General features: G+C 37.0%; 1 protein-coding gene across 19 annotated transcripts; it reads left to right on the forward strand.

Annotated features, from left to right (window-relative positions):
- Nucleotides 1-42,470: 42,470 nt before the first annotated feature.
- Nucleotides 42,471-239,341, forward strand: LOC101441329 (sodium channel protein type 1 subunit alpha). 19 transcript variants are annotated; one of them, XM_071216315.1, is made up of 28 exons: nt 62,978-63,051; nt 63,157-63,255; nt 142,392-142,701; nt 154,857-154,975; nt 156,956-157,045; nt 158,548-158,676; nt 160,347-160,438; nt 161,333-161,602; nt 165,605-165,668; nt 166,192-166,333; nt 166,986-167,192; nt 175,532-175,816; nt 176,750-177,130; nt 178,453-178,585; nt 180,092-180,330; nt 182,514-182,687; nt 183,650-184,006; nt 185,202-185,684; nt 210,439-210,559; nt 212,228-212,382; nt 214,274-214,447; nt 217,109-217,231; nt 224,167-224,448; nt 226,798-226,851; nt 231,443-231,580; nt 233,231-233,335; nt 235,124-235,394; nt 236,080-239,341. In XM_071216315.1, the coding sequence occupies exons 3-28, from the start codon at nt 142,441-142,443 to the stop codon at nt 237,255-237,257; spliced, it is 6,027 nt and encodes a 2,008-aa protein (XP_071072416.1). In that variant the 5' UTR covers nt 62,978-63,051; nt 63,157-63,255; nt 142,392-142,440; the 3' UTR covers nt 237,258-239,341. The 19 variants fall into 19 exon arrangements, with proteins under 19 accessions (XP_071072422.1, XP_071072418.1, XP_071072427.1 ...); XM_071216322.1 differs by having other exon boundaries at nt 62,999-63,051; nt 63,160-63,255; nt 154,857-154,989; nt 156,965-157,045; nt 176,750-177,097; XM_071216320.1 differs by having other exon boundaries at nt 63,008-63,051; nt 154,857-154,989; nt 156,965-157,045.
- Nucleotides 239,342-288,358: the final 49,017 nt, after the last annotated feature.

Genomic DNA, 288,358 nt, shown 5'->3' on the forward strand with positions numbered 1-288,358 from the left:
GAAAAACACAATGGATGAAATGAAAAATATAGTAGAGCAGATATATAACAGCAGATTTGAATTGATGGAGGACAGAATTAGTGAAATTGAGGACAGAACATCTGAACTTGAAAAGACAGAACAGAAAGAGAAAATAATGGCGAAAAAGTGGAACAGGGACTCAGAGAATTGAAAGGCAATATGAAATGCACAAATATGTAATTGGTGTCCCAGAAGGAGAAGAGAACTGAAAAGGGGAAGAAAGAATATTTGAGGAAATAATGACCAAAAACTCCCCAATCCTTATGAAAGACAGAAAAAGTGATATCCAAAAGGACAAAGCACCCAAAAGAATAAATCTGAATGTCCTACTCTGAGACACTTACTATTCAGGATGACAATTACCAGAGATAAAGAGAGGATTCTCAAAGCAGCAAGAAAAAGCAATACATCACATATAAGTCCTCTTACTAATACCAAGTGTCAATCTCTTCAGCAGAAACCAGGGATGCAAGAAGGCAGTGGTATGATGTATTTAAAGCACTGAAAGAAAGAAAATATGCCAGCTAAGAATTCTTTATCTAGTAAAACTGTCCTTCAAAAATGAGGGTGAATTTAAAGTCTTCATAGACAAACAAAAACCAAAACCTAAACATACACCTGGAGGAACTAGAAAAAGAACAGCAAATTAATAACAAATCAAGTTGAAGGAAAGAAATAATGAAGATCAGAGAAGAAATAAATGAAATTGAGAACAAAAAATAATATAGAGAAAATTAACAAAATCAAAAGTTGGTTCTTTAAGAAGACCACCAAAATCAACAAACCCTTAGCTAGACTAACAAAGGAAAAAAGAGAGAAGGTACAAATAAATAAAATCAGAAATGAAAGGGGACATTACCATTGACCCCACAGAAATAAGAGAATAATTAGAGAATACTTGGGAAGTGGGCATGGCTCAACTGATAGAGTGTCCGCCTACCGTATGGGAGGGTCCAGGGTTCGATACCCAGGGCCTCCTGACCTGTGTAGTGAGCTGGTCCATGTGCAGTGCTGATGCACACGAGGAGTGCTGTGCCACGTGGGGGTGCCCCATGTGCAAGGAGTGAGCCCTGCAAGGAGAGCCGCCCAATAGGAAAAAATCACAGCCCATGCAGGAGTAGCACCACACACAGAGAGAGCTGACAGAGCAAGATAACACAACAGAAAAGAGACACAGTTTCCCAGTGCCACCAAGGATGCAAGGGGACAAGAATACACAGTGAATGGACCCAGAGAGCAGACAATGGGGAGTGGGGGGGAAGGGGAGAGAAATAAATAAAATAAATCTTAAAAAAAAAAAAAGAATACTATGAAAAACTGTGTGCCAACTAGATAATGTAAACAAAATGGACAAATTCCTAGAAATGCCTAAACAACCTCTACTGATACTAGAAGAAACAGAAGATCTCAACAAATCAATCACATGTAAAGAAATTGAAATAATCATCAAAAACCTCCCAAAGATGAAAAGTCCAGAACCACAGAGTTTCACATGTGAATTCTACCAATCATTCAAAGACAATTTAGTACCAATTTGCTCAAACTCTTCTAAAAAAATGAACAGGAAAGAACACTGCCAGACTCATTCTATGAAGTCAACATCACCCTAATACCAAAACCAGAAAAAGATACAGTGGTACCTCAGTACTCATTGTTAATTGGTTCTGGAAGGTGAGATGAGTACAAAAAACAAGTACCAAACAAATTTTTCCCATAAGGAATAATGTAAATAAATATAATGCATTCCCAAACCAGACAATGAACATTTTTAAGGCAATATGTATAAAGATAGGGTTATCATTATTTTCCATGAGAAATAAATCTAAAAATTAATACTTAGAATAAATAAAATAAAACTTCACTTTACCTATACTGAGAAGAGCCCATGGCCTAATGAGATGTTGGGAGGAGAGTGGTGAGAGGAGAGGTTACATGGAGTATTGCTTGGAAGGCGAGTCCTCCTCCAATAGAACATCAGGCACTTGCAAGCCCTCTGTACCTGCAGGCTTGTGGTCAGGCTCAAATCCTCCCATCTGTCTCAGTCACAGATTCTGGCTGCAAATTCTGGCCTGATAATGCCATCTCCTCTTTTGTGATGTAGGTTCTATTTGCTTTTTTTTTTTTTTTTCCAAAAAGCTCTGGTCTCATCACAGTTAAAAACTTGGTAGGGAATAAAACCCTCAGCCTCGACTTAGTCTTGAAATTCACTGACAGATTCTATCAGAAGACTTTTATTAGCACTTGCTTCTTCACCATGCCTCATGGCACTATGGATGCCAGTCCTCTTTTTAAAATTATTGAACCAGCTGTGAGTGGCCTTAAAAACTTCAACACTCCCATCCCTCAGTTCCAGCTTGTTTTTCAAAAGATCAGCATGCAACACTTTTGCTTTTTCACATATCATAGCTACTGATACACTGTTGCCCATTAACTGCTTCTTGTTTACCCAAATTAATAACAGCTTTTCAACTTCCTCCAGTGTTTGCAAATGCTGCTGTGCTGCTTTGTTACTGCTTTAACTCCTTTTGCAACATCAGCCTTCTTTATCCCTTCTTTATTCTTAATGATGGTGGAGAATATTGTTCTAGGCTTACCATATTCCCTAGTAAGATAAGTAATGTGATACCACTGTCATATTTACCTTTTATTTCTTTTATTTTTGCTCCATGGTGGTGTGAAGTAATTTTCTTTTCTGCTCAGCACGATTACTGCTCATTTTCTCAGGACCCATATGAGAAAAGAAATGCAAAAAAACATACAAAATGACCACAGATGCTAAGATAAGACTGTAATGGGATTGTGCACAGGACGAGAACTACTACATGACTAATGCATGACCCTTTGTTTTGGCTGGAAAGGGTAGTGAGTTACAAGACAACCGACACTGACAAGTTCTAGCTTGCATGTCAAGTACCCAACAAATGATGAGTACTGTTGTAAAATTTTCATGTCAAAATGCATCAAGTACCAAATTTGATGAATTTCAAAGCAGTAGAGTACCAAGGTATGACTGTACTACAAAAAATAAAGTTAAAGAACATTGCTAATGAATATAGATGCAAAAATTCTCTATAAAATACTTGCAAAACAAAAAACAAAAAAAAATTCAAAAGCATATTAAAAGAATCATATACTATGACCAGTGGATTTTATCCCAGGTATGCAAGTGTGATTCAATATAAGAAAATCAATTAGTGTAATAAACCACATTAATAAATTGAAGAAGGAAATCACATGATGCTCTTGATTGATGCAGAAAAGGCATTTGACAAAATATAGTATCCTTTCTTGATAAGAACTCTCCAAAAGATAGGAATAGAAGGAAGGTTTCTAAACATGGAAAAGTGCATTGAAAAACCCACAACCAGTATTTTACTCAATGGCAAAAGACTGAAAGCTTTCTCATTGAGATGGAAACAAGACAATACCCACTGTCACCTAGTTGCTCAACATAGTGCTAGAGTGCTTAGACTAGAAAATAAAATAAAAGGTACCCACATTGGAAAGGAAGAAGTAAAACTCTCACTATTTAATGACAAGATCCTATTTCTAGAAATTTCCAAATAATCCACAACAAAGCTACTAAAACTAATCGAGGAGTTCAGCAAAATGGCAAGACACAAGATTAAAATATAAAAATCAATAGTGTTTCTAAACACTACTAATGAGGAATCTCAGGAGGAAGTCAGAAAAAAATCCCATTTATAATAGTGACTAAAAGAATGAAATATTTAGGAATAAACTTAACCAAGAACATAAATACCTGTATTAGACAACTACAAAACATTGGTAAAAGAAACCAAAGATGACTTCAATAAATGGAAGGACATTCTGTGTTCATGGATAGGAAGACTAAATATCATTAACATGTTAATTCTACCCAAACTGATTTACAGAGTCAATGCACTCCCAATAAAAATCCCAACAGCCTTTTATGCAGAAATGAAAAGCCAATTATCAAATTTATTTGGAAGGTTAAGGGGCCCAAAAGAGCTAAAAGTGTCTTTTAAAAGATGAACAAGTTTCGAGGACTCTCATGTCATGACATTAAAGCGTATTTTAAAAAAAACAAAACAAAACAGCATGATGCTGGCATAAAGACAGACAGATTGACCAGTGGAACTGACTGGAGAACTCAGAAATAGACCTTCACATCTACAGTCAAGTAATTTTTGACAAGGCTGTCAAGCCCAACCAGCTGGGCCATAACTGTTTATATTCAACAAATGGTGCTGGGAGAATTGGATCTCCACATGTAAAAGAAAGAAAAAGGACCACTATCTCATACCTTTTACAAAAATTAACTCAAAATGGATCAAAGACATAAATATAAAAGCAAGGACCATAAAACTCCTAGAAGAAAATGTAGGAAAATATTTTCAAGATATTGTGGCAGAAGGGAGTTTCTTAAGCCTTACATCTAAAGCATAATCAACACAAGAAAAAATAGATAGGGAAACAGACTTGGCCCAGTGGATAGGGCGTCCGTCTACCACATGGGAGATCCACGGTTCAAACCCCAGGCCTCCTTGACCCGTGTGGAGCTGGCCCATGCGCAGTGCTGATGCGTGCAAGGAGTGCCGTGCCACGCAGGGGTGTCCCCCGCGTAGGGGAGCCCCACGCGCAAGGAGTGCGCCCGTGAGGAGAGCCACCCAGCGCAAAAGAAAGTGCAGCCTGCCCAGGAATGGAGCCACCCACACTTCCCGTGCCGCTGACGACAACAGAAGCGGACAAAGAAACAAGAGGAAGCAGCAAATAGACACAGAGAGCAGACAACTGGGGAAGGGGGGGAATTAAATAAATAAATCTTAAAAAAAAAAATAGATAAATGAGGCGTCTTCAAAATTAAACACTTTTGTTCTTCAAACACCTTTGTTCCATTTTGTCAGGAAAATAAAAAGGTAGCTTTCTCAAAGGGAGAAAATATTTGGAAACCACATGTCTGACAAGGGTTTGATATCAATGTTATATCAATAGATCATACAATTCAACAATATAAATACAAGCAACCCAATTAAAAAATGGGCAAAAGACATGTACAGACATTTTTCCAAAGAGGAAATACAAATGGTAAAAAAGCACATGAAAAAAATATTCAACATCACTACCTATTAGGGAAATACAGATCAAAACTACAATGAGATATTTTACAACTTATTGAATGGCCATTATGAAAAAACAAAAACAGTTAACTACAAATGCTGGAGAGGATGTGGCAAAGTAGGAACATTCCTTCACTGTTAGTGGAAACGTAGAATGGTGCAGCCTCTGTGGAAGACAGTTTGGTGGTACCTTAAAAAGCTGAAAATAGAAGTGCCGTATGATCCAGCAATCCCATTACTAGGAATATATTCAGAAGGACTGAAAGCAAGGAGGCAAACTGACATTTGCACACCAATGTGCAGAGGGGCATTATTCACAATTGCTGAAATATGGAACCAGCCCGAGTGTCTATCAGCCAACGAATGACTAAACAAAATGTGGTATACACATAAAATGGAATACTATTCAGCTGTAAGAAGAAACATAATCAGTACATATATGACAACATGGATGAACCTTGAGAATATTATGTTGAAAGAAGTAAACTATACACAAATGGACAAATATTGTATGGTCTCACTAATATGAATTAAATATGAAGAGTAAACTCACAGAGGTAAACTCTAGAGTATAGGTTACTAGGAAACAGAATGTGGGTTAAGAATGTGAGATAATGCTCAATTTATGCAGAATTTTTAATAAGGTTTATTGTAAAAGTGTAGAAATTAATAGAGTTGATAGTAACACAATACAGTAAGTATAACTAACACTGCTGATTTATAAATGTGATTGTGGCTGAAAGGGGTAGTCTTGGATGGAAATGTCAATTAAAAGGAGACTAGGCAACAGACTTGGCCCAGTGGTTAGGGCATCCGCCTACCATATGGGAGGTCCGCGGTTCAAACCCTGGGCCTCCTTGACCCGTGTGGAGGTGGCCCATGTGCAGTGCTGATGCCCGCAAAGAGTGCCATGCCATGCAGGGGTGTCCCTGCGTAGGGGATCCCCACGCTTAAGGAGTGCGCCCCGTAAGGAGAGCCGCCCAGTGCGAAAGAAAGTGCAGCCTGCCTAGGAATGGTGCCACTCACACGAAGAGCTAACACAAGATGATGCAACAAAAAGAAGCACAGATTCCCGTGCCACTGACAGTAACAGAAGCGGACAAAAGAAGAAGACACAGCAAATAGACACAGAGAACAGACAACCGGGGTGGGGAGGGAGGGGAGAGAAATAAATAAATAAATAAATAAATAAATAAATAAATAAATAAATAAATAAATAAATCTATTTTAAAAAAAGAGAGAGACTAGAGAATAACCTAGGTTTATATACCATGATTTCAGTGGTGGAAGATTGTGGTTAATAGTACGCATATATGAATGTTCTTTTACAAACTGTTACAATATGGTGATATATGGGAAAATTACAATTAATGTAACTTATGGACAATAGTTAACAGTAATACTGTAATATTTTTGCAGCAATGGCAAAGAGGTATCAATTTTATGAGACAACTAACTAGAGGTGTTTTAAGGGGATATGAGATTTATCCTTTTAGAGTAATGAAAACAATCTAAAATTGAAATGATGACAGCACGACTCTGATAAAAATGAGTCACTGAGTGTACACTCTGAATGGATTGCACAAAGCATGGGAATGTATAATGAATCCAGTGGTGAAAGAAGGACTGTGGTTAACAGGAAAAATACGAGAATGTTCTCTCATGAACTATAATAAATATATAATACTAATACAAGGTATTAAAAATGGGGTGGGTTGGGGGAAAAATACATCAAATATAATATATGGGCTATAGTTAGCAGTAGTATTTTAACAATGTTCTTTCATAGTTTGTAACAAATGCTTCACAACAGTGTAAGGTGTTGGTGGTGGGGAGACGTGTGGGAGCCCAGTATGATAATATGCATGTTTGTTTTGTAATTTCATAACTTTTACTGTACACTTACTGTTTATATATGTTCATGTATGAGTGATATACTTTAATAAAATTTTATGATAAAAGAAACTAGACACAAAGATTTCTTATTGTATGATTTAATTTATGTAAAGCTTAGTGACAGACAAAGCTTTGGTGGTATTAGAAATCAGAAGAGTGATAACTTTTGGGGAATTATTGACTCAAAGGGGCATGAGGGAGAATTTTGTGGTACTAGAAATATTTTATATTTTGATCTGGGCGGTGTTTACATGGGAGTATACATATGTATATTCAAGCTGCGCATTTTTAATTTTCTCATTGTACTCTTTTTTATACTTCAATAGAATAGTAACAACAACAACAAAGCCTCCAACAACCCCAGGTGGCTATAGCAACAATGGCAGCTGACCTCTCTGTTTCTTGCTTATTCTTTAATTTGATTCCTAGGAATTCCCTTAAATTTCTGGTAAGCTTATCCTTGCATTCAAAAAGATATTTATTAAACTTTATCCAGCATCTCTGGACAGTTTATATCTGGATTTTTTTTCAGGATATGTAGTCATCTAGTGGCTGCATCCTAAATGGATACTAAATGATTTCCTGTCTAGGAATCTCTTGTGACTTGGTCTAAGTTACAAAAGGTCATTCTAATATTATACAGCCTTCTTCCAAAATAAATTTGTTTCTCCTTTTTTCCAAGGCCTCCCAGAGCAAAGCTAGAAATGGATATATTTTTTTAAGTAATAGGGAAATGGAAAAATAATTTATTCCAAGAGCCTCATTAAGCCTGGGACTGAAGTTTGTAAATTTAGGTAATGTTTTAATTCCTCTGTCTGTAAACTATTGTTTGTTGATCTAATTGAAACACAACTTTCCAACTGCATTGTAATTGCGTTTTCTTTTGATGTTATGTGAAATTTCTTTGGGTGAGGAGGCACAAACATAGCCAACTAGCCAGTCAGGCAAGAATGCATGAAAAGACAGCTTTATTAGATAAGAGTCAGAGCAGGAGAGGAGAGAATAAGGGCAGCTGATGTTCCATAACACACCTAACCTATGTTCCTGCAAGGTCATGGAAGAGGGGCAGGAGGAGGGCAAATATAGGTCCTAGGCTTTTGCCTTTAATGTGACCCAGAAGTGAGGGGTAGGGATTTCCCACCCATCCTAGGAATTGGGAGTTTTGAACACATGGCACAAAAAGCAGAAGTGGCAAGGACTGTTTAACTAGTTTCTTATCATCCAAGCCATACAGAGATCTATTCCTTGTTTAGTAAATTAATGTGGCAGGAAAAGGCAGAAGCCACACGGGGCTGTTCAGATAAGCTAGGGGCAGCTCTTTTCATCCATCCTATATAGACATGTATGCTTTCCTAGTTGCAGTTATGCCCATGGCAGGGGTCAGCTTGGTGTTCACTCAAAAGGGTAACTTATGACTAGACCAGACAGGATGCCAAGGTACCAATATAATTTCTTTCATGCCATTGCACATTTTACAAACAACATAGAGATATTTGAGAACTTGGATGGACCATAAATGCATTACTCCTCTATCTTTGAAGGAATGGCCTGAAAAAAGGATGCAATATGATCATCTTTATTTCTTCCAACTTGCAGTAAGTCTCAAGGTTTACCCTTTCTCAATTATTTAGACAGCTCATTCTATTCACAATATATCTCAGCCTAGAAATGAGCTGAAGGGCTTAATATCTATTCTGTTCCTCAAAAAAAAAAAAAAAAAAAAAAGTCTCAGTGAATTCTGGTTTCCTTCTTTTCCCTATACATCCAATGATCCACAAGGACTGTAGGTTCAATCTTCAAAACTCATTTCTCCTCATCTCTACCACCCTCACCCTAACCCAAACCATTACTATCTTTTGCCTAGACTATTATAGTAGCTTCCTGTAGCAGTTTGATATGGATTATGAATTCTGATAGATAATGGATTATGTTTGTAAACTGGTCTATACCTGGGTATAATTAAATTATGATTAGGGCTTTCATTGGGTCACATCAGTAGGATGTTGAGTCCCCACCTCCTTATTAGGCGGGAACTCACAGATAAAACTACATGGCAGAGCAAAGGACTTAGTTGGAGTTTTGATGTTGGACATTTGATGCTGGAGTTTTGAGCTGGAGCCCAGGAAATGAACACACAGGAGAACACAAAGGAAAAGAGATGGCTCCTTACATATGGCAGAATCCCTGGGGAGAAAGACAGAGCCACATGCCTGAGAGTCTACAGCTGGCCTTGTGGAATGAGCAGAGCAGCTGAGCCCAGAAAGAAATGCAGCCCCGGGAAGAAAGAACCCAGGAAGACTGAACTCTTGGCAGACATTGGCAGCCATCTTGCCCCATCACATGGCATCACAATAGACTTTGATGAGAGAAGTAATTTATGCTTCATGACCCGGTAACTATAAGCTTCTACCCCAAATAAATACCCTTTGTGAAAGCCAACAGATTTCTGATATTTTGCATCAGCATCCCTTTGGCTGACTAATACACTTCCACTTTTCATTCTCTACTATCGGTTCTCCCCATAGCAACTAGAGAGATCCTTTAAACTCTAATCTGGATCAAGTCACTCTCTCCATTATCCCAATTCCTCTTATGGTTATTCAGGACTTCCTTTTTTTTTTTTAATGTATTTTTAATTTATTTAAAATGTATTTAGATTGCATAAAATGTCCCATAAAAATATGTAAGGGATCCCCATATGCCCCACTCCCCATACCTCCCACTTTTCCCCACATTAACAACTTCTTTCAATAGTGTGGTAGAGTCACTGCAATTAATGAACACATTTGGAGTATTGCCACACAGCATGGACTATAGTTTACATTGTAGTTTACACTCTTCCCACTCCATTCTGTAGGTTATGGCATGATATATAATGTTCTGTACCTGACTTTGCAATGTCATTCAGGACAATTCCAAGTCCCGAAAGTGCCCCATATTACACCTCTTTTTCCCTCTCCCTGCCTTCAGCAACTCCAGTAGCCACTATCTCCACATCAATGATATAATTTATTCCATTGCTAGAATCACAATAAGTCTATAGTAGAACATCAGTAAGTCCAGGCTAGTCCATATTTCATTCTCCAATCCTGAGGATTCTGTGATGGTGATGTCCACTCCACCTCTAATTGAGAGGGGGTTTCAATCCTATATGGCTGATGGATAGGACTCTCTTGCTTGCAATTGTAGATTCTCTTGGTTCCTTGACATAGTGGTTGTCCATCTTCACCTCCTTGTTAATTGTCCTTAATGAGTCCAATGAACTGGAGAGTAGGTTGCAATTCTGTTGAGGCTCAGGGCCTAGTTGCCACATGGACAGCCCAGAGATTCAAGTCTCTTAAACATATACCTACCAACTACAGGTTCAATAAAGGAGACAGAAGAGGCATATATAGAGAAATACATCTGAGCCCAGCTCTGTCACACTTGGGAGCACAAACTCCAAAGTAGGATCCGCTGGCAAGGTACCAAACTCCAGAACTATCTGCCATGACTGTAGGACCTGGGTGCTTTGGAGCCCTCAGGAGCCCCACTATTTGGAGGAGTATCTACTTTGCAGTCCATGAGATCCTGCTGCGATGTGCATAATTGTTACCTCACTGATGACCTCCCAACTCATTTTAAAGTCTCTTAGCCATATAAACTCATTGTCTTTACCATTTCCCCTTTTATTCAAGATCTTTTTCCTGTTGCATCATCAGTCAGCGGACTTGGCCCAGTGGATAGGGCATCCGTCTACCATATGGGAGGTCCGCAGTTCAAACCCCCGGGGCCTCCTTGACCCATGTGGGGCTGGCCCATGAGCAGTGCTGATGCGTGGAAGGAGTGCCCTGCCACACAGGAGTGTCCCTCGCGTAGGGGAGCCCCACGCACAAGGTGTGCGCCCCATAAGGAGAGCTACCCAGTGCGAAAGAAAGTGCAGCTTGCCCAGGAATGGTGCCGCACACACGGAGAGCTGACGCAGCAAGATGACGCGACAATAAAAAAGAAGCACAGATTCCCTTGCCGTTGACAACAACAGAAGAGGACAAAAAGAACATGCAGCAAATGGACATAGAGAACAGACAACTGGGGCAGGGGGTGGGGGGTGGGAAGAGGAAGGGGAGAGAAATAAATAAAATAAATGTTAAAAAAAAAAAAAGAAAGAAAGAAAGATATAGCCTCTATCTTCCAGTTTCCCTGGAAGAAATTAACAATTTCCAGGAGTTCCTATCTCCTAACTGTAAACCTACCTCTGAAATCTCTTGAGAATGTGTATGTAACATGCTGGTTCTATGTAGCCACGTAAAAAGGGTAAGCTCTTTCTGTCTTTGCAATCTCTTTGCAATTGCCTGTAATGCATCACATCCTGGTTTAATATGTATTCAATAATAAAACTGTTTTTCTTTCTCTTCAACCTTTCTGGGTTGACAGATTTTGTTTTTAATTATATTTCCCCAACAGAAGTACTAGATACAGATTTGGGGAGCGACATACACAATTATCTCTCTCCATCTGGTCCAAGCCAACTCCTGCACACCACTGATTTCTACTACACGCCAAGAACAGTGCTAAGTATTTTATAATTAGTCTCTCCTATCTTACCACAACCCTACAAAAGTAATTTTTGAAATCAGATGCCAGAAATGACAGGTAACTTTCCCAAGGGCACACCTTGTGAAAGTGGTAAAACCAGAATTGAAATTGACCTCTCTGAATCCAGACACTAAATCTTTGCATCATCTCAAGGAATGGTAGTCATACACACAAAAACCAATGACAAGTTTTGTTAAGTGTCAAGATGCTTCTAAGATCATGGCTATTTTCTCAACATCCTGGATGTTTCACAGCTAATACAAATCCTATTTCTGGCATCAACTATAGGTGGAGTATACAATTAGATAGAGTCCTAAAAACACCAGATTAATCAAAATTCAGTCCACCAACATAATCTCAGAATCCTTCTCTACTACTCTTTCTTGGCTCCTTTACCAGTTCTTTTTCTTTTACCCCACTCCTCCACCCCCAAACATCAACATCCTAGGTGTCAAGGGGAGCAGACTTTAAAAGAAAAAGTGACTCAATATGAAATAGAATGGGTCCAATTGTTTATCAGTTCTGGTGAAGGACAAACAAACGATGTATCAGTTTCCAGGATGAAATGGTCAACAAGGTAGTGAATAAAGTCCATCCATTAAGAAGATAGATTCACTATCTGCTAGGGATAAGAAAAGAGAGGAAGAAGTTGGGCTACAGCCAAAATCAGTTTTAGTTTTCTAGGCTGCTCAAACAAATACCATGAGATGGGTCAGGTTAAACAATGGGAATATATTTGCTCACAGTTTTGAGGCTAAGAGAACATCCAAATCAAAGTATCATCAAGGCAAGGTTTTCTTCCCAAAGACTGTAGTGTTTTGGACTGGCTGCTGGCAATCCTTGGTCCTTAGCTTGTCACATGGCGAGACACACAGGTGCATCTCCTGGTGTCTCCCTTTTCCAGGTTCAGCTTCTAACTGCTCCTTGTGTGGATTGCTCAGCTGCAACAGAATCACCTGGAGGGCTTTTAAACCAGTTACTGGGCCCCACCCCTAGAGTTTCTGATTCAGTGTATCTAGGGTGGATCCCAAAATTTGCATTTCTAACAAGTTCCCAGGTAATGCTGACTGAGGCTTTTGATCCAGTGACCACATTTGAGTAGGGTCATTCCGTAGAAGCCAAGGTGATTCATTTGCACATTACCAGCCAAGATCCCTTCTTCTTAAACTTCACGGCACATTGCAATCACCTGGGGAACTTAAGACCAACACTGTGTCCCACCCTCCAGAGTGGGATTTAGTCTGGGTTTCAGCCTGGGCATTGGGAGCTTTAGAAGCTCCCCAGGTGATTCTAATGTGAGGCTAAATTTGCAAAGCAATGGAAATTGTTCTGGATTTTAATCCATAGGAGCTATATCCTTTTCACACTGTGAAAACTCTGTTTTCAACAACTCTATGTACCCTCCTTAAATTAAATTTGCAAGTTAGTTTCAAGAATATGTTGAAGGGCAGTTGAATTCACAGTGCTGGCGGAGAAATCCGATAGACTGTGCTTAAGCCAAGTCAGGAAACTCACCTTTGGGGCTCAATCTCTGCAATTTACTTAGTGCATGGCCTTACTTAGCTAAATATAGCATTTAACTTCTCTGTTTTGTCTGCTTTTTGTGTAAGATTAAAATGAGTATCAAATAGAAATATAGAGATGCATTATTAACAGATGTGACAACAGGTGCATCTAGATGGCACACTGTGGGTAACAAAATGTGCAGCTTCCAGTTTAAAAACACTCTCCCAGATTATCTGTGAAATGAGAATCATAAATTCATTGAAGAGTAACAGCTCAAATGCCATCTGCTTGATGAAGTTTGCCTTGGTCCAAAGTAATCAACGTGATTATCATCCTTAAATATAAACATACAATGTATGTTCTCCCTGACAGGTGTCTCTCCTAATGGAATCTATCCATTGAGAACAGTAGCTCTGAACTCTGCACGGATATGCTTATATAAGTGCCAATTGCCTAATAATACACTTTCTTTGTATATGTGAGGTTAAAATATAATGTTCACACCCTCTATTGTTAAATAAAAAATGTGAAACTCACACTACTCAAATTCCATAAAATGTTTTAAAATAATTTAATAGAGTAACCATGGTTCATATTGGCCTCCAGTTAAAACAAAAATTCCTTATGTAATGGCTCCATCTTCTGGTCAATGAAGTAAAGACTTTTCAGGCTCCAAAATGCAGTTAGGTGTCATGTTCTACAAACTATTTTAGTATGAGTCAGAATAGGACGACTTTTTTTTTTCATTAAAGTTCCACAAAGCTGATTAATTTCTTCCTTGAATATTTTGTTTCTTAATTAAGTGGACTCTGTCTTTCTAATTCTGCCGTGTAAAAGTAAATGACTCTTCATATTTTGCTTCATCTAATTTCACCTTTCTTCCTTCTTTGTACTTCTTCTGGCACTCAAAGTTCTACTTCCGCTCCTGAGACTACTTGACGCAGACTTGCCATTTTATGCTCTGTACCCATCTTTTCATTTTCATAAGAACATAATATCAGACTAGGAACATGCTGCACCTCATTCCTTCTGAACTAGGTTCTCAACTATGGTCTCAAATACTACTCTTGTATATTAGGAGAAATTCTATGAAACTTATGTTAAGATAGCATTGAGAATGGATGGGTAGATGCACTAAGCCACTGAAAAAGGTTGGCTCTTAGAGCTGGAAGGGCTAATAGAAAGACTCTCAAAATCAGATCTAGGTCTGATATATGAGATCCTTTCCAGTTTACTCAGTAGAAATGAAGATCAATTGAAAAGCAAAGTTAGTTTTAAATGGGCATTAAAGGTGCAAACTCAAATGAGAAAAAGTACTATGACTGCACTTGCCATTTGGATATAAACCTCATGAAATTTTTTACTCTTTTTCTTCCCCAAATATTTGATATTCCTTTGACCAACATAAGACAATTTACCCATATTTTTCAGTTCGTATAATATATTAAAACAGACCAGTTTGAGATAGTTTTCAGTTTCTATCTAAGCCATAAAAAATATAACTTGCTCAATATAACTGAATATTAAAATATGCAGTTAGGTTAGTATTTTAGAAGTCCAGGTTAAGGCCTATTGTCATTACAGTTGCTCTGTTTTACTTTTTATTAAGAGGGAAAAACGTGTTTTTTTTCTAGATAGGAAGACAGTGACATATTTCTATAAATAAAAAATATTTTACTCTTTATATTTACTTCTGGAAATCATTTGTGATTTATTTTTGCATGTATTTGGAGTGTTTCTGGGCCTCAAGGAAAGATAATGTTCATTTCACAAAATATTAAGTCTATCAACATGTCTCTTGAGATAAAGTATACACAAGAAGTTAACAATAATTTTTAAATGTTAGGAAGAATACTATATTTTCCTCTTTGTCAAATTCTCTAGAAGTGTAAAATGTCTACTATTTTGTGCTTGAATGTGGTAGAGAAAACTCTCTCCTGATGTTCTAGTGTTAAAATATATTAGATATTTTTCATTAAATGAAAGGATGAGGCATTACCTATAAAGCATAGTAAAGAAACTCCAAAAAATTTAAAAACAATTTTAAAGAATAGCATATCAAAACCTTCAACATCAAAATAATCACTGTCAATATAACATTTTAAAATAATAAAGAAAAAAATTTTAGTGTATATATATATATAGTTATTTCAAAAAGAATTGTATTAACCACAGTTGATTGGAATATATAAATCTAAATTCTGAAAGACAAGATAGAAAATAATAATTTAATAATATTGATCTAGGTTAATAATTAAATAGAAAAAGACCTACAAATAAAGTAATATACAAATATTAAAAATAATAATAACTGTGCCTGTTTCGAACCTCCAGTGGGCATGGTATTTTCAGCTTAGTAAGTCTTGCATTTCCTCAAATGAAATGGGAAAGGAAGAGAACTAGCTAAAGAGCTTTTACAGGATAATTCATTCAACAGCTATTCAGTAGATATTTCTGACAATGTACTATATGTTAGGCACTGTTCTAGGAGCTAGGGAGAAAAGCAGTGACCAAAAGAGTCCAAATAATAATTACAACAGTCCTACACAGTACAACAACAATAACAGTAGTAAATAGTACTTGAGCATGTATATAGCAGAACTTATGTACCCTATCTCATTTAATCCTCAACTAAAATTTATTTATAACAATTTTCCTCCTTGTCGCTCTTTTCTTTGTTATCTTGCAATTTCACTGTTTGTAAGTGCAAAGCAATCCAAGTTCATTCTAGGCAGTATGGCAGATGGGAGGTTTGGGGTTGGAGGAGAGGATGCTGATGATTTGTAAGCTTTTGCTATAAATTTCATGGGTCTGAATTGTATTCACACCAAGTTATTACGATAACCTGAGCAGTACTCTACTATCTGGGGATCTAGTTTCAACTCTACACATTAAAATATCCGTACTTAAGAGGGGCCTATTATCCAGGTTCCACTCAAATTGCCAGAAGAGTCAAGAGAGTTAAGTGAGATGAGGTAATATGTGAAACAAGCAAGGTAGAACAGTGAGGAAAATCAAGTCAGGAACACCTCAGTAGCACATAAGTGCCACAGAGCCCACCTGCAGGGCTAATCATAAGAAATGGGATATAGGACAGAAGTATTTGCAAGACAGAAAGGAATGCCCTGATTGGTAGTAGGTAACTCTTGGAATTGCGCGTCCCTCCAAAGGTACACAAGGCAGCATCCACAGCTTTGGACTCGTATAGCAGTCCATGTTGCTCACTCTGCTTATAGGAAGCTCCTTTTTGGGTGTGCCTGAGAAAGAATGCGGAGGCTTTAGAGACTGCACCCACTTACTCCTTTGTATTCTGATCTGATTTTTATCCTTTGCACTGCTTGTTTATAAGCTAGAGAGCAATCCTGAACCTAATGCCCGTGCACATTCTCAGCCATTAATTCTGTCTGTCTTCTGCAGTCAGGTCATCTCAGGTAGACTTCCTAAGCACATTTCACCAGGCTTAATAAGTCACATTGGTCATTTCAGTTGGAAATGTATGTCCTGATGTTTTTGAGGGAAACACTTTGTACTACCGAAACACACATATATTCTTTCCTTTATACTTAGCATTTATTTCACAGATAGCAAAAGTAGTATGTGCTCATTGTAGAAAATTTGAAAACACAGAAACCAAAAAGAAAAATTAAAATAAAACCACATTACCACATTCTCTTGGGACAAACAATCATTGCATTTTAATGCATTTCGTCCCAGTTATTTTTTAAATACAGATAAACAAAGTTGCTTTTTGCGATTTTGTTTGGTCTGGGTAGGGTCATGATGTTATACAGTAAATAACAGCATTTATTTCTTAACAGCAGTTAGCTCTCAGTTCAGTGCTGTTATTTGTTGACCTGACACAGCTATCTCTCTCAGCAGCGCAGCCACTGATGCTACGTCTCCACTTCCCAATGCCGCTTATAAAGGCTATATTGTTTAATTTCTTTGACTAGAGAGGAAAGGAGAGTGAAATAGCCCTTCTCTAACTGTTCCTTCTTAGCATTAGCAAAGATGAAACCATCAGAAGAGTCCTGATTCCAGATGCTACTTCTGCTAGGAGGAAGACATTGCTCCATAAGATGTGTACAGAAACCCTCGTCACCTGTGGTTGAGAATACAATCGTGGGAGTGTTCTTTCAGTACCCATGGCAGGGTAGAGTAACTGGTGCAGGGTGTCAGTGGTGGGGGGATGTGTGGGGAAAGGTGCACCTGGGACATGCCTCTGGTGTCAGAAATAATATCTTACTTTCCAAGGCTTACTTCAGAAATTTGCATGCTTTCCTTGCCTCAGTCAATGGCCTCTTGAAATGTTTTTGTCAAAACTACAAAGTGACTAGGTCAGTAGCATACTACCCGATTCATATCATATTCCTGAAGATATGTGAAAACTGCATGATCTAAATCATAAAATCTTAATAACAAGCTGCCCTCCAAAGAAGGCAAGGCTTATAATACAATTCTTAAACCTATACTAAAATTAAAGAAAATATTCCTGTCTGCAAGAAACCTTCAGAAAATGGGCTTTAGAATGTTAACTACTGTCATATTAAAATACTGATTAGATTTTAAGTCTGCTCTTCCCAAGTAGAGGAATTTTGAGGAATCAGAACTTTTTTCTGAGAGCTAATCTGGAAAAAAATAGTAAGGGCCGTTTATTGTTATTATTATAAGGACTGACTCTGAAATCTACAAAATAATCATCAGTAATCTATTCTAGATAAGCACAGCTCAATAAAAACTATTTGAGATTGGGAATCGTATAGCACCTCTCACATCAGTTTCTTATTTCCACATCTGCCATCACTATCCTAGCCAAGGCCCTCATCTTTTCATATCTAGGTTGTTACCAGAGCTTTCTGTTTTCAAACTATGTTGGGTACACCATTCCCAAATTAATCTCTCTAAAGCCCAGTTTTCTTATGGTGATACTGATTAAAACATTCAATGAGTTCTCATAGGCCTACTGGATAAAATCCAGACTGATTAGTTCAGTGCTACCCTCCTAAAAACTAACTCCAACCTTCTTCATTTATAAATCATTTTAATCCTCTACCATTCTTCCATTCAGTCCTGTCACCCCAATCAGTCAGAACTGCTCCCCTGAATAGGTCATATACTTTCTGCATCTGCCCTTTGGTTCATGCTATTTTGCCTGTGCTTTTATCACTCTGGAGGTTCTTTCCCTCAGTCCATCCAAGTCCTCCCGGATATCTGAGTACAACCTTCGGGGGACTGGAAACGAGGGAATCTTGGCATGTGCCCAGGAGATGCTGCTGAAAAGGGCAGTTTCATATCAGGAGAGGAGCCAGTTGGAAGGACAGCATTACCAAGAAGGCCCTCCAAAATCAATATTGGAGGAAGGAGGCAATTCTCAACCTGAGAGTAAAGGGGGAGGATCAAGAGCTCTGAGATTTGATCAAATGAGTTGCCAAATCAGAGAGATGATCTGTGCAAACAGAAAGAGAGCTGATGTGAGAGCTGAAGTGGAGGAGAAAGAAGGACTAAAGTGTCAGTGTGCCAGAGACCAGTTCAGGAATATTGTGAGTATTAGATACCCTCTCCAGCCTGTCCTCTTGTGATCCCACATGTTTTGCAGGTTTGGGGAATAGCTTTAAATTAACAGCACTACGATACTTCTCTACTGGACGCCCCATCCTTTTTGGCCCAGTTCAATCCAATCACCTCCAGGCCTCTGTGAAACTTTCTCAGCACACTTCCACATACCTGTGTTGCACCTTCCTCTATCATAGCACTTGTATGAATATTCCTCATTTGGCAATGAATCAAAATATTGATGCCATACCTGATGTGCATTTCTAGTGATCAGAGATGGAGAAACCAATTGGCATCTGGATTACACAGAAACGTATATAAGAACACAGGCAATGGGTGAGATTAGCTGCCTGGTTATTCATCAGGCATCTCTAAACAGATACAAAGAAATTAGCGATTTTTCCCTTTTTCCATTTAGTGTCTGGATATACTCAAAAATCTGCAAAATATTTGTCAACTTATTTTACTCAGGAAAAGGATACTACTTTAGGCCTGAAAATAAGACACATAATTAACTGTATGCAGTACATATACAACCCCACCCCCAACAACACTCGTTCCCATCATCATGACACATCCATTGGATTTGGTAAGTACGTCTCTGGGCACCTCTGCACCTCATAGACAATGGTTCACATCATGGCCCATACTCTCCTCCATTCCATCCAGTGGGCCCTGTGAGGATTTACAATGTCCGGTGATTACCTCTGAAGCACCATCCAGGGCAGCTCCATGTCGCAAAGACGCCTCCACCTCTCATCTCTTCCTGCCTTTCCCCATACCCATCGTCCACCATGTCCATTTTTCCCAATCCAATGCCATCTCTTCTATGTGGACATTGGATTGGTTGTGTCCATTGCACCTCTATGTCAAGAGGAGGCTCAGATTCCACATGGATGCTGGATGCAATCCTCCCATTTTCCGTTGTAATCACTCTAGGCTCCATGGTGTGGTGGTTGTCCTTCTTCAACTCCATCTTAGCTGAGTGTGGTAAGTCCAATAGATCAGATTGTAGGTGCTGGAGTCTGTTGAGGCTCAGGACCTGGCTATCACATTGTCAGTCCAGAGATTCAAATCCCCTAAATATATCTTAAACCCCAACATTAACTGCACCTCCAGCACATTAGCATGAAAGTATACAAAGAACTCTTTATCTACAGTATGTTATTTCTCATTTTTGTGTTTCTTTTAATTGCTTCTTTTATTCTAAAGCACAGTAAGTACAAAGCTTGCTCTGTAAAAAGATTCTAACCACTCTACTCTTAGCAGTGGTGACCAAAGCTCCCACATCATGTGAGAACAATAAAAAAAAGTCTTTAAAAATAAAGTAAGATTCCTTTAGATGAGAAAAGCTAGTCTCAGCATAAACACACTTTAAAGAAAGATTCTGGTTGCATGTGTTGTTCAGAACTGAGCAAGATAGTTGATTTTACTAATGAGTATAATAACCAAGACAAAAAAAGGAGACAACTGGAACATAAAGAAGTGGAAACCAGAAAAATCAATGTTCCCTTTTCTTTGTAGGTAGAACAGAATCAAGAACCAGTGAGTATTTGCTTAATATTTTTATAAATGTAAGTATCAAGAAGACACTGAATCAGTTCAATTTTCATTGACAAAAATGGAACTTCAGTTAGAGAATTGGCATCACTAAACTGGTTCATCAGAAATCTTTGAATGCATTATTAAATAACTGGGACTCGATTTCTAAAAACGACACTCACATCCTTTAATCCTTTAATCTCTTTTTGAGGACTGACTTAATGCGTATGAAATTATTTTACTTTCTAGATCAAAGGGACTACAAAATAAGACTAGGAAAGTTTTCATTTTCTATGGTGCTCCAAGGATCAGTTAGGGGATAGATTCTTCTCTGCCCTTTCCTCTCTGCCAACTAACCATGACATAAAAGGAAATTGAACAGATTGTTCTACTGTAAGGCAAAGTTTACTACCATCAAGAGAAAGAAGTCTTCAGCAAAGACATCTGAATACTATCCCTTCCCAACAGCAACTACATTTCAATGTTTCCTCCAAAGCACACAGAAAATACCCAATATCTTATACTTATTTCTCCTGTACAAAGAGAGCATCAGGGGTTCCGGACAAGACAAAAGCACTGGAGAAATAGTTTACATGACCCACAATCACTGTTTAACATAGATATTGCTATTGGCAAACATTGAAACTTTTAAACCCAATTTAAACATCGCCAGAAAACAGTAATATTGTACTGAAGGGTACATTAAAGTGACTTTAATTCCATCGGGAGATATTAAACCAATGTGCAGGCTATCAATTTTACTGATTCTCTACAGTGTACTTTCTACCCCAGAAAAATAAAGGAAGTGTGTTATAAAAATAAAGAAGTTCTGTGTAGATGCTTTTGTAATATAAGCTCTTTCTTCTAAGAAAAATGTTCTTAGAGAAAATCCCCAAGGGAGGGGAGCGGATATAGCTCAGTGGTTTGTGTGTCTGCTTCCCATGTATGAGGTCCCGGGTTCAATTTCTGGTACCTCCTTAAAAACAATCCCCAAGGTTTTTTTTTTTAATGCTTCTACTTTATGGTACATTTTTTGGGGTGCATAAAAGGGATTGTTTGCATGTGTATATGTATGTGTTGGGAACATGAGCAAATATGTGTCAAAGAAACTGAAATCACAATGTAGTCTTCCAAAGCTCCTAGGATTCCTCCGAAGTTTCCTTCCAAAGCTTCTTCCCAAAGCTCCAAAGTTCCTAACTCCAGGAAATGCTTGTGGTGGCAGCAATCGCACTGACTTCTTTGTCAGCTGGTAGAGTCTCTATTTTATATAAATGTGCCAAGGCTAGGCTGACCTATCTTTCTGCCTCAGTTGTGAGAGTCTCTTAATGCACTATCTGATGATTTTAAGTTCCTGATAACAGTACAAAAAGATCTTTTAAACTTCAAGCTCAGTGGAGCAGTTAACTAGATATACTTGCCATGGCGACACTCAGTCCTAAATTCTGCAGGGAAAAGACCTCAAGTATTTGTCTCTAGGAGAAGCAGAACTAGGATCTTCCCAAACTGAAGACATATACACTTCTATTAATCATACAATATACGACTCACTGACCACAAAAATATAGTATTATGCAATACTATAGTATTGCATAATTCCAGAAGATTAGACGTGTTTTTTAAAAAGGGCATCAAGAGGCTATACAATCTGAGAGGTTTAAGTAGTAAATAGTTCTTCTTAAGGATTTTCTTACCCCTTACTCCAGTTTTTCAAGGTACTTAACTGAATAGTATTTAGTTTTTTGATGGAAGACACTGCTTAGAGAAATATTTCATTTGCTTATTTTTCCCTTGCACTAGATTCGGGTAATAGTTGCCAGCAGTCTCACAAATAACATCTCTAGTGTTTAAAAAAAAGCTCAAAATTCAACTTAGAAAATGTGAGTGCTGCCTTAAAAATAATAATGACAAGTATTTCTTGGGCATCTACTATATGCCTAGTACTTTCCATGTGCTGAACAAAGCACAAGTGCCCTATGCTTACCTGTACAACACATTGTAGTGTATGCATGAGAGAACAAGCAGGGTATCAGAAAATTATAGAGTTAACAAACAAGGTAACAATATAATTTCAGGTAGTAGTAAGTTCTAGGTGAAAAGAAGTCAGGGTAACTTGAGAAGGAATGACTGTGGGGAAGGGGACTAAATTGAATTTGTTTGGCTAGGAAACACATTGCTGAGGAGGTTAAATCTAATGTCAGACTGGGATGACTAGAAAAAAATGGGTCATTTAAAGATACAGGGCCAGAACTTTCTAGAAAAAGGGAACAGAGCGGGCAAAGCTCCTAAGGTTGGCACGAGTGCAACCTATACAAGGAAGAGAAAGGACAGTGCGAGTGGCAGGTGATAAGGCCCTGGGGCAAACCAGATCATATAGGACTTTGTAGACCTCGATAGGGAGTTTGGGTTCCTTCTGAGATGCTTGACTCGGTGAAATGACATACTTTAATTTACACTTTGAAAGATCATCTGGTTGCTTGCTGGAGTAGTAACAAGGCAAGTGTGGAAGCTGGGATTGCTAATGGGAAATGCCCGCAAAAGTGGAGGGAAGAGTTGATGGGGACTTGGACTGGGTGGTAATAATGGAGAAGGGCAGATCTAATATGGGAGAGATGTAGGGAGGCAAAATGGTCTTTTGGATATGAGTGAAATAACCTTTTTCCATAAATTTTCTTCAAAACACTGGCTTATTCATTCAAGCACTTATTGAATATCTACTAAGTTCTGTTTTGGTGCCTGAGATACAATAGTAAAAAAAACCTTATAAAGTGACATTTTAAAGTAGAGTAGAAAAAATAAGCAATAAAGTATTTAAAAAAATAAATGATAAGGGAAATGGATGGGGCTCAACCAATTGGGCTCCCATCCACCATATAGGAGGTCCAGGGTTTGATGCCCAGAGCCTCCTGGTGAGGGCAAGCTGGCCCACGTGGAGTGCTGGCCCACATGGGAATACCACCCTGAGCAGAGTTGCTGCCCTGCATGGGAATGATGCCCAGCATGGGAAAGCTGCCCTGTGCAGGAGTGCCAGCCGATGTGGAGAGCTGGCACAACAACATGATGCAACAAGAGATACAGAGGAAAGAAAATAAGAATAACATGGAGTTGAAGAAGGTCAACCACCACAACATGGAGCCTAGAGTGTCTACAACTAGAAGCGGGAGGAGTGCATCCAGTACCCATGTGGAATCTAAGCCCTCACTTGACATAGGTGTGCAATGGACACAACCAATCCAATGTCCACAGAGAAAATGTGGAATGGGTGTGGGAACGGTAGCCATGGGGGCTGCTGGGTGTGGGGAACGGGAGGAAGAGATGAGATGTGGAGGCATTTTCGGGACGTGGAGTTGTCCTGGATAGTGCTTCACGGACAATTACGGGACACTGTAGATCCCCCCAGGGCCCACTGGATGGAACGTGAGAGAGTCTGGGCTATGATGTGGACCATTGACTATGGGGTGCAGTGATGCTCAGAGATGAACTTTACCAGGTGCAATGGATGTGTCATGATGATGGGAGAGAGTGTTGCTGTGGGGGGAGTGGGGGGCGGGGGCAGTGGGGTTGAATGGGACCCCATATTTTTTTTAATGTAAATTAAAAAATAAATAAATAAATAATTTTAAAAAAAAAGAAAATAAGAAGACATAGCAGAACAGGGAGTTGAGATGGCACAAGAGAGTAATAGCCTCTCTCCCACACCGGAAGATCCCAGGATTGGTTCCCAGAGCTGCCTAAGGAGAATACAAGCAGACACAGAAGAACATACAGCAAAATGGACACAGAGAGCAGACAATGGGGGGGAACGGGGGAAGGGGGTATGGGGGAGAAATAAAATAAATCTTTTAAAAAAATAAAAAAATAAATGATAAAATCTTCTTACTATCTTTCTTTTAATCATCTTTTAAATACATAAATAATGTATCTGCACTACAGAAAAAAATCTAAAAATCTGAAAGCAGTAATTTAGAGACACATACAAAAAAAAACCAGAAAAGGGAAATCTTATCATCTTAACAGCCAAAGAAAGTCACTATTACCATGTTTCAGTTAATTCTTCCCCATTTTTTTCTATTATTTTCAGCTGTTTTCTTAATGGCAATGAGAAGTATTGAGTAAAGAAGCCTCCTGGCGCTTGGATTGCCTCTGAAGAAGCTGGATCCACCCTTGTGGCGCCATGCTTCATTTGAGCCTAGAAGGGGTGGGGAGAGCCAGAGACACCCAGTAGTGACCTAGAAGTTCTCAGTCGCAGCTGAGATGGTCAAAACATACAAGTAGCTGAGGCTTCATGACATGTGAGGCCAAGGCATATACGGCAAACGTGAGCCAATCCTACAATCTGGCCAGTAGCCAACTTTTGGCATTTCCAGACAAAAATCTGAGGGTCCTTTTGGTCTTTTTGACTCATTTTGGAAGTTTTATGCAAAAATAAGAAAAACTTCATCTCAAGCATAAAATTTCTTTAAAATTTGAAATACATGCTTTCTTAAAAATTGGTAAACAGGGAAACGGACTTGGCCCAGTGGTTAGGGCGTCCGTCTACCATATGGGAGGTCCGCGGTTCAAACCCCAGGCCTCCTTGACCCGTGTGGAGCTGGCCCATGCGCAGTGCTGATGCACGCAAGGAGTGCCGCGCCACGCAGGGGTGTCCCCCGCGTAGGGGTGCCCCACGCGCAAGGAGTGCACCCATAAGGAGAGCCGCCCAGCGCAAAGAAAGTGCAGCCTGCCCAGGAATGGCGCCGCCCACACTTCCCGTGCTGCTGACGACAACAGAAGCGGACAAAGAAACAAGACCAAGCAAATAGACACAGAGAACAGACAACCGGAGGAGGGGGGGAGTTAAATAAATAAATACATCTTTAAAAAAAAAAATTGGTAAACAGTCTATTTTACCCCCTAGTGAGCAGTAAGGTCTTTGTTTCTTAAAACAGCATCCTTTTCCTGGAAAAGAAAAGCATGTACTTTATGTTGACAAAGGGGGAGAAGCCCTTTAGAGTGGACAATGCGGGCCAGGTGGTCTTCTCTTTTTCCCACAACCTACCTGACAGAACTAGACCAATGCCTTTTGCTAGGTTTTCGTTAATGAAATCAAGTGTCCTACTAGCCCGAAGTTAACGAGGCATCCAGTTTATTGGTCATGGGCCAGAGTGTTTTACATTCCCCAGGGAGCAAAAAAATTGTCTAACTGCTTTCTAGTTTAGCAATTTTTGTGTTAAAATCTTCACAGTCAGTATTTAAGTACTGGTTTGCATGTATTTTTATTTTTTATTTTTTTTAAGATTTTTAAAATATTTCCCATCCCCCACCCCTACCCCATGGTCTGCTCTCTCTGTCCCTTCACTGTGTGTTCTTCTGTGTCCACTTGTATTCTTGTCAGAGGCACCCGGAATCTGTATCCCTTTTTGTTGTGTCATCTTGCTGCGTCAGCTCTCCGTGTGTGCAGCGCCACTCCTAGGCAGGTTGTACTTTTTTCGCGTGGGGCGGCTCTCCTTACGGGGGGCACTCCTTGTGAATGGGGCTTCCCTATGCTGGGGACATCCCCGCATGGCACGGCACTCCTTGTGTGCATCAGCACTGTGCGTGGGCCAGCTCACCACACAGGTCAGGAGGCCCTGGTTTTGAACCCTGGACCTCCCATATGGTAGGTGGATGCTCTATCATTTGAGCCAAATCTGCTTCCCTGCATGTATTTTTAATATGACCTACAAGATCTGATTTTAAATCCCTTCTAAACTTGAGTTTGAAGCCATTTTTCACTTTGAACCTCTTTTTTTTCCTTCTCTCCTGTCTAAAAGATACACATTTAGATTACCTTTAGTTTTTAACTAAAACTGTTTGGTCAGACTATTAACAGACACTACTGTGTTTTCAACTCCAGCCTCTGGTTATTCTATACCAGTAAAAGTTATCAGATCATAACCAAATCTGTAATAGATCTCTCTAGGACAGGGGCTCTTAATAAGGGGTCTGTGAGCTTGAACTGAAATTCAAAAGAACATTATTCTTGTGGGGATGTGTTAGTGCAGATGTGATATATTTATTAAATATATCACAGTATAATGTGGACTTATTAAGGGGTCTGTGGTTTTCACCTGACTGGCAAAGGGGTCTATGGAACAAAAAAAAAGGTTTAAGAACCCCTGCTCTAGGATTTTACCAGTGTGTTTTGCTAGTTTCTATAGTCATTGAAAAAATGTATATCTGGTACCAGGATAAAGTTTTCTGGTCCAAGAATGAGGCCATAAAACCATGGAATAAACTGAACTGCATGCTGTCAATACATGTTTGGAAATATAAATTGACAGTGAGTTCAAAAGAGACCTGTATGTGGTGATTTATAAAAAGCATGCAGCTTTAAGTATCTGGATCAAAAATAGTTGCTGTAAAACTAGAAACATTATCTCCAATCTGGATGCTTTGTATAAGTAATTTAGACCACAGAAATTTTGGTTCATCAGCACATGGTTAGTAATTATAGCCAACAGGGAGGTCCAGATAGCCCAGGAAGATGTATAAAGTGAGGAAAACAGAAGCCCTAGGATAATATAAGTTATTTCTTTTTCAAAGATGCATTCATTAAATTTGCATTCTGTACTTTCAACTTGATTAAAGAGGACAGGGAGTAAGGAAGAGCAGTATTTTTTAATACCTTTTATGTGCAAAATATGTTAGCTAATGGTTTTATTTTACAATTCTATGATTTTGAATTATTATTCCCATTTTACATATGAAAGCAAAGGCTTAGAAAGTTGAAGCAACTTCTAGAAGTTAAAATGCTATTAATTGATAGAGCCAGAATCTCATCCAAAGCTGCCTGTTTTTCTACGATTTTGACAGTATGCTATTGCCACCTCCAACTGATTATGTAATGCAGGCTTATTGTGGATTACAGTTCTATTGTAATAATAGTTGTATTTTGGCTTATATAATATACTCACCTTTAATAATAAAAAGTAATACTAGAAACCACAGCACAAAATTGGCTTCAGTGAATAAAGATGGGGTCTCCTATACTTTCAAACCTTAAGGACTATGTAGAACATATATTTGTTTTCTTCAAATAGAAAAAGAGAAGAAAAGGTCTTCCTCTTTCATTAACCACTTTGTAAAGAAAAGCTTCGATTTATTCTGAAGGAAATTAAAAATGTATAGCAGTAGTCATTTAGGACAAAATTACCTCACAACAAAAAGTGTATGTACTCTTAGCACTGATGTTATTTATTTATGTGTATCTAGAATTACATGCCCACATAGCCTTAGGAAAAGAAGGCTTATGAAAATGTCTGAAAGGCCTCTCAGAGCTGTGAGAAACCGTGAATATACAGAAGCCTGCCTTGGGCTTTCTCTCAGGGGTTCTGATAACAACCCCCACTCCAGTCCCACCCTCATCCCACCCCTGACCCACAGCTTCCATTGATAAAGATGCATCAGTGACGTTTAATCAATAATCTGTCCTGGATGACATATGCAAATGTACTCTCCAACACCCTTTGGCTCAGAGAGTTAGAGCTCAGTCTTCCGCTGGGGAATTGAGAATAGAGATTATTGTTACCTGAGGACTTTTCAACTTTATTTATAAGTGGGGCAACCATTGGCAATTGGCCTCCTATGGATAAATCCTATACATGGAAAATAACACACATTCTTCATAAAGGGCTGTATCCCCTTTCCATTCTACTAATGAAGGTTTATATATTATTATATTTCAGAAAAGGTCATTTAGGTTGTATACATACACGTAGAACTAAAACATCCTCAAGTGGTGTGATGAATATTAAATTACTCATATTTCTGGATACCTTCAAGTCCCTACCAGGAGCAGAGAATGGACATCATTTTAAAATCTTCCTTTTTCTCATTAAGGTACCTTTGATATTATGATTTAATCAGGCTAAAAGCTGCTATGTCAGCTAAAAAAGTTCTCATGCTACCAAAGGAAAAATATCATTTGGATTTTGCAGATTCAAAAAACATGACGTTTGTTTTCTTTTTAAGTATGAAAATAAATAAAAGAAGGTTGGCATTTTCTTTTGAAAATGTAATAATATACACTTTTTAGAAATTGAAGCAGGGAGTTGAATTCATTCTCACTTATTTTGTAGCTGATTACACAGATTCAAAGATAAGAAATATAGTCAAGGTCATTTTTAAAAAGGAGTATTTAATGATATATTAGTCTGCCAAAAGGGGGTCAATGCAAAGTACCAGAAATCTGCTGTCTTTTATAAAAGGTATTTATGTGGGATAAAAGCTTACAGATACAAGACCATAAAAAGTCCAACTCATGGTTGCTTTCTCATGTGTAATTTGCCACGTGTTAAATTAAAAAGGTAGCTATTTCTGCCTGGTCTCTCTTTCCTGGATTTCCTCTTCCTCCTGAGGTTCTGCGATTCTTCCCAGTCTCACCTGTAGGCTGCCAGAGGGCTTGTCTCTCAGGGCTTCCTCTCTCTCTGCTGCGAACTCTAAAGTGAATAGCTCACCTCTCCCTGAGGGCCCCAACATCAAACATGCCACTCTCTCTTCCCGTGTGTCTTCTTCAGTGAGTGTCCTTTTACAGCAGCCCACCAAGGGGATGGGGACTCAGCCTGAGTCATATCTTACTGATGTGGTTGAATCAAAACTCTAATCTTAACAGGTAATTTAATCAAGACATCTCAGCTGAATCTAATGCAATCAAAGGGCATCATCACACCCAGAGGAATAGATTAGTTTACAAACATAATCTTTCTCATTTGGGGATTCATAAATAATCTCAAACAGCCACAAATGGTAAAAGTAGGACTATAAAGCAAGTTTTTAAAATTTCAAATCCAAAGCATGTGCCACAACACCATATGGCCTTGTTTCAGAATTTCTTGATTAATAATTAATACAGGATGTTAAAGCACTATCAATTGATACATATTAAGTAAAAATCTCAAGCCATATATTTAGAAATTTCAAGGACAGATTTCAAACTTATCCTAAAACTAGAGACTTGTAATTTGCTTGGGGCAATGACATTGCTTAGTTTTTAAATATCACACATAAATCATTCCTCTAATGAACTTCATCTTTATTGCCTTCATTTCTTTAATTTAAAAAATGTCCTCTGTCGTTGAAGATGCCAAATAAAATGCATTGGCAGAAATTAATAGGCAATAGAACTTGATGAATTCTTCTTGAGAATATTTTTATAACGAAAGCTTGGCAACTGTTCTTGTAATTAATCATGATTAATGCACAAACCATCAGCTCCAGATAAACTGGCCTATTCCTTCTTTCTGGAATATTTGTCTCCTTCCCTTTTCTATCAAGGAATATTAACTATCCCATCCTTTCCATATTCTTCCCTGTGATGCCCCCATCTCCACTTCTCTATCCAAACTTCCAAGAACACCTCTTATATCACCAAAGGAGGAAGCAATCTCTTTCTCCTTTGAACTCCGATGCACTTTGTATTTCCAGGACTCCTCACTTATTACACAGTATAATATCAAGCCTTGTCATACAGTAATTGTAAAAGGTTTAAGTTGTAAGTTTACTTTTAGAAGGTAGGAAGGGGAAGAAATCAAGAAATATTCCCTGCTATTAGCTAGGGTGAATATATAGTAGATGGCTAAGTACATCAGAAGCAAGGTTACTTTGAAAATGCAATCAGTGGATCATTGATTAGCACACACGCTGAAAGCAGACTTTCTCTATGAATGAAGGACACAGGGAATTTCCAGCCCTTCCATCTTTCCCGTAATAGGTAAGTGAGAATAAAAGGAATTTTTTTTAATTTAAAGGGAATATTCCCAATTTAATTGAATCCTAATATTTACCTGGCCAAAAAGTCTTCCTCTGTCTTACCAGAGATCAAAATTCACTCTTTGTTTAAGGACAGAAAGGAGAGATGTAACCACTTAGTCACTGCCACCTAGTGCGCAGTGACTAACATGTATTTTCCCACTGAATTTCATGATAATCCTATGAGGGAGGTATTATTATCCCCATTTTCTCCTTACATAGTTATAAGGAATGAATCAGGAACCAGGACTGAAGAGAGAACGTGTTCAGAATGTGGCATTTCTTATAGGTAATTTTTTTTCTGCTCTGCTTTATAAAATACATTTATGTTATGAAAGGAAATACACGTATTTCATATCATCAATATATTTATGTTATGAAAGGAAATACCTATTTATATGTCAAATATTATTTGTTAAATAAAGACTAATAATTCATCTAAACTAAATATCTAACCACTAACACATGATTTTAAACATTGCCTTATATAACTAAAGAAAGATTGTGGATTGGAGATCATTCTGGAAATATTTTTTCTTAAAAAGAGAGCACTAATCAAAGTCAAATTTCATCTGCTTCTGTATTTTCCAGGCTAGTCCTGTGGGACAATAGCAAAATTTGGATTTCCTCCAGCCTCCAAATCCTATGATTGGTTGATCTATAACATGCCTTAAAATTGGAATTAGAGGCAAAACTTTTCTACCCAGTTAAGCTTGCTGACAGAATCATTTTTCATATGCGAGGAATATGCTTGCATTTGGTGCCCTAATGCCTGTCCTCTGCAAAGAGGGCAATGTTTTAAAAATCTGAACATATTTGCAGCTGTTCAGCCAGTTGACTAATCACTGCTGAGATTTTATTCCCCAAAATAAAATCATTTGGGGACTAATTGTTACTCAGAATGAAAACAGAGCATGGCCTTCTGAAGATCTTTTCATCCCTAGATTTTACAACTCTAAATCCACTCTCTGAAATTGTGAGATTCTCTTTCGAAGTCCAGGTGGTAGGCCTGAATGGGATCCCAGAGACCCTCTGTGGCAGGTTTTGGATTAGGGTTGGAAATTCACCACTCACATTTTATCCCTCACATCCACATGGCCCTATACTTGGCTAGTAGAATCCGAGTGTGATACACACCACAAAGAGCACTACGTGGAGTTCTACAGCCTGGGATGCATTCTGGCCTCCGTCATCACAGAGGCAGAGGAATGGGTAAGTGACTGCCTCTGGACCGTACCTGGATTTGGTAAGGATCTACACTTGTAGGAAATTAAGTTTATGAATGTGCTTTGTAAAGTATTAAGCAAGTTCATACAAATTAAATTTGTGATTAACAGACATCTGTCATTAGCCTAACATTTTCATCAATTTATTCCATCATAAAGGACAAGAAGATAACTCAGCATATATAACGTGACTAAGAAGAACATATTTAGAGGTTTTAATAAATGGAGTGCATTTTAAATGGTCCCCAATCCTGTGGTATTTACAAAAAATATTCTGGGCTGGTTATTGTTCATTTCAGTCATGCTGCTATTTCACTTACTCACCCAAGTCAAGAAACCCTATTTGTAGACCAAGTTGGGCTACCAACTAGCTGTGTGGCCTAAAGTATGCCATTTAATTTTTCCAGGTCTTAGCTTCTCCAACTGAAAAATTGGAGAGTGGGAAAAAGATGAGGCAAAGGACCAGACAGAAACACATCTGGAGTGTGTGTGTGTGTGTGTGTGTGTGTGTAATGAAAGGAGGCAGCTGGAAAGGAGAAATGAAGTCTTGTGTAGTGGGGCTTCTTCCCGGACTAAGTGGAACACCTATTTGTATATATCCTAACAGGTACAGAAGAGAATCCGAAACTGAAAAATATGAAGAGGCCAAACTCTACATCTAAAAGGACCTGATTCTTCAGCCACTAGGTTCCATCGTCATTTAAAATGCATCCAGTTTCTGCACTGCTGGGTCCTCGGCCTCAGCACCAACCAACAGGCTCTCCCTCCGCCTTCTAGAAGTCTGACTCAGAGGACGCAAACCTACACTAAAGTTACTCTGGTCCTTATGGGTAGTGGAGAAAGAATGTGGTCTCCTCTTCGGGTGCAAAATGTAAGTAATCCTATAGTCAACACAAGGACCTTGAGAGCTTGTTCGGAGGTTTTAGCAGGGGAGCGCAGCTACTCGAATACCCTTGACAGAAGTACGGTCCTCCTCTAGCCGGGAAGGTCGTCCTCTTGGACGGAGCGCGCAGCCTCGGGAGGGACGCACATGGAGCGGTGAGGGAGGAAGGCGACACCCGCCTAGTCAGCCAGATCAGCCGAATCAACCCTGGCGATCGATGGGGTGACAGATGTTGCAGCCAGATCGCCCTCACATCCTCAATACAAGGAGATATTCTTTTCCCCACAAATTATGCCCTCTCAGTTCTCTGAATTAATCTCTCTCTTATGTCTATTATAGTCAGATTGCCTAGTTATTGTGTTTCAGAATTTTTAAACTAAAAAATAAGAAAACCCAAGTCCATACTGTATGAAGTTTATGCTTTTAACTCTATCGACTTGACATGCTTGAATGAACTGACAAATAATTCATGTCTTTCACCCCTCCTCTGTATACTAGTTTCTTGTTTAATCTCATTCATTCATTCATTGACGTCCTCTTTCATCATTCAGTGCCCACCTTGTGTCTAGCACTGTGCTACTGTCAATGCCAAAGCAGCACCTGGGAGGGGCACATAACCCTTAGGGGAGCTGGGGTTTCACAGCACAGATAGCAGAAAAAAGCTGTTGTAGGGGAAGTGTCTCTGTAATAACTAGTCTCAGGGTTTGCCCAGTCTTGCAACATTGGGTGTTATGTAAATAGGACCTTCTGCTTTCACAAAAGTAGGATGCCTTCTCCCTTATCTGCTAGATCACCCAATTATAAATGTAAAGAGTCCTTTTCCTTACAGACACAGGTTTTATCTACCATCCTCCATCTCTCCTCTTTCCACCCCTATTCCAATTTGACTTCAGGTAGATGTGCTTTTTGCAATTACTGAAACTATGACAATGGTAATAACATTAGTTATTAAAAACATAGCTATCATCAATGGAACACTTTCTATTTGTCAGGTACTGTGCTAGTGTTTTGCATACATTCTCATATTTAATGGTCACAAAAACCCAATGAGATCATATATTGCCTGAGGTCATATATTTAAATTCATATTTTAGCCTCTAGACTGTACCAGATATCTTCTTTTTTGCCATCAAACAGTTATCAAATCTCTATATGAAGGAGTAATAGCACTCAGTCATTAAAGAAAAAATTCTGAGGCCAGATTGCCTTGGGTACAAATTATGGTTTCACCAAGGTTTACCTTTGTGAGCATGGACCAGTTGTATAAATTTTCTTTGCCTGTTTCTTCATCTATAAATGGTGATCCTAATAGTAACAATTTTATAGGGTTATTATGAGAATTAACGGTGTTAATGTTTGGAAAGTGACTAATATTTGGAAAGTGCCTGGCATCCTGCAAGCAGTCTATAGGTAACTTGTAAATAAATAAATATATACCAAGCACATATATGTACATTGATTTATTTGGAAATCTGTGAAGTAAGGATTATTACTATCATTTTAGAAGGCAAAATAGAAAATCAGAAATGTTAAATAACTTTCCTAAGGTCAGAAATCTCTGGGAATTTAGAGAAGGCTCTCCAAAAGGATTGATTGATTCAATACCCCACGATTTTGGTTGTGGGTGCAGGGTGAAAACAAAACAAAACAAAAAAAACCTTGGAGAGGGGACTGAGGTATCTTAGGTACGTGGAAATCCATCTCTGTTAAGAGTACCTGGTCCTGCACTTCCGAGCCAGGGATGATGGTGGCTGAATGTTACAAATTTCTGGTTTAGTTTAAGGATCTGAGATTCTTCTTCTGGCTGCCCATGAAGTTCATATTCCTTCTCAGTTTGGGAGTACATAATTGAGAAACATTCATTCATTCATTAACTGCTTAGGCAGATGGGATAATTATAACACATAAGCTGGCCTGATTATCTCTAGAGAGAATGACCAAATATTTATGCATGATAAGAACCTAGAATAAACAAAAAAATTTTGAAAAATAATAATAAAGAGAACTCACACTACTTGATGTCAATATTTATAATCCATCTACAGTAATCAGTACATTGTAGGATTTGTAAAAATATAGACATGTAGATCAATGAAATAAAACAGGGAATCCAGAAATAGATCCACATGTATACTGCCAATTGAATGTAAACAAAGGTACCAAGATAAGACAATATAGGCGGCGGACTTGGCCCAGTGGATAGGGCATCCGTCTACCACATGGGAAGTGCACAGCTCAAACCCCTGGCCTCCTTGACCCGTATGGAGCTGGCCCATGCACAGTGCTGATTCACACAAGGAGTGCCCTGCCATGCAGGGGTGTCCCCTGCATAGGGGAGCCCCATGTGCAAGGAGTGCCTCCTGTAAGGAGAGCTGCCCAGCGCGAAAGAAAGTACAGCCTGCCTAGGAATGGTGCCGCACACATGGAGGGCTGACACAACAAGATGACACAACAAAAAGAAACATAGATTCCCATGCCATTGACAACAAAAGAAGCAGACAAAGACAATGCAGCAAATAGACACAGAGAACAGACAACCGGGGTGGAGGGGAAGGGGAGAAAAATAAATAAATAAATCTTAAAAAAAAAAAGAGAGATAAGACAATACAGAAAGGATAGTCCTTTCAACAAATGCTGCTGGAACCAATGAATATCCACAGGAACAAAATGAATCTTTTCCTCTACCTCAGACTAAAACAAAAATTAATTTGAAATTGGTCTAGTATGTAAACATAAAAATCAAAACTATAAAATTGCTAGGAAGAAAAAGCATAGGAGAAAATCTTCATGGCAAAGAAATAGGCAGAGTTTTAGACAGGACCAAAAACAACAACAACGAAATAAAACCACTAACTGTAAAAGAACAACATTGTAAATTGGCATGCAAATGAAAATATCTTCCCATTCAAAAACATGGATAAGAGCATTTTAAAAAAGAAGACATTAGGGGAATACATGGAAGAAAATGTCACTGTACATATAGGACAATAGATCTTACAGTGATGAAATGCAAAAAAAATTTTTTTAATTTAATATTTTTTCATTAGCTTCTATTATCCCAAATTAAAAAAATTTTTTTTGTATTTTAGTTATTTTTAAAACTACATTATTATTTTATTTTATTATTAATTGTATTTGGCTATTTTATTGGCTCCATTTTTGAAGAAGTTTTGGATCACAGAAGGGTTACAACTGTGGCAGGGGAGGATCATTGGTGTGGGGTGTCAGTGATAGTGGATACATGTGAGGTAGCTCACTTGGGCTTACATATAAGGCCTATAAATGTGTTCAAAGTGTTCATGGGGCATTGTCATGGTGGGTGGAGATTCACATAATAACTGAAGGAATATCAAGTTCTCATGGAGAACCAGGATGCCACATTCTCAACGGAACACCAAGAATCCCCTGAGTACAGGGGCAATGACCATGAAGGAGGATGAACCATTGATGGACCCTTGATAGTGATGACTGTGCTTATGAATCTTTACTCTTGAAATGGAAACTTAGCCCAGTATTATAGGGTGTCTAAGAGTGCCTCCTGGGGCCCTTCTGGTTGCTCAAATGTGGCCTCTCTCTAAGCTGAATGCAGCATATATTAATAAATACATTACCTTCTCTCCAGTGTGGGACATGATCCCCAGGGATAAGCCTCCCTGGCACTGAGAGGTTGCTACCAAGCACCAACTAGCAGTGCAACTGGAAAAAGACCTTGACCAAAGGGGGGAAAAGGTAAAGACAAATGAGTTTATATGGCTAAGAGACTTCAAAGTCAGGAGGTCATTCCAGAGGTTACACTTATGCATATCTCAGCAGGATCTCATTGATGCCAAAGTAGATACTACTCCAAATGATGGCTCCTGAGGGCTCTGGAGACATCACACTATAGTCAGGGCAGATAGTTCTGGAATTTGGTGCCTTGCCAGTGGGCCCTACTTTGGAATTTAGGCTCCCCAGGGTGACAGAGTTGGACTCAGTTGCCATTTCCCTACACATGGCTCTTCAGCTCTTCTATTTGAACATATAATTAGTACTAGAGTTGGTAGGTATACATCCAAAAGATATAAATCTTGGGCTGTCCATGTGCCATTGGGCCCCAAATCTCAATAGAATTGCAATACCCACTCTCCAGTTCATTGGTCTCACCCAGGACAACTAACAAGGAGGTGATGATGGACAACTACCATACTCAGGAACTGAGAGGATCTACAGCTGCAAGCAAAAGTTTCCCATCCATCAGCCCTAATGGATTGCAGCCCTCTCTCAATTAGAAATGGAGTGGACATCACCATACCAGAATCCTCAGAATTGGGGAATGAACTATGGACTAAAGTAGACTTACTGGTATTCTACTATAGATTTATTGTGACTTTAGCAATGGAAGAAATTGTATCATTGATGTGGAGGCAGTGGCCACTGGGGGTTCTGAGGGCAGGGAGAGAGAAAAACAGATGTAGTACAGGGGCATTTCTAGGACTTGGGAATTGTCCTGAATGATGGTGATGAAAGATACAGGCCATTATGTATCTTGCTATGGCCTACAGAATTGGGTGGGAGAGTATATACTACAATGTAAACTTTAATCCATGCTTTGTGGCAATGCTCCAAAATGTGTTCATCAATGCAATGAATATACCACACTAATAAAGGATGTTGTTAGTGTGGGAGAATATGGGTGGTGTGGGGAGTGGAGCATATGGGAATCCCCTATATTTATTATGTAACATTTATATAACCTAAATATCTTCCTTAAAAATGTAGGTGTAATATGGTGGCATTTTTGGGACATTGGAATTCACCTGAATGATGCTGCAATGACAGATATAGGCCATTATATATCTTGTCATAACTTATAAAAATGTGTGGGAGAGAGTTTAAACCACATTGTAAACTACAGTCCACACTTGGTGGCAATGCTCCAATATATGTTCATCAATTGTAATAGGTGTGCCACACTAATGAGGGATGTTATTAGTGTGGGAAAGTATGGTAGGGGTGAGGAGTGGGGCATATGGGAATCCCCTACTTCTTTTTTTTTAAGGAGGTACAGAGATTGAACCCAGGACTTCATGCATGGGAAGCAGGCACACAACCACTGAGCCACATCTGCTCCCCAGTTCTCTACATTTTTATGTAACACTTATGTAATCTAGGTATCTTGTAAAAAATTTTTTTAATAATTAAAATAAATACATAAATAAATAAAAGGCTTACCACAGACTAGAAGAAAATATTTCCAAAACATACACCCAACAAAAGGACTTGGATTCAGAATATAAACTAAACTAGTGGAACATACAATACCATGAATGAATCTCTAAAATATGCTGAGTGAAAGAAATCAGATAAAAAAGAATATATTCTACAAATTCAATTTATGAAGTTCTAGACCAATAAAACTAATCAATAATGATATAAATAAGATCAGTGGCTACCTGAGAGGAGTAGGGGGAGTGTGGCTGCAAGGGGGTACAAGGAACTTTCTGGAGTGATGGCAATATTCTGTCTTGCATGAGAGTTGTAGTTACAGGGAGAATATACGTATATATATTATATGTTACACATACATATATATGCATACACACACATGCATACATATATAATATCCAATATGCTATATATATATATATAACTCATCACTTTACACTTAAATGTGTATATTTCATTGTATATAACTTATGCCTCAATAATGGTGATAAAAGTATTTATGCACATGGCCAAGAGTGTCATGAATGTGACGCTGAATTTGGCAAACCGAAAGGAGTCTTCTTATGGTCTTGGTGATGGAATATAGCAATAGTAGATAGCAGAGACCATGGGATTTGCAACCTTTACAGTTGATATTGATGACAGATATTATCAGAGGATTCTACAACTGGACAGATAAAAAAGAATAGGTAGGAGTTAGCCTCTTTCTTCCTACTGAAAGATGCCACAGTACATTATAAGTCTCAGAGTTTAGAAATCAACGCCAACATCAATAAAAGAATATTGGCAAAATAAAATTATTGAAATTGGGTGTTGGATATGTGATATTTATTATATTAGTCTCTCTACTAATTTGTGTGTGTTTAAAATGTCATATACTGTATATCACATATATGTATCATATAATGTATATATTTGTGCGTGTGTGTCCTATATATATATTTTTTTAATGTTTCAACTGCAGAAAGGAAATGTGAGCAGAGATGGCATGGTGACCACCAAAATGCAGGCTTTCTTCTGGGAAATGCTGTCCAGCTAGGGTCAACATTTCTGACCCTTTCATTGCATCTATGTGGGCTCTTTGACTATTTCTACCAGTGGAATATAAGCAGAAGCCATGCCTGTCACTTCTGAGCTGAAGAGGTATGTACAGTTATTCGTGATCTCTTTTTCCGTCTGTCAGCTGAATGGAGAAGACTCTGAGGAGCCACAAGACAGAAGGATGCTGGATCTGTGGATGATCATGTGGAAGGCCACCTGTCAACCAGGAAAACCACATAGAGCCTTGCATGTATGAGATATAAAATTTCTCTGAGCTAAGCCACCAGTTTTATGGGGTGTACTTGTTTCTATAGCTAATACTACCTTACTTAATATAAAGAGCATAAATAAAAAATATTGCATTTTACTCAGTTAAATTTTAGATAACATATATAAGCCGACCAGGAATAGTTAAATTAGATTTCCTGCCATTAGGCAAAAAATGGGGCAGTAAAATAGAAATTAAATTCACTCATAGGAAAATGAGGAAAGTTACTGTTTGGTTCTACCCTGAGCTTACCACTTGTGAAACCCATACCTATTATGGTTGCTAAATATATTTTAATGTCTTTGTCTCCAGTTAGGCTGGAGTATGATTTTCTGCAAAGTCTGATTGTCTGAAAAGCAGCCCCCATTAATTCCTGTTAGAGAGTGAAATGAATGCCATGGTGTGTGGTATTTCAGTGAAGCAGAGGCTAGTGTAATATTCAATTTAGGGAAGAGGCTATTTCAAGGTGATAGTGATTTGAGTTTAAAAGTCAACTACCTTCCACCTAAAATTTGGGTTTAATAGAAACTAATAATGCCATTGTTATTTCTTCTAAAATTAGAGAGCTTCTATTCCAGTTTGTCCCAGGATCCTCAAAGTCTAAAGTGATGCTTTTGGACAGAGGGTGCATCTTGTTCTAGGTCCTTTGAAAGATAATTCAGTATCATTCCTTGTCCTACTATGAAGAGCAGCTTCTGACCTGGAGGGACATTCACACAGCCCAATCGAGATAGTTTATAAAGCCTTTCCAAGGTCCAGGCATGAGGAAGCATGGGGTTTTCAGTCTTGTTAATTTCAGCAAGATTAACCGGAAGAACTGAAAAACTCAACAAAAGCTTGTTTTCTAAACTAGCAAGACATGATTTTACTTAGTAACTGCAGCGGTTTCAAGGGTTAAAGCCTTAAATCAGTGTTTCCATTCTTCAATGGAATCTTTTCAGAAAGAAGAATTTTAGATTACCTTATTTTTGACTGAAGATGGGGCATGGAATAATTTTCTCTTTTTCTTTCTGAAAAGCTTTGTACAGATTTCCTTTTCCATCTATTTGGCTATACTGTAGTTAAAACCCCATTTTTTTAACCCAAGTAACAAAAATAGGGTAATATTTTTCACATAACACCCAGATATAAAATGAAAAAACTTTTCCTTCTTTTGGAATATAATTAAGCTTAACCCTAACAATCACACTCAATGTATTACAATTTTACTGGTAGCCAAAACTACATGCAAGGGAAAGTGAATATTGGAGAAGAAACTCTGCAATCCCAGAATAAAAATTTTAAAAACTGTAGAGAGGTAAAACACAAACAATAAACCCTAATGTAAACTATGGAGTACAGAATAGTATAATTATAATAATATAATTATTATAGTTAATAATAATTATAGTATATTAAGTGTAGTTAATATTAACTATAGTTAATAGTATAATTATAATAATGTTTCATCAATTGTAACAAAATGCAATGCAAAGTATTAGTAATAGGGAAAACTTCATGTGGCAGGGTATATGGGAATTCTGTACTTTCTGCATGAGTTTTCTGTCAACCTATACCATCTCTAATGAAAAAAAAATTAGGGGAGCAGATGTAGCTCAGTCGTTGAGCACCTACTTCTCATGTACAAGGTCCTGAGTTCAATCCCTGGTAACTCCTAAATAAACAAACAAACAAAAAACAGTATTCTAGCTGTATTTGGAGTGGTCAATGGCAAGCTAAAAACACAATTATCCAAGAGTCTGTCCTGGCAGGAGAGATGGCGTTCAGTTATGACCTATAAGACATAAGTAAAAAGTTTTCAGGTCATCTGGGAAAGTTCTTGAAAGAAAGAGTTGATTCCACTGGCAAATCCGTTTGCCCTTCCTTTCCTCCTATCTGGAATGCTCCCAGGATGCTGGGGTGAGGCAGCTATCTTGAAACCACAAGACAGCAAATAGGAGGGTACGAGCCACTAGTTGAGGATGGCTGAAAGAATGAAAAAGTGATCTTAGGTCCCTGAGGACTATGGGTCTGCCTCGTCTAAAGTCCTAGCTCCGACTTAATGTCACTTGAGGAAAACAAAACCCCTATTTAATTAAGCTCGTAAAGGTTGGAATTTCTCTTAGCAGTCGAACCTATACCAAGCTGACCCAATTAGATGACAAGGAGAATGCTAAAAATTCCTTATAAGAGCATTTCCCAAACAAATATTCAGAAGCGGTCATTTACTTTGGCAATTATGAAACTGACGTATTTCATATTCTTATCCACTTTTTAAAATGACTCCTCCAGGAAGCTCTTCTAGGCGTAATATATGCAGCTCTCATGCATGGATACATTATGAATACAGTCATTCAGCAAACATTTATTGAGGGCCCTGTAAGCCCTGTACTGGGGGCTGGCATGCAAGGATGAATGAAACATGTGCCTGACTAGAAAAAGCTCAGTTTATTGGAAAGTAGCGAGGAACTTATAAAAACCATTCTATTATCCTGGTCTCTGCTTCATAGGGCTTGTTTATCCCATATATATTAGCTCTCCAAGAGACTGATAAGCCAGTCACCATGATCAGCAATAACAAAATAAAATATCGGAACCACCAGCATGGTTTGCAGCACTTAATGCTCAAAATACTATTTCATAATTTGAAAATTTTAATTAAATATTGCACCAATATGTTCATTACAGTTGTGAGAAATATTAATAACAATAAAATTCATCATTCCATCCACTAATGAACCTGCTTTTCCAAAATCAGGCTACAAGTAAAAATACATATTTAGGGCTACTCCACTTTGTTTCCTGTCATTTTTATGATTTCAAAAAATCTTTACACCAGTACCAAAGACAATTATTTGCTGTAGTATGGTAGACAAAACACCAGGTAAGTATCAAGAAAACCACTTTCCATTGACATGTCTTCCACTGTGTCATTTAAAGCACATCGCTTAGCTTCTTTCTCTCTCAGTTTCTTTATAAGTTAAATGATGACATGGAAGTCACTTATTGTGTCCTTCTGTAGACCTAAAATTCTCTTATTTCACCAGTGTTTTCTCAGTGTGACGCATTAGTAGACAGGTTTTCCCAGCTAAGAACAGCACACTGAGATTATTTTTAAATGATGCTTGGCTCCTTTTCTATTTCTGTTGCCTTAGAAATTATATGTCTTAGCTCATATTCAATATCAACCACAGTTTTATATATAATTAAACCATAAAATGTCATTTTATATTAATAATACTTTATCACTGTGCTCAGGATTATAATATAGGACCAGTATTATTAATTCTAGCTTTTAAGGCTATAGCTTGCAATGCATACATTTGAGACGACTGAATGAAAATTAGATGCAGAGCATATTGTTTTCAATTTGCTATTTAACTTTATTCTCTGGACACTTAGAAGTTAGTCTAACAAAGCTAATCTCTAAAGCATGGTGATCCCCATACCCCTTTATGAGAAAATGATTTCAAAGTCTAAAAAAGATTCATTATATTAAAAATCTGAATGTTGTAATTCAGATTTTATTTTTTAGTACAGCTGATGGAAGTGATAAATTAGTATAACTAAGAGTTATCTGCAAACAATCACAAACAGGTATCTTCTTTTTTCATTATTTGCATGAAAACGTCAGAAGTTGAAATATATTTCTTATGCACAACCAGTTTAACCCATCACATTCTGAATCTCATATAAAAGATTTTAAATGCTATCATCTTGCTTTCAACAGGATGTTTAAGGAACATGAACACTCCACAAATCCTTTAGTTATCATCCCATAAATCAACTCACACCCCCAGTTTCTACTCTAATTACACATACATATTCCCACCTATACTCACCACAATGAGTTAAACGTAGACAAAAGTTCTCGGTGGCAGCCTTTGAGCCATTTGCTTTGCTTTACCATTCCTTTCATTTTAGTTCTCATGGTACAGTACATTACAGATAGCAATTTATTCTGTTGGGTTTACTGCAAACAGTGAAAAAGGTGTCTTGCACTTGCTGGAAGATTTAGCTTTTATGCCTCTGGTCATTCTTCTCCTAAAAAGAATGAGACCAATTTCTGAGCTATTCTTAACTCTCCATCCAAAATATTTCAAGAGAGAAAGACAAGAGAGACTTCATGATTTTCATGCAAACTCCCAGCCTGCCCGCCTGCCTGCTGCCACCAATACTTCTTACTCTTGCTGGTGATGACATTCAGCTAGCTCCCCAGCACTGATGCTTCGTTATGTAAGGCTGTCTAGGTCAAGTGTAGGAGACACACTGCTGGCCTGGGAAATCTCATGGAAGTGTTCCTTCAGATTAACACTTCAGGGGCTATGGAAGCTGGAGGAAGCTGAGCTTTTACTACATCTTTTGGGGGTAAATATTTTTGCATGATTCAGTGGTTTATATACTACAGTCTCGCAGATGCCTATCAGCCATGCTGAGAGGTACAAGGAGAAATTACTAATATTCCAGTTCTGTCAGCATGCTTGAAAAGCATAGTAAGTCTTCTAGCAATCCTTGCTTTAAAACACTTATGGAGGAAATAAATCATAAATTAGAGTTTGCTTAACAAGCATCATCTCTCACCATCCAGGAATGAATTTTGATTTGACTGTTTAAACTCTGAATACAATCCATTTGCTCAGAGGTGTTGGAGGAGAGCTTTATGAGATGTGGCTATTAGCTCTAAGAGATTTACTGCAGTTCTTGGCTGTTACGTCGCCCTTGGTCTGATTGCAAATTTGCTTCCCTTGTAAAGGAACTGTATGATTTCCTGTATTTGTTTTCTGATCTGATTGATTGTGATAATGTGAGAATGGAGCCTGCATTGCCTGACAGTTATGTGACTTGAACAAATAATAAATCCTGCCTATTTAGTTCCAAGGTGAATACTGCAGTAAAAGTGCCATTCGATACTAGCTCTGAGTGATGCTGGTTTAACTGCATCGGATCACAGGGTGCTGTGTGGAGGGAACTTGAAGGGACGATCCCAGGTCTGACAGGTACAGTGATTCACTCTAGAAGTAAAAGTAGAAGCAGTATAGCACTGATGCTGTTTTAGAGGCTCACCATGTGTCCTGGTATGAGAATTAGTTAAACTGGCAGGTTTTCCTGGAATGCTGCAGAAAGGCCTGGGGAAATAGCAGGGTAAGATTGCCGCAGCAGCGTCATATTGGCGAGAAATTTCAATAAGATTTAACCAGAGATGAGGATACAACAGATGACACCTAATTTAAAAGACAGATGGATATTTTAAAAGTTGAAGGCAAACGCAGTCCATTTGAGAAGGCTGGGCTCCCTATAATCCTTGGCAAGTAAAGTTCAGTGCCTTGGGTAGAATGTCATGAGTTAGGAATATAAAGGCTGTGGAAACTCTATTCATGATGTGAAAAAAGCTGAATGAAAATTTTAATATTCAGTCATTTGTTTCGGTATCTCTACATGTCTCTAAGTGGCACGCAGCAGGTTAATTAGGGAGCAATAACCAAATAATACAGGTAGTTTTTAAGGATCTGATGTCTTAACATTCCTTTTATTAAAGGAATGAAAATAAGTGTTACTGAAATGAATTTACTTAGCAGTACATCTCACTCTATTACTCATGATTGACAATATCACACTGATTATTTACGATGAAAATATACTGCTTATCAAGTTATGCTATATTTAATTGATTAAATATGTGTGTATTTTCCCAAAGAGACAGGTATGGTCCCTTAGGGCCTGCTTTTACATACTGATGTCAGTAGGCATTTTTCCTCACAGATATAGCTTGGCCAAAGGATCCCATCAGATCAGGTTTTTCTCAGTTTGGTATATAGAATATTCCTTAATATTCTAATGGCTATAATGATTTTCATTTAATACTGTTTCTATGGCTATTGTTGAAGGTGACTCTTCTTTCTGGTAATGAAGCTTAAACTGATCATTTCTTCATTTTAAAAGTATAAAATTTGAATATAGTTAGTTTTGGTTCTGTCTTCTGCATGATTATATTCCTCTAGATGTGAATTATTAACTAATCCATGCTAGAGTGAGATTACATATTTTTGGGGAGATTACATTTTAAAATGCCTGCAATGTTAGGCCAACATTTATTAGATACCTACCAAGCACTGGGCCAGTGATTCTCAGAGTGTGGCCCCCTCGTCAGCAGCATTAACATCACCTGAGACCCTGTTCGACCACAAATTCTCAGACCTCACTCCAGACCTACTGAATCAGAACCTCTGGGAGTGGGGCCTGGCCATTTGTGTTTTAAAAAGTGCTCCAGGTAATTGTGAGGTAAACTAAAAGTTTGAGAACCACTGTGCTGGACAGTACTTGGCTGAAATATCATGAAACTAATTTTTACTCCATCGAATCAAATATGTGTTACATAATTAAATAATCTAGTTGCCTGGTTGCCCAGATCTCCTAATGTAAGCAATGCTATGTTTTAAAGATCTATGCAATTATTTTGTGTATCTTAGGCCTAAATTAGAAGCTCTGTTTTCCAACAGTTCATTTTCAGCTTTAAGAAGTTACATAGTATGATGGAAAAAACACTAAATAGAAGACTTAGCTCTTCTGCGTTCACTGTGTGACTTGGCATAAGTAATTGATATGCTCTGATGTTCAGTTTCTCATTTATTAAATGAGAGGTTGGCCTAAATCGGGGTTTCATAATTTAGCACTGCTGACATTTTGGCTCAGATAATTCCTCATTGGGGCATCTGTCCTGTGCATTGTAGGATAAGCAGCATACCTGGCCTCTACCTGCAAGGTGCCAGTAGCACCCCCTTTTGTGACAATAAAAACTATTTCCAGGCATTGTCATGTGTCTCCAGAGGGCAAATTGCATTTGTCTTCCCTTTCCCCACTGGTTGCTCCAAATTATACCTAGATCTTCAAGGGGCCTCTTGGGTTATACAAGTAAGACATCTATGTGTTTATTTGTAATTTAGGCAGGCTGTAGAAGTATAAACCCTTCTGCAACTTCTCAGAGACTTAAAGGCTTCCATCACCCTCTATCTCCCAGAGGCCTAGTTTCATATATCTCCCCACTCTCCCAAATGTCCCAATCCCATCTGTCAGTAGTTTCTACTAGAGATTTATTTATACCAATCATCTTTTCAGTTTACTAGATTTTATTGACAATTTGGGCTTCTGCTCTCATTTTCTCCCTTCCTTTTCCCATCTCTGCTCCTCATGCCCTCCCTACAAGATGTTCTGATAGCTCCAATTTCTGTTTCTTCTAGTGTGAATAATAGCCCAGCTTTCCACAGTTCTTATTTCCAGATAGGATAGCCCAAACCCATCAGAGTTCAGAAGATCAAGACCCTTCACTTTAGGATTGTCTACTCTTTACTGAAGACAGTTACGGTCTTATTATGTAGTTATAAAATCATAAAGTCATAGGACTAGAGTTCATTTTCATGTCTTTAGCAGTCATACTGAAGGGCTCGTGGCCCTTAAAATTACTTGTCACATGTTGGAGTCTCAGAATTTTCAGTTATATCTGCCCATGATTTGTAACCTCAAACAATTCAACCATTCAGTCCAGACATTTTCTGGAGCTGGTATGCATTGATATGCATGGAAGAAATTTTAAAAAGCTATATTTCTGTGTATACACAAACATACATGCATATATGCATATACATATTTTCCCCAAGATTTAGAAATTCTTATCACTAGACTACCCTACAAATTAAAATTAAGTGTTTTTCTGAGATATCTGAATTAAGGGAACTAATCTAAATGTTTCAGAAAATATACATAAGATAGATATAATTCTATTAATCAAAATGATAGCAGCTTTTCCTTGATTATTATCTACTGTCTTTCAGTGTAATTTTATAGACCTCATCTTATCTGAGACCCACAGCACCCCGTAAGATAGGTACCATCACTATTATTTTACAAACAAGAAAATAAAAGTTCAGATCTCTAATTGTTGAATCCACTTCTCTCTTTACTATACTGCAAGGCAAGGTACAAGAGTGTTTTTAGTTTGAACACATTGGTGTGTGTAATTTCTAAGTGTTTCCTAATAAAGTCCTATTTCAATAATCATTCTGCTCCAAAGACATTCAGACAATCTAAGGACTGATATTTGCTACCAGTGCCCTTCTTTAACTCCTAGGCTTAATACATTTACGCTGATTTATTATACATTTATTTGTATAATGTGCTTAACTCATTGTTCTTTATATGTGTTACCAAAGAACTTACTGAATGATTTCAATGCACCATTTATTGTTCTAGTCATAGTCATATATTACCTCATGTTATGCTCTTCGAAACTCTATGTGGATGGGGTTATTTCTCCCTCTTAAGAGATGAGACTAAATTAAATTGAAACTAAATTTGAGATTTAGTAGATTGAGTGCACTGGCCCAGTCATCAGCTCTGTCTTCATTAGCTACAGTGGAGCACATAGCAAAAGGCCATCTCTTTTCACTGCTTCACCCCAGTGCTTGGCACAATGCATGGCATAATGAGTCTCAGTAAGTGTTTATTGAATACATGTTGAATTATTGGCATTGCTATCTTGGTTTCTCTATGCTGTTGACTTTGAATAACGTCATTATTATGGCAATTTTGCCTAAGCCATTAAATAGCAACTGTAAATGAGACTTACAAGAAGGGAAAAACAATTTCCAAAAGAAAGATTTATTGGCCATAATACGTTTGTAACTTTTGGCGATTCTCAATCACTACTACTACATTCTTTCCTTTACTTGAGAAAAATCTTTGGGGTTTGATACAAAGACTTTCTCAGACTTACCCCACCCCCCCCAAAAAAAAACATTCCCAACATCAAATACAAATTCCTCCTTTAAAAAAGTAGTTTCCCAACACCTGGATCACAAAATCACTTCCCACTTTATTGTATAAATATGGTCTTAAAGTAAATGTCTGGAAAGAACTTGAAAGATCTTTTATTCTAGTTTAGAATATTAATTCAGAAAAAAATTCAATAATATAGGTAAATTTATAAGTATTTATATTAAATACAATTTATTCCAAATGAATTGGTAGTATATTTAATTCCAGTTTTTCTGAAGCTGTGACTCAAATCAATATTAAGCCATTTTTCAGAGCAGAAGTTTTCCATCTACACCCTACCCAAGTAGAGATAGGGTTGCGAGTTTATTGCCAAATAATCCTTTCTGCACCACTGGTTAACTCTGTGACCACAGCAATTTATTTAACCTCTCTGAAAGTGTCAGGTTCTTCAACTGCCAGTGAGGGCCATAATATCTCCTCCTCAGAATTTAAAGGAGATAGTGTATGTCAAGTGTTTATTATAACATTTTTCTTATAATAAAAGTGTTCAGAAAATAATAGTTGGTAATAATAATATTTGCCATCATAAATTCCCTAATAGGTCAGGCTGTTTCAGGGAGTCCTCCTAGTATCCTTCTTAGGGACTGCAATATTTGTATCAATATAAGGATTTAGGACTGAAAAGATGCTGGATTCAGCGACAGATATTTAAACATGAGCTAAAAACTGGGGGTTGGACACAGCAAGGCTAACAAACAATGGACAATTACCTAGAATCTCTCACCTAGAGTGTAAAAATACTTTTTTAACATGCAATATATGAAAATACTTTGCCAACCATATTTCCAGTTTTTATACTTTTTTTTCCTAATGTAAGCTCTTTCTTCTTAAAAAAATTATATTATCATAGCAAAGAATTCTTTGAGAGATTTGAAAACCACAGGAAACAGATTTCTTCAAAGTAAAAGGAACTGTTATTGGGGAAAAAATAAATATTACTGTTAAAGAAACTTAAAATTATACTGTTTTTAATTATTTAGAAAAATAATTTAGACCTAAAGGCAAAGCCAGCAATTTTCTACCAAGCTAATATAAATTCTTTATTTACTTGAAAGCCTAAATTAGGGTGATTCCTAAGATTGTTTTCAATTCTGTGGATTAGGTTTAACTCTGAACTATAATCTTCCAAATGCAAGCAGATTAGATTTTACACATCCACCATTAAAATTCTATTGATAATTTTTTTAAAAAAAGTGACTCAGTATGGCTGAGTATCTTAAAATGCATCATTAGTCATATAAATCTCATGATCTGGAATTTTATAAATATGCTGGTTTTGTGAAAATGTGTTTTCAAATCCCTCTTGTTTTAAAAGAAAATACAGTTCTCTGATAAAATGGCATAACACGGATTTTTTTTTCTTTTTTCTTAGATCCAACAAGTGAAACAGGAAAATAGGATATCTAAAAGAGTTCTCAATGTTCTGTTGAGATTGTCTCACTTTGAGATGTAAAGAAAGTAGAACAGTTGTCAATCTTCCATGTGAAATCTTACAAAGAATATCAGTATGATCATCTAATATTAGGAGGGAAAATGAGTGTAAAAGTAAATGTGTCTTGGTTTCTAATGTGCAATTTCTAATAAAAGCATTAGAGAGAACTTAGTTTTAGCACAAATGGGACAACAAGACAAACCTCCCTGCTTTAGTTTGCTAATGGCTGCCAGTGCAAAATACCAGAAATGGTTGGCTTTAATAATGGGAATTTATTAGGACAAACTCTTACAGTTCTGAATCTGTGAAAATGTCCAAATCAAGACATATCAGATCTGCTGTCTCACCAAAAGTTGGCTGCTAGCAGATCCTGAACTCCTGCCGTGTGGCAAGGTAAAATGGCAGCCAGACTCTGCCTTGTCCTTCAGGTTTACTTTCTCCCTGAGCTCAGCTGTGGGCTATCAGCAAACAGCGCTCTTCTCCAGACTTGTCTCTTCAGCTTTGGGCTCCTCTACTGATTCCAGCCTCCAGCCTCTCTCTCAACCTTTCCAGATTTCTCTGTAGATTCTCTTTCTCCCCAAGCTCAGCTGAGCACAATCTTGGAGTCCTCTCTCACATGGCAGGGTAAAAAATGGCAGCTCTTTTTCTCTGTGTGTCTCTGCTGTCATTCTGTGTTTTATAAAAGACTCCAGCAAAAGGGAGATCCACCCTGGGTAATGCCTCACTGAAGTACTACAACCAAAGGTCCCCATCTGAATCTAATGCAATCAAAAGGCCCACAGGAATGGATTAGGTCCAAGAACATGATCTTTTCTGAGATGCATAAAAGCTTCAAACTGTCACATCCCCCAAAATGTTAAGATTTCTATACTTAATAACCATTGTCTTTCTGACAATAAGTTGACCTTCCCAGAACCACACCTTGTCTAGAGCAGGTTTTAATAACAAATAAACTAACTACAAGGAAACTATTACTATCAATTAGGGTCCTGGCAGGAAATAAATTGCATCCCAAAATGGTAAGAAGGAAAAACAAAATATTTAGTTTTAGCTTCTCAACATCATATTCTCCTGGTTTTGAATGTGCTCCCATCTTCCCTTCTATAGCAGGTGTGCCAGTCTATGATTTGGCCATCTGCACACCTCCCCAAACATATCTTTAGTCACTACCACAGACCCAAACTTACATCTGTCTAAACAGAAATATCCCTTCTGCTTAGAACATTCTTTCTCTTTCTCCTCCACAACTCTTTGTTCTTCTCCAAGTAAACTCCCAGGGGAAACTCCCAAGTAAAATCAAGACTTGGCCTAGATTTTACCACCCAGTTAACAAAGGAAAAAATTTGATAATTCCCAGTGGTGGCAAGGTTTGGGAAAAAGGAATCTTATCCTGTTTCTAGGAAAGTAAATGGTGCCACACTTCTGGAGGGCAGTTTGATATTATCTATATCTATCAAAATCAAAAGGCACATACCTGTTCACTCAGCAGACTCATTTCCTGAGGATGTGTCCTACAGAAACATTTTCACAATGGGAAATATGTTTGTAAAGTGATGTTTATATCAGCATTATTTGAAATAGCAAAAAAACTGGGGAAAAAAGCATAAAGTATTTATCATTTGAGGACTGATTAAATTATGGTGCATCCATGTATAGACATACTGGAACACCTTTATGTAATAACAATTCAAGATAAAGTATTATATATAACTCAAACAAGGTGTACAGCAGTGTGATATCTCTTCTGGAAAAAAAGATAAACCATATATTTTTGATGCTTAGATATACAAAGAAATTTCAGAAAAGATACAAAAGAAATTGTTAACACTGATTGCCTCTACAGAATGGGCCCCAGGAAGAGCTGGAAACTTCATTTTTTACTTAAAGAATCACATGAGTAAATTGACATTTGAAGTGCTACTTAGAATTAAGTTAGGGCTTTCTAAGAATTTCTTAGTAGGAAAGGGAAAGGTGCATCTGAACCAGTCTATACAGTAACCCTTCCGAAGATGAGGTGGGAGTGCTTAGGGAATGGTAAGAAAGACAGAGTGGCAGATTTATAGCTTGTGGGTGCAGAGAGAAATGTGTAGCTTTGAAGAGCTGTGAAGGTTATTGTCAATGCCACAGTACAGTACCTTTCTCAGAGTTTATCTGCATAGGAATCACCTGGAGATCTTGTTTAAATACAAATTCTGGTTTAGCAGGTCTGGGGTGGAGCCCGACTGCATTTTCAATAAGCTCCCAAAAGAAGTTGACGCTACTTGTTCACCACCAAACTTTGAGAAGCAAGATTCTAAAACAATGATGTTTTCTTGTGGTTCATGTCTTCACAAATAATCTAACAGAGCCAGAAAGCACTTGTTTTTAGAAAACGAGCTGAAAAACAAATGAAAAAAAACACCTCATTGAGTTTGATGTTTACAGCATGAAGCTTTACTGAAGCAATCTTGTTTTCATGTGTTCATAAGAGCAGTTGTGCTGTGCTTTTTTAGCTTCTACATTTTTAATAAATTTAGACTTCTAGAAACTAAAGCATTACCAGACTGGAGCAAGCTTCTCCATAGTTTCCCCGCACCATGTGTTTAGTTTATTTGTTGACTTGGTGAGAGTATTTCTAAGCATAGTTGCATTTTCCGTGTGTAATAAGTGAGAAGGAAGAGCCATCTGTCATCCTCCCACCACGCCATAACCTTCACCACCCAAACTCCCATGTTTGGTAGAAACCCAGGATGTAGAAACCCTGCTATACTCCCTGAAAACTGGCTTGGATGGGCAACATGTGGAAATACCTTTCCCCTGTTGCGACCTGTGTACACAGTTGGTGTTGTAATCCAGTCTAATGAGGAGCAGTGGTGTCACCTTCTATGTGTTTGCCTTGAACTCAGATCCCAAAGACTTGCCACCATGATTTGAATAATGTGCTATTGCAGAGAGTTTACTATAAAACAAGACAGTATGGACTTATGGTAAGACTAGGTCCTTGGGAGACAGAGTGCTTGTTTTTTGTTTTTAAAGGTTTATTTTATTTATTTATTTTTCCCCATCCTCTCGTTGTTTGCACTTGCTGGATCCATTCATCTTCCTTGTTTCTTTAGGAGGCACCAGGAACCGAACCTCGTACCTCCAACATGGGAGGGAGACACCCAATCTTCCAAGCCACTTATGCTCCCTGCTTTGTTGTGTCTATGATTATGTTTTTCTTCCTGTCTCTTGTTGTGTCAGCTTGCCATGCCTGTCTATCACATCAGTTCATTGTCTCGCTCATGCTCCAGGAGGCACCAGGAACCTCCATTCCCTGCTTTGTTGTATCACTGATTATACTTTTCTTCTTGTGTCTCTTGTGCCTGCCCATTGCACCAGCTCGCTGTCTTATTTAGGAGGCACCAGGAATAGAATCAGGGACCTCCCAGTTAGTAGGCAGAAGCCCAATCGCCTAAGCCACATCTACTTCCCAGATTGCTTGTTTTTTGTTTGTTTGTTTTATTTTGTTTTTCTATCTGGTTGCATCATCATCTTTTTGGTGAATCACTTTGCCACACAGCAGCCTGTGCCTCTCTGTGCCACGTGGGGTCCTGCACTTCTCCATGCACATCTTTTATTCTTACCAGGAGGTCCCAGGGGTCAAACCTGGGTCCTCCATATGGTAAATGGGAGCTCAATTTCTTGAGCCACAGTCATTTCCCAGATTGCGTGTTTTAAAACCAGGTTTAGGGAAATGGATTTGACTCAACTGATAGAACATTTGCCTACCATATGGGAGGCCCAGGGTTCAAACCCAGGACCTCCTGACCCATGTGATAAGCTGGCCCACGCACAGTGCTGATCCACACAAGGAATGCCATGCCATGCAGGGGTGTCCCCTGTGTAGGGGAGCCCCACGCGCAAAGAGTGTGCCCCATAAGGAGAGCCGCCCAGCACAAAAACATGCAGCCTGTCCAGGAGTGGCACCGCACACACAGAGAGCTGATGCAGCAAGATGACACAACAAAAAGAGACACAGATTCCTGGTGCTGCTGACAAGAAAATAAGTGGACACAGAAGAACACACAGCAAATGGACACAGAGAGCAGACAACTGGGGGTGGGGGTGGGGACGGGAGGGCGGGGAAGGGGAGAGAAATAAATAAAATAAATAAATCTTTAAAAAAAAAAAAACAGGTTTAATCACCTTGCTATGTGATCCTGGCCAGGCTACTTGACAATTCTGAGCCTCAGTTTCTTCATCTATTAAAGAATGATAATAGTATGTATTATATGAGATTGCTATGAGGTTTTAAGGTCCTGGTATATATTAGGCTCTCAATAAATGCAATTATAGTAGTAATAGTTCCTCTTAAATCATAATTAGAATTGATTTGAGAATAGTAATATTTGAGTAACAAAATTTTTATAACTGTGTCCTTACTATATACCAGGCACTGTGCTTGAGTGTTAAGGTATTAAATAGAACCCTTTGTCATAAATATTTTCTTCATTTCTGTACAATACTTTTTTTTTAACTTTCTATTTTGAAGACTTTCAAATTTACAGGACAGTTACAAAAATAATACAAACCTCATACAAAGAAGTCCAACATACCTTTATACTCCCAGACCCACCAATTTTAATATTTTGCCACCTTTGTTGTAACACTCTATATATCGATCTACCAATCCATTTGTCTATCAATCAATCCATTTTTCTGAACACCTGAGTGTAAGTTGCATATATCATGATCCTTGAACACTTAAACCTGCCATGTCTGTATAATACTTTAAATACATGAGCTTTCTCTTTAAGAAAATAGAAATACTTTTAGAGATAAAATGGAACACATTCTTTTCCCCATTTCCCACCAAATCTTCACATCTGGTAGAACTTGCAAGTTGTCTTCCTTATGCTTACAAAGGAATGGAAGTTTTAATTAGGGGAGTGTGAATGAAGGGCCTATACGTAGAGCAGACTTAAGCAAGCCAAAATGGCACCCAGAGAGTTGCAATAGTGGGAGGCCTGATTGGGCACATGATGAGAACAAAGTTCTGGCAGTGTGGAAGATGGGCTGCCCTAACAGGAACTATAGTCACAAGGAATTCAGCCCCAGGGACAGGGATGGTGGAGTGGGCTGGGGTTGAAATGTGGAGTAGAGTAGAGTAGGACAAGGGTCAGGCTTTTGTTGTTGTTGGGTTTTTTGGGGGGGTGGGCACCCTCAGTTCCCAAAGGCCGATTGCTATGTACTGCATCATCTGGGAACCCTTGCCATCTGGCTTCCATTGGGTTTAGCCAGTGGCAGGCAGTAACAGGAATTGGAGGGTCTTTTCCTCCACAGCCTGCTTCCTAGACTTGACCAAGGCTACAATCCTCTCTGGCTACACTCCTGCTGGGGAAGCTCATTTTCCAAGTTCAGCTCTCACTGGGGTCTGCTGCCATTTTCCTCTTCTTGCCCATCAAGATGTAGGAATAGCAATGGCTCCCTCTATTGCTAGCTCCTAGGTTCTTCATAAGACATCTTGGGTTCCCTTAAACCTGTTGATAAATAACTCCTTCATGAAATTCTTTTCATCTAACCGCTCTTGAGTGTGGTATCTTTTTCCTGCCATCATCCTGCCTGGATCAGAGAAGTAATTTTAAAAATGTTCCATGACAGGGTAGCTCTGATGGTAATATGCTGGAGGGGAGAATTTAGGCAGGTACGGATGCATAAAGATTCTGCTGTTCTGGGGAGAAAAGGGCAACACAAAGGGGACAGAATAGGGTTGAAGAAGTAAGTCAGATTATCTCAGGTAGAACTTTTGAAAGTTCTCTTTTGGAAATTTTTTTTCCTGACATTCCCAAAATTAGATGAAATCATGGAAAGATTCATATTCTGTATATTCTTAGTTGCAGTAAGAGTGACAGGAGCAGAAATGTACATAGCAGCATCTCATGTGTTCATGAAAGGGGTGAAGGCCCGGAAGTGCTTACCTGCTTTATTCAGCATGTTCTTGCCCATGGAGAGGAGGAGCACAGATTACTTTGATGCAATGATAGCAACCATAACGTAAAGGAGACTTTCTAAAAGACAGAACACAGAAACAACTATATCAGTCTCTGACCCTCCTATTTATCAATGGGGAGGAAAAATATTGGGATAAAGTGGTTCCATCATTTTAACACCCCATAATGGGTAGAGGAACCTGCCTGTCCCCCGACTACAGATGTATGTGCATGGAAGGCTGTGGGCAGGCATGGGAGTGCAGCTACCTAATACCTTTCTCCCATACCGAAGCCCCAAGGAATCCCAAGTGTGGGTAAGACATCCTCGTTCTCCACTTTATGTGGTATGGAAAGGGGCAATTATAGACATATAGGGCAACTCAGTTCATGGGCCCCCAGATTTCCAAGGCATTCCAGGAGGAATGGGCTACATGTAATTACATCTGGCTCTCCATGTGTCTTCTCCCCACTCATTTGCCAATATTTTCTAAAGTGAATGAATACATGAAGTAGTCCCCAAATGACGCTGTCCATTATTTGGCCTAGGATGGAAATCTTGCTCTTCCCAAGGGAAAAGGGAAAAGGAAAAGATATATATGATTTGTGTGATATTTCCCAGAGTCTGCTAATCTATTTGAGAACTATGGCAGTACCTAATTCTGCCTAACTCTAATGACACATGCATACTTTATGGATGGCTTTCCTATGCTCCTGATAAAGTTAATGGCTTTCTGTCTTTGAATATAGAAGGAAAAGGATGTTGGTACGAATCCTTTAGGGGAATAGGAACTAAATATTTGCTTATGCTCAGTTATGGCAAAGTTTAGTTTTATTCTGTAAATAGAGAGCTTGTCTTCATAAATATTAGCTATTTCCTTTAATGTAAAGAAAGCCCTCTTCATAAAAATAATTGTGTGATATGATAGATTTAAAGATATATCTAAATGTCATTTTAATGGTATTGAGTTCCAACAAGTATCAATCATGTTTTTCTTAGCAATAGTTTTGATTCCTTTGCAAAGAGGAAAAATGCTGCATAAAATAGATCAGACAAGAATCCAAACAAATGTTAATGTTATAATCATATTGACTTTGGAGGATAGCAAAGAGCACATCTAAGCACAGAATAAAACCCAGCACAACAACTTAATCTTTTCTGATGGTTCATGCATTTTCTTTATTTATGTTTATATTTTTTCCTCTTCTTCCTCCTATGGCAGTAGAACTGTATTTAATGCCTTTTTCCCCTTTATTTTTAAAGAAGCTTTAGATTGAGTAAATGTTATGTCAAAAATATAAGCTATTACCATATAACTATCCACTTCTCCCTAACATACTTTCCCCCACTGACAACATCTTCCATTAATGTGGTACATTTGTAAATTGATGAACGCATATTGAAGCATTGCTTCTAACCATGATCTATAGTTTATACTATGGTTTACACTTTTCACCACACAATTTTATAGGTTTTGAAAAAATGTATAATGGTTTGTATCCTGTCACTGAAATGTCATGCAGAACAATTCCAATATCCCAAAAATGTTTCATGGTACACCTCTTCTTCCCTCTCCCTCTCCTCAGAATGTCTGGTAACCACTGTCTTTATATCAATGTTACAAGTTCTTCTGTTGCTACAATAATAATAAGTCTACTTTAGTCCATAGTTGCATTTCCCCTTATGTCTGTTTATTTCTCAATCTTGATGGTGATGCCCACTCTGCTTCCAACTGAGAGGGGGCTTAGATGCCATAAGAGCTAATTATGCCATAAGAGCATAATGGAACTGTCTAGCTTACTGTTGTAGATACTCTCTTTTTTGGGGATGGCCATTATCCACCATCATCCTTTTGTTAGTTGTCCTGGGCGAGTCCAATGAATTGGGGGATTGGTGTTGGTTGCAACTCTGCTGAGATTCAGGACTCAGCAGGCACATGAACAGTGACTTAAGTCTCTGAGGAATATATTTAATGGGTTTTGTGCTAATTATAAGTTCAAATAAAAGAAACAGAAGAACGCTGTGTGGTAAAATTATAATGAGTCCAACTCTGATATGTTGGGGAGATAGGTTATCATATATTTCAAGGTAAGACCCACTGACAGGGTGCCAAATTTCTGTGATCGTCTGTCATGCCTATAGTGTCCAGATGTCTCCAGAGCTCTCAGGAGCCCCCCTGATTGAGGCACTGTTTACTGTGGCAGTCAGTAAGATCCTCCTGAGATGTGCATAGCATAACCTCTGGAATGACCTCCCAACTCACTTTGGAATATCTTAGCCATAAAAAATCGTTTGTATTTAATATTCCCCCCTTTTGGTCTAGGTCTTTTTCCAAATGCATCACTAGTTGCTACTTGGTAATAATCCTTCAATGCCAGGGAGACTTATGCCAGGAGTCATGTCTTCAAGGGAAGGTAGTAAGTTTATATGCTGAGCTTGGCTTAGAGAAAGTCCACATTTGAGCAACAAGGAGGCTTTCAGGTGGTAACTCTTAGACAATATATATTACTAGGTTAAGTTTCAATTTCACAAGAACAAGGTTCAGAAGTACCATCAGTATCAAGGGAATGGCATATTGGTCTGTCCTCCTTCACTAAGGACTGCCCATGTTCTCTAGAGATTCTTGCCACTCTATGAGACAATGTAGCAGGACTCCACAGGATGAGAATTCAATTTCCCTTCGTTTATTGTGTGGGTCTCCACCCACCAAGACAATAACCCAAGGACAAAATGCTTTAAACACATTATGATATACCCCTTGATCTTGTCCCACAGGCCAAATTTTTATGAAGCCTTTAAATATATTTAAAGAAAGAGGCATAAAGGTCAGGCATGTGAAACATTACATTGTGTTCCCATATATAAAAGATAACTGTCATATAAATATGAAAAGGAAAATATATTCTAAGGTTACATTTTGGTTTTCAAAAAAAATTATAAAACTTCAAGACCATTTACTTCCTGGATTTTTTCTGGGACTCTCTTCAAGTCTGCACCTTTGAAAGCAGTCATTGTTCTAGTCTTCATACCTGGTGCTTGTACCCTTGAAATTCAGCACTTTGTGGTTAATATTTAAGACAAGTATATAGAGCTAGACTGAGGGACAGTAACTTTCTTCATCCTTTGATGAAACAAATTTTGGTTAGTCTATCACCTTCTTATACAGTAAGTGCCGTCATTCACTTCACCACATCCATCTCACTGTCAAAACATGAGTGAAAATCAATTGTAGAATTTCTAGAAATACTCCACTCACTTCCATTTTGCTTCGAAGTGCTGGGGAAAAACTTCAAAGAACCTTAATGGTACAAAACCATCTACGTGACCTTGGACACTGAGTTCCCCATATCCAAAATAAAGATCCTTGTCTGGCTGATCTCTGAGAAATTTCTTGTCCCACAATTCCAAGAGTACTCAAGATTAGCAAAAGCATCTCCATAAAGCAGCCAGTGTCAATTGGCCTTCTTTTTTATGAGGTTTAAAAGTTATTTTCCTCTACTTCCCAAGTGGGTGGGATTCCATTTTGGAATTTTGATTCATGGGGTACTCAGGAAATGTCATCAGTTCATCTTCAGAAACTACTTTAATTCAAACACAGGCAGTGAGATATGTCTGGGGGACAAAAGAATAAAGAACACATAGTTCTTGTTCTAAAAGAGATTATAGAGTTGAGGCAGGTGGTGGGAGGGTAGCAGAGAGAGGGTTGAGGAGGTACATGGCCAGAGAGAAGAAAGTACTCCAAGCAGAGGAAGGAAGAGCAGCAAAGTAGAGAAGTAATGAAGGTGTGATGGGTCATGGCTGGTTTAAGGAAAGGCACAGAATTTGATGATGTGAGAAATAACTGATAATGCATTTTACAACATTAGCTGTAGAAAAAATGACCTAAAAGCCTCCAAATAATAAAGAATGTAAAATTCAAAATGCAAACAGAATACTCAAGTGATTTTTCTTATGTTGCAGTTTACTGCTATCACATGCTTGGATGGTGATAAAATAAGGGAACGATGGTATTGTATGCAGGGGTAAAAAAGTAATTTTGTAAGCTAATACACATTTTGAGCCTATCTTACAATGCTGACCTCATTAAATGCAAGACATTTATATGTTTAAATCCCTTTTAAGAATTTGGGTTTATATATTACTGTTCTGTTCTTGTCCAAAACACCTGTTTATTTTATTTGGAGAATATCATTATTTCCTTCTTTAACACACATGGATGCCTATGCAATTCAAAGGCAATTGCAGTGAGTTTTTCATCAAGATGTAACCTTATCCGTAGAAATGGTCATCTGTGGACTTACAATTAAGTTCTGGCTTTCTGTGCTGTGGTTAGAATGGCAGGCAAGGCATGGGGAGATTGCAGGACCGGATAAACTCCACGAAAATCCCACAGTCTTCCTTTCTCTCTTTATCACTTTAAGTTACTTGTGTTAGAAAGACCCTTGCCATTCTTTATCATATACCACCAAAAAGAAAGAGAAGGAATTGGGGGCAATTTTAATAATTTTTTTAGATACTTTGCCTAAAATTTCAAAATAAAAACACACTGCAAAGATTCTATAGACACTTGAGAAACCATTTTATGATCAAATGAGTAAGAAAAGCAATTTGAATAATTTAGGCTACTAAACTGTCATTTAAAAAATTATAATCTATGCTTCAAAGGTCATAAGCTTGTAACAGTTTTTGCTCAGTAAATTCCAGTGGGGTTGGGAGGAGAGTGCTTGAATATTGTTTTTGTATTATGTTTGAAAAAAAAATAGCTGATTATTTAATTTTTTTTTCATTTGTGGGATATATGGACTTTACCACAGTTTCAAATGTCTACTTTGCTACCTACAAGATCTTCTGAAACTATTAGGTCAATTTTGTGCTGTCAAGAAATTGTAACTTTAAACTTGCTGAAAAACTAGTTGGCTCTGGTCCTAAAAGAGGGTCCTTAATTGCAGTCTCTGCCTTGATTTATGTAATAACTGGTAAATTCTGCATTCATTTCTGGCTCATTTTCAGAAGGACAAATTAACCTGAAAATAACCTGTGAGTGCATATTTTCTGCTAGGAAATGATTTCTATTTCTAAAGTAGGGACTGTGTTAGTAAACGCTTGGGGAAGAACAAAGAATTGGTAGTAAATCTTTGCAGAATGCTACATATACAAATTCTTACTGGAAAATTCATGTCTACAAAAGCAAAGTCCTGAAGAAGTAAATCACATTTATTCCAGAATCACTTCAGTACAGTACTCAGTTTCATTTTCCATTCACAAAGGGGAAAGCTAGGAGCTGAATTCAGGCAACACAGTAGTCCACTGGATTTGGAATCGTAAAGCCTGAGTTCAAATCCTGGTTCTGGCACCTTGTTATGGATGTGCGAATCACTCACTGCTCCATCAGAAGGCCTGCCACCCACCCAGAGTCTATATGGCATCCCCACTGTCTCTCTGGGAAGCCACCGCAAGGTCAGACCACTGCTCAGCTTCAACTCTAGCCACCAGCATCTAGGCCCTTTCTTTCAGGGAAGACTTAGCATTCTGCATTTTGGTGATCCCAGATTCCCAAGTAAGTTACAGGGAAATCTGGAAACATTTTCTGTCTTAAAACTCAAATGTCATTTATCACTCTCTGAGCAAGGGAGTCCAGAACTCAAAACATAATAATTTGGCCATGACTTTGGCATTTTTTTGGCCAAAGGTCAAGGATGACTCGTTTCTCCTTGCCCCAGGTTAGTTAATAAAATTTCTTTATAAGGCAGCTAAATAAAAGGTTTAAGAGACCAAGAGATGAGCATAAGACAACATGGTTATGATAATTTATTTAATGCATATCACATATTTGTCCTTTATGCCAATTCTTCTATGAGGAATTTCTAAAGGTACCAGTAGTGTTAAATTGCCTCGGCTCTGCTGAATGAAATATGTTGTATACAGAATGACAAGCTATTCATTAAGTGCATTTATGTGCAATGAATGGAATGATTCCCTTTTGTTCAGTTATATCAGAACAGACATTTATTCTTATGCATAATGCATTTAACTGAAAAATGACCATATTCCATAAAGTAAAATGTGAAGTTGTTCTGTTACTAATAAACAAAATACTGTCTACTGAGAAAATAGAAAAGGTATTAGAGAAGAACAAATATTTGAAATAGACCTTCAAATTATTGGTGGAAAAATTTTATCGAGAGAAGTGAAAGTTGTGAACAAAAATATGGAAGTGGAAATTTGGTGGGTGCATTGAAAACAGCGTACCTGACCATTTGACTAATGTGTCAATGTAAACTCCACCAAGCAAATGATTTTGACCTGATTTGTTCACTGACGTATCTTCGGCTTCTCAAAAAGTGCCTAGAATATTGTAGGTAGTTGATGAAGTGAATGAATAAATAAATGAATAAATAAGGTGTCAAGTGTCCCAAAGATGAGCAGTGCTTGATGGCTTTCAAGGGCTAGGGAATTTTGATTCCTGTAGTAAGTGTACTGGTCTAGACTCCGAGAAAGAGAAACAGAGTTCAGTTACATGAACGTGGAGGTTACTTGAGTGTATTATGGACCCGAGAATCAGGAGAGTATCTGCGCCTCCGGAAGGACTAGAGCTGGAAACAGGAAAGCCATATTCCAGGGCTCTTTGTCACCACTTCTTTCTGCTTATCTGGTGATTCCTTTCTCTCCTCTTCTGGCCACCTTGGTCCTTGCAATTATTTACCAAATGTTGATCATCTGTTTCTCTAGTGCCTTTCAACATTGCCTTGACTGTATCAGAGACTGAGCAACACCTTTTCCCAGACACTGAAAACTTTAAAATTAACATGTTTATGCTACCCTGATTGGCTTTTTAAAATAATAAAAATTTTTGAGCTGCAGCAAGAAATGATATTACTCAATTTCATTCTTTTATAGATGAAAAAATAGGCTGGTGAGTAATTTATAAGTTTGGGGTAGTAAATGTTTCGTGGGCATAGAAGTAAAAATTTATTCCTGTAATTCTAGAGCAAGGAAAGGGACTTTCAGATAGCATTGGGTTTTGGGACCAAGAGCCTTAGTTTTGTTCCTTTTCAAGCTGTGTGACCTTGAATAAGTCTCAATAAAGCCTCAATATCCTCAATGTACACTAGGAATATGTATAATATTCTTAATAGCCTTCACCTCACTATCCTATAATAAGAAATGGAAAAATTAATATTGAAAGTGATGTTTAGGCAGCGATAAAGCACATGCAATGATAGTTATCAACAATAACTCTCCTCGCTGATAAAGGGAAAACAACCAGAATGAAATATTTACTGAAAATTACTACAAATGGCTAATCTACACATAGTTAATTGAGAGCTTGTGCATGACCAAAGACTGATTCATGTTTAAAGTATAGTATATAACATAGGAAGTTGTACTCTCAGTTCCTGGAGTTATAAATAATTTAGCATGGATTCTCCACAGTCTTAGAAAAACCAGCTACACATGACATGATTAGGTCAATAGGTAATAATTAGTGGGATTCAAAAAATATATTTGCTTGCTAAAACATGTTATTATGACTAAACTTTAGGTCATGTCCACAAGATGAGAAAATGTGTTGGAGTAAAAGATAATAAGCCATGAAATTTAGATTGGGAAGATAATCATGTTTAACCTCTATTTACAGAGGAAGATGAAGAAAACGTAAGTTTCCAAAGAAGAATTCAGTGACTTGCTCAAAGGCATATGCTTGTCAGTGTTGAACTTGAAGTAAAACTCACATCTCTTCACTCCAAGCTGTTCACTGTAAAATAGAACGTACTATTAAAACATGTTAATGAGAAAATTTTCATGATAACACACAGATCCTTAATCAGGGGGTCACACGATTTTCTCCTGGTGGAATAGAAAAGGCAAAAGTTTTGTTCATGAATTATTATAAAATGTAGCAGTAACAATGATTCTTAATAGGAATAAAGTACCGCTTTTAAACAAAAATAAAATGTAAAATCCGCACTGAAGTTACTTGATATCCTTGTATGATATGACAGAGCAGTTGGGATGAAGGAGAAACAAGGTGGAGCAATAGCTAGAGAGCTCGAAGGAAGAAGGGAAAGGAGTCTGAGAGGAAAAAGAGAGCTTGAGATATTAAATATTTTCTCACAAATTTGGTTTGTGAGAACATATCTAACGTTTGGCCACTAGATGGCGATTTAACGTAAGGTGCCGCTGGAATTTTTTTTTTTTTTTTTTAAACAAGCTATTTGCTGATTTGTATTAGGTACCATAGAGTGAGGCGAGGATGAAGCCGAGAGGATACTGCAGAGGTCTCTGGTGCATATGTGTATATGTGCGTGTGTGTGTGTTTGTGTATGTGTGTTCTGCCCCCGTGAGACAGCAGCCCTTGTAAATACTTGGTCCTTTTTTGCAAGAAGGAACCCGAAAAATTGCAACTGAAGGCACGTTGTTATCATCTGGTCTTTTGGAGATGCTGTTTCCCATTGCAGATGGGTAATTTTCCTTTTTATCAGGTAAGTCATCTAATTGTTTCATCGCGATCCTAGGCTTATTTATTTAAACTATTCCTTTGGAAAAAGAGCCTGTGGATAAAGCAGTTTGGGCAGAGCAGGAAGTCCATTTTTGTATGTGAATTCGGACTAACTGTCCCCCTCCTCCCTCTCTTCTCCTCCCCTTCTCCTCCCCTTCCCCTCCCCCCGCCTCTCGCAACCTTCCACGAGCTGAAACCAGGTTTGTTTTGCAGTTCAGCATTTTGATACAAGATGGGTTTCTTTGGCCTGAAATAGCTTGGAAAGTAGCCAGTTCTTGCCTTTCTTGCCTTCATCCTATGCAAGGTCTCCGTTTGAAGCCCCCTCCCTCGCTGTTGCTTTAGAACTTGGACTAGGAGGCTGTGAATAGAGGTCATATTGTTCCTAAGGATGGGACAAAAATTAGATCTCAGTTTTAATCCCACAGGAGGGAAGAAGGCAGGCAGGCTACTGCCGCCGAAGCCTCCCTAGCATTGCAGGGGTGTTCAGTTTCCCGGGGCAGAGGCTGGGCTTTTGAGAAGACTACCTCTTGCCTTGGAGGGGGTGGGGAAAGGCGGTGATGAACCCCCCTCAGCCCCCACCCCCCACTCGTACTGGACACACTGAAAAGGGAGCCTGAGGGAAATGGTGAAGCCCTTTCCCATGGAATGCTAAATGGGAAAGACTGACTTACTTTTAATTAGACAGAGGTCATCGTCAGCAATGATACTGCAGATGCTGCTTAGTTCCCAGGGTGAACCGTCTTGCTTTTCCAAACAGCTCAAGAAATGTTTCTGGGTGGACTGGAGGCTTTTCCAAGCGTCTTTGTTCTCACGGATTCTCTCTCCTACCTGTTTGAGGTGTATGTCTAAAGACACCCCTCACCCCTCTTCTTGCCACAGTTACTTCTCATATTTCTTTTTGTTCCCCTTCAGTTACTTACTATAGTCACTCTGTAACAAATCAGTCCAAGTAGTGGTGGTAGATGCTTTTTCATGTGTCCCATGAAATAATTTAAAGTGAAAGCAGGTTATGTCAATGCGTGCATATTTCCAAGGTGCAGTAACAAACTTGGAAATGGCCAAATGCTGTTGCTATCACACCTTTAAAATGTGGCTTCTTTTTCTATACATTTGCAGATTCATGGTGGTATTTCTCATGTGCTAGTTAAGTAACTGAACATATTTCGCCAAAAAGCACTTTAAATCATCCTAAGAGGATGATGCCAAACAGAAATAGGAAAATTCCATGCCGAGGTTAGTGATTCCTGCTCTAGTTGCTCCTGCTCAGAGCAAGGGTGAGCATACCTTTCCAAATTGCTGCAATACCTGGCACACCAGGGTGACGCAACTTGGAGCTTCCGTACATTCACCCGGCGTCTGACACTTTTCTTTTCCCTCTGAGCATTTTGGAAGCAGAATAACTGTGGTGAAAATTCCTTTAAATCTGTCCTGGGTGGTTGTTGCTTTTGTAATTGTTATTAAGCCACTGTATCTTTCTTTTAAGAGGAATGTTGCAATTTGGGCCTTCCTCCACAAAGCTCCTTGAAGAGATCTTTAGACCATGTCTATTTTAGGAACATAATGTGTAGACAGGAATGGATGGCCACAGAGATTTACAGGAAAACAATTTCGTGGAGAGGGTGAGGTAACATTATAAACCACTGGAACAGAGTGCAAGTGGCTGGTTATATCACATGAACTCAGCAATGGAATTGGTATTCATTAAACTCACTGCAACTCATTTGTGTGGCTTTTCTTCTTCCCAGTTCACGTTTTTGTCTGTTTTTTCAAATATCTATTTAGGAGGCCAGTACATCCGGAGTGCTCATGCTGGTAAAAATAACACATTGGATTTTGCTGCCTATGCTAATCATCTCTATTTGCATGGCCCCTTCTTGCTGGGAAATTTGGTGTCTGGAGGCCCAATTATATGGCGATTTCCCTTTAAAACATAGCAGGGAGGGTTCCTCTGTCTAAGGAGGGGAGCGGAGGGTAGGGGCAAGTGGAGGCCTAATTAATTATACAGGATGGGAGAAGACACTGGGGATCTGAGCAGGACTCTTCCCAACTCATCAGAGATTTTAGGGGCAAAGGGACAGATACCAAACCCTGAAGTCAAGTCGATTGCCACCAACACAGGAAATGAAAACTCAGGCGTCTCACAGAGGAGTCCAGTAAGAAACATTCTAGTTCCTAGTTTAGAAGGCATTGTTAGGGGACCTAGAGATTCAGAGGGAAAACATAAAATCACCTTCTCTGGGTGTTGCTGACAAGGAAGAGAAAAATCCGTGGTTTGTTTGGTGTTACTGCTACTAAATCTTAGGGCAGGCAGTCCCCACGGGTTTATGTTGGTTATAAGCTTGACATGCGATAGCCTCACTCTAGAGTTTAGCCTGGGCATCATATCGTGCAAATTTATTATTTTCCTCCTTGATAGAGAGGCTGAACCCATCACTTCTTCCTTCTATAAATAAAGAGCAAGAGGCCTGATCTCCCAGCTACCTTGAAAGAAGCAGGCTGGGAGAAAGTCAGTGGAGTATAGGGGAGGGTAGAGAGAGAGATTCTGACTTAGCAATTGAAGCTACTCTGCCATCACCCTCAGGGTCAGTGGGCTGAGAACTATGAAGAATCACCTCCCTTTGAAATTCTGATTAGTAAATTGAGCATGTCTCACTGCTCAAGGTAGGTTAAACTAGTTTGGGGTCAGGTTGGGGAAGATCTTTATTCTCAGGACAATTGGTTTCAGAAAAAAATTAAACCAAAATTTTCAAAACTGTGCTTTTCCAAAATTTTCCTGTTGTCCATGTCCCCATCTTCCCGTTTATTGTTTTATTTAACAAAACCGTATAGCATTTACTATTTGCCAGTCACTATTCTAAGCAGCACGTTAAAAATATCATTTAATCTTGCTAGGTAGGTATCATTATTAATCCCATTTTATAGATGAGCAAACCAAAGCACAGGGAGGTTATGTTTCCTTGCCCGTGGTTACACAGTTAGCAAGTGGCAAATCTAAAATTTGAACCCAGGCAGGAAGGCCACAGCGTCTGCCCATGACCCTGCCTTATTGCCTCTGTGGTGATAAAGCCACCGTTTAGCACAGTTAGGCCAGACTCAGGTGCTGGACAATTTGGAACACATCAGCAATAATTCATCTACTCCAACTTTACACACTAAAGTTTCACAATATCTTGGTTTAGAATGATTCCCTAAATCTACTCCATTCATTCATTCACTCTTTGAAAAATATATGCTTTTGTGTGCCTAATATACTACAAGGGAGTCTCTATTTTAGGCATTGGAATATGGTGAATAAAACAAATTTCCTGCCCATCTCGTGCTACCAGTCTAGGGATGTAGCTAAACAGTAAAGAAATCAACTCATAATGAAATATCAGTAAATTTAAGTTCTTCGAAGATAAATAAATCCAGGTAAGGAGATAACAAGGTTGAGAGGGGCATGCTGAGAGAAGACCATGTTAAAGAAGTGGGAAAAGGGATTTTTATGCAGATTCCAAATGAGGTGAGGGTGGAAGTGAACCTGCACACAACTGGGGAAGCAGAGGGAAGAGAGAAATCACAAAGGTCCTGAAGGGCAAACTGCTGCAGGTCTGAATGTGGTAACTTCTTCCTGGCGTGAGCAGGGGCCTAAGAGCTGAGAAAACGATAGGAAACGGGCCAGAGCAGGGACCAGAGAGATCCTCTGGAGCCTTGGAGTGCATGCTGAGGCTCCAGTTGCCTTTGGCTTTTTTAGACAATGAGTCAAGGAACCATGCCTATCTTGTAAATTTATCTCTTTTTCATGTTGACATGTTACTAAGTTAAAATTTAAACCTGTCATTTTCACAGAAAAAGTTATTAACAATTTGTAAAGTTCTGTGAAAGATGCCCTAGTTCCTAGAATGCAGTGAAACCGGCTAAAAAAATGTTTAAAAGGTGCTCTTAAATGATGAAAAAAAAACTGGTGTAAATGAAGATACTGGTCGATACAAACTGTCCATTAAAATAAAAACAGACCCTGTAACCCAGGCAGTCTTGCTTGCACTCAAGGGCTCTTCCCAAATTGATGAAGTGTTCAAAACTCACTCAGAGGCTGCTGATTTTTAAAGAATTGATGGTTCCTAGATATTATATCTGATACCCCAAATCCAGCCATGAAAAGTCTGTTCCTCTGTTACCTTGTAGGGAGTCCAGTTCTTAGACAGTGTTGCTTGTTATCTGTGCCCAATTTTCTCATCTGTTAAATGGATTTTTAATGGTAGTTTCTTCACCTGATAGTTGTGAAGATTAAATAAAATAAATGAACTACTTCATGTCAACTATTTAGCCTAGTTCTTGCTTCATATTTAATGCTCAGTAGATATTAGCTATGACCTATTATTTTACATTTAAGCAAATTATATAAATAATATATGTCCTTTAGATTGAATTGGACCCTACTTCGCTACTGCTAATGGAAGCCCATTCATTTTTTGTAGAAACCATATCTAGCTGTTTCCTCTATTTCTAAGTATTTCTTTCACTTAATGATATCTTTAACATATTTTAAAAAGAAACTACACTAGCAATGAAAGTGGGAATCCTTATAACTGGCCTTTTCTATTTCTACTTCATAGTATTTTTTTATAAACTTGATTTTGCCTTCTTGTTTCCTTCTTTAAATTCCTTATTCCCCTTTGTGCCCCATGTAGGATACTTATCATATTCTGTTTTACCTTGTGGTATATTTGTGAACCTTCTTATCCCTCATTCATTCATTTGCCCATTCTGTGAATATTTTCTTGAACATTTGCTATACAGCAGGAGCTGTCCTGAATATTAGATGGTGATTGGAAATTTCATGGGGTCAAGGTCCATTTTCTATTATAGCTCATACTTATATCCTCAGAGCCTAACACTGTAAACAAATAACTGCAAACATAACTGTAAAATTACAACCATGATAAATGTTATGAAATGAAGTATACCAGGAAATAAGAGCCTATAGTGGTTGGAGGGATCAGACCAAATCAGGTGGATGAGGGAAATGACAGTAGTGTGGTAGGGTATTGGTTGGAGTTGGGGAGAAGGGGAGAGAAGGGTCTGACACCATACATATTGTCCACATATCTCTGGAAGAAGCGTTTGGTGAGAGCTAGATGTATTTGTGGCAGTGAGAGAAGGTGTTCTAGGGGTGTGCAAAGAGAGATTAAGAGTATAAAAGGAGAAGGAGGTAGGCTTTGAAGAGGCACTGAGGATGGAATCCAGTCTTCAGATCTCTGAATTCCTTACAGTGTTCAGGACACAGTAGGTGCTCAGAGGTATTTGGACAAGTCGTTTTCCTGCAAATGAAAGAATTTGAATGTGATTTGAAAATATCATGGTAAAATACAAACATCAGCTTTCATTTTTATCTATATTAAAACATAAGTTATACTTTTATTCCTTCAAAATTCGTATTCTAATGGCTAACCTTTGTTTGTATTTCTTCACTATATGCTCTCCCTTTCACAATAACCTATGAATGTTGTAGTTCTTCTCTAGCATTGTGAATTGTTTGTGTAACATAAAATAAACCTTGCCTTTTAGTTATCCTTAAAAGTGGTTAAAAGCCTTTACCCACTCATATTGTTTATTCTTCCTTCAATCTACAGTTTTGACTTCATTTTACACTCTGGGCATTTTCAGTGATGTATCATTAAAATATTGTGAAAAAGGTAACTTCTCTGGAGGGGACACATTTGAGCAGCAGAGCTAAACTGCTGATTGAGCAAGGATGGAAACATGTTCTAGGGCATTTCAGTATAATTTTCAGAGCATTATTACTCAAAGGGTTCAGTTCAAAGAAGCTCTATCACAAAAAGTTCCAGAGCCTAGTATCAGGAACACGTTTTAAACCAGTGCAATTTGACACTGTGCCAAATGTACATGGAGGAATCTTCTGTTGTTGGAAACCGTTTTCTCTATATACACTTTTTTTTTCTTTATACACTTCTAATAATATTTGTTTTAGGGCTAGATACTTAGATTTTCTAAATGCACACATGGAATATGATCATGTCATTTATGTATGTATGTTTGCATGTATGAACATATTTATTTATAACAGTTTATTGAGATGTAATTCATAGACTATAAATTCATCCTTTTAAATTGTACATTTCAGTGGTTTTTAGCATATCCACAGATTTATGCAGCTATCACCATTATCTAATTTTAGAACATTTTTATGATCCCAAAAGAAACTCCTCTGTTCCACACTCTCACTAGCCCCTGGCAAAAGCTAATCTTTTTTCTGCCTGTATGGATTTATCTATTCTGGACATTTCACATATATGGAATAATCCAGTAAGTGACCTTTTGGGATTGGACTCCTTCATCATCCATCTTGTAGTATATATTAGTACTTCATTCCTTTTTATGGTTGAATAATATTCCATTGTATGGATATACCACATGTTGTTTGTATGTTTATCAGTTGATAGATATTTGGGTTCCAATTCTTGGTTATTATGAAGAATTCTTATACAAGTTACAGTTTTGACATATGATTACATTTATCTTGTGTATATGCCTAGGTGTGAAATAGTTGGGTCATCCAGAAACTCTACATTTATCTTTTTAAGGAATGACCAAATTGTTTTCCAAAGTAGGTACATCATTTTACAGTCCCACCAGCAGTTTATGAAGGTTTCAGTTTCTCCATATCCTCACTAATATTTGTTGTTTTTTGTCTTTTTTTTTAACAGTTTTTAACTTTTTAAAAAAGATACCTAGATTACCTAAATGTTGCATAAAAATTAAAGAGGATTCCCAAATGCCCCAGTCCCTATACCTCCCACATTTTCCCACATTAACATCCTTCATTAGTGTGGTACATTTGTTAAAATTGATGAACACATTTTGGAGCATGCCACTAAGCATGGATTATAGTTTACATTGTAGTTTATACTCTTTCCTGCAGAATTTTGTAGGTTATGGCGAGATATATAATTGCTTGTATCTGTCAGTGCTGTGTCATTCAAGACAATTCTCAAGTCCTGAAAATGCCCCTATATTACACATGTTTTTCCCTCTCTCTGCCCTCAGAACCTCCAGTAGCCCCTGCCTCCAAAGCAATGATATAAGTTCTCATACTGCTAGAATCACAATAATTCTATTTTAGAATACCAGTAAGTCTACTTTGGTCCATAGTTCTTTCCCCAATCCTGAGGATTCTGGGATGGTGATGCCCACTTCATCTCTAATTGAGAGGCAACTTTCATCCCATAGGGCAGATGGATGGGACTCTCTTACTTGCAGTTGTAGACTCGGTTTCTTGGGATGGTCGTTGTCTATCATCATCTCCTTGTCAGTTGTCCTGGGTGAGTCCAATGAACTGGAGAGTAGGTGGTAATTCCGTTGAGATTCAGGGCCCAGCTGGTACATAGACAGCTCAAAGATTTAAGTCTCTTAGATATACACCTATCAATTCTATTACTAATTATAGGTTCAAATAGATGGATCAGAAGAGCCATGTATAGGAAAATCACAACTGAGTCAAACTCTGTCACACCTAAAGCATAAATTCCAAAGTAGGGCCCGCTGGTAGGGCACCATACTCCTGAGCTATCTGCCCTGTCTACACTGTCTGGATGTCTCCAGAGCCCTCAGGAGCCCTGCTATTTGAGGTAGTATTTACTTTGGCAGTCAATGAGATCCTGCTGAGATGTGCATGAGCGTAACCTCTGGAATGACCTCCCTACTCACTTTTGAAGTCTCTTAGCCATATAAACTCATTTTCCGTCAAGGTGTTCCTCTAGTTACCTTGCTTGTTGGTGGTTGGTGGTAATCCCTAAGTGCCAGGGAGGCTCATCCCTGGGAGTCAGGTCCCATGTTGGCAGGAAGGTAATGTATTTATATCCTGAATTTGGCTTAGAGAGAAGCCACATTTGAGCAACAAGGAGGCTATCAGGAGGTAACTCTTAGGCACTCTGTAATACTTGGCTAAGTTTCCATTTCAAAAGTAAAGGTTCATAGTACAGTCACCAATGCAAGGGCCCGTCAATGGACCATCCTCCTTCATTAGTCATTTCCCCTATATTCGGTATTCTTGCTGTTCCATTAGAGAATGTGGCAGAGTTCCTCAGGATTGGAATTCGATATTCTTTTGGTTATTGTGTGAATCTCCACCCACCATAACAATGCCCCTTTAACCCTTGAAAGCATTTTTAGGCCTTATATGTATGCCCCAGGGGAACCTCCTCCCCGCATATCCCTTATCACTGACACCCAACACCAATGATCCTTCCCTGTCACAGTTTTAAGCCTTCTGTGATCCAAACCTCTTAAAAAATGAAGCCAACACAATAACCAACTACAATTAATAGGAAAATGAAATAATAATGATAGTTTTAAAAATAAGAAATAAAATACCAATTTTTTAAGTTTAAAAATAAAAATAAATTTTGAAATAAAAAATAATGAAAAAATATTTAAAAAAATTTTTGACATTATGTTGTTCATTACTGTATGATTTGTTGTCTTATATGTACAGTGACATTTTCTTCCATTTATTCCCCCAGTGTCTCATTTTTTTCATTTTCTCTTCAGAGAAGTTTAAGGTTACAGAAAAGTCACATATAGAATATAGGGGATTCCCATATACCCAACATCCTTCCCCTTTTCCCTTTCCCCTATTAATAACATTGTATATGTGGATGGCATATTTGTTACAACTGATGTACAAATATTGAAACATAGCTACTAATCATTGCCAATGGTTTACATTATGGTTTACATTTTGGACCATACACTTTTATAAATTTTGATGAAATTTAATATGACTGTGTCTATCATTGCAAGATTATGTAGAACACTTCCATTACCCTAAAAAAGCCCCATGTTCCATCTATTCTATTCCTCCCTTGGGGCCCTCAGCAACCACCAGGCTTCACTCTGAAGAACAAAATTCATAGTTACTTGCAACAACATTGCGGGCTTGAACATATCAGTCTGTCCTCTATTAGGCACTGCCTATACTCCAGCCCCTCTATCTGAGAACACAGCAAGACTCCCCAGGATGGGAGTCCAACACCTTCTCACTCATTATGTGGGTCTCCATCCACTGATACAACACACCATGACAAGATGAACACTCACACACTCCCTAGAAGCCTGCCCAGGTATGCCCCATCCTGAATGCCCCCCACATCCAATACGGTAAATGAATAAGCCTCCCCTGCCATATTGCCAGTAGAACATTCCCAATGTTGTGGTTTCAACCACAAATCCTCAGTGTTTACCTGCTCCCTTCCCCAACCCTCCCCCCAGTTCTATGGACTGTCCAACCCACCATCCCTACCCTATCTTCCTGACAAACCAGCACCGCCCAACCCAATAATATCATTGAACCAGTGTCATGCCCCTCCACAGCACAAATAACACTTACACCTTATCATAGATTTTGCCCATATGGGTGTTGGTTCACAACCTTCTTCTCCCTTTCTATCTCCTATTATCCTATCTTCCAGACTTGAACTCTGTGAATTTGCTAAATTTGCTTAATTCATATCAGTGAGGTCATGTAATATTTGTCCTTCAGTGCCTGGCTTGCTTCACTCAAGATAAGGTCTTCAAGGTTCATCTGTGTTAGCTTGTGTGTTAATACTGCATTCCTTATTACAGCTGAGTAATATTCCATTGTAAGCATATACCACAATTTGTTTATCCATTCTTAGGTTGATGGACATTTGGGTTTTTTCCAACTTTGGGCAATAGTGAATAATACCACTGTGAACATTGGTGTGCATGTATCTATTTGTGTCCTTGCTTTCAATTCTTCAGGATATATACCCAGCAGTGGGATTGCTGGATCGTATGGCAGTTCTGTAGTTAGCTTCCTGAGGAACTGCCAAACTGTCCTTCACAGTGGCTGCACCATTCCAAATTCCCACAAACAGTAGATGAGGGTTCCCATTCCTCCACATCTTCTCCAACACTTGTAGTCCTCTGTTTTTTAATTGCCACCAGTGTAATGGGTGTAAGATGATATCTCATAGTAGTTTTGATTTGCATTTCCCTAATAGCTAGTGATGTTGAGTATTTTTTCATGCCCTTTTTAGCCATTTTTATTGCTTCTTTAGAAAAGTGTTTATTCAAATCACTCTCCTATTTTTAAAATATTTATCTTTTTATTTGCAAGGTATAGGATTTCTTTATATATCTGGATATTAGGCCCCTATCAAATATATGGTTACCAAATATTTTCTCCCATTGAGAAATCCTTTTAACTTTCTTGACAAAATCCTTTCAGGTGCAAAAGTTTTTAATTTTGAGGAGGTTCCATTTATCTATTTTTCCTTTTATTGCTCATGCTTTGGGTATAAAGTTCAAGAAACCATTTCCTAATACAAATCCTGTAGATGCTTCACTGCATTATCTTCAAAGATTTTTATGGTCTTGGCTCTTATATTTTGATCTTTGATCCATCTTGAGTTAATTTTTGTACAGAGTATGAGATGGTGTTCCTCTCATTTTTTTTTGGATATGGATATCCAGTTTTCCAAACACCATTTGTTGAAGAGGTCATTCTCTCCCAGTTGAATGGATTTAGTGCCATCATAGAATATCAGTTGACTATGTATGCAAGGATCTGCATCAGAACCCTCAATTTGATTCCATTGGTCAGTATGTCTGTCCTTGTGCCAATACCTTTTGACCACTCTAGCTTTATATTATGTTTTAAAGTCAGGTAATGTGATTCCTCTGATTTCATTTTTCTTCTTCAATATGTCCTTGGCTATTGGGGGCCTTTTGCCCTTCCAAATAAATTTCATAGTTAATTTTTCCAATTCAGTAAAAAATGCTGTGGTAATTTTTATTGAGATTGCATTAACTCTGTAAACCAATTTGGGTAAGATAGACATCTTAATGATGTTTACTCTTCCTATACATGAACAGGAAGAGTCTTCCATTTATTTAGGTCTTCTTTAATTTCTTTTAACAGTGTTCTGAAGTTTTCTTTGTACAAAGTGTTTACGTCTTTAGTTAAATTTATTCCTAGGTATTTTATTCTTGTAGTTGCTATTGTAAATTTTTTTTTTTAATTTCCTCCTCAGATTGCTCGTTATTGGTATACAGAAATGCTACTGATCTTTGCACTTTAATCTTATAACCTGCCACTTTACTAAATTCATTTATAAGCTCTAGAAGCTTTGATGTAGATTTCTCAGGGCTTTTGAGGTATAGGAGCATATCATCTGCAAATAGTGAAACTTTTACCTCTTCCTTTCCATTTTGGATGCCTATTATATCTTTTTCTTGCCTAAGTGGTCAAGCAAGTACTTCTAAGACAATGTTAAATATAAGCAGTGACAGTGGGCATCATTGTCTTTTTCTCCATCCTAGAGGGAAAGCTTTTATGATTTCACCATTGAATATGATGTTAGCTGTGGATTTTTCATATATACTCTTTATGATGTTGAAGAAGTTTCCTTCTATTCCTATCTTTTGAACTGTTTGTATTAGGAAAGGATGCTGTATTTTATTGAATGCTTTTTTCTGCATCTATAGAGATGACCTTGTTATTTTTTTCTTTCAATCTGTTTATGTGGTGTATTACATTGGTTTATTTTCTTATGTTGAACCATCCTTGCATACCAGGGATGAAACCCACATAGTCATGGTGTATAATTTGTTTGATGTGTTGTTGAATACAAATAGCAAGTATTTTATTCAGGATTTTAGCATCTAGGTTCTTTAGAGTGATTGGTCCATAGTTTTCCTTTCTTGTGGCATCTTTGTTTGGTTTTGGTGTCAGGGTGATGCTGGCATCATAGAATGAGTTAGGCAATGTTCCTTCCACTTCTATTTTTTTGGAAGAGTTTAAGCAGGATTAGTGTTATTTCCAGAATGTTTGGTAAAATTCACCTGTGAAGCCATCTGTTCCTAGGCTCTTCTTAGTTGGGAGGTTTTTGATGACTATTTCAACCTTGTTACTTATGATTAATCTCTTGAGTTCATCAGTTTCTTCTTTCATCAATGTGGGCTGCTTGTGTGTTTCTAGGAATTTGTCCATTTCCTCTAATATTATACATCTTGTTGGCATACACTTTTTCAAAGTGTCCTCTTATGATACTCTTTATTTCTGTAGTTTCTGTGGTGATATCCCCTTCCTTATTTCTTATTTTATGTATTTGCATCTTCTCTCCTTTTTCTTTGTTACTCTAGCTAAGGGTTTGTCAATTTTATTAATCTTCTCAATGAACCAGCTTTTGCTTTTGTTTGTTTTTTATAGTGCTTGTGCTGTTCAACCCTTTGTTATTTCCTTCTTTCTACTTCCTTTGGGTTTTGGTTGTATTCTTTTTCTAATTCCTCCAGGTGTACAGTTAGGGCTTTGATTTTAGTTCTTTCATCTTTTTTAATTTAGGCATTTATGGCTATGAATTCCCCCCTCAGTACAGCTTTTGCTGCATTTCATAGGTTTTGATGCACTGTGTTGTAATTTTCATTCATTTCAAGGTAGTTATTGATTTCTTTTGTGATTTCCTCCTTGACCCACTATTTGTCTAAGAGTGTGTTGTTTAACTTCCATATCTTTGTGCCCAATCTGCTTTTCTGCCCCTTAATGATTTCCAGCTTCTTTCCATTTTGTTCAGAGAAATTACTTTTTGTAATTTCAATTTTTGTGACTTTCATTGAGAGTTGTTCTGTGGCCTAGCATGTGGTCTATCCTGGAGAATGAGCCATGTGTGCTTGAGAAGAATGTATATCCCACTGTATTGGGGGGTAATGTTCTGTATATGTCAATTAGGTACAGATCATATAATGTATTATTCAAGTTCTTTGTTTCTTTATTGATTCTCTGTAGAGATGTTCTGTCTAATATGTAATGGTGAATGTCTTATGTTCTGTCTAATGTCTAATGGTGAAAATGGTGTATTAAATTACCCCATTATAATTGTAGAAGCATCTGTTTCACCACTTAGTTTTTACAATGTTTGCCTCATGTATTTTGAGGTGCCCTGGTTAGGTGCATAAATGTTTACGATTGTTCTTTCTTCTTGATAGATTATCCATTTTATTAGTATATGGTGGCCTTCTTTGTCCCTCACAAAAGTTTTGCATTTAAATTCCATTTTGTCTGATATTAGTATAGCTACTCCCACCCTGTTTTGGCTATTGTTTGCACCTAAAATTGTTTTCCTGTCATTCATGTTCAGCTTCCTTGAGAACCAGGTTGTAAGGTGATTTTCTTGTAGACAGCATATAGATGGATCATATTTCCTTCTGCCTTCTGCCCATCTGTGTCTCTTGACTGGAGAGTTTAATCCATTAACATTCAATGTTATTACTGTCAAGGAATTACTTACATTAGCCATATTTTCTTTAGGTTTATGCATGCCATTTGTTGTTTTTATTTCTCTTTTTATCTTTTTAGTTGTCCTTACCCTCTCTTCCAACTCTCTCTCTCTCCTGTTTTTCCCTTTCAACCTGCAGAACTCCCTTTAGTATTTCTTGAGGGGCAGGTTTCTTATTGACAAACTCTCTTCATTTCTATTTATCTGTTAATATTTTGAATGCGCCCTCATTTTTTAATCCAAGCTTTGTTGGGTAGAGAATTCTTGGCTAGAAGTTTTTTTCCATGGTTTCAGATGAGAAATCAGCACTTAATCTGAGTTTCCCTTATATGTGATGGATCCCTTTTCTCTTGCTCCTTTCAATATTATTTGTCTTGAGCATTGGACAATTTGACAAGTATATGTACTGGAATAGGCCTATTAGGATTTATACTGTTTGGAGTGTGCTGCATTTCCTGGACATGTACGTCCATGATCCTCAATGGGATTGGGAAGTTTTCAGCCATTATTTCCTCCAACACACCTTCTGTCCCCATTCCTCTCTCTTCTCCCTCTATAATGTGTATGTTTGTATGTTTCATTTTGTCATTCAAATCTGTTAGTCCCTGCTGGGTTTTTTCTATCTTTTTATCTATCTGTTCTACTATCTGTTTGATTTCAGCTGTACTGTCTTCCACTCACTGATTCTTTCCTCTGCCTATTCATATCTGCTGTTATGTACTGCCAGTGTATTTTTTGTTTCTTGCATTGTGCCATTCATCACCATCATATCCATAATCTGTTTATGTAGGTTTACAATTTCCTCAATGTGTTCTCCCAGTGTCTTCTTAATATCCTTAATCTCTTCCTTCACTTTGTTAAGTTGATTCATGATATTTGGACATCTCTGATTAGTTGTTCCATGTGCTGTATCTCCTCTTGATTTTTAATTTGTTTGTTGGGCTGCCCATGTCCTCCTGTTTCTTAGTATGGGTTGTAATTTTTTTGTTGAAGTCTAGGCCTCAGTTTGTCTTGATGGGTTTATTTTGTTGTTTTTTTGTGTGTGGTAAGTTTTCACTTTGACATTTGTTTATTTTATTCTATTTCCTTGCTGTTGTGTATGTTCCCTTCAGAAAGAAAGCTAGGACCAGCAAAAAGGAAAGAGGTTAGAAGAAAAAAGAATAATAGTAATAATAATTGTAAAATGTAGAAGAGGAACTATATGAGACCTAAGAAAAAGAATAATTAACTTAAGCAAGAAGTATAGAGGAATAAGAATAAAAAATTGGAATAGAAACAATGAAATGAGAAACAGAACAGAGAAAATACATAGAATGAATTAAAAGGCTGGTGTGATGAGAAAAGAGGGAGAGATTAAAGAAAAGAGAAAAAGAATAAAAAAGTAAAAAATGAAAGAAAACAGAGAAAAAAGGAGAGAGAAATAAAAACAAGAAAACCTGAAGACCAAATAAAAAGAGGTGGGATGACAGAACAACAACAGAAAACAGAAGAAAGATGAAGGAAAGAAAAGAAATAGCATGTAGACAAAAACAGTAAATGAAGGAAAAGGGAAACAAAGGAAGGGGAAGCATAACAAACAAGAAACAGGACATCAGCACCTAATATTTTTTAATTAGGAGAAAGAAAGAGAAGCAGAAAAATAATTTTTAAAAAATAAAGAAAAACAAACAAACAAACAAACAAAAAACAAAACAAGAAAACACAGCCTTCCCTCTTAGGCCCCTAAGGAGCTTCTCAGCCTGCCAGTGTTCATCAATCAATTACCCTGCACCTGCCCTCTGCAGATTTTAAACCAGGTTTTAGCTAGAAAATTAAGTTAACTTTAAAACAGGAAACTTTTTAAAGAAAAATAAGAGATCCAAGAAAAGCTAATACTAAAAGAATGTCTATAGCAATGGAAGAAATTGTATCATTGATGTGGAGACAGTGGCTAAGGGAGTTGCTGAGGGAAGAAGAGGTGTGATGTGAGGGCATTTTTGGGACTTGGAATTGTCCTGAATGATATTGCAGGGACAGATGCAGGACATTATATATCCTGCCATAACCCATTGAATGGACTGGGGAAGAGTGTAAACTACAATGTAAACTATACCCCATGTGGTATAGCAGTGCTCCAAAATGTATTCACCAAATACAATGAATGTGCCACAATGATGAAAGAGGCTGTTGATGTGGGAGGAGTGGTTGGGGTATGGGGTATATGGGAACCTCTTATATTTTTTAATGTAACGTATTTTGTGATCTATGTATCTTTAAAAAAAAAAACTACAATTAAATAAAAATTTAAAATAAAAAAAAAAGAATATCTATATATTCCTGGTCAAAAAGTATCAGCCAGATACCTGATAGCCCCAGTGGATCACTTCTCTAAGAAGAGATAGGAATTGAACCAGGGACCTCATATATTCAAGGTAAGAATTCTTCCACTGACCTAAACTTTCTCCTTAGGAGAGTTAGCCTTGTAGAAAGCTATCCACCCACTTTCCTTCTGGCAGGTTAGAATCTTAGCAGTTTGCCAGAGTCTTGCTGATTAGGCACCTCTCTGTCCCTGCCCCCTCTCTATTCTAATTGCTTTCTCTACCAGGGCAGCTGGGTGTGACAGCCTGTCAGAACCCATTCTCCCTCTCCTCTACTGGTCAGGTCAGTGTCCCTTCCAAGATTCAGAGGGGGCTTATCTGACCAAACTCACCACAAAGAAACCACTCTTGACCCTCTTCTAGTTCCCTCTTCTTCCCAGGGAACCCTAAATAGGCTTTTGAAATCTTATTGAGCTCTTCCTACTGCCTGTTTCCCTTAGTATGATTGGAATTTTAATAGTTTTCAGCTGCCAGACTAGTTAGTTGCCTGTCTCTGCCCCTCTGGTCTCTAGTTCTTCTCTCCCAGGGCATCTGGGGTGTGACAGACTGCCTGAGCAGACTCCCCTCTCACCTCTCTCCAGGCCACCTCAAAGCTGGCTGGCGTCTTCCCTGAGTTTCAAAGGGGGCTCAGGTGTCCAGACCCAAGGAAAGGAAACCACTCCCCACCCTTTGCCTCCTCCTCCCAGAGAATGCTACCTCCCACTCACTGACTGATGAGAGTCAGGGGGTCCACTGAGGCTATCCACCTTGAGGATGGGGCTTAGCCACCCACCGTTTCCAGCCACAGGGGTGAGCAACTCAGTTTTCCCTTGGGCTCTCTATCTCTTTGTCCAGTTTCCTCCAGATCAATGCCCTGAAGCCTCCTGCTCTGTGGGCTCCCAAAACAACCCACTCAAGTGGGATTTTGCCTCTTCTCAGCCATTTTTTGAGGGAGAGCTGGGGTGTACCCACCTATAACAATGCCATCTTTCCAGAACTCCCCTTGTTTTTTTTTTATTGTAGCTATCCAAGTGGGTGTGAAGAGCTATCTTGTGGTTTTGATTTGCATTTCATTAATGAATAATGATATAGAACATACTTCCTTATGTTTATGGGCCATTCATATACCCTTTTGAACAATGTCTATTCACATCCTTTGCTGATTTAAAAAATTAGATTATTTGTCGTTTTATTGATGAACTGTCAGATGTTATATTCTAGATACAATTTCCTTATCAGATACATGATTTTTAGATACTTTCTCCAGTCTGTAAGTTTTCTTTTCATTATCTTGATGATCACCTTTGAAGTTCAAATGTATTTAATTTCGATGAAATCCAACTTATCTATTTTTTCTTTTGTTGTTTGTGCTTTTGGTGATGTTGAAGAAATCATTGGCTAGTCCAAGAGCATGAAGATTTAATTCTATATTTCCTTTTCAGAGTTTCATAGTTCTAGCTCTTAACTGTAGGTCTATGATTGATTTTGAGTTCATTTTTGTATATGGTGTGAGGCAAGTATCCAACTTCATTCTTTTGCATGTTGATTTCCAGTTGTCCCTGCACCATTTGTTGAAAAGACTATTCTTTCCCATTGAATTATCTTGGCACTCTTGTCATTTATGTCATATTTTATGCACATTTATGTTTTTAGTGTCAAGTATTTCTTACATTGAGTGCTAGAGATAAATTTTTCCCTTTAGGAAAAGGGCAGTGAAATTCTTCATTCTTGGAAATCCATGTAACTTTGAAGTATGAGAAAACTTACACACATACCCTAAATGTTGAATGGATTTTTAAAATAATATATTTTTATTCAGAAGTTGTGAACTTATGAAATGATCATGCACATGTGTAGAATTCTCATGCAACAACCATTCATCAACACACCACACCGTTTCGGAAAATTTGTTATAGATTATGAGATAATATCATCAGGCTATTACCAATAACTATGCTCCATAGCACACATTTGACATATTTTTTCCATACTCCCCCATTAGTAACACTGTACACCTTTGGCATTGATGCAAGAATGTTACACTATTGCTGTTAAGTATAGTCAATAGATTACATTTTTTGTATTTTTCCCATGCTTCTCCACATTCCCATCACCCTGCAATAGTGACATACATCGATTCTAGTTCACAGAAGGACATTCTTGCATTTGTATTCTTAACCATAATTCTCATCCACCTCTGGGTACCCTGTGTTATTCAGCCCCTAGATAATTCTCTAGGTATTCTTCAATTGACATTTAAATTCCTAGACTACGTTTTCCAGCCACAATCCTCTTTATAAACCAGCTATGTTACATCTACTCACTATGTGTTGCCATCAGCTCTATCCATCTCCAAACTTTTACGGTCAAGTTAATTAAAACAACTTCTACATACATTAAGAATCAGTACTCCTCTTATCTCCTAATAATCTATGCTCTTATCTCCTAATAATCTATACTCTAGGTTTTAACTGCATGCGTTTATTCTTCATATTTAATTCATATTCGTGAAACCACTGCAGTATTTGCCCTTTTATGTCTGGCTTATTTCACATAACATAATGTCTTCAAGATTCATCCATATTACCATATGTGTCCCAATTGCTTTCTTCTTATTGCAGCATAGTACTCCATCATATGTATGCACCACATTTTGCTTATCCATTCCTTGGTTGGTGGACACTAGGGTTGTTTCCCTCTTTTGGCAATTGTGAATAACACCACTGTGAACATCAATGTGCAGATACCTGTTCGTGTCACAGTTTTCAGTTCTTTTGGATATATTTTTAGTAGAGGAAATGCTGAGTCATAAGGCAGTTCTACATTTAAATTACTGAGGAACCACCAAACTGTTTTCCACAGAGGCTGCACCATTTTACAATCCCACCCACAGTGAAGGAGTCTTCCTATTTCTCCACATCCTCTCCAGCACTTATTTTCTACTTAAAAAAAAAAAAAAAAAGGCTATTCTTTGTGGTATGAGATGATATATTATTGTCATTTTGATAATTCCCTAATAGCTAGTGACATGCAACATTTTTTCATGTGCTTTTTGGCCATTTGTATTTCCTCATTGGAGAAATGTCTATTTAAGTCTTTTCTGCATTTTTTAATTGGACTGCTCTTTTATTGTTGAATTGTATGATCTCTTTGTATAGAATAGAAATCAAACTCTTATTGGATATGTGATTTCCAAATATTTCCTCCCATTGAGCAAGCTGCCTTTTCACCTTCTTGGTGAAGTCCTTTGAATCACAAAAATGTTTTAAGTATGAGGAGATCCCATTTATCCACGTTTTCTTTCATTGCCTGTGCTTTTGGTGTGAGGTTTAAGAAGGCACCACCTACCACCAGTTCTTGAAGATATTTTCCTACATTTTCTTCCAGGACTTTTATAGTTCTATCTTTCATATTTATGTCTTTGATCCATTTTGAGTTAATTTTTTGTATAAGCTGTGAGATAGGGGTCCTCTTCTTCCTTTTGGATATGGGTATCAGTTCTGCCAGCACCATTTGTTGAATAGACTGTTCTGCCTCATCTAGGAGGGTATGACAGGCATGTCAAAAATCCCTTGAACATAGATGTGATGATCTGTTTTTGAGCCATCAATTCAGTTCCATTGGTCTATGTGTCTGTCTTTACGACAGTACCATGCGGTTGTTTTTTTTATCATTGTAGCTAGGTAATATGATATTAAGTCCAGAAGTGAGAATTCTCCAGCTTCGCTTTTACTGTTTAAGAAGTTTCTGGCTAATCAGGGCCCCTTACCCTTCCTAATAAATTTGATAATCGTGTTTTCCTCTTGTTTAAAAAATGCTGGTAGAATTATTATCTGAATTGCTTTGAATCTGTATTTCAATTTTGGTAGAACTTACATCTTAATGATATTTAGTCTTCCAATTTATGAGCTTGGAATGTTTTTCCAATTATTTAGGTCTTTTTAAAATTTTTTCTAGCAATGCATTGTGGTTTTCTGAATACAGTTGCTTTACATTCTTGGTTAAGTTTATTCCTAAATATGTGATTCTTTTAGTTACTATTATAAATGGGATTTTTTCCCCTGACTTCCTCCTCAGACTGTGCATTACTAGTATATAGAACACCACTGATTTTTGCATATTGATCTTGTATCCTGACACTCTACTGAAATGGCTTATTAGCTCTGGCAGCTTTGTTGTAGATTTTTCAGGACTTTCTAGATATAGGATCATATCATGTGCAAATAGTGAAAGTTTTACTTCTTTCTTTCCAATTTTGTCACACTATTTCTTTTTCTTGCCTGATTGCTCTAAGTAGAACCTTTAGCACTATATTCCTGATCTCAATGGGAAAGCTTTTCAGTCTTTCACTGTTGAGTACAATGTTAGCTTTTGGTTTTTCATTTATGGCCTTTATCATATTAGAGAGTTTCCTTCAACTTTTATTTTTTGTAATATTTTTATGAAGAAAGGATGCTGTATTTTGTCAAATGCCTTTTTGGCATCAATTGATAGGATCATGTGATTTTTCTTCCTTCATTTATTAATATGGTGAATTATGATTGATTTTCTTGTGTTGAATGACCCTAATATTCCTGGTATAAAACCCACTTGATTATGAGTAATAATTCTTTAATGTGTTGTTGGATTCAATTAGCATGCATTTTGTTGAGGATTTTTACATCTGTATTCATTAAAGAAACGAGTCTGTAATTTTCTTTTCTCCTTAAAGCTTTATCTGGCTTTGGTATGAGGAGGCTTTGTCTTCATAGTGAGTTTGGTAGTGCTCCTTCTTGTATGAATTTTTTGAAGAGCTTGAGTAAGATTGGTATTAAATCTTTGATTGCTTGGTAGAACTCACCTGTGAAACCATATGGTCCTGGGCTTTTCACTTTGGGGATTTGTTTGATGACTTTCAATCTCTTTATTGTGATTGGTTTGTTGAGGTCTTCTATTTCTTCTAGGGTCAGTGTAGGTTGTTCACTTTCCTAGGAATTTTTACAGTTCATCTGCATTGTCTCGTTTGTTGGCATACAACTGTGTTCATACTATCCTTTTCTGATATCCTTTATTTCTGTGGGGTTAGTTGTAATGTCCTCATTTTATTTATTTATTTATTTGCATCTTCTCTCTTTTTCTATTTGTCAGTCTAGCTAAGGGTTCATCAGTTTTGTTAATCTTCTTGGAGAACCAATTTTGGTTTTGTTAATTCTATTGTTTTTTATTGTTGTTGTTCTTAATTTAATTTACTTATGCTCTGATCTTTGTTATTTCATTCCTTCCACTTGCTTTGGGGATGGTTTGCTGTTTGTTTTCTATTTCCTCCAGCTGTGTAAATAGATAATTGATTTTAGGTCTTTCTTCTTTTTAAATATAATCATTAAAGGCTATAAATTTCCCTCTCGGCACTGCCTTCTCTGCATTCCATAGGTTCTGATATTTTGTGTTCTATTTTTCATTCATCTTGAGATATTTATTGATTTCTTCTTTGACCCACGGATTATTTAAGAGTATGTTGTTTAATCTCCATATATTTGGGAACTTTCCCTTTTTCTGCCTCTTGTTGATTTCCAGCTTTATTCCATTATGATCAGAGAAAGTGTTTTATATAATTTTGATCTTTTTTAATTTATTGAGATCTGCTTTGTGATCCAGCAAAGCTTTGTCTATCCTAAAGAATGATCCATGAGCACTTGAAAAGAATGTATGCTATGCAATGTTCTGTAAATGTCTACTAAATTTAGTCCATTTACCATGTTATCCAATCTCTCTATTTCTTTATTGATCCTCTGCCCAGATGTTCTATCCAATTCTAAGAGTGGTGTATTAAAGTCTCCAACTCTTATTGTAGAGAAATCTATTTCTTCCTTCAGTTTTGCCAGTGTTTGCCTCATATAATTTGGGGCATCCAGATTAGGTGCATATACACTTATGATTGTTATTTCTTCCTCATAAATTACCCCTTTTGTTAAATATAATGTCCTTCCCTGTCTTTAATAACACTTGTGCTTTAAAGTCAGTTTCATCCTATATAAATATAGCTACTCAAGCTTGTTTTTGGTACTGCATGCATGGAATATCTTTTTCCAGCCTTTCACTTTCATTCTATTGGCAACCTTGTGTCAAAGTTGAGTCTTTTGTAGACAACATATATATGGCTCATATTTTCTTATCCTTTTTGTCACCTCTGTATTTTGATTGAGGAGTTTAATCCATTAACATTCAATGTAATTACTGTAAAGGTAGTTCTTATTTCACCAATTTTGACCTTTGGGTTTTATCTGTCATATTTTATTTTCACCACTCTTTTTACACTTTTAGTGTAAAAAGATTACTGACATAATCTTCATTTCTAGACTCCCTTCCAATCCTCTCTCTGCTGTCTCTTCTTTTCAATCAGTAACACTTCATTTAGTATTTCTTGCAAAGCCAGTCTCTTGGTTACAAACTCTCTCATATTTTGTGAATATTCTAAATTTGCTCTCATTTTTGAAAGTCACTATTGCCAGAAAAAAGATTCTTGGCTGGCAGTTTTTCTCTTTCAGTATCTTATAATTATCATGCCACTGCCTTCTGGCCTCCATGGTTTCTCATGAGAAATTGGCACTTAATTTTATTGGGTATTGCTTGTATGTTATGCATCAATTTTCTCTTGCTGCTGTTTGAATTCTCTCATTGTTTTTGGATTTGACATTCTAATTAGTCTGTGTTTTGGAGTTGCTCTATTTGGATTTATTTGCATGGGTGTACATTGTGCTTCTTGTACATGGATATCTATGTCTTTCATTAGGGTTGGGAACTTTTCTACCATTATTTCTTCAAATATTCCTTCTGCCTCTTTTCCCTTCTCTTCTCCTTCTAGAACACCTGTGACATGTATGTTTGCACGTCTCTTGCCAGCATTTAGTTCTCTGAGACCCTGTTCAATTTTTTCCATTCTTTTCTTCTTCTGTTCTTTTGTATGTTTGCTTTCTGAGACCATGCCTTAAGTTTACCTATCATTTCTTCTGCCTCCTCAAATCTACTTTTATATGCCTTCAGTGTATTTTTTATTTCACTATTTTGCCTTTCTTTCCCATAAGGTCTAATATTTTTCTATGTATGCTTTCAAATTATTTTTTGTGCTCACCCAGTGTCTTCTTAATATCCATAATCACTCGAGCCATCTCATTGAAATTTTTATGGAGATTTATTTGAACATCTATGATTAGCCATCTCAACTCCTTTATATCATCTGGAGGCTTATCTTTTTCCTTTAACTGGAGCATATCTTCCTGTTTCTTGATATGGATTGTAATTTTTTGTTGGTGTCTTGGCATCTGGCTTAATAGATGTATTTATTTTGGATGCAGTTTTTCTCTTAAGTTTAGGACTTTCTTGCCCTTTCCCCCTTACTGCTTGTGTAGTAGGAACCAAAGACGTAGTTGGTACTGTAAGCTGTGGAAGCTGAGGCTGCCAGCATTGCCCCATGAACCAATGAAGCTTTTCTAACCTTTCTCTTCTCCCAGTGGTAAGGATAGAACCACAGCTGTGTTTAATAATCCAAGTATTGCAAGCCAAGACCATCTGTATTTGCCCAGAGAGACTGGTGGAGCTTCACATCCCTTCTTCCCCTGCCTGGAGCAGGGATGGAGTTGCAGGTGTGGGCAGTAATCTATGCCATGCAGATCCAAAATGACAGTGGTTGCCCAGGTAGACTTACATAGCACCAACCCCCCACTTCCCCTGCCAGGGGTGGGGATGGACCTTCCAGAGTGCCCAACAATCTAAGCAATGTGGGCCAAATGAGCCTGAAGCTTCCCTGAGAGGCTGAGGGAATACGATCTCTTCTGCCCTTCAGGGAGTGAGGATGGAACCATGGGCATCTGATAGTTCAGTCCATATAGCCCAAAGTATCTGCTGTTGCCCAGAAAGGCTGTGGAAGGACCAGCCGCCTCCTATTCTATTGGGTTCAGGGATGAAGCTACAGGTGTCTGACTATTTAGTCTGGGTGGACTTAAAGCACCTGTAATTGCCCAAAGAGGCTGGTGAAACACTGCCCCCTTCTTATCCTATCAAGGGTGGGGGTGGGGGTCAAGTTCATGCAGCCAAAAGTACCTGCAGTTGCCCTTAGAGGCTGAGGTAACACCAGCCCCTTCCTATCGTATGGGGAAGGAGGGGTGGAGATGAAATCAAAGGCACTCAATAAACCAGTTCATGCAGGCAGAAAGTGTCTGCAGCTGCCCAGAATGACTGGGGAAACACAGCCCCTGTCCTATCTTATTGGGGTATGGAAATGGAGTCCCAAGTATCCAACTATTCAATCTACGCAGGCCAAAAGTGCCTGCAGTTACACAGAGAGGCTGATGCAAGTCCCCCAGCTTCTTCCCTGCTGGTGGTGGGTCTTGTGCTTAGGCTAGACTCCAGTCCTATCTGAGTGGAGAGAAACCCCTCCTTACCATCACTGTGATTTTCAGTCAGTCCTGCTTCCCCTTATGGTGGCTACCACCTCTTTCTGACTTGGGCAGGTTCAAACTTTAGCTTTTCTTTAGCCAGAAGAATTTACAAATCAGTAGCTAAAGTCAGTGGCCAACCTTTTCTTCCTCCACCATTTTTGGGAAATGGAGCTTTCGACTCCAGCCACAGAATAGCTCCTGAGGCAGCTTGCACTGCCAGTGGAGGATGGGCACTAGCCTCCATGGTGTGGAGTGCTCTCCTCACGAATCGTCACTGCAGATGGGAAGTCTCCTTCCTCCGTTCTTTCAAGTATGTTGCAGGATGTTCTTCTGGTCTCCTGGGCCCTCCAGACAGGTGCTTTAGATAGCTCTGTTTAGATTAATAACTGCCCTGTGGAACGAGCTGACTTTTGGAATGCCTCACTCAGCCACCATCTTGTCCCCTCCTCTGTTGAATGAATTTTTCACATAACTCTGTCAAGTTATTATAATTGAAAGCATATTAATTTGTGACTACTGAAAATTTAGAGTTACAATGTACAGTTCAAAAATGAATATTTTTGTGGAAAAAAGATTATAATTATTTCTAAGAAATTATTTTACTGTGGTGCACATCTTCTCCCAAACCTATACTAACATTATCCATATACTTTAATCTATATTATTAATTTGCTTTTGTTTATCTAATTTCATTAGGGGGAGGCTGTTGAACTTAAGATAGAAGTGTGCCATTCAAATAGGGTTGATTATTATATTTGGCTACACTTATGACTGTTTAAATAATAAAGAAGGTTATAACTATTAGTTGTTAAGTCACTTTCTGTTTATGCTGTTGCTACTGTTGTTGCTATATTAATGGGGAATTTACATTATACACTCCCTCCTCCTATTGGATAAATAGAGTTGTCTGTGTATGTATTAATAGTCCAATAATGGCAGTTATTAGGTTTGTATTTTAAAAGACATAATGAATAACAAAGTGGATAAAAGCAAAATGATGATGACATTAATTCCACAGATATACTTATAATGTTATATAGGTATATTATAATATATACATTATATATATTCAAAATCTATAAAAGTTTGCTAGCTAAGGCTCCATTTGTTTCAATGAGTAAAGTAAAAAGTTGGGAATTAATGGAGAATTTACGAATAAAATTAATTGATTTACAACATTTCAGTAAGCAACTGAAACTAAACCTGGTTAATATAAGTAAAAAAGTAATGTCTTGGAAGATATTACAGCTCATATAGTTGAGGGATCACTAAAATCTAGTCTGAAAAATGATAGGAAAGAAGAAACTATGAGAACCGAGGTAAACCAGACTTTGGACTTTCTGGTAGTTTCATCAAAGTGCTATTATCACCTAAGATGAATCAGTTCAATTGCTTCCAGACAAATTTGTTTTCCCCTTCATTCTGCTTAAGATTAAAATTCCGGGGAGTGAACATTCAGTTAGTCAAGTTTAGGTCATAAATCATATGCTTTTAGTTAAGGGTAGGCTTGGCTCCTGGACTAACAGTCTAACAGTTCTCCAAACTATTCCCTGTTCAGAAAAAGTAATTCTCCCCAAACAAAATTGAAAATAAATTAAAAAGCCTACATATGCAATGTTAGAAAAATAAATTCTGATTCATGCACACATTGAGATATTATAGAGTTTTTAAACATGATGTTTCAAGGAGTATTTATTGCCAAAATTGTTCAGGATATAGCGTTACTTAAAAAGTACCACACAAACATATGTATTTAGTATGGTCCAAATCATTAATAAAATGCATGGTTTTGCTTAGAAAAAAGTCTGGAAAGAAACATAGTAGTTATCTCTGGTTGACAGAATTATTTATTATCTTGATTTTAATTTTTTTTATAGGTAGAATGCTACATCTCATTTTTTCTTATAATTAAAGAATCTCATTTCATTTCATAAAGCAAAAAGGAAAATATAAAAGGGGAAAGATGATAAAAATAAACAGTATAAATCTAGACAGAAAGTTATTATTATTAATCATTTATTTTATATTGTCAAAACCTTAATTTTGTTTTTCATAATTTCTCCAATATAAAGGTGTAGTACTTTAAAAATTAGAATAAAGATTAGTATATCTTTATTTTTCAGTGGAATTGTGTGTATGTTTTGTACAAAGATATTCATTGTATCTTGAATCAAAACAGGAAATTTCAGCATAAGATTATTGAGGAAACAATTGAATGTCTGCACATTTTGTCTTCTGGAACATTAATGAAAGTAGATAACAAACCTTCTACAAGAAAATTCTGGTAGTTTGAAAATTTTGTAAGAGCAGATAGACTTTGAGCAGGGGTCTAATATAAAATTAGTTTGAAATATCAAAGAGGTATTGTCTTGAAAATTGTGCTGTTTGGTCATCTGACTTGTCCCTTTTTCATTCATTTAAATTTTAGGAAATTCATCTTATATTTATGGATAATCTATTTGCAATGGCTTGTTATAGTTAGAATGGACTTAACATTCAGAGTTCGTGAATAGTCAAAAAACTATAGATAATGACATAGTATGTGCATAAATTTTCAACCTACTTAGAACCAATATATCAAATTGGTAAAATCAAGTTCTAAGATTATTAAATGGAATTATGACAAGTGTAAACTAACAGTGAATAATACTGAGCCAGAGGTAGCAGGGTGAAGTGTATATTGCATTTGGAGATGTGAAATTATTTGTGTTTGGCAGGGGAGGTGTGTGGGAATATGAGTGAAAAGAAATAGATTGTTAGTGAAATATATAAAACATCCAGATTATTCTAAGCAAATGTTAAGAATTAAAAATTAAAGAGAACAGTTGAATAAAGAAAAGAAACCAAAGCTCAGGGTTTCTAATTGTATATTTATAGAGGAGGAGAAACTTAGGAAAATCCTGTCACATAAGATATTTCAATCTTAGAAATTCATTGCATATGAAAATCCTGGGAAAAGTTACTTTGAGACTTGACAAATACTACCAGGCAGCAGTTTTAATATTTCCCCGGAAGGCAATATGCCATTTAAAACGGCCAGTGGTATTTTGGGCTATGTATGTCAGTGTGTTGGCACAAAACCCAAGAGGCAACAGACTGATTTCAGGTCTAGAGTACCTTAATTCTACTACCACATGGGCCTTGGCATTTCAGGTTTCAGGTGATTTGAGGAGTCTGGAAGATTGTACATCAATATTTAGAAGGTTATAAAGCAACCTAAATGAATGAAGGCAAGTCTGAGTTTTGACGAAGTTTCAAAAGAGATTTGAAAACAGTTCAGGAAATGCTAACTAGAAACCAATAAGCAAAGGAGAGAAAATAGGAAGGTCTCCATGAAACTCTATAAAATAACAAAGAATGGAATCCTAGCTCTTGCTCCTCTATGGCCAATTCGTATCTTCTTCCTCATCCTTACTCTCATTTATTTTTTTAACCCCAGGCATTTTGTTTTACTGTCTGTCCTTGTACACCCTTTCCATTTCTAACCCTCTGTCCACTCAGTGAATTTTGGAGAAATAGTTTCAAAATCATGTTCTTAGTATGTTCATATAGGATACAATCCAGAACTCAAAAGAAATTCTTTATATGATTTTTAGCAGTGATTTTCAAAGTATGGTCCATAGACCCCTTTGGGTTCCCTGAAACACTCTTAAGAGGTCCATCAGGTCTTTTCATAGCAATATATAAACAGGATTTGACGTTCTCATTGTGTTGACATTTGCACTACTGGTGCAAAAGCAATTAAACTCCTACCTTTAACATTTACCAAGGCAGTGGCACTAAACTGTACAGTAGTCATTGTATTCTTCATTGTCACTCATGCCCATTAAAATAAATAAAATAAGTAAACAAATTAAAAAGCCAGCTTTTGAAAGAATGTCTTTGACCGAGTGTAAATTACTAATTTTATTTACTCTAGACACTTAAGTACACATCTTTTAAAAATTCTGTGTGCAGAAATAGGATGTATCTATAAATAATTTCTGCTGCTTACCAAAGTATAATGATCATTAACTCAAGACAAAGCATTCATGCAATTGCTTGAGTTGGAAGCAGATGTAGCCACTTTTTCACAGAACATCATTTTTACTTGAAAGAATGACTTCCAGACAAGTTATGGCTATTTAGACTTGGCAATCTGGCATACATCTTTTTCAAAAATGAATGCAATGATCCTGTCATTTCAAGAAAAATAACTAACATTATTTGTTGTCAGTGACAAAATTTGAGCTCTCAAGAGGGAGCTAGAATTTTGGAAAACATAGAGACATCACCATGAGTTCAAAGCTTGTCAATATTAAAGGAATTTCTGATGAGATTAGTAGTGATATTAACAAATGGATAGGGAAATGTTTCAGTATTTGGAACTAATCAACCAATATTGTAAAAATAATAGACCAATAGATTTTAATGAAACAGTGCACTACAAATTCATTAATATGATTTCAGATTCCAGTTGTTGAGTTTTTAGTAGAGTATCAAAGGAGAATGTTCACTATTATGTGAAATGGCTATTGAAGTACTCCTCCCTAGAGAGAGGGCATCACAATGGCAGCGTAGGACATGCTGGTTAGTATTCCCCCTTAGAAGCAGGGAAAAGGGGTGGGGGGAGGGGCAGAAACAACTATTTCAAAACTCCAAAAGATGCTCAAGACTAAAGAATATCTCAACAAAGTCTGAATAAGAAAAAACTAAATAAAACAACAACAAAAACACCTAAAAACAGTAGAGAAACAATGGGACAAATTTACAATTCCAGGTATCTCCCCCATGTTTGGATCCATGGAGTTGGCTCTGCAGCTACATGCATTTACATGCTTGGAATCTGATTGTCTGTGGCTATGGGTGGGTGGCTTGTGTGTACTCAAGAGTGAGACTTTGAGACCCAATCCACCCATGGATTCCAGGTGTGGGCCTGATTCCCCTTGACAGAAGTTTGAAGTCCAGCAGGCATTCCCAGTATGGGTCTTTGGGGACTGAATACTGAGTATTGGGTGTCTTTTACATTATCCCCAACTGGCTCTGTGGAAGATAGCTCTGATTAAGGGTCTGGGCTCCTTAAGGCAGAAGTTACTGAAGGCAGAAAAGCAGTAGGGAAAGGGAAAGTGGGACAAAAAGTGTATGAAATGTATCAGAAACAGAAGACACAATGCCATAAGTCCTACCTTATAAGTAATTACTCTGAATGTAAATAGAATAAACTCTCCAATCCAAAAGACATGGATTGGCGGAATGGAAAAAAAACAAACACAATTCATTATATGTTGTTTTTAAGAGACTAACCTTAAGCCCGAAGAAAAACATAGTTTGAAAGTAAAAGGATGGGGAAAAATATTCCATGCAAATAGTAGTCAAAAGAGCTGGGGTAGCCATGCTGATATCAGTAAAGTAGACTTTAAGTCATCAGATGTTACAAGAAACAAAGAAAGATACTACATATTAATAAAAGGGTCCACCCACCAAGAAGATATAACAATTACAAACCTGTATGCTTCTAATCACGACTCCCAAAATACATGAAACAACCATGGACAAAACTGGAGGGAGAATTAGTTCTACAGTAATAGTTGTAGATTTTAATACACTACTTTCAATAATGAATAAAACATCTGGACAGAAGATAAGGAATATTATAAACCAAAGAGACCTAACAGAGAAATACAGAACATACAACCAACACCCAAAAAGAGCAGAACACACATTCTTCTCACATGGATCATTCTCCAGGACACAGCACATTAGGACACAAAAGTCTCACTGAATTTTAAAATATTGAAATTATACAAAGTATCTTCTCCAAACAAAATGGAATGTAGCTAAAAATCAGTAACAGAAGGAAGTATAGATTATTCATAAATACACTATCTTATTCAATGGATCAAACAATAAATCACAGGGGAAATTATGAAATATCATGAGATGAATGAAAAGGAAAATGAAACATAAAAATAAATCAGTACTCAAAGGGAAATTTATAGGAACAAATTTAGCCAAGGAGGTGAAGGACTCATACACTGAAAACTAGAAAACACAGTTAAAAGGACGACCAGCAAGATGGCAGCAGAGAAAGGAGCTCCTAGAGTCAGCTCATGCTACGGGGCAGTAGCATCCAGAGCTATTGAAACCATCTGACTCGGGGCTCCAGGAGACCAGAAGAGCATCCTGCAACATCCTTGAAAGAATGGAAGAAGAAGAATTCCCATCTGCAGAGAAGACTTGTAAGTAGAGCACTCCACACCATGGAGGTCCATGCCCATCCTCCACAGAAGGCACAGGCCACCTCAGGAGCTATTCCAGGGTTGGAATTGAAAGCTCCACTTCCCAAAAATGAGGAAGGAAGAGACAGTTGGGCACCACTTTCAACTGCTGATTAGTACATTAGTGTGCTAAATTATAATACTAAGAACAGCTAAAGTTTGAACCTGTCCAAGTCGGAAAGAGTCCTGTCGCCACCATCTTAACTCCACACCTGGCACAAGGGGAAGTGGGGCTGACTGAAAATCACAGTGCTGTAGGGACAAGTTTCTTTCCATCCAGATCAGATTGCAGCTGTAGCATAAGCCCCAGCCCTGCCTCTGGCAAGGAGGAAGCTGCAGGGACCTGCACGAGCTTCTCTGGAAAATTGTAGGCCACACCTCAGAGGCAAGTGACCATCTTACTTTGGCAAGGCGGAAGCCACCCCAGGAGCTATTGTGTGGCAGGAATTGGAAACTCCATTTCCCAAAAATGGGGGAGAAAGAGATAGTTGGCCACTGACTTCAGCTACTGATTAGTAAATTCAGTGGACTAAAGTATAATCCTAAGAACAGCTAAAGTTTGAACCTGTCCAAGTTGGAAAGAGGCCAGTAGCTGCCATTTTGACTCCACCCTTAGCATGAGTGGAAGCCAGGCTGACTGAAAATCACAGTGATGGTACAGACCATTTTCTGTCACTCACATTGGCCTGCAGACCTAGCCTAGGCTTCAGTACCACGTCTGGCAAGGAGGAAACTGGTGAGCCCTGCACCAACCTACCCAGGTAACTGCAGGTACATTTGGCTGGCACAGACTGAATAAGCGGAAGTCTACCAGGACAACTATGGTCATCTTGGACCTGCACTGCATAGATTGCTGCCCACACCTGCAGCTCCATCCCCACTACAGGCAGGGGTGAAAGGGGTGTGAAGCTTCATTAGTCTCTCTGATCAACTACAACCTAGCCTTGCACGACTTGAATTATTCCAAACAGTTGTGACTCTGTCCCTACTCCTGGCAAGGGAGAAAGTTGGGAGACGCTTCAGTGGTCACTAGGGCAATGAGGGCTGCTTGGGTCTCCACAGCTTGTAGCATCAACTACATCCTAGGCTCCTGCTATACAACCAGCAAGGGAGAATGGGCAGGAAGCCCTTAACTAAAGAAAAAAACTGCACCCAGAATAAATATTCTAGTAAGCCAGTTGCCAAGGCACCAACAAAAAATTATAGTCCACACCAAGAAACAGGAAGATATGGCCCAGTTAAAGGAACAAGGTAAGCCTCCAGGTGACATAAAGACGTTGAGACAAATAATCATAGATGTTGAAACAAATCTCCTTAATAAATTCAACAAGATGGCTAAATAGATTAAGGATATTAAGAAGTCATTGGATGAGCACAAAGAAGAATTTGAAAGCATACATAGAAAAATAGTAGCTCTCATAGGAATGAAAGGCACAATAAATGAAATAAAAAACACATTGGAGTCACATAATAGCAGATTTGAGGAGGCAGAAGAAAGGATTGGTGAGCTTGAAGAAATGGCCTCTGAAAGTGAACATACAAAAGAACAGATGAAGAAAGAAATGGGAAAAATTGAACAAGGTCTCAGGGAAATAAATGACAAAAAGAAATGTGCAAACATACATATCATGGGTGTCCCAGAAGGAAAAGAGAAGGGAAAAGGGGCAAAATGAATATTTGAAGAAATAATGATAGAAAATTTCCCAACCCTATTGAAGGACATAGATATCCATGTCCAAGAAGCACAACATACTCCCATCTGAAAAAATGCAAAAAGACCAACTCTGAGAAACATACTAATCAGAATGCCAAATGCCAAACACAAAGAGAGAATTTGGAGGGCAGTAAAAGAAAAGCAACGCATAACTAATAAAGGATACCCAATAAGATTAAGTGCTGATTTCTCACCAGAAACCATGGATGCAAGAAGACAGTGATATGATATATTTAAGATACTACAAGAGAAAAACTTCCAGTCAAGAATCTTATATCTGGAAAGATTGTCTTTCGAAAATGAGGGCAAGGGAAGTGGCTGAGGCTCAATCGACTGGGCTCCTCTCTACCATAAGGGCAAGCTGGAACAAGCCCGCGGAGAGCTGATGGCCCATGTTGGCAGAGAGCTGGTGCAGCAAGATGATACAACAAAGGGAGACAAACAGACACAGAAAAAATGTGCAGTGAATGGACACAGGGAGCAGACAGCAAGCAAGCTGCAAGGGGCGGGGGGAATAAATAAAAATAGATAAAAAATAAATAAATGAATCTTTAAAAAAATGAGGGCAAATTTAGAATATTCTAAGATAAACAGAAACTGAGACAGTTTGTAACGATGAGACTGGATTTGTAGGAAATACTAAAGTGTGTGCTATAACCTGAAAAGAAAAGACAGGAGGGAGAAGCCTGAGAAGAGTTTGGAAATGAAGATTATATCAATAAAAGTAACCAGAAGTATAAAAAGAGGGGTGAAATAAAATATGGCAGGTAAAATCCAAATATTCAGGAATAAACTTAATCAATGATGTAAAGCACTTGTATTCAGAAAATTACAATTTGGTGTTAAAAGAAATTTTAAAAGCTCTATATAACTGGAAGAACATTCCATGCTCATTGATTGGAAGACTAAATATCATTAAGATATCCATTCTACTCAAATTGATATACAGATTCAATGCAATCCCGATAAAAATTCCACCAGTGTGTTTTAAAATGGGAAACACAATTATCAAATTTATTCTGAAGGGTAAGGGGCCCTGAATAGCCAGAAACATCTTAAAAAGGAAAAACAAGGTTGGAGGACATTCATCTCTGGACTTTAAATCGTATTACCTAGGTACAGTAATAAAAACAGCATGGTACTTGCCTAAAGGCAGACATATAGACCAATGGAACTAAGTTGGTGGTTGAGAAACAGTATGGTCAACTGATTTTTTATTAGCCTGTCAATGCCACCCCCCACTCCGACTCAGGCAGAATAATAGTCCATTCAACAAATGATGCTGAGAGAACTGGATATGCATTGACCAAAGAAGGAAAGAGGACCCCTAGTTCACACCTTATCAAAAGTTAACTCAAAATGAATTAAAAACCTATATATAAAAGCATGAACCATAAAGCTTCTAGAAGAAAATGTAGGAAAATACAAATATAGGAAAATGTAGGAAAATCAAGCCCTGGTAGTAGGTAGTGGATTCTTAAAGGAGATAAGAAGAGGACTGAGATGGACTCTTGATGTTTAATGTACATAGGAGTTTTAATTAGCTTTACTGTAAAAGTGAGGAAATGTTCAGAGTTGATGGTAACACATTATAGTGAGTAACAGCTGGTTTATAAATGGGCATGTGGCTGAAAATGGTAGTCTAGTTATGTAAATGCCAATTGACAGAATGCTAGAGAATAATCTAGGGACTGAAAAGTAGAGTAAACCCAGAGGTGGATGAGAATTGTGGTTGATGGTACAGATGCAAGATTGTCCTTTGTGAGCTACAGCCAATGTACATCATTATTCCAAGGTGGTGAGAATGTGGAGAAGGATGGGAAATATACAACTGGAGTGACCTGTGGACTGTGGTTAACAGTAATAATGCAATATTTTTGCATCTGTGCCAAAGATGTGCTGTGTTAATAATGGGGGAGTATGGAAAATGTGTGCCAAATTTATACTATGGACCTGTAATAATCAAATGATATTATCTCATAATCTGTAATAAATGTTCCACCACGGTATGGTGTGTTGATAGAGGGATGTTGTTTGTGAATTCTGCACATGTGCATAATTGTTTTGTAAGTTTACAACTTCTGTCATAACCGTATATAAAAAAAAATAAAAGGGTGGGTTGAGGGGAAAATACACCAAAGGTAATATAAGGACTATAATTAGTAGTAAGAGTTTGACAATATTCTTTCATATTTGTAACAAATACCTCACAGCAATGCAAGGTGTTGGTGGAGGGTTGATGTATGGGATTCCTGTACAATGTTATGCATGTTTGCTTTGTAAGTTCACAAGTTTTACTATATACTTATTTTTATGTATGTTCATGTATAAATGTTACAAAAAATAATACTAATAGGGAGTGATGGGGACAAATACTTGGTTAGTAGTAATGTTTTGAGAATGCTCTTTAATCATTAGTTAAAAATGTTTAACAGCAATACAAGGTATTTGTGGTAGGTTAGGGTATAAGAGCCCTCTATGATGTTACATATATTTGTTTTGTAAGTTCACAACTCTTACGACCTGACATGCCCACTTCTTGGTATATAACCCACATAATTGAAACAGGTGCTTGAAAAGATATTTGTACACCAACATTTATGGCAGCTTTAGTCACAATAGTTAAGAGGTGGAAAGAAGCCAAATGTCCATGAACAGAGAATGGAGAAAGTGTTATACACACACACACACACACACACACACACACAATGGAACATTATTCAGCTGTTAAAAGGATTGACGTTCTCATGCCTGCTACAATATGGATGAAACTTGAAAACATTGTTTAGTAAAATAAGCCAGACACAGAAGGGCAAACATTGTATGATCTCACTAATATAAAATACCTAGAAGAAGCAAATTTCATAGAGATGGATAATAGATTACAGGTTACCAGGGGCAGGGAGGGAGGGTGAGGAGTTACTTCTTCATGGGTACAGAGTTTCTGTTTAAGGTAATGAAAAATTTGGGGAATGGATATTGGTGAAGGTAGCACAATGTTGTGAATGCAATTAATACCAATGAATCGTACACTTCAACGAGGTTAAAATGGGAAATTTTAAGTTGTAGATATGTTACCATGATAAGAAGTTTAAAAAGAATCCCCCCTTTCAAATTACATATCCATGTAAGGACAGATTTTCTTCATAATCTTCACCCAAAAGTAAATAACATTTGAGTACATGTGAAGATTTAAAAATCTAGGTATTAAGCCAAATATTTAGGAGATTTGTGAAATATAGAACAATGCCACTCTTGTGATGAAATATTTTTTTCAGAAATATTGTCACTTTTAATTTAAAATTTTATATATGTCATCACTTAGAATTGTTATAAACTAATTTATATATGCTTTCATGATTTCTCCATTTTGATTTCTAATATGGTAAATATCAATAGATTTACCTCACATAAACAAAAATTCTTTGGAGTCCTCAATAATATTAAGTGTGTGAAGGAATCCTAAGAGCATAACTTATAATATGACAAGGATGGATTTGATAATTTTTCTGATTCTATATTACATTTATGTCTATTACATTATAGACTTGTATTAATTAGGATTATGATAATGTCAGTAATTGAGTATCTTGAAGTTATGCTGTATAGAGCAAGTATTTTGTCACATTATGCAAATAAATCATCCATTACAATAATATGACACATTTTATCAGTATTGCTTTTAATATTTTAATATTTTTCTCTAAACTATTATTCTTTTTGTTGTTTCTGTAATAAGATATTACATGTCATTCCAAGTAATTTAAAACTATAATTTTAATGACTCCATAATATACCATCATTAGAGTTTTTAATTTATTTAATTATTCCTATAGTTACAGAAATTGAGTTTCTTTCTATTTGAATCCTAACTTTTGGGTAAACTTAATACATTAAAAATGCCAAACATTTACATTCCTATTAATTGTCACAAGATCTTTTGTTGTGTAAAATAGAACCAAAAATGTATGTCTTTTTTGATAAGGAAACAGAACTGTAGCAAAGTCTGTATAGAGCATACAACAAGAAGATATAGTCAACTAATGCTTAAATCTGGAAGAAACAATTCCAGGCACACAGTGCAGTGTACGGGATTGTTCTCTTTTGACTTTGAGTTCACTTCTTGGTCCTTAGTAGGAGTGGACATCACAGATGTGTCTTGGTTCACTACTTTGATGCACTACTTCCTTCTTTTGCCACTTTTCAGAATATATCCTTGTTGTCTAGTTCATTACTATTTCCAAGCTTTTTTTCTACTTTTTGGAATTATAGACTAAATAATTTAAATATTAAAATTGAGCAATTGTCTGAAAATCAACGTATTGTCTGATTTATAATTTTCCACCACTTTTCAGCAGCAGTTTTCTTTAAAATTTCCAGATCCAAAAATTTTAAGTGATTTGAAATATCCATTGAAATTCATCTTATTGAGCCCACCCTGTCATCTCACTAAGCAAAACTATGAGATGTGGTCTGAGGAACCCACCATAAATAACAAAAACACGAAGAAGACTAAGGAAGTTTCCAGAGATTAGAGGTTATTTCCCATGAGCCTGGATAAAAGCTAAACCTTTCTTTGGGCAAAACCAAATTTCTTGCTACACAGTCCTTCAATAGATGATGCTATAGGTTTGCTGTAATCTAAGAAAGAATCATTATCCTCCAAAAAATCCAAGAATGTATCTGTAATCAGGGTAACATTACAGTGTTAAAACAATTTTAATTATCATTTTATCTTAAACTCTAGTAATTATTATCCTCTAGCAGTAACCTTGGTACATTATCTCTTACATATCAGAGTTTTAAAAAATAGTTGTCACTTTCAAGATCATTTGAAAAAATTTCTTTGTTCCTAAATTTGGTAGCAGTAATCGAGTTTCCACCTTCTTTCATAAGAACTCTATAGAGATGCTCTCCTCCCAGGCAGCTTTCTGGCTCAGGGGAAGTGGGTTCCTCACCTATTTCAGGAGTGGAGTCATTTGTCTAAAGTAATCACCTTGCCCTTCCTTGCTAGTGATTAGTTCAGCAGTGGACTGATGACCTAATACTAACTGCTGAAATTGGAGGGACGTCTGCTCTAGGGCTTCCTGAAAAACTTATTTTGCACCCAGGAAAAAGCCACACGAAAATGTGGTCTTCGTTCTTCCTCTGAATGTTGACTGTCCAGCAACATCTTGCTCGGTCAGCACTGAGGATGACAGGGCATAGATATGAAAAGAACATGGGTGCTTGGTGAAATTACCTAGTCACCAAATAAATCAAGAGGGACGCCTATGCTTCTTCCTTTGGACTGCCTTCGTTTGAACCATTTTGAAGCCAAAAGCATCCTAATCAATAAACAGTTGAGTGGTTTGCATGTAAAATGTGATGATATATAGTGCTCTCTGAAATTATTTAAAATTATAGTCTACCTATCTTTCTTATTATATTTATGATTATCCTATATACTGATTATTGGAACGGATATACAAATGAAAGGAAACACTGAACCAATAACATTCATTTAGCTCTTATAGTAGTGTTCACAGGAGCACCCGTTCCTACCCCCAGCCCTAAGCAACTGCTGTTGACTTTCTGTGCCTATAGATTTGCCTTTTCTGGATGTTTCATATGAATGGAATGGTGATATGTCATCTTTTGTGCCTGGCTTCTTTTACTTAATGTAATATTTTTGAGGCTCAACCATGTTTTAACACCTACAGTACTTCATTCTTTTCATTGCCATATAGTATTCTATTACATGGATATATCCCCTTCTGTATATCCATTTATAATTCATTTGAATTGTCTCCACAGTTTAGCTCTTATGATTAATGCTGCTTCCCATCAGTGATGTGTGTCTGTGTCATGACATCTGGTGGTGTTCTCAGATTGAGCAGTCACTTAGTGACTTCATAGCCCAAACAAGGGCCCAGTGACCATGGTCCTCCCAGCACAGACATTGCAAGCTCCTGCACTGGCACCCACAGTAATGCCCCACTCCTTCAGAACACCCACTAATGAACCATTTTTCACCTGTGCCCTGGAAGGTTGTTCCTGCTTTCCTGACAACTGTGGACAAACTCTGGCCTGGGCAACCCAGCCAACTACTCTGCTGTAGAGAGGGCTGAGCGACACTTTCCCAGTGAGATCCCAAGGTCCTTTTAGCTCTGGGAAGGGCAATTGTTCTGTGTTTGTGCTACTTTTGGATACTCTACCTCAGCCATAGGGTACCTGGAGTTTTCTTTACATCTGTACAGTTACTATCCTATCATAATTTAATAATTATTTATATTATGTTGTATAAATTAATGTTATTTCTGTCTCCTGATTGAATCCTAGAATACCAGTTGTCAAGTTTCTTTTGCCAGGTTAATATTATTGATTTTCAAGTTCCTCAATTTACAGTGGAATAAGCTTAAGTACATGTTGCTATCTTTGAAAAATAATTGAATAGGCCTGTTTTAGACCATCTTCACACTTGTCTTCATGGAAGATGACATTTTCACTAGCAAATATTGAACATAATCTATAATTCCCATCCAGAAATGAAAATTAGCGCATTCACTGATCAGATGAAGTGTTGTTGATCCCATTTCCAATGCAAATGCTTGTTTTAATATCGAGTTATCCTCAGGACAGATGTTGTAGGGAGTGATTGTTTTTCGTCAAGGTATACCACTAAGACTAAAGACAGCACCTTGAAACTAAATGAGGAAGATGTAAAGTTTTTCATATGGTCATCTATATGATGATTATTTGAATGTAAAAGATTTCAATGAAACATAACTATATATGTTTTAAGTTTTAAGATATAAAGTCTCTACTTCACAAAGTCATTGGTTAATTTTGACTTTTTATTTCTATTGCCGGGGCAGCATTACACAGTGTGGGTCATTATCTCTTCCCTACTCTCTCATCCAGTTTCCTCATCCAGAAAATGGAGATAACTTCTTTTGCTTTCTGCATTGATTAATATTTGAGGTTTAAGAATGAAAACATTCCTTTTTTTGGCTAATATCTAGTTCTTTTCATTATTTTTCTTGGAAAGTTATGGCAAAATTGTTCATGCTTCTCTGTTTTCTTGTCAATTCTTTTCTCTACCATCTGTAAATACCACCAATTAAAATAACTAACTAAATTGAATTTTATTTTGGATCATTCACTCATTTTTTCATACAGTAGATATTTATAAGCACCGTGCCAGGCATTATGCCATAAACAAAGTTATTTACAGCAAATATAATATAGTGAAAAGGACCTAGGGCTAGAATTGGACAAATCAGTACTCATATCCCAGCTCTAGATTCTTGAACACTATATCACTTTGATTAAGGTATTTTTTCCCTGTGTTTTTAGTTCTCATTGTAAAATAGTGATAATGGTATATTTTGGGGTTTTTTATGATACATTCTAAAGTTCGTGTTTGTCAGGTATGTAACACAATGCTTGGCAGCAAGTAGATGCCTTTAAACACAGTTAATATTGTGTATGGATATTTTTCTAAATGACCAAAAAATCACATTACTTTTACATACTGTACATGTTCTCAGCCTGGAAAATTTCCTGGAAAATTTGCTCTCACCTACTTGAGATTCTCTTACAAAATGTCCACTTTTCCTCCTATCCTGAAAGAATTGATCTTATCCTTCTCTGTCCCTCCTCTGCATCTCATAGAAAACGTGGTCTTTCACTTACATAATATTATAATAAGTTGCTCCCTTAATTGACTGTCTGCTCCTCAGGAACGGAAGCCATACCCTTCACATGTGAATCCCAAACCTGAAATTGGACTTGGAACCTGGTAGGCAACTCAATAATTATTTATTCTTAAGTAGAATCGAACCGCGCCTTTAGGTGTAAAAGTCTTGCCTTATACACAAATAGACAACATCAGAATTACTGGAAATTTATTTTTTGAATAGTATTTTCTCTGTAACTATACTGTATTTGAATAGCACTGAGTATATTTATTGGAAATTTCTACATTAGTTAAATTATTCTGAATGTGCTCAGAGAACAAATCTTTTTCTTTAATAGATGGCTTCTCAATGCTAACATATATCTTTCCTTATGAACAATCAATGTTTACATGCTTTTCCATACTGTGCTGGGTTGAATTATATACCCCAATTCAGATAGTTTCTTGGTCTTAATCTGCATTTTTGTGGGTGTGACCCCATTTTAAATAGGATCTCTTGAAGATGTTATTTTAGTTAAGGTGCGACCCAGATGAGTGAAGTTGGGTGTTGATCTGGATTACTGGAGTCCTTTATAATCAGAAGAATTTCAGAGAGGCAGAGAAGGAGAGAAGCCATTCAGAGGGGTGGGGAGTCTGGAGCCTCAAGCCAGCAGAACCTGGAAGGGAAAGAAGACTTCACCTCGTGATGGGAAAAGAAGGAATACAAGGATTGCGGCCAGGCAGAGTGCTGCCCACCCAGGAGGAAGCAAGCCTTTCAGCCTCCGAAATGTGACACCAACCAATTCCCATTGTTTAAGCCAGCCCACTTTGTGATATTTGTTATAACAGCCTGGAAAACTAACACAATGACTATATTAAAATATTCAGACTTCATCTTTAAAATGCCAGAGAAACACCCAAGTATAATGCAACTCTTCTGTCTTAAAAGAAAGTGAGGTTATTTCTCTTTTTAAATTCATCAATTCAGGTAAATGTATTTAGCATTTAGCATTTTTATACTTTTTAAAACTCAGATATTTAAATTTATGATATTGTTTTAACTATCAGGCAATATCTTCTTCACCACTTTATTTTGGGCATTAATAGAGTACTTTTTGTTATTATTTCATAAAGGAAATGCCAAAATATGATTTTTTAAAATGTCAATAACTTAAAATACAGAAATGGAAAAATTGTTTTGTTGACAAATAGTTTTCATATTCAAACATAAAGATTTACTCATTACCTCTTGTGTTTATAGGTGAGGAAAGTAAAATAATATTTACCTCTCTTATAGCTTTAATTAGTAATTAATTGGTAAAAACCTTCATATTACTAACTCAAAAATATAGCTCTTTACTTTGATATTAATCTCACCACATACACTTTTTTTTTGTTATGAATTATTACACATGAAATTGAGGGGAAAAAACTTAGCCCAAACAGTACAGAACTTCAATACAATGAACCCCATTTATCTGGATGTAAGTATTCTAATTCTCCAAGCCAGTCCCAAATCAAGAATTGAAAACAAAAGCTTTTGAATACCTCAAATAGCTTTTCATATCCCTTGCTTTAAATTAAAATCTAGACAATTTTACATATAAATTTTTAAATAGACTCTTAAAACAGCTCTCCACAGATTTCCATTTTCAAACCCTGACAAACTGGAAAGAGCAAATTATTAGGAACTGGAAGATAGAGTAGTGATAGAGATTTCTAGAAGTAAGTATCCTCTTCTAGATAGGAAGAGAAGAATTTAAAGTAGGAGCAAAGTATAATTATATCATATTTGCAAACTATTACATAAGAAGACTGAATAAGTACCATTTTTAGAATATTTCCATCAGTGATAGTGAATACAAGGTGTTTTATTAATTCTAGAGACAAAATCCATGAAAGAGAAAATTTGGGGATCCTTCTTTGAAAAAAAGTAAAGAAATTCAAGGTCATCAAAACTCAACATATTGAAATATCTTTAAAAAACAAACAAACAAAATAACAAAAACTATGCATAAAATAAGAATTGATAATTACCTGGAAGAGGACAGAATAAAAACCATTATGATTCTGTGAATAGAAGTAAAAAGTCATATTAGGTACCAAAGCTGTTTTTAGTTTGTAAAGGATATTTTATCTAGCCCATTCTCCTAAATCAGTATTTCTCAAGGCTTGACCTATTTATCACATGCAAGTCCTACATCCTAATCATCTGGACAAATGGTTTAAAATACAGATTCTAGGCCCAGATTCATATCTCTGAAACAAAATCTTGATATGGGACCTTCTTTTCAGATAGCTTCCCAGATGATTCTTATGTATGCAATGGTATATATCCTCAAAGTTGTCTCCATTAGATAAGGAAAATGAAACATGTGGTATTATTTTAGCTCTCCACAAAAATGCCTCAATTAAAATTTAATACTACATTCTTGGATTTCATAGAATGCAGAAATTATCTGAATGAAGCTCTGAAAATTCTTATTTAGGCTGTATGTTTGAGTTCCCTTAGCTTGATGCTAACGTGCATGTTAGATGGAGGAAGATAGTGATCATGCTCTTCTTAGGTGATCTGTGTAGATGACCCATTCCCTGAGCAGATGACCCAAGGGAAGTCATGCGTAATGATTTTTATTTATTTATTCATTTGTTCAAAAAATACCTACCAAACACATTGCAGCACACATTTTCGTTCTCCAGTATGTCTGAGAAAGATCGTGCTTATATTTCTTCGGGAGTTGAGGAAGAAACATAGGACACAGAGATTTCGTTGTTTTAATTATTGTTGGATATTTGTACTATTTGCCTTTTTTTCCTCCATTGATGAAGTTGTTTTCTCTAGGAAAAAACAAACTGAGCAGCAACGAAAGGGTCTTGACTTGCCTCTGCAGCGACCCAGATTTATCAGTTTCTGAAAATGCTCAGAATGCTGAGTAATGCCTGTAGGTTAAACAGGCCAGTCAGCCCTTTGTCTACAGCTCAATTAATGTCCTCTACAGAGTATATTATCCCAACCATTTTTAAAACCCTGTTTCTAAGCTCAAAATGAATTTGAAAAATAAAACATATTATATATTTACCAGTATTTTCTTTATTCAAATCAAAGCATCCAAACCCTTTTCTGATGACCCCCATTTTTGTTGTTAGATAGTGGAAAAATTCAAAATAATTATATCTCTAGTTTCTAAAAATTGCTAAACAATTTCCTGAAATAAATTGCATCCAGTGATTAAAGGAATTGATGGTACATTAGTTATATTGAGTTTTCCATTTAAAAAAAGAAAATGTCATTTTCATCTAAGCTGAGAACAAGCAGTGCTGCTCCATAAAGAACTGTTTTTATTTCCAGCCTCCCCACAGCATCTCCATACTGCAGTAGTACATTGCTACAAAGCTGTACATTGTGTAACTTTCCCCATCAGTCAGTCAGCTGTTCAGCTCTCCTAAAAATTCATTGTTAGAGAGGGAGCAAAAAATAAAAATACAATGCAGGTTATTTTATTATATCCTACCATCTGTTTCATGCAGATTGTGATGCTATGAAATGATAGGAATTGGAACAGAATGTAATTATAGTATGAATTAATTTTGACAAATTGTATTATTTTTAGAAAGAAATCTTCAAGAAATAAAATTTAAAATGTGTTACTTAATACACAGGAATAAATAGCAATATAAATAAAATATATCTGATGAAAATATTAGATATTAGATATTGGACTTCTGGAATATGTTTTAGGGATTTTGCTTTAAAATATGAGTGGGGTTTTTTTTGGTGAAAGTTTGTGGTTTAAAATTACATGGTAGATTTGGTATAATAAACATAATACCAACTCCCAAATAGACATTTCTGTGATAAAGGTCAGCTTACTCATGAAATGCAGTTATAAAATCAATCTTCAGGAGTTATTACTTCAAAAGCATATTATACACTTTTCAATGCAAAGTTTCAAAACATGCTTGACTTCTCTCTACCAGTTTACATTCCTGTGGTTTGCCTCATAGCTTCTAAAAAGATTTCATAAAATCAAAGTCTTGAACAATTCTGACATCCTTAAATTTTTGTAAGGTATCATAAATCTAATTTCCTTTAACCCAAACTAAAGCTTTACTTGTAAAATCTTTTGAAGAAACCCCTTAGATGGTTTAAAATTAAACAAAGAATCTTTTTCTGAAACATGTAACCCCAATTTAAAAATCTGGAATAAAAAAATCATAGTAGAACTAATAGGCTCTTTCTGTCTCATTATTCAATTAGGCAAAAAATTCAAGGGCTTATTAAGTTCTTATCACTCTGTTGGATGTTATGTTAGCTACATTTTATCTTTTAAAAGTACCTATCTTGTGCCCATTGAGTGTTAGACTATATAGACAATAGACTATGGTGACTAGGGAAAGAGCTTTTTGTCCTGTACTCTGTTTAATAAAAGCAAAAATTTTGCCAGATTCCCATTCTTTCTTTTACTTTTGCTAGAAAAGGAATACATAGATTGCATCACCTCTAAGATTGAAGAGGAAATGCAGATACTTTAACTCATAAAAGTTCATTGGTTTATGATTCACACAAATGTTTAAGAACACTTTTGTCTTTGTTATTATGGCTGTTCATTTAACTTCTCTTTCTTTCCTTGAGTTTGCATGTGTAGGGCCCACTGAGCCAGAAGAGAAGCAATAGAATAAAAAAAGATAACTGATATGAAAAGAGGTACCCAAACCTTTGAAAATCATTTCACATCAATACTCTAACCAATGATAAAGGACACCTTACTAGAGCATGTAAGGAAACAAATATTATCTATGCCAAGAGCTCTGTTTTCAGAACCCTCTATAAAATATTTCAAATTTCTGTTAAAAATGGAAGGCAGTGTTATTAAAATAACCATTGTTATTTGCACATGTTGGGTCATAATGCAATTAGTTGAGTTGATTTATCCTGCAATTTTATTTTTACTTTCTCTCATCTTATGAGTCAGGGTTCTCTAGGGAATCAGAATCAACAAGAGATAGCTGTCAATAGTATGCAATTTATATTGTAATCATATAAACCTCTTGTGTCATAGGGCATTGAATCTCTGCCCTTTGGTGGGTGGGGACTTGCAGATAAAAGGAATGGCAAAATGGAGGAGTTCTTAATGTTGGAATTTTGATGTTGGAGTTTGATGCTGAAGCCTTAAGCTGGAGCCCCGGGAAGTAAGCACACAGAGGAAAGAGAAGCAAGTGAGAAACCCAGGAAGCCTGAACTCTCGCAAATGTCAGCATAACACATGAATCTTGCCATAACACATGAAAATAGACTTTGGTGAGGGAAGTAACTTATGCTTTAGGGCCTGGTATCTGTAAGCTCCTTCCCCAAATAAACACCCTTTATAAAAACCAACCAATTTCTGGTATTTTGCATCCACACCCCTTTGGCTGACTAATACAGAATTTGGTAACGAGGAGTGGGGAAGTGCTCTTGCAATTACCAAAGTGCTAGAATGGTTTTATAAATGGGCAAGGGGTATTTTTTGAAGGGATAGTGAACTGCTGTTGGGAAAAGGCCTAGATCACTTTGAAGAGACTCTTGTTTACAGTATGGATGCTAAAGAGACTTTTTTATGATACCTTAGAAGTAAATGATGAAACTATTATTGGAAACTGGAAGAAAGGTGATCCATGTTTTAAAGTTCCAGAGAACTGAGCAAGATTAATTCCTGGTGTTTTATGTAAGGTAGAATTTGAAAATGCCAAGCCTGGGCATTTAGCTGAAGAAATTTCCAAAGTAAACCCAGAGAATGTGGCTTGGCTTCTGCTTGCAGCTTATAGTGAAATGCTAGATGAGAGAGATATGCTGAAGAGTGAACTGTCAGGTACAAAGAAAACAGGAACTGATTCTGGAAACTCCAAGCTTCTGGAAATCAAGCTCCCAGATGAAAGTGCCCCATTGGAGGACTTCACTAAACTTGGAACTTGTAAGTCAGATTTGAAGATGCAGTTATGTTGGAAAGACTTGTGGAAAGTCTTACTGTCTGATGGCTTGGACCCCTGCTTCCTCCATGCTAAACCAACAAGTTTTTCAAAAGAGCTGTATGAACAAAACCACTGTCAGCCTGGAATAAAAAGGACATGAAAAGGAGAGATTGAAGGAGAAACAGCTTTAAGAGGAAATCCATGGAAGCTGAGATCTGCAATTAGGACATCACCTTGGGCCAAGAGAGGAACCCACCCATGTGTACAGAGATGGTGAGTTTGCCCTAGCAGTTGAAGAGATTGGATGTTCCTGTCCAATGTTCTGGGAGAGTTTTGCTGCCCCAGGGTACAGAGAGGGTGGAGCACATTCCCCCAGGATAAGGGCAGTTAAGTTCAGCATCCCACTGGTCTGAGAGGGGTAGACCTGTCCCCCAAAGGTTAGGGAAGGCCAGGTGGTCAACTCATTGCTCTGAGACAGTTGAGCCTGTATGCCAAAGATTATGGGGAAATGTTGTCTTCACGTCACTGTACTAGGGGGATTAAGATTCTAACCCAAAGATTGGGTAAGATGTGGCAATCACCCTAACACTCTTGGAGGGAGAGGTCTGGAGCTTGGTCAACACCAAGATGCTTGCTGAGGGTAGAACCAAGAAAATGTTGGTTGGGCAAGTCAGTGGAAAGGGTGGGTCCCCACATAGCCCCAAGGAGAAGAAACCATCATCTTAAGAATGACTCCCAGACTTTGAAATCAAACAGAGGATTTCCTGCAGGTCTACTGAACTGTAGAGGGCCTGTGGCTCATGTTTCCCTCCCAATTTCTCTTTACTATAAGGAAAATGTTTATCCTTTTTCCATTTGTGTATTGGAAGAAGATGAATTGTTTTGTAAATTTCAGAGGTCAATAGCAGATGGGACTTTGCCCCAAGACAAACTATATTTCTTTCAATTGATTGTGATATGGTTTAGTACTTGCATTGTCACTGGTTTAAGGTTTTTTTTTTACTGTTGAATGTCTTTTTGGAATTCAGAGGGTGAAGTGTAGCAGTTGATATTATTGATGAATTCCAAAGAAATATTGGATTATGTTTGTAAACTGATCTTTTCCTCTGGGCATATGAGATTATATCTGGTGAGGGAAGTAATTTATGCTTTAGGGCTTGGTATCTGTAAGCTCCTACAACAAATAAATACCCTTTATAAAACCCATCCAATTTCTGATATTTTGCATCAGCACCCCTTTGGCTGACTAATACACCCTTCCATGGTGGAAGTGGTCCAATGAAGTCAACTTGCCACGAGGTACCAGGTTGGTCACCTCAAGGAATGGTGCCATATTGGGGGCTGAGTGTGGGTCTCACTGCTGGCAGATTGGGCAGTCAACAGTGGCTGTAGCCAAGTCAGCCTTGGTAAGGGGATGTCCATGTTGCTGAGCCCATGTATAACCTCCGTCCCTACCTCCATAGCTACTTTTTTCATGAGCTAATTGGGCAATAACAGAAGTGACTGGGGAAAGTGTCTGAGCATTAGCCACAGAGTGGGTCATCTTATCCACTTGATTATTAAAATCTTCCTCTGCTAAAGTCACCCTCTGATGAGCATTCCTGTGGGACACAAATATTTTCATGTTTTTTGCCCCCTCGAAAGGTCTATCCACATACCTCTTCCCCAGAACTTTTTGTCACCAATTTTCTAATCATGTTCCTTCCAATTCCCTGACCATCCAGCCAAACCATTGGCAACAGCCAATGAATCAGTGTACAAACGCACTTCTGGCCATTTTCTTCTTCTAAGCAAAATGAGCAACCAGGTGTACTGCTCAAAGTTCTGACCCACTAGGAGGATTTGCCATCACCACTGTCCTTCAGAGATGTCCCAGAAAGGGGCTGTGGTTCTGCAGCTGTCCACTTTTGAGTGGTACCTGCGTATCATGCAGAAATGTCTGTAAACCAGGCCCAAGTTTTCTCTTCCTCAGTCAACTGACTGTAAGGGATTCCCAGAGAGGGCAAAGCTGTGGGCTGGGAAAGAGAAGGTAACACGGCAGGGGTGCTGACCATGGACATTTGGGCTACTTCCTTATGTAACTTGTGCCTTCAGGATTCGCTTGAGCCCTATCTCGTATATACCACTTCCACTTTATTATGGAGTGCTGCTGTGCATGCCCAACTTTATGGTTTGGTGGGTCAGACAGTACCCAGGTCATGACAGGCAACTCAGGTCTCATGGTAACTTGATGGCCCATGGTTAAATGTTCAGTCTCTACTAAGGCCCAGGAGCAGGCCAAAAGCTGTTTCTCAAAAGGGGAGTAATTATCTACAGATGATGGCAGTGCTTTGCTCCAAAATCCTAAGGGTCTGCATTGTGATTCTCCTATAGGGGCCTGCCAGACACTCCAGACAGCATCTCTATTTGCTACTGAAACTTCTGGAACAATTGGATCTGCTGGATGATATGGCCCAAGGGGTAGTGCAGCTTGCACAGCAGCCTGGACTTGATGGAGAACCTTTTCTTGTTCTGGTCCCCAATCAAAACTAGCAGCTTTTCTGGTCACTCAGTAAATAGGCCAGAGTAGCACACCCAGCTGAGGATGTGTTGTCTCCAAAATCTAAAGAGACCAACTAAGCACTGTGTCTCTTTTTTGGTCATAGGAGGGGCCAGATGCAACACCTTATCCTTCACTTTAGAAGGGACATTTGACATGCCCCACACCGTTGGACACCTAGAAATTTCACTGAGGTGGAAAGACCTTGTATTTTAGTTGGATTTATCTCCCATCCTCTCTTGCAAATGCATTAGAAATAAGTCTAGAGTCTTTGCTACTTCTTGCTCACTAGGTCCTATCAACATATCATAAATATAATGGGCCAATGTGATGTCTTGTGGGAAGGAGAAACAATCAAGATCCCTGCAGACAATATTATGATGTAGGACTGGACAGTTGATATACCCCAGAAGCAGGACAGTGAGGGTATACTGCTGACCTTACCAGCTGAAAGCAAACTGTTTCTGGTGGTCCTTACTAAGAGCAATTGAGAAAAAAGCATTTGCCAAATCGACAGCTGCTTATCAGGTACCAGGAGGTGTGTTGATTTGCTCAAGCAATGATACCACATCTGGGACAGCAGCTGCAGTTTGAATCACCACCTGGTTAAGTTTACGATAATCTACTGTCATCCTCCAAGATCCATCTGTTTCTGTACAGGCCAAATAGAGTTGAATGGGGATGTGGTGGGCATCATCACCCCTACTTCCTTCCGATCCTTAATGTTGACACTAATATCTGCAATCCCTCCAGGAATCTGGTATTGCTTTTGGTTTACTATTTTGCTAGGTAAGGGAAGTTCTAGTGGCTTCCACTTGGCCTTTTCAACCATAATAGCCCTCACTCACAAGTCAGGGATCCAATGTGGGGATTCTGCCAGTTACTCAGTATGTCTATTCCAATTATGCATTCTGGAACTGGGGAAATAGCCACAGAATGGGTATGGGGACCCACTGGACCAACTGTGAGGTGGACCTGAGCTAAAACTCCGTTAATCATCTGACCTCCATAAGCGCCTGCTCTGACTGGCGGACCACAGTGACGTTTTGGGTCTCCTGGAATTAATGTCACATCTGAGCCAGTGTCTAATAATTCCCAAAAATGTCTGATCATTTCCTTTTCCCCAGGGCATAGTTAGTCTGGTAAAAGGCTGTAGATCTCCTTGGGAAAAGGTGGGAGGAAGATTAACAGTTTAAATTTTGGGCAGTTTAACAGGATCTTTCCCCCAGGAGACCTGGCCTCCTCCTCATTCAAGGGACTCCAGGTCTGTAAACTGTCTCAAGTCTGGGAATTGATTAAGGGGCTGTGATTCTCTGCATCTGTCATTTGAGTTAGGGTTTCATTCACTTGACCCAGAACTCTTCTGTTTATATAGATCCCAAAGAAATTTAGTAGACTGCCCATCTATTTCACTGCTAGGTACCCCATGATGTATTAACCAACGCCATAACTCTATACTACTCAGACTCTTGAGTGCTTTATTGAATCTGCCTTTCATTGTGGTAGCCACACCCACCTTTCTTTGGTGATTAACTGCTGATCCTTGACTTTTACCAGACCAACATATGATCATCCCCATAATGTTTAAGGATTCTAATTCCATGACAGCCCTCCCTACAGTAATATCTGGACTACGGAGATGAACAACCACAAGCTTTTCAGGGAAGATAGTTAGTCTTACAAATTTATTCCTCACAGTCCTGGTTAAAGGCATGTCCTATGAATATTCCTGGTTTGGGTGGGCAGCTCTCAAATGGTAAATCCATTCTAGCATTCCAATCTCCCTAAGCCTTTGAATTCCCTCTTCTACTGTGTACCAGGGCAAATCAGACATCTCAACCTCAGACATGCTAGGCCATCTTTTGACCCATGTTTCAATCAGTCACCCAAACAAACTGTTAGAGCCCTTTCTAACCCCTCAAGCTACGGCATCGAATCCGGAATTTCTATTTAGTGGGCCCATATCAATAAATTCAGCCTGATCCAACTTTATATTCCTTCCACCATTATCCCAAACCCTTAATATCCATTCTCACACATATTCCCCTGATTTTTATCTATATAAATTGGGAAATTCATGCAATTCTTTCTGAGTATACCTTACTTCCTCATGGGTCACATTTTGTATTTCACCTTTGGGGGCTTGTTGTGATTTTAGTCTAGTAATAGGTCTTGAAGACAAGAGAGGTGGTGGGGGTGGGTAAGGAGAAGGATTAGAAATGCCTTGCAAGCTACTGACCTCAGTGCATTCCCTTGCATTTTCTTCTGGTGATACAGGATTAATCTCTTCAGGTGGGGGTTGGAAGGCAGTTTCCTCAGGGCAGACTGGAGGTTCCACAGTGCATGCTGGAGATTGGCCAATGTGTGCCTCAGGGCTGGGAGGAGGCCCAGACTCCCTGGGACAGGCCAGAGGCTGGGCAGGGCAGGCTTCAGTTTGGCTGGTACCCACCTCAGGACTGAAAGTTGTATCAGGCTTCCTGGGGCAGGCTTGAGGCTGAATGATACAAGGTTGACAAGGTGTGGTCTCTACTGGGCAGGCCATCGCAGGCTTATCTGGTAAAGTCTCAGCAGAATTCAACAGGGTTCCAATGTCACCACCAATATTATCATCATCCCATAAGTCTCCATCCCAGTTCTGTAGATTCCACTCTTTTCCAACCAGTGCCTTCACTTTAACTGCAGAAACTGACGAGGTTGAGATTTTAGTCTCCTTTGTAACTCCAACACTTGTACAATGAGAGTCTGAGTTTGGGTCTCAGAAATTTTGAGTCTGTGGCTACAGGAGACAAGATTTCCTTCCAGAGCACACATAGAAACTTTTGCATCATTCATGTAGTGTTTAAGTTTCAAATTTGAAGTCTTTAACTCATCTCTTTCTTTCATAACAGTATCCAGAGTATCCAGGAGGAGCCAGCCAACATCATTATACCATTTGACTCCACAAAACTATGTTAAGGTGTTGAAAATACTCTCACCCAGATCCTTGTTTCTTATAAGCATGGAAGTAGGGGAATCCAGTGTTGATATTTTGTGTATCTCAATTGCCATGGACTATTAGCAGCCTCTTAATTATTGAAAAGGGAGTCATCAGTACCCTTGAGTCCAATTAGAATAGAGTGCTAATTGCAAAACTCCCAGAACCACCTCAGACATCCCATGTTTAAGATTCTGTTCCTCAAGAACCACTCTGGTACGAAGCTGTATTAGTTAGGGTTTTCTAGGTAAAAAGAATCAACAAGAGATATCTTTTAATAGTATGAGATTTTATGAGTCTCTCATGTGACCATGGGGATGCACAAGTCCAGGTTCCTCAGGCAGGCTGCAACCAGAGGCTCCGATGAAAGTCCAGTGAAGGTTTTTGATGAGTTCTGGGAGACGGTGGCTGTCCAGAGATGAGCTGGGAAATTCTCTCTCAATGCTGGAATCACTTCCCCTTTTAAGCCATTCAATCAATTGGATACAGCCTCACTCATTACTGATGGCAATCTTCCTGATTGATGTAATTATAATCAGCTATCTATGATTTACCACTGCAGTAAAGTCAATGGTGACTAAAGTCCATAAATGCCCTTGTATTACAGTTAGCTCAGTGCTTGCTTGACCAAACAACTGGGCACAATTACCTGGCTGAGTTGACACAATAGCCTAACCGTCACATTCATATACAACTTTAAAAAATAACAGTGCTTTAGTGACTAACATAGTATTGCAATTAGTCAATTAGTAGATTAAGAGCCAGACATTCTCAATAAATATTCCTAAATAGCTCTGCCCAGCCATCTATCCAACCATCTTTTAAACATTTAGTGCTTTTGTTGGGCCAAGAACTGTGTTATTTTGAAATAAAGTTGGAAAATTGCAACTTCTTACTTCAGATGGTTGTTTGAGTTTTAACAGGTTCATTGCACCTCTATGAGCCAGAAAGGCAGATTTAAATACTCAAAGAACTTCCAGATTGGATCTGAGAGTAACTTTATTAGTTATATTATTAGTTATATATATATTAGTTATATTAGTTACATTAAAACTCCTGGGAAACTGTTAACAGCAGGATTGTTTCTATGGGAAGTAAATGTTTTATGTCCATATATGATTTCATTCATCTGTCAGACACAGAGTTAGAAGCCAAAGGTAGGGTTTTGTTCAGTTCCACAGTATCAGACTGAGTTTGTAACCACAGTATTCACCTTGATAATGTGTGCATAGAAAATCATCTTTACTGCTTGAAAGACATCTTAAAATCCTTTTAGCAGGTGTTTGACCTACAGTCATAGATGCACAAACACATGCCTCACACTTATTTTCCCCTCTCATAAATGAGATTCTTTTTCTATAATAAATGCAAAAGTATTTTAATTATTTGTATTGATTCAAGTAACCATAATTACTTACTAAAGAAAATAATTTTCTGTGAGAATTAAAGTAAAAGTGAGTTCTTTCACTAGGTTATTGTGATCATTCTACCATTTGTAAGAATCTGCTTGACACCAATTTTAACAATTACCACCTGCTATTGAAAAATAAAGCTCACCATGAGTTAAGCATTGTCTTCAAGGAAAATTCTTAAACAGTGACTTTTCTCTGGCCCTACTCTAATCTTACACCCTTATTCCACTTTTTCTATAGCCTCTCCCTGGTACCTTGGTAATTCTGCCAGAAAATCCCCATTAAAACTACTTTACAAGTATCCTCCCACAGAAATTAATAATTTTCCACCTCAATTCCACACTCTACTCACCCTACCAAAAAAGAGAACACTTACGCCTTCTGTCTAATGGGTTGCTTCAGATACTGTGAAGTGAATTCAACATTGAAAGAAAAGCAGCATCTTTAAATTAATTTGCAGTTATGTATGAACAGCTCATGTACTTCTCAAAGAAGGGAATTCCCTTTCAAAAGGGATTGCTTGTTAACTGAACTGAAAGTGTTATTTAATTGAATTTCAGACAAAGGGAAGAGAAGCATTTTTTAGCAAAAAAGGCTTTCTTCAGATTTAGGGTTGTCAGATTTAGCAATTTAAAAAACAGGATGCCCTGTTAAATTTGACCTTCAGATAAGTAATCAAAAAATTTTGAGTCTAAGTATCTTTTGTTTCTCAGAAATTCAATTTAACTGGGTATTAGGTATTTAATCTAGCAACTCTGTTCAGATGGCACAAATAATCCTGGTAGTTACTAGGCTCTCTGTTGCATAAAGCCAGCCTGGACCTCTCTACCTCTCATTCGCCAGCCCAATCGCAGGTGATGAGTTGGCCGTTGGGTACCATTGTACTTCCCTCATGCAGCAGCTGTCATAGCAAATCCAAGCACTATTCTAGGCCAACACAGTGACATTCTACACACGAGAGCAAGAATGCCCTTTCTAGCCCAGGGGACCTTGAAACATTATTGGATGACTAGAAGTTAGTAAGAGATAGTTGGAAATTTGAGCAGAAAGAATAATTTAAGGGAAGCTTTAGTTGAATGTAATAATGTATTTATAATAAATTAAGTATACTTTTGTCATAAGTATATATAGCATGTACAGAAAATTTAATATAGAGTGAGCTTTTTGAATCAGGAAATACTCTGCCTTTCATTTTTCAAAATCTATTTTCCGTAACTTCTTTGAGCTTGTTTTGTACAAAATGGTTCTCTTTTAAACAAATGCCTCAGTAACAATTGTAGATTAAATTGTTCTCTGCCCATAATTGTTCACTATTCAGATTTTATACATAGAGAGTCTTTATCAATTCAATTTTCATGGCGGGGATAGTTCTGGTCTCAATTTCTCATCACTCTTTAAGGCGCTTCTCTTTGTCTTCAGGTCACTCAGAAGGGAAAGTGTCAAACAGGCCCTCATTCCCCAGGGCTGTGAATTTAGGTGCCACCCTCTTCCCCTGGCCCTCCTCAGCTCTCTATTCTTTCCCTGGAATTCTGTTCTGCCTAGGGCTACCCCGCTGCCTTTCAGTTCCACATCATCTGTGCCTTTGATGATTTTGCTTTGTGAGGACGTGGTTTCATACTATTTCCTTTTAGCAAGAAGAGTAATTTCAACTTGAATTTATGCAAAGGAGGAATCCCCCCACCCTAAGCAGAATTCCTCATTCAGAAAATTTCTTAAACACCCTTCCCACCACAGGACTCCTCTTGAACCATTTCACACCTTCATTTGTTCAACACTGCTAAGAGTGAAGGATGAAAGAAAACAAACTATGTATTCTTAAAAACACTAATACCTAGAAATTCAATAACATTTCCAACAAAGGGGTGTACTACATTTCTCCCAAGAACAGAGTTTAATCTATGACATGCCATGTGTACCTAAAGGATTTGTATACTAATTGGAAATATGGCATTATTTTGCTAAACTGTTATCAAGGTAGATATCTACAAAAAGAGAGTGTAACTATTTTTTTCTCTCTAATATTTTCTGTTAAAATGCTAATTCTAGCTTCTTTTTCCTTCAAAGGAAATTGTGCCAAGTTAACTTGATTTTTTTCCCTCTAATTATTGTCCCACAGCAATAAAAGGACAAATGCTGACTTTAGCACTATTTCCCCTGGCTGCTACTTATAGCCATATAACTCCCACCTTTACTAGCACAATTGGCAAAAATGACCTGCATTGCGTGAGAGAGTAGAGCAAGAATAATGGCATTCACTCTGTCTTTGTCTTTGTGAGGTTTATATTAAATTACTTTTAGACCGTGGTTTTCAAATAAAATTGAATGTACTCCTGACATTTCCACAAAGGAGAGGGAGAGAAGGAGAGAGATGAGAAGCAAGAAGGAGATGGGGATGAGGAAAAGGAAGAAAATGGAGAACCAAGAAGAGTTTAGAGGGAAAAGAAGAGCAATGAGAGGGATGAGGAAGCAAATGAGCAGGGCTGACCATACTCTTTCACCTCTCCATGGAAGGCTGCTATAGCTTCCACCTTCCTCAAAACCTGCCACATCCAAACTGGATTTAGGCAGTGCCTCCTCCATTTCCAGCTAAACAGGTCCTGGGAGACCCCAGACCTTTAGGCTTCTTTTAGACGTTTAGTCATCTCATACTTGGTATCTCAAAATCTGCAACAATATACGCAGTCATGAGCAATTAGACTTCCACTTTCCATACCAACTCAAATCTCTGTGGTCAGAACATTCACCACCACAATAAGAATATTTACTTTTTAACATAGATGACTTCTTTACTAAATGAGCTTTATTTAAATTATTTATAATTAGGATCATTATTCTTGATGCAAACTAATCACAGCTGTTCAAAGGAATCCTTGAAGTTATTATGAGTATGATTGACAAGAAAGAACTTGAATTTCACAATTTTTATATCATGGACTAGCCACAGCCCCTCTTTTTTGACTCTCTTCTCTATAAGGAAAAGGCCACCCAATGATAATTGTGATTCTTCATGACAAAACTACAGGCAGAGCCTAATAAACTGTAGTGGGTCTAGATATCTGTCCAAAAATTGTATGTAAGAATATTATGCTCCTTTACTTTTGGTTTAATCAATTTAGTTGTCTCTTGGTCACTGATTATTGGATCAAACAACAAATTAATTCATTTTTCTGTGTTAAAAAAAATCTCAGTGACTTATAACAATAGTTACTACTGCTGGTTGGCTTGGTTCCATGCATTTTTTTTTTAACTCCAGGAACCAGGCTGAACCCACAGCCCCTATTTGAGATGTGCCATTCTAAGAGCAGAGGAAAAAGAACAAGAGATTCCGTGGAACTAAAATAATGCTTTTAAATTTCTATTTCATTGAAGACTATGCTTTTTGTCTCACATTATATTGGCCAAAGCAAGTCACATGGTAAATCTGACAATGGACAAGGAAGTACCTTCCAGGGCATCACCCACTTGGAGGCCCTGCAAGTCACATGGCAACTGGTGGAGCGGTATAGTTGGCAATCTACCATAACTGCATATTACTAAAGTGTCCATCTCACCCCCTTGAGTTCATAAGATCTCCTGCTTCAGTATCAGGCTTTGTGTACAGGACTCATTGACAAGCCTGTGACCCTCTCAACTGTCCTTTCTGAGGTTTTGTCACCTGGCTAGGATACTATCATCTTCTTCCTCATCTAGAGACTCTCTTTGTTCACTTGTACAAATCTCTCCCTTCTCTCCTCTGCCCTAGGACTTCTATCATCATATATGCAATGCATTTAATAGTTTACAAAGAGAGAAAAAAAGCTTTGATTTCAATAGTTTCTGTTTACTGTTTTACTAAACTTCCTGAGGTAATAAAGACCTCTCCAATTGCTTTAAATGCTAGAGAAAGGAAAGATATAAGCAGAGCATATATAAATTTATATCTCAATAAACTATCTCACCATATAATTAATTTTCTAATGGCTAAGGCTATCCATCCAAGTCCAGAATCCATCCAAGTCCAGGATATTTTAGCACTTTTATACTGTTAAAGCATCTTTTTATTTAGGAATTCATTAAGTACAAGGCATACCTTATATTGGTTAGTGGTTGCGTGTTTTCTGGAGTTCAAGTAAAGAATTCTGGTATAGTCAAATGTAGAGTCTAGAAATAGCAATTGTGTATAAGATCAGACTGAATAAATTATTTGTCAAATAAAATTTACCATAGGGCAAAGAAATACAGAGCTAAAGATAGGCTAATGTCTATTAGAGCTATGTTTGAGTAAGAAAGTTCTCTGTGGAGCAATAGTACAAGCCTGTGGGCTACAACAAAATATATATGATCAAGCAGGTTTTGGGAACTGATTTGAATAAAAATATGTAAAACAATTTATTTTTCATCAAATGCTGCCCCAAACATATTGGCAAACTGGAATTATATTCAAATTAACCCAATTAATGAGATTGAAATATAAGATATGATTTTCTAAACACTTTATTCAATAGCTATGCTAAGAAAGGCAAAAGATGCCAATAATTGCACAATTTTATTAATTGAAATAGAGGTATTCTATGTTCATATTTCTTAAGTCCAAACATGCCTAGAATGCACGTGTTTCCTAAATCCAAAATAAATATACAATTATCCAGGATTACCCAGCTCGAAATGATAGAATTAAGGTATGATAGAGTGAAGCAAAATCTGCTCTATGTTTTATTTTATTTCAACATATAGCAAATTTTGCTTCACTCTTTGTATTAACTTTTTATTAGTGTCCAAAGTAAATATAGACTATTTGGCAGAGCAATAAATGATGTGTTCAATTTGAACAATGTAATTTTTTGGTATTGGGTCAACAAAATCACTAGTGGATTGAGTGAATTTTGTTCTTTTTATTTTACTGTTATTATAGTGTCCTAAAAATACCCTTGAAATACCCAAATGTAGATGTAGGCATATTTTAGCTATGTAACTTTAAGTATAATCTGCATATGGCATGAAAATTTAAGGGATGGATAATAGGGTTTTTTAAAAATATTTTTGTACATGGATGAGCTTATAATTCTAAAAATGAGTTTTATTGAAAACCAAACGAAGTAAATACTTTTATTCTAGATATACCAAGCCAAATTGTTTCTAGAAAATAAATGTATAAAGCAATAATTCTTAGGCTTGGGAAATTTTATGTAAAAAGCAATTTCTTTGGTGGGTGTTAAAAAAAGTTATGTGAGATCATAACTGTAAGAATCATACTTTCCTCAGTTATTTTTATTATTATTGGCAGTAACATTCATTTGTAAAATGGGTGGCAAGAACACTACAAAATGAACTGAAACATTTCCTCACGAATTGCCATGCCCAGATGGTATATGTCCCCAGAATAGTAATGGGGCTATAAAAGAAGCTGGCAATCATTTCGGCAGGAATCTATTTGGTTTTTTCTTAGCATAAACATCAAACCAGTTTTGGGAAAGAATTGCAGATATCTGATTTTTTCTTACTTCAAATCATATAGTAGGAGGTGGTCAGGATACATAAATATTGTACAATTTCAGAGTCAATAATAGCTTAATAACACAGCTCTTTATATTATGTTTGTATATAGTTTAAGTTTAAAACCATATAGGTATCTTTAAAATATTTCATAACTATTAAAACTGGAATGTCCTAATTTGGGAGTTAGGAGATAAAAATGTAAGTTTTTATTTGAATTCTACCATAAAAAGCTGGTAACCCTGGAAAACTGCATTATTTACTTTGGAAGTAGGAAGCACCTAAATTCTAAACAAAGAAATGTCAACTTTTCTTTAATTCTGTTTGGTTTTCTGTTAAATGAGAGGGATGTATTAGATGATCTCTAGCTTTCCTTTCAAGTTTGCCCATTTCTTGATTTTATGATTTACTTATCTTGATCAGATTCTCTTAAAATAACTTACTTAACATTTCAGAAGATGAAGGTCAGAGGTTGAGGCAAACTAAGGCTTCTCTGTTTATAGGCTCTGCTGACCTGTTCCACACCAACGTCAACATGCTATTACATTAAGCTATATTCCACGTTTAACTAAAGTTGTAAAATTCACATCAAAACCTAAAGGCTTTAATACTAATTTGATTTTAAAAAACAAGGGAAGGAGGTTGTATTTTGAAAAAGTCTGTTTCATGCCCCTGAGTATGTCTGACCAGTTTCTCATTCTCTGTGTGGTATTCATTTGTTACTTTGTGTTGCTCTGTCCCTCTGCACAGCACTTCTGCTCAGCCCACCCCACATCCAACATCTCTGTCTATTCTCAGCACAGTGGACGGATAGCAACTTGAAGGCAGGGTATCTGAACGTGATTCCCCAGCTCTGCCACTAATTCACTTGTAAATTTGGGCAACCATTTTGGGGAACCATTTTTCTTCTTTATTTGTTTATCTAATGAAGGAATTGGCCTTTAAATATAAGATCCTTTCTACATATAACGGTCTTTTCTTTTTAGTGGAAGTCCCTATTTTTGAATTAAATATTGTCTTCTTTACCAATTACATATTATACTATTTGAGGGAAATTTTCTTTTCCTTAATCTTCATTTTTAAAATAGACAATGCTTTTCTCATACATTTAAAACAACTAAATTAAGCTGTTTTAACATTCTTTGTTGATTTTCTGTGTCAGTGGCCTATAATAGAAAGAGAGTCACATTCTTTGAAATAAAACATAAAATCTTATTTATATTTGCATAGTGATTAACGTATTAAGGCCAAATTTCTTCAAATACAATGTGTCTTTAAGATTGCCTTCACGCTTAAGACTTTTGTGTGAAAGGCCATAGTGAAAATGAAATTGTTTACTTTGCGTCCATATAGATATTTCTTTTTGGTTGGAAAAATTGAGATGCTCAAAGAATTCTGAACTATGAAACTACTTGAATTAAGATTACTTTAAATGAGGCTCAAGCCACTCATTAAAGGAACCAAAACCATACTGTTTATGGGTTCTAGCCACCTCACTGTGAAGATCTTTCAGGGCAATAAATGCTTACTGTCAAAACCAATATATAATATATGTGTAATCTATGCTGAAGAGAATATATAAAATGTTCAGAAGAAAAAACCACATACAATAGTAGAACATCTGTCAATAGTAGAAAGTCTTGGAAATAATACAGAATATTACCATTATTTATGTTCTGAACTTATAAAGCATCCTCCTCAAGAAATTGTCATGCTACTAAAATAGCATTCTAATGCTATGGATTTATTCTCCTCCCCTCTTTTTTCTGTTAGTTGGATAGCATCATTTTAATAGAATATATCATTTCTTTTCATTTATTATTTGTACTTTTTAATAAATTTCCCTCATCCTCTTTTTGTCATTAATTAATATTGTTCAGGCCTAGAGCAACATTGTGCCTGGGAATTTCCTCCTGTCAGCCTTCATGTTACTCAAATGTGGCCAGTCTCGAAGCCAAACTCAGCATGTAAATGCAATGCCTTCCCCCCAGCGTGGGACATGACACCCGGGGATGAGCCTCCCTGGCACCGAGGGACCACTATCAACTACCAACTGATGATGCAACTGGAAAATGACCTTATACGGAAGGTTCAATGCGGATCAGCAGAATATCCCTGTCTACATAAAATAACATGACTTTAAAATGCTGTTTGACCTAAAGTAAGGGGGAAATGGAAAGGAGAAATGAGTTTATATGGCTACAAGTTTCTAAAAAAGAGTCTGGAGGCTGGCAGAAGGATTGCCCTCATGCACAACTGAGCAGAGTCAGAGAGACAGATAAAGCAGATACAACCCCCAGATATTGGTTCCTTTGAGGGCTAAAGAGACCCATGGGAGTTATGGTCATGGCCGATGGGGTTAACTACCAGGGCAGATGGCCCCTCTTTGGAAATGGTGTTTATGTGTGATGAATCTGGACTCAGATGGGATCTTCCTTCATAAGACTTTCATGCTAATGTGCTGGAGGTGCAGTTAATGTTGGGGTTTAAGATATATTTAGGGGATTTGAATCTCTGGACTGACAATGTGATAGCCAGGTCCTGAGCCTCAACAGACTCCAGCACCTACAATCTGATTTATTGGACTTACCACACTCAGCTAAGATGGAGTTGAAGAAGGACAACCACCACACCATGGAGCCTAGAGTGATTACAACTGAAAGTGGGAGGATTGCATCCAGCATCCATGTGGAATCTGAGCCTCCTCTTGACATAGAGGTGCAATGGACACAACCAATCCAATGTCCACATAGAAGAGGTGGCATTGGATTGGGAAAAGTGGACATGGTGGCTGATGGGTATGGGGTAAGGCAGGAAGAGATGAGAGGTGGAGGCGTCTTTGGGACATGGAACTGCCCTGGATGGTGCTTCAGAGGCAATCACCGGACATTGTAAATCCTCACAGGGCCCACTGGATGGAATGGAGGAGAGTATGGGCCATGATGTGGACCATTGACTATGAGGTGCAGAGGTGCCCAAAGATGTACTTACCAAATCCAATGGATGTGTCATGATGATGGGAACGAGTGTTGCTGGGGGGGGGGGGGAGAGGTGGGGTGGGGGGGTGGGGTTGAATGGGACCTCACATATATATTTTTAATGTAATATTATTACAAAGTCAATAAAAAAATAAAATAAAATTAATATTGTTCATATTATTGCTATTTATTATTTCTTTCTACTCACAATTTCACCTTTGTTTTCTTAAAACCTTAGTTAATTTTTAAATTTTTATATTAGGTAATTTGTAGATTTACAGAACAATCATGCATAAAATACAAAATTCCCATACACCATCCCACCACCAATGCCTTGCATTGGTTTGGAACATTTGTTACAATTGATGATAGCACATTTTTATAATTTTCCTATTAATTAAGGTCCATAGTTTAAGATTCACTATGTAGTGTAGTTCCATGAATTTTTTTCTAAGTTTTATTCTGTTACCATAGACATTTTTTTTTAACCATCTCTTCCATTTCATTTTCTTTGGGATTTTTTCTTATCTCCTTTAGTTTTCTTGTCTAATTGGCTGCTACTTTTTTGTTTGTTTGGATTTTGTTTTGTTTTTTTCATTTAAAAATATTATGGAAGTACATCATTCATTCATGAGCATACATAAAAAATAAGTGTATACTAAAAATTGTGAACTTACAAAACAAACAAGCATAACATCATACAGGGCTCCCCTACATCGCCTCACCACCAATACCTTGCATCATTGTGAAACATTTGTGACAAATTATGAAAGAGCATCTTTAAAGTGTTACTACTAAATATGGTCCCTATCTTACACTTGGTGTATTTATCCCACAACTCACCCTATTATTTTTTTGTTCATTAACCATACAATTTATTTAAAGTGTAAAACCAATGGCATTTGATATAATCACTGAGTTGTGCATTTATCACTTCACTCAATATTAGAGCATTTTCATTACTTCAAAAAAGAACAAAACAAAAAAACAACCACTATGTTTGCACTACTAATTATAAACCCTATGATGTGCTTTTACCATATCTATTTATTTCCAAACAACCGTTTAGCAATGCTGCAACTTTACATTCAAACTTCAACTTTACATTCTCTAACCACTTTTATTCTAGCTATTAACTCCATGAATTTGCTCATTGTGAATATTTAGTTCATAATAGCAATATCATAAAATATTTATCCTTTTGTGCCTGGTTTGCTTTATTCAACATAGTGTCCTCCAGGTTCATTCTTGTTGTCATATGCTTCATGACTTCATTTCTTCTTACATCTGTGTAATAATTCCATCATATGTCTATACCACAGTTTGTTTATCCATTCGTCAGTTGATGGACACCTGGGTTGTTTCTATCCTTTGGCAATTGTGAATAATGCCAATATGAACATCACTGTGCAGATGGCTGTTTGTGTAGCTGCTCTCACATCTTCTGGTTATATATCTAGTAGTGGTATTGCCAGGTCACACAGCAGATCTTTAACTAACTTCCTTAGGAACACCAAACAGACTTCCACATTGACTGTACCATTCTCTAATCCCACCAACAGTGAATAAGTGTTCCTATCCACATCCTCTCTCTAACACCTGTAGTTTTATTTGTTTAACAGTGGCCATTCTGGTAGGTGTGAAATGATATCTCTTTGTAGCTTTGATTTGCATTTCCCTAACAGCCAGTGATGTTGAATATTTTTCATGTTTTTGTTGTTGCTTTTGTTGTTTTTTGCCATTTGTATTTCTTCTTTATAAAACTGTCTATTCAGGTTTTTTTCCCATTTTTAAAATTGGGTCATTTGTCTTTTTATTGTTGAGTTGTAGGGTCTCTTTATGTATCGTGAATATTAGACCCTTGTTGGATGTGATTTCCAAATATTTTCTCCCATTGAATAGGCTGCCTTATCATCCTCTTCACAGAGTCCTTTGAGGTACAAAAGTGTTTAATTTTGAGAAAGTCTCATATATCTATTTTTTCATTTGTTGCTCTTGCTTAGGTGTAAGGTTTAAGAGGCCCTATATACAAGGTTTCCCTACAATATCTTATAGGATTTTTATAGCCCAGACATTTCTATTTATGTCTTTGATCTATTTGGAGTTGATTCTAATATAGGGAATGATATAGGGGTCTTCTTTCACTGTTTGGTTATAGATATTCAGTACTCCTAGCACCATTTGTTGAAGAGACTGTTCTGTCTCAGAAAAGGATTTGGTTGGCTTATCAAAAATCAGTTGACCATAAAGGTGAGGGTCTATTTCTAAAATCTCAATTTGGTGCCATTGGTTAATGTGTCTATCTTTATACCAAGGCCATGCTGTTTTGACCACTTTAGCTTTATAATACACATCAAGGTCAGGAAGCAGAGTCCTCCAACTTCACTCTTCTTTTTTAGGATGTATTGGCTATTCAGGACAACCTTTCCCTTCCTAATACATTTGGTAATTGACTTCTCTATTTATGTAAAGTAGGCTGTTGGAATTTTGAGGGGGATTATGTTCAATATATAAATCAGTTTGGATAGAATTGACATCTTCACAACGTTTAGTCTTCCAATTCATGAACACAGAATGTCCGTCCATTTGCTTAGGTTTTCTTTGATTTCTTTTAGCACTGTTTTGTAGTTTTACATTTCTAGTTAAATTAATTCCTAGATATTTGAGTCATTTTGTTCTATCATAAATGGAAGTTTTTTTCTTGATTTCCTCCTCAGCTTGCTCATTACTAGTGTACAGAAACACTACTGATTTTTGGATGTTCATCTTGTATCTGACACTTTGCTGAAATCATTTATTAGTCCTAATAGCTTTGTCATAGATATTTCAACATTTTCTAACTATGGAATCATGTCATCTGTGAATAATATTAGTTTTACTTCCTCTTGATTTCTTTTTCTTCCTTAATTACTCTAGCTAGAACTTCTAGCACAATATTGAATAACATTGGTGACATGAACAGTCTTGTTTTGTTTCTGATCTTTGAGGGAAAGCTCTCAACCTTATGCCATTGAGTATGATGTTTTGTGTGGGGTTTTTACATATGCCCTTTATTATGTTGAGGAACCTTCTTTCTATACGTATCTTTTGAAGTATTTTTTCAAGAAAGGATGCTGGATTTTGTAAAATGCCTTTTCTGCATCAGTTGAGATGGTCATGTGGTTTTTCCTTCAATTTGTTGAATTGAATTAGTTGTTTTCAGTCCTTGTCTTGTCTGGAGCTTTGATTTGTTCTTTTGCCTGAGGCCATATCTTCCTTTTTCTTACTATGGCTTGTAATTTTTTGTTGATGTCTAGGCATCTGATTATGGTGCTGAGTTTACTCTGATGTTCAGTGTCTCTCTCTTGCATAGGGATTTACTGGTAAGTTACTGTGTGCTAACATTCTTCTTTGATTTTTGGTTCAACTTGTTCTAAATATTTAGGATTGCCTCTGTTTAACTGCTCAAACCAGGGTTCAGGACCCAGTATTGGGGTGCAGCCAGTTTTCAAGGATATTGGAGAGTGGGGCAAAAAAGGCACCAGATTGCCTCTTTTATTTATTTTTTACCGTTTCCCTTCTCTGCATGCACTTTCTGAGTCTACCAGCAGGTGGCACTCTTCCACAGACCTCTCAGCTCAGACCCCAGATACTAGTGGAGAATGCAATCACTGTAATTCCACCCGTTCAGGTAGTGCAGAAGCATTGTCCTCTTGGTAGGCCAAGCATCACTAACAAACTTTCTCAGAAGCTACTCTCCTGCCATGACTGGCCACACACCCACTCCCTTAGAGACTCAGCAACTAGCCCCAGTCAACAAAAAGGGTGTTTGAGAGAGCAAATTATCCTTAGCTCCCTGCTGGTTCTCAGAGCAAACAAAGTTGTGGCCCCACACAGCCTGAAAGTGTGTTAAGCCTCCTAAGCAGCAGATCAAGTTGGCTGGCCAAAATACGAATTTGCCAAAGACTGTGTCCCTCCCTCTCCCCTTTCTTGGGGAAGAGGACCCCTGCAAAATTAGTCCATAACCGCTTGCCAGGATTTGGAGGACCAAGTGCTTATTGCTCCAAAGGTGGGGGGATGGTCCTCAGCAGCTATTGCTGCAGCTTTACTCATGGGATTTTACCAGCCAGCTGAGACTCCTTTCCTTCACTCATCTCTCATCTAGGTAATGTCTAGCCTTGCCCTGGTGTCCAAATCCTAGAAAAGTTTTCCAGACAGTTTCTGCCTGTCCTCTAGATATTTTTCTGGGAGAGAAGGGAGCCTTCTGCTTCTCTAATCCTCCATCTTCCAGGAAGTTGGCTCCAACTTTTAATTTATTTTGCTAGTTTCCTAAAGAATCATTCTTCTTCCATTTTTCAACTGCCTGCTTCACTATCTATTCCCAACATTTTTTTATTCTTTCAGATTTTATGTCAGTAAAATACACTTCCTGTTACCTTTTAGTCCTAGCTACTGCCATCTAATAAGGCATAGCTCCATAAATTAAGGCCATTAAAATTATTCAATGATAAATTTTTAAGCAAAGAGGTGAAGTTCCCTGTCCAATTTAAGTGGAAAACTATTGATTTTTTTCTTTATTTGTTAGGAGATTATATACAGATTCCAGTGTAATTTAAACTTTTTTCAGTATTTGATCTTATATTTCACAGTTTTTAAAGCTAGTTCAGAAGGAACCTTATAGGATTAGCTCTAAGTAATACAATTTTTAATTATTAAAATTAATGTAATATAAAGAATATATATGGTATTTAAATATAAGATATACTTAGACATTATTATTGAAATAAAGATACGCTTAGAGATTAAGAAGCACTTTTCATAATCTCAATATGATGTCATAATGATATGGATTGTATAGCTCATCTATAAATGTATTCTGAACTAGTTTATAATGATATATAATTATATATATATGACAAATATATGATCATATTTGTCAGTATAAAATGCATGTCTTCTATCTTCCTGGTTGTTTACTTTTCCAGTTTCACTAATGACCAGTGATCACAGAGATTTTCCTGGAGCATTTTTCTCAAGTGAAACATTTCTGGGACAATAAGATATCCTTTAGCAACTGTTTCCATTCCACCTACACAACTTTATGTGTAATGGACCCTGACATAGAATTCTCTTTGAAATTAAGTGATTGGCCACTATAGTCACAGGTACTTTAAATATACTTGTATATAAAATCTAAATAAAAATATATAAATTAAAGAAAGTATTAAAACAGTGGAATGAAAAAGGATAAAACCAATGGATGGGCAAAGACTTACCAGATAAGTGCAAACAAGAAAAAAGTAAGAGTCATTGTATTATATGTCATCAAAAAAAGAAATTAAAGTGAAACAAAGAAGGGCTATTTAAGGTAGTAAAGTGTTTTATTAACTTCAAAGATCTGATAATTAGCAATCTCCACATTCCTTATAACATAGTATTAGAATTAATACAACAAAGAATACAAGAGTCACAAGAATAAATAGAAACATATTGATAACAGAAAACGATTTATTTCTCTCAATTTATTACAGATTGGATAGAACAAAAATATGTACAAATGCATCTGAGAAATAAGGCAAATTTAATTGAGTTATACTGAACTCTATAGTTTTAAAATAAAGAATAAAGCTCTTTTTAGTGTTCTTGGGGAAATTATTTTAAAAATTACCTTTATTATGACAAAAAGGAAATATCAATAAATTCCATAAAAACGGAAATGGTGTAAACTACATAAACAATCATAAAGCAATAAAAGTAAACAAAATAACTTTCATGTGGTAACTATGAACATATTCTCTTAAACATATTTTTTTATCTAAGAGGAATTTGAAACTAAAATTCTTTTTAAAGATTTTCTGGGGGTGGTTTGCCTGTTTGTATTTTCATATGAAATTTCAAATCAGTTTGTCTAGTTGTAAAAATGTCTCATTATTTTTGTGGTGGCTGCATTTAACTTATTAGTTAACTTAGGAAGATTTGCTATCTTTCTGATATTGCATTCCTATGAAATAATAGGATATGCTTTTCTATCCACTTATATTATTTTTAGTTTATTCAAAGCTTTTTTATTTTTACTTTGTATTTAAGTAATTTTATTCCACTGTATATTTTTGTTATTATTAGAAAAAATTTGTGCTTACAAAACAATCATGCATAATGTGCAGAATTCCCATACACCACCCCTCCACCAAAACTTTAAATTTTGTGGAACATTTGTTACAGATTATAAAAAAACATGATCAGACTGTTCTGACTAACTGGTCCATAGTGTACGCTTGTTACCTTTTTTCCATACACCCCCTATTATTAACACTATGTATTAGTATCATACATTTGTTATGGTTCCTGAGAAAACACTCTCATATTTGTACTGATAACCATGGTACATCTTCCACCACATGGTTCACTTTGTTATACAGTTCCATGCTTTGTACATTCTATCAAAAGTGTACTCTCAGGTAAAATATCTATTGATCTTTTGTGTGTTAATTTTGAAACTGGGCACCTTAATTTTCTTATTGCCTGTAGAAATTCTACAGATATTTCTGTTCATTTTTCTAGGTATTTATCTAGCTTTGGTAATTGGGTGATGTTGGCTTCAAAAACAGTGTTGAGTAATTATAATGTTCAAAAAATATGTTGGTATATATAATGCGCTAATAGTTTTAATTTTACTTCATTTTTCTAATTGAAGTCTAATGTGACATAATTATTTCTCATATCTAAGTATATTTGTTTGTACTTTCATAAAATTTTTAAATAATAGTGTTATTTTTTTTTACTTTAATGAAAAAAAACTTCTAGGATTACTTTATTAAATATTCCTGCTTTGGGGGTCCATATGAATTTAGATGTTTATTTATGTTTTTAGTATATTATGAAGGCAGCATTGTACATTGGTGAGAAAGAGTAATCAGAGTTGAAACAACAGAGTAGCCATAAAAAAAAAAGGACCTCTATCTCATTCCTTATAAAAAACAAATCCCAAGTAGACTGAAAATTAAAATTTATAAAATTAAACCATAAAAATGCTAGAAGAAAATATGGGATATGGGAGAAACATGTATTTCCCCTCTGAGGGTGTGGAAGCTTTCTTAAACATGGCACAAAATCCAGAACACAAAGAAGAGTCAAAAATACATAAAAACCTTAAAATAAGAAAAAATTCTACAGCAAAAAAACACCGTAAAATGAAAAAAAAAAAGAAATGAAAAAAGAGACAATAGATAGCAGAATCACAAAGGTAATATCATACATAAAAAATTTGTGCAAATTATAAAGGAAAGTAAAATGAAAAATGGACAGTTCTTTAAATGAGCAGTTACAGAAGATGAAATGAAATATTGAATACAAATAGAAGTAATAATATGACATTTTTCCCTATTAGATTGGAAAGTTTGAAAATGTCATAATATATTTTGTTGGTGAGGATGTTAATAAACAGGCACTTTTATATATTGCTGTCAGAAGAATAAATGGACATATCTTCCTTAGAAGGTAATTTTGTAGTTTCTGCCAAAATTAATGATTCAACAGCCTTTGACACTGCCAAGTCTACTATTAGAAATTAGATATGCCCACATATATGTGAAATTATGCATGCACAATATATTAATTTTAGGTTTGTGTATAATAGCAAAAGATTAGAAATAACCTGAATACCCATGATCTGGAAATTGGTTCAATAAATTATGGTTCATACAAAAATGGAAAAATCAGGTATTTGTTAAAAAGAATTAGTCAGGGGGAGAGGTAAGATGTTGGCTGAGTAAGGAGCTCCAGGAGCCAGCTCATCCTACAGGGTAGTTAGTAATCACCCAGAACTATCTAAAGCACCTGTTTGAGAGGCCCAGGAGACCAGAAGAGCATCCAGCAACATCCTTGAAAGAATGGAAGAAAGATTCTTCCCATCTGCAGTGAAGTTGCATGAGTAGAGCACTCCATGCTGCAGAGGCTAGTGCCCATCCTCCATTGGTGGCAGAAGCTGTCTCAAGAGCTGTTCTGTGACTGGAGTTGGAAGCTCCATATTCCAGAAAGGGGGAGGAAGAAAGCATTGGTTACCAACTTTAGCTACTGATTAGCAGCAGATTCTGCTGGCTAAAGTATAATCTTAAGAACAATTAGAGTTTGAGTCTGTCCAAGTAGGTCAGAGGCTAGTAACCACCATTTTGGCTCTGCCCACAGCCTGAGGCAAAGCAGGACTGATTGAAAAGCACAGTGATGATAGGGACTGGCTTCTTTCCACCCATACTGGACTACAGCCCTAGCCTGGGTATCAACCACATCTGTAGCAGGGAGGGAGCTGACAGGACTTATACTAGCCTACCTGAGTAATGACAGGCACTTTCAGCAGGCACCGACTGAATAGTCAGACATTGGGGCTCTGTCCCTGCACCCCAATAGGATAGGAAGGGACCTATGTTTCCTCAGCTTCTCTGGGAAACTGCAGACACTTTTGGTCAGCAAAAACTGGTTTGTTGAGCACCTTTGAGTCCATCATCACCCCCGCCTTTCTCAAAAGATAGAAGGGGGCTGGTGTATCTTCAGCCTCTCTAGGCTACTGCAGGTGGTTTCAGTCTGCACAGACTGGATACTCAGACACCTGTAGTTCCATCCCTGCCCCCCAGTAGATAGGAGGGGAGCTGTTTCCTCTGCCTCTCTGGGCAACTGAAGGTGCTTTTGGCCTACATAAACGGATTTGTTGAGCATTTTAGATTCCACCTCCACCACCATCCTCCCCTCCCCTCCCATAGGAGAGGAGGGGGCCTGTGTTTCTGCATCCTGTCTGGCAAAGGCACAAACTTTAGTACTGTGCACCTGAGGCTTCATCCCCAACCCTGATAGGACAAGAAGGGGACTGCGTTTCTTCAGCCTCTCTGAATAATTGCAAATGCATTTGGCTCACAGAGACTGAAAAGTCAGACACCGGTAGCTCAATCCCTGCCCCCAAGTAGGATAACAAAGGAGCTGTTTTCTCAGCCTTTCTGGGCAATGGCAGGTACTTCCAGCCTCCACAGACTAGTCTGTTGGGTACTTATGGATCCACCCACAGCCCACAATAGGATAGGATGGGGCTGGTGGTCTGTTAGCCTTTCTGGGCAACTGCAGGCACTTTTGGCCTGCACAGATTGAACTGTTTGCCTCCTGTGGATCCAGCCCACCCCCCAATAGTATAGGAGGCAGGCATTTCCTCAGCCTCTCTGAGCAAACTCGGGCACTTTTGACCTACACACTGATGTGAGTGCCCCCTAAAGGGCAAAAGGGACAGTATTCCCTCAGCCTCTCAGGGCAAATGCAAGCACATTTGACCCACATGGATTACATTGTTGGGCACTCCAAAGGGTCTGTTCCCTCCCCGGGCAGGGAAAAGGGGGTATCAGTGCTACATCAGTCTACCTGGACAACCATGTTCATTTTGGGCCCGCATGACATAGATTGTTGCTCACACCTGCAGCCTCATCCCTGTCCCAGGCAGAGGAGGAAGGGATGTGAAGCTTCAACAGCCTCGCTGGGCAACTACAGACCCTCTTGTCCTGCACGACTTGGATTATTACACATGGCTGTGGCTGTGTCCCTACCCCTGGCAGATGAGAAAGGTGGGAAAAGTTTCATCAGTTCCTGTGGCAACCTGGGCAGCTTCAACCTCCACAGCTTACAGTACCAACTACGTCATTGGCTCCTACCACACAACAAAGGAAGAAAAGGCAGGAAACCCCTAAACTAAAGAAAGAAAATGTGCCCAGAATAAATACATCTTGCCAGATGGCAAGACACCAACAATGATTGCAACCCATAACAAGAAACAGGAAGATAAGGTCCAGTTGGAATAATAAGATAAGCCTCCGGTTGACATAAAGGAGTTTAGATGGCTAGTCATAGATGGTCAAACAAATGTCCTTAATAAATTCAATGTGATGGCTTAAGAAATTAAGAATGTTGGGTAGACACTGGGTGAGCACAGAGAGGAATTTAAAAGCATGAATAGAGGAATGGCATCTCTTACGGGAATGAAAGATACAGTCAATGAAATTGAAAACACACTGGATGGGAAGCAGACTTGGCCCAATGGATAGGGCATCTGCCTACCACATGGGAGGTCTGCAGTTCAAACCCCAGGCCTCCTTAACCCATGTGGAGCTGACCCATGTGCAGTGCTGATATGTGCAAGGAGTTCGTGCCATGCAGGGGTGTCCCCTGTGTAAGGGAGCCCCACGCACAAGGAGTACGCCCCCTAAGGAGAGCCGCCCAGCACAAAAGGAAGTGCAGCCTACCCAAGAATGGTGCCGCACACATGGAGAGCCAACACAAGATGACGCAACAAAAAGAAACACAGATTACCGGTGCCACTGATAAGGATAGAAGTGGTCACAGAAGAACACACAGCAAATGGACAGAGAGAGCAGACAAAGAAAGAAAAATAAATAAATTAATTAATTAATTAAAAAAATAAACTGGAGGGAGAAGTAGATGTGGCTTAAGCAGCTGGACTCCAGCCTTCCACATGGGAGGTCCTGGGTTTGGTTCCCAGTGTCTCCTGGAGAAGATGAGCAAGATAGTGAACTGATGTGATGGCTTGGCATGGCGAACTGATTCAAAAAGATGAAGCTACAAGATGATGCAACCAAAAGACACAGCACGGAAGCACAATGAGAGACACAACAAACAGGGAGCAGAGGTGAGTCAAGCAATTAGGAAACTCGCCCCACATGGGAGGCCCTGGGTTCAGTTCCCAGATCCTCCTAAAAAGAAGACAAGCAGAAAGGTAGTGCAGACAATGGGGGGGGGGGGGGGGAATAAAAATCAATCAAACAATAAATAAATAAATCTTTTAAAAAAATACACTAGAGGCATATAGCAGTAGATTTGAGGAGGCAGAAGAGAGGATCAGTAAGCTTGACAGCATGGCCTCCAGGAGCAAACAAACAGAAGAGTGAATGAAGGAAGAAAAGAATGAAGGAAATTTAACAGGGGTCTCAGGGAACTACATGAATGCAAGAGATGTGCAAATATGTGTTTCATGGGTGTCTCAGAAGGAGAAGAGAATGGAAAAGGGGCAGTTGAATAAATTTATTCATAGTTGAATAAATAGTGGTAGAAAATTTACCAACCTTATTGAATGACACAAATATCCATGTCCAGGAAGCACAAAATACTCCCATCTGAATAAATCTGAATAGGTTAACTCCAAGATATATACAAATCAGAATGTGAAATGCCAGAGACAAAAAGAATTCTGAGGGCAGCAAGGGAAAAGTGATGCATAACATATATGGGATACCCAATAAGATTATATGCCAATTTCTCATTAGAAACCATAGAAGCAGTAAGGTAGTGGTATGATATATTTAAGATACTGCAAGAGAAAAACTGCCAACCAAGAGTTTATATTGAGCAAAATTGCCTTTCAAAAATGAGACTTGCAAGAGAGTCTAAAAGTGAAGATAAAAAAAATAAAAAAATAAAATAAATAAATAAATAAAAAAAAAGAAAATCAATTACTGTAATACACCACATAAACAGATTGAAGGAAAAAAAATCACATGATTATATCTATAGATGCAGAATACAGCACCCTTTCTGGATAAAGACATTGCAAAAGATTGGAATAGAAGGAAACTTTCTGAACATGATAAAGAGTATATATGAAAAACCCACATGTGGGCAAGCTGCTGACACCTTGTTAGATGTAGGAAAACCTCTCTAACTATAAGGCCTTTGGGGTTCCACCCAAAAGATGGCACTGAGGCATGTGGCAGACATGCCCGGTTATGCCCAGGCATGTCCCTCGGAAATCTGCCTTCCCCCCAGCAACTAGAGCGCACGAACCAATCAGCCTCACTAAATTAGCATAGCCAGTAAGCTGCTTGGACGTTGCCTCATGGTCTATAAAAGCTACTACACTTCCTCAATAAATTAGACCTGCACCACCAAAAAAATAAAATAAAATAAAAAATAAAAAATAAATAAAAAATAAAAAAAAAAATAAATAAATAAAAGTGAAGATTATAAAAGTAACTAAAAGAGTAAAAAGAGTAGTGAAATAAAATATGACAGATAAAACCCAAGGGTCAAAATGGGTGAAATAAGAACGGCCTTTACAGTAATAACATTAACTGTTAATGGATTAAACTCCCCAATCAGAAAAAACAGACTGGCAGAATGGATAAGAAAATATGAGCCATCTATATGCTGTCTACAAGAGAATCACATTCAACACAAGGATGCCAATAGATTGAAAGTGAAAGACTGAAAAAAGATATTACATGTATACAATAACTTAAAAAAAGCTTGAGTAGCTAAATTTTATAGGACAAAATTGACTTTAAAAGCGAAACTGTTATTAGGGACATGGAAGGACATTATATATTAATAAAAGGGGCAATTCATGAGGAAGAAATATCAATCATAAGTGTATATGCACCTAATCTGGATGCCCCAAATTATATGAGGCAAACACTGGAAAAACTTAAGGAGGAATAGATACAGTAATAGTCAGAGACTTCAATACACCACTCTCAGCATTGGATAGAACATCTAGGCAGAGGATCAATAAAGAAACATAGAGCTTGAATAATACAATAAATGGACTAAACCTGATAAACATATACAGAACATTGTACCCCAAAACCGCAGGATATATATTGTTCTCAAGTACTCATGGATCTTTCTCCGGGATAGACCATATGTAGGGTCACAAAACAGATGTCAATAAATTCAACAAGGTTGAAATTATACAAAGCACTTTCTCTGATCATAATGAAATAAATTTGGAAATCAACAAGAGGTGGGAAAAGGGAAAAGTCACAAATACATGAAGATTAAACAACACACTTTTAAATAATTAGTGAATCAGGGAAGAAATAGTGAGATAAATCAATAAATATCTCAAGACAAATGAAACAACACAAAATATCAGAACCTATGGGATTCAGCAAAGGCAGTGCTGAGGGAAATTTATAGTCCTCAGTGCTTACATTAAAAAAGAAGAAAGAGCTAAAATCAATGAACTAACTATACAGCTGGAGGGACTAGAAAAATAACAGCAAACTATTCCCAAAGCAAGTAAAAGGAATGAATTAACAAAGATCAGAACAGAAATAGATGAAACTGAGAACAACATCAACAAAAATAGAATTAATGAAACCAAACCTTGGTTTTTCAAGAAGATTAGCAAAATCAGCAAACCCTTAACTAGACTGACAAAGAAAAAAGAGAAGGTGCAAATAAATAAGATATGAAAATGGGGATGTTACCACTGAGCACACAGAAATAAAAGAGATCATAAAAAGATACTATGAGCAACTGTACATCCACAAACTAGACAAATGCAGGTGAACTTTAAAAATTCCTAGAAATGTATGAAAAACTTACACTGAACATAGAAGACATAGAAAACCTCAACAAACCAATCACGAGTAATGATATTGAAACAGTCACTAAACAACTCCCCAAAATGAAAAACCCAGGACCAGATAGTGTCACAGGTAAGTTTACTAACCATTCAAGAAGATTTACTACCAATCTTACTCAAGCTCTTAAAAAAATTCAAACAAGAAGGAACACTACCAAACAGGTTCATTGAAACTAATATCCTCCTAACACCAAAGCCAGGTAAAGATATTATGAGAAAATAAAATTACAGACCCATTGCCCTAATGAAAACAGATGTAAAAATCCTGAGCAAAATACTTACTAATTGAATCAAACAACACATTAAAAGAATTATTCATCATGATCAAGAGGGTTTTTTACCAGGCATGTAAGGATAGTTCAACACAAGAAATCAACCAGTGGAATACACAACTCAATAAAACAAAGAAGAAAAAGTACATATTCCTATTGATTAATGCAGAAAAGACATTTGACAAAATACAACATCCTTTCTTGATAAAAATACTACAAAAGAGAGGAATTGAAGGAAACTTTCTCAACAAACGCCATATATGAAAAACCCAAAGCTAACATTATACTCAATGGTGAAAGACTAAAAGCCTTCCTGTTGAGATCAGGAACCCAGACAAGGATGTTCACCATCACCAGTGCTGTTCAATATAGTGCTAGAAGTTCTAGCTAAAGCAGTCAGGCAAGATAAAGAAATAAAAAATATCAAAATCAAAAAAAAAGAAGTAAAACTTTTGCTATTTGCAGATGATATGATCTTATACCTAGGAAGTCCCAAAAAATCTACAACAATGGTGCTAGAGCTAATAAACAGAATCAGTTGAGTGTCAGGATGCAAGATCAGTGTGCAAAACTCAGTATTGTTTCTATGCACTAGTAATGTGCAATCTGAGGAGGAAGTCAGGAAAAAAATTCCATTTATAATAGCAACTAAAGGAATTACAGTGTAGGAATAAACTTAATCAAGAATGTAAAGCAATTGTATTCAGAAAACTACAATGTATTGCTAAAAGATTGAAAAAGACAAAAATAATAGGAAGAATATTTCATGCTCATGGAGTGAAATACTAAATATCATTAAGATGTCAGTTTTACCCAAAATGATATACAGATTAAATGTAATCCTGACTTAAAGTTCCTCCAGTATTTTTTTTAACAAATGTAAAACCAAATTATCTAATTTATTTGGAAGGGCAAGGGGCCCTGAATAGCCAGAAACATCTAAAAGGAAAAAGAAGTTGGAGGACTTTCACTTCCAGACTTTAAATCATATTACCTAGCTACAGTGGTAAAAATAGCATGGTACTGGTATAAAGACGACACATAGACCAAGGGAACTGAACTGATGGTTCAGAAACAGACCCTCACATCTATGGTCAAGTGATTTTTGACGACCCTGTCAAACCCACACAGCTGGGTAAGAACAGTTTATTCAACAAATCGGGCTGCATGAACTAGATATCATGACCAAAAGAAAGAAAGAGGACCCCTATCTCATACCTTATAAAAAATTAACTCAAAGTGGATCAAAGACCTAAATATTAAAGCTAGAACCATAAAGCTCCCAGAAGAAAATGTAGGAAAACATCTTCAAGGCTTGGTGGTACTTGGTGCATTCTTAAACCTTATATCAAAATAATGAACAATGAAAGAAAACATGGATAAATGGGACCTCCTCAAGCTTAAACACTTTTGTGATTCAAAGGAATTTGGCAAGAAGTTGAAAAGGCAGCCAACTCAATGGGAGAAAATATTTGGAAATCACATATCTGATAAGGATTTGATTTCCATTTTTATAAAAAGATCATACAACTCAACAATAAAAGAGCAAGCAATCCAATTTAAAAATGGGCAAAAGACTTAAATAGATGTTCCTCTGAAGAGGATATACAAATGGCCAAAAAGCACATGAAAAAATGCTCCATATCACTAGCTATTAAGTAAATGCAAATCAAAATGACAATGAGATATTATCACCCATCACATAGAATGGACTTTATTAAAAACACACACACACACACACACACAAACAAAGTGCTGGAGAGGATATGGAGAAATAGGACCACTCCTATTCTGTTGGTGGGATTTTAAAATGGTGCAGCCTCTGGAAGACAGTTTGTTGGTTCCTCAGGAATTTAAACATAGAACTGCCATATGTTCCAGCAATTCCTTTACTAAGAATATATCCAGAACTGAAAATTGTGACACCAACAGACTTCTGCACACCGATGTTCATAGCACTGTTGTTCACAACTGCCAAAAGATGGAAATAACACAACTGTCCATCAACCAATGAATAGATAATCAAAATGTGGTATATACATATGACGGAGTATTATCTGCAGTCGGAAGAAATGAAATTGGGACACATATAGTAACATGAATGAATCTCGAAGACATTATGCTAACTCAAATAAGCCAGACACAGAAGGACAAATATTACAGTGGTTTCACTAATATGAACTAAATAGAAATAATAAACACATGCAATTAAAACCTGGTAGATTATTAGAAGGTAAGAGGAGGGCTGTGAAGGAGTACTTATTCTTAATGTGTGTAGAAGTTTTAACTAACTTGACTGTAAAAGTTTGGAGATGGATAGAGTTGATGGTAAAACTTAGTGAGTAGAATTAACACTACTGGTTTATAAATGGGATTGTGACTGAAAATGGTAGTCTAGGTATGTAAATGTCAATTGAAAGAAAGCTAGAGTATAGGGACTGAATAACACCATGAACCCAGAGGTTGATGAGAATTGTGGTTAATAAAACAAATGCAAGAAGGTCCTTCTGTTAACTGCAACAGATGTATGTCACTATTGCAGGGTGGTGGGAATGTGGAAAAGCATGGGAAAAATGCAACTAATGTAACCTATGGACTGTAGTTAACAGCAATACTGTAATATTCTTTCAATTCCAAAGATGTTAGTTAGTAGTAATCTGATGATATTATCTCATAATCTGTGAGAAATGTCCCACAATGGTGTGGATATTGGGTGAAGGGTTGTTGTATGGGGATTCTGAACATGTGCATGATTGTGTTGTAAGTTCACAACGTCTATAAAAATATGTATACTTAAAAAAATAAGTCAAATCTATAACAACCAAATATGAATACTGATATATATTTTAAATGAAAAGAGCAGGTGCAGAACTATTTCTATAATAAGATATTTTTTGCATATGTGTTTTTAAGTAGAATATTGCAAATACAAGCACATGTTAGTATATACCTATTACATGCCTGGAAAAATACATGGAGACAGCTTATGTGGTTGCTGCTATGAAGAAGAATTGAGTGCTATGGCACAAGGTAGAATGGAGAGTTTACATTGTATTTTCTTTTAAATTTTTAAAATTTATATATTTACATTTGTTTTCCATAAAAAATTAATTAGTTAAAAATAAAAACCATGTCTAAGTCAAAATACTTCCCTTACAAGAGAGTGTACCAAATTTGTTACCCTGAAACTTTATTCCCAAGGAAGTAAATGACCAATTTACTTACAGGGGAATTAGAATTTTGAGGCAGAACATTCATTCCCTTTCTATTGATTTACAGGCAGGCAGCCTATTCTTCCAGGCCCTAAGCTAATTGCTGCTAGATTCTTAGAACCTTTGATAAACTCATTAGTTCACTTAAAACACTGAGTGTGCATATGTAGACAGCAATCCTCCCCTTCTTTCTGGTTACCCATTCTAAAAAATATGATCATACCTCACAGCAATGGGCATTTCCTTCAGTGAAATTTGAGGCCCCTACAGGATTCCACACATAGTAGATAAGCCTGCGATTTTATTGTGGTTCACATGCAATGAAGCTGTAATTAACTATGTCATAGCTTGCTGACCTAAAAGTGTTAATGCAATATCCAAATAAAACTCAAGGTTTAGATTTTGGGAAATTTCAGGACTAGTAATATCTGAGAAATGTGAGATCATATTAAATATGCTTTAAAGTAATACATTAGGGATTTGACCTCTGGAATCAGATATAACTGTGATGTGGAGTTTTGCCTCAGTTCCTTATAATATGTTTATTACTATAGGACTATAGGATAAGCAAGAATATCATTAATGCTTTCATGAAGAAAATCACTCCAGCTCTTACTGAGCATATGGCACCGTTTCCTTTCTGATCATTTTTCTTGAAACAGTAGAATCCTTCTATCTCCTGCATCTACAACTTTCTCTGCCCACCTTCCCGCCCCCATCTACCTATTTCTTTCCAGCCTTGTCACCTAAATGGCATTGGTCCAACCAGGGACCACGTCTTTTTTTATGCGCTCAAGTAAGCAGACTTTAGCATGACTAAGGCAGTGAAGAGATCACAGTTCTGGTCACCTGAAATCTCAGAATAGATGAAACACTATCTGTACAGCTGTGACTATCTGATTGATTCTTAAGACTGGCTGCACTAAACTCTTCTGATCAACTGAACCAGGACCCATTTGTTGGGCCAAAAGGCTTGGGTTTTATATGTGAACCTCTTTCTTATCTCATGGCAAAATTCCTATATCAGTAAATCACAAGAATTGATAAACATGAGATACCTAATAATACTTGACGTAGGAAACACATTTGTTAAAAATTTATATTTATAAATTATATTTCAATTTAAGATGAATTCAAAAATTTAAATCCTATATCATATTGTTCAGCAAGAGTTTATAGATATCAACATCTGCCTTCTCTAACCTTTGCCTAAAATATTTGTATTCTTTTTTTTTTCCCCAGCACATTCATATGCAGAGTAAATAGTACTTAAAATGTGCAGGATGACAAGATGGAGCAGACAGTGCTTGTACCACCAGGACCTGACAGCTTCAACTTCTTCACCAGAGAATCTCTTGCAGCTATTGAAAGACGCATTGCAGAAGAAAAGGCTAAGAATCCCAAACCAGATAAGAATGACGATGAAAATGGTCCAAAGCCAAATAGTGACTTGGAAGCTGGAAAGAATCTTCCATTTATTTATGGAGACATTCCTCCAGAGATGGTGTCAGAGCCCTTGGAGGACCTGGATCCATACTATATCAATAAAAAAGTGAGTGTTTTCTAATCAGGCATATTTTGCTACTAATTGCCTACTGCATACCTTGGACTGTTTTATCACCACCACAAGCTGAATTAGTGCAAAGTCTTAAGTATCCTTCTGTTTAAGAAAGGACACACAATTGCATATATAATTTTATGATATACATGAGAAATAAATTGATTACACTATAAGAGATGGAACTGCACCGAATGCACCATGACAGATACCTTAGAAACAAATATAAATTGTAAGTGGCTAATTTAATAATTTTTAAAAATCTCCCCAGGAGTTAGATTTACTATACACTTTTATGTGCTTTCTGCACTTGGAAATCCTGAAATCATCACAAGTCATGAAGACTTCAGGAAATGCTAGTATTAATTTCTCATGGAACAAAATTTGATGCCACAAGGGCTTTCAATTTCTATATCATATTGCAAATAATAAAATCAATTATTTTGCTGAATTATTTTTATACACTTGAAAGACAGTGTCCCTCTATAATCTACAATTTAAAATTCAATATTTTGGTACAAAGGTATTAATATTGGAAAGAATTCTAACAAAAATGTAGTAGTTTAAAGAATCAATAATTGATATTTGAATGAATGCATTTTACTGTATCATGCTTGAAATAAATACCTTGTATTAAATACCCAACCCTTCACTATAATGACCATGATTCCACCAAACCAAGAAGAACAACATGCAAAAAAGATAAAATTAATGAATGTTTATTTTATTGTTTTTTTAGATTAAATTGATGACTTTAGTTAATTTGCAACTTTTTTTTTTTTTTTTTTTTTTTGCCTTTTTCACTTTACACAGAATACATTTGTGAACTCTGAGTGGAAAGGTAGGGCACAAATTATTTTTTTCATTTGAACATACACCTTAAAATACCTCAAAAAACTTTTAGGGACTATCTTTGTTCCTTGCCCATTTCTGTAAGAAGTTAGTCCTTGTCAAATGGATAAATTTGGCAATTTTAAAATGATACATTTGAGTTCATTTTGTAAATCACTTCTCATTGCTGCCTTTTCAGAGGTATAAATCTCACAAAAGGATGACTAGTACTATGTTCAGAATTTTTTTTTAACTTTTCAGGATATAGCCAGGTTAATTGTACCATACTTTCCCTTTTAAAAAACTAGTTTGTCCATTTTATTGTAAAGGAAGAGATAAAGAATCCTTTTCCATTGATTTCATTTTTAACATTGCTTAACATTGTACTTTCAAATCATAGGTAAGAAATTATCTATATCATAACAAACTTTTTAAATGATGAGAAAAGTTATTTAATGTACTTTTTCATTAAGTTGGTTCTTTGGAAATTAATATGATGTGAAATCCGAAAAGCCAAAATCCATATTAAGGTAAGCAAACTATTAAGGTTTTATTTTTATAAGGAAAGTAAAAATATAGGTAATCAAACGATTTAAACCTTTTAACCTATTTTGCTTTTATTTTACCTATTTAAAATTACTCTGTTATTGAGGCAAAGACTCTAATGTGTTCCAAGCATTGATTCATTCACACTGTGGAGTACGTTACTTTATTTACAACCACCAGACATGGAGGCTACTCCTATGATGGGTTACTGGGCTCCATCCTCACCAGGGCTTTTGCTGCCCAGAAACCCAACCCCAACCTCTCTTGGAGTAACCACCATGTACAAATTATTAAAGCAACTGCACAGTCGACCCTTTCATCAAATAGGGATTAAATCTAGCCTCCGGGGTCATATGCTGTGTCCTTATTTGTAAAACAATAGATAAATATTCTGAGGACCAAATCAATCCATGTTGGCATGGGCAGCGATTCTGCATGTGAAAACCAGGGTATCCAATCATTTTCTTTCATCTAATTAAAGAGCTTTCATCCTTATAAGAGTTATTGTTTGGAGGAGATTTCCCCAAACAGTTCACAACTGGGTTACAATGAGTGATATGTAACAATATATAAGGCAGATGGAAAACAAAAATTACATAAACCCTTTCAAAATATTTAAAGGAAAGATCTTAAAACTTAGGGTAATAGACCAATTCTGATGGAATGACTAGCCAGCTAGAGCCTTGTGCGGAGGTAACCCTTATAAACTTTGTTAGATTCATGTCCAAATTTGCCTTTAACATCTTCTATCCTTATCTTAAAATGTACACTATGTGAGGAAGCAAAAAACATTTTGGTGTTTTGGAAAAAAATCACAGTGTGCAAGAACAATCTGACGTGCGAAATATTGTTGTTAGGAGGAGATTTTCCAAAGATAAGGCATATCCATTTCATTCATATTGAGCTGACATCAGGCAACTTCAGAATATAAGTCATTCAACAGCACTACAAATGAAACTTCTTACAGGACTGAAATCCTTAACAACTTCCATGGTATGCTTAGAACACATGAATGAGCTATGTGTTTGCAGTTTTCTTCTTTTGTATGTTTATGTTTTAAAACTTTCCATAAATTTTATGTACACTGTTTTCTAGTCTTAAGTTTTATAATTGGAGTGTTTCATTATTGAACAGTAATAATTAATTTGCTGAGCTAATTAATTTTGAATTAATTTTCTCTGATTAAATTTGGAACACTTAGTAATATCTTAACCTGTTAAAAGTATGAGTATTTCTTTTGATTTTTCACAAGTAATTTTATTTTAGTGACTTGGGTGTCTGGTATTGGCAGGGTGATCTTCATAACAACTGTGCAGAAGATAGACAGTACTGCCAGTAGAGCTAAAGGGTCCAGAATGGTGTAACTGTCGTTAGTGAAAATGCCTCTTAGAATGAGATTCCCAACAGTGCTGATATGAGGGACCAAAAAGTCGGGAAGTATACACATTTGTACATTTGAAGTACAGAGTCTCCAGTTTTTTTTCAAAAGTAGTTTCTGAAAAGTCAGTGGACTATAAAAACGGTTGGAGAATATATTGTTTTTATTATGTTTTAAGATGAAGTACAGTGGTTTACATATAAGGGATTAATTTGAATAGAAGTGATACAAAACCACTGCTCTTTTAAAAGATAGGGCCAGCGAACTAAGGGAAACGTGCCTGCTGATAGTATGTTTTCAGATGGCATATGTCCACAGATTTGTATCCTCTTTGCCACAGTTTAAAATATACACATTATATAATGTTCAAAATTATACTCAAATTTTTAAAGTAGTTTAGCCATGTTAAGTGATACTGCAGTAGCAACAGAAAAAATGGTAGCAACTCTCTCATGAACATTCCTGGCACTTGGAAGTGCTAGTTGCTTTCTAGAATCTCAAAACTTTTAAACCTCAGAATTCCAAGGTAAGAACTAAGGAATAAAGAAATAATGCTTCCAGAATACAGTCACAGACATTTTCACACCATGTTAGCCCTGGTCCATTGTTTTTTAGAACATGATTCCAGGTTGGGTACCTTTGTTTGTTTATTTACTTGAGTTGTATAGCAAAGCACATTCTAGCCTGTGAATACACCTTTTTTTTCCCTGTGGGATTTTTTTCACAGTTTCCTTTGATAGCTTGGGTTGATTTTGCACCATTTGTATATACATTCAAAATTTTCACCCACTCTTTATTTCAACAAATTTTCCCTCACCATGTTCTTCCTAAAATTACAGATGACTCATTAGTACCGTGGAAGGAAATAACCTTTTTCAATGTGACATTTTTCTGGAAATAGAATGAGGTATTTCAGATCGGTAATAAAATGGATGTTTTGTTAATTATGGACTGTAGAAATGTGTCCATTTTAAAATGTATTCTTTGCCTGATTCTTTCATATGGAGTTTTTCTTGCAAAAGTAATTTAATAGAAAATTGGAAAAGTAGATGATAGGTAAAAGCTTATGATTCCATAAATTGTCATATGGACAGTCCCCAATTTACAATTTTCTTTGCATATTGACTCCTCTAGAACTACCTGTCACCTCAGGCTCTCCCATCCAGCTAAGGACCTATAGTTGCCTTCCAAAACTTTCTTTTCCCCACCCGTGCAGGTTGATATTTCTTCCTTTTGCCCCTTTTTCCTTCTTCACCTTCTGGTCTCTGCTCAGAAATGGTCCCAAGGTGATGATGTTGATAATAATGGTTAGCAGTTATTGAGCACCTCCTTTAATAGCTTAATTGAAAGTGACCAAAATCCAATAGATACTAGTTTTTGCAGGAAAAAGAAAAAAATGTGTGCGGTGAATCTAGTTTCATAATTGACAGATTCAAGTGCCTAAAAAGGTCATCAGGACATAGCCCCTTTCCTTTTTCTGACTCTGCTTTCTCTATGCTGGCTGTATTCTCTTCCTGGTTCTTTCCACAAGATGGCAGAGAGAGCCACCGGCAGCACAAAATTAGCATCCTATAACCTATAACCGAGTAATCCCCAAGAGAAAGAGCTTGCTGCTTCTTCAAAAACTCAAGAAAAAACCCTAGAATTGGTTCTCCTCAGATCACAGGCCTCCTCTGAACTAATCCCTGTGGCCAGATCAGTGTTGCATCACAGGCCTTGGAGATCTGCCCAAGCCACATGGCAGGGAATGAGGGAAAGGTTTTCTGCAAAAGGAAGAGATTGAGCCTGTTAGAGAAGAAGGGATGTTAGGCAGGAAAAAAAAACAATAGCTGTCCCCTACTTGTAGTATTTATCAGGATATTTACAGTTTGTATTTAATTCACATGTCCTTCCAACTTATTTCTTATCTTTATTTAAAAGTAATGAAACTGAGGTTAAGTAATTTGCCTGTGATCAAAAAACTATTAAGTAACAGAGAGTAGGTTTAAAACCAAATCTGTCAGTTCCATGATTAGAACTCTAATGTCAGACCATTAGAAAAGAGAAGGTACTGGTAGAATCTAAATAAGCCTATAGCTACTATTCCTGTCCCTCTCTTCATGCTGTTTTGCAAACCATACTTCTGCTCTCCTTGGCTGGATGTATTTCCCAAACCTGACATATCACTCCATATTAACTGTCTTCTGCTTAGTCAGGAGCATTCCCTGCCTCTGTATAAACTAAAACCTAGAGACTCAGCGTTGCTGATGTGGCTCAAGTGGTTGAGCTCCTACCTCCCACATAGGAAGTCCTGGGTTTGGTTCTCGGTGCCTCCTGAGAAAACAAAAACAAACAACAAACAAAACAAATGTGATCTGGCTCAGTGGTTGAGCACCAGCTTTCCACATCTGAGGCGCCAGGTTCAATTCCCGGCACCCAGTACCTCAAAGAAAACAAAACAAAATAAAAATAGAGACCCTAAAATAATTATAAAATTACTTACTCCACTAGATTCTAACAGTTTTTTAGAATCAGGAAAATTAAATTATGTGCTGAATTTTTCCATACCAAATAAAAATTTCCACATTGAATTCCATGGAAAATATTCTTTGCCCTATCACTAAGTTCTGCCTTCATTAATTTATTCTACAGTGATTTCTTGAGCATCTGTTCTGTGTCAGGTAGCTCTCTAGATGTTGGGTGAACAAAACAACATGGTGCCTGAACTTATATGACTCATAATCTAATGCAGAAATCAGATATAAACAATTACAAAACTGAATTTATATTACAAATTATCCTAAGTACTATGAATGAAAAAGTACCACACAGAGAGAGAGAAAAAATAAAACTTGGAAACTCTTTTGTGTTGAGATGTCATGGAAAACCATTATAAGGAAATGAAATGGCATTTAAATTGGGGTTTGAAGGGTAAACTAGGAGAGAAAAATGTCTTCCAGGGGAAGAGAACAGCATATGAGAAGACATGTAACGTGACTGGGCTGTAATAAGTAAGAGGAAGAGACTACATAAGGTTGAGGAAGTGGCCCTGGGGAGAGATAAAGGGCAGCTTTTAGTACATTTTGAGCAGTTTGAAGTTTATTTTAAGAGCAAAATGAGGCCTCAGAAGGCTTTATGTAGAGGACTGACATGGTCCACTTAACATTTTTAAAAGATCAATTGGGCTTCTCTATGGGAGAGCAGATTGAACTAACTGGGACGGGAAATGAAATTGGGAGTCTTTGCAGAGGCTTGATCTAGAATTTTGACAGCAGAGATAGAGAAGAATGGATGGATTTGGTATCTCTTTTGGAGGTGTGATATTTAGGTGTCAAACAAGAGCAACCTGGTAGTATCATTTTCTGAGATAGGAAATTTGAGAGGAAAGATACCGAACAGAACAATGCCAATGAAAAATCAGCTCTGCTTTGAGAAACAGGAGTGTTCATTTGTGTGCATATTTGAGCACTGGACATGCAGACACCTTTTTAAAAGTCTAACCCTTATAATTCTATCATATTTTAGAATTCACTAAGGGTATTTCCACGTTTTATTTAATTTCATCCTCAAAACAACCCTGAGGTTGATATTATTAAAATCCTCTCCATTCAGAGGAGAAATTGAGGTAGAAAAATTTGCTCAAAATTCTCAGACAAGTTTGCAACTAATCCGGGCCTCAAATTAGTCCTTTCCAATTAATGAAAGATCAACTAAACATATAACAGTGTACCAGATCTATGGTATATGGTCATAATATAGGGCTGAAAAATTTGACTCCAGACTTTGTAATTTCACCTGTTGGGTATACTTTCTTCACTCCGTCTGAAGTATTGGTAGAGTCGTCCATAACCTGGCTGATGAGAGCTCAGCTAGGTCCCTTATGGGATTATCCACTGTCCCTGTTACAGCCAGCTATAGCCTAAGAATAAGCAATTTGCAAAGACTTCTCTGAGTACACAGTAGTGGCCCCCAAGCATCGTTTTCTAATTCTTCTCCTTTGTGTGAGCTTAAAGCAGAGATTAAAAAACTGACCTTAAGGCATCTAGCCCATAATAGACAAGGAATGTTTTATTGGAGTCACACAGTGTTGCTTAAATTTCTGAATGAATTTTGTGCATTCATAAATCAGAGTACATACACACATACATATGTATATATATTACATACACAAAACCTTGTAGATTTAATACTTCTCTTGAAATACCAAATCTGGCATCACTGACTCACATGCTAAAAACTGGCAGTTACCAGTGACAGCCTGACTCCTGCAGGCATTTTGGTTTGTGATCACTGGCCCAAGGCCACATCTGTAATAAAATGAAGGCTGTATATTAAAGCTCAGAAGTTCCCTACAGGCAGGAAGTTTCACAGGTTGTTCTCTGAGCTGTTCACCCTTAGTGTAAGGGGGAAAACAGAAGGAGACTAGGAGAGAAGAAAAGTTTTAAAACAATGAATGATTACTTTAGAGTTAAGTAGAGAACTCATGAGAAAGCTTTCCATCCCCCAGTGAGCCAGAATAAGGAGAGAAATCTTGGTCTAAATCCACAGGCTATCAAATGAGCTGGGAAGTAGGTGAGACCATTTAGAGAACCCTGAGGAAAAAAGTGGAATTAGATGCCATGGAATTGGCCCAGAATGAGAAATGTCCCCAGAGGTATATACTAATAGGAATCTCTTGACCTCTGATGCAATTCTTCACACCCAAACCTTTAAAGCATCACTCCTCTGGCCACATGGCTCTCATTCTGCCCCTCCCTGCTAGAACCTCTTTCCAAGCCAGCAGCTTAGAGCTATAAGGTTGAGCCCAATTCTGTGCCAACTTAGAACTCTGTCGCCATTTCCACAGTGACACTTGCTTATACATGGTGATAAAACTCCACAGCACCATTAAGATTGAGTTATATTTAATTAAGAGTTACATAAGTTTTTATTTAACAGTGTTTCTATGTAATTACCTTTTTGGTTTGTCTTAAAATCAGAAAATATTTTTAGCTGGCAATGGTTACTAAAGAGAGTGTGACTTAGTAGAACAATAAATAGTTTAAGTATAGATCTGTGCTGCCCAATATGTGGCCATTGAGTGCTTGTAATGTGGCAAATCCATATTTCAAAGACTTAGATTTACTATGAAAAAAGAGATGAAATATCTCAATAATTTTTAATGTTGCTTTCATTATGAAATGATAGCATTTTGGATATATTGAGTTAACAAAATAATTACTAAAATTAATCTCACCTGTTTCTTTTTATGTTTTAACATAGTTATTAGACCATTTTAAATCACACATGTGACTCAGATTTGTAGCTCACATTATATTTCTACTGAACATCTTTGGTGGGGGTAAACCTTCTCTAACCCTTCTAGATTTTCTTCTATTAGTAAAGATAGTTGAATATTCACTAGTTGGTAAGCTTCTTAGGAGTATGACATACATATTTTTGTTTTCTCTATAGAATGTAGCGCAGGGCTTTAAAGTATTGTATTAAACAGTTAATAGAAAGTAACTAGTTCATGTTACTTTCCATGTGTCTGCAATGCACATGCATATTAGCAATTTATATAGTTGCTCAATAAATGTAACTTGATATTGGTGACTATATATGAAGAAATAAATGACAAGCTAGAACAACACCTAATATGTAATGAATTACATCGCTGTAACCATATCTGTAAAGTGATATTTCGTATATAGAATATACTATTTAATTCAGTCACAATGCCATGCTGTTCTGAGGCAAAAAAAATATATGTTTAAATGATTTCATGGATTTCTTACATTTCTATTCCTTTGTCGAACTGTAGTTAAAGGCATTTGGTTTTGGCACTATTACGAAGGAACTCAGGGACAGATTTTAAGAATAGTTATATATATGGCTGAATTCTACTAAAAGACAAACTCTTAGTGCTGGGAGTTGGAGCCAGTCATGCTAAATCCGGATCAGCCTTGGACTGTAAAAAGAGTATTTTAAGGGTGCTAAGATACTTCACTATAATAAGCCGTTGAATATATCCTCTTTTAAAAATCAGAAATGACACTCATTTTAACAGGTCATATGCTTAAAGCTATATAATGTTTGTTGATACAGTTTAAGTACAGTAGAATCTTAACTAGTCCTTGAATTCTTCCTTTTTTGAACCCTTATCTGAAAAATGGGGAAGAGTGTTTATATGTTTGAAAACTCTAGAAATGCTTCACTGTTTTTTGTAAGTAAATAGTGTTGCTTTCTGATTCTCCTTTCCCTTCAACACCATTATTCCATTATTTGAAGAAACATGTACCTGTGAGTCCTTGGGACAAGTGTCTGTTTATTAGTTCTTAACACTTGTAAATTGAACACTTGGCTTCTGGTAAGCAATGTAAAAAGGATGGATACAAATAGATAAGGAGATAGACATCAAATCAGTTGTAATTTGAAGGTCCGGTTGTAACTTATTCACTGACATAAAAATTGTAGCATATCTAAGATTCTATAAGATTGCTCTATGACTCGATACTTCTGCTTTATTGGACAATTGTTTAAAATAAATCCATACATACTTTAAAGAAACATCTGCGAAATTCATAGATATGCCTATATGTTTCAATCCAAGAAAAGCAAAAAAGCCCTCACAAAAGAAAGTCCATTGAAATGGTCACCTAATATTGGCCTTATTGTCAGCTTCCTGCATAACTCTAGCTAGGATGCCTTGTCCATATGAATATCTTGTGAAAAATTAAAGAACGAGCATTGTTTTATAGTAAAACCTCATTAATCCATTTATTACTTCAAATTGTAAGTATCTGCACATTTGTACACATAAATCTTGTAAATATGAAGTTCACAACCAATCTTCTACAAATTTTTAGAATTTCCTAAATGAATATAGAGAATACACCCTAAAATCAGTAAAAGTTTCAGTCTAAGACTTGAACAATTGAGAATTATGTTCATTTGCCTCTAACTTTTGGGTCAAAATATTTGTTCTTCTATGAAAGGACTTTTAGGTTTAGAATTACTTATCAGCTTCAGGGGCAAGCAGTAGTTTTCATTAAATTCACCAGCCCTTTGCACTCCCTTTTTGGTTCTCTTTCTGTTCATTGTCTGAGTCTTAACCCTACTCTTTTTATTGCTTAAGGCAAAATTTTCCTTCTTTCCGCCAACCTTACTTTTGACACCCCCAGCCACGCCTTCCACCCTTTTTGTCATGTTTTCTATTTCCGTCTTCCTTTGTTACCTGCTCATGGTTTGGGCTGAAGCCAGAGTCACAGGTGGTCTCTTCTCAGTGTGGTCCAGTCTCCCAAGGATGAGCCTTGTTCTTTTCTTTGTTCACAGAGCTGCAATCACTATGATCTTGACCAACCTCACCCTCAAACCCATGGCTTAAGCCATCTATGAAATTCTTCCTTTTTATCATTTTTTTTAATTGTTAGTGGCCATTTTTAAATTAGCTGTAATATTTTAAAATAGGAGACTATTTTTAAAATAACACATTTTTACTAGCTCTTCTGCCCCTAGGTCTGCTAATTCTGCCAGGTTTTATGAGGCACGTTTTTGAGGAAAGGAAGGAGTATGCTGTAGGTTTGCTAGTGGGGCATATTTAGGGCGGAGGTGCAGCCCTTTTGGCCTTTCTGTGCCCTCAGATGTTCATACTCCCTAAGGTAAAGGCATTTGCACAGCACAAGTCTGTTCACATTTTATGACGCTCTCACAATGTCATTAAGGGACAGAAGCACTGAATGAATCAGAGAAAAAAGGGTCTAAGCTCTGTAGACATAAGTAATTTTTCCCCTAGTAAGCACAAGCAAAACTCGCCCCCCCCAACACACACACACAAATGGACTTGATGATAACTTTCTTTGTATTCTTGGACTCACACTCCTTCAAAAGGTGAGAGAGGAAATGTAGAGTCAAAGGTGAGATTTAGAGCAATGCTTGTCAAACTCTTTGTGGTGAAGCTGAAGTCCCAAGTGTCCTATAAATTACAAAAAAATTAATTTCTAGAAAATTGAAATGAAAAACAAAGACACAAAATACAATCCCCCTTTGTATTATTATATTCAATAGACATAAAAATGAGTATATCAAGTTGCCATGCAGTTTCTAAGCACTGACTCTCCATATCTGTACTTACCTTGTCACAGACCGGTAGCAGCTTACAGACCAGAACTGACTAGGGGACCACATTTTGACAGTCCTGTTTTAGGGCACTTCTACACATATCAGACAGGAAATGCTATTTTCAAAAAGCAACTCAACAAATGCTTTTAGGTCATTACTTTACTTGAATTTCGAAAATTCTGAAGGTGGAATAAAAAAAGAAATGAGACATCTTTTAATGACCTGAAAACTGAATGTAGAGAAGAAACACTTATCAACAGTTCTTAGTAGAAAATAAGTATAAAAATAATACTTGCTATGTCCTAATGTGATCTAGGCAGATAAGCATCCTAAGGCTGAAAAGCGTGTCTTCCGAAGAATGAGTGAATTTAAATAAAATATGGTTGAAAACTTTCTTCCTCAATATGTTATCTACAGAGAATAAGCTCGCTCCCACCCCTGGCTCTGTCTGAAGATGAGAAAACACCTTAGGAAACACTGAGTCAAAGAGCTCCTGACACATTATTGTATTTTGCATCTTAATTTTTTGTCTGCACATGGCCAGTTGTCCTAAAATAAGTTTAATTCCTGAAATGTAATTCCATTCAAATGTATGAATTCAGGGGCTTTGAAAAGGCTTTCCCTCAGTGCTCAAAATGAATGACATGAGATAGGCAGCCAGTTGGGATTAAAATTCAATATGTCAGCTAACTCAAAAATACCAGTACAGAATTTAGCACTCCTGGTCAAGAGATACTCTCCAAGGAACTTGGCCTCCAGAAATCAATTATTGGATCTTATACATCTAATCCCAGAGTGGGTTTGATGGTGGCTGCTATTATTTTCTATTACAAATAGAGTGATAATGTTTATTTTATAAGCATAAATGGTATCAGAATATTTGTTTCAAAAATAATAATATTTCTATTAAATGATAATATTCAAGGTTTTTGAATTGGGAAAGGCAAAATCATTATGAAAGGAATGTAGTGCCTTAAGATTTTTAGAATGAAAAGAAATATGCACACTTTTGAGCCTTTTATTTAATTCAGACATTTAAAGTATTTAGAAAATAAATTCTCTTGGCCAAAATATTTTATATTCAATAAACTTACAGGTAAGTGGCAGGTACCAGGTAAGTGATATCACTGGATTTCTTCTATAGTTAAGAAGGGATCCAATGACAGTTTATCTTCATGGTGCACATTAAAAGTTCCGATTTTGCTGGTTTCTCATGCAACATTGGGATAATTCATTATAACAAATACAGAAAGTAGACAATAGAGTTTAAATGGTTTATACGTTTATACTTCTATGTTGTGTTCCTATCTTACAGACTTTTATAGTTTTGAATAAAGGGAAGGCCATCTTCCGGTTCAGTGCCACCTCTGCCCTGTACATTTTAACTCCCTTCAATCCTCTTAGGAAAATAGCTATTAAGATTTTGGTACATTCATATCCTTTTTCACGTGATTAATATTAGCTATTTGTAATAATCTATAAGTGCTTTTAAATATAAATTAAGTTAGGAAATATCCATATTCTATAGCTTTTATTGCTCTACTTTTGTATCTTCTCTTGTCATATAAACCTTATTCTTAAAGTTAATTATCATAGATGCCAATGAAAAGTATGAAGTCTTTAACATTATATATATTTATGTGTGTGTATGTATTACCTTTCAAAAATTACTAACATGGTTTAAGTCCTACAAATCTAGGCCATATTTTTCTTTATCTTCTTAGTACAGAGATTATGATTGTATAGAATTTTACAGTGAATTATTTAATAACAAAAAATACTTTTAGAGCCAAGTTTAGACATATCTATGATATAAGACACTTTAATTTACCATAGAATAAACCGTTAAGCATATTTCTGGAGAAAGTCAGGAGTCTGGATAATACTCAGCTAATTCGTGAACTATCCTAATGAAGTCTGTGAAGGAAGTACTGCAATACTGGCTGAATTTCAAATTTAAGTCACTGAATTATGAATGTGCCATGCAAAACTTACTGCTTAGTAAAGATCCTGGAAGTTAATGAAAGTTGAGATTATATTTCAAAATGGTCTTTAGGGATTTGGCATTGTGATTCCCATTGGTATTAAAAAGAACTCTATAACTAAATTCCTCTGTTTATATTCATTTGCAAAAACCATCTTCTTCACTTCTGATTGTGCCTTATTTGATGGTTTTTATAATAATAAATATAAAAATGGCATTACAATCATCACAAGCTCATACTACTTTTTATTAATAGAAAGCAATTCTAAAATTTAAAAGGCCATTTTATTTTTAAGCTGATAGCAAGAAATTCCTAAGAGTATAAATATGCTGTTTTTAAAAGTAAAAGACTTGATATGTCTTTTAGACTGAAAAAAACTGAAAGTCATATGTTCAGGGTTTTTAACCTTATGGAAGTTTCCTTATCCTAGTTTGTGTTCCTAGTGCCATCATGTGGTCATTTGATGAAAATTATTTGTTACTGTAGTGGAAAGAATATTGAATCTGAAGGCAGAGGACTGTTCTAGTCCTCAAGCAAAGGCCTAATTCTTTTAGAGCTTAGGCCTTATTTCTCTGTTTTGTTTTTTAAGTGTAGTGAAGAGACTAATTGCTTTTAAGGTCCCTTTCACCTTATAATCTTGTTACATTTTCTTGATTCATTTTAGTTGCATGTAGATATAGTTATTAGCATTCAGGCACTGTTCCAGTCATTCACACATATTAACTCATATAATCTTCACCTCAAAAGGGTGAGATTTCTGTATTATTAGCTCCAGTGTATAAGAGTGAATTGAGACTCAGAGAAGTTAAGTGGCACAAAGTACTTGAATTACTTGTCCAAGATCACTTTTCTATGTTGAAATCTAATTACATGCACAATATTTTAAACACTGCTCTTCAAGAATATTCACTTTTAATCTTATCCAGTGCTGCTGCATGTGTATAAACCCAGTCGAAATAGTCATCCAACACTTATCATCATACTGCTCTTTTAACTACAAATTATTTTCATTCACTAAACTAAATTGCACCTTTCTAAGAAATTAAAATATTAGAAGTACGTGCTTTTCCTCATTTACTTTTTTACTTAGTTACCCTTTAAATTACCTGAATTATTCAAGACAATGCATTTTGTTCAAAAACTCTGCAACTCTGGGTTGCATAGTCTTCCCACTAATGTTGTCTGAGAGATTAGTGTATTGATTTAATAATAGAAGAAGCAGCACCTCATTCCAGTATAATGCTTTTCTATACATTATCTCATTTTGCAAGTGCAGAAGCTGAAATTTAAAGAGATTAAATTATTTTTCCACAGCTTATAGATCCTTGAGTTCTGGCTGAACTGAACTTTGGCACTTTTGAGTGTTAGTTCTATATAATATAATACTTGATTTGGATTTTCTTTGGTGTGTTCCTTAACAATAACCTACATTATTCAGCATGCTAATTATGTGCACTATTTTGACGAACTGTGTGTTTATGACACTGAGTAACCCTCCTGACTGGACAAAGAATGTAGAGTAAGTTCAACTTATTTTACATCACCAAATGTGAAAACAATATATATATATAATCATTGTTTGGGATTTTGAAACTATATCTGAATGCAGCTACTAAATAAAACTAAAAAACATTTTTATCACAGCCATTTCTAGACACAATTACACAGCAGAAAGATAAGTCATTGACCTTTGCTGTTAGTTCTAATCACTTTCCTTCACCTGTAAGTGGTAGTCACCAGGATTCCATCATCACCTGTCATTTAGGATCTGCCAACATGATGAAAGCAATAGCAGAAAGAGCCTTGTACCAGTTAATTTCCAGATGAATTGTGAGTTAAGAATTATACAGGGCAGATCACAAATGCCATAAGGCATTGCTAAACCTTATAAAGTTTTCATTTCCATCAGGCACGTCCATTTCGTGTCAATCCTATATCAGTTTTAAGCATCCTGACCCAAGAATTGGCTGAAAAAAACACAAAATTCAGGGATTTTAGAACTTGAAACAATAGACTGAGGACTGAACTAACTGTAGTGAAAGTTAGGGTAACATTTTCAGAACCGGAAGCATTGCTGACTACACTGATGGTGCTTCCATTTTAAGCAAACCATTGAGGGCAGAGAGGCTGGCTTTGTGGTAAACACTGCAGCAGTTGTGCGTCTTTTTCAATCGCCTCCTCTGCTCACAGTGCCCATGCTGTGATCCCTGTTACTCCACGGCTGCTGCCCTCTAAAAAACCTCCACAAAGGAATTCCCTAGAACTCTTTCCTTCCTGGAGACTTCCGGCTGGAGACAAACAAGAAACAGCAAAAATCCTTAAGGAAATAACAAAATTAATATACCAAGAATTCCTAAAATATTGGAGTTAACATGTTAGGAGCCACAGGTCTTTACTCTCTTGCTTCTGTGATTTTATGGTACTCGCTCCCCAAATCTGAGTAGAATATTTCAACCTTGGAAACATCCATGTATCTGAATTAACACATTTTTTTTTCTTTTGTGACCCTTGAATTATCTACCTTGATTTTAATGATGCCCTTTTTCCAAGTAAGTTAGTCTATCACATAACAGAGGGAAAACATAAAACTGGCTGATTTGTCAGTGTTCTCTCATTCTTAAAACATCGTTAAAATTGAGGTTTTTGTGTTTTGGTGTGTGTGTGTGTGTGTCTTCTAAAAGAAAATCATTTTATGCTTCTGCAAAATTATTGATTGGCTACTCCATCATGTGAATGTACTGGACAATTCTCAAGAGGCTCTATTCATTCACATCAATAACAAGATATTTTAGACAGTGGCTAGATAGATTATGTACAGCATGCTTTTCTTACATTGTTCTTTGGACACTTTAAAACAACTTGTGTGTGAGGGGGTTGAATTTAAATTTAGGCTTATGTCTTATTTATAAGAAATTAAAATCAACCTTCTTAAATTCCTTTCTTAGTATTCATCTATTCCATTGATAGAGTGATATGAAATAAAAATATTACTTTATCAATTCTTTGGATACTTATCTCCAGGTACACCTTCACAGGAATATATACTTTTGAATCACTTATAAAAATTATTGCAAGGGGCTTCTGTTTAGAAGATTTTACTTTCCTTCGGGATCCATGGAACTGGCTCGATTTCACTGTCATTACATTTGCGTAAGTGTCTTTTAAAAAACTTACTTGAAAAATAACATAGTTTGTATTTTTTATGAGTACTCATGTTTTTGATGAATGGACTTGCTTTAACTGTAGAATATTTTGGTGTGATGTATACATTTAAGCTCTGGATTTGAATTTAGCATAAGAGAGGTCAAAGTGGCATTTCACTTTATCACAAAGTCTTGGCAGTAGTTGAAATGATTCATGCTAACTACAATTTGCACATTAATAAGCACCTGTCTACAAATGTCATACATGCCACTTTTCCAACACACATCCTAATTGGAAAGTGCAAGTGTATTCATAATACATTTGTGAAAATAGCTTTTAAAAATTATAAGCCAAAACAGTTCTACAGATCCCACAAATTTGCATTGTCCTCTCCAGCCGTTCACTCTCCTTAGCTTCTTTTATTACCTGGATGAAATAAGAGGGCATAAACATTTACTGATATCAATATATTCTGACAAATAAAATTAATAGAAAAAAGGAAGGTGCAATAGAATATATTAAATTCTATTTTCATCAGCTAATGGATTTTTTAAGATTTAGAAACATACACATCCTCTTCATTACTTTCTGTTTTCTCTCCCAAACTCTATTTTCTTCCTATCTCCTTTCCCTTTATAGCTTTCCTTACCCTTAACATAATCAGCCTTACGCTTATTTCTTATTCAGCCCAGGTACACTAAGTAATATGCACAATTTCTGCACCCCTGTCCTTTTCTTCTAGTGGTAAACATCCTCAAGAAAGAAGAGACCCAAAAAGAAATGGAAAGCCATTTAGGAGTAGAGAGATTAGAAGAAAGTAGACCAGCCCCTCTTGCCCTCGTCCTTCCTGCAGGGGTTGACTTTCTTTTCATCCAAGAGCTGTAATGTGGTGGATAGGAGATGGGATGTTGATATACTCAGGCTTCCAAATGCTTCCTGTCTTGCCTTAACTCGATATTTGATCAGGACGAACCACTTCACCAACCTCTTTGACCACACCTGCAAAGAAGAGATATTGGACTTATTTATCTTAATAATAAACCAGCAGTAATGACAGAGGCAGCACTCCCCATAAAAAACTGTATTTCATTTGTCTAACAGTCATTTAAAATACAAACTGGGGAAAAATTATCAAGTACAAAAAGGCAATAAAGTAATCTGCCTTTTATGCCTAATTCTGTGTTGGGTGGTATCACGCATTTTTCCCTATCTGAAACCCTGGCAGCATAGTTAAGATTTTTTTTTCTATTTACTTAATTCTCCTAAATTACATGTGATATTGATTATATTGCTTTCCAGAGTGGCAGCAGGAACGCCTATTTTGTGAAATATTTTTTTAGGCAATGGTTAAAGCCAAAGTGATGGACTTTAGTTTCGAAATTACTTAAAATATTTATCATTCAAAATCACCAAAAAGTTCTTTATAAAAGGCCCTAACAAATAATATAAATTCTGCTTAAATCTTAAATAACTCTGAGTTAATTCTTACAGGTATGTAACAATTTATAAACCTAGGCAATTTTTTAGTTCTTTGTACTTTCAGTCTTGAAAGTTTTGAAAACTCTTTCTGTAATTCCAGGTAAGAAGTGATTAGAGTAAAGCATAAGGTTTCTTATACCTACAACTCTCTCTCTGTATCCTGTCGTTGTGTTTGTGTATGAACTCCCCTATTACAGATATGTGACAGAGTTCGTGGACCTAGGCAATGTCTCAGCGTTGAGAACATTCAGAGTTCTCCGAGCATTGAAAACTATTTCAGTCATTCCAGGTGAGAGCTAGATTAAACACCCAGGCTGAACCATCATATCTTAGCAGCATCAGCGGCTTTGTTTGACATTTAGTATTACAGAAAATTGGGAATCATAAGACAGGATGTTTCCCAGAAAATTATTCTTATTATTGGACATGAGTTTTTATGATTTTACATTTTCCCTCAGCCTTGGAGTTTAACAATTTCTTGCATGAGCCTGTAAATCACAGTCTTCGTGATTTGCATTTAAAGAGGTCATGTTGTTGTTTTTTCTCCGTGTCAGTTGTATCAAGGATTTGTTTCCTGTTGGATATACAACTAAACTTCTTACTGGTTATAGTCATTGATTACTGTGTAATGCAGTGGAAATATTAATATTGCTAACAAAAAACAAAGGAACAAGATAATAAAGAATAGCATGCGTGTTCATGGAAGATCTATTATTCTAACATGCAATTATACTCCAGTTCACCTCCAGTTTTATAGAAAAAAGTTCTGTACTTTTAAATAGGAATTTTCAAATATTTTTTCAAATATTTCATTAGAAAACTGTCAACTGATCCTATTGAAAGTGTGGGGGAAGTTTCATTAACAGAAAGGATAAGCACATGACCCTTTTCATAATCTAGGCTTCATGAAGACATTGAACCTCCTGTTATCTCCTCTCAATGTAATGGGATGTGGATCTTCATTTCATTGTTCAATGGATTATTACATGCCAGGAGTTCATCTCCATAAGCTCACAGCCTTCCATGAAGAGCTGCTCTTCCACCAGCATTGCAGCCATTTTTGGACTTATGATGCATGGAATCTGTATTTTTCAAGGAAATTGCATGATACATTTATTATTTCATTCCATTTAAAATTGTCAAACCACCAATAATCTTTTACTAATAACTTTCTTTCTTCCAGGCCTGAAGACCATCGTGGGGGCCCTGATCCAGTCGGTGAAGAAGCTCTCCGACGTCATGATCCTGACTGTGTTCTGCCTGAGCGTCTTTGCCCTAATTGGGCTGCAGCTCTTCATGGGCAACCTGAGGAATAAGTGTGTACAATGGCCTCCCACCAATGCATCCCTGGAGGAACATAGCATAGAGAGGAATATATCGATGAATTACAATGGCACACTGGTAAACGAAACTGTTGTTGACTTTGACTGGAAATCATATATTCAAGATTCAAGTAAGAATTACTGTTATGTATATTTATTCTTTTCATTTTTGATCCACTAACAGGTTGTGCTCTCTTTTAAAAATTACTTATCTATTTTAAGATATTTAAACATGATATTTTTATTTGGCATTTATTTCCCCTTGATTTTACATAATAGATCATTTATATTCCTGGAACTAATTTTAAAGAAGACTTTGGTTAATTATCAAAGTTTTGCACATGCATTTAATTATTTTATTGATAACTGTTCTAATTTACCATTTAGTGACTACTAAATGCCACTTCCTGTTTACCACCATGTGGGAAGCTAAAAAATTCACCTAGAAAGAAATTTTCCTAAGATTTTCAGTTTCTGTGCTTTCTGTAGTCATTGAGATAATCAAATGAGGTAAAATATGTGAAAGTCCTTTGCAACTCTATGAATTATACAAAGATAATTCATTAAACAATAATTAAAGAATGTCTTTTATGTATTAGAAACTGGACACTTGTGGAAAATAAGAGTGAATGACACATAGTCCTTAGCCTCATGGTGCCAATAGTTTAGTGGGTTACTTTTATTGTTATTTTATGGAAATAAAATAATATCTAAAGATAACATTATTCTTAAATTTGAAAATTAGTTACCACATCAAAGAGAAAGAAATATAGTCAATTAAGCTTTAGAAGAAAATAATAGTAAATGTATAAATCAGACAAGTTATAGGAATAAGGTTTTCTTTATTTCAGGAGTTTAGACAAAATAGTCAAATATTTAAGTAGTCTATTTTAGAAGGATGGAAAAATAATTGACCTAATAGCCTTTCTCTTTTGAAACTGACAACAAAAGTAAGTTGAATTTTCTTTTTTATCTTTAATTTTAGTATCTGCTAAGAGCAATATTTCAAAGCAGAAAGAAACATGAATTATGAGGAAGGGAAATGTCCTTTTTAAAGAAAGATATTAAATATATAAAACTTGGATTCTGGATGTGCTTGAATATAGCCATTTCTTTATTATTTTGAAGTTATGGGTGATACTTAGGAAATAGAAAAAGACAAAATTCTACAGAGCAGTTATGTGGAAATGAAGGATTAGTCATAAAAGGCTATTGGTGATTTGATAATTTTAAATGTAATAATAACATACTTTTAAAAAGTAATATTTAGTGTGCCTGAATAGTTAAAATCTGGGAAATACCTTGGATTGGTACAGATTAAATCTTCCATGATATTCAGTGATATGCTAACAAATAATTTTCAAGCAGTTTTAAATATCTAGATTAAGAAAAATGTCGTGATTAAGAAAAATATGTGTCAGAACAATAAATGAAATGTCCCTTATTTTCTTCGTATGTTGTTAATAAGTTCACCAACTCCCTGAAATGTTTTTTTAAAATCTAAGATCAAGGAAGCCTTAAGAATATCATTTTGGGTTTGTTCTCTCTAGTGAAATTTTTGGACTCTAATTTTCTTACATTCAAATGCAATAAATCAAGAATATCTAAAGTCATTTTCAGCACTAAAAATCTAAAATTTTTATCCTTTTCTGAAATATTGTTTGTTGAAAAACATGACTGTACACCAAAGGCAAATATAAATAAATGTATTTATCCTTAAGGTAATAGAAACTTAAATTCATTAAAATTAAAGATAAATATTAAGACTGAATGTTTTATTTTCTTTAGAGTAAGGCTTTGGGATGATTGAACTTAATGGACTAAGTTTCATTTATAAATACTCATGCAGGTACCATCATATTCCCTTCACTTTTAAAAATTTTAATTAAAAGTTAAGAAAACCTATCTTAATTTTCCTGCCTCTGACCAAAGGAATAAAGACATCACAAAGGAGTAAAGAATCACAAAAGCTAAAATGGCATTTTAGGTTTTGTGATTCTATATCCCTTATGGAACAATGCATGAAATATATCCCACTGAAAACTCAGCATCTAAAAACTATTTCTTCTCCAAAATACAACAATGATTATTTTATTCTGTCGTTCTTTTTATCATCCATTCACTTATTCATTCAATAGACTTTATTCAAAGTTCCAAACACTGCTAATATAGAAATAACTATTAAGATCCTTTCCTCAGAAAGTTAGGTAAAGAGTCCTCAGAAAGCTAAGTATAGAAATGCACATGGCCTGGCTATCCCACTTTTATGGTAGTTACCCAAAAGAATTGAAAACAAGAACTTGAACAGATATTTACACACCAAGGTTCATAGCTGTATTATTCACAATTGCTAAAAGACAGGAGCAACTAAATGTCCATAAAGAGATGAACATATACATTTTTGTACATATACATTTTTGAGAAGATATGTACACATTTACTTGGTGATTTTTGTAGGACTAAGATTACTGAGTCATAATATAATCATAAATCAGTTTTATGAGTTTCTGCCAACCAGTTTCACACTCCTATCAGCCATGTACGAGAGCTTCGGTTGTTTCACATTCCTGCCAATACTTGGTATTTTCCATTATTTCTATTTTATCAATTCTGGTGGATATATACCAAATTTTAATTTTAATTTGCATTTCTATGATGACCAATAAAATCATGTTTTTATATTTTCAAAAAAAAGAGATGAATGGATAAATAAAATGTGGTATGTACATCAATGGAATATTACTCATCTATAAAAAGGAATGAAGTGCTGATATGTGCAGCAACATGGATGAACCTTGAAGACATCATGTTGAGTGAAATAAGCCAGACACAAGAGGACAGATACTGTCTGATCTGACTGATATGAAATTAGCAGAATAAGAAAATTCATAGAGTCAGAAATTAGAATACAGTTTATAAGAGCTGGGACAGGGGTAGGGTGGTATAGAGTTTTTACTTGGGTTGATAGTAAAGATTTGGTAATGGTTGTGGTGTAGCAGAGAATTATATATATTTGAATGTGGTTAAAAGGGGAAATCTTTTACTAGAATAAAAATTTTAAAGAAACAAACATAGAACTGTACAACACATCCCTATTGTAAACAATGGACTATAGTTAACAGTACAATTATAAAAACATTCTTTCACGAATTGTAACAAACATACTACATTAATGCAAGTTATTAATAGTAGGGCAATATATGGGAATTCTATATATTATGCAAAAATTTTCTGTAAACCTACAACTTGTCTACTAAGATTTTTTAAAAAGATCTTATGTCAAGGAAGAACAATAATTTTAAACAAATAATTGCACTATAGAACAATAACAAATAATAATGGAAGTACATTGTGTGTGTGTATATACATATATCATACATATGTATATATCTCTCTATATAAAATATAGTAGTAGCACTGGTAATTCTTAATTCTGCCAGTCTTTAGTGGGAAGGATATAGAAAATAACAAGGAAAAATTCACAAGAGTGACACTGCAACTGGATTTTGAAAGAAGCCCAGGAGGTGGCTAGAGAGAGGAATTTTGAGATAATGTAATGTTCACCTATAGTAGTTATTTTAGCTTTAGTATTTAAGATCATTTTTATTTGATTTATTTTAGTGGTTGATATTATGTAGGTGTCTTTTCTTTAAGCTGCCTATGATATTTTCTGGAAGTTGGTAGAATACATATTATAATTAATTATTAAAAATTTGTAAATAATGTTAAAATAGTAGAGAAGACCAGCAAAGGCATGATCCTTTTATTTTGAAATATGTAGTGGTTTTGAGAAAGCAAAGAAATCCCTATCATGATCTATTTTTACAAAATAAACTTTTTATTTTTCATTATGGGTGGAAAAATATCTTTTAAAAATATTATGTTAGTAACTGTCATTATCATTAATTTTATATTCATGAGGAAAAATATGTTTCAGTATCAAAGATCTAATCCCCTTAATAAAATATCTCATGTTTGGAGGGAAAGGGGAAAGATGCTTGATTCTTTGAATGAATTATATAAAATATTTAAAATTACACAATGAAGCCTAATAATAGAACTTGTTCCTGTTCTCATTTGAATGTTTTGCACAAAGCAAATATTCCTCATATAACTATGTTTTTCTCAAATAGGATATTATTATTTCCTGGAGGGTAGTTCAGATGCACTACTATGTGGAAATAGCACTGATGCAGGGTAAGGCAAAAGTGTGTGTGTGTGTATACACATATATATGTATTTTTCTTTTGATAGTAACTGACAGATAGAGCCAACTAACTTTATTCACACTAATTTGTAACAATTATGATTACTTATAAAGTGAAAAAATACTTAAATATTAGGTAACATTTTATGCTTTATGAAACAAGAAGAAATACTTTTAGCTAAAGTGCTATTTCTCCAGGATAAATATATGTGAGCTACAAATCAAATCTGAACACTTCTTAGTAGAAAAAATGAAATAGGGATATGTAAAAATGCCAATTAACAAAAATAGTTTTGTAAAATATTATTAGAAATGCTATGTCATATTTTGATGACACCAAATGGCTACTAAAATTATATTAAGTCAAGAGTTGTGAAATATATCAGTTATTTATCTTGCTTGCATCCCTTGAAAAGCAAGTCTTCCTGACTAGACAATGTTGTAAGTACAGCATGTTCCCAAATAAAATGATAGCAGAGTACCTCTTACTACTTCCTTTTGTCCCATTTACAGCCACTGTCCAGAAGGTTATGTGTGTGTGAAAGCTGGTAGAAACCCCAATTATGGCTACACAAGCTTTGACACCTTCAGCTGGGCTTTTTTGTCCCTGTTTCGACTGATGACTCAGGACTTCTGGGAAAATCTTTACCAACTGGTGAGAACCTGAATAGGCATATAGTACTTTCTTGTATGTAAAAACATGCTAGAAAAGCATTTTAGTTATTATAATAATAACATAATATAGTGGAAACCATAGCATAATATAGTGGAAGAAGCAGAACTTGGAATGAAGAGATTTGAGTTTCTCTATCCTATTGATTATAACACATTTTGTATGGTGATGCCAGGGTTAGAGGTTGTCTCCCATGTCCCATTAGCTCAAGATCTATTTCCTACTCTGCCTAGACACAGATCTGCCCACACACAAGGCACATCCTCCCATTAGCACTACACATCCCTTCAAGTATTATCATTCAGGTGGAGCTGATGAAAATGAAGAAGGGAATTTTAGACTCCCACTAAACTGTCACAAAGCCTTTGCTCTTTGATGGAGCTATTCATTGTGGTTTATGGATTTTTATGTTCTTGGTGAATCCAAGAATGCCATCCTAGAGATGAGAGTGTGAACTTATGAGTTAGGGAAGAAGGAAGAGAATTACTTAGGAAAGGAGACAAAGAAACAGGACTTTCAACAACATAATTATAATTTAGATCGGAGTCTTGTAAGACATACAGTAAGTTGAAAGTTGAAGCCACAAGTTAGCAAAATAATATTGAAAAAATAATTCAGATATTCTTGTTTCCAGACATTACGTGCTGCTGGAAAAACATACATGATATTTTTTGTGCTGGTCATTTTCTTGGGCTCCTTCTACCTAATAAATTTGATCCTAGCTGTGGTGGCAATGGCCTATGAGGAGCAGAATCAGGCCACCTTGGAAGAGGCAGAACAGAAAGAGGCCGAATTTCAGCTAATGCTCGAACAGCTAAAAAAGCAACAAGAGGCAGCTCAGGTAAATTCACCAAATCAAATAAACCTTGTCTCAATGTCCCATCCTTTTTTTATTTTATTTTTTTTAACATTTCAGTCATGACAGGAATACTGGGGGAAAAAAACTGAGACAGGTAATTGTTTGATAGTACCTAAGAGAAGTTGGTGGTATGGGGCATTAACAAGGATTTCTACATTTTGGTCATCTATAGTCATTTTAGTTCAATTACTCAAAGATGTTTACAATATGGACCACAATAGGACTCCCTCATATTATTTTAATCATCTTATGATTCTCAGAATTAAAGGGATCTTAAGTCTTCTCAAGTGAGAAATTTTTATTAATTAAGTACACGGGCAATAAGAGAAAAATTTATTGATTATATAAAAAGATGTTTGGCCAGCTCTTAGAAGATAGTCACTTTCTTTTTTAAATAAAAATACATAGCCATTGAAGGTAGTTGCCAAATAGCCTTTCATAAATAAGGAGATGAGCATAATATAATGTTCTCAGATACAGCAGTATTCAATAGACATATGAAAGTCACCTATCTTATAGATACCAGAAATATAATAATGATGACTTGTTTTTATAATGAGGTGTCAGTACTTGTAGTACAATAAGTTATAAAATGTCTTATCTATCATTACCTTCTTCCCTTGCTCTTTCTGTTTAACACATGAATTCACTTTTACTGAAAATAAAGTTACTTTGGGGATATTAATATATTTACAAGATTTCCTATATTGATGGTACTCTGGGAACTATGGTAATAATCAAAAAGTGCCAACTTGGTACAAGTACAAGCGTGATTAAAAAAAAAAAACTGTTTTTACTTGGGGAAGATGGCAGACTAGAAAGACATGAGACATTCTCTTTTTCCCAGAAAAATAGCTAGAAAACAGGCAGAAAGGATCAGGGAAAAAATCATCTAGGGTTAGTACACCAGGGGAAGACTGGACACCGTCAGAAGAGAGAAGGGCAAAGAAAAAGAATCGCGATGGCAAAACTCCTCCCTTCCCAAAGTCCTGCAAAGCAGGTCTACAGCCCAATACTGAGTTCAGGGCCCTGATTTGAGCAGCTAATAGGAACAATCCTAAAGACCCAGAATAGGTTGAACCAAGACTCTAAGAACAGCAGTAACACAACCTCCCACCACTAAGTACCCATGAAAGAGAGAGAAATTGAGCACCATCCTAATCACACGAGAGAGAGGCTGGGAGGAGAGTATAGAAGACAGGAATAGCAGAAAGGATAACCAAAAAACAGAAAGACAGACGAAGATAAGATGTGATATATGAAAACCAAAGAATAAAATAGTGGAAGTAAATAGTGCATTTACAGTAATATCATTGAATGTGAATGGATTAAACTCCCCAATCAAAAGATATAGGCTGACAGAATGGATTAAAAAAAAAACATGAGGCATCCTTATGCCATCTGCCAGACACTCACCTTGGACTCAGGGATACAAACTGGTTGAAAGTGAAAGGTTGGAAAAAGCTACTGTATGCAAACAGTAACCAAAAAAGAGCAGGAGTCGCTATACTAATCTTGGACAAAACAGACATTAAATGCAAAAAAGTTATAAGAGGTATATAAGGCCATTATATGTTAATAAAAGGGAAAATCCACCAGGAAGAAGTAACAGTCATAAATATCTATGCAATGAACCAGGGTACCCTAAAATATAAGGCAAACTCTGGCAAAGCTGAAGGGAGAAATAAACATCTCTACAATAATAGTTGGATACTTCAACACATCACTCATATCACTAATTAGAAAAACTGGGCAAAAGATCAACAAGGAAATAGAGAACTTAAGCAATATGATAAATGAGCTAGACCTAACAGAAATATACAGAACACTACATCTACCAGCAGGTTATACATTCTTCTCACGTGCCCCTGAATCTTTCTCCAGTATAGATCATGTTAGGTCACAAGGGAAGTCTCAATAAAAAATGTAAAGATTGGAAGTAGACATGCACATTCTCAGATCATAATGGAACCAAACTGGAAATCAATAATAGACAGGAAAGAAGTAAAATTGCAAGGTGCAGAGGCTGAACAATACACTCCTAAATCAGTGGGTCAAAGAAGAAATTATAAGTGAAATTAGTAAATATATTGAGACAAATGAAAATGAGACTACAGTTTATCAAACTTATGGGATACAGAGATGACAGTACTGAGTGGGAAATTTATAGCTCTAAATACCTATATTTAAAAAGAAGAAAGAACTAAAATCAAAGATCTAACTGAAAAACTGGAGAAACTAGAAAAAGAACAACAAACCATTCCCAAAGCAAGCAGAAGGAAAGAAATAATTAAGATTAGAGCAGAAGTAAATGAAATAGAAGAAAAATTTTTAAAAAAACAGAGAAAATAAATATAACCAAAAGCTTTGAGAAGATCAATAAAATTGACAAACAGAAAAAAGAGAGAACACACACATAAAATCAGAAATGAAAGGGGAAAGTTACAACTGATGCCACAGAAACAAAAAAGAACATTGATGGATATTATGAGAATCCGTATGCCAACAGACTAGACAACCTAGATGAAATGGACAAATTCCTAGAAATGCACAGCCTACACTGATACTACAAGAAATACAAGAAATAGACAAACTAATCACATTTAAAGAGATTGAATCAGTCATCAAAAATCTCCCAAAAAAGAAAAGTCCAGAACCAGAAGGCTTCACAGGTGATTTCTTGGTAGAAATGCTTCTACCAAGCACTTCAAGAAGAATTAACAACAATCCTGTTTAAACTCTTCCAAAAAACTGAAGAGGAGGGAAAATTACCCAAAACACTAGGAAACCAGCATCACCCTAATACCAAAGCCAGAAAAAGACACTACAAGAAAAGAAAATTACAGACCAATAGATGCAGAAAGTCTTAGCAAAATACTTGCAAATAAAATCCAACAGCATATCAAAAGACTTATACAACACAACCAAGTGGAATTTATTCCTGGTATGCAAGACTGGTTCAACATAAGAAAATCAATTAACATAATACACCACACTAACAAATTGAAGGTTAAGAAACATATGATCATCTCAATCAATGCAGACAAGGCATTCAACAAAATCCAGCATACTTTCTTGATAAAAAACACATTGAAAGATAGGAAAAGTCTTCAATATGATAAAGGACATATATGAAAAACCCACAGCCAACATCATAGTCAATGGGGAAAAGTGAAAGCTTTCCCTTTAAGATTGGGAACAAAAGACAAGGATGGCCACTGTCACCATTGTTATTCAACACTGTGCTAGAAATTCTAGCTAGAGAAATTAGACAAGGAAAAAAAAAGCATCCAAATAGAAAAAGAGTAAGTAAAACTCTCGCTGTTCATGTATAACATGACCCTATATTTGAACATTCTGAAATGTCTACAACAAAGATACCTGAGCTAAAAAACGAGTTCAGCAAAGTGGCAGGATACAAGATAAACACAAAAGTCAGTGAAGTTTCTGTTCACTAATATTGAACAATCTGAGAAGAAAAATTCCACTTATAATAGCAACAAAGAGACTCAGATACCTAGGAATCAACTTAACCAAAGAAGTACAGTACCTATATGCAGAAAACTACAAAACAGTGATAAATCAATGAATACCTAAACAGACAGATAGACATTCCATGTTCGTGGACTAGAAGACTAAATATCATGAAGATGTCAATCTTACCCAAAATGATTTATAAATTCAATGCAATACCAATCAAAATTCAAACGGAATACTTTACAGAAGTAGAAATACAATTACCAAATTAATTTGGAAGGGAACACGCACCCAAATAGCAAAATGCATTCTAAAACAGAAGAAGAATGAATTGGGAGGAAATTTACTGCTTGACCTCAAAGCTACAGTGGTCAAAACAGCATGGAATTGGCATAAAGATAGACACATTGATCAGCGGAATAAAATTGAGAGTCCAGAAATAAACCCATCACCTCTACAACCAACTGGGTTTTGAGAAACATTCCAAAGCCATGTTAACAGGAAAAAACAGTCTCTTTGACACATAGTGTAGGGAAACTGGATATCCATAACCGTAAGAATGAAAGAGGATCCCTTTCTTACTTCCTACACAATAAACAACTCAAAATGGATCAAAGCCATAAATATAAAAACTACTAGAGAAAATGTAGGGAAACATCTTAAAGACCTTGTGGTATGTGGTGGTTTTTTGGACATTACATCCAAAGCACAAGCAACAAAAGAAAAAAAAGAGAAATGAGACCTTCTCAAAATTAAACTCTTTTGTACCTCGAAGGAATCTGTCAAAAGGGTGAAAAGGCAGCCAACTCAATGGGAGAAAATATATGGAAATCAAATAAGGGTGAAATATCCATGGTATATAAAGAGATACTACAATTCATCAGTAGAAATACAAATGATCCAATTATAAAATGGGCAACAAACTTAAATAGACATTTGTGTGAAGAAGAAATACAAATGGAAAAAAAAACATGAAAAAATGTTTAGCATCACTAGTGATTAGGGAAATGCAAATCAAAGTTACAATGAGATATCATTTAACACCTATTAGGATGGCTACTATTAAAAGGACAAGGAACTTCAGCTGTTGGAGAGGATGTAGAGGGATAGGAACACTTATTCACCATTTGTGAAAATGTAGAATGGTATAGCCACTGTGGAGGACTGTTTGGCAGTTCCTAAAGAAGTTCAATATAGATTTGCCACATAACCTGACAATACGACTACCGGGTATATACCCAGAAGAATATGAGAGCAGTAACACGAACAGACATCCTCACACTGATGTGCACAGCAGAATTATTCACAATTGCCGAAAGATGGAAACCAGCCAGATATCCATCAACCAATGAATGGTTAAACTGTGGTGTATACACATGATGGAATATTATGCAGGTGCAAGAAGTCATAAAACATATGACAACACGGATGATCCTGGAGGTCATTATGTCAAGTGAAGCAAGCCAAACACAAAAGGACAAATATTTGCACTATTATGAACTAAATGTATTATGTAATCTTTTGTTGTTAATAACTTGAATATGGGTCACCAGAAAATAGAATGAGGTTAGAGAATGGAAAGCTAAGGGTTAAATAGTGCAGAATTAAAACAATTTCATTACTCCAAAAAGAAAACCCCACAGCCCTTAGCAGCCATCTCTCAATCCCTCTACCCTTCCCTAGCCCTACATAACCACTAATCTAATTTCAACTTTATAAATTGATTTATATTTACATTTTATATAAATGGAATTATACAATATGTAGGACTTTGTGTCTGATTTCTTTTACTTAGCATAATGTTTTCTTTGTATGGTCTTAGCATCTTGTAGTAGTAGCATATATTGATTCAATTTCAAAGAAAAATGGTCTTATACATGCAATTCTACCCATATTCATATTGCATATGTGTTTTTACTATGCATTGGTAGAAGGGATTTGTGTTAATCTTTGGAAATGAACAGAAAAAGTGAAAACACAGCATGTTTGTAACTAACAATACTATTATATGAGTATGACAGTGGTTTAAAGGGAAAGTCTAAGGTCACGTATATTACTAGAAGGAAAGCTAAAAAATGTGTAGGGTTGATGCAAAAATAATTGCCTTTGTTGAAATTTGCCGTTTGATATTGGCATGCATTCTTAAATAAATGTGGTTGTTACACATCATTTTAATGTGCACTTCTCACTTTTTTTTTTTTTGCTAATGACTTATTACTTGCTATTTATTTTATATTTATTTTAGACCATAGAACTGATGTTAGACAAAAAGCAAATTCAAGCAATTTTCTTATTGGGTTCAAAATGGGTCATAAAGCAACAGAGACAACTCCCTACATCAGCAATGTATTTGGCTCAGGAACTGCTAATGAATGTACAGCGCAGTGGTGGTTCAAGAAGTTTTGCAAAGGAGACGAGAGCCGTGAAGATGAGGAGCGTAGTGGCCAGCCATCGGAAGTTGACAATGACCAAATGAGAGCAGTCCTCGAAGCTGATCCTCATAAACTACACGAAAAGTTGCTGAAGAACTCAACTTGGACTATTCTATGGTTGTCTGGCATTTGAAGCAAATTGGAGAGGAGAAAAAGCTACATAAGTGGGTGCCTCATGAGCTGACCAAAAATTTAAAAAATTGTTGTTTTGAAGTGTCATCTTCTCTTATTCTATGCAATAACAATGAACCATTTCTTGATCGGATTGTGACATATGATGAAAAGGGGATTTTAGATGACAACTGGCAACGATCTGCTTAGTGATTGGGCCAAGAATTTCCAAATCACTTCCCAAAGCCAAACTTGCACCAAAAAAGGTCATGGTCACTGTTTGGTGGTCCGCTGCCAATACAGGTTTCCAAATCCCGGCGAAACCATTACATCTGAGAAGTATGCTCAGCAAATCGACGAGATGCACCGAAAACTGCAATGCCTGCAGCCAGCATTGGTCAACAGAAAGGGCCCAGTTCCATGACAACGCCTGACTGCACATCACGCAACCAGCACTTCAAAAGTTGAATGAATTGGGCTACAAAATTTTGCCTCATTAGCCATATTCACCTGACCTCTCACCAACTATCACTTCTTCAAGCATCTTGACAACTTTGTGCAGGGAAGACATTTCCACAACCAGCAGGATGCAGAAAATGCTTTCCAAGAGATGATCGTCGAATTCCAAAGCATGAATTTTTATACTAGAGGAATAAACATTTATTTCTCATTGGTAATACTGTGTTGATTGTAATGATTGCTATTTTGGTTAATAAAGATGTGTTTGAGCCTAGTTATAATGATTTAAAATTCATGGTCCAAAACTGCAATTCCTTTTGTGTCAAATAACATGGGGCTATAAAGCATAGTAAAAACACATATGAAATGTGAATATGGGTAAAATTCCATGTATAAGACCATTTTTCTTTGAAACTGAATCAATATATGTTACTACTACAAGATGGTAAGATCATACAAAGAAAACATGCTAAGTAAAAGAAACCAGACACAAAGTCCTACATATTGTATAATTCCATTTATATAAAATGTAAATATAAATCAATTTATAAAGTTGAAATTAGATTAGTGGTTATGTAGAGCTAGGGAAGGATAGAGGGATTGAGAGATGACTGCTAAGGGGTGTGGAGTTTTTCTTTTTGGAGTAATAAAACTGTTCTAAAATATTTTGACGTGATGAATGCATAACATTGTGATTATATTAAAAGCCACTGATTATGCACTTTGGATAGATCTCATGGTATGTTAATATATCTCAATAAAACTGGCTTAAAAGTAAATAAATGTTCAAAAATAGCCAGAAATAACAGCTATGTACATCAGGGGAAGCATTCTCACTGAGAGGTGAAGAATTCTCTTGTTTGTATGTTTGTTTGTTGCTTATTATTAGTATTGAAATAATAAAAAATGCCCTAATAATGATTGAAGTTATGAATGCACAACTATGTGATTATACCAAATACCATTGATTGTACACGTTGGATGAATTGTACATTTTATTAATATGTATCAATAAAATTGATTTGTTATTTTAAAAAAGAGCAGTTTTCTCTCCATGCCACATGTCCTGCAAGAAACAGTGCTGAATTGAAGATGGGTAGGGAAATAATGAAAGTCTCAGCTTGCTTAGCAGAAAACGATTAGCCTTGTAGTCTTCATTCTTCTAGATAGAGTATCATGGAGGAGTGAGGAGAGCATTTTATCACTGTCCATAAATTTGATTGATAATATTTTGAAGGTATTGGGCAAACCATTTTAAACAACTGGTTTGTATATGCCCTCAGGCAATCCATCAGCTTTCTCCCATGCTACAGTTTCTTTCTTAGAGCCAATAAGACAATGCTAATTAAATACCAATTTCTGGGGAGTAGATGTGGCTCAGGCAGTTGAATGCCCACCTCCCACATGGGAGGTCCTAAGTTTGGTTCTGAAAAAAAACAACAACAACAACAAACAATAAGCAAAACAAGCGATGAAACCAACTCTGGGAAGCCAGTGTGGCTCAGGGGTTGAGTGCCAGCTTCCCACATAGGAGGTTCCAGTTTCCCTTACCTCAAAAACAAACAGTTTTTAGTGTAAATCAATCTCAAAAAGTTGATGCCCAATTGATTATTTTGAATATGTGGTCCTTGCAGCATAATAAATGCTAACATACAGAAAACCAAATCGCTCTTAAATGGAAAGAAAAAAAATTCTCCTTAAAATTGCAGAGCTCCTTCTATATTAAATCAGCTTCAGTCAGCAAAATGTATTTTTTAAATACCATGCAAATACTTGAGCCATTTTAAGGAAAGATAAAAAGTCTTCTCCATGCGATGCTAAAATTCTTTCTCCACATTGTAGCAAGCATCAGCAGTAACTGCCTCGGAACATTCCAGAGAACCCAGTGCAGCAGGCGGCCTCTCAGATAGCTCATCTGAAGCCTCCAAGTTGAGTTCCAAGAGTGCTAAGGAAAGAAGAAATCGGAGGAAAAAAAGAAAACAGAAGGAACAATCTGGTGGGGAAGAGAAAGATGAGGATGAATTCCATAAATCGGAATCTGAAGACAGCATCAGGAGAAAGGGGTTTCGCTTTTCCATAGAAGGGAATCGACTGACATATGAAAAGAGGTACTCCTCTCCACACCAGGTATGGCACTGCTGAGTTAAATGATGCATGAATGAAAATTAGAAGGCTGAACAGAAGGGAAGAATTAAAGCAGGCTTAGGAGTTTTCATCAACTTACTTGACTGTTATTTATATTATATTTAAAGCTATCCTTTTTTCACATAGTAATGACAATGTCTTTCTCCATATATATGTGTAAGTCTACAGCTTGGTATATCTGAAATAGCATTGGGTTGAAAGTCAGGACACCTGGATTCTGATCCTGATATTGTCTGCTGGTATTGTCTGCAACTAATGGCATTTATTAATCTTTCTGTTCTTTAGCCTTCTTAATGAAAAAAATGTGAATTTTTGGACTAGGTGATCAGTAATGTCTCTCTGGTTATTTAATAGTTTTATGGGTATTTCCCCCTAAATTCTTATAAGCCATTATGTAGGCTCCTGAAAATATTAATCATAGTACACTTTACCAAAAAGCACATTACTCTGAATTTTAGAAGCCAGCTTCAAGATATAACAACATTGTGCCTTATAGATGAAACAGGAATAATTTAAAGTGATTCTAGTAAAATGGATTAAAACAAATTATGAAAAAATGTTGGAATTTATCAAAAGGAAAGATTAATGAAAACATGTGACCATGCTTCCAGTGTGTAGCAAATATTTACAATATTCATAGCAGTATACTAAGAATATTTCCTTTTGAATTTGATTTGTGTCTTTAGATTATGATCTATCTCCCTATTCTTTAATCCTAACGGTTAGAAATCCCATTTTATAACACTAATTTAATTTAATCTGAATTTACACAAAATGCAAATAGCAATGAAAAGGAACCACATTCTGTTATGAATGCTGAAATCTCCACCAACTTAATCCTGCAAAATGAAAGCACATTTCAAAGGGTCATACTAATATAATTCTGTCTTTTCTTTGCTTGTTTCAAATTTTCAGTCTTTGTTAAGCATACGTGGCTCCCTATTTTCTCCAAGGCGAAATAGCAGAACAAGCCTTTTCAGCTTTAGAGGGCGAGCAAAGGATGTAGGATCTGAGAATGACTTTGCTGACGATGAGCATAGCACCTTTGAAGATAACGAGAGCCGGAGAGATTCCCTGTTTGTGCCCCGGCGCCATGGAGAGCGACGCAACAGTAACCTAAGTCAGACCAGTAGGTCCTCCCGGATGCTGGCAATGTTTCCAGCGAATGGGAAGATGCACAGCACCGTGGATTGCAATGGTGTGGTTTCCTTGGTTGGTGGACCTTCAGTTCCTACATCGCCTGTTGGACAGCTTCTGCCAGAGGTGATAATAGATAAGCCAGCTACTGATGACAATGTAAGAAAGTTTTAAATAGTTTAGGCATGACTGGCCCATTATTGCTGCACCGGCCAGTGTTTCTACAGAATGGAACCTTGAGAATGATTCCTGGTTGGTCAAGCTGTGAATGCACCTGCATCTTGTAAAACCTTTAATAAACTAACCAACTAAAACTTTAAACCTCAACATGCTACTGCATAACACTTGAATGCATTTACTTATCGAAGTGCTATGGATAAATCAGACACAATAATAAGTTACTGCCTCCAGTTGGAGGATTTGCTATATGCCCATGCTGATTTGCTATATACCCATGCTGAATTTAGACAGCAGAATGTCCTCTAGGGCCCTGGTAGAAAGTAAATAAATGATTCCTTTACTTAAGTGTGAAGGGTGTATAATAAATCTTTCCAACTGATTCTTCAATTTAGGTTTGCTTTAGTTTAGAAGAGTTTTGAGAACACTGTGCTTAATAGATAGCTTCAGTTACATTAAATTTTTTAGTACTCCTATGTGTCTTACTAAAAAATGCTGATATAGGTCTTCTCCAAACTAATCTAAATTAAAAGACACAAAAATTATTCCTACAGACAGAAAAAATAATTGTCTGTATACAAAGGTATGTGATGTTTTCCTGAATGTGTTCACAGATGAAGAATTTCTAAATAGATTCTGCCTCTTTTTAAACTGTTCACTCACTTGGAAATATATCAGCATGTTGAGGAATGTCTAAGTCAGAAACAGATGACTTATTGCCTTGGTACCCTGGATGAAACTGTTGTCCATGCAGCATGTGTGTGTTTGTGTGTGTGTGAGAGAGAGAGAGAGGGAGAGAGAGAAAGAGAGAGAGAGAGAGATTAGCATACAGTTTTTGTTGTCTATGATCATCCATGTCTTGTGTCTGGAAAACGCGTTAGCAACTAAGTGTGTTGTATCCATTTGTATTTGTTTAAAAATAAATAACCACCATCTCAAAATCACATGCCTTAATCACTTACATGACTTCAAGTTATTAATTTCTTAATATTAGATAAGAAATAAGGATAACTACAAAGGTGTATCTCAAGAGATTTTATAACTATATTAAAATTACATCAGGTTTCATAAAATATGAAATCCAAGGAGTGAAAGGAAGCTCAGTTTTTGCTGTATGGCTAAATGGCTAACAGTTTGGACATTCCAGGTTAATGACACAATAAGTCAGCAATATCTGCTATCACCAAGTAAATATCAATGTGCATGCTGCATGTGTTTTATGAAATTCACTATGTCACCTTTTGGTTGATGGCTTATCATATTACTCAAGGTAATCATTTAAAGGATTAGCATTGTCTTTGCAGGGAACAACAACCGAAACTGAAATGAGGAAGAGAAGGTCAAGTTCTTTCCATGTTTCCATGGACTTTCTAGAAGATCCTTCCCAAAGACAAAGAGCAATGAGTATTGCCAGCATTTTAACAAATACTGTAGAAGGTTTGTAACAAATTCCATTTCCATTAATTTCAAAAAACTTACATTGTCACACTTGAAATAAATTGTTCTATTTACAAGTTGGAAAATGAGTATTCTGAAGGGAAAGCAATAGGTCTTATTTAAGAGTTATTATTTGTTTTATCTATTCTTCTGTTCTAGAAGCTTTAAGAATGTATTAAAACTCAATGATATTGGAACCATAAATAATGTTTTGCTGACTAGATGTGACAACTCTTTGGAAATGCAGAATAAAGTATTTCTGTTAGGTGTTTCTAATCCCATTAGTTTTGTTGACCCTCTTTTCTGTCCCACTTAGCTTAGGACTTTAGTAGGAGCACTGCCCCTTCCCTCCTCATTACAATATTCTCAAGTTTCAGAAGGTAAGAAGAGTAGGTCATTTTCACAAAATAAAAACAAACCTAAAGGATGATTTTTGGTTCACAGCTATACTTACCCCATCTCTTCTAAAGTAAGGATGACAGCATAGGGTCATATGCAATATCTACACTATCCCAAACCATGTTTCTACTAGACATTTACAAGACTGCTCACTTCATTTGTGGCCAAGTGCTAAGCCATAGTATCAATGCATGAGAGGAAAAGCTATTTTTTCTACCCCTGCTTTATGTGTATGCTTAATGAAATATGTTTGGCATAGAAAGAGTAATTCTATAGCTCTTTTATTAAGTACAAAATAAGGTTGAATCTGTAGCAAATAGAAATGTGTTGATTAGTCTATTAGTTAGCCAAAAGGGCTACTGATGCAAAGTACCAGAAATCGGTTGGCTTCTGTAAAGGGTATGTATTTTGGGTAGAAGCTTACAGTTACAAGGCCCTAAAGAGTCCAACTCAAAGTACCGTAAGAGGTACTTTCTCACCAATTGTCTGTTGCCACGTGTTGAAGCAGGATGGCTGCTAGTATCTGCAAGGGTTCAGCCTTCCTTTTCTTCTTAAGGCTCCATGGGCCCAGCTTCTTCTGATCTCAGTTATAAGCTGGAGGGCTCTTTTCTTTCTGGGCTCAGCTGCTCTGTTCTCTTCACAAAGCCAGCTGTAAGCTATCAGGCAAAGGGCTCATCTCTCTTCCCAGGGCCACAGGATCAAAGCTAACAAGTTTTCTCCTCTTCTGTGTCTACTGAACTTTCTCTATCCCTCTGTGTTCTTCTTCTGTGTATCTACTTCTGTGTGTACTTGATTTTCTGTTTATATAGCCCACAAGGGAGGGGGGGTGGGGACTCAAATTAAGTCTAAGTCACCCTAATGACATGATCAAATCAAAGCCCTAATCTTAACGTAGTTTAATCAACGCCATCTCAGCTGAATCTAATACAATCAAAGGGTATCACACCCAGAGGAACAGACCAGTTTACAAAATAACCTCTCTTTTTGGAATTCATAAGTAATCTCCAACTGCTACAATTACTGAAAAGAAATCTGGTGGATCTGAAACAAATATATGTGTGTATAAAATATATCTTTTGGTGGTTATTCTTATTTTTTCAAATCTAGAACTTGAAGAATCCAGGCAGAAATGTCCACCCTGTTGGTATAAATTTTCCAACATATTCTTAATCTGGGACTGTTCTCCATATTGGTTAAAAGTGAAACATATCGTCAACCTGGTTGTGATGGACCCATTTGTTGACCTGGCTATCACCATCTGTATTGTTTTAAATACTCTTTTCATGGCAATGGAACACTATCCGATGACAGAACATTTCAATAATGTGCTCACAGTAGGGAACTTGGTAAGCAAATTGGAAGGTAAATGTGTTCAATCTTCAAATTTTCTCTTTTTGAAACTATTTATATTTAGTAGCTTATAGCAGTCTTTCAGTCACCCTTCCAACCTTTTCCCCCCAAAAGATGGATATTATATCGGGCTAGTTACCCCTACTGTTTTTTGTTGTTGTTGTTAAATAAGTTGTGAGTTTGCAGAACAACCAGGCATAAAATACAAGATTCCCATATACCACCCCATTACCAACACTTTACATTAGTGTGGAACATTTGTTACAATTGATGATAGCACATTTTTGTAATTGTACTATTAAATGTAATCCATGGTTTAACTTAGGGTTCATGTTTGTATAGTGTGGTTCCATGGATTTTTAAAAAATGTTTTATTCTATTACCATTTATACAATCTAACATTTTCCCTTTTAATCATATTTAGATATATGTTTCAGTGCTGTTCATTGTATTCACAATGTTGTGCTACCATCACACCATCCATTACCAAAGTATTTCCTTCATTCCAAATAGGAACTTGTACATTTTAAACTTTTGACTTCCCTTTTCCCATCCCATCCCCATCCCCAATAACCTATATTCTACATTCTGACTCTATGAGTTTGCTTATTCTACTTGTTTCAAATCAGAAAGATCATATGTTTACTATATTATCTGGCTTACTTCAATCAAAACAATGTCTTCAAAGTTCATGTCACATGTATCAGGACTTCATTCCTCTTTGCATAATATGCCATTGTATGTGTATACCACATTTTATTTATCCATTCATCAGTTGATGCACATTTGGGTTGTTTCCATCCTTTGGCAATTGTGAATAAACCTGCTTATGAACATCAGTGTGCAAATACACCCAACTTTTTGCCAAAAATAACAGCTCTTAAAGTCACAACAAAAGGGGAGCAGAAGTAGCTCAAGTGGTTGAGTGCCTGCTTTCCATGTACAAGGTCCCAGGTTCAATCCCCAGTACCTCCTAAAAACAAAACAATCAAACAAACGAAAAAACCAACTCTCATTGGGGAGTGGATATAACTCAGCGGCTGAATGCCTGCTTCCCATGTAAGAGATCTTGGGTTCAATCCCTGGTACCTCCTGAAAAAAAAAAATTTGAAGCAAAGACTAAGAAAGAGAACAACAGACAAAGGCCTTTTGTACCACTTGAAAAGTCTATGGAAATACGACTTTTTCAAGATGCAGAAATAGTTCATAGTCTAAAGACACTTTTTGAAATGATATAACTGTTTTCCTAGTTTTATAAGGCTAAAATAAAATTGTGAATCTTTTTGACTCATTTGGTCATCATCATTGCAAGAAATAGTTTAAAAACTCAAAAATTTTTCCAGCTTTTCTGCACCCAGGAGCTAGGTAGTATATATATCCATCTACTCAAAATCAAATCCATGAAATACTGAAAGCCTACAGTACATATTGTGTATTATATGTGTATATTGTGTATAATGTTTATCCTTGACTCAATTTAGGAAATCAGCTTTTTATTTACTGAAAGGAAGAAGTCTCTAAAGTAATGTTTGCATTTTCTATAAAATTTGTTTTGAGGTTTAGGACGGTTAAAGAGGAAAAGCAAATGTGTACTGTATGCATTTTTAAAGTTCTACTATATGAACAATTAAAGTGCATTTGTTTTTTCATGTGTGTAGAAAATCATGATAGCAATTATGCATATATTATGAAATACACATTTATATCTATTTATCTCTTTACCTGATTTGATGGAAATGAGAATATGCCTATAGAGAAGTAAAACTGTGGGCAAAATTTCATCAGTAATTGTTCTATATAAAGTCTGGAGAAAAATCCAATTTGATATAATGGAAAGAACAATGGTTAAAAGAAAATATTTGCATTCAAATCCTAGTTTTGCCCTTTTCTAGTTGTATGGTATCGAGAAAGTCATTTCACTCATTGGAAGAACTTAGTTTTCTCATCTGTAAGGTAATAATTATAATATCTGCCTTATCTACTTAATAGAGCTTCTATGAGGATAAAATGAAATAATGTGTATAAAAGCCTTTCATCAACTATAAGTTACTATACAAATGTAAGTTAGCAATAGAATCATTATGGGGTAATTAATGTAAACATATTCTAAGAGCAAATATTATATCATTCTACTTTATTGTTAACTAATTGAGTTGGAGTAATTTTATTTTGGTCTTAGGTTTTCACTGGGATCTTTACAGCAGAAATGTTTCTGAAAATTATTGCAATGGATCCTTACTACTATTTCCAAGAAGGCTGGAATATCTTTGATGGCTTTATTGTGACACTTAGCCTGGTAGAGCTTGGTCTTGCCAATGTGGAGGGATTATCAGTTCTCCGTTCATTCAGATTGGTAAAAAAAAAAAAACTTTTCTAACAATCGGCATTCTTGCTTAGCACTGTCATAGTTTCTATATATATAACCAAAACATTTTAACTTTTCATATAATGTTTCCATTGTTAAAAACTGTATGTAATTGGGAAGAATTATTTTCACTTTTTCAGAAAAGTCTTATTTCCAAAGGCATAGTCATTTAGTTTAATATATCACTCAGTTATCATTCTAATGATTGTTTCCACAGACCATTACAGTTAATATTTTCAGACCCAAGAAAATATTTATAATGGAAATGTATCGCCTTTTAATAGTGATTTGAAATTGTAGAAAGCCCTTGTAGTGGTAGATGACAATTAGATATAAGATGTGCTTGCAGAAACTTTTCCTAATTCTACCTCTGGAAAATATGCATCTCCGTAAAATCAAAGAAACAAAGTCTTTAGGATTACCAAATATGCCCAGGATTTCACATATATGTCTTTGAAAATCAGAGAAAGAATTATAGAGTCATGGGAAATATTCTAGTTTGTCATTGCAGGAGCATCTAACTATATCAGTGCCCCAAAGAGTGTTAGTGAATAATAAATATTTTTCCACTTATGTCAGGGCTCAATATAATGTCTCTGGGCATGCTACTGATAAGTGACTATCATTCAGCAGAGATCATTGTATTCAGATGTTAATATTTTAGTGTCAGGACTTGTAATATGCCTTGGAATCACCTTCACAAAACTAAGGGTAGGTGGACCCCAAAGAATCACTGAAAATTCACTCTCAGGAAAAATTATTTACATAAGTAAAATATGGAAAATTAAGATTCTTCCTAGGGCTTCAAAGAATTAGCCATGAGCCTTGAGAGGATGCAGAGGCAAGGTTAGTATTGTAACAGATTTGATTCCAATCATTTCTTGTAAAACCTTAGTGCATATAATGCTTTTAAAGATCATAATAATTCATATTAATTTTTTATTTTCCAGCTCCGAGTTTTCAAATTGGCAAAATCTTGGCCAACATTAAATATGCTAATAAAGATCATCGGCAATTCCGTGGGGGCTTTGGGAAATCTAACCCTGGTGTTAGCCATCATTGTCTTCATCTTTGCGGTGGTCGGCATGCAGCTATTTGGTAAAAGCTATAAAGATTGTGTCTGCAAGATTGCCAGTGACTGTAAACTCCCACGGTGGCACATGCATGACTTCTTCCACTCCTTCCTGATTGTGTTCCGCGTGCTGTGTGGAGAGTGGATAGAGACCATGTGGGACTGTATGGAGGTCGCTGGCCAAGCCATGTGCCTTACTGTCTTCATGATGGTCATGGTGATTGGAAACCTGGTGGTATGCACCCACTTAAAATATATGTTTCAGAAATAGATTAAGGCCTATGAGAATGATGGTATTTTATAAAAAAGAAATCATGATTATTCATTTTAAAAGTCTCTCACTTTGATTGTACATATAGTCTCACTTGGAAATTACAGCAGTACAGCAGTAACCCCACAATTTTTATACCCAGTTGCCATGGCATCAATCATTTCATCACGTTTATTATGTGATCTCAGAAGAATATCATATTGAAGAAAAGATTAGGAGGTAGAAGGATATTCAGGGAAGTTTTTATGAATTCAGAGCCGAGAGAGAGAATTCTGAAACTTTTTAAAATAGAAATCCCAGTCTTACTTGCTAATACAGGACTAAGCAGTGGTGTTCAAAATGATTTTGCCATTTCCTTGCCCCTTACAGGCATGTAGCATTCTGTCATTCCAGTCATATGGTAGAAGCATTAACCAACTTGGGTTGGTCAATTCTCTGCTGGCTCTAAATCGAAAAGAGGGTGACTCATGATACCAGAGATTGCACTAATGTAGTAATTGATTAATTCTTCTCTCTTAAATTTAGAACATTACTCTTCATGGTATGGAAATATATTAGTATATTCCAAGAGATGTAGAAATTAATGTTACTATCACATGGAAATATTAGCAATTTTTAGAAACACTTCTCCTAATTAGTCAACAGTAGGGTGTGAGAAATGCAATATGTTAAGAAGACAAATGTCAATGCCTACGCTAATCCATTAATCCTCATTCAGAGTCATAATGGTTATTTTTCAAAATATCCATTTTAATGTCCCTGCCTAACAATATAAGAAACTATAGAAGACATTTAAATGCATAATTGGAAACATTAATGATTTTTAAGGTTAGATTTGTTACACAGTACATACGTAAATCTGTTTTCTTATAATCATACAATTTAAAACTTAGCTGAAACCTTAGGTCAGTTCATTGAACTTCCTCATTATTCAAATGGGAGGACCTGAGTCCAACAGAAATCATGTGTTTGGCCAAGAATGTATAGGTAAGCAGCAATTCAGATGACCCAGCTCTAATTGCTATTTGCTATGGTGCCTCCTCCTCATCTAGTTGTTCAAACTCAGTGTTTTCTCCTCATTTAGAGGAATAAGTGATCTCAATGTGCTCTTCTATATAATTGGGGTGAAATTATAATCGTGTTTATATTGTTTTTAAAGGTTCTGAACCTCTTTCTGGCCTTGCTTCTGAGCTCATTTAGTGCAGACAACCTTGCAGCCACTGACGATGATAATGAAATGAACAATCTCCAAATTGCTGTGGATAGGATGCACAAGGGAATAGCTTATGTAAAAAGAAAAATATATGAATTTATTCAACAGTCCTTCGTTAGGAAACAAAAGATTTTAGATGAAATTAAACCACTTGATGATCTAAACAACAAGAAAGACAGTTGTATGTCCAATCATACAACAGAAATTGGGAAAGATCTTGACTTTATCAAGGATGTAAATGGAACCACAAGTGGCATAGGAACCGGCAGCAGTGTTGAAAAATACATTATTGATGAAAGTGATTACATGTCATTCATAAACAATCCAAGTCTTACCGTTACTGTACCGATTGCTGTTGGAGAGTCTGACTTTGAAAATTTAAATACAGAAGACTTCAGTAGTGAATCTGATCTGGAAGAAAGCAAAGAGGTAGGATTTCATAGATGTGGGGTATGTATAATATTGACTATTTCTGTTTATAAATTTTCCATCTAGACGTTTTTACCATCACATAGAATTTTATTTCACTGAAGAACCAAAGATTTAAGCACAAAGAGATGATTGATACATTGAAGAATAAAATGGTATATGTGTGAGTTTTACCATCTATAGTAAAGAATATAAATTAAATGATAAATGAATAAATGAAGAACAAACAAACATCATTTGATTTAATCCTTATTATAACATAGAAAGGAACGTATTAGCACCCTAACTTTTCAGATAGAAAAACTAGCTTAGGGAGCATACGATCACATACCTAGTGAAAGATAGGACTGAGACTTGAATTTAGAGCCTTTGTCTACAAGTCCACTGATTGGCTCTTTTAAATGGAAAAGAATTTAACAAAAACAACAACGAAAAGAAGTAGGATATTCTGAGCACAGATAGTAACCACTGTACTTGCCTAAAAAGAAATATTCTATTTAGCTTCTCCAATTGAAATTACATTGACCTATCAAGAAACATAAAGCTAAAATCTAATGGATATATAGTAATTCAAAAGAAGTCCAGAATAAAGAACCTTTACTTAACTTTTAGTGTTTGGCAGTCTCAAAAACAGAAAGCAGCTTTTAGATTGCATCATCTAAATACTCTTAAAAATCTAATACTACTAAAGACATTTTATTAGGGACACAATTCTGTTAGGTTATTACTATCTCCAAGGGTAACTTCATATACATTTTGATAGCAATTCAATGAAAATTAACCAGGCATGAAACATTCTTTTGCATTATTAAATATAACTTAAAAGATCTCCCAAACTTTTTAAATGATTCTCTGAATAAGCTAGATATAGGTGTAGGGAAATAGTGTTAGAGCTAGAAGCTGCTCTTTGGACGCTAGCTTCAGGGCTTTTTAGGTAATTCGGATTTGTGTGCTGAGAGAAAGAGGAAGGAGAAGATGAAGGCATATAACGGTAGATCGATCCTGGTCACACCATCCCAATTGAAGGGATTTGGAAAATAATGATAGATTAGTTTTATAAAATACTGTGCAATTTTTTTTTAGAACTTTTAATTTGGATATCATCTTAGACCAAAATTGTGTTTTAAGGAACTTTATTTTTTCCAAGGAACTAAATGGACACTGATTTAGTTCATAAATCAGGAATTGCCTTCCTATTTATAAAATTGATTCTGAACTTCTGTTACAATAAATTTGGTAATATACTTTCTAATCTGGTTTTGTTATGAATTTTAAGCCCTACATTTAATATTTGATGAAGACTAATTGCTACTACATGCTATCTGTTGAATGAAAAAGAAAATCAGTTTTATAACAAAGACCATTCATAAAACATACTTTGTCTGCAAATTTTGATGTGATTTATATTCCTACTCCTTTTGTTTATATTGATCTGGGCTAAAAGCAACACTATCCCTTTTTGTGTGAATATCACTGACCCACTGTAGAAAGTTCTATTCTATCACTGTTTAACATTTTATATCATTGAACATTGCATTAATTGAAATTTTAAATGTTAGGTTAATAGAACCTTAAAAGATAATTAAATGCATTGTTTCTCAAATTGTAAGTCATGACCCATTAGGAGTTGCAAAACTAATTTATTGAACTGGAATTTTAACAATTTTAATGAAATAGAACAGATTACGTCAGAGCACTTTGCATGTAGGTAGTGATAAGCACTGGTACCTGATGCTTTTGTTGCGTGTGTGAACTTTAACCCATTGCTTATCTAATTATTTAATTAGAGTGCACCCACTGGAGCAATGCTTGTAATGCATGAAGCCCAGCAGTTCCTAAGTTTGAGAAACACAGTTTCAATTCTTTAAAGGCAGTGAAGGAAGCTTCTCTCCCCAGGCACACCAGATTGCTTCCTTTTGTGGTTCCCAGATATATAAGGCAGAGAGCGTGAGTAATAAACAGTACATACCCTGGGCTCATGCATCTTACAAAGTACCATAATATTTGATGACAATTACTTATATGCATGTATATTTCTCATTTTTTGTTGTGACCTATTTATACATGTTTGGTCCAAAGTAGGAACCTGATTCAAACTTCTCTAGCTTGTTCAACTTTTCCTAATAGAATCATTTTGAGGGATTCTTATTAGCACATTGCTTTGATAAGAACATACTTGAAATAATAGTTTTATTTCCAATTATTTGGACCCTATTTCTTTTATTCAATCTAATATTCATTTTTTTTGTTGTTAGAGTCTTTGTTTGCCAGGGTTGCTATGACAACAAACCACAAACTGGTTGGTTTACACAAAGGAAATTTATCGTCTCACAGTTTGGGAGGCTAGAACTCCAGCATGAAGTATTGGCAGGGCTTGCTTTCTCTGGAAATGTGTAGTATTCTGTCAGTCCTCTGGCACATGGCAATCTCTCTCTCTTCAGTCTCCTCCTGCAGCTTTCTCTGATTTCTGGCATCTGATGTCTGGCTTCTTCTTACTTCTGTTGACAAATTTCTTGTGCTTATGAAGACTGCAGTTAAATGGATTAAGGCCTACCCTGGTTTAATTTGGTTTCATCTAAATAGGATCTTCAAAGATCCTATCCACAAATGAGTGCACACCTTAGCTCATAATAACACCTTCAGAGGTCCTTCTTACAAATAGGTCCACACCCATAGGACTTCAGATTAAGATTTGAACAGGTCTTTTGTGGGAGACATGATTCAATCCCTAAAAGTTGTCAATCTTTTATGGGGTCTAGAAAAGTAATAATCTCTCATCTTTTTCACATGAATTGCCATAGAAACTATTCAAAAGTCAGCATAAAATCATAACTCCCATTTGATTTCATAAGTTTATTTGGTTAAGGATCAGTTTTATATAATTTTTAATCTTCTGAAGCATCTGCCACAATATTGTGTACATACTAGGTGCTCAATAAATTTTTGGTTTTTGTTAAGTTTGTATGAATACTAGACTAAGAGTCCAGTTGCCCTAATTCTACCTTGGACAAATCACTAACTCTATATTACCCAGTCTCCTAATTTATAAAATGAGAACACCAATGTGATGGTTCTTGTAGAAATGAAAGGATCTAAAAGCTCTTTGGAAATTATAAATGCTTAAAAACATAAGGTGATGTTAGCAAAATCACTATTCTAATTATGTTTTAATAAATACTTTGTAGCTTAATTGAGTTATTAAAATATATCTCTTTGCAATAGAAAATTTCTAAAATAATTAGGGAAAAAAGTATACTTTTTGCAGAGTGAGCCCCAAAAATAGTGAGTAAAAATGTTATTGGGTCCATGTAACTCGAGTCATCTTAATAACAGCTATTGTTTCTTTAGTGCTTGCCAAGGAAAAGCCTTGTTTGTAGAGCTTTGCAGTCTTCACAACACGAGATCGATATTATTATTCCCATCTTAAGTATGAGGAAATTGAGCAAGAAATGTTTAAGTACCCTACCAAAGTCAAACAAATAATAAGTGGTTGATCCTGGACTAGAACCTAGGCAGCCTGCTACAATCTATGTTCTTAACCACTACACTAATTCTCTTTAACAGTGTCTAAAAATCTGCTTTCTTTGGCATTTGTTTGTAAGGAATGGTGCTGGGTTTTTTTGTTTCTTTGTTTAATAATTAAGTATAGATGTAAACTATAGAGCTGCTAGTGTTAACTACCAATCTCTCCTCACTATGGCCTAGGCTAGTGACATAGCCAGGACTGCCTCTCTCTCAGTCCCGGAAGGTCTTTGTCCTCCTGCACTGGGATGCATGGTAGGCTGACCTCCCACACCGGCCTGGGGATGCAGGTCATTTCCTAATACCACAATCAATTGTCTAATTACAGAGTCCTTATTTGCCCAGACTATTGTGATTCAAAGTTGCATTTAAGAAACCCACTCTTCCTAGTTCAGTGCTACTTGAAAGAGCCTTCCCCGTTATTGTGAATCACTTCCGTGTTTACATCATTAGCTTGTAAAATCTTTGAGAGCAGGGAAATTGCTATGTCTTAATCATCTTATGTCATTTGGGCACATCAAGTATTTATTGAATGAATGAATAAATGAGAGATGAACAGTTACTTCTAATTCCCAATTTTCCTCCCAAATATGCTACCTATGTTGAGGAAAATATTTACTTGGTGCCTTGCTGATATTTTGCCATTTAATACTTTTACTCTTACCATATATGGATTAAGGAACACATGACATTTTTCAACCTAGGCATATACTGCTGAACATCAGTAAACCAAATTTGTACTATCGCAGAAAGCTCTAAATTGAATGCTTATGCAGACAATGCCTAGTGTAATACGTAAGCATGAGGGCAGGGATTATGCCAGTTTCATTTATAACAATACACCAGCACTCAGCACAGTGCCTAGCATAAAGTAAATGCCCAGTAAATATACGTTAAAGAACTATTAATAAGAATAGGAAGGCTCTGGCCAATATTGAATCATAATGGTTTTATGTGAAGACTTGTAAATATTGAAATTCATATTTTCCCCCATGGTAAATCATCAGATAACACATCTGGGATAGTCTACTGGGAGATTAATGCATATGCCTCCAGGTCTTCTTTCAGTCCTTTTCCTTTCACATAGCCTCAGAATCATTGATCCATTAAATATTGCTTCTATATTGTATTACAGTCTCTCTTAATTTCTAAACCTATATCACAAGCTTGCACACATGGTCAAGATTCTGCCATCTTAAAGTAAAATAAAATTTTACTATGTTGCTCCTTTGACCTCATCTCTCCCTCAAGTTTTTTTCCTAATCCTTTAATTGAATTCATTGCCTGTCTTCTTTAAAAGATAGGCTATACTCACTGTCTCCCATTTTCCACTGTTCAGTCTCATACTCTCTCTCTGTTTCTCTCTCTCTCTCTCTCTTTCTGAAAAATCACTGTGTTCTCTTAATTGCCAAGTTCAGCATCCTTGTTCTACTTGATCATCTGTGATATTTCCTAATTCTTGAAACTCTGTCATCTCTGGCTTCTAACAATCCATGTTACTTTCCTCCCAACCATCTGATCTCCCTCTCCCATACCTTAAGAGAAGTTTAAATTCATTCCCACTTCTGTAATTGGAAGTCACCTCATCTAATTCACTGCCAAATCCAGTAGATGCTGTCACCTAAATCCAATCTCTGATCTTCAGTCCCATCTCTCATCCTATTATTTCACCAGTTTTCATAGAATTACCATTTTAAAACATATTTCTATGGTGAAAAATGGCAGTCTATATGATAATAGTAACTTTATAGTCTTGACTAGACCAGGTTCACCAGATTAATCTCCCACAACCTACAACTCACCCCAATTCTATCCCAATTTGATGAAGTTTATATTTTCTGACTTTATCATTCCCTTGTCAGGAATTTCCTTTTCCTTCTGCCATACTCCCAGCAAAACAAACAAGATGAATATTAAAAAAACTGAACTCTACCATTACAACCATCCATTACCAACACTTTTTCTTCACATAAACAGAACTTTAGGATGTTAATACTATAATTTTTTTTAAAACGTGAGCTTCTCATTATCATTCAAGAATTAGTCTATTTATTTACTCAACAAAAACATATTGGGTGCTTACTGTACCAAGGAACTCTTAATTCTACCAGGCAGTAAACTGAGATTTCACCAAGCAGAAGTGCTCACTGCATAGTATGAAAGGTATGTGCTGTATGTCTCTGTTTTGTGTAGGTCTGTTCTACTAATCCTGTGGGCAACTCAAGAACAAGCACTGTGGTATTCATTCTTGTATTTCTTCTAGTCACTAGCTGAGTTCTTCGCACAAATGAGGTATTTGATCAGTGTTAATTGGTATCATGTAAATTCATCACACTTTTCATGAATACATTTTTATCACCCATATCTTCTGAAGGTGTTGTATAGCATAAACCAAGCAAGACTGGTCAAATTGAGTAAGCAGCTTCCTCTTGGAGGCAGCTTTTCCTCTCTAGGAAAAGGTGGGGAGGAGGAAAGCACCAGAATTTTCATATCACTTCCTGAAACTGTTCTGAGAACACTTTATAGAATCCTGTCTGGGCATTGGCAGGATTTGTCTCTGCCAGCTCCTATTTTCTTGTCTTGTACTGTATTCATTCAGAGCCATACTCTCTATATGGTGACAGCTAATGAATCTGAAGAATCAATCCACAATAATGAATATAATGAGATATATTTCTTGGTGTCTACTTTCTGAGCTCTATTAGAAGTACAACTAGTCAGTGGAGACCCAAAAATCCTCTCTCTTACATCAAATTGATAATCAGGTAGGTACTGCCATTTCTACCTGTCCTTGTCCACCTCTCTGCATCACCACTACCCCCATCCAATGTCAGACCTCCATCATCTCTCAGTTTTATTGCTATGGCCTCGTGATGGGTGTCCCACATTAATGTTGCTCTTACTAAAACAGTTCCCACACGGTGATAGGTGCTCTTGCTAAAAGGCATATCTGGTCATAGCTCTCTCTTCTTCCTTAGCCTTTGGGAGCTCTCCCTTGCTATCAGAATGAAGTCTTTATGATTTAATATGGCCTATGATGCCTGCATAAAGTAGCCCCAGTGTTTCTCTCCCTTCATGTTTAATAATGTTCCTCATCTCCTTCCCATCCAATTCTACCATCTTTTTTTTATTTCCTGAACTCCCCATGCTTTATTAGGTCCTGGCCTTTATACCAGTTCCCTTTGTCTGGAATGTTCTTCCCTGACCCAGCTTTGCCTGGTTCACCATCACCCTACTTTCTTCACCACTGGCCTACCTAGACTGAGTTAGATGGTATTCCTCTATGCTCTCAAGACACCTTTTACTAACCCTATCACAATGTGTTGTAATTGTTTACTTATGTTCATCTCAATGTGAACTCAGAAGAGAAGGTACGATGTCTCTTATACTCACTATTTTTTAAGTCCTAGTTTTGATGCTTGGTTCACACTGATATTTTTGGTAGTTGAAAAGATCAAATATTAGCAAGTAAATATATTACAAAATATATAATACTGTTATGAAAATGGTTGCCATTTATTAAGTAAGTGCCATGCCAAACGTTTTCCATGTGCTATCATTTGATCCATAAAACAACCATGTGAAGTAAGGACCATTGGTAGGCTCATTCTACAAATTAGAAACCTAAACTTTAGGAGGTCAAGATACTGGACTAAAGTCTACAAAACCAGTAATTCTCAGCTAAACCCAAGTTTTCTGACTCTCAAGACAGTACTCTTAATGCTTTCATTATATTGGTCTCCTACTCAGTTGACACTTATTAAATATTTGTTAAATATGTGAATGAAAGTCATCATTTAATGCTAAAAAATTAATGTCAAAACAACACCAGAAAGACTATGATCAATTCAGCAAAATGAATTTAGCAATGGAAATTATTTATTTGATCTACAATTTTGGTTTCTAGTTTGGGGATTATAAATACAATTTTGCAGAAATTTTTTCCTTTCTAACTTACTCACATTGCAGTAATTTTTTATTGGACCAATATGTGAAAAAATGTTACATTTTTTTCCCTTTCTATCTAATTACTAATACAAAAGTTCGTGTTTGACATACTTACATACTTTAAAGCAGAACTCAGAATATGTAAAAACTATATTTCTCCACCTTCATTCTCCCCTGATCAAATGTTGCCCTTCTAACATATAGGTTGATGAAGAAATCATCTGGGATATAGGAATGACTTGGGAATTAATAAGTTCATACTTGACTTTTCTAGATGCTCTGTGAAAATGCTAAATCTCAGTACTTCTGTTCTTTTAGAGATATTGTAAAGTATTGCTGCTTTATGAGAGTCTTTAATAGAGGTTATTTTAATTTATAATGTACGTAGTATATATTACAAATATTTACTAATGCACAATGTATACATTGAAATAGTAATACTAATAGTTTGAGGTTGAGAGCATTTCATTTAGGTGTGATTTTATATATATCTGTATATACTATATACACAATACTAAAATGCCCAGCTATAAAATAGTGCATGCCTAGCTTTAAAAAAATTAGTGCTTGTAGGAAGCAGATGTGGCTTAGGTGATAAGACTCTGTCTACCATATGGGAGGACCCAGGTTCAATCCTTGGGGCCTCCTGGTGAAAAAGAAGAGAAAGCATACCTGCACAGTGAGCCAGTGCCCACGTGGTGAGCTGAGTGCCCATGTGATTGTCCGCATAGTGAGCCAGGTGCGCACATGGTGAGTTAAGTGCCCATGTGAGTGCCTGTGTGGTGAGCCAGTGCCCACCTCCTGAGCCGAGTGCCCACCCCATGAGCTGAGTGCCCATGTGATTGCCCACATGGCCAGCCAGGTGCCCACATGGCGAGCCAAGTGCCCACAAGGTGAGCTAAGTGCCCATGTGAGTGCCCGTGTGAGTGCCCGCATGGCGAGCAAAGTGCCCATGTGGGTGCCTGTGCGGGAAGCCAGTGCCTGCCTGATGAGCCGAGTGCCTCCTCCACGAACCTAGTGTCTGTGTGAGTGTCCATGTGGTAAGCCAGTGTCTGCGCAAGTTAGTCATGCAGCAAGATGACAATGCAACAAAAGAGAGACAAAGGAAAGAGTCAAAGTGAAGCGCAGCAGAGACCAGGAACTGAGGTGGCACAATTGACAGGGAACCTCTCTCCACATCATAGGTCCAGGATCGAATCCCAGTGAATCCTAGGGGAGAAAGACAAGAAGAGAAGACAAAAAGAGAAATAGCTACAGAAGATCACACAGTGAATGGACACAGCAAAAACAGTAGGGTGGGGGAGGGGGAGAGGAAGGGAAAAAATTTAAAAAAAAAATAAGTGCTTGGGGAGAGTGGATGTAACTCAAATGGTTGAGTGCCCACCTCCCACACAGGAGGTACTGGGTTGTGTTCCCTGTGACTCCTGAAAAAACAAAAACAAACAGCTAGCAAAACAAATAGAAAAAAAAAGTGCTTGGGATAATATTCTATATTTTGTTACATTTATATAGGCATATTCTCTATCCTTTTAACATTTAAATTCCACAGATTTATTTTTCATATTTTATCAATTATTATAACTCCTATATTTTTATTTGTACTTATTTTATCACTTATTATAAATTGAACTTCTCTCAGAGCCTAACAGCAAGCTCCCTATAATAAACAAGTCTAAAATAAAAACCTAAAATCCTAAGATCAAGTCAAAGAGAAAAAAACACTCTTAAATCATTTACTCTTAAAGATATATTGTAGAGTATTTGGTAGCTTTGCTTTGTTTTGCTTTAATGTCAAGGTCAAAATCATTTGCTGTAGCAGAGAACATTTTTTAAAAGCAAGATGTGTTGCATAAATCCCCTTAGGAGGAAAATTCTCTTACCATCAAGGTTTGTAGTTATTAAGTGGTTATTGAATGCCCTGGTGTACAAGGCAAAGCAACTGCCTTAAATACAATGTGCTCCCTGCATTTGGCTGTCTCACATATTAAATCAGCCTGCCACAAATGCATGGACAATATAATTCTATATAGAATTTAGCTATTGAGGTTCACATGTGAAAATATATATATTTCCAAATGAACATCTGGAAATTAGTAAAGTTTGATTCATTGCTTAATAAACATTAAAATGGATTTTTTTAAAAATCCATTCAATATCAATAATCTATTGATCTCAAAAACAGTGAGAACCAAATGATTTATTATGTAAAGATGAATGTCAAATTAAAATTAAATTTCAATTTAAGAACCAAAAAGGAAAACATATTTGGTCTTATTGGTTTTCAACTCAAAAATACTTCTCTGAGAATGTTTTGGTTTTACTTTAGTATTTCATCTGAATTCATACCTCAGGTGCTAAAGTGGATATGGACTATCCCATACATACAAAATTCTTTTTTTGAGTAATGGTGTTATTATCTCAGTTAGATAAAGAGCTAGGCCCTTCATCTTTGATGTCAATAGTGAGAAATTCCTACTAACAGAAATATTCTGTTCATGAGGATTTTAACACAACTTTTTTAACCTTGATGAAACATAAATAAAAAATTGTGATGACATTGAAATTTTAATAATATAATTAACAAGAGTAAATATATTATAAATATATACTACCTCAAACATTATATTATGTAGAAAGTTCTTATTTTCAAGTGCCCATGGCATGTTTATATAAATTGACCAGAGACTGGATCATGAAGTAAACCTCAATAAATTTAAAATAGTAGTAATTATATAGGATATTTATCTGATCACAATGCAGTAAAACTAAAAATTAATAAGATGATAGATGAAATTCCAACCCTTGAAAATTTTTAAATTTCCTCTTAAGCAAATATTAGATTAAAAAGCAAATAACATATACTAATAGTGGTTTAGAAAATAAAAAATAAAAAAAAACTTTTATGTCAAAATTTATGGGATGAGCAGTTCTTGAATGTCTTAATATTTTCCAAGGATGATAAAGAATGATGAATGAATCACTTAAGAAATTAAAAGAAAAAAATTAAAGGGAATATTGATAAAGACAAATTAGTGTGTTAGCAAATTAGCAGATTATATTAGTAGAGCAGGCAATGCTTTGAAAAAAATAAAGCACACAAACTTTGCTGTGGCGGGCAGGAGTCAAGATGCCACCAATGACCCTTGTGTATTCTCCACTCCTTTGTGGGTGGAGCCTGTGAATATGATGCGCTATTTGTCCTATTAAATGGCATATAAATTATGTGGCAAAAGAGAGATTATCCTACATGGACCTGACCTAATCAGGTGAGCCCTTTAAAACAGAGTTTTCTCTAGCTGATTCCACGAGAGGAGTCAGAGAGAGACACTCTGACCATCCTGGAAGAACACAAACATCCCTGATGTAAACTGCCTGTAGGTGCCACATGGCCTGTGGAAACTGTGAGATAATAAATTATATTGTTGTTGTTTTGTTTTTGTTTTTGTTTTAAGGTACTGGAGCCAGCGGTTGAATCTAGGACCTCATATGTGGGAGGCTGGTGCTCAACTACTGAGCTATACCAGTGTTGTTTTAAGCTGTCAAACTTGTGATAAATGGTTACACAGCCACAGAATTGATATATTTGGCAAATATAATCAATAAGAAAACTTAAATGATTTTATATGTATAAAGAACAGTTACAATCTAATAAGAACATTAACAATCCAGAGGAAAAACAGGCAAAAGACAGGGGCAATTTATACAAGAAAAAATTTGTGGACAATAAAACTTAAGAATTATTAACCTTAATTTTAATCAAGTAAATTAATATTAAAATAGATATAACATACTTTATACTTTTCAAATTGGCCAGTAAAAAAATCTATACATAAGTACTGAATAATTGGAAGAGAAAAATCAAGAAAAAAATTAAATTTATTATAACAACTAAAGGAATCGAATATCTTGGAATAAATCTAACCAAGGACTTGTACACAGAAAACTATAAAATATTGCTAAAATAAATCAAAAAAGACCAAGCAAATGGAAGGACATTCCATGTTCATGGATTAGAAGACTAAATATTGTAAAGATGTTAATTCCACTCAAAGCATTTATAGATTTAATTTTAACAACCCTCTATTTCTATTAGAGATGGAAAAACCAATCATCAAATTTATATGGAAGAGTAAGGGGTCCCAAGTAGCCAAAACCATTTTGAAAAAGAAGATGGCTTTCCAATCTTAAAACTTATTATAAAGCCGCAGTAATAAAACCACCATGGTACTGGCACAAGGATAGACATATAAATGAATGGAACCAAATTATAGTAAGAGCTGAGAAATCAACCCTCACATTTACAGTCAACTGATTTTTGAAAAGGTAGCAAAGAGCACTCAATCGCGAAGAATAGTCTTCTACAAATGGTGCCAGGAAAACTGGATCTCCATTTGAAAAAGAAAGAAGGAGCACCCTTAAGCTCACACCTTATATAGAAATTAACTCAAAATAGATGAAAGACCTAAATAAAAGAGCTAGAACTATTAAAATCCTAGAAGGAAATAGAATCATCTTCAGAATCTTGTGTTAGGCAACAGTTTCTTAACATCAAAGACCTCAACAAAATTAAAAACTTTTGTGCCTCAAAGGATTTTATCAAGAAGTAAAATGACAACCTACACAATGGGAGAAAACATTCAGAAACCTCATATCCAAAGGTTTAATATCCAGAGTATATAAAGAAATCTTTCAACTTGACAACAAAAAGACAAACATGATTTTAAAAATGGGAAAATTAAATTTATAATAACTGAATATTATAGATATCTCTCCAAATAAGATATAAAAATAGCCAAAAAGCACATGAAAAGATGTTCAGTGTAATTAGCTATCAGGGAAAGGCAAATCAAAACCACAGTGAGGTACCATTTCACACCCACTAGAATGGCTACTATTTCTTTAAAAAGAGAAAATTAAAAGTGTTGAATAGGATGCAGAGAAATAAGAACATTCATTCATTGCTGGTAGCTATGTACTGGTGCAACTGCTGTGGGAGATAGTTGGCAGTTCCTCAGAAATTTAACTATAGAATTACCAATCCCACTACAGGTATATACCCAAAAGAATTGAAAGCAGGACTTGAACAGATACTTGCACACTGATATTCATAATGGCACTATTCACAATTTCCAAAAGATGGAATCAACCCAAGTGTCCATCAACACATGAATACATAAACCAATTGTGGAATATACATACAATGGAATATTATTCAGCCATAAAAAGGAACGAAATTCTGATACATGTGTCAACATGCATGGACTTTGAAGACAACATATTGAGTAAAATAAACCAGTAAAATAAAATAAACAAAAGGACAAATACAGGAAGAACTCACTAATATGTAATAATTAGCATAAGCAAACTCATAGAATCAGAAACTAGAATATAAGTTCCAGTGGATGGGGGTAGGGAAAGGGAATAAGAAGTTAAGGCCTAAAATGTACAGAGTTCCTATTTGGAATGACGTAAATGTTTTTGGTAACGGATGGTGGTGATGGTAGCACAACACTGTGAACATAATTAACAGCACTGAAATATATGTCTGAATGTGGTTAAAAAGGGAAATGTTAGATTGTGTATATGTTACTAGGACAAAAAGCTTTTTAAAAATCCATGAACTGCACTACACAGTGAACCCTAAATAAAACCATGCACTATAGTTAATAGTACAAATATAAAAATGTGCTTTCATCAATGCTAACAAATGCACCACACCAATGCAAGGTGTTAATAACAGGGTGGCATATGGGAATCCTGTATTGTTTGCATGAGTGTGTGTAAACCCACAACTTCTTTAATAAAAAAGAAGAAAAGAAAAAATGCACAAATTAACGCTTTATGCTGATGAAGGGGTGCCATAGGATAGATACTTAACACAAATCTTGGGATGTACTATCTTCCAATAGATGTTTGCTGAGTGACCAGATGAGTATTTCCCAGAGCGCTAATAGCATAATTAAAAGAAAAGTTTCCTTATTTCTATGCTGGGCAGTTATCTATTTCTTTTGCTTCTCCTGTCCTTGGCCAGAGATGATGATGGAATTTTTCTAGCCACAGACCCAGGACCTGTTACTTATCCTCTGCAGGCTCCACACCCAGACCCTCCCTGAGCTCTCACAGCCATTTCTCTTCCTGAGTGCATGTCTGGTCCCCACATTGCCTCATCATCATCCCTAATATCATATCTCTCCCAACTCTGAGACTTTCCAAATGAATCATTCCAAATCACAGAAGATTACAGAACTGTAGGACAGGGGAGCTAGGACATTAGAAATCATCCCTCTAATTTACGTGTAAGAAAATTGTGACTCAAAGAAAGAATTGTTTGGGCAAAGCCACACAAAAATGAGAGGAAGAATCAGGTCTGGGCTTCTTTCTATTATTAGTAATGGCTTCTTTCCACTATACTTGCCTGACTCAGGAAAGAGGTGCAGATATGAGGTTGGTGACTCACAGGTGACAAGCCTAAAAAAGTAGACAGGTGCCACAGAGATAATGGGGAACCTCTGCAGATTGTAGTTGGAAGGTGATTTGTTTTAAAAGATCATGCCAGCTTCTGGTGGCAGATGAATAGAAGAAAGGTCAGTCGGAGACCAGAGCCTATTTAAAAGTCCTTGGAATAATCAGTTGAGAAATATTAAGAGTGCCAGATGTGGCTTGGCTGTATAAAATAATTTATCTCATCTATTTGTTCTATATATGAGTTACCTTAAAGCATGATAATAATTGCGCACATTTTCTGTAAATATGCAAAAAAAAACTCAACATGCATAATTGCTACAATGATGTGTTGTAATGAAATATGCATAGAGGCATATTGCTGTATTCAAATGAGCTTAAAGTTTGGAGGTTTTGAACCCCAGATTATTGACCAATTAGCTGTGTGGGTTTTTTTTGCTCGATCAATTATATTATACTATCCAGGTCTAGACTTCTAATCTGAATATCCAGGTTCTCTAAATTGACTTTCAATTCCATTCCATCCTAGCTTCTAGTAAAAAATGTAAGAATAATTTGTAAAATGTTTGTTTGTGAGTGTACCTTTTTCTCATAGCACAACTTTCACTTTTTGCCATTCATGTAAGCATGCTCATGGACTTTTAGCATAAAAAAGTTAGAACTATAGATTACTTTTTTTTCTTATGAAAATCAAGAAGGAAAAAAACCCCAGCATTTTCCTAAAATGGTTCAGTGGATTGGGAAATAAGAAAACAGAGGATAGCACAGATATGTTCAAATATTTCTTGTGAGATTAGAAATAAGATTAAGAAAGCAACTGTCTATAGCAATTTCTTCTAGAAAATTTAATTACTTGCATTTATGTTAGTGGAAAGGGAGTAATAACCCTTCCTTAAAAAGATAGAAGATCTGAAGTTTTGTGATTTTTTCCTAGTCATTAAATAGTATTTTGTTGGGATTGTGTATTAATTTTCAATTACTGCCTAACACATGACCACAAACATTTTATGTCATCACCCATTTATTAGCTCACAATTTTCATGACCACAGGTCTGGTCATGGATTAGTTAAGTCCTCTGCTCAGGATCTCAGAAGGCAGCAATCAAGGTTTCACCTGGGCTGTATTTATTTCTGCAGCTTGGGGACCTCTGCCAAGTTCACTTGATTGTTGGCAGAATTCAGTTCTTATAGGATGAGGCTCTCAGTTCCTACAAGCCACCCCCTGTGCCCTGCCCCATGGCCCTCTCCTTGAGCAGTTCATACCATACCTATTTTCTTCTTCAGTGCCAGCAGAAGAAGCTCTTGCACCAGTCTCTTATACAATGCTGTCTTGTATAGTGTAATGTAATAATGAGAGTGACATCCCATCACCTCTGCTCTATTCTACTGGATCAAGGGAAGTCACAAATCTTGCCCAAATTCAAGGGGAGGAGACTACAAAAGCATGACAACAGGGGTAAGAAATCGTGGAAACCCTCTTAGAATTCTGCCTACCACACTCTGCCATGCAAAGAAGAGATATTGTAATACATTGTCAATTAAACCTCTAAAATAACAATTTCCATTCACAAAAACATTGTCTTTCCAATACATTCTTACCATCCTTAGTTAGTAATGGTGTTGGTCACAAAGTATAAATGTTAAGGCTTTGTTTTTAATAGTGCTGTGCATTAGCTTGAGGTCAGGTGATTTTTATCTAGAATTCCTCAATTTCTGGAATTGTTTTCCAACTATCATCTTGTCTCCACATAAAACCATGTTACTGAATTCCTGCACTACAAATATTACTGTCAGATTAAGCTTTTGTCTCCAACTTAGCTTTCCAACCACAGCCCCTCAACTTATCTTCCATGGAAGCTGCAATTTAGTCAAGGCAAATATCTTACTATTCTCTGGCCCTGCCCTTAGTGGTCAATTTTGCCCATCATTGTTGAATAACAATTATCTAAACCTGCTTCAACACTTTATCTGCTCAACTCTTTGGGCAAACACTGCTTTTAAAAAAAAAAAAAGCTTAGGGAAGAGGATGTGGCTCAAGTAGTTGTGCACTCACCTACCACATGGGAAGTCCCGGGTTCATTCCCCAGTGCCTCCCAAAAAAGGCAAGCAAGACAGCAAGCTGACATGATGGTCTGGCATGGTGAGATGATGCAACAAGGTGATGCAACAAGATGGCACAATGAGGAAACACAACAAGAGACACAACAAGCAGGGAATGGATGTGGCTCAAGCGATTGGGCACCTCCCTCCCAGATGGGCGGTCCTGAGCTTGGTTCCCAGTGCCTGCTAAAAAGAAAAGAAGAGAGTGCATAAAAAGCAGATACAGAGAGAAGCAGTGAGTCAAACAAGGAGAAATAAATAAAGTAAATCTTTTAAAAAAAAATTTTTAACTTTATTTCAAATTCAAAAAAAACAAAATAACAGAAAAAGGCAGTTCAACAAGTTATGGAAGGATTACTCCTAAAAAGTTCTGTCCAGGTACTTGTATCTCATCTAATTCCAACTACTAACTCAGCTCTTTCTCTGGTGTTCAGAAAGATACACATATGAGCATAGATTGGTTAAATGACATAGTCCTGGTCTCCTTTTTTTTTTTATTTTCTTTTAAATGCTACATCAAAAAAAATGAGGTCCCCATATACCCTCCACCCCACCCACTCCACCCCTCCCACATCAACAAACTCTTCCATCATTGTGGCACATCCACTGCACCCAGCAAATATATTCTGGACAACCACTGCACCACATGGACAGTGGTCCACATTGTAGTCCACACTCTCCCCCAGTCCACCCAGTGGGCCACGACAGGACACAAAACATCCAGCATCCATTCCTGCAGCACCACCTAAGACAACTCCAAATCCTGAAAATGCCCCCACATCATATCTCTTCTTCCCTCTCCCGGCCATCCGCAGCCACTGTGGTCACCCTCTCCACATCATTACTACAATTTCTTCCCTTACTAATCACAATAGTTCCCCAGCAGAACACCAGTTAGTCCACTCTAATCCATACTCTGTTCCTCCATCTTGTGGACCTGGGATGGCAATGTCCAGTCCCCCTCTACATCAAGAGGGGGTTTAGATTCCACATGGATGATGGATGCAATTCTCCTGCTTGCAGCTGTAGGCACTCTTGGCTCCCTGGTGTGGTGGTTGACCCTCTTCACCTCCCTGTCAGCTAGCCAGGGTAAGTTCAAGAAACCAGAGGGTAGGAGACGCAAGTCTGCTGAGGCCCAGGGCCTGGCTGTCACATGGACAGTTCAGAGACTCAGATCTCCTGAGTATACACCAACCCAAACACCAACCACGGGCCTGGTAAAAGTAACAGGAGAGGCTTGTGAACAAAGATCACATCTGAGTCCAATTCCATCACACTCAGGAACACAAACTCCAAAGTAGGGCCTACTGACATGGCCCTGAACTACAGAGCCATCTGCCTTGACCATAGAACCTGTGAGTCACTGCAGTCCTCAGGAGAACCAGCACCTGGGTCCACCTACCTTGACTGTCTCTGGTACCCTGCTGAGGCGTGCATAAGCATCACCCTCTGATGACCTCCCGACTCTTTTTTGGAGACTGTTAGCCATATAAACTCACTTGTTCTTTCCATTTCCCCCTTTTTATCCAAAGTAAAAAAAACAGTTTTTAACACCTGATATTACATGTAGGCTGAGATATTCTGCCTGTTTGAGTTGACCTCTATGTTTATGGTCTTTTTGTAGTTACATCATCAGCTGGTGCTTGGTAGTAATTCCTCAGTGCCAGGGAGGCTCATCCCCAGGAGTCATGTCCCACACTGGGGGGAAGGCAATGCAATACATGCTGAGTTTGGCTTAGAGAGTGGCCACATTTGAGCAACATGGAGGCTCTCAGGAGGTAACTCTTAGGCACCCCACAGCTATAGGCCTAGTTCATATTTCAGGCACACTGGCTCATAATTGGAGCCATCAATATCAAGGGCTCATCGTTGGACCATCCATCTTTATTGGTCTTTGCCATTGCACTTGGGGAATGTGATAGAGCTCCCCTGGTCAGGAACTCAGCACTCTCTCATCTGTCGTTTCCAACTGAAACCACTACGAAAATATCCAAACCTTTCTATGTACCCTGTATACATGCCCTGGAGAACTCCCTCTCAACCGTGTGCCCCCCACCAATGACACCCCACACAAGTACTCCTCCCCCAGCATAGTTGAACCTCTCTGTAGTCCAAAACTTCTTCAAAAAGGAAGCCCAATATATTGCCAGTTTCCATTAATAGAAAAATGGAATATAATGGTGGGTTTAAAGGTTAGATATAGAATACATAGAAATTTCAAAAAATTAAATAAAGGAAAAATAAATTGGGGTATCAAAAAAATGAAAAAGCTTTGTTTTTGACATTTTGCCTTTCATCACTGCTATAGGTGTTGCCCTGTATGTACAGCGGCAAGGCAATTTCTTCCATTTCTTCCTCAGTGTCTACTTTCTTTTTTTTTTTTTTTCTTTCCTGATTATTAAGTTTCTCTTGACATAAGTTTTAGGTCACAGTAATTCACATATACAATATTTGGTACTCCCACATATCCAATATCAAACTCTTTGTTCCTTCCCCAACACAGATCTTTTTACATGTTCATATTATATTTGCTGCAGTTAATGTACAGATATTGAAACGATAGCTTTCAAACATGGTTCCATTTGGGTTTATATTATGGTTTATATTTTAGACTATTCAATTTTCTAAATTTTTAGTTATCTTATATTTTACATTATGGTTTACATTTTAGCCTATAGACTTTTAATGGTCTCCTTATTAATGAAAAAAATGAAGAGAGAAAGTGCTTAATCATATTCATATCTCACAAAAATAAACCCCATATCCTTTTTTTGACTTTTAGCATTAATATAGTACCAACTTTCCTTTTGCTACAAAAACATTATAATATTGTTAACTACAGTCTATAAATCACATTAGTTATATTTTCCCGTGTAACACCATATTCGTAACACCTTGTAGCAGAATATCCTTGTATTTATATCATTAACCACAATCCTCATCTACTGCCAAAATCATTGTTATACATTCCCTATGTTATCCTCCAGCTGTCCTCCAACTGACATTAATCTCTTTAGTCTATTCATTTCAGCAACAATTACATCCATAAATGTACAGTGTTGTTTACATTCAATTTAATATATTACCATCAAGTTCAACTGTTACCACATATTTACATATGACCTTATTAAACATTCTACATACATCCAGCATCATCTACCCCTTATCATCCTACATTCCATCTCCCACCAATGTGTCAATCGGTGAGTTTTATTTTTTGTCTTTTGATTTCCACTGCAAAGTTGAATTGTAGATGCTCTTCATTTGTTGGGCTCATGTTGATATTTTTTCTACAGATTATTTTCACATTTGAAATGGTGAAAGAATTGTAAGTTGTGAGCCTACTGTTTGTTTTGTTCAGAAACAGTGTGGTTGTATAGAGGTTTTGCCATTAATATTTTCTAATTAGGAGAAGTAACATCATTCACCAACTTCCTGAATTAACAGCCCACTTGTGGTCCCTGTTTACCTATAAAGTAGTCCTCAAGGAATAGCAAAGAAGTCATTTATTCACAAATAATTAAGATATTTTAAATTCAAACCAATTTAGAATTCACAAAATCTTATTATAGCAGCTTGGAATTGTTTATGAATTCCAAAAAAAGATATTGGATTATGTTTGTAACTAGTCTATCCTTCAGGGCATATTAGATTATATTGGATTCAGAGGTTTCACTTTTCCTTCATTAAATAGTAGGATATTGCATCCCCACCCCCTTAGTGGGCCAGGACACACAGAGAAAACTGCACTGCAGAGAAGGAAGTTTGGAGCTTTGATCCTGGTACCTGGGAAGTAAACACATAGAGAAGCAGATATGTGAGGAAGGAGAGAATGTTCAATTGGACACAGCAGAGTCCCTGGGAAAAGAGAGAAGCTGTTCACCTGATAGTCTACAGCTGGCCTTGTGGAGAGACCACAGTAGCTGAGCCCAGAGAGAAACAAGCCCCGGGAAGAGAGGAACCCAGGAAGCCTGAACTCTTGACCTACCACAACCATCTTGCTCCATCACAGCTGAGCCCAGAGAGAAACAAGCCCCAGGAAGAGAGGAACCCAGGAAGCCTGACCTCTTGACCCACCACAACCATCTTGCTCCATCACATGGCAACAGACTTTGGTGAGGGAAGTAACTTATGCTTTATGGCCTGGTAACTGTAAGCTCCTACCCCAAAGAAATACCCTTTATAAAAGCCAACAGATTTCCGGTATTTTGCATCAGCATCCCTTTGGCTGACTAATACACTTATGCTCTTAATATTCAAGACATTCTTAGGAGCTGCTCATGTACAAGGGTGGTAGAAGTAAGTTTACTTCTACCATATTAACATTTAGTAAATAGGGCTGAGTATGTGTGTACATGTTTATATTGAAAAATTTGCATTTTTGGTGTTGCTGTTCTCTTGTGTGATATCCTCAATACTCAAAATTAGTTTATCGCTGCCGCCATGGCTTCTCAGTCGCAGGGCAATGAGCAGCTATTGAATCCGAGGCTGGCAAGCAAAAGAACCAGAGGCTGAAGCAGCTAGAGCAAGTCAGGCTGAAAGTGAACAGTACCTCCTGCAGAGGGAGGAGGAGTTTCAAGGCCGAGGAAGCTGTGGCTGTGGAATCCCACGGCAGTTGCAGCACTGAAGTGGAGAAGGAGACCTAGAAGAAGATGACCATCCTCCAGACCTACTTCCAGCAGAACAGGGATGACGTTCCGGATAACCTCTTGGCCTTTTCTGTGACATGGCCAGAAATCCATGAAAACTACCGCATAAATGGGTAGGGGAGAAGGACTGCCTGGTCCATGGATTGGCATTTTAATGCCCTCACATGGAATGTGAAGTTTGGCAAAGCTAGAGTTATATTCTTGGGGAAAGGCATTAACTTACTTCTGTATATTATGTAGTAAATCCTTCCACTTTTTGGCAAGTAGCAAAACTAGCTTCTTTATACAAACTTAGAGCTTATCCAAAGAATTTCATCTTTTTACCTCCAATTTCTTATAAATTCAAAGGGTTTATGTGTCTGTTTTTCTTTGCCATTTTGTTCAAGTTACATATGTGGCAATATTGACTTTTTCTTTCTTATATCTAGTACCATTAACTACTTATTTGAAGAAAGAAAGAAGTTAAATATTTCATTTCCCTAAGGCTTTCTTAAAGGCCAGGGACTTTACCTATGAAAAAGTAGTAAATAGTTGTTTGTAACCTTTGTGGAGCAGCAGCCAGCCTTAAAGTAGTCCTTTATGGCTAAGACTTAGAAATAATGAATACTAGAATAATCGTTTAAGTTGCTTTTAGTTTCTTTTAATAAAAATGACTAGGTAGAATTCAAGAACTTACTGCATGTTGTTACTTAATGTACTGGTAATCATTTAAAAGTAAAGACTTTGTCATGCAAAAAAAGTTAGTTCAATAACTAAAAGGGACAAAATAGGATTAACAAATATAAACTCTAGAACTCAGGTCATCCTTGTGAATTAGACTCTAGTGATAAGGAAAAAATGTAGTCTGCATGTGCTGATAAAAAGTAATTCTGTACAAGTGAGGGTCTTATATAAGCAGCCTAAAAGAAATTTTGACAGAGGAAATAAGATGAGTATCTGAAAATTGACTCTTATTGAATTGTTGATCTCTTTGCCTTCTTCAGAGAATGCATTTCTATGAAAATTTATCAAAAACTAGTGTCTTAGTTTGCCAAAACTGCTCTGACAAATACCACACAATGGGTTGGCTTAACCAATGGAATTTTATTGTCTCACAGATTTGGAGGCTAAAAGTCCAACGTCAAGGGAGATACCGGCAGGGCTTGCAATGTCTCCTTGTGTTTGCTCCTCTGAGTATCACTGACTTCTGGCTTTCACTGTCTGACTGTCCGAATTTCCTTTGCTTGTAAGAACTGCAATCATATGGATTAAGGCGAAGCCTGATTCAATTTGGCCTCATCTAAATAGGCAACTTGAACATCCTATTCACAGATGAGGCCACAAATTAACCAATAATAATACCTTCAGAGGTCCTATTTACTAATGAATTCACACCCACAGTACTACAGGTTACGACTGGAACATGTCTTTTTAGCATGCCTAATTCAATCCCCAACAAGTAGCAGGAAGTCTTTTTGGTTCAAGTAGTTTTGAAATAAAGTAGTGACTACTGAGATAAGTCTTTTTTTAGAATAAGTAAAAAATAATGATTTGCTGCTTTAAATTAATAATTATTTTCATTTAGATTGAAATCAATACTTCGTGTGTATAATTAAAGTTAGCGCTCATAATTAAATATGTTTGGCAAGAAAGGAAATTTAGTTATTGGAAATATTTTATTAAATGGCATTGTTATTGCAAGTAGCATAAATGAGGAGAAGTAATTATTAAGTATATGTTCTTGCTAGGATCTATTTCACCTTACAGTTCGATGAAATACTTGCATGCAGACAATGAGTCCTTTATGTGTGGCTCATACATGAGGATGAATTGCTCAAATAATTTTTCTGGTTATCACTGAAAACCCATACTATAGATGAAGAGATTTCTTTTCTAGTAAACTCATGTTGTGAACCCTGATGTAGACTAGAAAGGATATGTTGGGAACAGATCGAAAAGGTAACAACTATGTATACAGCAAGGAAGATTTCCTGTTGAAATTAACTCTTTGCATCAAAATGCTACTCCATATGCACATTTATTCACAGGAAAACCGTTCTTTCTGGTTCTTAATTAGTGTTGAAGAAAACAAAGTTGTTAAACTTCTCAAGTCCCAATTACTGATGGTTAGGTAATGATTGGTTATCTTGCACAAGGCTGCTTTTTCACAGTTAACACAAGATGAAATGGGGATGATGAAATGTTGCTCATATGGATTTTATAAAATATGGAATGAATTGCTCTCATGACACTGATAATGTCAATAAAGGCTATTTCTATGATTTTAAGTAGCTTGTTGAAGTGGCATTTCTCAACCTAAGCCTACCACTTGAGGGCAGAATTCTGAATCTCTACCTTTAATGTTGAGATGTTACCAGAATTTCGTCAGAAGAGTAGGTCATGATATAAAGAATTTGATTGAGATTTTGAATCAATCCCAACATTTTGTAATTTTCTTCCTCAGAGAAGGAAAGCAATTACTTATTCCTGGGTATGTTTTTAATTGGATACAAATGCTGAGACATACTTTCAAGGCCAAATACAACCAAAGAGAAGATTAAGAACTATTTGCTACTATACCCCATGTGGAACATTCAACCTACTAGCTTTTGATATAAAATTCAGGAAAATTTAATATTTGTTAAAAATGTTGAAATTAGAATTCATTGAGAAATCTTCTGTAATTTCTGAAACCATTTTCAATATGAATATTCAGGACTGTGACAGCACTACCCTGATGACATGTGATTAAGATTTTTCTGTTTTATAAGAAATTAAAAGTGAGGGAAGAAAGCAATTGGATATGGGTCCAGACTTATGAGCAAATACAAATAATTCAGTAAACTTTTCCCTAAAGTATCAATTTTCTCACCTATATGACATTCTCAATAGTTTTAATATATTGTTTCACTTTTATTATTTAAAATATTCTGATAACAGGTTGAACGTTTAGTTGGTGTGTGCTTTTGGATATCTATTAGGTGGTTAATATAAGCCTAAAGTTTGGAAAGCATTATGCTAGATTTGAAAACCCAATAAGGGCAAGCACCCCAGGTATTTTTGTTTACCAATTATTTGTCAGCACCTAGCACATAGTTGGTGTTCAATAAATATTAGTTGAATGAATTACTGAGTGAATGAATTACTCTCACCAAAACTTTAGCAACCAGTTTGCTGGTTTTGGGGGAGAAAATTCAGGATTTTTTCTTATATTAGTGGGCAGGTTTATATTTTATATTATTTCTGCCATCTTTGTCTCCTGAGAACTCTAGGAAAAGAAATGTGTGCTCCATTAGTATTGCCAAAATATAAGGGAAATTATTATTGCTGTTGTTTTTAAACTGGATTTCCTCCCTCTGGCTTCACAGAGCACATTAATATAACCATTATTTGTTGACGGAAACAGTTCTCCCACACATTATTTATTTATCTCAGCTTACAACACTTCAGGTTTTAAAATATTTGCTGGAAATGGAAATTATTTAATATGCCTAAGGTTACTTGTTTATTGATATACTTTTTTCACCTATTGCATTTCTATAAATACTTCTTTCAAAAAGGACAATGAATATACAAGTATTAACATTTAAAATAAAGACTTCTACACACCCTAATGAATATTAGTAATGTGAATGAAACATCAGCTGATATTTGTTCACAGGTAAGAAATTGTTAAAGAAACATATGAAGTCAAACAATAAAATGCAGAATAACCTAATGACATTTTCTCCTAGGCATTCTTTCTGTCTCTCCCTTCCCTTCTCCCTCTCCTTCCCTCATTCACTTTCCTGATTCACGGGACAATGGTTTGCTTCACATATGTTGCTGATAGACATTTGTAGCTTTATAACATGGCAATCTGATTTCATACCTACATTGTGAATTATGGTGAAAAAGTTCAAATAGACAATGATTTCCTCATTTCCTGTTTTATTCAATTTGTCTTTTGCACTAAATTTAAAGCCTAGAGCATCTCAAAGAAGAATCCAAAATAGGTTCATGGTACCAATCTTTTCTTTCTAGATCATTTATTAGTTATCAAAATTGAAGTGATTTGCTCTTTATTATGTCCTTATCATATGTCCTTAATCCAGAAGCTTAATGAGAGCAGCAGCTCATCTGAAGGCAGCACTGTAGACATCGGTGCACCTGCAGAAGAACAGCCTGTAGTGGAACCTGAAGAAACCCTTGAACCTGAAGCCTGTTTCACTGAAGGTAATGAAAATCATGTTGGTTTCCCATCTAGAGAGTGCAACTTTTTTACTTTTGATTACTCAGAAAGGATCACCCCAGAACCCAATGGAGCTTTGCTTATCTATTTCACTTCTATTTCACTTCTCTCTGACATGTTATCAGACCAGAAGGGTTTAAAATCTAGTGTTTCGCTTTGGTTGTCTCTGCCCATCACATGTAAGGGATCATGAACATGGAGAAGAATGTCATTGTAATGTGATCAAAACTAGTGATTAATTTTTAAAATAAAATAATGATATTACAATAAGTTGGCATCTTAAAAACTAGTCAGAGTTCTTATACACAGAATTCTCCTTGAAAGCAGCTTTCTGACTATTAAAACTAAGTGAATGGCAAATGCTCTCCTCTGTTTCTTATGAACTTCATTTTCCAATGATTGTTGGGTCAAATAGGAAATAAGCACTGCCTTGATACCTGGTGCCTCTGCAGTAGCTAGTGGAGCCAGGTAAAACATAGGCAGTAGATATGACAGATACATTTTTTCCATGCCTGGTATTCTCCTTGGTCTGATTTTCCTGGAAATTTGAGTTTTGGAGATATGAATATATTTGCATGTTCCCTATTTTATGTTCTCTTCCTCAAAGGCATTTTCCTCTATATCCTATATAAATTACACACATCATTCAAAGTCTTTCTGCCTTCATCTGACCATAATGTAAAAGAGCTCATTATACCTCTAAATACCTAAAACAAATATACTCACATAATTCACTTGATAGTTAATAATATATTGTCTTATAACTCTTTCTCTTTAGAACTGTCATATATATCATTACCAACCTCATTCTTTCCTCTCCTCTTCTCTCTACTTCCTTCCCATCCCCTTCCCTCTCCTTTCTTTCCCTTTCTTTTTCTTTCTCCCCTTTCTTCCATCACGCCTGCCTTTTTTCACTTGAGGTGGGGTTGAGGGTTTGAAGGAGCCACTTTCCTGTGTTTATGTATTTTCTTGAAACCTGAAAATAAAGTTCTCAGGAGAAAGGTTTTTGTTTTTTTGTTTGTTTTACAAAGGTACTCACATATGCCTGTCAATTTAATTCTGATATCAGAATGAGGGAAAGCAGTATGAGGAAAGAAATAACAAATAAAAGTAGGTCAATGCAAAACATTTTAGTGGGCTAAATTAATTTTGAAAATTATATAGGCTTGTAGAAGCACTACAAGCAAACCTATATAGTAAACAATCCAACATTGTTGCAAGGGGTCTGCATTATTACTCTCTATCATCTTTTAAAGGGATATCTGTTTATTTTTGTTAATTCCCATTTTGAAACCCTTTTCTAGAGTGGCTTCACCTGAATGTAATAGGATGATATAAAACAGGTGAAAGCTACTTTACATTTACTTGTACTTTACTGTTTCCAAAATTCTTTCTTGGTCAACACCACTTTGAAGCAGCAAAAGCAGATATTATTAACCATGGAATCACTTAAAGAGCTTGAATCATTTTCTCCATTTGCCCAGCTAATTAATTGTGTTCTTACTACTGTGGACTTAGAGACTTATATTATAGCCCAGGTAGAGAAAGTGATAGCAGTAAAAAAAAAAAAAAATGTATCAGAGACATACAAAGGATGTTATTGAGATAGCAGAAGTTATTTTACCTATTCCTGTTTGACATTATACTTGTAGGCTGCGTACAAAGATTCAAATGTTGTCAAATCAGTGTGGAAGAAGGGAGAGGAAAACAGTGGTGGAACCTGCGAAGAACATGTTTCAGGATTGTTGAACATAACTGGTTTGAGACCTTCATTGTTTTCATGATTCTCCTTAGTAGTGGTGCTCTGGTGAGTGGATAGTACGCAAAAGTGCAACAATACAAATTTTTAAAATCTTCTGATACTGATGATTTTTTATCATTTCTGTTTCATTGTCTAGGTATCCAATCCAATTTTTTTTTAAGATTTATTTTTTATTTCTCTCCCCTTCCCACCCCCCCACCCCCCCAGTTGTCTGCTCTCTGTGTCCATTCACTGTGTGTTCTTCTGTGACCACTTCTATCCTTATCAGCGGCACCGGGAATCTGTGTTTCTTTTTATTGCGTCATCTTGTGTCAGCTCTCCATGTGTGCGGCGCCATTTCTGGACAGGCTGCACTTTGTTTTGCACTGGGCGGCTCTCCTTACAGGACGCACTCCTTGCACCTGGGGCTCCGCTAGCCGGGGACACCCCTGTGTGACAGGGCACTCCTTGCACACATCAGCACTGTGCATGGGCCAGCTCCACATGGGTCAAGGAGGCCCAGGGTTTGAACTGTGGACCCCCCATGTGGTAGGCAGATGCCCTAACCACTGGGCCAAGTCCACTTCCCCCATCCCATTTTTAATTACCCCACCTCTTATCTTCCAGACTATAAACTTAATGTGTAACTATATATTTCTGGATTACTTTTAATATGTAAATGTACATATCAAATAAGCTATTTATTAATTTATATCATTAAGTAGCCCAGAAAATTTGATCGTCCAACTTGTTTATTATAACCTAAGGAATATGAATATTCATTTACTCATATTTTAATAAGAAAATAAGAATGGCAACTACATTGTAGTTAATGGAAGTCCAGTGAGTGGGAATATATATGCTCTGGGTTCTATGAATTTTGTTTTTAAATGGTATTACTCTCACTTTATAAGATGTTCAGTAATTCCTTAGAGACCATTTCTCCTTATCTTTCAAATTGTACTCACTACTTTCTTGCTACTAAGGAAATATGAATGATGGGCAGCATGCCTAAGTGATTCATTTAGGGGTTGGTTTCCTTTTATAAGAAGGTGTTCATTTCAGCAGAATCAATTTATATTTATATGACAATCATTTACAAAAATATAAAATATAACATATAGATGGAATTTTATAAAAACACTGACACAAATTGAATACGTAAGCCATAAAGTAAGTAGCTTGCTAGCTAGATAGCATTTGTCTGATTGAAACACAATTACCAAGTTTCATTAAATTAAGTTTGTAATTCTAACACAGGCCTATATTTGATATTTTATATTTTCCCTGATGAAATAAATTTTCTCCACAATCCACTTTAAACAAGAATAGTGTTTGAAATGAAATGAATGTATGCTAATATGTAAACTAGAGAGAGCTTCATATTAGAAGAAAATGTATTGTGGTCTAATCAAGAAATAATTTCATTTTATCATCATTGTTACATCATTTCTCTGAAAAATATTAGCTATCAGTCAAATTAAGAGGCAAACATGGGGCAGATGATCCCATATATTTAATAGAATTGGGCAATGTGATGATTAATTACAATATCTCCTTTATGAAATATCAGCCTTCACTTTTTATTTCTTCAGCCTCTTATCTGTGGCAAAATAAATAAATAAAAACAGGAGGAAGCAAAAGAAACAAAACAAAAGGAATAACTTTGAGCTGGGGAGTTGGCATCAGGCTATGACATTAAGAGCTATTTCCTGAACAAGTCAAATGAATTCATTGGAATTATGCCTTCACTTCTTTCTTCTGGCTATTCTAGTAATAGAGAGTATAGCTAGCTTTCCACCCAATTGAATAATTAAAAGACTTTTGAGAGGAAAAAAAGAACAGCAATGTCTATTGTTTTTCTGCTCACTTATTCCAATGGAATGCTATATATAATTTTTAGCTCAGATACTGTAATAGTTTTTGAAAGCGAAAATGTGTAACTTTTTCCCTGTAGGCCTTTGAAGATATATATATTGATCAACGAAAGACAATTAAGACCATGTTGGAATATGCTGACAAGGTTTTCACTTACATTTTCATTCTGGAAATGCTTCTAAAATGGGTAGCATATGGCTATCAAACTTATTTCACCAATGCCTGGTGCTGGCTGGACTTCTTAATTGTTGACGTAGGTATTTTCCATATTTCTGTCTTCCATTAAAGGTAGTTTGTCTTATTTTTATGCTAGTTCTAAAACAGAGAATCGTAGACCACTCTGTTGTTTTGATAGGCATGCTACTTAACAGACACTAAACTCACTCACCGATGGTGTAGTTTTGGGAAGAAATTAGCTAATTTAGTACTGATTTATCTAGGATAAAAAGCTTAACAAAAAACAAAAAATCCACAGCCTTTATACAATGGAATTGTACAAAGTGGTTAAAATGGGAAATTTTGAGTTGTACATGTTACTAAAAGGAAAAGTTCTTAAAAATCAGTTTGTAGTGAAAGTGGTGAAATGTGGAACTTAAAAGGCATGTTTGGGAAATTTGAAACCCATCCTTGCCACTACCTGAGTGTGTGTCATTGAGTAAGTTACTTGACACTTAACCCCAGCTCTAAAAATGCTGATTTTAAAACACAGTATTAAAGGTACTCAGTAAACATTGATAAGGGTGGGAACTGTCATATTTTTTAAAATTGTCTTTGCGCTAATCAATGTTTTTAAAGAGTATATAATCCCATTTCTAAAAAGTAAGGTGTGCCAGAGGGTAGTGAAAGTCACCTTTACTTCTTGCGGGAGCATGAGTTTCCCTGGAATCTAGACTAGAATTGCACCAAGCCTGGCTTATAGCCAAAGAGTTCTTCCTAGAATTTGTATACCCAATGACTAATACTCCATTTACCCTAAAACAGTTGCTGCCTTTGAGATTTATTATAGTTAAACACATGTTTTGTAGTATTGATCTGACATACTTTTAGCTTTGGAAAAACATCTATCGCAGTATTTATAGCCAACAATTTTATCTCAAAAGAATAGTTATCCAGCAGGACTATGTCAGTTTCTCCTGGAAAGTGTTTCTATAGCTAAGAGCCATGCGTATATTTTATCTCTTCATTCTGAACAAAGTCAAAGCCAAAGCTGCTTGGGAAACTTAATGAGGTTAATCTGAAATGAGTGAATTGAGGGGGAAAAAAAAGAATAATTATTTTATTACATCATAAAAGAAAAAAGCCTCTATGTTGAGATTTCAAGCGTTAGAAATTATACTTCAGTCCCTTGTGATTTTTACATTATATTTTAAATCTAAATATAATTTAACCTGTTGAAACTTCCTGAGCTCTGCTTTCTTTTATTATGCTTATTGTATATCTGGGCTTTTTAGTGGAAGGAATTTAGTTTACTTATTATTAAAAGTTGATTTTTAATAGCCACTTCTGAAATATTTTTAAAAAATTAACTCTAAAGAGAATTTTATAGTTTAATAATCTTTTCTTTTTCAACATGCTTTTTAATTGTTTCATGAGAATGTGTCACTCTACAAAAGACAAAAATAACTACAGCACAGCTCAAATACTGTAAAAAGTATGTTACATACAAGGCAACTTAAATATACTTAAAAATAGAAAATGTTGCAAGAATAGTATACAGTGCATATGAAATTATCCAGTACTATTCACTTGCAAACCAAATAAATTATAACCCTGCTTAGATATGAAGTTTTGATAAATTCCTTATTTGTAGAATGAGATACCAAGTTTTCTTTTCTTCTATCATATGTACTCCATTCAAATGAAGTACTTTCATTCATTTATATGTGGTAAATATTTATTGATTGGCCAATTAGGGCCAGATACTGTGGAGAAGCCGTAAATTAGTATTAAAAAATTTGATGAAGTTCCATGATGGACTTCTTTTTAAGTAACATATTGATTGGCCAATTAGGGCCAGATACTGTGGAGAAGCTGTAAATTAGTATAAAAATTTTTGATGAAGTTCCATGATGGATTTCTTTTTAAGTAACATGTTTACATAAAATAAGCTTTAAAAAGGTTTTGAAAACACATGATCTTAGCAGGGCAAAGAAACAAACCATCTTCAAAACTGTTTAAGCACTTTAATTTCTGAGAGTATAAATTATAATTAGCTGGATATACTGATTTTGGATTGAAGTTTCTTGTTTTTTCAGGTACAACAGCAGTTTTTGTATTTTTTAATGTAGCCATTGGCAAAGTCCTAAATTCAACAGTAATATTAAAATTAAGGCAGGATAACCAATGACATTTTCTTCTGCCTGGATTTCTTTCTTTTTTAATTAATTTTTTGGTTTAGCTTTCCTGCTAAGTGCTCCACTAATAAATTAGCAAATGATTAATAAATTGCATTATATTTAAGGTTTTTTTTTACTGGCTTTTAGCTAATGTCTTAAAAATTACTTTCTGGGAGCAAATGTGGCTCAAGTGGCTGAGCGTCTCCTTCCCAAATGGGATGTCTGGGGTTCAGTTTCAATGTCTCCTAAAACAAAAACAAATAATAAGCAAAAAAAACTAAGGGACAACTCAGGGGAGCCCTTGTGTCTTCCCACACACGAGGTCAAAGTCCCAGGTTCAATCCCCGCCCTAGTACTTAAAAGAAAAAAAAATTACTTTCTTTGCTTTGAACTGAAATTATTTTCTTAAATTTTTAAAAGTTCCCTAAAAATGTCCTACATTTCATCCTTTGTGTAGTTGCAAGCAAAAATTTTATTTGTTGTATTATATAACAGCTACAAATTGAATGACTAAGTTTCCATTTATTTATTTATTTATTTATTTATTTATTTATTTATTTATTTAATTTTGGGTGCAGGTTTCATTGGTCAGTTTAACAGCGAATGCCTTGGGCTACTCAGAACTTGGTGCCATCAAATCCCTCAGGACACTAAGAGCTCTGAGACCTCTCAGAGCCTTATCACGATTTGAAGGGATGAGGGTAAGGAAAATGAAGGAAGTTAAAGAATTGCTAATAGCCAAAATTACATTAAATTAAACGTTAAAAATGTAAATCCCATGCATGCTAAAGGAATGGCAAATCCTTGCAAAATTGCTACTTTATCCTTTTATCTGTTGCATATCTATTTCTAGGTGATATGCAAGAGACCTAAGGCCTCCTTTGAAATGATTTAATATCATTTTCCCCTGGGCTCCTTAGAATGACAATTTACTAATCCATTCTTGGGAGTTTCCTTACAAACCAGTATACAAAACAGCAGTGCACTATTAAAGTACTGGGTTTAATAATATAATTAAAGTAAATTCTAAGTCATTTACTTCTCATTTTTGATGATCTAAATGTACTTAATGTGTTTCGTTGAAAATAATATGAATTGCACATATGCCTAAGTATAAGTGTAAAGGAAAAAAAAGTTGTCAAAACTTTTGTCTATATAATGCCAAAGTTTGGGTTATTTCAATATATTCAAGAAATCTTAAAATGCCAGGGTTTTTATTATTTGAATATATTCAAGGGTAGACATAAACTGTTGATCAAATTTTAAATTTTTTATGTTATATTTAGTATAACCTCAATTGTGTAACTATGTTACTCTTCTTGATTTATATAAATACTAATAGTAACTTAAAATTATATATAAATCCACACATTTGTTTCATGACAATAAAGTAAGACACTTATAACTAAAGAATAGAAAATATAATTTTGGACTCATTGCCATATGTAATCTGTAAATTAAGCATAACTTGAACCTCATTTGTCAAAATCACACAAAATTTTATATTCCTCCTTTTAATGAAACATTAAACCATTGTCCATTATTCTTAACAGGTTAGAAATTTTGCCATTATTGACTTGTGTTATTGTCTGTGCTTTTATAGATGATATAGAAGTTTTTAAAATTCTTTTTAAAAAATCAAATTTTCTTTTATTGAAACAAAACTGCTGAATTAAGTGTGATTCCATGCCTAGGTTTTAGTTAAGTTTACAGAAGCTGTATTGTAAACTTCCATTTGTACTGTAGGTTATTTATAACCTTATGCTTCCTTCTAAAATAAACTTTAATATAAATGTCATTTTTAAGATCTTAAGACTTGTCTTCAATTTCCCTATTTTATATAAAAATGCTTTCCTCAGAAACAAACAGAATATAATGCAAACAATTCTATTATATTTCTCACAGAGATGCTCATGTTTTCACTAAAATATTATCAGAAATTCTCTCCAGGGTAGGTTAAAATTAAGTTTATTTTCCAATTAAAATCCCACTTTCTCTTATTTCAGACTGTTTCAGTTCTAAAGATAGATATTAATTTTATAACTGAATCAACATATTACATTTTTAAAAGCTTTTGAAATTGGAGCATTGCTAAATATTTGAAACTTCTATAAACCTTTCAGATTTGACCTTTTGCAAGTTTTTTAAATCAATGAATAAAATGGTCATATGTTGCCGTATATAACACTTTGTTTCCATAACAAAATTGGTCTTATTTGTGGTTTAATTTTTACAGAATTAATCTTACCCATAGTTATTAATTTTTTTATATTACAAAGAGAGATGAGTTTTTGAAACTTAGAGTTTTAAAAATATAAACTCCTTATGGGTGCTGATAAATGATAAAACTAATCATATAAATTGTCACATTTTTTAAAATTTCTCCCTGCTTCTTAATGGCAGAACATAAACTACATTAGCCTGACCTGTCACTTCAAAACCTATTTGGCACTGTAGAGACAAAAAAAAAAACCTTATTTTTTATTCTATTTTTTGTGTTTCTGGTGTTTGGATTTTTCAACTTTGCAAGAATATAATCATAGATGATGATGTTTTATGATGTGAGCATGAGAAACTAATGATGATTATGATTGAGAAGTGAGATATGAATATATTTAGAAATTCTCATTTAATTCTTTCCCTAGCAGCACAATATTGCAATAGCTGTGTCAAAGCGTAAATCAGGCACTCATTTTATTTTTGTTGTTCTGTCACTTTTTCAAAGCATGTGCTTTTATGCAACATTACAGAGTAAAGCATGCTGTACAGTGCTTGATAAGAAATTAGAAAGTAACAAATAAATTATCATCACGTTGCACTTTGTGTTTGGCATGTTTTATGCACATTTCTGGCTGACAGCTTTTAAACATTTATTGTATTTCAAATTTCCAGTCCAAATTTTTCTACTTGTAAAATGAGCTGAGTGAATTGATGCTGTAAATATCTAGAGTAAAATAAAAATTTGTACTTAAATTTGCATTTATAATTTCCTAATCTAGGAAATCTTAAATACTTTCTTTTTCAAAAGAACTCAAGTCTCCATTGATAGGGAAACAAAGAGAGAGCATCATATACAAAACGTAACACCAAATGTTCTGTCATATTAGATTTCTAACTAATAACAAACTATATATTTCTATTTTGTATAGGATAATCTTGCTCCAACTTGGATGGGGTGGAGCGCTGGTTCCTCCCCTCAACCCTTTATTATGGGTACTGTATTACCCCTTTTGCTACCTTTAAACCTTTCACTGTGACTTATGTGTAGTGGGGGAGGGAGGGCATGGGAAGGGTACTATTGCACCACAGTAGGGACAATTTATTATTTAATTATAATTTCCCACTTTCAATTGTCTTAAATTAAAAAAAAAAAACCTTTATGAATGTACCCTCTGTGGATTTTAGCCCAATGCTCAACTTCTCTATTAAATGTCACTGGAAATAATTTAGATATGTATATATGTATATGTATATGTATGTATGTATATATATGTATATATATATAATGTTATCCATTTCTGGGGAGATTATTTGATGTCATTGGTGAGGGTGGGGGACCTCTGTGCAGGATGATTGTGTTAAAATTTTAAGTCAGGAAGTCAGTGATTCTGTTTGAGGCAATTTAACCTTTGCCTTTTAGTTTGTTGGTCTGGGTCCTGAAACTTGATGTCTCAGTACGAGCAGTTGATTTTTTTCCTTGTTGATGTGTGTGCATAGATGCTAGGGTTCAATATTTCAGGATTCATAAGGCTGGAATTGAATGTGTGATCATTCTAAAGTTTTGTTAAGTGTACTTTTACAGGGGTTATTTCCAAACTGTAATGTCAAAAATATATTAAGAAAGAGTTGAATGAGCACAAGTGATTTGAGTTTTAAGATGGGAAAATTTTATATAAAAACATTCATTTATTTGAATTATACATTACAAAACACCCATCTAGAAACTTTTTTAAAAAAACAGAATTTAATCCATAAATTCTGTTTAGAATAAGTCATTCCTAACTAATGTCCTATGATCTTAGAACATATAATAACAGTATAAATAGAAATGAATCTGCACTTTGTTTATATATGAAATTTAGGGATATTGTGCAATCAGGAGAATTCTTTTGAGGGGGAGAAAAAGTTATGTTTTATTTAGATAATTGCTCTATCATATTTTTCAAAATAATTACATTAATTAAATCTTTCAACACAAATGAAGACTTTAAATTTAGAAAAGATGTTACTACTCTGGGCCATACTCAGAAAGTTAACAATGTTAGGTTGCCTCCTTTTTTATTATTAATCACATAGTTTTTCTGTATTTTTACTAGAGAAGCATTATAATCCATGAATAGTATTGATTTGAAGTTCAAAGAGCATTCATTCAGACAAGCAGACATTTGTCCATTATTAAAATTCCTAACATTAATTTGCATATTTATTATCAATCCCTTATTAAAGTGTTGGTTTCATGATAACATGAGGATAATGAACCAGGGGCAGAAATAATTTCTGTAAGTTCTGTGAGCTTTTACAGATTGTGCTCGGTTACTGACTTTCTATTTGATGACTTCCGAAAAACTTTGTAAGAAGAGGAACTTCTGATATTAATTCATTAGAATAGTTCCTTCCCTTGATGCAGCCTGAAATCTGATCTGTTTCTTACAATTTATTCAGGCCTATTCTCTCAAGTGCCTTTGCCACATGGAAAATAATTACTGCAGTACCCTAGAGACCGAAAAGACTTAATACACCTCTTTCTCTGCTGAAGCAATTAATAGCTTGGGGCTCTCGGGGAAAAGACAATCCTTTCTATGATCCTTCATTGACTAATTTAATGAAATCTTAAATATGACTTCACTTTTGTGTAGTAAATTCCCCAATACTATGCAGAATGTTTTCCAAGATGAAGTTTTTTTTATTAGTAAAAATAACATTTTCCAGGGCAAAAGTTATGCCAACATTGCAAGTGATGTTTTGAAATACACTGCTAGAGAAGGCTTGCTTGAATCACAGATCCCATCATTAGCATCATTGTTAATGTATAGCAAATCCCCAGTTCCATAGTAAACCTCTCCAACTTCCTGCCTAACACAAAACTTTTTTCTTATGTTCAGCTCTTTAATTAATTTTGTCCCATATTCAGAAATAACACTTAAAATGTGTTTTGACTAATAAAGGCTAAGCTAGTTATGGCTACTTCATTCATTCATTGATTCCACACATTCATTCAACAATTTTTATATTCTTATATTCAAGACACTTTGTTAAAAGCCTTGACAAATTGAGAAATATATTTTTTCATTCTAAATTATTTTTAAAAGCTTGCAGGATTACAGTAATACAGTTAGTTCTAATATAGAGCAGTGTGGGTACCAGATAAGTGGGAACAACAATGAGAGTGGAAAGTGCACTAGATTCTATTTCTATCTAGCCTTTCTAAACTTAACCTATTTTAATCTCGTTTTTCTCATTTATCATGTGAGAACACAATACTAAACGATCTTCATGGTGCTGTACAGCCCTAGAATGCCGATCCTTGAATTAAAGGAGGAAAGGTTCAGCTTTATTTAGGAGGCTAAATTGGGATGTGAAGGTAGGCTCCCTGAAAGAAGTGCTAGATGAACCTAATGCCTTTGTTATGAGAATATTTCAGAAAGATATACTGAGCAAGGAATTTCAAAGATAATGGCATCTCAATTCTATGGAACTGAATGTTCAACACATGGTAATTATATTATTTGGATTGAAATGAAGTTAAAATTAGAAATGTAGATTGTAGAGTGATTCAAATATCAAGGTAAAGAAAATATTTGATAATCAGTGGGTGGCTCTTAAATAATTTTAAAGCAGGAAATTGGTATTGTCAAAGTGGGACTTGGAGAGGAGTCATTTGTCTTACATGGATTGAAGGAAGGGTAGATTCAGGAGACTGATAGTGCAAGCACAAAGTAACAGGGACCACAACTGGGGTGGTGGCCACAAGAATGGAAAAAAAAATAGCCTTGAGAAAGCTTTGAAGGAAGAAACATGAGATCTAAGGTTCGATGCAGAAGGAAATTCAAGAAACAAGTTCAAGTCACCGCTGTTTTGCTCACACTCTAAATTGGGTTTTGTGAATCCACTATGAATTTTAATATGCATCATTTGCTTATACACAGTAGAAGCAATTTTTTTAGACTAGATGGTAGCCAAAATGTTCTGAAAAAGAGAGAAATAGATAAGACTTTGACTTCAGCTTTCTCAACCTTGAATCCAAAGGAAATCTAGTTGTAATCTCATATTAAAAATGAAATATAAAATAAGTGTTCATTTGATTTTATCAGTACAGGCAGCCAATTTGACAGACTGCATAGACCATTCATCATCTGGTTTGCCTGAGTAGCACAATCCAATTTAATTTTTTCATGCTCATTCCCCCATTTTGTCACTAGTGATTTTATTATTTCCTTTGACCCATTTCGCACACTGTTTCGTACCCCAGAAGATCTTAGAGTTCTTTATAGTCTTAAACATGCCTCAGAAGCATAAGGGATTGACCCATGTAGTCAATCTCTAAATACACTGGCAGATAAAAATGGCAGGTATAAGATAACTTGATGCTTACTCTTTACTTTGGATAAGATTAACAAGAATAATAGAGTTAAATCAGTTAGACCCAACTTAGCTATTAACATTCAAGACTGAAGAATCACATGCCTGTTATGAGCATCTCAGAGCTTGTTCCATATCTTCACTTTAAACTACTTATATGCAGCTCCAGTGGGAACCATGGAGGAAGAAGCAGGGACAGCCATCCCTAGAGTGCTGCCAAATATGAAAAATCTGATTTTTAATTTGTGGTCCAGAAAAATAAAGATGGGGGGAAACATGTTTCTATAGAAAAAAGTAGGTGGTAACTTAGTACAGAACTTGATGTAATCACCTCAGATTTGGGAACTATGCATAGCATCCTTCCTTTTCTTATTTTCCCAAGAAACTGATTTCTATTATGTTTCATTTAAAGTAAGCTTATTGAATTAAACTCAGTAAATGAAACAACTGACATGACTGGAGCTTGAAATAAACGATGTGATGATCTAATGAAATACATAATGCTAAATTGTCTTGCTTCTTATGCAAAGATTATTAGTCATAGCAATGCATGAATAATTAAGGACAGAATTTTATTAGGTCTTTAATAATATTTTTATATTTATACATCTGAATTTTTAATTTATCTTTAAAGTATATTGGTCCAACCAACTCATGTCCAAGTGTTTTAGTTTTTGTTCTTTATTGTGTTCTTTTTTTAATGAGTTAATCTTCTATATTAGGATTATCTTTTTCTTATTTCTAAAAAACTACACATATTCTGACTTCATCAGGCAGCAAGTTCTTCTGATATTGATTTTCCTTTTAGTACTCCCCACTCCCCTTTTGACCTTTTTTTAAAATGTGTCTTTGTTATATTGCCTAAATTTGTTTCCCTAAATACATTGCTAAAGTAATGATGAATTTCATTTTAAGATTAATCTTACCTCACTTTTAACTATTCAAGTATAGAGAGAAAGCAACTTAGAAAGACTAAAGGTTATTAGGGGAATGTCTTTTATTTTCTTTTTTAACCGATAAGAATTCTGACTCTTTTTTTTTTCCATTTGTATATTAGGTGGTTGTGAATGCCCTTTTAGGAGCAATTCCATCCATCATGAATGTGCTTCTGGTTTGTCTTATATTCTGGCTAATTTTCAGCATCATGGGCGTAAATTTGTTTGCTGGCAAATTCTACCACTGTGTTAACACCACAACTGGTGACATGTTTGACATCACCGAAGTGAATAATCATTCTGATTGCCTAGAACTAATAGAAAGAAATGAGACTGCCCGATGGAAAAATGTGAAAGTAAACTTTGATAATGTAGGATTTGGGTATCTCTCTTTGCTTCAAGTTGTAAGTCAACACTCTTTTCTCTGAAATTGTTTTTATTGTTTGGAATAAAAAAGTATTGACCATACTTCTATCATTTAGCCACTTTCAAAGCAAGTTTGTAACATATTTCTCTTTTTGCTAATTTAGACTTATTTGTACAAGTGTATGAGCCCAGATGGGTGAAGCATCATTACATTTAAGCAGCACAACTATAGTCAATAATGGCTGGGTATTTCAGTTGTTTGCAAAAGTCTTTTTTCTCTTTCTTCCAATATTGCTCTCTCTTTTCCCACATGAATACATTGATTAATAAATCAACAACTTTGCTATTTTTTTTAATATTGCCATTGGAAAGCTTATTTCCCTCATGATTATTGTCCCTCCCCCATTCACACTTAACACATCTGATTTGATTGTAACTAATTGTTAGGAATTAACCATTGCTGAGCTGTAACCTTTGGATAGAAGATTGTGGAAAGATACAACCATTTTAGGGTTAAATTTTCATAACGACATGGAAATAATCACCTTAACACAGAAACAAAACCCAAGCAGCTATTATCTTACCTCAAATGACTTTTCAGTACCATACTTTAGTCTATTTTAGTAGAAATATTAATTCTTTCACTATTTGGATGCTAAGACTGATTTACACAGTAAAAAAAAATGGACAATATATGATAATACAAACAAACAGCAGATAAATACAGAGTCCAGATTGTTTAAAAAACAAAAACACAGTGAAAATATCCTATACTTTGGGCTAGAAAATCAACTTTGTAAAAAAAAAAAAGCTGTAGAATTTCTCCTCTTGTTGTTCAACAGTTTTTAGGTAAGACCATTTCTGTTCACTAGGGTTATAATTTTTGTTTAACCTGAAAACTATAAAAGCAACCAAACCTAAGGTGGTCAAAATGCTCTTGGAGCTCTTTTAGAGGTGTCAATACTATGATTCTTTTATGAATCCTTTCTATCTTCTGGTTGGAAATTTGTATTTCTCTTCTGAACATTTCTGTCTTACTCTGGATGTTTGTACAATTGAAATAGGGTTTTTACAAAATCTGGCAAATATGATCTCTTTAAAAATTATAGTAGATGCATGGTGATATTTCCATGAGCATTTATCCTAACACTTCATTAATAACTACACTTGTAAATATCACTAAAGGATTTTGCTTTCTGTGTAACATGGAAAAAAGAAAAACTGAAAATTTCAAGAAACCCCTTAAAATACTAAGCAATTCTGAAAATATATGATGAAGATTCTCCATGAAGCCATTAAACAAATTCTGCTATTAAAACAATCTCTATAATAATGCAGACTCTTGTCTTTATGCAGAATCACCTTTTAGTTGATTAGTAACTCATTGAAATGGTTCCTTGAATCACTAAACCCTGTCCCTGTACCAAGTGTTTAATGGACATGTTCTGTCATTGAACTGAGCCATTAACACAGTTAACATTTCCCTCTTTGATGTACAAAACCTTCCATTTTCTAGTTAAAAATAATTACTTTCTCTTCACTGCCATCATAGGCATCACATTTTGCTTTCTTCTCATGACATTCACCACTTCAGGAGAGTTAGTGTTATAAAAACAAGGCCATGTTGTGATACAGTTGCTAAAAACTTTGCTAGGCTGCCTCACTAGCTGTGGAACAAGCCTCTCAGGACCTCTTGGCTCAAAATTCATGTCCCAAGCAGAACAAATGAAAAATTATTATGTTATTAGACTTGGGGATCTTTTTGAATTTATGAATTTCAAATGTGTACTGTACCATTTTCTACTTATCTTACCTCTCTTAACTCTTACTCTCATCAAGAATTACAAAGAAGAAAGTGAAAATGTAAGGTTATAGCTGGATGTTATGCCTCAGAATTCTAAAAGGATAGTTACAACTCTGGATTTATGCATACCTGTATGACTTTTAGATTGGTCCAATCAAAAGCATCTTAAATTGTCAATTTGATTGTCTTACATATAGATTTCAGCAGATGATCATCAGAGCTAAGCTGCTGCTAAAGATACTGCCAAATATGTTGGCATTTGTAAAACTTTCTAAAAGTATTCCACCATATTTTAATAGTACTTCAATTTGACAACTCCATTTACACAAAAGAATTGAGAATATTTTTTGTGAGTTGGTTATCATAAAAGAAGATTTATCAAATATTATATTGCTCAATATGTGTCCTAGAAATGCAAACCCTTATTAAGATATTGTCTTGGTCCAAAATCCATGTAAAATTTGTTTTGAACTGTCTTTCAAAAATGTCCTCTTTGGGAAAATTTTTAAGTGACAATATTTATAAAACACAAGATCTGAATTATTTTTACTACAAAGTAAAACATTCATGTCCTTTTTAATAGGCTACATTTAAGGGATGGATGGATATAATGTATGCAGCAGTTGATTCCAGAAATGTAAGTACTCTTTATATTCTAAATCTTTTCTAATCTATAATAGGTGCCTAAATTAACCTAACAAATTTAAGCAGCCAAAAAGAATGATTCTATGGTGACTAAAAAATGAGAAAATATATAACAAATTAATATTCATGTGTGACAGTTTGAAGTTATTAATACTTTGTGAATCCCAAAAAGAAAAAGATTATGTCCTTGAACCAGTTCATTCCTCTGGGTGTAAGGCCTATTTGACTGGACTACATCAGTGAAGCCTGACTCAGGTTAGGTCACCACCCTCTTACTGGAGCTTTACATATAAAGAGTGACACAGACAGAGAGATACAGGGAAAGGGAAGCTCCCATTTTTGACCCTGCCAGATGAGAGAGATCTCGAGGATCACTAGCAGCCAAAGCTTAAACATGAAATCCCCGAGACGCTGGACCCACAGAGAGGCTCAGGACTGAAGAGAAGAGCCAGATGTCTGATAGCTCACAGCTGAACTCAGGAGGAAAAGCAGAGCAGCCAAGACTGAGAGATGGCCTGGAAAGAGACAAGCCCTATGCCTGTTTGCCAACAGCTGAGCTCCAGGAGATGGTAGATTCTGGAGAAGAAGGCAGGGGTCTTGGCAGGGGTCTTGTAGCTTATAGTAAAATGTGAAAGGTAAGAGATAAGCCGAGAACTGAACTGCTGGGCATAAAGAAATTAGAAATTGATGGCTTGGGAAATTCCAAGCTTCCAAAAAACAAGTCCCTAGAGGATAGTGCCTCATCTGATAACTTAAGTAAACTTGGAACTAGGCAGCCCTTTCCATTCAAGTCAGAATTATAAATGCATATACAGGAAGGACTTATGGAAAGTCTTATTGTCTGATGGCTTGGACCCCTGTGAGCTGTATAGCAAAACTGACAAGTTTTTTGTGAGACCATATAAATGAAACCACTTTCAGCCTGGACTAAAAAGTACAGAAAAGGAGAAATTAAAGAAGAAATCACTTCCAGAGGAAAACCATGGAAGCTAAAGTCTGGACTTGGGACTTTTCTCGGACTAGGAGAGGGACCCCACGCATGTGTGTGGAAAGGGTGAGTTTGCCCTGGCATTTGAAGAGGTGAATCTTCCAGCCCATTGTTCAGGGACAGTTTGGCAGTCCCAAGCTAGAGAGAGGGTGGAACATACTCTCCAGTGGTTAGGGAGAGTTAGGCCACCACCCCACTGTTCTGAGGTGGTTGGGCCTATCCCTAATGGATTAAGGAGAATTAGGTCACCACCCCATTGTTCTGAGGGGAGTGGTCCTATTGCCAGATTAGGGAGAAGGGTGCTCCACCCCTACTGTACTAAGGGTTGAGACTATCCCCCAGAGATTGGGGATAGTGTAGCCAAAATTTTCTTGGAGGGTGAGATCTCACACTTGGCCACCACCCAGCTGTTTACTAAGGGTGGCACTGAGAAGGTGGCCATTGAGCAAGCTCTTGGGAGGGGTGGGCCCCTATGATACCCGGAGGGGAAGAAACCACTGTTCTATAGATGACTCTCAGACTGATCTAAAGGAATTTTTTGGAATTTGTGATGCCTGCTTTCCTTCCAATTTCTCCTTACAATAATGCAAATGTTTATCCTGTGACTGGCCCTCCTTTGTATATTAGAAGCAGATAACTTGTTTTCTAAGTTTCATAGGTCTACAGCAAGAGGGGAATGTTGCCCCAAGACAAACTGCATACCTATAAATGATTTCTTTTTTTGGTTAGGCCAATAAAAAGAGTTTATTAAGAAATGAGAGAAAAGAAAAGAAGTACACACCAGATGTGGATGCAGGCCACTCCAGGCAAAAAAGAGCCTATCAATGATTTTTATGAAAGTTTTATACTAAACATTGCTACTGAAATGATTTAAGGTTTTTGAAATATTGTGATGTAATGAATGTATTTTGCATATGGAAAGAACATGTCTTTTGGGGCTTCAGAGAGTGGAGGGTGACATTTGAAATTATTTTATGAATCCCAAAAAGAAAAATATTATGTTTTTGAAATAATCCATTCCTGTGGGTATGGGGCCTTTTTGAATGGACTATTCCAGTGAGGTATGACCATGGTTGGATCTTTGCCCTATTCCTGGAGTTTATATAAACAGAGACAGAGAGAAAGACACAGAGAAAGGAAGCTGCTCTTTTTGACACTGCCAGTTGAGAGAGGTCTCAAGATCACTAACAGCCCAAGCTTAAGCACAAAGCCCCCAATAGGCTGTACCCACAGAGAAGCTCAAGACTGAAGACATGAGCTATATGCCTAATAACCCACAGCTGAACTCAGGAAGAAGCAGAGCAGCCAAGACTGAGAGAGGTGGCCTGGAAAGAGACAAAGCCCTATGCCTGTTTGCCCACAGCTGAGCTCTGGGAGATGGTAGATTTTGGAAGGGAAGGCCGGGACCTCAGCAGAGATCTGCTGCCATCTTCTCTACGTGGCAGGAGACCAGGATCATCAACAGCTGACTTTGGTGAGAAAGCCTCTCTGATGATGTTTTGAGGTTTATACTCATATGAATTTAGTTTTCGTATAGTTACTGAAGCCTTGATCAATTCAGTTACCACTTCTGTGGCTAACAGGTTGATTGAAGTTTACATCAACAAAGTAAAGAAATACTTTATTTGATTTTACCCAAATAACCTCTTTTCAGATTTAAGAATTGAACTGAAATCCATGCTTCTTTCAAATCTTCCCTTCAAAACTCTGTAAAGTTTAGTATTTTTTATCAGCCTTCTTATTTTCATTGACCTCCATTCCTACAATCTTTAAGCTGCCTTCAGAGAACTCAGTTTTACATTTCTTGGAATGTACCTTACATGAGTTGCTTAAGTTTTATGTTGAGTATTTTCCTTACAACTTCCAGAGTTTTGTTATTTTGTTTTGTTATTTATTTCCTTTGTATATTTGGTTGGTTTTTAACTCTTGTCTTTAGAAGGACATGAATCTATTAGGGAACTACCTATAGGGACTCCTTTATCCCTTTCCTAAGTTAGAAATAATAACTTAATGCCTATGTGTTATAAATAACAGTCTAGGGATGAAACTCTCAATGGAGGATTTAAAATATGTAGTGTTAGTTATGTCTACTCAATTTTTTTAAATTCAGTGAATGTTGTAATGCTAAAGACCTGATGCTGTTTTAGTTTGCTAAAGCTGCTGGAGCAAATATCAGAAATGGCTTGGTGTTTATAAAGGAAACTTTTTTTTTTTAATGAGTTATTTCTACTGACCCCTTCCCCTGCTATTGTCTGTTCTCTGTGTCCATTTATTTGTGTCCTTCTGTGTCTGCTTGTGTTCTCATCATGTGGCTCTGGGAATCAATCCTGGAACCTTCTGGAGTGGGGAAGAGGTAATCATTCTCTTGCGCCACCTCAGCTCCCTGTTCAGCTACATCTCTTATTGTCTCTCCTTTGTGTCTCTTTCTGTTGTGTCATCTTGCTGCGCCATCTCTCCTCATTGCCTGGCACTCCTGCAGGGGGCAGCACTCCCATGCAGAGCAGCATTCCTGCATGGACCAGCACTCCAGCTTGCCACACGTGCCAGCTTTCCTTCACCAGGAAGCCCTGGGCATCAAACCCTGGACTTCCTATATGGTAAATAGGAGCCCAGCTGCTTGAGCCACATCCATTTCCCTATAAAGGAAATTTATTAGGGTAAAACTTACAATTCTGAGGCTGCAAAAATGTCCAAATCAAAGCATTATCAGACATGCCTTCTCACCAAAGTTCGGCTGCTAGAAGATCTTGGACTTCTGCCATGTGGCACGTCAAGATGGTGGCTCTCTGTCTGGAGAATTGATTTCTGCTAATTCCAGCCTCCAGCCTCTCTCAGCCTCTCTCTTAGGCTATCGGGGTTTCTCTCAGCTTCTCTCTCATCCTCTCAGGATTTTTCTGCCCTCTCTCTAACAAGGAAGGGTCAAAATGGCAGCTCTCTTTCTCTGTGTGTTTCTGCTTCCAATTTTCAGTTTAGATAAGACCCCAGAAAGAGGGTAGAGACCGAACCTGGGTCATACCTCACTGATGTAGTCCAATCAGAGGTCCTAAATTGATGTAATCAAAAGTGATCTAATCAAGATCCCAAGATGATTCTAATGCAATAAAAGGGTCCCACACCCACAGGAATGTATTAGATTATGAGCACGACCTTTTCTGTGATTCACAAAACTTCAAGCTGTCACAAATGCCAAATAAGTAAATGAATAACTCAATTCTGATTTGCTGAATAATTAATATTGTACAAATATAGTCTGTGCATATTTAATGAGGTAAAATTGGTTCATTAATAATGTTTAAATTGTTATTACTAAAATTCAGTACCTTAACAATTTGTAAAGTTTGGTACATTACTGTCTAACTAGCTGAATATTAATTGTATTTATAAACACAAAACTAGATTCTGGAATGTCATAATAACCCTACCTCTCAAATGAAAACATCTCTCAAGGCTAATTTCAGAGATTCTTTAGAGGTAATTGAATCAAATAAAAAAGAAAAAATGAACTGCTGCAGAATTACCAGGAAAGAAAAAGAACCAATGACATTTCCAACATCAAAATGTATTTAACATTTTACATATTATTTTCCTTTTGTAGGTGGAGCTCCAGCCTAAGTATGAGGAAAGTCTATACATGTATCTTTACTTTGTTATTTTCATAATCTTTGGGTCTTTCTTCACCTTGAACTTGTTTATCGGTGTTATCATAGATAATTTCAACCAGCAAAAAAAGAAGATAAGTATTTCTAATATTTTTCTCCTACTAAGAAAGAGAAATTATTTTTGAAGTGTTTTCTGCACCAAATGAGAACTTTAATTCAGAAGCCAAATAGGGGTCTATACTAAAATCTATTTTCACCCTACTTCCTTGCCCCCACCCACCACGGCCATCCCATTGCCCTCCTCTTTCAGGGTAAAGAAAGCCAAGAATGACTTCATTCTAAGCTCACCAAATCTCTCCTTTTTCATCAGAGACCAAATTTTCTATCTTTGGGAGTGAAATCATTAGAAGAGAACTTGGAAAGAACTCAGGAATGTGTTCCTTTCCCTAAGTCACATTGTTTTTTATTCCTACAATACCTCCCCCCTTAAAATCTATTTTCCAGATAAAATTTTAAGAATTTTTGCAAGAAATTAGAGACCAGATGTCAGCATCTTTCAGTGTTTCTTTTTACACTTTTTGCTTTTTCCCACTTCTCTCTCCCGGAGATTTAATGATAAGCTATCCATTCCATTATTCAATTTGTCAGCTCTTTATTTTACTAATTATTATCATTTATAAAGCTCATTTTATTGTCCTAATTATATGCACATAATAAAAAGTATGTAAAATAAAGAAATAGCATCACTGAGGGGTAACCACTTCACATTTTATATATTTCTGTCCAAATTTTTCATGCATATTCTTACTGTTGGGATTATTTTATATATAATTTATAAATTATATTTTTCACTTAAATACCTAATTTCTCATTTTATTAAATTTTTTTATATATTTTCATAATTTACTTAATTATCCAGTAGATTGATAATTTAGGTTGTTTCTAATGTTTAATTATTTAAATAACTGCTTGATGGAAGTATTTGTGTCAAAAAAAAATCCTGAATCTTCATTTCATTAGAATAAATAACCAGAGATCAACTTTTTGCTCCACCAAAGTAATATGCCAGTTCATGCTTCCAATAGCAGTGTATGAATGTGCCAAGGTCATTGTCCCTATCATTGACATCACACCATCTCTTTGTTTTTTTAATGTTTGGTAGATTAAATTGTATTTCATTTTAAGTCTTTTCTTACTAGTAGATTTTCACATGTTTTCAATTGCTAATTAACTATTTGTATTTCTTCCCTGTGAACTGTTCTGTCATGCCATTTGCTCAGTACATTTTCTTATCAATATAAAATGAACTTTTGTTGTGGGAGACTCTTTTAAAACAGGAAATTCCTGCCCCTGTGCCCTTTTTTTATTATTAATAAGAAGAAACTATCAGGCTTTTCCATTTCACTTCTTAGCTACTGGCCTATAACATACCTGCCATATTTACAACCTGATTTTTACCTTAATGCTTCTACCAGCTTATCCAGTTTTCTTTCCAACTTTTTTCCTTCAATTCTTGGCAAAGAGAAAATAGCTTTTCATGACTATCCTCAATCCATCTTGCCATATACATACTATTAACTCTTATTTTTAATTTTTAAAAATTAGCTCTTTAATTTTAACTAAAACTTTAATTATTCAAATTTAAGACAATAGGCATTATCATGCTAATTAGTTGGATTAGTTGGATTTCCTCTTTTAAATGTGCCTTTCCTTTTTAAATTTTAACACTGAAAATATATGTGTAAAAGGACACAATTTTAACCAGTTTTGCTTTTTTTTTATACTTTGGAGGTCAAGACATCTTTATGACAGAAGAACAGAAGAAATACTATAATGCAATGAAAAAATTGGGATCAAAAAAGCCACAAAAGCCTATACCTCGACCAGGAGTAAGGAATACAAAATAATATGGGAAAAAGCAAAGAAAAGCAAATTTTGCTTGTGTTTTTACATAGAAGAGATAACAGCTAGCATTTCTAGCAGCAAAGATTTCCTCCACTTTTAGATGTCATTGAACCATACATTTTTGATAATGGTAAAATGTTTTAAAAAGAAAAAGAAAAAGAAACAGAAAGTGCATCCTTGTCTTTACGGGATTTAGAACTACACAACTAGAATCCAAAATAAATAACAAAGGAGCACATAGGCAATATGATGTACACAACAGAAAGTTGATCATATAACTCAAGAGTGGTTGCCAAGTAATTTTAGATAGAGGAATGAACCTTTGGATGGGGCTAAAATAGCATGCTCTTGTGTACTAGATTAAGTAGTTGTTAAAATCATGCATGCAGTAACACCTTGCTTCCATTTTACTTTTATTAGAGGCACTGATTCTTTTGGAGCAAGAAATTATTCCAGTAACTATTACTAGTATATATGACTATACAGTTAGAAATAACTAATGATATTTAAATAAGGGTCAATGGCTAAATATTGAGTAGTAGGTTTTATGTTTCCTTGATAAAATGGATAAACTACTGTGGATGCAAAGGCATTATCCAAAAATGTGATTTTTATGATGATGAGCTGTGATATAAATATAATTCCTGGGGTGCATCAGGGAACAAAATACTGCTGAATATTTTAAAAAGCATTCAAATTGTACTAGCCAACAGTTGCCTTTTTGAGAATTATAAGAATATATACTTTCTCTGTTAAGTCTACTGCCTTCTTGTTGTAAGGAGAAATGAGTAAACTATATTATATAAGTACGAGATACTTAGAAAGAATATAAGATGGAAGATTTATTCAGAGTTCCTCGGTGGCCTAGGGAAATAAGCCAGGCAGGTGATGGCTACAGTGACTGACAGTAGCACAAGTGGGGACTAGAACCAGAGATCAAAGATAAGGAACATGAATTACTTAATATCAAAGCATAAGTAATGCTGTTCTGATCTGATTATCCTTGCGTAAACTCAGATTCTGTCTGATGATGTCAGAAAGGGCTATTTGGTGGAAGAGCACTGGCACTGCCATATATAGGATTTAAACACCCAGTGCAATAGGTGTGCTTTGAAAAATTCCAAGTTTCATTTAAAATTCATATGAGAGCAAGACACATGAATGGTAATAAATAAGAATACTTTTAAAGGACTGCACAGCTCAAATGATGATGGGGATTCTGGTTAAATGAAATAAAATAGGTTCTTTATCTTCTTATAATCTTAACATGTTGATATGCATTGTGTACCTTTGAGAGAAGTGTATAGCATGCAGGATTTCTCATTAGGAACTCCTTTGGAGAAGGGATTATTGCTTTGAAGAATACACATTGGGAAATATCAATTTATATAACTAAACTCAAAAAATTAATTCTAATTTTTTTAAAAATTCAGGATCTTTGGCTATTAAATACTAAACTAGAAAATTAATAAATGCATAGAAAACTTATGTACATCTAATGTAGGGGTTCTTAAACTTTTTCCTTCCACAGACCCCTTTGCCAGTCAGGTGAAATGAATACTATATGTAATATATTTATTTCATACATTCGTAAGTGAAGGGAATGCTAGATTTCATTTAGAGGTCAGAGAAAATAAAGTTGATTTTTTTCAACTCAAACTCATAAAACCCCTGTAATCTTTCCACAGCTCATGGACCCTGGGTTAAGAACCCCTGATCTAATGCATACAACAAAACTTCCCTTTTGCTAAATCATTTCTTTGTCTTTACAGAACAAATTTCAAGGAATGGTCTTTGACTTTGTAACTAGACAAGTTTTTGACATAAGCATCATGATCCTCATTTGTCTCAACATGGTCACGATGATGGTGGAAACAGATGACCAGAGTGAAGAAATGACTAGTATTTTATCACGCATCAACCTGGTGTTCATTATCCTGTTCACTGGAGAATGTGTACTAAAGCTCATTTCCCTCCGCCATTATTATTTTACCATAGGCTGGAATATTTTTGATTTTGTGGTTGTCATTCTTTCCATTGTAGGTAAGAAATATTTCAAGGGTTTTAAGTTCAGATCAATAAAGTAAAAGTTGAAATAATCAAGTTTAGATTAGAGGCCATCCCAGCATTGGAGATAACTACTGTAAATATTTTGGTATATTTCATCTAAATGTGTTCACTTTTTTACAAAAGGAGGCTCCTGAGAGATTTTTCTATTTTATTCTATCCATTTTAGACACTAGTATATTTTTTGTCAATATAGTAAAACCTCCTTCATTTAAATTAGGAATGTGCTATTAACTAAGATAAGATGTTTTGAACTTATTGAGAATAAAGAGCCTAAAGAGAAATCTAGATAGTTCTGTTGAGTAGAGTACTGAAAATTTAGTCTGGTACTGAAAAGAGACATTGCATTAAAGACATACACATGGAGTCATCAGCATGTAGATAGTAGTGGAAACTAGAGCAGGATAAGAAAAACATAGTATGAAAAGAAAATAAAAACAAGGGCAAAATCATAACAAATGCAGATGTTAGTCTCTTTAAAGATATCAGAGAGAAAAATTTTCTGGATTACATTGGAGAGAGTTTATAGAATGATGCACATGTGCATTGAGATGGCATGGGACATCATTTAATCAGTTCATACACTTCAAGGCCTCAGAGCAATAGCTCATCTCATTTTAATGAATAACTTTTTCAAGGTATTCTCCTTGTTGTTCCATAGGTATGTTTCTGGCTGAATTGATAGAAAAATATTTTGTGTCCCCTACTCTGTTCCGAGTCATCCGCCTTGCCAGGATTGGTCGAATATTACGTCTGATCAAAGGGGCAAAGGGAATCCGCACGCTGCTCTTTGCTTTGATGATGTCCCTTCCTGCGTTGTTTAACATTGGCCTCCTGCTCTTCCTGGTCATGTTCATCTACGCCATCTTTGGAATGTCCAACTTTGCCTATGTTAAGAGGGAAGTTGGAATTGATGACATGTTCAACTTTGAAACCTTTGGTAACAGCATGATCTGCCTGTTCCAAATCACCACCTCTGCTGGCTGGGATGGATTGCTAGCACCTATTCTCAACAGTAAACCTCCTGACTGTGACCCTAATAAATCTAACCCTGGAAGCTCAGTTAAGGGAGACTGTGGTAATCCATCTGTTGGGATATTCTTTTTTGTCAGTTACATCATCATATCATTTCTGGTTGTAGTGAACATGTACATTGCTGTCATCCTGGAGAATTTCAGTGTTGCCACTGAAGAAAGTGCAGAACCCCTGAGTGAGGATGACTTTGAGATGTTCTACGAGGTTTGGGAGAAGTTTGACCCAGATGCAACCCAGTTCATGGAATTTGAAAAACTATCTCAGTTTGCAGCTGCTCTTGAACCCCCTCTCAATTTGCCACAACCAAACAAACTCCAGCTCATTGCCATGGATTTGCCTATGGTAAGTGGTGACCGAATACACTGTCTTGACATCTTATTTGCTTTTACAAAGCGGGTTCTTGGAGAAAGTGGAGAGATGGATGCACTCCGAATACAGATGGAAGAACGATTCATGGCTTCCAATCCCTCTAAGGTCTCCTATCAGCCAATTACCACCACTTTAAAACGAAAACAGGAGGAAGTATCTGCTGTTATTATTCAGCGGGCTTACAGGCGCCACCTTTTAAAGAGAACTGTAAAACAGGCCTCATTTACATATAATAAAAATAAAATCAAAGGTGGGGCTAATCTTCTTGTAAAAGAAGACATGATAATTGACAGAATAAATGAAAACTCTATTACAGAAAAAACTGAACTTACCATGTCCACAGCAGTTTGTCCACCCTCCTATGATCGGGTAACAAAGCCAATCGTGGAAAAACATGAACAAGAAGGTAAAGACGAAAAAGCCAAAGGAAAATAAATGAAAACAAATAAAAATAATTGGGTAAAAATTGTTTACAGCGTGTGGAGGTCATGTATTATTGTCAAGAGAACTCTTTTAGGAAGTCAATGCCAAACTGACTGTTTTTACACAAATCTATTTAAGGTCAGTGCCTACAATAAGACAGTGACCCCTTGTCAGCAAAATGTGACTCTGCGTAAAGGGGAGACAACCTTGACGGGAGGTTACTGTTCTCACTACCAGCTGACACTGCTGAAGACGAGACAAAATGGCTACTTGAACTGTAGGGACCAGTTTAAAAGGGGTACAAACCTATAATTTGGGGGTTGTTTAACATGAAACACTTTAGTGTAGTAATTGTATCCACTCTTTGCATTTCAACTGCCACATTTGTCACATTTTTACAAAATCTGTTCATGGATTCATCTTTTTTTTAATCCATATGTTGTTTATTACATGTGACTATTTTTCTAAATGGGGTTTCGTTGGGAAATAGACTAAAGGACCACTTTATTCGGTATGCCACCAGGGGTTATGACAACCACATGACCCTCTCATCTACACAAAGTCGTGGTTTGCATGGGGGCATGCTGCACTTAGAGATCATGCATGACAAAAAGTCACAAGTTCAACAATGAGTCCTTAAATTCTATCCATGTTTCTGGAGGGGAAATTGGGTAACAATTGGAGGTGCTTTGCTGATCTTGTTTTGTCAAATCTAGCCCCTCTACCAAGTAGATCATTTGGGGGTAAGCCTTTAAATCTTAGCAGGTTCAAATTTCATTCAAATGTCTACAGTCGTAAATGTTATGTTTCTGTTTATTGTACTAAAAAAAAAAAAACTCTGAATATGAATATTGCCCCAAGACTGTATTGATCAAAAGAATCCTTTACAAATTTCTGCTTGATCCTGTACTTTGTTTAGCCATCTTCAGCTCTCAGCAAGGTTGACACTGTCTATGTTAATGAAATGCTATTTATTATGTAAATAGTCATTTTACCCTGTGGTGCATGTTTGAGCAAACAAATAATGACGTAAGCACAGTATTTATTGCATCAAATATGTACCACAAGAAATGTAGAGTGCAAGCTTTACACAGGTAATAAAAATGTATTCTGTACCATTATAGATAGTTTGGATGCTATCAATGCATGTTTATATTACCATGCTACTGTATCTGGTTTCTCCCAATGCTCAGAAGCTCATTTATGAGAAACCATGTGTCAGTGGTAAAGTCAAGGAAATTGTTCAACAGATTTCATTCCTTTACATCATTAAGCAATAGTTTGCAGCACATCAACAGCTTTTCGGTTATTTTTAAATTTTAAGTGGATAACATATGGTGTATAGGCAGACTGTACAGATGTTAAAAAAAATAACACACACTCCGCTTAACCTGTTAAAAATGTGTTTAGAATTTTATAAGCAAATATAAATACTGTAAAAAGTCATTTTATTTTGTTTTTCAGCATTATGTACATAAATCAGAAGAGGAAATTATCTTCAGGTTGATATCACAATCACTTTTCTTACTTTCTGTCCATAGCACTTTTTCATGGAGAAATTTGCTATATAAGAAATGCAGACAAACTGGATAGTTGTAGATTTCTGCTTTTTTATTACATTTGCTAATTTTAGATTACTTCATAATTTTAAGGGGCAAAATAGAGTCACACCTTACATCCAAATTATACTTTGCAATTGGAAAGGGGTATAAAATTTTATTTACATTTCTGATAGTGCCTGCATAAACTGAGTTAAGATAGTGCTCATTTTTAATTTTTGCCCTTAACTTTTCTAACCTCTGTTTATGTTTTTATTTCTTTGGAGTCATTCCGCTCTAGATTCTTCTAAATATAATGTGTGTTTCACAGTTTCTTTCCACAAGAACAGAGGGTAGTGTACTTACATAATCAATTACATCAGGATATTTTGTGTTTCTTAGAGAAGCAAACCATAGATTCCTTTTTTTTCCTTAAAATTACTTAGATAAACTGTATTCGTGAACTGCATGCTGAAAAAATTGCTACTATTACCCTACATGATTGCTAACCAACATTAAAAATGTGCAAAACTAATAAAGATTACATTTTTTATTTTATTGTTTGCCTAATGACTTTTCATTTAAAATGCTTTATAAAAAGATGAAGATGAGTACAGACTGATATAACTAAATGGGGAAAAGGAAAATTCTTTGCATAGAAGGAAATGGAACTAGAAAATCACCATTTGGCAACCATTATAATGACAATTCATGCAAGAATCGTCAAAGAATGAGAAATGGGTGAGATTTTAATAATGATAAGGATACTTGTCTCAAAGTGTCTCTTCTGTGTTAAAATATTTTAAAGTGAATTTACAATGGAGATACCTAGCAAATACCACCTGCACCAAATAATCAAACTTAACATTATCAATTATGGGACCAACTGATATTGTGTGGCTCTGATAAAATACAGTGAAAAAAGACATATCATTTCTTGGTATCCAGTCAAAATTGGATAGCCAAAATCTAAACATAAGGAAACTCAAATTGAGTATAAAACAAATGGACTGAATTCTTCAAAACTACCAATGCCATGAATAGCAAAGTTAGGCTAAGGAACAGTTTGAGATTAGAAATAAGTGACAACACAATGTGTGATTCTGGATTGGGTCATGGCCTGGGAAAATAATAGTGACAAAAGGTATTGTTGGGAAAACCGTTTATATTTGAATGTGGACTGTTGATTAGTTTTTAGTGTTATAATAGTGTTAATTTCTCTAATTTTCTTACATCTAGTATGGCTATTACATAATGTCCTGGCTTGTAATGCAAATACCATGCAGTGGATTGGATTAATTAATGGGAATTTATTGGCTTACAGTTTTGAGAAGTCCAAACTCAAGGTGTCATCAAGCCTCCCAGGTACCTGGAATTCTGGGGCTTCCTGCTGGCTATCCCTGGTTCTTGGCTTTTCCATCACATGGTAATGTACACGGCAGCTCCTCCTGACTTTTCTCTTCTCTTCCCAGTTCCAATAACATTCAGTTTCTGGCTTGTCCCTGTAGGCCTTCACTAAAGTATTAACTATCCTGATTCAGCTGGGCCATACCTTAACTAAAGGTTAACTGAAGTAACCTCATCAAATGACTCTATTTACAAGGATTTATGCCCACAAAAATGAATTAAGTTTAAAAACAATTTTTTGAGGTACATAGCTTCAAGCCACCACACGTAATCGTGGGAAATGTCTGTTCTCAGAAAATGCTCTCTACAATATGTAGCAGTGAAGGGGACAATTTCCAAAGCTCACAATTGAATTGTTTAAAGGAAAAATTGAATTCTATATGTATAATATGTATTAGATATAGATCCATAGATATGTATATGTCTTTAGAATATGCAGGAGGAAAGGAGGAGAGGGAAGAAAGCAATCAGGCAGACCAGATGGGAAAAGAGTAATAAATAATGAAAATTCTTTGTTCTATGCTTGCAAATTTTCTATAAGTTAAAATAATTGCAAAGTTAAAAGTTACCCAAAGATATAGTAGAGAGCATTTAATTGAGAAAAAAGGAAGAGAAAAAGAAGTGTTACTGTCATGGATGGATGAATGGATGCCTAGTCAAATAGATGATTGATAAAGATGAAAAAGAAATGACCACAGCAATAAATTTATAACAGTGTTGAGAGGCTACAAACATGGATACATGATAGAAACTTTTATCTGTTAAAAGAAAATTATCCCCTTTTAATTACATTCAGATACATTTAGATTATTCATATGGTAATGGAATAATTTTTTTTTAAATCCATGTATCTACACTACACAGTATACCCTAAGTTAAACTATGGACTATAGTTAATAATATAATTATAAAAATCTGCTATCATCAGTTGAAACAAATGTTCCATACCAATGCAAAATGTTAACAGAGTGGTATATGAGAATCCTGTATTTTATGCATGATTGTCTATAAACCCACAACTTCTCTGATAAAGGAGAAAAGCAAATTATCACTCCTAATTGACTAAGATGGTGGCATAAGATGCTCCAGGTACATTCCCCCATAAAATCTTTGAACAACTAGCAAAAACTGGTGAGCCATCCTCCTCAAAATGCCAAAAAAAGTTAAAGGGTTATAGTAATGGGGTGAGGGCTAAGTAAAGAAAATATAGCTTTAAAAGCAGTAAAAGTTTATGGCACCCTTGTTGACCCCTCTCTCACCCACTCCACAAGATGAAGCGAAGCTAGCCTGCACTCCCACTGTAGGTCCCCATCCCTGTTCTGAAGGAAACAGAAGAACCACTACACATGTACTGGGGTGTCTTATGTTGATCCAAACTATTGAATTGCAGCCTGAATAATGAAACCAGGAAACTCCTATTGGGCTCATCCTCCCAGAACTTGTCCAGCAAACAAAAAACAGCTTGCAGACAGCTAAAGCAGTATAAGAAAAAATTAACTCAAATTACCTGGGGAAAAGGATTACCTGCTTTAAGTCATATGGAGCAGGAAAAGGGAAAGGGGAGAAAATCTATCTTATAGGGAATAGAAAGGCATTCAAATTCCTGAAAGGGAGGAATTCCTAAGGCCACAAGCAAGCACAAGCTCAAGAAAAGAGGAAGGAACACAAAAGATGTCTATACTTCTTCACATATGATTCAGGCTGATCTTTATAGGAGGGCTAAACACTGAATGAGTGTCAGCCAGTGCAGAGCTGGTTGGTTGGTTGGTTTTTGTTACCTCCTGGCACTCAAGGAAATCTCTATAATATCACAGGCTGCATACAAATTTGAAGAACATATAGCTCAGGGACTAAATCCCAGAGTTAACACACTAAAATATTAAAATGTACAGTGTGCAATAAAGGATTACATGACAAAGAAACAGAAAGTGATAGCCCATCCTAAGGAAGAAAATAAAAATCCAGAAGCCATTGATAACAACAGCTAAAAGAATCAAATATCTAGGAATGAATTTAACCAAGAATGTAAAGGACTTATACAATGGAAAGCTACAAAACATTGCTAAAAGAAAACCTAAACAAATAGGCAGTCCATGCTCATGGATTGAAAGACTAAATAGTGTTAAGATGTTAGTTCTACCCGTAGCAGTTCAAAATTTCTTTATGAATCCCCAAAAGAGAAAGATTATTTTTGTGAACCTGTGGGTGTGAGACCCTTTCAATTGGACTGCATCAGTGAGGCATAAGTCAGCTTGGGCATTCATCCTCTTGCTAGATCTGATAAAAAATGGAGACACAGAAAAAGGGAGCTCTGCCGTATTTGATCCTGCCATATGATGAGAGAAAGGAGAGATACAAAGAGCTAAGGCCAAGGGAGAGATGAGCCATATGCCTTATAGCCCACAGCAGTACAAAGGAAGAAAATAGAGCAGCCAATTCTAAGAGAGGAGGCCCGGTAAGAGACAAGCCCTATGCCTGGTTGCCCAAAGCTGTGTTCCAGGAGATGATACCACATGGAGGGAAAGACAGAGAGAATTAAGCTGAGATCTTCTGCCATCTTGCTTGACCACATGGCAGCAGACTTCGGTGAGAAAGCACCACTTATGGTGCCTTGAGTTGGACTTTTCATGGCCTTAGAACTATAGTTTTTACCATAAATAAATCCCTTTTATAAAAGCCAACCCCCCCCAAAAAAAAAAAACCCAACCCATTTTTGTTACTTTGCATCGGCAGCCCTTTGGTAAACAAAAACATTACCCAAAGCAATTTACAGATGCAATGCAATCCCAATCAAATTTCCAACAACCTTCTTTGTGAAAATGGAAAGCCAACCATCAAGTGTATATGTAAGGATAAAGGGTCCCACGGTAGTTTGAAACTGTATGTACCCCAGAAAATCATCTTGAAAGTGGTCCACTTCTGAGGGTATGAACCTATTGTAAAGATGGGACTGTTTGATTAGATTACTTCAGTGAGGTGTGACCCAGGGTGGGTCTTAATCCTCTTAGCAGAGTCCTTTATAAAAGGATAAATACAGAGAAAGGGGGCCACAGAAACAGAGAGAAAAACCCATAAGCTGGAGAGAAAGCCCTGGAGGCCAGAAGCTGAAATCAGAGGAGCACAGAAGCAGAGAGAAAGCCATGAAGCAGGAAGCTGTGGTAAACAGTCTGAATGAGGAGGGAGAAATCATAAAACTCCTAGAATAAAACTTAGGGAAGCATCTTCAGGACATTGTGTTAGGCAATGTTTTCTTAGATTTTACACCCAAAGCACAAGCAATGAAAGAAAAACTGGATAAATAGAACTTAATCAAAATTAAAATATTTTGTGCATCAGAGGACTTCATCATGAAAATAAAAAAACATACAGCATGAGAGAAAATATTGGGAAACCACGTAGCTGATAAGCATGTAATATATAGAGTATCTAAAGAAATCCTACAACTCAACAACAAAAGGACAACCTAATTAAAAAATGGACAAAAGACTTAAGTAGACCTTTCTCCAAAGAAGATACACTAATCACCAAAATAAGCAAAATAAGCTCAGCATCATTAGCCGTTAGGTAAATGCAAATCAAAACCACAATGAGAGGGAGCCACATTTGAGTAACAAGGAGGTTTTCAAGAAGTAACTCTTAGGCATTAATTATAATTAGGTTAAGTTTCAATTTTACATAAATAATGTTCCTAAGTATAGGTACTAAGATTGAAGGCTTGACATATTGGCCTGTTTTTTTTATTAGGCACAGTCCATATATTCCAGAGATTTTGACCATTTTATTTGAGAAAGTATCAGGACTCCCAAGATGAGAATTTAATATTTAGTTATCTATTGTGTGGGCCTCCATCTTTCAAGAAAACATACCATTGACAACATAAATAATTCATATCCCATAGAAGTATGTTTTAGATGCATTTTTTCCCATATATCACCCCACAATCAACGCCCAGTACTAATTATGTACCTTTATTATAGATCCTGAAAGAACATTGTAATAATTGTATTCTTAACCACAATCCTCAACTTCCCAGAGTTCAATGAGTTGCACTGTAATCTGTTTTATCTAGCTTTCCTTTTAGCATCATGTACAGTCCAGCTCCTCCCCTTCCGACCTCATTCACATTCACACTTCAGTGACCATTAATTACACTCATTTCACATTGTCACCATTACATCCATCCATTGCCAAACCACTACCATCAACATTATTATAAAATCTTCCCAGATTAAGCATCAGCTCACCAATCCCCACTCCCCTTCTATCTCTTGATAACCTATCTTCTTGACTCTACCTCTGTGATCTGCTCAATATCCTTAGGTCAATATAAGTGGATCATACAATATTTGTCTTTTAGTTACTGGCTTATTTCACTCAACATAAGGTCCTCAAAATTCATCCATGTTGTCACAAGTGTCAGTATTTCATTCCTTCTTATAGCTGAATAATATTCCATCATATGTATATACCACAATTTTTTATACATTCATCTGTTGATAGACACTTGGGCTGCTTCCATCTTTCGTAATTTTGAATAATGCTGTGATGAACATTGGTGTGTGTATATATCTGTTTGTGTTCCTGTTTTCAATTCTTCTGAGTATATACCCAGTAGTAGGATTGCTGGGTAATATGGCAATGCTATAATTAGCTTCCTGAGGAACCACCAAACCTTCCTCCACAGTGGCTGCACCATTCTACATTCCCACCAACAATGAATTAGTGTTCCAATTTCTCCATGTTCTCTTCAAAACTTGTAGTTTTCTGTTTTCTTAACAGCAGCCAGTCTAATATGTATAAAATGGTGTCTTGTAGTTTTGATTTGAATTTTCCTAACAGCTAGTAATGTTGAACATCTTTTCATATGTTTTTTTAGCCACTTGTATTTCCTCCTTGCAAAAGTGTCTGCTCGAGTCTCTTGTCCATTTTTTAAATAGCTCTTTGTCTTTTTGTTATTGAGTTACAGGATTTATTTATTTATGTTGGACCTATATTAGATAAGTGATTTCCAAATATTTTGCCCCATTGAGTAGGTTCCTTTTCACTTTCTTTACAAACTTCTTTGAGGCACATTTTTTTTTAATTTTCAGGAGGTCCAATTTATCTATTTTTTTCTTTTGTTGCATTCACTTTGGGTGTAAAGGTTATGAAAACTTTTCCTACCACAAGATCTCATAGATATTTCCCTACTTTATTTTCTAGGTGCTATATGGACCTTGCTATTCTATTCAGGTCCTTGATACATCTTGATTTAATTTTTCTATAGGGCATGAGACATGGATCCTCTTTCATTCTTTAGGATAAGGATACTCAGTTCTCCCAGCACCATTTGTTAAAGAGACTATTCTGTCCCAGTAAAGTGGACTTGGCAGCCTTGTTGAATATCAGTTGACCGTAGATACATGGTCTATACCTAAACTCTCAATTAGATTCCACTGATCAATATATCTATCCTTGTGCTAATACCATGCAGTTATGACCACTGTAGCTTTGTAATATGCTTCAAAATCAGGTAGCATGATTCTTCCAACTTCGTTTTTCTTTTTCAAGATGTTTTTGGCTATTTGGGGCTCCTTAACCTTCCAAATAAATTTGATAATTGGCTTTTCTATTTCTGTTAAACTCTGAAGATAAACTCACTACCATCCTCCTGACATGGGACATGATTCCCAGGGATTCTCTCCCTGGCACCAAGGGATTATTACCAAGTGATACACGTGAAAATATACCTTGACCAAAAGGGGGAAGTGTTAAATAAATAAGAGGTTTTATGGTTAAGAGATTTTAAAGTGAGTCAGGAGGTCATTCTGGAAGTTATGCTTATGCAGGTCCCAGACAGATTTCACTAACTGCCACACTAAACAAAGCCTCAAACAAAAGTGCTCCTGAGGGCTTTAGGACATCTGGATATTATAGGCAAGGCTTACTACAGCTGCATGAAACCAACACCCTGTCAGTGGGCCCTAGTTGGGAATATATGACAATCTCTTTCCCCAACATAACAGAGAAAGAATCATTTATAAACTCACTGCTCTAGAATATTCTACCCCTTTTATTTGAAACCATAAGTATCACTATACTCATTAAACTTATGTCTCAGAGATTTAAATCTTTAGGCTATTCATATGCCATTTGAGCCATGAATCCCAGCAGAGTAGTGGTCAACACAAACAATCCAGTTCTTCAGACTTGCCCAGAACAACTAACAAAATAATGATGATTAACAAGTCCCATTCCAAAGAACAATGAATATTTTGGGATGCAAAACAATTTCTTCCATATGCCCCTATAATACCTGAATTCCTTCTCAAGCCAAAGAAATTAGAGCAGACATTATCCCAAATTCCTCAAAACTGAGGAAAGAATAAACATGGGCGGGGTAGGAGGAAGTAACCATGGGCCAATGTAGATTTATTGTTTTGTAGATATTATCATGTGGTACCTGAAGAACTTGCAATTGATAGAAAGATAGTGGTTACCAGAGGTTCAGAGGGGAGGGGTTGGGTTGCATAGGTAGAACACAAAGCATTTTCAGGACATTGGAATTGTTCTGTATGATACTATAATGATAGATACATGACATTATACATTTGTCAAAGCCTATAAAACTGTACAGTGCAAAGTGTAAGTCATAAACTATTGACTTGGGTTAGCACCAATGCTTCAGTTTGGTTCACCAATGTTAACAAATATACTTCACTAATGTAAGATGTTAATAAAATGGGAAAATGTGTATGTAGGTAGGGGGGGGATATATGAGGATCCCTACACTTTTGATGTAACTTTTCTGTAATGTAACAAAAAAATAAAGTTTATTATGATTTTTAAAAAAATCTTTAAGAGCCATTTGAAAACAACTTTGAGGTATCTAAGAGGTGAGAGACAGCACAAATATTAGAGAACTGTCCTGTAAAGACTCTGAAACAAGCAAAACTTCATATCTAATCTTTCTTCTATTCCAAAATTCCAACAAAATATTTTCTTTAGGAATGATTATTAATAAAGATGGATTCAAATGCCAAAAAAAATTAAAAATGAGAGACCATTCCATACCCACTAAAATGGTTACTATTCAAAAAATGGAAAATAAGAAGTGTTAGAGAAGATGTGGAGAAATAGGAACACTCATTCATTGTTGGTGAGATTATAAAATGGTTCAGTTGCTATAAAAAACAGTTTGGCAGTTTGTCATAAAATTATTCATAGAATTACCTTATGACCCATCAATCCCACTTCTAGGTATATACCCTAAAGAATTGAAAAGTAAGGACTCAAACAGATATTTGTACATAAATATTCATAATAGTATTTACAATTGCTAAAAGATGGAAGCAATCCAAGTACCCAACAACAGACGAATGGATAAACAAAATGTGATATGTAATACAATGAAATATTATTCAGCCATAAGAAGGAATGGTGGTCTGAGACATTGTGACAAGATGGATGAATCTTGAAGACATCAAGTTGAGGGAACAAACCAGACACAAAAGGACAGATATCATATACTCTCAGTGATTTGAAATTATTAGAGTAAGCAAATTAATAGAGTAGAAGTAGAATAGTGTGGTCACCCCTCCGGCTGAAGTGTGGTTTGCTGGCCTGGCGGGGGAGCAGCCGCGGCAGGCCAAGCTGCTGCCCCCATAATAGGGTGGCTGGTCGGACTCACCGCCACCCCTGAAGGAAGCTCGGCATGGGCGCAGAGTGCCCTCGGGTCTCCCCTTCTCGGCAGCCATGCTTCCGTGGCCGCCCCTCCTCCCGGATAGCGCCACACGATGCCTTGTAGGGCGGCACCCTTCTTCTTCTTTCTCCCTGCGCAGGCGCAGGGCGGAAGATTCCAGTCTGCCCTTTTCCCCTCCCCCGACAGCAGCAACAGCCAGGCGTGGGTGGAAAAATCCAGTCTGCCCTTTTCCCTCCCCCCGACAGCAGCAACAGCCAGGCGTGGGCGGGAAACTCCAGTCTGCCCTCCACCCCAGCAACAGCAGCCACCAATCCCTAAACCCTGCCCCTTCCCCCAGCAACAGCGACAGCCAATCCCTAACCACCACCCCTCCCCCGTCCAGTACCGCCCACTGACCTTTCGCCGGCAACCAATCAGAACAGGGCGTGGCTTCAACCAATCAGCCTTCCCCAGCCCCTATAAAACTGTTGCCTCTCCCTCAATAAAGTGGACTTGTGTGTTTACCTTGTCTCCGCGGTAGTTCTTCTGCCGTGCGCCCTCCAGTCCTGAGAGCCCCCGACAAGGGCCTGGCCTCCCTTGTCCCCAGTTCGTCGCCTGCTTCTCCGGGTGACCCCTTCGTCGCCGGCTTCGCCGGGCGACCCCATCAGCCAAACCGTGCAACCCTTTGTGAGACCGATCCCTCGTCTGCTGCCGGACCGACCCCTCGTCCCAAGTGGGACCGACCCTTCATCCCAAGCGGGACCGAACCCTCGTCCAGAGCTGGACCGACCCCTCGTCCGCAGCCAGACCCCACCTCTACCGACCGAGCAAACCGTCACAGCTGGCGCCCAACGTGGGGCAAGGCAACTCCACCACAGCCTCACTCCATAACCTGGCGCCCCCCCCTCCTCTCTTCTCACCGTGGGACTTCTCTCGTGCAACATTGCTGCTACCTGAGCCTTGGCTACCTCATATGATCCACGGCGGTCTGGGAGAATCGCTGGATGGCTTTCTCCTTCCATGTCGGGGGCTTATACCGACCCGCTATGATTAAGAGGAGCCTTGGATTTCTCGGGAGCGCGCGCTTGCACGTCTGAAGTAATCCTACCACAGCCCTACGCCCTCCTCTCTTCTCACCTTGGGACTTCTCTCGTGCAACATTGCTGCTACCTGAGCCTTGGCTACCTCATACGATCCATGGCGGTCTGGGAGAATCGCTGGATGGCTTTCTCCTTCCATGTCGGGGGCTTATACCGACCCGCTATGATTAAGAGGAGCCTTGGATTTCTTGGGAGCGCGCGCTTGCACGTCTGAAGTAATCCTACCACAGCCCTACGCCCTCCTCTCTTCTCACCTTGGGACTTCTCTCGTGCAACATTGCTGCTACCTGAGCCTTGGCTACCTCATACAATCCACAGCGGTCTGGGAGAATCGCTGGATGGCTTTCTCCTTCCATGTCGGGGGCTTATACCGACCCGCTATGATTAAGAGGAGCCTTGGATTTCTCGGGAGCACGCGCTTGCACGTCTGAAGTAACCCTACCATAGTCCTACGCTCTCCTCTCTTCTCACTCCTATCTTTTCGCTCTGCATTGCTGCTCCTGAACCTTGGCGACCTCATACAATCCACGGCGGTCTGGGAGAATCGCTGGATGGCTTTCTCCTTCCATGTCGGGGGCTTATACCGACCCGCTATGATTAAGAGGTGCCAATAAAACTCTCAGGAGCATGTGCCTGAGCACCTCCACCCCTGCCTTCACCTCTGCCTCCTCCCCTCCATGCTTGCTCCCCTTTGCCTTGCTCCACTGCTCGTCGTTCCGCCCTCCCCTCGTCGGGGCCTTCTCTTGGCCCGCGACCACCGTCGGAGCCCCACTGGCTCCGACCCCTCGTCTCACCGCGCACCTCGGCTCCCATCGCCGCGCTCTCAAGGTAAGGGCCCCTCTTCTTATCGGCTCCAAAAGGCCATTAGCAATGGGTAACATCCTATCTGCTAAGCAAGCCCCACAAGTTCGGGCCCTCGCCGGTCTCCTAGACACTCACTGGTGTAAGATCTCTTTGAAACAGCCCCAAGTCTTCTGTAACCGTGGCCCCCCATACTGCCATCGCTCTCAAGCAGCTCCAGCCCCGCTAAACGGCCCGCAACCCGCTTTCCCCGGCCCGCAGCCTGCTTTCTAGCATCCAATAACGTTTCTACTCTTGCCTCCCCATACTTCTGCGGAGCTTCCTCCTGTCTCAACCTCACTCCTCTTCTCAGCCATCCAAAGCGTCCTTTCTCATCCCTCGCCCCCCTCCTTTTTTTTGCCTGAACCCCCACTGCGTTGCAGATTGGGCCGCCCCATATCGGCCTGCCCCATTAACATCGGCCTCTCTTGCACCCGTGGAGACTTTGGCCTTCTTGTTGTCCTTGCCTACGTCTCCACCACTCCCGACGCTGCCGCCACCACTGCTGCTGGTGCCCTGACGTGACTTGTCCTCACCGCTGCGATCCTCCAGACCATCACACAGTCTGCCTCTACTGCTCTTCGCCGCCAAGAAGAGATCAACTACCTGTAACGCGCTGTCATTCAGGACTTTTAACAGCAGATGGACCTTATAGCCACCGAGATCAACGAGAATTGGACATTGGCCACCCTTGCTTGCAACGGCAAGATACCACCCCCTAAACTGTACATTTATATCCCGGGCATACTCACCTCCCTCTTCAGCCCCGCTTCCCTCATTGCTTACTGCCTCTTGGGCCTCGGCTACTTGTTGCTGCTGCCATCCTGGCCCTTATTTAAAAAGAAGGGGGAAATGCAGTCACCCCTCGGGCTGAAGTGTGGTTTGCTGGCCTGGCGGGGGAGCAGCCGCGGCAGGCCAAGCCGCTGCCCCCATAATAGGGTGGCTGGTCGGACTCACCGCCACCCCTGAAGGAAGCTCGGCATGGGCGCAGAGTGCCCTCGGGTCTCCCCTTCTCGGCAGCCATGCTTCAGCGGCCACCCCTCCTCCCGGATAGCGCCACACGATGCCTTGTAGGGCGGCACCCTTCTTCTTCTTTCTCCCTGCGCAGGCGCAGGGCGGAAGATTCCAGTCTGCCCTTTTCCCCTCCCCCGACAGCAGCAACAGCCAGGCATGGGTGGAAAAATCCAGTCTGCCCTTTTCCCTCCCCCTGACAGCAGCAACAGCCAGGCGTGGGCGGGAAACTCCAGTCTGCCCTCCACCCCAGCAACAGCAGCCACCAATCCCTAAACCCTGCCCCTTCCCCCAGCAACAGCGACAGCCAATCCCTAACCACCACCCCTCCCCCGTCCAGTACCGCCCACTGACCTTTCGCCGGCAACCAATCAGAACAGGGCGTGGCTTCAACCAATCAGCCTTCCCCAGCCCCTATAAAACTGTTGCCTCTCCCTCAATAAAGTGGACTTGTGTGTTTACCTTGTCTCCGCGGTAGTTCTTCTGCCGTGCGCCCTCCAGTCCTGAGAGCCCCCGACAAGGGCCTGGCCTCCCTTGTCCCCAGTTCGTCGCCTGCTTCTCCGGGCGACCCCTTCGTCGCCTGCTTCTCCGGGCGACCCCGTCAGCCGAACCGCGCAACCCCTTGTGAGACCGATCCCTCGTCTGCTGCCGGACCGACCCCTCGTCCCAAGTGGGACCGACCCTTCGTCCCAAGCGGGACTGAACCCTCGTCCAGAGCTGGACCGACCCCTCGTCCGCAGCCAGACCCCACCTCTACCGACCGAGCAAACCGTCGCAGAATAGTTTACCAAGGGCCTAACTGAGGGTAAGGAATGGGGAGTTAATGCTACTTAGTACAGAGTTTCTCTTTAGGGTGATGGAAAAGTTTAGTAATGGATGGTGGGGATGGCAGCACAACATTGTGAATATAATTAACAGCACCGAATTATATATTTGAATGTGATTTAAAGGGGAAATTTTAGATCTTATATATATATATATATATATATATATATATATATATATATATAATAATATATCTATATATAATATAGATATAAAAGTTACCAGAACAAAAAATTTTTGAAAAAATCCATAGGACTATATGACACTGTGGTGTTTTGAAGCTGGGTATATCACAGAAAAACATGTTCTTAAATCTAATCCATTCCTATGGGGACCCATTGTAAGCAGGATCTTTTGATAAGGGTCCACCACAATCAGAATGGGTTTTAATCTTCTTACTGAAGTCCTTTATGAGAGAATGAAATTCAGACAAAGAGAGAAACACATGGAGGTAAGAAAGCTGAAAGCAATGAAATCTGGAAGAGAAGGGAGAGACTAGCAGATACCACCATGCTCAAGGAGTCAAAGATCATCAGCAGTCTTTGGGAAGAAAGTATCATCTTAATGATGTATTGATTTGTATATTTTCCCAGATTCTAACTGTAAGTGAATAAATTCTCATTGCTAAACCTTTAAACAGCCTATGAAAGTAAAACAAACACAAGCAGTAAACCCTAATATAACTATGGACTACAGTTAATAGTATAATAATAATAATATTGCTTCATCATTTTTAACAAAGGTTCCACATAATGCATATTGTTTGTTAGAGGGGGGTAAGTAATTCTGCATTTTCTGCATGGTTAATCTGTAAACCTTACATCTTCTCTAATGAAAAAAAATTTTAAATCAAATTGTCACAAGTTATGACTGGATTTGTTCATAAGTTCATCCCTCAGGGGGATACAGATAACAGTATAAGAACTGCCAACCAGCCCAATTCTCACCAATCAGGAAGAATTGGTTGTTAAATTGAAAGTTATAGGAATAGCTAAAATTAAGAAAGAAAATTTAACTATGAAAATAGCAACCCAACATTAGGAGTCTGGAACAGAAACTGATGAAGGGAAATATTTGGTGAATGTTGTAAGGTCTTGCCTGTTCATTTTAGATCACTAGCTATCATTCCTTTAACATGCTCCAGCTACTTCATTAAAAGAGAACATTATCTGTTCATTCTTGATGTTCCCAGTCTGTGCTCTGAACAAATTGCCATAACCTGTAGCTCTGTTCATTCCCTCCTCCATGTTCTTGATTTCTACATGTTGCCTTTCTTCCATGTCCATCATCCCAGTACTCTTCAGAAGTAATGTTGGGCACTGTTTTCTCACTTGCCTCCATTTGTCTTTACTTTGATCTAATTCAGTTTCTTCCTCAGATTGTAAACTGAAGCCTGCCTAAAGCTACTCTGCCTCCTGATTTGACATGGACAGAACATTATTATTGTCTAGTTTGTTTCCAAGTCCTATGTGCTTGTCACACCAACTATGCTTTGAATACAAGCTAGAATAGTAGTTTTCAAACTCTTTCCTCATACTCCCACACAATTTTAAGTTGAAATATGAAATTGTTCATCATAAGTATAAGTGGCTGAAAGAATGTTCTTTACAGTATATTGTATATATGTTTCCACTCTATTTTAATCAAAACCTTGGGACTACACATTTAACTCATTTAATTCATGGAAAATTTCTTCATATACACTGACAAAGCCAACTCCCATTGGGAAACAGATCCACCAAATCAAATTTAAGATCTTACTTCATCTTCTGATTCAAATAAATGTACAAATGCACTTTTCATAATAATCATTTTACTGCTGAATTTTAATTTTAAGAATGATAAGTAGGTAGGTGAGTAGGGATAGTCAGGTAGGTAGGTAGGTAGGTAGATAGATGATTAGATAGGTAGGTAGATAGATAGACAGTTGAAAGATGAGAGAAAGAAAGAGAGAGAGACAGGAGGAGAATAAACTCAAGGAGACACGCCATGGGTTTGTTGTCTGGATAAAATAAGATACATATCATTTAATATTATCTACTTAACTTTTCTTTGCTTTATTCTTCCTGTAATCATCCTCAGGAGAAAGAGGTTTGTAAATTTGGAGTTTATATCCAAGAGGTAAGCCTTTCTTTTGAAATTGGAAAAGAGAACAGGTAGTCACAGGCAGATCACCAAAGACCTAAAAATTGGTTCCTTAAAAATCATCTAAGTGAAGTAAAAACTGATAGAACTAAAGTAGAAACAGACAAATTAATATTCAGCAGAGTTGTAGAAGACCTGAAGAACACTATCATCTACCTTGACCTGGAATATTGCAACCAACAACAGCAGAACACACATTCTTTCCAACTTGCACTTGGAAGATTCATTAAAATAGACCAAATTGGGAAGCGTACTTGGCCCAGTGGTTAGGGCATCCGTCTACCACATGGGAGGTCCGCGGTTCAAATCCTGGGCCTCCTTGACCCATGTGGAGCTGGCCCATGCACAGTGCTGATGTGTGCAAGGAATGCCATGCCACGCAGGGGTGTCCCATGCCTAGGGGAGCCCCACGTGCAGGAAGTGCACCCTGTAAGGAGAGTTGCCCAGCGCAAAAGAAAGTGCAGCCTGCCCAGGAGTGGGGCCGCACACACGGAGAGCTGACGCAACAAGATGATACAACAAAAAGAGACACAGATTCCCATGTCACTGACAACAACAGAAGCGGACAAAGAAAACTCAGCAAATAGACACAAAGAACCAATAACTGGGGCAGGGGGGGAGGGGAAAGAAATGAAATAAATAAATCTTTTAAAAATTAAATACATAAATAAATAAATAAAATAGACCAAACTGGAACCATAAAATAAATCTTAACAACTTTAATATCTTTAAAGATAAAAACCATATGAAGAATATTTTCTGGACATAATATAATTAAACTAGAAATCAATAACAAAACATTATATCTGGAAAATCCTCCAGATAGTTGAAATAAAGCAACACATTTCTAAAAAACCCATGGGTTAAAAAGGAATTCTCAAGGGAAATTTTAAAATATTTTTGACAGAATCAAAATGAAAAAACAATATGTCAAAGCATAGTGAGATGCAAGTTAAGAGGAAATTTATAGCACCAGCTTTTATTGGGAAAAAAAAGATCTCTAGTCAGTAATCTAACCTTCCATGTAAGATACTTTTTAAAAAGAGCAATGTATATACAAAACAAGAAGAAGGAATAAAATAGTAAAGATAACAGATTTCACTGAAATCAAAAACAGAAAAACAAGAGGAAAAATCAATGAATCCTAAAGCTGCCTTTTGAAAAGATCAATAAAATATACAAATTCTAGCCAGATGGACCAAGATGAAAGAAAAGACATACATCAGCAATTTCAGAATGAAAGAGGGAACATGACTACAGACCTCCAGGACATTAAAAGGATAGTAAGGGAATACTGTAAACAAATCAACTGTAAGCACATAAGTTCAACATTTTAGATGAAATGAACCAATTCCTTGAAAGACTCTAATTACAAAAACTCAAAAAAAAAAAAATAGATAACCATAACAGTCCTACAATCTTATTAAAGAAATTGAATTCATAGTTAAAAGTCTGCCACCAAAGAAAACTCTAGGCCCAGATAGCTTCAAAATGATGAAGTCCACCAAATATTTAATACTATCAATTCTACACAATCCACAACAAATTTTAGCAACCTGAATACAGCATTATATAAAAAGAATAATATATCATAATGTGCTGGAGCTTATCCCAGGAATACAAGGTTGGATCAACATTTGAAAATCAATAAATGCCATTCACAATAACGGACTAAAACAGAAAAATCATATGATTATCTCAATAGATTCAGACTTAACAAAATTCAACATCCATTCTCTCAGCAAACTAGAAACAGAAGGGAACTTACTTATCTGATAGAGGATAACTATGAGGGAAAAGGAAAAAAACTTCAGTGACATCGTTTTAAATGGAGATTGAATGCTTTCCCTTTAAGATCTGGAACAAAGCAAAGACAGCTTCTTTTACCACTCCTACTCAGTATCAGACTGGAATTCCTAGCCACTGCAATGAGGCAAGAAAATTAGTATAAGGCACAGAGATTGAAAAGGAGGGAATAAAAATGCCTCAATTCACAGCTGACATAATTGTCTAATAGAAAAGCCCTAAACATCTACAGAAAAGCTTGTAGTACTAAAATCCATTTGCAAGGCTGGAGGATACAAACTCCATATATTTTTTTAAAAATCAATTTTATTTTTATGTATTAGTAATGAACAATTGGAATTCTAATTTTTTTTAACTGCCATTTGCCAAAACAATGGAATGCTTTCATATAAATCTAGCAAAATACATAATGATGAAAAGAACAAACACGAATGAAATAAACCAAAGAAGACCTGAATAAATTGAGAGATATATCATGTTAATATATTAGAAGACTCAATATGTTTAAGATGTCAGCCCTCCCCAAATTATTGTATAGACTCAAAGAAACCAAAAAAAAAAAAAATCACACTTTTATGTAGATATTGAGAGGTTGATTCTAAAATAAAAATAGAAAGACAAAGAACCTATAATAATTAAAACAATATTGAAAAAGAACAAAGTCAATGAACTTAACACTACCCAATTTTAAGACTCACTATAAAGTTACAGTCATTGAGACACTGTTGTACTGATGAAAGGATAAATACATAAATCAATAAAACAGCAGAAAGGGTCCAGTATAGATCCAGATAAATACAGTCAACTAAATTTTGACAAGGCACAAGGCAATTTAATGAAGAAAGGATACTATTTTCAATAGATGATGCTAGAACTATTGGATAATAATTTGCAAAAAAAAAAAAAATTGAATCTTGACCCAGATCTCATACCTTATAGAAAAATTAATTTAAATGGATCATAAACCTAAATATAAAACATAATATTGTAAAATTTCTAGAAGAAAACATAAAAGAAAATCTTTGTGACTTTGGATGAAACAAATATTTCTTAGATATGACACTAAACCATAATCAATAAAATAAAAAATTGATAAATTGGACTTCATAAAAATTTTTTTTGTCAGAGATAATGTTTTGAAAATGGAAACTATGAGCCAAAGACCAGGAGAGAATATATGCAAAGCACTTTTCTGACAAGGACTTGTACCAGAATATATCAAGAAATCTCAAATCTTAAAAGAAAACACTAAAATTTTAAATATGGGCAACAGGTCTGAATAGACACTTTACCAAATAAGATACAGAAAGAATAAATAAGCACTTAAAAATATGTTCTTCATCATTAATTATTAGGGAAATGCAAATTAAAACCATGAGATACCACTGTACAAGTATTAGAATTGCTAAACTAAAGAAATTGACAACATCAAAAGCTGACGGGTGTGAGGAGTAATTGCAACTACCCTTCCCTGCTGGTTCAATTACAAATGGTAAAACCACTTTGGAAAATAATTTGCCATTTTCCATTTACTTATAATGTTATGAAAATTCTTACTGTATGAACTAGCAATTTCATACACGGGGATTCACGCAAGAGAAATGAAAATTTGTGTTCACACAAAAAACCTACACACAAGTATTCATAGCAGATTTATTCATAATCACCAAAATTTGGAGACAATCCAGATGTCTTTCAACAGCAAATGGGTGAACAAATTGCAATACACCCATGCAATGGAATACTATTCACCAATAAAAAGAAACTGATTCACATAACAATATGGATAAATCTCAAAAGCTTTTAGCCAAGTGAAAGAAGGCACATACAAAAGGCTGTGTATTGTATAATTTTATTTATATGACATTCTAGAAAAGGTAAAATCATAAGGATGAAGAATATATCAGTGGTTGCCTGGAGTTGGGATGGGGAGAGATTGACTAAAAGCAAAAGGGAGTTTTTGAGGTGATCAAAATAGTCTATATTAGGACTTGTGGTAGATACATATCTCTGTGCATTGTCAAAACATATAGAATGGTATACTGCAGACATTAAATTTTAATGTATATAAATGAAAGAAGAATAAGTGGGTGTAGGTGGGGGATGAGATAAAGTGGAAGGAGACTGACTGTATCAAGTGTAGATGAGAATGTGGAGCAACTTGAACTCTTTTATCCATTGTTGGCAGATATGTAAAATACTTCAATGACTTTGAAAACCTGGTAGTTCCTTACAATGACAAATACACTTTTAATATAATTCTCAAGAATAGAAACAGTTCTACAGGAGAATAGTAAATATCATAGTGAAGGTATAGCACTGGCTTCCAAAGCCCAAGAGTCAAATGATCCATCCAGACATGCTCTTTGTACATTTGCTAAGAAAACCCATATTAAGGCTGTCCAGCTCATAAGATTCTTCCTCCTCCCCACACACAAATTCATACAGACATAGGACTGGGCTACTGACAGGCATGTTTATAATATCTAACCCTGCTCATAAATGATTGAACCAGGGATAGACACCTGGATGAAACTGAGCTAAGCAGATTCTCCTTCCGGGGAATTCAGGATTCTAAGGGCTTAGAACAGTACAGTAAAAGAAGCCACTTTGTAAAAAGAGAAACAATTAATAGCTAACATCTATTGACATTTACTTAATGTCTAACATAGTTCTAATCACTTTGCCTGTATTAACTCAATAATCCTATGACAATCCTATTAGAAAGTATATCAGTTAGCGTCTGATCAGAAGACAGAAATCTGGACATGGAATCTTTACGATGAAGAATTAATAAGCTATGATAGGTGAATAACTATAAAAATGTAAAGAGAACTCTAAAGAGTACCCTAGGACTGACAAAGAATATCTAAAGGACAAACTTCAGAGAGGTGGCCCTGCCCAAGACTGGGATTCAGACCAATAATGTGATTGTAGTCCACCGGGTGACGGGGTTGCTGGGTTGCATGGGCAGACCTGGTCCACAGCCTCTGGACAAGTAGAGTGCAGGCAAGACAAGGATGGTGGGCAGGGAATCACAGCTCCAACTGGCAAGGAGGAAATACCCCTCTACTGGGAGGCTGAAGCTGGAAAGCCAACTTCTGGGATGCCTGTGAGACTTATTGGAAATCCAACTTCCTCTCACCCTGTATATTCCCTTTCTTTCTTCCTTTCTTAGAATATTTCTGGGGATCATATTTTTCCATGCATTTCTACATACTTTGATACCTTGCTCCATGAGTTGTTCCCTTTCTCTACTATTTTCATGCCCTCACTCACTCTTGATTTACTTCTTTTTCTGTCTTTGCACTTTCAAAATTAGTTTTTCTAATCTTGAAAAATAACTGTTCAATTCTGACACATCTCTATTCATTGTCTCATTATTTCATTCATTTTAAAAAATATATATATATATTCTTAGAGATACTTAGATTACACAAAATGATACACAAAAAATATAAGGGATTTCCACTTGCTCCACTCCCCACACCTCCCACCCTTCCCCACATTAATAACTTCTTTCACTAGTGTGGTACATTCATTGCAATTGATGGATACATTTGGAGCATTGCCACTAAGCATGGATTATAGTTTACATTATAGATTACACTCTCTCCCACTCAATTCTGCAGGTTATGGCAGGATATATAATGACCTGTATCTATTGTCATTCAGGACAATTCCCAGTTCCAAAAATGCCCCCATATTACACCTCTTTTTTCCTCTCCCTGCCTTCAGCACCTCCACTGGCTACTGTCTCCCCATCAATGATATAATTTCTTTCATTGCTATAATAGAATCACAATAATTCTGTAGTCGAATAGCAGGAAGTCTAGTCTAGTTCATATTTTATTCCCCAATCCTGAGGATTCTGGGATGGTGATGTCCACTCCACCTCTAATTGAGAGGGGGCCTTGATCCCATATGACTGATGGATGGGACTCTATTGCATGCAGTTGTAAACTCTCTCAGCTCCTTGGTATGGTGTTTGTCCACCCTCACCTCCTTGTTAGTTGAGTCCAATGAACTGGAGAGTAGGTGTTGCAACTCTGCTGAGGCTCAGGGCCCAGCTGGCACATATCTCATTCCTTTTAAGACTACTTTCTAAAATCAGGGCTTTATACTCACCATCCTCAACTATTGCTTAAAATTAAATGAAATAAAAAACACAAATTTAATTTCAATTAATTCTATTAATACAGAAGTGTTTAGGCATGAACAGAGTTTATGAATGCAACTTACTTGAATACAACTTATTTGAAATTAAAAATAAATATGTTTGGATGGATGAAAAGAATGACACATATGTAAACAGGTATTTGATTAAGCAAGAAAGCAATATGATCATAGTACAATTTGAGATAAAGTGATGGGTATATTTGTATTCACTGTACAATTATTTCATCATAAATACACTGATATTTTCTCTCAAAGAAATAAAATATACAAATTGAAAAAATAACACTTTTTTTAGAAATATGGCATGTCCATTACAAATTTATATCAAATCCTTACTTATCTTCTATTAAATAAATACTGAATTTTCCATGATATCTCTTTAAAGAATTATAAAAAAGAACTCTTTTTTTCTCTCTCTTTATTTTTTAAATGTTACATTCAAAAAATATAAGAGGTCCCCATATTCCCCTCAACCCCCTCACCCCATTCCTCCCACATCAACAACTTCTTTCATCATCATGGCACATTCATTGCATTTGGTGAATACATTTTGGAGCACTGCTGACCCACATGGATAATAGTTTACATTGTAGTTTACACTCTCTCTCCATCCACCCAGTGGGCCATGGTAGGACATAGAATGCCCAACATCTGTCCCTGTAGTACCACCCAGGACAACTCCAAGTCCTGAAAATGCCCCCACATCATATCTCTTCTTCCCTCTCCCTGCCCTAAGCAGCTAATGTGGCCACTTTCTCCACATCAATGCTACAATTTCTTCCATTACTAATCACAATAGTTCCATAGTAGAATATCAGTAAGTCCACTCTAATCACTCTAATCCATACTTTATTCCTTCATCCTATGGACTCTGGGATGGTTATGTCCTCTCTATCTCTATATCGAGAGGGGACTTAGATTCCACATGGATGATGGATGCATTTCTCCCGCTTGCAGTTGTAGGTACTCTTGGCGACCTGGTGTGGTGGTTGACCTCCTTTACCTCCCTATTAGCTGGCTGGGGTAAATCCAATAAACCAGAGGGTAGGAGTTGCAAGTCTGCTGAGGCTCCAAGCCTGGCTGTCACATGGACAGTCCAGAGATTCAGGTCTCCTGAGTATACACCAACCCCACGCCAACCACAGGTCCAGTAAAAGTGACAGAAGAGGCATGTGTAGAAAGGTCACATCTGAGTCCAACTCCATCACACTCAGGAACACAAACTCCAAAGTAGGGCCAACTGACATGGTACTGAACTCCAGAGCCATCTGCCATGACCATAGAACCTGTGGGTCTCTGTAGGCCTAAGGAGAACCAGTACTTGTGGTTATATCTACTTTGGCTCTGGGATCCTGCTGAGGCATTCATAAGCGTGACCCCTCTGTTGACCTCCCAACTCTTTTTTGGAGACTCATAACTATATAAACTCATTTGGCCTTTCCATTTCCCCCCTTTTATTTGAGGTCAAAAAGCAGTTTTTAACACCTGATCCTATATGTAGGCTGAGATATTCTGCTGGTCTGAGTTGACCCTTTTATTCAAGGTCTTTTTCTTATTACATCATCAGCTGGTGCTTGGTAGTAATCCCTCAGCACCAGGGAGGTTCATCCCTGGGAGTCATGTGCCATGCTGGGGGAAAGGTAATGTATTTACATGCTGAGTTTGGCTTAGAGAGTGGCACATTTGAGCAACATGGATGCTTTAAAGTTAATTTTACATATCTAACAGTTTTGAGAAGCATAACTACCTTGTAATCCCATCTCCAAGAAAATAAATAATATTCCCATCATAGTACCTCAAATTTTCCTAGCAAATCTTCACATTGCCCTCCTTACTAAGACAAAATTACTTGTCTTTTTATTTATCTATTTATATGACCAGGATTAATTTTTCTTGCTCTAAGCATTTTGATGAACTATATCATGTAATAGTCCTTCCTTTGTGTAATTAATATTTTGAGATTCATCCATATTGTTGGGTGTATACACTGCCATTTTTAAAATTTGAGTAATAAATTGTATAAATATTTTGCAAACGTTTGTACTCTTTCCTTTGTTGTATAACTCACATTTCTTTTTTTTATTTAGCATGAATAAAGCTCCTATAAATGTTCTCCTAAAAAAAATGAAATGAAATATAGTCCCCAGTGATATTTATAAGAAACTTGGCTGTGAATACTTTTGTTGATGTAAGCACTTTGAGTTCTCAAATGCTGGATTAACGACTATCCTTGTCAATAGCATTATGGGGAAATGGAAGAAAAATTCATGTAATAGGTGGGCATAAGAACAAAGAACATCACCCATGCGGAGCACTACTGTAGATACTCTGTTTCTGGCTGTCATATATTATAATCTCCTCTGTTCAGTGTCACCTAGCAGGGCTAAATGCTCACACAGCTATTCAATTATTTCCTGCAGTACTTTTTGTTTACTTCTCCAGGAATGTAATTTATTTACGAGCCTAAGGAAACCAGAATTCTTAAAATAAATTTATAGGAAATTAAATGTTTACAAATAGATTCATTATGCAGAATTACAATAGTTAATATTATATTGTCATAGGGAATTGAATTTGCTAAGCCATTAATAAACTCACTACCCCTGTGTTAAACTTTCTCCAATAGTGTGTGTGCTTATGTGTAAATTTTGTGAGAAAGCTTAAGACATGAATTTTATCTTTTTCCATCAGGCAGTTTAAAATACGTTGTGACTCTAACAGATTAAAATCTGAAACCAATGAGAAATCTTATTCTTCCAAAACACCTTCTCTCTCTCTTTAATGGTCTCAAAACTGGCTCCTACTCCTACCAGTCTACAGTTAATCAAATTCAATGATATTTACTCAGTGTAAACTATATATGGTAGATTTTTAGAGTTTGAAAGTGATGATCGACATCATATTCTTTAAACTACAACTTCTTTTGATTTCCATAAAACTCAACTATTCTCTTCTTTATTCTTTATTAATTTTCTATTTCCTTTTTTAAAACTTTTTTTCTTTCACCTTCCAGTTACTTTTGATTTGTACAGCATCAGCCATTTTGTTTAGCTAGTACTGCAACTTAAACTATCTGCTAGGCCTTTATACTTGGATTTTCAGCTATTACCTTTTACATAATATGTCAAAAACTGATCTCACCATATTCTATCTCTCTCAACCTCAAACAAAACTAGCTAGAAGTCAACCTACTTTTCCAGTGTCTGTAATTATAAAGGTCATTCTAGTTCAGCAGAAGAAGTAAGTACAAATTATAGACTACACAGAAGAAGGAGAGGTTATTTCCACATGAGGATCCAGGGAAGTTTATAATGCACTAACCTCCATTATAGCTTAATTTTAAGAATAAGAGAAGGGCATCTCAGATAGCAAAAATATCATTGAATAGTGGTCAAAAGCATGGACTCTGGAACCAGATTGTCTGAATTCAAGTATCAGCTAGACTACTTACTAGCTGAGTGACTTTGAAAAGTCCCTTAACCACTCTGTGCCTCAATTTTCTCATATATAAATTGGGAATAAAAACTCCTATGAGAATTAAATGAGTTAATATAAGGAAAGTGTATTAGTCAGCCAAGGGGTGCTGATGCAAAATACCAGAAATCTGCTGGCTTTCATAGAAGGTATTTATTTGTGGTAGAAACTTACCAGTTACCATGCCATAAAGGATAAGTTACTTCCCTCGCCAAAGTCTGTTGCCATGTGTTGGAGCAAGATGGCTGCCGACATCTGGCAATGGTTCAGGCTTCCTGGGTTCCTCTCTTCCTGGGGCTTGTTTCTTTCTAGGTTCAGCTGGACCAACTCTAGACTATCAGGTGAACAGCTCATCTCTCTTGCCGGGGCCTCTGCTGCATCTAATGGAGACTTCTCTCCTTCCTCACATATCTGCTTCTCTGTGTATTTACTTCCTGGGATCCAGGATCAAAATTCAACTAATTTGGCCCGGTGGTTAGGGCGTCCGTCTACCACATGGGAGGTCCGCAGTTCAAATCCCAGGCCTCCTTGACTCCGTGTGGAGCTGGCCCATGCGCAGTGCTGATGCGCACAAGGAGTGCCCTGCCACGCAGGGGTGTCCCTGCATAGGAGAGCCCCATGTGCAAGGAGTATGCCCCATAAGGAGAGCCACCCAACATGAAAGAAAGTTCAGCCTGCCCAGGAATGGTGCTGCACACACGGAGAGCTGACACAACAAGATGACGCAACAAAAAGAAACACAGATTCCTGTGCCGCTGACAACAACAAAAGGGACAAAGAAGAACACGCAGCAAATAGACACAGAGAACAGACAACTGGGGTGGAGGAGGCGGGTAGGGAAGAGAAATAAATAAATAAATCTTTTTTTAAAAATTCAACTAATTCCTGTGCCTTGTCATTTTCTCTGTGATTCCTACTGATGTGACCCAATCAAAGCCCTAAGCATAATTTAATAAAGTATAAGTAAAACCTCTGAATTCAATACAATCTAAGAGTATCACTTACCCAGAGGAGCAAACCAGTTTACAAATATAATCCATATTTCTTTTTGGAATTCATCAATAATATCAAACTGCCACAGGAAGCTTTTAGATTAATATTTCCAGGCATATAGTAAGTACTATAAATGTGTTTGTTGTAATGATGATGGTCAGAGACACATATGAAAACAAGAAACAGGATGACATGTTCAGGGCATTTGCTATATTTCACTATTGCTAATGTGAACATGAGCAGTGACAGTGACTGAGCGATAAGCAGGGGCCACGTAATAAAGAGTCTTAAATGATGTTGGGTGCTTTGGTTTTAACCTATGGTGATGAGGAGCTATTAAGAGATTTGTAAAACAATGAAGGTAGGTATGGTGTGAGCAGATATCAACTTTAAGATAAAGGAAATGGAAAGTGTGGGGAATAAGTTAAGAAGCTACCAGAAAAATAGTCACATAGTGAAGAGACAAAAGTCTGTCTTCCTTTTCTCTATCTCTGCAAATTGAAACTAAACCCATACTTCAGGATTCAGATATCTTCCTTCTTTCTTATTACTAGAAGAGGATTTTCTCTCCTGTGAATTTCTGTGCAATTTTGATGTATATGTACAAGCCAGCACACTTTTGAGGGGACAGACACTATTAATAATTATGCTAAGACAACAAGGATAAACAACGCAGACCAGGGCATGGGGCTACCCTATATATGGCACTTGCACAAAACATAAACTGCTTTTATGCAGTGGTTTACAAGTTTCTTCCTCTCATTATCCTCATCCTCCTCTTATGCCATAAGAATGAACATGCCATATGGTGCCTGAAGAACAGAGACTGAAAGAACCTTGGATATTTTTGTATCCTTAGATATTTTTGTGCTTTGCAAAACAAAAAGTACCTAGTAGATATTAAGGAAAGGAGAATATTAATTAATTTTTAGTATTTCTAGAGTAGATCCTTATTTTCACCTCACAGGTCTTTTGCCCTTTATTATAAAATCAAAGGGCTGTTCTTATATGCAAGATATATGAAGTAATAAAACATAACAAAGGTTACAAATGAAAATTCACCTTGGTACTTTATATTAATTATGGGCATATATAACAAATATTTAAAAGGACATATATTACATGAGTCAGATATTACCTTTCTTTTACCTATAAAGAAATAGAGGATTGTGGGAAGATAGCTGAGTAGGAAGCTCCAGGATTCAGTCCCTCCACTGGAACAACTGTTTGACAGACAGGAACTTTCTGAAGCAACTATTTTGAAACTCCAGAGTAGAGAGGAACATTGTACAGTATCCAGGGAAGAGTGGAGGAAGAGACTGGTAAAAAATTATGGTAAACTGTCCCCTCTTCTTAATGGTTACAGGCACCCACATCTCCCTCATGGTGAGCTGCTATGGAGTTCAGCCCCCAGCTAGCTTACTGCTGACAGAAAAGAACATCAAAATACCCTTCCCCAAGATCAAGAGTAAGGGAAGTGGATATGGCTTAAGTGATTGGGCTTTCGACTACCATATGGGAGGACCTGGGTTAGATCACCAGGGCCTCCTAGTAAAGGCAAGTCAGGCGCATGCAGTGAGCAACACAGCAAAATGTGACAAAATGATAGAGAGACACAGGGGAGAATCAAGGCAAGACGCGACAGAAACCAGGAACTGAGGTGATGCAAGTGACAGGGTACCTCTTTCCCACATTGGGAATCCCTAAGATCAAATCTTGGGGATCCCCTCTAGGGAATCTTAGAAGAGGAGAGAGGGAAAAAAAAAAAAAAAACCTGAGAAAAGAAGACAAAAAGGAACAGACACAACTCTCCTGAGGCTCAGGACTCAGCTGGCACATCAGCTAACGGGGAAGTGAACATGGTCAACCACCACAACAGGGAACCAAGAGTGCCCACAACTCCAAGCTGAAGAATCACATTCATCAACCATGTGGGATCTAAGCCCCTTCTTGATGTAAAGGTGAAGTGAACATCACCATCAATTTCCTCCACAGGCTGGAGGAATAAAATATGATTAGAGTGGACTTACTGATATTCTACTATAGAAATACTGTGACTAGTAATGGAAGAAACTGGCATTGATGTGGAGAAAGTAGTCACAGTAGTTGCTAAGGGCAGGCAGAGGGAAGAAGAGAAGAGATGTGGGGGCATTTTTGGAACTTGGAGTTGTCCTAAATAATATTGCAGGGACAGATGCTGGACCTTATATAATCTGCCACAACCTACTGAATGGACTGGGAAATAGTGTGAACTATAATGTGAACTATAATCCATGCAGTGCAGCAGGGCTCCAAGATGTATTCACCAAATGCAATGGATTTGCTGCAATAGTGAAGGAAGTTGTTGATGTGGGAGATGCGGGAACCTCTTATATTTTTTAATGTAACATTTTTTGTGATCTATGTATCTTCAAAAAAATACAATAAAAAATGCTCTTAAAAAAAACAGACACAGAAGGTCACACAGAAAAAAAAAACAACAGTGAGCGTGGGGGAAGAAATTTTTTTAAATGCTGCATTCTTTAAAAAAAAAAAAAAGAGGCGGCGGACTTGGCCCAGTGGTCAGGGTGTCTGCCTACCAGATGGGAGGTCTGCAGTTCAAACCCCAGGTCTCCTTGACCCGTGTGGAGCTGGCCCATGCGCAGTGCTGATGCACGCAAGGAGTGCCGTGCCATGCAGTGTTGTCCCCCACGTAGGGGAGCCCCACGCGCAAGGAGTGCGCCCCGTAAGGAGAGTCGCCCAGCGCCGAAAACAGTGCAGCCTGCCCAGGAATGGAGCCGCCCACACAGAGAGCTGACGCAGCAAGATGACGCAACAAAAAGAAACAGAGTCCCGTGCTGCTGACAACAACAGAAGCTGACAAAGAAGATGATGCAGAAATAGACACAGAGAACAGACAACCCGGGTGGGGGAGGGGAGGGAAGAGAGATAAATAAATAAATTTTTTAAAAAAAGAAAGATCAGCGGTGAGCATAGCAGTTTGGATCACTGTTCATTGCTTTTGATTCACAACAGCTGATCACTTTGGGCAGGCTTTGAGGGTAACCATTGTTCCAATCTGTAGTTTACAAAGGTGGCTGAGGAGACTTAAAGATTCTATGCTTCCTCAGGGCTACTGGGGACAGCTAAAGGACTGCACTTGCTGGGCAGGTCAAGAAATCTGGGGAATTATAAAATACGCTTCTGGGGGCCTTCCTGGTCCCCTCCCCAGGGTGCTTTGGAGCCAGTCTGCCCCTCCTTCATGGTACCAGGACTTTCGGTTGGGACTACCTGCTGCTCTAAATATCTGGGAGAGGGAAAAGATCTCTATCCTTATTGAGGGAACATTCAAACTTCTGCAAACAGAAGGATTGTGACAAGATGGCAGAGTAGGGAGCTCCAGAACTGTCTGAAACGACTATTTTGAAACTCTGGAGGTCAATTGAAGACTGTACAGCTTCTAGGGAAGAAGGGGAGGAAGAGGCTGGTAAAATGTGATAAAGACTCATAACTTGTTCTCTCTTTGTAGCATTACTGATACCCATCCCCAAATCTGGTGGCTCACTGGGAGACCCACCTCTGAGGGCAGCAATTTTCCAACCTGCACCAAATAAAGGTGGCTGAGGAGACTTAAACACTCGAAGCTTCCTCAGAGTGACTGGGCAGGTCAAGAAAGTGCAGCTTTGGGCAGTCATATAAGAAGTTCCTGGCTGCCTTCCTGATCCCCTCCCAGGGAAGTTTGAAGCCAGCCTGCACTCCCTTCTTGGGTACCTGGATTTTACTCAGCTGGGAAAGACTGACTCGGGAAACTATTCTCTAGTGTAGCCCCACCCCCAGAATTTGCCCTCTGGGGAAAGCAGCTAGAGACAATGAAAGCAGTGAAAAAACTATTAAGGCAGAGGGCCTGGGGCAAAGGATGAACAACTTCAAAAAGCCATGTGGGAGAAAGTCTGTCTCTAGGGCAATAGAGTGGGCATTCACACTCCCGTCAACAAGACAGGGAGGATCCCACACACTGCATTCACCTTGGGAAGACCTTCCTGATAGGTCAAAAAAATCTGTTTTACCACCAGCTGGTTACAAAATCAAGAAACAGATGTTTCAGCAGTGGTGCCAACATGCCATGCCGAGGGAGAAGCTGAGGTCAGCATTGAATTTGGAGTATATTTAAAGTGGATACAAAACCATTTCAGCAATGCAGACAATTAAATGTGGTGTTGTGAGTCATGGTGCCATCGGTAAACCATGTTTCCTGATATCCTATACAACAAACAAATTTCCATCTGAATATGTACCAACTGTTTTTGACAACTCTGCAGTCACAGCTATGATTGGTGGATAGTCACATACTCTTAGGCTTTTTTGATAATGCAGGGCAAGATGATTATGCCAGATTACAACAGCTGAGTTAGCTGTTTATTACAAATGTTATTTCCAGTCTGTTTTCAGTGTTCCTTCTGTCCTTCTTTGAAAATGTGAAAGAAAAGTGGGTACCAGAGATAACTCATCACTGTCCAAAGACTCCTTTCTTGCTTGTTGGGATCCAAACTGATCTCAGAGATGACACCTTTACTATTGAGAAACTTTCCAAAACAAACAGAAGCCTAACATTCTAGAGCTTGCTTAAAGGCTGACCTGTGCGCTGAAGGCTATCAAACATGTGGAGGGTTCTTTACTTAACACTGAGGATCCTAAAGAATGTATCTGATGAAGTAACTTTGGCTTTCCTGGGACCTAGAACTATGGAAGAGCCATATGTGTGTGCTGCAATGATCTTTCTGGAGTGCTTGCTGCTGCACACATGGTGTTGGTATCATATTCTAAAGGCAATGTTTAAAACAAAGTAAAGAGGGAAGCGGACATGGCTCAACTGATAGAGCATCCACCTACCACATGGGAGGTCCAGGGTTCAAACCCAGGGCCTCCTGACCCGTGTGGTGAGCTGGCCCATGCGCAGTGCTGACGCGCGCAAGGAGTGCTGTGCCATGTAGGGGAGCCCCATGCACAAGGAGTGTGCACCACACTGAGCTGCCCTGCACAATAAAAGCACAGCCCACCCAGGGGTGGCACTGTACACACAGAGACCTGACACAGCAAGATGACACAACAAAAAGATACACAGATTCCTGGTGCTGCCGAGAGTTCAAGCAGAGACAGAACACACAGCAAATGGACACAGAGAACAGACAAGGGGGGCGGGGAAGGGGAGAGAAATAAATAAAATAAATCTTAAAAAAAAGTAAAGATTAAAAATTAAAATTCATCTTTGCAATAATGACAAATGCCCTGTACCCACGCACATGCACATGTGAGACAAGACCCATAGGTACGGCCGTCATGACCCCTCCCAATACTAGTAAATTTTGAATAGCTATGCATTGTCAGAAAAGTGATCAATACTGGCGTGTTTTGTTTTGGTTTTTTTTATCATTTTTGATTAGAGAAATTGTCAGCTTACAAAACAGTCATGCATAATGTGCAGACTTCCCATATATCACCGCTCCACCAACAACTTACATTATTGTGGAATATTTATTTAAAAATTATGAAAAAAACATGTTCAGACTATTACCACTAACTATGGTTCATGGCATACAACTGGTATATTCTTTCCATACACATTGTGATGGTTAGGCTAGTGTGTCAACCTGGCCAGGTAATTGTGCCCAGTTGTCTGGGTTAAGCAAGCACTGGGCTAATTATAATACAAGGACATTTATGGACTTTAATCATCAGTGAGCTGATTGCATAGATGGCTGATTGCATCTACAATCAACCAAAGAGATTGTTGTCAGCAATGAGTGACATTTTATTTAGTCAGTTGAATGCCTTAAAAGGGGAAGTGATTTCAGCATTCAGAGAAAATTTTCCAGCTTGACATCGGACAGCCAACATCTAGAAACTCATCAAGGAATTTCATCAGAGCCCCTGATTTGCAGCCTGCCTATGGAATTTGGACTTGTGTATCCCCACAGTCACATAAGAGAATTTTATAAAATCTCATACAATTTAGAGATATCGCCTGTCAATTCTGTTTCCATACAGAACCCATACACACCCCCATTATAACACTATGTATTAGTATTGTACATTCATTTTAGTTCATGAGAGAGCACTCTTATATTTGTACAGTTAACCACAGTTCGTCTTCCACCACCACACAGTTCACTGTTTTATACAATCCCATACCCTGTGCATACTATCCAAAGTGTATACTCAGTGGTTCTCACTTTCATCACTGTGCAGTCATATGTCCCAATAAGCTTTTGAATGTTTTCCTTTGTCCAAAAGAAAAAATTCCATACCCCCTCTTAACACTGATAGAGTATCTTCTTTGATATTGATGCAAGAATATTGCACTATTGTTGTTAACCATAATCCATAACTTACATTAGTTGTATTTTTCCCATGCATCACTACAATCTTACCACCTTGTAATAGTGACATACATTTGTTCTAATTCATAGAACATTCTTTTATTTGCATTATTATCCACAATCCTCATACACCTCCAGATTCACTGTTATTCAGTCCCTAGATTATTCTCTCTAGCTTTCTTTCAATTGATATTTATATCCTAGACTACCCCTTTCAGTCACAGTCCATGCTATATAAAGACATCTTTGAATTTCAATTTAAGCTACCACAAGAACCCCTGTAGTAGAGGGATTGCTAGATGATACAGTAGAAGAGGGATTACCAGATGATGCAGTAGTTCTATATTTAGCTTCCTGAGGAAAAGCCAAACTGTTTTCCACAGAGGCTGAGCCATTCTACATTCCCAACAACAGTGAAGGAGTGTTCCCATTTCTTCACATCCTCTCCAGTCCTTGTTGTTTTCTGTTTTTTTAAATAACTGCCATTCTACGAGGTCTGAGATGATTTCTCATTGTTTTTTGTTTGCATTTCTCTAATGATATTGAGCTAGTGTTACTTAACATTTTTTCATGTGCTTTCATGCCATTTGTATTTCCTCTTAGGAGAACTGTCTATTTAAGACTTTTGTCCATTTTTAAATTGAATTGCTTGCTCTTTATTGAGTTGCATGATGTCTTTATGTAGCATGGAAATCAAATTGTTATCAGACATGTGTTTTCCAAATATTTTCACCCATTGAGTGGATTTTCTTCCCACCTTCTTGACTAAGTTCTTTAAAGCACTAAAGTGTTTAAGTTTGAGAAGGTTCCAGTTATCCATTTTTTCTTTCATTACTTGTGCTTTTGGGTTAAAGTTTAAGAAACCACAACCTACCACCAGGTCTTGAAGAAGTTTCCCTACATTTTCTTCTAGGAGTTTTTTGGTTGTTTCTTTCATATTTATGTCTTTGATCCATTTTGAGTTAATTTTTGTATGAAGTGTGAAATAGGGGTCCTCTTTCTTTCCTTTGGATATGGATATCCAGTTCTCACAGCACCAGTTGTTGAATACACTCTTCTGCCCAAGCTTGATGGATTTTCCAGGGTTGTCAAAAATCACTTGACCATGGATATGAGGGTCTGTTTCTGAACCATCAATTTGGTTCCACTGGTCTATGTGTCTGTCTTCATGCACCATGCTGCTTTTACCACTGCAGCTAGGTAATATGATTTAAAAGACAGAAGTGAGAGTCCTCCAATTTTGTTTTTCCTTTTTAAAATGTTTCTGGCTATTCCAGATCCCTTACATTGCAAATAAATGTGATAATGATGTTTTCCATTTGTTTTTTAAATGCTTGTGTAATTTATATCGGGATTGCATCGAATCTGTATATTGATTTGGGTATAATTGACATCTTAATGATAGTCTGTCTTTTAAATTCTATCTCATCTGATATAAGTATAACTACTATGGCTTTTTTTTTTACTGCATGCATGGATTATCTTTTCCCAGCCTTTCACTTTCAGTCTATTGGTATCTGTATTAATCATCCAAAGGGGTGCTAATGCAAAATACCAGAAATTGGTTGGTGTTTATAAAGGGTCTTTATTTGGGATACAAGCTTACAGAAACCAGGCCCATGAAGCGTAAGTTACTTCCCTCACCAAAGTCTATTTTCACGTGTTGGAGCAAGATGGCTGCCAACGTCTGTGAGGGTTCAGGCTTCCTGGGTAACTCTCTTCCAGGGTCTTGCATCTCTCTGGGTTCAGGGCTCCTTTCTTCCCAGAGCTTGCATCTTCCTTGGCTCAGGTTCCTCTCTTTCTGGAGCTTGCTTCTGTTTCTTCTGTGAGCTTATTTCCGGGAGCTCCAGCTTAAGGCTTCAGCATCAAACTCCAACATCAAATCTCCAACATCAGAAAAGCCTCAACTCTGTCCTTTGCCATGCCTTTTATCTGTGAGTCCCCACCCACCAAGGGGTGGGGACTCAATGCCCTAATGATGTGGCCCAATCAAAACCCTAATTATAACTTAATAATGCCCAGGTACAGATCAGATTACAAACATAATCCAATATCTATTTTTGGAATTCATAACCATATCAAACTGCTACACTCCAGCGTTTGAATTCCAAAATGACATTACAATATTCAAGTAAAATCTTAAATCAGTAGCAATGCAAGTACTAAATCATATCACAATCAATTTAAGGAAATACAGTTTGTCTTGGGGCAAAGTCCTGTTTGCTATAGACCTCTGAAACTTACAAAACAATTTATCTGTTTACAATACACAAATGGACAAAGGATAAACATTTTCATTACAATAAGGAGAAATTGGGAGAGAAACGTGAGTCATGGGTCCTCTACAGTTCAGTAAACCTGTACATCATCCTCCATTCAATTTCAGTCCGGGAGTCATTCTTTAAGATGATGGTTTCTTCTCCTTGTGCCTTATGGGAACCCACCCTTTACACATGCTTGCCCAATGGCCATTTCTTGATTCCGCCCTCATCAAGCATGTGGGTGTTAACCAAGTTCCAGACCTCACCCTCCAAGAGTGTTGGGGTGATTGCCACACCTTACCCAAACTTTGGGTTAGAATCTTAATCCTTCTAGTATAGTGATGTGAAGACAATATTCCCCCTAACCTTTGGCAAACAGGCTCAACCCACTTAGAGTAATGATTTGACCACCTGGCCTTCCCTAATCCATGAGGGACACCCCTCTCAGACATGTGGGGTGCTGACCTTAACCACCATAATCATTGGGGAATGTGCTCCACCCTCCCTGTACCCTGGGGTGGCAAAACTTCCCCAGAACATTGGGTGGGAACATCCACCCTCTTCAATTGCTGGTACAAACTCATCCTCTCTGTAATATACCTGAGTGGAGTTCCTCTCTTGGCCCAAGGTGATGTCTGAATTCCAGATCTCAGCTGGTTTTCCCTCTTAAAGCTGTTTCTCCTTCAGTCTGTTCTTTCCATGTCCCTTTTAGTCCAAGCTGACAGTGGTTTTGTTCTCTCAAAAACCTTGTTGGTTTAGCATTCAAGAAGCAGGGGTCCAAGCCATCAGACAGTAAAACTTTCCACAAGTCTTTCCTACACAACTGCATCTTCAATCCTGATTTACAAGTTCCAAGTGTAGTTAAGTCCTCCAGTGGGGCACTTTCTTCTGGGAGGTTGAATTCCAGAAGCTTGGAATTTCCAGAATTAGTTTCTGTGTTCTTTATGCCTGACTGTTCAGTCAGAATATCTCTCTCTTCTAGCATTTTGCTATAAGCTGCAAGCAGAAGCCAAGCCACATTCTCTGAGTTTACTTTAGAAAGTTCTTCAGCTAAATATCCAGGCTAGCCATTTTCAAAATTTGCCTTGCATAGAACACCAGAAGTTAATCTTGCTAAGTTCTCTGTGACTTCAAAACATGGATCACTTTTCCTCCAGTTTCCAATAATAGTTTCATCATTTACTTATAAGGCATCATTAAAAGTCTCTTTAGCATCCATATTGCTATAACATCTCTTCAAAGCACTTTAGCTCTTTCCTTCCAAGGATCTCACAATTCCTACAAAAAAATACCCCTTACCCATTTATAAAACCATTCCAGCATTTTGGTAATTGCAAAAGCACTAATCCACTCTTGGTACCCAATTCTGTATTATTCAGCTGAAGGGGTGCTGATGCAAAATACCAGAAATTGGTTGGTGTTTATAAAGGGTCTTTATTTGGGGTACAAGCTTACAGAAACCAGGCCATAAAACATAAGTTACTTCCCTCACCAAAATCTATTTTCACGTGTTGGAGCAAGATGGCTGCCAACGTCTGTGAGGGCTTAGGCTTCCTGGATTCCTCTCTTCCAGGGTCTTGCTTCTCTTTGGTTTCAGGGTTCCTTTCTTCCCAGGGTTTGCTTCTTGCTTAGCTCAGGGTTTCTCTCTTCCTGGGACTTGCTTCTGTTTCCTCTGTGAGCTTACTTCATGGGGCTCCAACTTAAGGCTTCAGCATCAACTCCAGTATCAAAACTCCAGCATCAAAAAAACCTCAACTCTGTCCTTTGCTATGTCTTTTATTTGGGCCCTAATGACATGGCCCAATCAAAGCCCTATTCATAACTTAATCATGCCCAGGTACAGATCAGATTACAAACATAATCCAATATCTATTTTTGGAATTCATGACCATATCAAACTGCTACAGTATCCTCAGGTCAAAGGTGCTCCTCTTGCAGACAGCATACAGATGGCTCATATTTTCTTATCCATTCCTCCAGTCTGTGTCCTTTGATTGGGGAGCTTAATCCATTAACATTCAATGTTATAACTGTAAAGGTAGTTCATATTTCACCCATTTTGACTTTTGGGTTTTATCTGTCATATTTTATTTTCACAACTCTTTTGACATTTTTAGTTACTTTTACTGATAAAATCTTCATTTCTAGACTCTCTTCCAAGCCTCTCTCACCTGTCTTTTCTTTCCAGACAGTAGTGCACATTTTAGTATTTCCTGCAAGGCTGGACTCTTTGTTATAAACTCTCTCAGTTTCTGTTTATCTATGAGTATTCTAAAGTTTCCCTCATTTTTTGAAAGAAAATCTCACTGGATATAAGATTCTTGGCTGGAAGTTTTTCTCATGCAATATCTTAAACTTTTCATACAACTGTCTTCTTGTCTCCATGGTTTCTGATGAAAAATCAGCAATTAATCTTATTGGGTATCCCTTATATGCTATGCATTGCTTTTCTCCTGCTGCTCTCAGAAATCTTCTTTTATCTTTTGCATTTGGCATTCTGATTAGTATGTGTCTTGGAGTTTGTCTATTTGGGTTTATTCAGATGGTAGTACATTGTGCTTCTTGGACATGGATACTATGTCCTTCAGTAGGGTTGGGAAATTTTCTACATTATTTCTTCAAATATTCCTTTTGCTCCTTTCCCTTCTCTTCTCCTTCTGGGACACACATGACACATAAGTTTGCATGTCTCTTGCTGTCGTTTAGTTCCCTCAGATTCTGTTCAATTTTTTCCATTCTTTTCTTCATCTGTTCTTTTGTATGTTCACTTTCAGAGGCCATTTCTTCAAGCTCACCAATTCTTTCTTCTGTCTCCTCAAGTCTGCTATTATATGATTCCAGTGTATTTTTTAAAAGATTTATTTATTTATTTATTTATTTATTTATTTCCCCCCTTCCCCTCCTTCCACCCTGCTGTTTTTGCTGTCTGTGTTATCTTCTCATTTTCTCACCTCTATGATTCACCATTGTTTGATCCTGGAGACCTCTGATAGGAAGAGAAGTTCCCTGTCAATTATGCCACCACAATTCCTGGTTTCTGCTGCACTTAACCTTGACTCTCTTTTTGTTTCTCTTTTGGTGTATTATCTTGCTGCATTACTCACTTGCATGGGGCACTGACTCACCACAGAAGCACTCATGCAGCACTCATGTGGGCACTGGCTCACAACACAGGCATTCACATGGGCACTGCCTTGCCACACAGGCATGCTTTCTCTTCTTTTTTTTCACCAGGAGGTCCCAGGGATCAAACCCAGGTCCTCCCATGTGGTAGGCAGAAGCTCTATCACTTGAGCCACATCTGCTTGCGTATTTTTAATTTGTTATTGTGCCTTTCATTCCCATAGGATCTATTTTTCTATGTATGCTTTCAAATTATTTCTCCCACCCAATATCTTCTTAATATCCTTAATCTCTTTAGACATTTCATTGAATTTATTAAGGAGATTTGTTTGGACATCTATGATTATTAGTTGTCTAAACTCCCTTTTGTCATCTGGAAGCTTTATATTGTTCCTTTAACTGAGCCATATCTTCCTGTCTCTTCACATGAATTGTAGTTTTATCTTGGTCTCTTGGCATCTGGCTTACTAGGGGTATTCATTCTAGGTGCAGTTTCTCTCTTTAGTTTAGGGATTTCTTGCCCTTTCTCCCTGGCTGATTGTGTAGTAGGAACCAAAAAGGTAGTTGGTGTTGTAAGCTGTGAAGCCTCAAACTGCCTGCATTGCCCCAGGAATCAATAAAGCTTCTCTCACCTTTGTCCTCTGCCAGGGATAGGGACAGAGCCACAGCCATGTGTAATAATCCATGTCATGCAGGCTTAGACTGTAAGCACCTGATAAACCTTCACAACCCTTCCTCCCCTGCCTGGGGCAGGGATGGAACTGCAGGTGTGGGCAGCAATCTATGCCATGCAGGTCCAAAATGACTGCAGTTGCCCAGATAAACTTCCAACTATTCAGTCTGTGCCAGCCAAATGTACCCACAGCTACCTGGAGAAGTTGGTGCAGGTCTCACCAGCTTCCTCCCTGCCAAAAGTGGGGCTGAAGCCTAGGCTAGGGCTGCAGTCCAATCTGGGTGAAAGAAGCCAGTCCCTACCATCACTGTGATTTTCAATCAGCCTGGCTTCCCCTCATGCTGGGGGCAGAGTCAAAATGGCAGCTATCAGCCTTTTCCCAAACATTATCAGTTCTTTAGTATACACTTTTGCCAGCCAAATTTACTAATTGGTGGCTAAAGTCAGCTGCCAACTGTCTCTTCCTCCTCTGTTTTTGGGAAATGGAACTTCCAACTCCAACCACAGAATAGTTCCTGAGGCAGCTTGCACTGCCAGAGTAGGTTGATCACCAGTGGCATGGCCTATAGTTTCCTGGGGCAGCTTTCTACCTGCCAGAGGTGGTGCGGGGGCTTAGGCTAGAATTCTGTCCCATCTGGATGGAAAGAAGCCAGTCCATACAATGACTTTCAGTTGCCCCATTCCCCTCATGCCAGGGGCAGAGTTAAAATTGTGGCTACTGGCCTCTTTCTGACTTTGACAGTTTCAAACCTTAGTTGTTGTTAGGACTATACTTCAGCCTGCTGAATTTACTAATCAGCAGCTGAAGTCTGTGCCCTACCAACTTTTTCTACCCCATTTTTGGGAAATGGAACTTCCAATCCCAGTCACAGAATAGCTGTGGATGGGCACTGGCATCTGCAGCATGGAGTGCTCTATCTATAAATCTCCTCTACAGGTGGGCAGTCTCCTCCCTCCATTCTTTCAAGAATGTTGCAGGATACTACTCTGGTCTCCTAGAGCCCCCTAACAGGTGCTTTAGATAGCTCTGGGTGATTACTAACCGCCTTGTAGTATGAGCTGTCTCTAGGAGCTCCTTACTCTGCCACCATCTTGCTGCTTGTCCCTATATGTCTATCTTTATGCCAGTACCATGATGTTTTTACCACTGCAACTAGGTAATATGATTTAAATTCTGGAATTGAGAGTCCTCCAACTTTGTTCCTCCTTTTTAAAGATGTTTCTGACTATTCAGTTCCCCTTACCCTTCCAAATAAATTTGATAATTTTATATAAGGTATGAGGTAGAACTCACCTGTGAAGTCATCTGGTCCTGGTCTTTTCATTTTGGGGAGTTGTTTGATGACTGTTTCAATCTCTTTGATTGTGATTGGTTTGTTGAGGTCTTCTATGTCTTCTAGGGTCAATGTAGTTTGCTCATATGTTGTTAGGAATTTTTCCATTTCATCTACATTGTCTAGTTTGTAGGCATACAATTGTTCATAATATCCTCTTATCATCTCTTTTATATCTGTGAGGTCAATAGTAAGCTTCCTATTTTCATTTCATTTCATTTTAATTATTTGAATATTTTCTCTTTTTTTCTCTGTTTGTCTAGCTAAGTGTTTGTCAATATTGTTGATCCTCTCAAAGAACTAACTTTTGGTTTAGTTAATCTCTGTATTGTTTTTGTTGTTGTTGCTCTCAATTCCATTTATTTCTACTCTGAACCTTGTGATTTCCTTCCTTCTGCTTGCACTGGGAAGTTTGCACTTCTTTTTTCTAGTTCATCCAGGTGTGTAGTTAGGTCATTGATTATAGCTCTTTCTTCCTTTTTAATTAACATTGAGGGATATAAAGTTCCCTCTCAGCACTACTTTTATTGCCTCCCATATGTTCTGATATGCTGAGTTCTCATTTTCATTCATTTCAAGATATTAATTGATTTTTCTCACAATTTCTTTTGACACACTGGTTATTCAATAGTGTATTGTTTAATCTCCATATGTTTGTAAACTTTCCCTTTTTCTGCCTGTTATTGATTTCCATCTTTATTCCATTATGATCCGAGTAAGTGATTTGTATAATTTTTATCTTTTAAAATTTATTGAAACCCAACATATGGTGTATGCTGGAGAAAGATCCATCTGCTGTTTTGGGGTGCAATGTTCTGTATATATCTATTAGACTTATTTCACTTACAATATTATTCAAGCTCTTTGTTTTGTTTTGTTTTTATGATTTTTTAAACTTTGTTTTATACATTTAATAATTGAAAAATATAAATAATTAAAAACTAAAAAGAAAACACAGTTGAATAAAAACAACATTCCTCAATTAAATGCACTAGATACATACATATATATATATATTAGTCATACAATATGTTACACAATATATTTGGCTCATAGTAATGCAATCATACAGTATTTGTCCTTTTGAGTCTGGCTTGCTTCACTTAACAATGTTCTCCAGGTTCATGCATGTTGTCATATGCTTTACGGCTTCATTTCTTCTTACAGCTGCATGATATTCTATCATGTGAATAGACCACATTTGCTTATCCATTCTTCTGTTGATGGACACCTGAGTTGTTTCCAACTTTTGGCAATAGTGAGTAATGTTGCTATGAACATTGGTGTGCAGACACTGGTTCATGTCACTGCTCTCAGTTCTTCTGGGTATATACCCAGTAGTGGTCTTGCAGGGTTATGTGGCAAGTCTATATTCAACTTCTTTATGAACTGCCAAACAGTCCTCCACAGTGGCTGTATCATTCTACATTCCCACCAACAATGATAAGTGTTCCTATCTCTCCATATCCTCTTCAACACTTGTGGTTCTCAGTCTTTTCAGTAGTGGCCATTCTGATAGGTATGAAATGAAATATCATAGTAATTTTGATTTGCACTTCCCTAATCATTAGTGATGTTGAGCATTTCTTCTTACGTTTTTTTCACCATTTGTATTTCTTCTTTGGACAAATGTCTATTCAAGGCTTTTAACCATTTTTAAATTGGGCCACCTGTCTTTTTATTGTTGCGTTCTAACATCTCTTTAAATATCCTGGATATTAAACCCTTAGGGATAAGTGATTTCCAAATATTTTTTCCCATTGAGTTGGCAGACTTTTCATCCTTTTGACAAAGTCCTTTGAGGTACAAAAGTGTTTAATTTTGAGAAAGTCCCATTTATCTATTTTATCTTTTGTTGCATGTGATTTGGGTGTAAGGTCCAAGAAACCACTGCCTACTACAAGGTCTTGAAGATGTTTCCCTACATTTTCTTCTAGTAGTTTTATAGTCCTGGTGTTTATATTTAGGTCTTTGATCCATTTTGAGTTGATTCTTGTAGGGAGTGAGAGAGGAGTCCACTTTCATTCTTTTGGTTATAGATATCCAGTTGTCCCAGTACCATTTGTTCAAGAGATTGTTTTGTCCCATTAACATTAACTTGGCAGGTTTGTTAAATGTACAGGCAAGGGTTTATTTCTGGGCTATCAATTATTTTTCACAGATTGATGTGTCTATCTTTATACCAGTACCATTCTCTTTTGAACAGTATAGCTTTGTAATATGTTTCAGGGTCAGGCAGTGAAATTCCTCCCATGATGCTCTTCTTTTTTAGAATGCTTTTAGTTATTCGGATGCACTTTCCCTTCCAAATGAATTTGGTATTGCCTTTTCTAATTCTGTAAAGCAAGTTGTTGGGATTTTGATTGGTATTGAATTGAATCTATAAACCATTTTGGGTAAGATTGACATCTTCACAATATTTATTCTTCCAATCCATGAACACAGAATGTCTTTCCATTTGTTTAGGTCTTTTAAAATTTCTATTAGCATTCTGCATATAGTTTTCTGCATATAGGTGTACTTCTTTGGTTAATTTAATTCCTAGGTATTGGAATCTTTTTGTTGCTATTGAAACTGGAATGTTTCCCCTGATTTCCTCCTCAGATTGTTCGGTACTAGTGTACAAAAACATTACCTGTTTTTGTATGTTGATCTTTATCCTACCACTTTGCTGAACTGATTTATTAGCTCAAGTAGCTTTTCATGGATACTTTAGGATTTTCTAAGTATAGGATCATATCATCCACAAACAATGAGAGTTTTACTTCCTCATTTTCTATTTGGAAGTCTTTAATTTTCTTTTCTTGTCTAATTGCCCTAGCTAGAACTTCTATTACAATATTGAATAACAATGGCAATACTGGGCACCCAAGTTTTGTTTCCAATATTAGAGAGAAAACTTTCAACCTTTCCCCATTGAGTATGATGTTGGTTGTGGGTTTTTCATATATACCTTTTATCATATTGAGGAATTTTCTTTCTATTCCTATCTTCTGAAGGGTTTTTATCAACAAAGGATGCTGGATTTAGTCAAATGCCTTTTCTGCATGAATTGAGATTTTCATATGTTCTTTCTCCTGCAATTTGTTAATGTGGTGTATTATTTTGATTAATTTTCTTATGTTGAACCAGCCTTGCATACCAAGAATAAAACCCACTTGGTTGTGATGTGTAAGTCTTTTGATATGCTGTTGGATTCTACTTGCAAGTATTTCGTTGAGAATTTTACATCTATGTTCATTAGTGAGATTGGTCTGTAATTTTCTTTCCTTATAGTATCTTTATCTGGCTTTGGTATTAGGGTGATGTTGGCTTCATAAAATCTGTTGGGTAATTTTCCCTCCTCTTCAATTTTTTGGAAGAGTTTAAAAGACTTGGTGTTAATTCTTTTTGAAATGCCTGGTAGAATTTATCTGTGAAGTTATCTGGTCCTGGACTTTTCTTTGCTGGGAGATTTTTGATGACAGATTCAATCTCCTTAAATGTGATTGGTTTGTTAAGTTCATGTATTTTTGTAGCTTCAGTGTAGGTTGGTTGTGTATTTCTAGGAATTTTTCCATTTCATCTAGGTTGTCTAGCTTGTTGGCACATAATATCCTCTTAAGATTTTTTTATTTCTGTGGGTTCAGTTATAGCTCCTCCCCTTTCATTTCTGATTGTATTTATTTGCTTCTTCTCTCTTTTTTTCTTTGTTAGTCTAGCTAGGGGTTTGTCTGTCAACTTTTTTTTTTTAAGATTTATTTATTTGTTTATTTCTCTCTCCTTCCCCCCACCCCAGTTGTCAGTTCTCTGTGTCTATTTGCTGCATCTTCTTTGTCCACTTCTGTTGTTGTCAGTGGCATGGGAATCTGTGTTTCTTTATGTAGTGTCATCTTGTTGTGTCAGCTCTCCATGTGTGCGGCACCATTCCTGGGCAGGCTGCACTTTCTTTTGCACTAGGCGGCTCTCCTTATGGGGTGCACTCCTTGCGCATGGGGCTCTCCTACGTGGGGATACCCCTGCATGGCACAGCACTCCTTGCACACATCAGCACTGTGCATGGGTCAGCTCCACACAGGTCAAGAAGGCCCGGAGTTTGAACCACAGACCTCCCATGTTGTAGACGGATGCCCTAACCACTGGGCCAAGTCCACTTCCCTTGTCTGTCAATTTTAGTGATCTTCTCAAAGAACCAGCTTTTGGTTTTGTTGATTTTCTCTATTGCTTTTTTTTCTGAATTTCATTTATTTCTGCTTTAATCTTTATCATTTCTTTCCTTCTTCTTGCTTTGGGATTGGTTTGCTGTTGTTTTGTTTTGTTTTGTTCTTTGTTTTTTTTCTAGTTTCTGTAGTTGTTCGTTAAATCTTTGAGTTTAGCTCTTTCTTCATTTTTAATATAGGCACTTAGGGCTATAAATTTCCCTCTCAAGACTGCCTGCACTTTATCCCATAAGTTTTGATACATTGTTTTCTTGTTTTCATTTTTCTCAATGTATTTACTGATTTCACTTGCAATTTCTTTTTTGACTCACTGATAATTTATGAGTGTGTTGTTCAGCCTCCACACATTTGCAAATTTACTTTTTCCTGTCTATTATTGACTTCCAGTTTTATTCCATTATGATCTGAGAAGGTTTTTTTTTTTTATAATTTCAATCTTTTTATATTTATTGAGAGCTGCATTGTGCCCTAACATGTGGTCTATCCTGGAGAAAGATCCATGGGCACTTAAGAAGAATGTATAACCTGCTGAATTTGGTGGCAGTGTTCTGTGTATGTCTGCTAGGTCTAACTTATTTATCATATTGTTCAAATTCTGTTTCCTTGTTGATCTTCTCTCTAGTTGTTCTATTTGATGATGTGAGTGGCATATTGAAGTTTCCAATTATTATTGTAGAGATGTCTATTTCTCCCTTCATTTTTCCCAGAGTTTGTCTCCTGTATTTTGGGGCAATCTGGTAGGTGTATAGATATTTATGATTTTTATATCATCCTGGTGGATTGTCCCTTTTACTAATATATAATGTCCCTTCTGTTGAGGTGAGGAGCCCCCGCTTCTCTAGACAGGGGGCTCGGGGTGGGGAGGCACAGGCGTGAGAGGACGCACAGTGACTCGAAGGACAACTGCGGAGACAAGGTGGATGGCGCAGGTCTACTTTATTGAGGAAGTACAAGCAGTTTTATAGAGTATGAAGAGAGGGGATTGGTGGAGGGTGATTGGGTTCTGATAGGCTAGATTAGCTGTTGTTACCTTATAAGGGCATAGAAGCAGAACTCGTCTACTAGGCTGGTCAGTAGTTACTAGGTAGAGCTTAAATTTGAGAGGGCTGAGCTGGATAGCTCGCTGATAGGTGGAAGAGAGAAGGCGTGTCTTTACGAGGTAGGAGGCCCTGAGATTGGCCCAGACAGAGGTGGTGCGAGGGGGCTTGCGTGAGTTTCCCCTGCGGGGAGGCGTAGGTGCATACCTCGTCCCGAGGGGCCAACCAAGGGAGACGTATTTCATGCCTCAGATCTCGGAGGCAGCCAGTTCTGAGAGCCAAACTTTTGCATGCTTGCCCTCATTCTGTATCTCATAACTTTTTTGCATTTAAAGTTTGTTTTGTCTAATATTAGTATAGCTACACCTGCTCTTTTCCGGTTACTCTTCACATGGAATATCTTTTTCCAACCTTTCACTTTCAGCCAGTTTGTATCTCTGGGTCTTAGGTGAGTTTCTTGTAAGCAGCATATGGATGGCTCATGTTTTTTATCTATTCTGTCAGCCTGTATCTTTGACTGGGAAGTTTTATCCATTAACATTTCATGATATGACTGTAAATGCACTGTTTACCCCCTCTATTTTATTCTTTGGTTTTCATATATCATGTCTTATTTTTTCTGTCTTTTTACTCTTTTGGTAATCCTTTCTGCTATTCTTTCTTCTATACTCTCCTCCAAGCCTCTCTCTCATGTCTTTTTCTTTCAGGTTCTAAGGTTTCCTTTAATATTCCTTGCAAAAGTGGATTCTTTGTTGCAAACTCTCCTAGTTTCTGTTTGTTTGTGAATCTTTTATACTCACCTTCACATGTGAAGGACAATTTTGCTGGATAAAGAATTTTCAGCTGGCAGTTTTTCTCTTTCAGTTTCCTAATTGTATCATACCATTGTCTTCTTGCCTCCATGGTTTCTGAAGAGAAATCTGTGTGAAGTCTTACTGGACATCCCTTATATGTGACAGTTTGCTTTTCCCTTGCTGCTCTGAGAATTTTCTCTTTATCTTTGACATTTGATATTCTGAATAGTGTCTGTCATGGAGTAGGTCTATTTGGATTTATTCTGATTGGGGTACAGTGTGATTCTTGGACAAGTACATTTCTTTTGTGAAAATTAGGAAATTTTTAGGTATTATTTCCTCAAATACTCTTTCTGGCCCTTTTCCCTTCTCTTCTCCTTCTGGAACTCCCATGACACATATGTTGTTACATTTCATATTGTCATTCAACTCTCTGAGCCCCTGCTCAAGTTTTTCCATTCTTTTCTGTCTTCAATTTTAGCTGTTCTGTCTTCAGTGTCACTTATTCTTTCTTCTATCATTTTGAGTCTGCTGTTATACACCTCAAATGTGTTTTTGATCTCACCTATTGTGTCTTTTATTCAAATGAGCTGTTACTTTTCTGCTCAGGATTTCAAATTCTTCTTTGAGTTCACTCAATGTCATCTTGATGTCATTTATCTCTTTGACCATTGTTGCAGTACTGGCCAGTGGCTCCACTCCTGAAGAGGTAAGGATGAACAGAGCAAGACAACACACAGTAACTGCTCTGGAGACGCAGGCTGGTGGCACAGGTCTGATTTATTGAGGAAGTGTAGTAGCTTTTATAGACCGTGAGGCAACGTGCAAGCAGCTTACTGGCTATGCTAATTTAGCGAGGCTGATTGGTTTTTGCACTTTAGTTGCTGGGGGGAAGGCAGATTTCCAAGGGACATGCCGGGGCATTCCTGGGCATGTCTGCCGCATGCCTCGGTGCCATCTTTTGAGTGGAACCCCAAAGGCCTTATAGTTAGAGAGGTTTTCCTACTTCTAACAAGGCATCAGCAGCTTGCCCACAATTCCCCCTTTTTTCTTTTATTAGAGGCAAGGTGAAGCGCCGGTGTTGTTTTGTGCCAAGGTGACTGTGCCTGTCTTAGGTTTTCCTCCTCTGAGGATCTTACCCATCATTGGCTACCAGCCAAGCTCTCTGGCACGGTGTTTATCTCTGCATTTTTTGCAGGACTGCGAGGCCGAAGATATTCGCGGCTTGAGAAATGGTTTCTGCAGTGCCTTCTTCTGCTTCTAGAGCACTGACCATAGCCTGCTCGACAAGTACTAAAGTTTTAACATCTTCGCGGAGGTTTTGCACTTTTTGCAGTACATGTCTTATACAGAGTTGCAGTCACCCCTCGGGCTGAAGTGTGGTTTGCTGGCCTGGCAGGGGAGCGGCCGCAGTAGGCCTAATTCCAAGCCGCTGCCCCCATAATAGGGTGGCTGGTTGGACTCACCACCACCCCTGAAGGGAGCTCAGTATGGGCGCAGAGTGCCCTCAGGTCTCCCCTTCTCGGCAGCCATGCTTCCGCGGCCGCCCCTCCTCCCGGATAGCGCCACACGATGCCTTTTGAGGCAACACCCTTCTTCTTTCTCCCTGTGCAGGCGCAGGGCAGAAAATTCCAGTCTGCCTTTCCCCCCCCCCCCCCCCGACCGCAGCAACAGCCAGGCACAAGGCGGGAAACTCAAGTCTGCCCTCCACCCCAGCAACAGCAGCCACCAATCCCTAAACCCTGCCACTTCCCCCAGCAACAGCAACAGCCAATCCCTAACCACCACCCCTCCCCCTTCCAGTACCTCCCGCCGACCTTTCTCCCCAGTAACTGCTTGCGACAACCAATCAGAACATGGCATAACTTCGACCAATCAGCCTTCCCCAGCCCCTATAAAACTGTAGCCACTTCCTCAATAAAGTGGACTTGCGTGTTTACCTTGTCTCCGCGGTAGTTCTTCTGCCGTGCGCCCTCCAGTCCTGAGAGCCCCCGACAAGGGCCTGGCCTCCCTTGTCCCCAGTTCGTCGCCTGCTTCTCCGGGCGACCCCTTCATCGCCGGCTTCACCGGGCGACCCCGTCAGCCAAACCGCGCAACCCCTGTGAGACCGACCCCTTGTCTGCTGCCGGACCGACCCCTCGTCCCGAGCCGGACTGACCCCTCGTCCCTAGCTGGACCAACCCCTCGTCCACAGCCAGACCCCACCACCACCGACAGAGCAAGCCGCCGCACAGAGTATACACATTAGAAGAACAGATCCAATGATAACAAATGTTATGAGAGTAGAGGGAGTGAAAAGGGATTGAAGGTTAGCTAGAATATTGGTGATCAGTGTGCTGTCTATGGTAGCTGCTTGGGTGCTGTTAAGGGTCAGAATTTGATGGGTGAGCTGAGTGGTTAAATTTAAGAAGTCGTTGTTCCAATGTCTGAGTAGGGTTTGTTTTAACATTGCTCTGGCTGCGGTAAAGTTTGCCATGCCATCGGTAGCACTGATGGGGATAACAGAAATGTGTGGATAATTAATGTCACAGGGCAGTCTTGTCAGTTGCATTATCATTTGTGCTTCTTCTTCTAGTAAATCTATTTGTTGTTGTACATTAAGTAGGCCGCCATGAATATGATTATTGAGCAGGTTTTGTGTTTGCAGGGGGATGGCCATTTTTTCTACTAAGTTGTTTATTGTGCTAGCATTGGAATTGTATTGGACTATAGAAGTGATACTAGTGGCAGCAGCTGCTAGGCTAGCTATAATAGCTGCGATGAGAGCTACAACTACACCAACTGCTCTTTTTTGCCTAAAATATAAGTGCATAATTAATTCAGAAGGGCCAGTCCACTCAGTAGCATTAACGGGAACCCATATGAAGGAGGGAATTCTAACAATAATAGCGTAGGGATGCTTGGTATGGTTCCAGCAATTGGAAAGGATGCAATGGGTGATGTTACAGTCAAAGGATTTGTTGCATGAGTCTATAAAAAGAAAGGGAAGAGTTATGCAGGGTAAGGTGTGCACAGAGAGGGTAGCGTTTGCAGTCTTATTGAGGCTGGCTGCCCAGTCTGAGTCATTCGTGTGTGAAGAAACCCAAGTTCCATTAGTGAGCGTGGAATCATCATTATGAATGGACGAAGATCTAAGCAGGCATTTTCTCCGCAGAGCGTCCATTTTCCAAAGACTGTCCTCATGGCATAGCTGGGGTCGCGGCCTTGATTTGGATGTCCCATGGCTGGAAGGGCAGGGCTCAAAGTCCAGAGGAATGGAGTGATCCAAAGGAGTGTGCCTGAAGCTGTGTGAGCAATTATTAAGAGAAGGATACGCCTGATGAATAACGGTGGTCCTGGTGCCTGTAATTGATGCAAGAGTCTGGAATCATTCTTTCTCCTTGGTATTTTGGTGCTGTGTATCGACTTCATCTCTGGTGGCTGGTCAAACGAGCCAGCTGGGGACCCAGGTTGGCTGTTGTGCATTCTCTGGAAAGACACAAGCATACCCTTGTCCCTGGGTTAATAGGGGATGCCATGCATTTGTAAGGGGGTCTTTCCATCTAACTAATGGTATGGGGGTTGGAGTATTTCTAAGTCCTTCTCAGTGTCTGACTGCTGGGGTAGAGCGTTCATTGTCAAATGGGAGAAAATTCATAGTGATTAAAGTGTTATTTAGAACATCCCTGGGGGTATCTCGGGGATATTGCCCCTTGATTTTTTTTATTTGGTTTTTAAGCATGAGGTGGGTGTGTTCTAGGATAGTTTGTCCCTGGGGATTATATGGGATACCAGTTTTGTGTGTGATGCGCCATGAGGCACAGAAATTTTGGAAGGATTTGGAAGCATAGCAAGGTCCATTATCAGTCTTTATGGTCCATGGTATGCCCATTTGGTTGAAGGCTTGAAGGCAAGCAGTAATGACATGTCTTGAAGTTTCTCCTGTGAAAGCAATGGCAAAGGTGTATTTGGAAAAGGTGTCTACTATGACATGTAGAAATTTAGTTTTTCCAAAAATAGGTATGTGTGTGACATCCATTTGCCAAATGGCATTCGGATGGAGGCCACAAGGATTTATTCCCTGAGGTTGAGGGGGCCTAATGGAAAGGGAGGGCCACATTGTTTACATGCATGAGTGAGGTGTTTGCATTGCTGCTGTGTTAAGGAGGGGAAGAGATGATGGAGAGAAAGAGCAGACATGTGAAACTTTGCATGAAGGAGTCTTACCTGGTCTAGGTCTGTGGTTAATAATTTTACTGCAAGCGAGGAATCAGCTAAGGCATTGCCTCTGGCAAGAGGTCCTGGGAGTCCAGTGTGGGAACGAATATGTTGGATGAACCAGGGATGTTTGCCATTTTAAAAGAGGGATTTCAAAAAAA

Source organism: Dasypus novemcinctus, chromosome 7 (genome assembly GCF_030445035.2).
Source record: "Dasypus novemcinctus isolate mDasNov1 chromosome 7, mDasNov1.1.hap2, whole genome shotgun sequence".
In the NCBI taxonomy this organism is placed as follows: domain Eukaryota; kingdom Metazoa; phylum Chordata; class Mammalia; order Cingulata; family Dasypodidae; genus Dasypus; species Dasypus novemcinctus.

Excerpts from the sequence above, each read along its gene's own strand:
- LOC101441329 (XM_071216315.1), top strand. The coding sequence starts at position 142,441 with ATGGAGCAGACAGTGCTTGTACCACCAGGACCTGACAGCTTCAACTTC. Across the intron at positions 165,669-166,191 it reads GGAAATAGCACTGATGCAGG|CCACTGTCCAGAAGGTTATG; the intron begins GTAAGGCAAAAG and ends TCCCATTTACAG. Across the intron at positions 184,007-185,201 it reads TGGTGATTGGAAACCTGGTG|GTTCTGAACCTCTTTCTGGC; the intron begins GTATGCACCCAC and ends TTGTTTTTAAAG.